This window comes from Leptonotus elevatus, chromosome 5 (genome assembly GCF_054856555.1).
Source record: "Leptonotus elevatus isolate MCC_2025b chromosome 5, RoL_Lele_1.0, whole genome shotgun sequence".
Classification (NCBI taxonomy): Eukaryota; Metazoa; Chordata; class Actinopteri; order Syngnathiformes; family Syngnathidae; genus Leptonotus; species Leptonotus elevatus.
This window is the reverse complement of record NC_141243.1, coordinates 9,380,849-9,630,991: the sequence shown is the minus strand read 5'-3', so window position 1 is coordinate 9,630,991 and position 250,143 is coordinate 9,380,849. Positions and strand designations below refer to the sequence as shown.

The 250,143-nt window shown below is 40.1% G+C and overlaps 4 protein-coding genes across 10 annotated transcripts; 2 read left to right on the top strand and 2 right to left on the bottom strand.

Moving 5' to 3' along the window:
- Positions 1-11,629: 11,629 nt before the first annotated feature.
- Positions 11,630-146,152, bottom strand: sema6a (sema domain, transmembrane domain (TM), and cytoplasmic domain, (semaphorin) 6A). Of its 4 annotated transcripts, none has more exons than XM_086075105.1 (20): positions 145,697-146,152; positions 91,468-91,620; positions 90,164-90,281; positions 74,957-75,017; positions 71,231-71,293; positions 70,693-70,794; positions 62,336-62,426; positions 60,672-60,791; positions 59,434-59,522; positions 56,894-57,111; positions 54,397-54,528; positions 50,544-50,699; positions 47,136-47,309; positions 44,663-44,803; positions 44,478-44,552; positions 38,791-38,849; positions 36,798-36,818; positions 36,578-36,598; positions 31,355-31,534; positions 11,630-15,049 (listed from the first exon to the last, which is right to left on the bottom strand). In XM_086075105.1, the coding sequence occupies exons 2-20, from the start codon at positions 91,565-91,567 to the stop codon at positions 13,920-13,922; spliced, it is 3,051 nt and encodes a 1,016-aa protein (XP_085931231.1). In that variant the 5' UTR covers positions 91,568-91,620; positions 145,697-146,152; the 3' UTR covers positions 11,630-13,919. The 4 variants fall into 4 exon arrangements, with proteins under 4 accessions (XP_085931231.1, XP_085931232.1, XP_085931233.1 ...); XM_086075106.1 differs by lacking the exon at positions 145,697-146,152 and adding an exon at positions 118,806-118,828; XM_086075107.1 differs by lacking the exon at positions 36,578-36,598.
- A 22,990-nt stretch (positions 146,153-169,142) lies between these two features.
- On the top strand, positions 169,143-209,349 carry dmxl1 (Dmx like 1). 4 transcript variants are annotated; one of them, XM_086077188.1, is made up of 51 exons: positions 169,143-169,515; positions 171,629-171,805; positions 172,438-172,563; positions 173,423-173,500; positions 173,855-173,930; positions 174,024-174,156; positions 174,348-174,414; positions 174,624-174,808; positions 176,271-176,457; positions 176,708-176,864; positions 177,210-177,386; positions 177,481-177,719; positions 178,278-178,971; positions 179,553-179,674; positions 179,853-179,942; positions 180,308-180,404; positions 180,499-180,618; positions 181,078-181,296; positions 181,869-183,094; positions 183,405-183,663; positions 183,934-184,070; positions 184,156-184,342; positions 184,462-184,572; positions 185,008-185,177; positions 185,642-185,739; positions 185,854-186,019; positions 186,666-186,794; positions 187,012-187,138; positions 187,728-188,509; positions 189,384-189,482; positions 189,831-189,998; positions 190,798-190,989; positions 191,092-191,165; positions 193,151-193,272; positions 193,428-193,685; positions 194,435-194,643; positions 194,735-194,880; positions 195,038-195,123; positions 195,234-195,435; positions 195,805-195,922; positions 196,283-196,342; positions 198,415-198,501; positions 198,666-198,784; positions 200,222-200,369; positions 201,103-201,163; positions 202,156-202,283; positions 202,740-202,817; positions 203,064-203,155; positions 203,552-203,604; positions 203,700-203,917; positions 206,989-209,349. In XM_086077188.1, the coding sequence occupies exons 2-51, from the start codon at positions 171,719-171,721 to the stop codon at positions 207,247-207,249; spliced, it is 9,225 nt and encodes a 3,074-aa protein (XP_085933314.1). In that variant the 5' UTR covers positions 169,143-169,515; positions 171,629-171,718; the 3' UTR covers positions 207,250-209,349. The 4 variants fall into 4 exon arrangements, with proteins under 4 accessions (XP_085933314.1, XP_085933313.1, XP_085933316.1 ...); XM_086077187.1 differs by having other exon boundaries at positions 173,852-173,930; XM_086077190.1 differs by lacking the exon at positions 196,283-196,342.
- Positions 209,350-209,934: 585 nt separating this feature from the next.
- hsd17b4 (hydroxysteroid (17-beta) dehydrogenase 4) lies at positions 209,935-229,236 on the bottom strand. Its single transcript, XM_086077191.1, has 25 exons — positions 229,090-229,236; positions 228,574-228,627; positions 226,207-226,314; positions 225,232-225,291; positions 224,978-224,999; positions 224,858-224,904; positions 223,771-223,855; positions 222,656-222,843; positions 220,748-220,839; positions 220,636-220,660; positions 220,370-220,498; positions 217,045-217,160; positions 215,224-215,336; positions 215,032-215,155; positions 214,857-214,908; positions 214,715-214,786; positions 214,528-214,631; positions 214,375-214,440; positions 214,193-214,262; positions 213,095-213,201; positions 212,320-212,406; positions 212,171-212,248; positions 211,962-212,103; positions 211,752-211,879; positions 209,935-210,633 (listed from the first exon to the last, which is right to left on the bottom strand). Exons 1-25 carry the CDS (start codon positions 229,139-229,141, stop codon positions 210,544-210,546), a joined length of 2,211 nt encoding a protein of 736 aa, XP_085933317.1. The 5' UTR covers positions 229,142-229,236; the 3' UTR covers positions 209,935-210,543.
- Positions 229,237-229,615: 379 nt separating this feature from the next.
- Positions 229,616-249,720, top strand: prr16 (proline rich 16). The gene is made up of 3 exons (XM_086076572.1): positions 229,616-230,510; positions 235,233-236,300; positions 249,514-249,720. Exons 1-2 carry the CDS (start codon positions 230,379-230,381, stop codon positions 236,094-236,096), a joined length of 996 nt encoding a protein of 331 aa, XP_085932698.1. The 5' UTR covers positions 229,616-230,378; the 3' UTR covers positions 236,097-236,300; positions 249,514-249,720.
- The last annotated feature ends 423 nt before the right edge of the window (positions 249,721-250,143 follow it).

The following is a 250,143-nucleotide window of genomic DNA, read 5'->3' as shown; positions in this document are numbered from 1 at the left end:
TTTAAGATGTTATGTATAATTGAATTTGAATCTTTTATTTATTAAATAGGAGTGGCCTTTGTTATATATGTAATCACTATCTATTAATAGAAAACAAAAACAATCCAAAATGTTTTTTTTATATAAAAAAATAGTTCTAATTCCTAATGTGTATAATTAAATGCAAGTGTGCCTTGACAACGTTTCGGCTCTGAAGTGCCTTCTTCAGGTCTAGCACACTACAATAGTTCAATGAATTGTCTGAGATGTTGCCTCTTTGAAAACCAAATCCAAACTGAGCTTCCTCTAACAGTGAATTGCCTTTATATACTGCAACCACCAAGCGCAAATAAGTTATCTTAACTGTGCGCCTTTTTCGTTCACATTATTAGGGAAAGCGTCCTCTTTATTGTCTATGTAATACTTACATGTAAACCAATATGAAATGTTATTTAAATACCAATGTCACTATTGTATCTCAATTGTTTTATTGATGTATTTATGCTTTTTATGGTTTTGTTAATTATTTAAGGGTTACGGTTAGGGTTGGGGTTCTTCGAACATGTTGGTAATAAAATTCAATTACCCCTTGTTGGATTAAAATCTTAACCCATCGTGCCGGGTCAAACCAATGTGCTGGATATAAATAACCCAGCATTAGCTTAATCCCTTTTGGACCCAGTAGCTATTTCACCCAATTTGGGCTATTTTTAACCCAGCAGTATTAAGAGTGTAGAGTTCATTTTGGTCATAACGTTGCATCTGGTTGGCCGCCTCGTCTTGATGTGTTTTCCGACTCGTCGCACCTTGCTGACGAAGTGTCATCCTCTCCTGCGCTTCCCCACTTTCACAAAGCACACAGAGGTCAGAGTTCGGCACTCCACGTCAAGTGTGACGGATGCTCCCCTATCACAAGACGTGCGACCCCGTGGCCCCGCCCTGTGTAACAAGGCCAGGTCAAGCACCGCGGACCAAGAAGTATTCAAATAACCGTTCCTGAGTGGGCGTAAATGCCGGCCATTGTGGAACAATCGGCTTGTGCTGGTCCAATAATGGTGCAGATTGGAGCAATTCATCACGTCTCTCATGCATATTGAGGCCCTGTGAAGCGGAGGGTGGCGCGTCATTCATATTCATGGGGGCAATCTTGCAATTTTAGTTTTTTTCTCCCCGTTTTTTCGACAGCATGTTTATGTATGTTTTCTTAATTAATTTTTAAGATGGAGTCTTTCTCCTCATTGACCTCATTTTTTCCATCCACATCCCACAAAAAGATTGACCTGTTACTAATGAGCAGTGATCTCCCCATCTTCTACCAGGAACATACTGTAGATGTGTGTATGTGTGAGATGTATATGTGAGAAGATGTCATCCAATCTGGTGTTCATTTTGAAATTCCACGTGGACGGACGGACAGCAAATCAATCTCACAAGTATATAATCACATAATATTTTACTTTCATCAATGACACTAAATGAGGGGACCTCAAGGACAATGCACTCTCACACACATAACTGAAACATTCATATGACTGAAATGCTCTCATATAAACTACTGAACCACTCTCACGCTCTACGGAAATGCTGTGATACACACTACTGAAACACTCTCGTTCATAATTAAGAATTGCACTCTCTCACACGTAACTGAAACATTTATATGGCTCAGATGCTCTCATATACACTACGGGTACACTCTCACTGTACTGAACTCTACTGAAATGCTTTCAAACACATTATTGAAACATTCTTATTCACACCACTAAAATAACATACAAAACGGAATTGCTCTCTCACATACACAACTAAATGCTCTCACACACTGAGATATAAAGTAAAATAATACACTCTCATGCTCTACTAAAATGTTCTCATACACAACTGAATTGTTGTCACACACTACTGATACACGCTCACACATTACTCAAATGTTCTCATGCTCTACTGAAACTTCTCATTCACACTACTAAAATGTTCTTTGTTTGTTCTTTCTTCTTTGGGATTGGCTCCAGCTCACCTGCGACCCTAATGAGAGGGACCGTGATATAAAATGGACGGATGGATTTATCACCCATGCTACCCACCTATTTTCTGCTTGAAATTCTCACTTGTTGACATTTGTGAAATACACACAAGCACACAAACAAATACACACTTTGTCACGACTCGACTTTCAGTCCTTCAGAGAGGAGACCAGCAGCTGAGACCCGTCTGGTTATAAGTGCATTGAGCGGCAAGGCTGTGTGTGCGCGTGCGTGTGCGTGTGCGTGTGCGACTGTGCATGTGTATGTGTGTGCGTCATAGCTGGGAGGTGTAAGTGGCAGGTTGGTAGCTGAGCTGATGAGCTTGGAGGAGGAGAAAGATGGACAGATTAGATAGCATTGAGTTGGGGGGGATGTTGGGAAGCTCTAAAAGATGGAAGAGATGCAGGGGTGGTGTGACGAAGGTCAGGAGGTAGGAAGAGGAGATAATGGATGCACAAAATTGCACATCCTGTTCGGGTGTGAAGGACGGGAGGAAATTTGACAGATGCTCACACGTACAGTATGTTGACATCTTCAAACAGGAGGAACATAATCTCGCTGGACAGTTCATTAGGTCCAGCTGCGTAGTCTCATGAGACCCATTATAAATGCGGCCTTTACAAAGATTATTGATTACTGTGGTTGTAGTAAGCAGCGGGTAGAGAAGTGCGCTCCGTTGTACTGAGCTGATTGCAATTATTGTTTTAAGTGATGAAAGGTCCAAAATATTATATCTGTATTATATCTCAGTATACCACAATAATAAACATGTTGTAATATTAAATCTATAATATTAAATCTATAATATTAAATCTATAATATTAAATCTATAATATTAAATCTATAATATTAAATCTATAATATTAAATCTATCGAGCTAGCTATTGAGCTAACTAGCTAGCTAGCTAGCTAGTCATCTATCTATCAATCTAAATATTTACCTATTTGGCTAGCTTGCTAGTTAGCTCTATGTCCGTCTGTCTATCTATCTATCTATCTATCTATCTATCTATCTATCTATCTATCTATCTATCTATCTATCTATCTATCTATCTATCTATCTATCTATCTATCTATCTTTCTTTCTATCTATCTATCTATCTATCTATCTATCCATCTATCTATCTATCTATCTATCTATCTATCTATCTATCTATCTATCTATCTATCTATCTATCTATCTATCTATCTATCTATCTATCTATCTATCTATCTATCTATCTATCTATCTATCTATCTATCTATCTATCTATCTATCTATCTATCTATCTGTCTGTCTGTCATCTATATAGCTAGCGCTCTAGCTATCCAGCTGTTTATAGCCTTACTACAACATTTGTAAGAGTTTCTTGATTATTAAGATGATTGATTTTGTGATTTGTGCAGGACTGGATTATTAGCTCTTCAGTAGACTGACCACGCGTGCCACAAGTTTGTGTAGTTTGTGTTCATGTATCAGGGAGAGCCCTGTATTCCTCTACATTTCTCCTTAATAGACCTATATATTTTTCAACTCAATTTTCCATTGACATCAGATGCTATTAGCTAGCAACATTATTCCAAAAATGCATTTATACAAATAAAGACCTACAACGTAATCGATGCCTCCCCCCTAATAAATCGCCCACCTGCACTATTTGCGGCAATGAAGTGTGAAGTCAGTTTCGAGGCAGTGTCACAACACCACACGGGTGCGAGCTGTCCTGCATCCCGTGTCGGAAAACAGACAGGCAAGCAGGCGTACACGTGACGCACAACACTGTACTTTTATTTTGAGAACTTTCCACATTGGGCCCCAAACTATTCAAGTGTGGTTCAGTCTGTTTGAGCAGCCCACCAAAAAAATAATAAGTCTTTCAAGCTGACCATTTTGTCTCGGAGGACGTTTGAGCCAAAACCTCCACAAAGCCTTGGCTCGTGACCCCGTACTTAGTGGACACATCAGAGGACTCACTTTGGCTCATTTCTTGGTGTGGTTTTATTTCCATGTCACCATTGCTATGACAACTTCAGTCACTTTCATGAATTTGGTTAAGACGCAACACTTTCATGTAGGAGAACAGATGGATCCGAGCAGCTCAAGAGCTTCCCACTTATTAATGTAAGTGTCATTTGATTCCAAAGCATTATGGGTAACATAAATAGAAGAGAGGTAACATAAACATGTTATGTGCAGAGATGTTTAATCTGCATACTTACATTTTTTCCTCCCAAAATTAACTACTGAAGAACAATTACTAATGACTCAGTAAGATGCTGTAATATTAGTCTTTCTTTGTAGAGGATAAAGAATATATGCCTGTGAGTATTGTTATATTATCTGCAGCCAACCAAGCAATCAAGTATGTGTCGCTTATCAGAATTCAACACTAATCTGATTGGCCAACAAAAAAAACGCAATGCAGCTCTGCTTACCTTTTGTTTTTGACATGATAGCCAGGACCTCACACCTGTGGGGTGTGTGGATATTCTCGCTTGATATCACCTCGGCATGATGGTGTCACCCGGCGGCAGTGGCGGGACTTCAGCCATCACTTGAAAGTGGCTCTGGATCTTCACCTGGCCTATCTGATCAAGTCGAACAATTTTCAATAATATTTGATAGTTTAAATAAGTACATTATATATATTAAATAAGTTTAATAATTTAAATAGCCTTTGTAAGGCTGCACAAGTGAAACTATGAATCTAACATGCTAAACTTTTAACATGAGAAATGTCCTGGCTGATCCACTGATAACATAATTTTTGGGGTGATCCACCTGTAAGGTTTCCATGGCAACAAGCCAACCTATCATAACCCAAAACCAGCTGTGATGCTTCAAATGAGGCAGTATTGATGCATTAGTAATCACATGAAATACATTTACAAGGCTCTCAAGTATGTGACATGTGGTCGGCATGGCAACGACAGATGCGATATAAACAATCCCAAAAATCGAAAAATTAGTTTGAAGTCTATTTCAAGTTCATACATGTTTCTGCTTTCCTTGGCTGCCATTAAACTGAAGGCAGAGAAGTTGTTATGAGGACTCACTCAAGGACGCGTGTGAGTCTGAGCGAGTGACCTTGACCAACATGCAGGCAGTGAATCCGAGTGTTGATGAATTTTACTCACCCTTTCAAGGGCACGCACAACACACAATCCATTCAACAGTGTCATAAACATATGAAAATGTAATACGCTTGGCACACTGTATAATTTTCACATTAAGTACCATAAATAAAAATCTTGACCGCCATTTGACATGCGCAAGGCACGACATGGCATGTGTAAAATGATAGATGAATAGACAAACAAGCGTCCAAAAAACAGATGGACAATTGAAAGTCTTCAAGGGGAAGTTAACCGCCCCCTCCAAAAAAATCCTTGATGATAATATGTTCTATGCAACCCCACTAGTCTAAATACGGTATTTTGGTTAATATTAATAAGCAGCAAAATCCAGCAGTTTTTATCAATACCAAAAGGCGGCCATTTTGTCACTTACTGTCGACTGAAGATGACATCACAGGTGCTCAGATCTCAGGTAACAACCAACCACAGCTCAGCTTCAGACAACACGTGAACTATGATTGGTCCTTGAGCCCTGAGCAACTGTGATGTCATCTTCAGTCCACAGAAAATGGCAAAATGGCCGCCCCCTCAGATGGATAAAAATGGCTGAATTTTGCCGTTTAATTCTTATTCCACAAGCACAATACTAATCCGAATGTCATGTTAAGACTAATGAGGTCAGATATAACATATTATTGTCAAGAAATGGTTAAGGATGACTTCCAATTTCAGTGCATGTTTTTTAATTGAGTACCGGGAGAAATAGTGAAAATAAATTGATGAGCTAATGAGATCTTCATCGCTCTCATCCAATCCGAAAAGTTTGTGAGAATTAGCTTATATTTTTTGTTTTGTATTGTCCTTTTGCAGAATACTTAAATTTACTATATTATCACATACACACGATTAAATCTACATTTCATTGTATTTATTCATAATTTAACAACAAATTGAATTTGAAAGCAGAAGTCTTATAAATGTTGGGTCAAAAGGAACCCAAATTTGGGTTCAATAGCTAACCCAGTGGTTTGTCCAAAATAGGGCTGTTACTTAGGAATCTTTGTAGAATTTATTATCCCATTGATTATTCCATCAATATTTTCAATATTTCAACTTCAGCTTCTTAGCCAACCTAAATCCAATCTTCAACCTAATCTGATAGGTCCAAATAATTCACTCAATCTTGGGTAAAAGTAGCCCAATCTGCTCAAAATCTACACCTGGGTTAAGAAAACAACCCAGCAGTGTGTAGAAAATCGTGATAACTTAATATAAAGACTGTAGTAAAATTTTGGGTATGAAGGGATTTGATGAAATACAATTTAATGTAACATCTCTAAAAAAAGAAAAAAAATACATTTAGTAAGAAAGATTAGGTAGACACACCTTGATTTTCTTTGGTGGGCCACAAAAAAAAAAGAAAAAAAAAAGTTGTGTTGTCTCCTATCAGCTGTCAGCACCCAAACAAGGTGAGATGTTGTTGTTTAAAGCGTAGAGACAAACTCCAGGTGTGATGGCACTCATAGGAGACATGTTTTTTCCTCATCAGTCCTGGACGAGCCCGGGCGAGATGTCTGTGTCAGCCTTCATCAAAAGCTGTCTTTCCTCATCAGATGTGCTAAAACAAGCAACGTGTCACATGGTGCTGGTGAGGCGCATGTGTGCCACGTAAGCGGACATTCTTTCAAAATAAGGAGTAAAACCCACCAGGTTTATTTCATTTTATTATTATTATTATTTTTTTTAAGTTGCTTTAAATGACACTAATCAGCATTGATGAATTCGGCAAATGGCGTCACCGATGATGTTTGATAAAAACGAAAACCAAACTCAAATTATAGTTTGTTTTAGTTATTTCTTATAAACCTAAGATGTACTTGTCGATCAGCTTAAACACTACCAAAAATTGTCGGCAAGTCGGACTTTGGACAGCCTCTTCAATCTAAACATGTTTATGGAATGAGTAGATGGAGAAAACACAAACACAAAGTCCACAAGACCTGAACCGAGATTCAAAACGCTGAACCTCAGAACTCATGTTTGCTAATGAATATTGTGGATGTATTGTTTTTTTTGTTGTTGCACAACCTGCATAGAGAAAGCAGCTCACACGCAGGCTTGGAGAGTAGCGGAATAAATGTACCGCCGTTACGTAATCAGATTGCAAAAAAAAAACATGTAATCAGATTACTGGTACATTTAATAAAAATGGGGATTACTTTGAGGGATTACAATTACAATGAGAGATAGATAGAGAGAGAGAGAGAGAGAGAGAGAGAGAGAGAGAGAGAGAGAGAGAGAGAGAGAGAGAGAGAGAGAGAGAGAGAGAGAGAGAGGGCGTGGGCGTTGCTACATGTCGGGGAGGTGGGAACGAACGAACTGACTAACTGACGAACACGCAGGCCGTTTGAAAGGGAAATAGCGAAGAAAAAGAAAAAAAGAAAAAAAAATGAAAGGGAAATAGCGACCGTTATGCACTGGAATTTACTCGAAGCAAAAGTTTGAGCTACGTGCTGTAGCTTCTTGCAAGCTAGCCCGCTAGCCTACAACCACAATGTGAATTACACCTTCCAAACAAATCTTCCTCCCACCAATTCACTATTTAAACATCTATCTATCTATCTATCTATTGGCGCAATCCAAAAGTAATCCAGTCACATTACTTTAATATCATGGTACTTGGATTACATTACTAACTACATTTTTTTAGCAGGTAACTTGTAACTGTAATGGATTACTTTTTCAAAGTAACCCTCCCAACCCTGGTCACACGTCATTATGGCATGAATTTGACTGACATCTTGGCGTGATACACACACACGCGTTCTGTTTGACAGGATTATGTGCTCCATTCCTGAAAACCTCTTCCAGTCTTTTTTGGGGGTGGGTGTAGGAAATGATCACACGTGACCTTAAAAGTGCCCCCCCCCCCCACATTGGATGGGGCAGGCCCTGCAGGTATTAAATGCCCTTCTCCATGTTGCGTACATGCACTAAATGCTTGCGTAGGTCCACATTTGCATGCGAGCGCGTGATATAGAGCAGGCCTCCATCGCATGTGTCTGAGCTGCCCTCAAACATCACCCATGGGCCTCGTTTTGATCCCCTTGTCAAGACCTTGCTGTTCTTAAGCTCCATGCGTACTTCACCCCGTGTCTTCGCTCTCTCTGTGTGTGCGTGTGTGTGTGTGTGTGGTTTGCAACCACACAACAAGGCTTGGCTGTCTTCTTCCACACTCCGCCATCACAAGTCTCTGAAGTATGCTTCTTTTCTTCTTGCTGCTTTTTCACAGCTGATAGGCTTCTGTTTACCCCGCAACATGTTTGGTATCTTGCTGACAACGTTGTGCTGAACGTAGTGCAGCTGGATGATGCATATCTGCTGCCGGGGCAAGAAAAACACTCGTAGCATCATCATCTTATTGTTCAGGTTACCGTGCGACTTCATCAAACTGTTTTCTTATGTTTCCTGTATTTTAGTCATGTAAGTTCAACTGGCTTCACAATAAGCAACATTTAAGCAAGTAGTGAGCAATTCTTGAAAATTGTTTATGTTGTGTTTCTGTAAAGCGCTTTGTGACAGCTACGGCTGTTTGAAAGCGCTATATAAATAAAGATGGCTTGATTTGACTTACTTTCAAACTAAACACAAAACAAAGAATAGTACACATTTTTATAACGACCACAACTTTGTCTGAGGAAAATCTACTTTATAAGATTAATGCTATGAATCAAGGCAAAACACTGTTGACATGCTAATAGTTAGCATCGATAGTTTTAGAAGAAAAATATGTTTCAGTACAAACTTGTAAAAAATAATAATAATACAACAATAAAGCAGGGCTGCATGATACTGGGAAAAACATGCAAAATGCAATGTATCTATATCATTAAAATATTGTTCCTAACAAATTACATCTTTGTTATCTAATGAAATTAAAAAAAAAATGTTTCATGTGGAAAAATAAGCAGGATCAATGTATTTGTATCTAAGCTATTTACATACTTTTCTCCTATTAGGTGGCAATGTGTATTTAAGGTTGCATCTAATTGGTTACAATTTGATGCAAATATTAAGAAAAAAACCCCCAAATAAAATAAACATAATAAAATAATATGAAATTACATCTTTATTATCTAATAAAATAAATGTTTTTTTTTTATTTGCAAAAATAAGTAGGATCTGTATTTATTTAAGTTATTTAGATGCTTTTCTGCTATTGGATGATGATGTATATTTAAGGATGCATCTGATTGGTCAAAGTTTGAAGCAAGCATCAAATTCCTTATGAATTTATCACATGTCTTTGTGATATGTGTTCTTATCACGATGACTATAATTTATATTGTTATTTTTTATTCTCTATGAAGAATGAAACTTATCACTTATAGTTGTACTATTCCAGAAGGAGCAGAACAATCAATTGAAATGCAGCATTAATGATGATGAACAAATTAATTCTTTACATGCTATCAAATTATGTTATTTCTACATTTTAATAAAGTAAAATACAGAGTGCTGTCTGTCCTTACTAAAAAAAAAAACATTTTTATTTTACTTTTGAGGCTAGAACTGATTAATATATTTACATTTACATTAGACCCCCCCCCACCCCCAAAAAAAAAGAAGAAGCTTGATGTGATCTCATAAGATTGCTAAACAGATGTCCAATCACGTGGACTTGCACACATTAATGACAGACCGACCAGAATGGCCATTAAGAAGCCCATTGCCCTCCATTAATAACTCATAGAGAACCATGGTATTGTGTGTGTGTGTGCGCGCATTTTGAGCCTTTGTCTAACATATCAGATGATGATCCCCTGCTTTTATTTATCTGTCTTTTCATGACTTTTCATTTATTCCTGCCTTTTCAGACATACTCTGATTAAAATTTAAAAAAAAAAGGATAAAAAAGAAGAATATGGGCTTTGAGCCATTTGAGCGCTGGTGGCTCCAGACAGTATCAGTGCAGGGATAATGACACACGGACGGGAAAAGCGAGGATTAGCACGCGGCTAAGCTCGTTGTTACCACAGATCGCCGTGCCAGGCCGAGCAGTGAGTGAGGCCCGGCTGCGTGGATTCCGGTTGGGTCGGATGAGCGGATGTGCCCGGGGACCGCGGGGATTGTCGGCCGTCTGGCAGGCTGCCCTGTGTCGCTGCTCATAGGTTGGGATTGACGGGTCGTAATGTCAAGTCGTATTATCTTTAGCGGATTTACACCAGAAAGACCAAAGCCACCGCTAATCAATGATGATTTTGTTGCTAAGACAGGCAGCGAATTGCTCGTTGATCAAATGTAGGCAATCGACTCTGGATGATTGATGATACACATAGAGGCTTTTCTTGTTGCATCTCTTTTTTTTTTCCAGACTTGGAAACTTCTTGCCAAGTTGTGATTAAAATCTGGATCTCAAGATTCATTTCCGTCCCCGTTGAGATGGCATCAAGCAACAAAACAAGGGTAGCGACAGGCAGGCCTCATTAGCTGCGCCATCTGATCTGTGTGTTGCGTTACCGCTGTGGCTCACCTCCACAGTGTCAAATACATGACAAAACACAAAAACACAACATCACACACTTCCTGACAGAGCAACAACACAGCAGCATGCCTCTGTTTTTTTTTAAAGCTGCTATTCGCCTCACGTTTCTTTCCACGAAGCACAAACGTCAATGTCACTATTGAATAGCAATTGCAATAAAACATATACTGCAACGTTAGAATAACTGTTTCACATTTAAATGCAATTCTGCTTTGCATCAAGTTGCCTGGCCTGTTTTTATAAATATTCCTCTCCAATTTGCACACTCCATTTAGCCTTCTAATATGCAGCCCTGTGCCCTGACTAATTACACTGTTATGCAGAGGGATTTGGAGATGGCAAGTGTTCGTCATGGAAACACAAGCCCACTAACAAGGTTAACTCAGTACATTGGTGTCTTTTACTTGCCGTCTATCAGGCAAATTCTTTTATATCATTTACTTGTTCCCATTAGAAATACCATACCAGATGATACCTCTCTATCTCTCTATCTATCCATCTATCCATCCATCATGTAAGCTAGCTAGCACATTGTTTATCTATCTATCTATCTATCTATCTATCTATCTATCTATCTATCTATCTATCTATCTATCTATCTATCTATCTATCCATCCATCCATCCATCCATCCATCCATCCACCCATCCATCTATCCATCCATCCATCCAACATCTATCATGTAAGCGAGCTAGCTAGCACATTGTTTTGTTGCTATCTATTCATCTATCTAAAAACAATGAAACATTAAAATATCTAGTAAAATAAAATAGCCTACCTATCAGATTTGGGGGGCATCTAATTTTGATGTGATACATATTTATTGGGGGTTCCTTTATGTTTACGATGCTCTAATTAATGTGATAATGATTCCTTCAAAGCTCGATTTCAATCTTTAGTTTGTCAAGCAAAAGGCTGCCCAATTGTCACAATGATTCAGATTCCCATAAAGTATATCCTCAACAAAATACAGTAAATGTTAAGAAAGAAGTAAAAGAAAGAAAGAAAGAAAAAAAAGTCAGACATCATGACAAGAATTTTATTTAATTTTTTCTCCTTTTGAAATTACATTTTGCATTAAATTAAAGTGTTTTTTTTTTTATTCCTTTACAACATACATTAAGCTGTGAATCAGATGTTAAGGAGGTGGAGAGAACAGGGCAAAAAACGTGTGACGTCACAATATTTTACAAGCTCACAAGGGTCACGTTATCATCTGGTCGCTTCGCACATCGCGCCGCGAGTTATCGAGGGATGGGTGAGAGACGACAAGGCACACACACACCAGAGAACCTCACCGGCCACTGCAGCCTTACACAATTGCACCCAATTAGATCTTCAACTAGATTCAAACATTTACACAGAATGTGCACATTAGAACATATTCTCTCGTCGTCACATTCTGCGTGTGACCATTTTTGACTTGATGCTTCGTGTCAGGGGGGCGCAGGAACCTGAAAAGATGTAGCATGCTGCATTCAGGAAAATGGGATGTCGGAAACTTAAGACAAGACTCAAAACTTGATTGTGACCTTTATCTTTGTGTATCACTTAGACTTGATATTAGCTGTCCTCACGAGGGTCATTAGGTGAGCTGGAGCTTATCCCAGCAGACTTCGGGACAGCCAATCACAAGTTATTTGGTCAATTTTTGTTGTTGAAATGTTAAGAAAACAAATCATCGACTATCTTAGCCAAGTCTTAAGCCACCTTTTAATCCAAATTCCAGCTTTGCAGCTATTTCCAAGCCCTGATTTTCTCAAGTGGTTTGAGACAAAGTTGGCTTTCCTCCACTGAGAAATTAAAAAACAAATGTTCGATAAAACGTTCACCTATTTACACATACAATACTAAAGGAGTGCTTTGTTGATTTAAGTGTGGGGATGTGTCCTCAAAAATGAAAGGAAACATTAGTTGGACTACAAAGTCGCCTTACAAAATGGGGCGTTTTATTATTATTAGTTTTTAATCATCATGTCTTCACAGGAACCAGCCTGTTTAATGTGACGCAAGAAGCACCTTTCGGTGTCTATTCCAGGTTAGCTCGGGTCGCTAATGCTATGCTAACCGCTAGCGGCGCACTCGCGTAGCAAACGCTTCAGTCAATCGGTCGTGCCGCCGCCTTCTTTCGACCACAAAAAATACAATTGTAGAAAACACAAAAATGGAAGAAAAAAAAAACACTCAACAACAATGTCTCGGTGGACAAGTAAAAGAAAAGCTCGCTCATGGCACAGTCAACAACATGAACGTGTGTTGTTGTGTATGTGTGTGTGTGTGTGTGTGTGTGTGTGTACATGTCTAGGGGAGCAGAATTACAACGATAACACCTACATTCTTTAATTGCATTTTTATCAAATCAGGGAAACATGATGTAAGAAAGAACAAAAAGTAGAAACACTAGTTAACAACTATCGAAGAAAACATTGTCACTACGTTAGGGTGTAAGGCACAAATTTACATGTGGGGAGGGGTTAAAAAAACAAAACAAAACATTTTTCTCACTCACTGGTCGTGGTGTTTCTTTATATGACGTAGATGTGGCCAATCAGGAGCGACGTTACTGAGTCACACAGAAACACACACACAAAAAAAAACAACAGTGCTGATTGGAGGAGTAAAAAGGGGAAATATTCCTTTGAAATTAGAATCGTCTGTGACAGTAAAAGTCCATTGTGGCACGCTGTAAATAAATATCTTCTGCTCCTCACCGTAAGTCATTAAGAAAAAAAATCTACTGGCTCCAGTTTAATGACTTTAAATATGTGATTTTTTTTTTTTTAATCACACTTGATTAATTCATATTAAAAAGATCTCTCCGCCCTCTGTCTTTGTTGAGCCTAAAAAGTCTTTTTGTTTCTCTTCAAAAGCACTTCATAAAAAATAAATACAACAAGCTATTAGTATTAACAGTCAAGTGTTGTTCAGTGACACGGGAGGATTCTTCCGGCACAGGCCCGTCCAGGCGGCGACTTGATTGCGGTAACACTTGGAGGCTTTTCACAGTATTCCGACAGGCAGCTGACTCAGTTCAGTCTCCGGGTCCGCTGGCCCTCAATGTACTGTACACCCAAAAAACCCACCCGGCCCCTCCTGGCCCACGTGAATCCATTTTGTCCTTGTAGAGATCAAGAAAGCCTCCACTTCTCCATGCTACACAGATCAAATCGTCGGGGTCTTTCCCCCCCCGCTTGGATGTTATTTACACGTTCGTATAAAAGAAAGTGTTTTCTTAAAAAAACTGTGTTGCATTACCAACTGTACTGTACAGCCAAAGAAAGAAGTGATCACTTAGTCCGTCGGGTTTCCATCAGACTATGTGCAACCGTCGCTGGACTTCACCTTTGTGGACAGCGACACAATGGACGGCTTAGGAGGGACGTCGGGCTTGAGGTACTTGCCGCCTCCGCGGGGCAGCGAACCGTACGCGCTCATGGTCGGCTGCCGCGACAGCGATATGCCCTGCGCTGTCATTTGTATGGAGTCCACCCGCTGAGGCGCGGGGGGCGGCGTCTCCACGCGGTTGAAGCTCTGGTGCCTCGCCAAATGGGAGGAGTTGGACGAGTTGGTGTTGTGCTTCTTCAGGCCGGACGCGCCCGAGGCGGAGGACGACGAGCCTTTCCGCAGACCGTAGACGGACGAGTGCACCTCGAGGCGTTTGCCCATCTGCGGGACCGCCGGTGGGACGGTGAGGGACGCCTCCCGTTGGGGCACACGGGGCGGCAGCACCGCGTCCGGGTCCACCATAGTGAGGTTGTGGTGCGGGTTCTTGACCGTCTTGTACTCCAGGGTGGCGCCCTGGTCGTCCATGAGGCCCATGGCGAGGTCGCTGGGGTGAGGCTGTTCCACGTACTCGTGCAGGTGAGGGGGAAGTTGGTGCTGGTGCTGCGGCAGAGGCAATACCACCACGCTGGGGATGTGTCCCGGGGACGCCCTCAGGGGCAGGTCCGAGATGACGGGGGAGCCAATGGGCGGCATGTCCTTGGTGCAAGCGTTGATGAGGTTCTGGTTCCGCTCCCACTCGCGGCTCCCCCGGCTAGGCTTGCGGCGCGGTTGCATGGGGGTCGACTCGGGTGTCGGCAGCGCGGTGAGGTCCAGGTGGTGCTGGTCGGCTTTGATGAGCATCTTCCCGTTGGCCGTCAGGCGCACGTTGTGCATCAAAGGCGTGAGTATGGCCTCGGGTCGGCCGTCTTTGGCCTGCGTCTCGAACAGGCCCGTCAGTTTGGTCACGCTGTTCATGGAGCCCCGGCGCGAGTGCAGGTGGTGGTTGTCCTTGTCCTTGCGGCCGGGCAGGTCCAAGTCTCGCCGGCGGTGGTCGCAAACGCAGTAAACGATAATGCCGGAAAAGATGGCGCCCATGGCGAACGCCAGGATGACGGCGATGGCCAACAGGGTAACGGGAACCAGCTGGTCGCGACCCTTCTGGTAGCTCTCGCGGATCACACCTGCAGAGAGAAAACGGTCACACGGTGAGGTCCAACTACAACACAAGAAACGAGAACTATAAAGCGGTAAACAATCTTATTTGCCTGCTGGTTGAGTATTCGCACTTGTGACTAAAGCCAAACTGTGGCAGGGTTTTTAATTTCTGGACTTGGATTTGACACCTCTGGACCCTGAACTGTTCAACAGCCAATCACCAACAACTACTGACACTCACATTCACACCCTTGGACAATTTTAAATCTTCAACTCATTTGCTCCCAAAAACGTATAAACGCATTCTATTTTAAATATTGCCGTGGTTCCAAAAATGTATTCATACCGTTTTTATGTGTTTTTTTATGCTAGAGCATACAGAAGGCTTTAATGCAGCTTCTGACCTGAAGAGGTCGCTTAAAGCAAAGGTAGTTATAACAAAAACGGCCAGCAGGTGACAGCAGAGTATAAGAGATCAACCAGGGCCATGTTGCAACAAGCTTTTCCCCAATGTTTTAAACAGATTTGTGAATAATGATGAAACTTAGCTATATTCTGATGCTAATTGCTGCAAAACGGAAACAGATAGAAATATACTTTTTTTTCCTGATGAAAGAAGCAACTCTAATCTTTATTTTGGTAGGTGCCATGTTTTTATAGCAATAGAACACAATACATTGTGTGGGCCTTGCAAAATCAGTCAAAATCCTGTAAAACAGCCGGGAGCGAAGGGGGTTGCTTCAGTGAAACTGGCTGGGAGTGAATGAGTTAATTAACCTAACATGCAAGCTTTTGCCCATTTGGTGAATGCAGTTGTTGCTGTGCAACAAACAATTTACGCGTGACGTTATCATAGCAGCAGCTTTATCAAAACAGAAACAGGAGCAAATAACTGAAGACTTGAAATTCTTTTTTTTCCCTTTGCATTACATTACAAATTTTGTTGCTGCCCATTTCTAAGCAGTTTCCATTTTTTCCTCACAAAATTACCATAATTCTTTGAACAAACCATCTGGTGGTTTCAGATTACTGAATGACTATGGGATGGACATAATAACCCATTACTCAATTAACTGATTGTTATTTTCCGTTAAATGGGTTGTTGGTTGAAATATTGGTTCCAACCAGAAAATGGGCCGTTGATTCAGTCATAATTAATTTGCAGACTGAAGTCTCGGGACAGTAAAATATCGAAACTTGCCTGACTTCCACCCTGTGGCCATTTTCTTCCTCACAAGTGCTTTCGTCAGTGAAATTATTTACAAGCTTGAAATTGACAGACGAGCCGGGCCAAACCCTCCTCTGCCCCTCCCCTTTGAAAAACAAAAGTGACGTGTCTCGACGTCAGTGGCAGTGAACATTTGGATTCCAGTGGAGCTCCACAGGCGTCAATGGCAGTGAATGAGTTAAGTCAAAAAAGGAAAGGGTCGGAGGCACTTGCGCAGTTTGCTTGAGGAAGAAGCTCTTCGTTTGAGCAAGCGATAGCTAACGGCTAACTGGCAAATGAGCTTCACTCATCAACAGATGGGGCTCACTAAACAGATGACTAAAGAAGTTGAAAGACCTTTTTCTAAGAAAAAAAAAAGGGTTGCGGGTAATTATGTGTATAATTGGACTAACGTCCCGAAAAGACAGAAATTATACTGAATTAAAAAACTAAAAAGATTAGCGGTATCATAACAAACACGCAAATGAAAAATGTTTTATCCTCTCATGAGTAAACACCTTCTCAAATTGCTTTCGGCAGCCACATTCAATATTCTCCCTCAAATCCAATCTCAGAGTGTTTTGTTGAGCCTGATTCACATTTCAAATCCCAGATAAAAAAAGAAAAAAAAATCTGCCAAAATGAAAAATGATATGAATGGGAATAAAGAAGGCTGAAATGTACCACAAGGCTTTTTTTCTTCTTGGATGCAAATGGCTGACATTACATAAAGCTGCCATCCAATCGAAGAGAATTAATTAAGAAAAAAGCGGACGCCGAAGCAAACGAGCTGTGTCATCACGCACAGGAGGCCAGTGGAAAGCAGATATCAACGTGTCCGACCGACACAGACGGTGGGGGGAAGTAATGGAGTGAAAACACTTCATACATGTACTTAACTACATTTTTCAGGCATTTTTACTTTTTTAAGAATAGAATTCTGTCAAAAACGGCCAATTAATTAAAAAAAATTATAACGACCAAAATCACTTCTTTGTTGGTCCCTTAAACTTAAAACAATAAAGATATAAATTAAAGGCAAAACATTTGACTGAAGAAAAACAATTGTGACAGTTTCTGCTTTTAAAAATGAGGTAATACGTATTTTACTATTTTTACATCCATTTTCTTAACCGCTTGTCCTCAAAAGGGTCGCTGGAGCCTATCCCAGCTGGCTTCGGGCAGTAGGAGGGGTACACCCTGAACTGGTTGCCTGCCAATCGCAGACTATTTTTTACATTGTTATCATAAGCTAGTTTAACATTATTCAGTCAGTTCAAAACGTTAGCACGTGAGCTAATACTAGCTAATACTCTGGGTTTAACCAAACAAAAATGCACACCCACTAACAGACTGCCTATGGCTGTGTTCCATGTTCCAAAATTATTTTCTCGGAGTTGTCTGGTTTTACACTGAAATGACATCAAAGACCTCTTTCAAATCATTTTTCAATAAGAGTTCTATTTTTTTTTCCTTCCTAATTTGCCTTATAGTTACTTAACTCATTCACTGCCATTGACGGCTATAGACGTCAAAAATTAATTTGGACTATTTCTATTAGTTTAACATTTTCCCCACTTTTGTTAACAAGAGTATGAAAACCTAGAAACATTTAGAACAGATATAAAATGTGTGATTAATCATGAGTTAACTAGCGATTAATTACAATTAAAAATGGTAATCGCCTGACGCCCCACATTTTTTTTAATAATAAGATAATAAAAAATTGGAAAAAAATAAAAACAATTATTTTATGTATTTATTTAAAAAAAAGAAAAGATTGTTAAAAATTAGGGGTGTCAGGTGATTACATTTTTTTGAATCGTAATTAATCGCATGACTTCACTCACTATTAATCACAAATTTTACATCTGTTCTAAATGTACCAAAAAAAATCTAGGTTTTCATACTCTTGTTAACAAAAGTAGAAACAATGTTAAACTAATATAAATAGTTCAAATGAATTTATAACGTCTATAGTCGTCAATGGCAGTGAATTAGTTAATTTAATAAAAATGAAAAATTATCAGCTTTAATGTGGAAACCAGAAATAAAATAATAATAATTTGACTAAATTCACATTAGAATTGAGATACAGGTGGATCTCAATACATTTGAGAATTGTTGCTGCTATGTGAAAAACACTTGTGTAAATTGTTTTTATAATTTTTATTTTTACGTTTTTTTTAACGTTTGTTTGCATTCAGTTTCATCCCAAAAACATAATAATAAAAAAAGACAAAAATGGACATAAGTGTTTTTCACATATCAGTGCCGATATAATTCCTACCTAATTTCTGTATTCAAATTTTTTTGGGATTGTAACAAACTAAAAATATTTCACTGAGAGTTTCGTGAATCTGCACTGAACTACTGAAAGAAATCGTCTCGTGCTGCATTCAGCTTAAACACACCAGGCTCAGCGGCCAGATTTATTGTGCGTTCACACATGACCTGCGCTGCACACGTGTCGTTTAGCACTGACACAACATCAAGCAGGTGGGTTCCATCTCACGCACACACACATACACACTGCCTACCTCACTGTGTCGGCATAGCGTGACACTCTTATGAGTGGCTCTTTCCAAAGTCAAATATCTTTCAGAAGAAAGAAATTACTTGAAAGTGAGATGTAGTAAAACATCTTGTGACAATGAAGTAAACGCATTAAGAGTGCATCAAAAGGTGCAATTATGTCCAACCCCGGTTTTATTGTAGAATACGTTTTTGGAATGTAACCCAGCAGGGTGTACATCCGTAATCCTCCCTCGCTGCTCTGAGTTTAGAAACAGGACCCCGAGCCCACTTTGCGATGTGAAATAAAGTGCCGGCCAGCGTTACACTGGAAGATGTATGAGAACGTGCTGGCAAACACGTACGTGACTTCTCTATTTAACGGGGTGACGGTGACGCGCGGCTCGGTTATATTTCACCGGGAGCTTAAGTCAACATTTTAGCCAGACAAAAAGTGGCCGCGCCCGGCTGAGGAGATAGCGTGCGTGGCGTTATCTAAGGTGGAGAACAAAGCCGAGCATCGACCCCGATGACTCGGGCCTAACATCTGCTTCCCATCTCTGTGGCTGATGTCTGAAGATGACCAACAAATAAATACTTTCTCTGCTTCACTTTCATTTTAACTTGGATTTTTTTCTTCACTTTTTCCTGCTTGTCAACTTCGCACGTCGTCACCTTTTGCAAAGTCACATCTCCAACTTCAAACAAATAATGGTTTTATTCAGCATCCTGTGAGGAGATTGCAGGCTACTATAGATTTGTTTGTTTAGATGCTAGCTGTTAGCTTGTAAACAAACAGTTAGCGGTGATGTTGCCAGCGCAGCAGTTTTATCAGAACAGAAATGTCGTCATCTACAGACTTACCGGTATCTAGATTTTTTAAAAAGATTTAAAAAAAAATTGGGGGGGGGGGGTCGACTCCTATTGGTCAATCAAATGAGCACATTATGGATTTCAATGATGGAACAATCTTTTTCAATTTTTTGGGGGGGAATAATTACACTTCAAGGAAATAATGACAACATGTTTCTGTAGCTTTTTCAATGCTTTTTGTTTGTTTTTATTTCATTAGTAATAATTTGTATTTATTTTGTTCCATCTTTTAACTCCTTTTGTTTTTTGATTGTCATTCTTAAAATATTTTAGTATTTTTCATTTTACTTTTAATATATAGTACTTGAAACAATATTTGTTTTCACATCATTTTTATTATTTATGTTTTTATTTTAATTGTAATACTTCTATTGGCAGTTTTTTATTTGTAATGTTTTGTATTTATTTTTACCTATCTTTTCATTCATATTTAGCGACAATTTCATTTTTATTTAATTTAAAAAAAAAAATTCATGTTGTGATACTTTCATATCTCATTTTAAAAATACTTTTTTTTTTTATTTGATTTTAAAACTTTTTTTCTAATTCTGTAAAAAATACTTACGTTTGCTTTCATGTCATTTAATATAGTTTTTAATTAGATTTTTGGATACTTTAATTTGTAATACATGTTTATATCATCTGAAATAATTTTAATACTTAATTCTGTTTTTTGTCATTTTAAATCAAATTAAAACATACTTAACATGTATTTTGTTGACATTTTTTGTTGACATTTTTTTTCATTTTATTTGTATTACTTTTCATTTGTTTTGTACTTTATTGTTTAGCTTTGAATAAAAGTACATTTTACATATTTGTCCTTTTATTTAGTCAATGTTTTATTTATGTTTGACATTAAAAAGTGCTGGCTTTTTCCAAACACTTCCGTCCCATCATTTCATACCTAAAATACGATGATTTACATGTTTTAGTTTAAGGAATGACAACTTTAATTTAGCCCTGCATTTTTTTTCAAAACTGTTTCTATCAGTTCTTTCTAGGGAAAAAAAAAAAAGGTCATAGGTTGCAAATCCTCTCATGTTCTTAAAATGTTTGCTAAATGTGACTGGGTTCATATCCCTTTGTTCCCATTTTTCCCGACAGGGAGACCAACGTTCTCTGCCGGCGTTTGGAGGTCAGAGGGCAACGAGTCAATCTGGTCGAACGTTTAATTGAAGAAGGCCGACTGTGGCGCTTTGTTGTGGTTTGGGTGAGGTTAATGCCCTGTTTAACCTTCGCTGCATGCCTCTTCCTGTCTGACTTTGTTTTCTGTGCGTAAAACTAAATCCTTTCATTCTCTCTTGTGCACTTCCACGGATCACATGACGCTCGCTCGCACACTTCCTGAGAAGGAAAAACTTTGAAGACCCCCAGCTTTCATTTGACAAATTGTTTCCCGTCATCAAAGAGAACAGAGGACACTGAAGCTGTTTTAATTTGCCGCTTGTGTTCCAGGCCTCTTTGGGAATATTGAACATTTTTCAAAAACTGGTATTCAGATACTCAGATGTGTTCGTTCTGGTTTTACAGCTAATATGTGTGTACCCCAATTCAAAAAATATTTGTCTAAAATAATCTAAGATTCCCTGCTTCAGCCATGATTTATAATCGGGTTTGTTGACAAATGCAACAGCAGGCCTTCTCCATCCATCGGCCTGTTTGATAGATTTAGATTTCACGTGCCCTCCAGATTGAGCATCCCCACATTCCACGTACATAACTCCAGATCCTCTGATACAAATTCCTCGCAGTCAAAGCAGCCTCGGCTACATGTAGAAGCGCCTTAGTGGGTGTTCAAACACACGTTCACGCTGCTACTTTTATCCCGTCAGGCGCTGCTCCGGCTGACTTAAAGCCACAGAGCTGGTCTTTGTGTTGACGATGGGAAAACGCTCAAAGGTGGAGAAGCGTCACAGCGGGCTGACGGGGACGCCACAAACTTCTTAGCGCCGCAAACTCGCAGACATTGTCGGGGGGGGGGGGGGGGGAATATGAATACTGAGCTTCATCAAGCCAAAACGTGTCCACATCACAGTAGATTTTGACGCTCTAAAGAAAGAGCTCATTATATATATATATAAAAAAAAGGGAACATTATAACTGAAATACTGACAGATGTTGCTATTTAAAACAAGGGTATCAAATAGTATTTTGTTTTGGCTTAAGGGCTTCCCTCGCAATTGAACTGTCATGTGTAAGCCACTGTGACGAATGAAAACGGACAGCGCTTAGCAAAAATAAATACAAAATACAATATAGTGAAGTTATGATGACTTTAAAGTGGCAGTCTATCTGGTTTTAATCAGTATCTTTGTTTTAAATGCCATTTTAAATACAATAATAATAACAATAAAGGCATTTACATACTGCACATTTCCTTAACACGTATCATTTGAATTACAATCTATTTTTAAAAATACTTATTTAGCCTATAGTTCAAATGTTTTTACAGTCTTGTTTTTAATGTAAAAGAATGCACCAGAATAAATGGCATTCAACAGTTGAATTGGCGTGTCTTGAATTTTAATGATGCTACATGCTAACTGAAACATGTTTGTGTGTGTGTGTTTTTTTAACAAGCTTGGTTAGCTAGTTATGTAACCACCTAACCTAGCCATAGCAATATTTCTGAGCATCCGCCCCCCTCACGATATGTTTTTACCCAAAAAAAAAACGAAAACAGAAGTGGCGATTCTGTTAAAAAACTAAACTAAAAAACAAGCAAGTCGGCATTAGCATGCTTAGCGGTCCCCTCTTAGCCACTCGTAGCAACATACATAACCACACAGCTCAAGCTAGCTTCACAGCAAAGCTAGTCAGCGCTTTGGCACATAAAAAAAAAATAATAATAATAATTATTGACAGTGCTACTTTAACATGACAGGTGTTCTGGCTGGTTGTCCACTATTTGGCGTAGCCACGGTAACAACACTGTTCTTCTTCAACAAGCCAGTACGTATGCCATTCAAATGCTTTTCACGTTGTTATATTTTCAAATTACAACATATTGTTTCTATAATGATCCAATTAAAGCTTATGCGTGCGCATTACTGTGGCACTCACAGTAATGTTGTTATTCAAAATGAAAGACGATGCAAGGACGGCGCACTAATGAGACGCTTACGATTATAATTGAAGGCCTGATCTTTTAATTGCGCAGCTCTGCTCTTAACGTCAACTCACTAACCGATGCATGTCTGTACATGCATCATGTTGTTTTCAATGATCACACTGACAGTCCGCACTAATTAAGTATCACAGTTTGTATTAGTGTTTTGTTTGTTGATGTTAGGACGTGCTGCGCACATCCATTTGTCCAGTCACAAACAACTTCCAAATGTTAAGTTTTTGGGGGTTTTTTAAGCCATAAGTGTATGCTTTGTATGTACTTTTGCCCTGGCTAGTGTTCAAGTGTGTGGATCACGCCCAAACAGATGCTGCCTGATGGTGACGAATGTCAGCAGCAATCCTAAATGGCAAAATACAAAACAGTCCGAAATGAGAACCGAAACCTGTATTTGAGGCAGAAGGCGTAAGCAAAACACACAAATGGTAATGTAGGCTGCGAAAATTAGCCAGCGCGAAGAGAACAATGAGCTAATCAGGGGAGGAAATTGCTGCTTGCGTCAGTGGAGGAAGTGCGTAACGTCAGGAAAATATCAAGGCTGCTGTTTCTGTTATGAGTCACAATGAGACACCGATTATCCACCTGTTGCTACCAACACACGCACACACACTCACACTCACACACACACACACACACACACACACATGACTCTCTGAGCTTTTGACCATTAAGTAGCGCTCCAAATTTACTGGCCAAGATTGGAGAGTAATAATGACAGGACTGGGATGACAGGAGCGTCCTGCAGGCCCCCAGCCCCCCCCCCCCCCCCCCCCCCATTGTCGCTAACTCATGACCCACATTTATAGAACGATAAAGTGAATGTATTGTTCAAAGATCGCCTTTGAAAACATGTGAACAGCACAGTCAATTCTGTAGAGTAAATGTTGCTATTTGGTCCCACTCCAAACAGAGTAAAATTTACACTTGGAAGAGAGTAAAATATTCAGAGTAAGTTTTACTTAAAGTATTTTTAGTGTGTACGAGAGAATTTGTCTATTAATGATTTTTCACTCAGAAATTCTTAGTAAATTTTTCAGAGAGATTTTGACTTAAACTTGACTAGAGTCACTTCAGGTTGGGAAGCAGTTAATGGAATCCCTGAGCCACGCTGCTCCTATTGTGTGTTAGTATATCGCTCGAGTCAGCTGGAATCTTTGTACCAAAAACAATGTTTTTGGTCTCCTTTTGGATATTAGCAAACTGTGGGAGTGGCATAGCTCAAGTGGTAGAGTCTCCCAAGATGAAGGTCGTTCTTCAATCCCTGTGTAATTTTTTTTTTTTTATAATAAAATTTACTCAAAAAATGTCCTTCTAAAATTTACTTTGAATTTCTGAGTGAAAAAAAACTTTACTAGGTTCTTGTCATGGGATAGGCCAATTCTCTCAAACACAGTAAAAAATACTTTTTTTTTTGTAAAACTTACTCTGCATATTTGACTCTCTTGCAAGTGTAAATCTTACTCTGCTTAGAGTAAAATGTACTCTTAAATTTACTATGAGTGCGTGCACGGGATATGTTCCAAACACTGACAATAGGTTAACATTTAAAATACGGATTAAAACACCTTTTTAAAGATGCTGGGCTTGGTGGCACGTGAGTGTCTGAGTGTGAACTGTAGCCGACAGCAGCTCCTGTGTGAGTGTGCTCGTTCTTTCACTTTCAGAATCATTTACACATAAACCTTTTTTTTTTTTTAAGTAAAAAAAGTTTATGTAAGTTAGTAAGGATATTTGTTAATGTTTTTCTTTTTTCCCTGAGTGAAGATTGACATGCACAAGGAGTAAAAAATTAAAATAAAATAAAAAGACCAGCTGGAAAGCCAATTTGAACATTTGTGAAGCTTGTGAAATTGTAATAAATGTAATTTTTCAACATGAAGCCTATTTAATTAAAATGTTCCTATTTAATATTATTTACATTATTCATATTTCAAATGATTTAGTTTTCAATTAATGTATTTATTTCTCAAATCAATCCAAAAGAAGAACCATTTATTTTTCATCTTTAAATAAATAAATAATTTCAACCAACATTTAGATCTGTCCAATATTGATTCTCTCTTAGAATATTTGCAATCCTATTTTATTTGTGTATGAATCTGCGGTTTGCTGAGGGTTAAAGCAGCGGGTTGGCGGTGCATCATAAAAAGGTCTGACAGCATTCGGGGTCATTCGTGGCGGTTAACCTTCAAGATTGACATCAGCAGCATCCAAGCCGAAATGCTCGGCTTCGGCATAAGTGAAAAATAAATAAGATATCACATCTCAATGTGAGCGAGGTCATACTTTTCGCCAACAGCTGTCAGCAGGCTGCATTTAATGTCAAGTCGTGATGTTTTAATGAACGACTGTAACGTTGCTAAAGGCTGAGCAGTATTGGCAATATGCTGTGTTGTCCGATTATGTGCAGTATATGACCCTCAAGACAAGGCTGGGGATGAATTTGAAATCTATATATATATATAAGTCATGTTGATGATGGTGGAAATGGTGAAAAGCAATGTAGCCATTTTTTTTAATTTATGAACTCATTCACTGCCATTGACGACTATAGACGTCAAAAATTCATTTGAAATATTTATATTAATTTGACACTTTTTCCACTTTTGTTAATAAGAGTATGAAAACCTAAAAACGTTTTTTAATTGTACATTTAGAGCAGATATAAAATTTGTGATTAATCGTGAGTTAATTGTTGAAGTCATGTGATTAATTACAATTGAAATTTTTAATCGCCTGCTGCGATGTAAAAAAAGAGATAAAAAATTAGGGGTGTCAGGCGATTACATTTTTTAAAATTGTAATTAATCGCATGGTTTGACTAGTTAACTCGCGATTAATCACAAATTTTATCTGTTCTAAATGTATAATAAAAAAATTCTAGGTTTTCTCACTCTTGTTAACAAAAGTGGAAAAAAATGTTTAACTAAGAGAAATAGTTCAAATGAATTTTTGACGTCTATATCTGTCAATGGCAATGAATGAGTTAAATCACCTAAAACGGAGCATTTCTCATTCAATTCAACCATTTGAATTTCTTGAATAAAAAAGGTAAATTTTTAAGAAATCTACAATTATTATTGTGAAAAAATGTAGATCAACGTCACACGACATCATTCCAAATCAAATCAAATGAGATTCCTCAGTTTTCTAGTCAAAACACTTTTTTTTTTGTGCCTTCCTGATTAGATTTCTAAAATTGTTACGGCGCAGAGAAGTAGAAGTTGACGCAGGGGAGACATTCTGCTTCAAACTAGAATGCTTTGGTTGGAGACAACCATTGTGTGTTTCACCAGGCATCCTCCAATCATTTTCAATACTACATTCAGAGCAAATGTGTACGTTGGAATGCGTTGCCGTAGTAAAACAATCAAAACACTTCTAGGCCATACAAATCAATCAAATAAAAACCAGTAAGCCAAATGACAGTCTATTGCTAACCTATACTAATGCAGTAGTTAACCATACTTGCAGTAAACATTTGCATTAAAAACCTTTCTAGGCCATAAATAGACAACAATTAAATGAAAAGTGCATTGGTAATTGAGCGTGCTTTCTCGTGCCGTGTGACAACGTATTCTTTCTTACTCCACTAAAAGAAAATATTTTAGCAAAATTTTAAGAAATACATATTTTTTTTATCACATGTTGACATCTCAAATATAACATAAGTTATGATCGTGATCCCTCCAAAAAAAAAAAAAGGAATGTCACAAAAAAAACAGTGGTGCCTTGAGATACGAGTGACCTGACTTTTGAACTTTGGTGAGACGAGCTGTCATCCAGCCGATTGTCTGCTTCCAGCCCTGTATGATGGCAGTGAAATCAACTCGGTTCACCACACAAAAACAGCAGTTTGGTACACAGATCTTCAAAAAAGAGCCTTCAAGCTGTTACAAGCAAAACAAAACTCACAGGCATGTATTCTTTATCCTGCAGTAAAAAAAAAAAGACTAATCTTTCTCCGGATTACTGAGTTTAACCACTTAGCGTAGTTGAGTTCTTCGTATGGCTGCATGACTGTTTAATAATGTTGCCTGGTGACAAAGTTGAGCACACCAGAAGGAGCCGCAATTAATTAATCACGATATGACATTCGGTATAATTATGTCATTACCGTATGCATTATAAAGTACACTCTTATAAAGTGCTATTTTCACTCTCAAAAACATATCGCAAACAATGTTGATTAAGGAACGGATTAAAGACATCTCCATTCATTTTAATGGGGAGAGATGATTTAGGATATGAGGGCTTTGAGGTACAAATATGGGCACGGAACAAATTAAGCTCTCAAGGCACCACTGTAGCTGTAAATGCAATGGATTTTTATATTATTATTATTATTATTATTATTAAAAAATATATATATATATTAGATGAATGCATGCTTCTTGTCTCGACTCACTGTTACAAATCAAGCATGGCTATCTTTTCCTTTCCAAACCTTGCGCTAACTTCCCCGGACCTCAATTTCTTCTTTTCACTTCTCATTTGTTGATTTTCTTTTGTTTATATCACCTCTCGGATGTCGTTTTCTTGTACCTCACCTCTGCATGATTGTCCTTCTTGTTAAATAAATCATTTCTCATGCATGTTGCTTTTCCTGCACTCTCTTATTTCCCATGTCTCCTGCCCCTGTCGTCTAGCTAGCTGCCTCCCTCTTTCACCTCCCCCCCCGTCCGTCCGTCTCCTGTGGATAGCTGCTGTAATGAAGCCATAAATTGGAGCAACACAGCGGCGGCTACAGGTCGGGCTGGGGAAGGTGAACGAGGAGGAGGAGGAGGAAGGGGAAGGGGAGGGGGAGGGGGAGGAGGCTGACAGGAAGAGAGACGGCAGAAAAGGGAAGAGAGCCAAAAGGGAGATTCATTTAGACAAGAGAAGAGATATGAGTCTTGTTGGAGAGGAGACAGTCGACCAGGGGAGGAGCAGGAATGAATGAGGAGGGGGTGGGGTTAGGGTGAGGGCTGGTGGTGTAGGTTATCCATAAATTGGTTGCGGAATCACTTATAAAAAAGGTATAGCCTTGGAACATGCCATCCCTGATGTTGGGAGGGGTCACAGTGGCAGGAGATGGCGAGGTGTTCGGAGCAGGGTGGGCGTGGTTTGAGGCAAGAGGGGCTTGTTGTGATAGACAGACAGACAGACAAAGCGCTAATGTACTGTGAAAAAAGAAACACCACCTGGGGCCGGCAAGGGCCCCCCGACTGAAGCGGCAGATAAAGACGCCGCCGGCTCGTTAATACGCCTCACTTTGCGGCGCCTGTTTAATTACTGTGGCGGCTTTGGCCTAATAATAATATTCATTAGGAGATAAGATCCTGCAACGTCTTCGCTGCAAATGGAAAAAGGAGTTGGGGGATTAATTTCTTTTAAAGTGCCAAATTATCTTGAGAACGGCTCCCGATAGGAACTGATACATTTGACTGGAAAACTTTGCACCATTTAGATTATTATGCACTCACAAGCCACAATATTAGGGACACAATTTACCAAGCCATCCTTTTTCTACAGCGCAACCTCAATTGGGTGCTGGGTGAGCCTATCACCATATATATATATATATATATATATATATATCACGTTTTTTTTTTCCAAGGCAGAATAATCTTGACAGAGCCGAAACGCTGAATGTGCTGCTCTGGCACAATGTAATGAGATTCATTACAATACACACACACACACCTCAGCAAATTACCACCACAATAATAAAGATGGTAAATAGCTCGAAAGTTTATTGATCCAGAAGGAAATTGTGCTGCATCTATTAGCATCTTTTCAAGTTATTGTAGCATATTACATCATTTTAGAACGTGATATTTGTAGTTCTAAAATTGTAACTAATGTTGTTTGCTGTATTTGTTGTATTTCATTATATTATTATATTACTGTTTTATTCAGAATGGGCAGACTAAATGGACTAGTGAGTAGCACTTTTCTGAGGTTGGGGGTTCAAATCCGGGCTAGATTCATCCTCTGAGGAGTTTGCATGTTCTCCCAGTGCTTGCATGATTTCCTCCCCAATTACAAAATCATGCATATTTCTATGTTGAATGCTTTAAATTGCCAATCAGTGACTGTTTGTTTGACACATGACCTCCTTTCAATTTAAAGGGGAAGTCAACCCCATTTTTTTTTTGTGACAATAATATGTTCAGCCCCACTAGACTAAATAGGTATTCTGGTTAATATTGCATTAGTAGAATATGAGTTAAGCAGCCAAATCCAGCCGTTTTCTGTCAATATCAAAAGGCGGCCATTTTGCGCAACTGTGATGTCATCTTCAGTCGACAGCAAGTAGCTTTCCCTTTAAGTTACCTTTAAGGATATACGGTAATAGTGTAAATCAAAGCTGAGCATTATTATTCATCTTTTGCATGAGAAGTGTACCTAATATAGTGGCCAAAGAGTCTCATGTTTCCCTCCGCTATTTCTGCTTGATGTCCCTTTTTTTCAGACACCCTAAAAAGTTTCTTTACTCGCCTCGGCGGGAGTTTTTGGAGAGTTGGCTAAAGTTTTTCACAGTACAGCTGTTAGCTGAAGGGCAACAGGAAAGAAGAGAAGACAGGATGGGCAGGACGGGAAATGAACGCTGTTGACTGCGGTGCTCAATTTGCCATGCTGAGACGCGCTAAGCTGCACTGGGGCAAAACTGCGCGTAATACCATCAAAGCAATCAAAGCTGGAAAAAGTCAAATACGTATAAATAGCGGAAAAAGTAAGAGCAACAAAAGATGTGACTTGAAGCCATGCAAACAGATCCAGACTTGCTCGCGGAAAAGCAACTCAAACAAAGATCACTGCAGCTGAGTCTTGCGGAGAAAGAAAATATTTAAGAGCTGGAATCAAACAGAGCAAAAAAAGTGCTATATTCAACAAGAATCCAAAATGAATCACACGAAACATAAAAAAGCAGGAAGCTTGTTTGGAAAGGTGAAGCCTGAGTGTCATTACCTGAGCATGCTTGACTGGAGCATCCCTTTACAGTATATTCTCCCCCACTAAACCAAAGCTATAAGCATTTTCCATGTAATGTGTGTGACTCTTAAAGGGCCAGCTCCAGTGATACACCTGCTCAGGTAAAAACAATGTGATGCTGGCTGATTGCATGCTGTCTGAGATCTGCTTGGATCTAACCGCTCGCTGCTTCCAGCTGACATTCTGCTCCAATACTACAGATTTTGTTGTTGTTAATAAACATATAGGGCACATAACATATATATACTACAGATTTGTTGATGGAGGACAATTTCAGTTAGTTTTTATTTATTACAAAAAAAAACAATTTACTACGGAAACATATTGGATTCACTAGAAAAAAATAACAATTTTCTGACTCATTTTTTGGGGGAGCTTTGTTTTTTTGTGTATTTTTGTTCTGTTTTTCTGAATATTTTTTTCTGTTTTACTGGGGGGTTTTCTGTCATAAAAAAAATCTGAAAAACGAGGGGGGCGGGGGGATTCAGAATAACAAGGGGAATTCTTAAAATAAAACAGGGGACATTTTTTTAGGTATTTTGTAAATTTATTTTTTTCCCTCTGAACTCCAAGTGCAAATGGTGGACACTTTCCCGCATAACTCCAACGTACCTTCAATTAAGTACACGAACAAGTCAATCGATGAGCATGATTTTAGTAAACAAACAGTTAAGTTTTTACAGAGGCATATTGCATGCGGGAAAGTGTTATTAATACGGAGCCGTACATTAGCTTTCAGAGGCAATTTTTTTAAAATAATAATTACTCCGAAAAACAGAAGCTGGTGCACTGTTTTTCTGTTGTTTTTGTAAAATATTTTTTTCTACTGTTTTTCCTGATTTTTTTTCTGTTTTTCTGAGTAAGTTTTCCTCCTATATATATATATATATATATATATATAAATATATATAAATATTCTGAAAAACAGAAAAAAAAATTACACAAAAAACAAAGCTCCCCAAAAATATTAGTCAGAAAAGCAGGAGGTTTTTTTTCCCAATTGAATGCAAAAAAAAAATTCTACAGTGCTTGTCCTTATTTGGATGGCGGGTGAGCCTATCACCATTCCCGTATCACATTTCCGTACAATTTGATTTTGTTAATGAAAATATTTATTAAATTTTTGTTTTCTCTATTAATCTTTATTAACTATAATAACCTTGCACAGATCAGCCTGACGGCGACGTCTCTTTTTCCTCATCCTCTCACTCACCGTCCAGTCGAGGCGTCCTTGAGGTGACGCAGCGTCAGGCGGGTGGAAAGGGCGTTCAATGTCACGTCACTAAGACACAGACGACGCTCCAGCAGGAAATAAATACTTCGGCGGCGCAATGTCCTGGATATTACGTCTCTTGTGGGACACTAACAGTCTGGGGATGATAAATCTGATCCCACGGGGCGAATGCGTGACTGTTTGTGTGCGCGCATCCTAATGAGCGTTGAATGTGTTTTTTTTAAGGGTGAAGTCATTTGTCTGCTGGAGAGAAAGCGATCTGTACACCTCATCAGCTGGAAGCAGCCACGCAGCCGTAAATCTCAATTACACGAGCCCCTGCTCCCACCCGCTCCCCCCCCCCCCTGCCACAGGTGACAGCGGACCAAGAGCATCTGTTGCGTTCCAAGGCTTACCATCGGCTTCGGGCTGAGTCTGAGAGGGTACGGCCATGTAGGGCTCCTCCCCCGTGTCTGAGCTCATGGGGGACTCCTTGCGCTCCACCATGCGGCCCCGCCCCAGGGGGCCCTCGGCGGCCTCGGGTAGGGCCGGCGTGGGGAGCGAGAGGGTGTGGTGGTGATGGTGGTGACGGCGGCCTGCCAGACACAACACAGGTTAACAGGCGCTCGCTTTGTCGGGAGAGGCCTCGGTATGCGAACTCACAAAAATGTGCGGATATTCGGACTTTGGGTGAAATTTCAATAAAAAGGCAATAACAGCAGTTCTTGTTGAATAGGGGGGTGCGCTGTGATTTCAGAAGAACCTGTTGTTGTTGTTGTTGTTATTTTTTTTGGGGGGGGGTACCATCTTGAAAAGCACTATACAAAATAAATGTATAATAATAACAATAATAATAATAATGATTATTAATATTATGTGTTATTGCACATCCACTACAGTAGGTGGCAGTGGCGCTTTCATTGTCAGAGAGTGCAGAAAGGAGAACTAGCTCCTCTGCAGAAATGTACTTACAACAATTTTATAGACAAATGATACTATTTATAGTCATGGTAGAGAGTTTTGGGGATGGGGGGAGAAATTATTTTTTATTTTAGAAAATCCACAAGTAATTGACACCCGCCAAAAAGGTTGATATTTGCCGACAGATGGCAAGAGATGGTGGCAGAGCACTACTTTTGTCTAAATGAAACTCATATTAACATAGGTCCTATAATAATAATAATAATAATAATAATAATGAGTAAATAAGCTAAAATGCTTCTCAACTCATTCACTGCCATTGACAGCAATAGATGTCAAAAATTCATTTGAACTATTTCTATTAGTTTAATTTTTTTCTCCATTTTTGTTAACAAGAGTATGAAAACCTAGATTTGTTTTGTACATTTAGAACAGATATAAAATTTGTGAGTTAACTAGTGAAGTCATGCGATTAATTACGATTACAAATTTTAATTGCCTGATGCCTCTAATTTTTAATAATCTTTTCGTTATTATTATTTTTTTAATGTAAAAATTTGTAATGTTTTTTTTTAAAATTAGGGGCATCGGGCGATTACAATTTTTAAACGTAATTAATTGCATGACTTCACTAGTTAACTCACGGTAAAAAAAAAGTTTTTAATTTTTAATGATTTTTTAAAGAAAAAATATTAAAATTAATGAAATTAATAATTAAAAAATATATAGTTTTTTGTTAACAAAAGTGGGAAAAAATGTTAAACTAATAGAAATCCCCTTGTAAAAACTTGATTTGAAGAACGATAATAAATTGTGCAAATGTCTATGTCTTCAAGTCCATTTTCCAGTTATTCTCAATTCATCAGTCTCTTGACGTCAAAATGTGAACAACATCATCAAGAGGACTGTTTGAATCCAAAGTAAATTCAATACATTGGTCCAATGAAGCATTCAAAAGTTGAACCTACATTCACAGGTTTAGAGAAGGTCACCTGTAAAGGTTGTTGATTGTTTTAGGTCCGTCCTAAAATTTCACCCGAATATCCTGAACTTTTCGTGAGTACTGCACACACGCACACACACGCACGCATCCGAAAAGCACACGAGGAAAGCTGCTTGGCTACAAGCGGCAACAAAGTGATTCCCCCCGGAGACCCTGTGAGCAACTCATTAGTAAATGTGTCTCTCCACATTGTCATGTCCTTCTCGTCTCTTCTTTCCTCGTCCTCCCTTTCTGACTGACATGTCAAAGCTCCACCGGGCCTGCCAGAGTATAATCACATTTCACCACCATCACCAGCGGGTTCGCACCTTCCATACGAAGGATGGTGACATGCTGGCTTTTCCTTCTTTGCGGCGCTCCTGTCGAGCAACTTTTTACAAAACACGGAGAGATGCTTTTGTTTTTTTCTTCCAATATTCTGTCACTAACTTTTGAGTTCATTTGGAGATGTTGCGGATTGTTCGCTTTAATTCCCTTCCGTGTCACTGCTTCGCTCAAATCCGTTTGTTGATTTTACCATTGCTGCGTTTTCTTGTATTCAGCAGTGAGAATCATGTTTGAATATTAATGTCAAATTCAGCTTTGTTGTGCTGCTGAGCCAAAATTGGATTGTTTGGCCTTGACTATGCAATGCGCTCCACTTAGAGCTATCCTAGTTTGCTTGTTTGTTTGCGGAATAATGCAACAACGACTAATTACTAATTCCACGGGCCAAGGCAAATCTTTTATTAAATTAGGTTTAAAAATGTATTACATTTAAGGCGTACAGAGGAAGTGGGTACCTGAAAGTTCTTTCTATTTACAGGCATAAATATGTATCGCATATTTGAGATTTCTACAGTTTATTTTCAACGCAACCTAATCCCATTAGCATGGGACGCGCCCACTTAAACCGTCCTTCTCAATTTGGCACCCGGACTCACGTTTCCCTTAGTAGAATGAAGCCTTTGAGGGGCTGAGCTCACTGATTTCTACCACGGAGGTGACGGCAGATGCCTTTCACTATGTGTTTATGTTTACGTTTAATAAAGAAGTGGGGCGAGGGGCGGTGGGTCGTGGATGCTACTGAAACTGCTGGTAAACTAGCACACACTCTCTCGACACCATCCAGAACCTCCTCGTCTTCTTCCTCCGTGTGGCGTGGCAATCATTAAAATGATTTATTTAACTATCGGCCCAAGGCTGAGAGATTAGTGTGACAGGCCTATTTTATAATTCATTCCCTCACCGCCAGGGGAAGTGCAATTCAGGCAGATGACACACATACAGAGAGAGAGAGAGAGAGAGAGAGAGAGAGAGAGAGAGAGAGAGAGAGAGAGAGAGCGCCTGAGAGCTTTCAGGGCAGGGGGAGCCGTAAATTGCCGAAGGATGCGCACCCTACCCTCTTTCTCTCTCTCTTTCGCTCGCTACAGATTAAAAGCCAGGCGACTATGTCTAGTCTGGAGTAAAGCGTAGGAGAGTAGGAGAGGGGCCATTTATTTATCTTCAATATATTAAACTCCCGCACAGTCACTGAGCGAAGGGGTTGTGTGTTTGTGTGCTGTAAAGTGTGTGTTTCTATGTGGATGCACGTGTTTTTACGAGCATAGGTTTATTTTCCATGACCATGGATGTCCAAAAACAGGGAAGATCACATTTGGGTGTTCAGCCATACAGTAGGGATTGCTGAGGGTTTGAGGGCTGGGAGGACTTCAACATTTGTATTGTCTTGTCATTCATTTGAATGGATCTGACTGTTTTAAGACTCGGACAAGTCTGAATGTTTTGGCCGTTTAGGTCCAATCAAATAGTTGACTTCACCGGTAACTTTTTTTTGCACAGTTAAGAATGTTGAGTGAATGTTGAGTCGAATTAAGTGTTTTTTGTTTTTGTTTTTTTGCACCAACTGTGGTTAAGAATGTTAAAATGTGATTTAAAACATTGCCTGTACTGCTAAAAAAAAGTTTGTGATGGTGACAGAATGCTGGAACAAATTATTTAGATTTCTATTATTTACCAAAATTTTATTTCTCTATCTTTTATATTGACAAGTAGAACAATTATTCCACTATTCCACTACTAGGTTGATGAAGTTACAATTAACCTGTGTTTCCACCTGTTGAAAGAATAAAAGTAAGAAAAATAGTATTGCACAAGCAAAATAAAAAGGTCTTGATTTCACACTGAGAAAGTCGGTTTGTCAGTTAATCTAGACAAGCTCATCATCATTTCAGTGAATTTACTATGTGACATTTTTGTATGAAGTTATCCCAAGTACTTGTCTTCGACTGGGCTTGCCTCGTCACTTGGGTGAATTAACTTGAAAAAGTTCTTGTTGAATTTCAGCGCTTTTTTTTGTTTGTTTTTTTTGCACTCCTTGACACTTTTTTCTAGTATTTTCTTTCTTTTTCTTATTTTTTCTTCTTTTTTTTTTTAAAGAGCTCAGTATTGTTCATTAGGAAATTTCATCATCAATGCACTTTTTTTTTTTTTTTTTTTAAATATATATATAGACTTTTTTCTATTATGATGGACATGTCAAACTCATTTCTTGTCCATCGGTGAAACTAAGGTCCGGAACTTTTTTTTATTTATTCAAAACACCATTCTCATACGATACAGATGATTCTCAAAGTGTGACAGGAGTCCCTTTAGTGATTTGCGAAATAATCAATGAAATTCAACACGAATAACAATAACATTTAAAACATGAAATACAATTTAACTTATTAGAATGAAGCTAGTAGCTTTGGACTTAAAAAAACAAAAAAACAATTACAGCACTTTTTTTTTTTTTTACTTACTACGTACAGTAAAGTTTTTGAAGTACAGCTCAATTGTACTGTATTTAACTTTTAGGTTCAATAATGTACAGTAATCTTTAATTGTTTGTTTTCAAACATTTTAATGCTCATTTTCAATTTTACTTTTATGTACAATATATTTCTAATAGCATCATTATTTAAGTACAGTTTATTTCCCCCCTACATTGGAGCAAAGTGGTAAAGTGCATGTGCATAATGCTACAGAGGCTTAACAATAATAAATGGACTTCCTACTACTAATAGACCTACTACTGCTTTATTGTATTTTTATGTTGTTGGCCTTGATGGTGGCACATAGATTTAGTTTTTTTGAGGTACGTGGTGTAAATTATTTGATAATTACTGATATAATATATAATAATGTTTGTTAGGATAGATGACCACCTTGCTACCAATGTCAGTAACAACATTATCATAGTGGTTGGAGTATACTGGATCTAATGCACACCTTTTTAAAATAGAAAATAATGAAATAATGGATGTCATATCTTGAGGGGAGCATTTTTGCTAAAGACGTTCACTGTTTCCTGCATGTCAGTTTTGATTAGTTGACTTTTGAATTGAATCAGAGCTAATCTTTCCTCCTCTCTGTTGACGTCTGTCGTGTTCCCCCAAGTGCGGCATTTGTAAACCATCAGCAACCAGATCCATCCAATTAGTGCAGCAAAGGTCAGGGCTAATCGATGCAATTGGAGAGGGGATCGAGGGGAGCGGGGGAGGGTGTTAACATAGGGGATGACAGGGTCTAATAGAGCTAATAAAATTCAGAATCCTGATTAAAGGTGTTCCTATTTCTAATTCCTTTAACGGGACCACAGGGCTGCGTGAGGAGGGCCGCTACGGGTTGGAGCCGGGGGGGGGGGGGGGGGGGGGGGATTAAATGGAGCGGCCATGATTGAGTGTTTCATTACCTTTATAACTGGAAGGAACGTCTATCAAAAAGAAGGAATGACATAAATTCAGTTCAATACGCGGTTGTTAATAACCCGTCTTTACAGGTGGGAGGAGTTTTCATTTCCTTGAGAGGGAACAATTCATCGAGGAGATGAAGAGGCGTGGCCGGACTCAAACAGATAAAATGTTGCTCTCGTTCATTTGATTGCCTTTTTACGGTAAATGTGGGGTACTTACCATTCAGCGCCACGAAGGTATCTGAAAGGAGAAGAAAAGATTAAAGAAAAAGTATGTTATTGCGTGTCGTGAAAAAGCTTTCACATTCGCTACACGACTAAAAAACTGTCATTTGACTTCACCTGAATTGGAATTGAATTTGTATTAATTGCATGAAATAAAAGCAAATGAATCCTTAATGCTTTATACCATGAACACATTTTCAACATTTTTATTGGATTATTATTTTACTGAATTACTTGGAATCTCGGAATTTCAAACATACAGCCAGTATTTTGGGATGTGTGAGACTTTCACATTTGCATTAGTGCTGTCAAAGTTAAAGCATTAACTGATTAATTAATCACAAAAAATGATCGCATTAATCATGAATTAACAAAGATTAATCGCACTATTAATTTTGACCATAGATTATCCTAGCGTGACAGCAGATGGCTATGTTAAAGGTAGCACAGGTTGTGTTTGAGCAATAAACATAATTACATGCATTAAAGTAAAGCATTTAATAAATGTTTGCGTATGACATATATATATATACATATATAAAATATTTGTTCATGTCAAAATATCTGATAAACTGATTAGAAAAAGAGAAGGATGAGTGTGTCCAGTGGATCAAAATTTTTTGAAGACGTCCTCATAACATTAATTGTCAAACGAATTAACACATAATTTGGCTCTTCAAATTTGGCGGGAAAAAAATATTGATAAAAAAATACTTTTTATTTAAGCGATTAATTGTGATTAACCAAAATTCTAAGATGTGATTAATCTGATTAAAAAATGTCATCGTTTGACAGCTTTAATTTTTATTGAAAATAGTTTATTGGTAATGACATAATTAATTAGAATGCTCTCCAGAAAAAAAAAGAAAAAAAAAGAATGTGTGAATTAAACATTTTTGTTGATTTTCATTTACTGATTCAATTCGATGTACATTGTGAGCAACTATGCCACCTGGGGGCACTATCATGCAGACAAATATATAAACACAAAGAAGAGTTTCACAACTGACTCAGTTAATTGCAGTTATATTAGCGTATATTAGGTTTGTGGTTGTTTAAAAATATGCAGCATGTAATTCTGTTTAATGTTTAGTACGACTGTTAAATTCATTTTGAACCCTCTTTTTTGGATTTTTTTCCCCACTATCTGCCAAATTGCTGCTTGCTGTGAAGTGAGTTGAGTTTGGGAAAACAAAATCTAGAAAAACTTGTTAACGGGGTCAATTATATCGCAAGACGCCAGGATATTACGAATCAGTGAACGCACACACTTGGGTTACCAAATATGGGCCCTTGCTCACAGCCTGTTCAAAAAACAAGCCTTAAGCTTAACCACTTTAAAATGACATCAAAATATGCCACAATGTCCACCATGTTTGTGGAGTGTCTTTATTTTTAGGAGTGTGCGCTGCGGTTAGGTAATAAGCTTGCGCACGTCCAATAAGGCTCATGTTATTGGATTTTTATATATATATATATATATATATATATATATATATATATATATACATATATATACAATGAATGATGCTTCCCCCCTTTTGTATAATGATGTTGAGGCTGGCTAATTGGGTTGAGAGTTCTCTGCCCTGTTTTTGTGTTACTAAATGAGTGACTGAGTGCATACGCAAGCCAAATCCTTTTTTTCCTACTGTGGCACTGAATGTTTGTGTGACAGTGTGCAAGAAGGAAGACAGTCTTTGCGCCACAGGGCACAGAACTCGACTGGCCGAGGGGAGTAAAGACGCAGAGAGGGAGCGGAGTGTGGGACGAGAATGGGGCAGATGGATGGAAGATGCTGAAAGAGAGGATTGTGAGGGCGGAACAGATGGGGGGGGGGGGGGGGGGGAGGGAAAAAAGGTGACGGCAGCGAAGACGGAAACAGAGGATAGTGGGTGAGTTAGCATACAGTGCGTGTTGTGTATTATGGGATGGCTACGGTGGTGAGAAAGGAAAGATGCGAGAGAGCGAAAAAAGGGCCTGCTTACTTTGGCAGTCTCCCAGGCCATCTGTGTTACCGTGCTCCACGTCCTGCTCAAAGGCGGATCTGCAGGGAACAGAGACATCATGGTCAGCAGTGGGAAGCGGGCCAGGAGCCGGCGCGATCCGATGTCACGTCGCTTCGGGAAAACAACAACAAAAGCATCGCTCCAACGCGGCGGATTTTTCGAAGAATCCTTGGGCGAAGCCTGCAGGAGGCCTTTAACTGGAGCGCCATCAAAGAACACCGAGCAGGCACCCTGAAGGTCTCAAGACAAGGGTGATGATGACCAAGGAAGCATGTCGGCCCGAGAAAAAAAAATCCATAATTGGCACAGAACTGATTTGTTTTCTTCCGATTTTTCCATGACACAATTCCCCATCTTTCCCGTCTCGAATGGAAAAGGGTTCAAATAATTTGCCACTGTCGTAGAATTTCCACATACCTGCACTTCACTTACTTATTTATATTTTGAGCAGAGCTCGGACTCAAAATGAAGATTCATATTCGTTACTCTTATTGGCATTAGCCGATCATCAAACTTCACTTTAACTTCTAATTCGGAATAAAATTTGCACCTGGAAGAGTGCACTCAAGGGTTGAGGAACAAACCCATAACAATAAAACCAGTCAAATTTAGTCAAAATCTCCTTGCAAAATTTACTTGGAATTTCTGAGTGAAAAAATCAAACGGTTTTATTCATATGATATCTCGTACACACTACAAATACTTATTTACGCAGAATATTTTACTCTCTTCCAAGTGTAAATTTTACTTTTAATTTAGAGTGGGATCAAATAGACTCTGTTTAGAGTAAAATGTACTTTTACTCTAATATTCTACAAGATGACCATTACTTGCTTTAAAAAAAATAATTTTTTTTAGCCAAAGTTATGTTAAGACACTTGCACTTTTCTCCAAGTTTGGCTTTCAGCTACTTTACTTTCTCTTCCACGACCACAATCTGTCCAGATATGAAACCCTATCACATGGGCCGAAGGCGGTGCGCTGAGGTGTAGCCGAGCCCTGAGAGACATCACATGACATTGAAGGGGGGGGGGTCGAGGTTTTTGGAGATGCTATTTTCTGCTACAATCTGCACAGAGACCTGTTTTCAGCCTGAAAGACCACCAAGCAGGCAGGAGATCTGTGAAACAGAGTGGACCACCTGTCAAGCAGGATCACAGTCACGCATGACAGCTTCTCACAATCCTCCTGCCGCCCTCTCATCTTCCTCACTCGCCTCTGCTTACAATTACTGCATGAAGATTCTCCTGCTGCCCCCCCCCAATCCCATAACCAACCCGGTCCCGTCTGAGAAAACATGAAAACCTTACAAGGAAAAGTAAGGAGAGATTTACAGAGGATAACAAACAGATTTTCACCATAACTGTCAATTCATGGAAATTCCTATTCACCCTTTCAAACCACAACAATAATTCAGTCAGCAGCAGCAGCAGCATTTCTCAGCTTGAGAGCATTGCCAGCGTTTTTTAAGCACCAGATTTCCTCACAGTTGCTGTAAACTTTGACCCCCTCTAAGCATATGTGCCAAATGGTGTTTTCTTAAGGGTTTTTATTGGACGGCAGTGCTGGTTTTATATGGGAAGACAAAACGCAACAACAAATTTGTGAGGCCACTTGTTGCTAGGCAGAATTTATTGGACGCATTCATTGAATCACTGTCCCCCACCAAAAAAAAGAAAAAGAAAAAGAAAAAAATGGTATCTTAGAGAGTTTTGTAAGTACATTTTGTTATGTATTTGGATAAAAAATTAATACAAATGGGAAATACTCTAGATGCATACATGCTTAATAATATTATGCATCAAGTTTATCATAGTTTTTCAGAATTGTCACATACTGAAAGGACGTTGACCCAAATCCCCCCCCCCCCTCCCAAAAAAAAACATATTCCATCATGCTCACATAAATGTGGGTTTTACTTGAACAGGACGACTTCAGTGACGTTTTATGAAGGGGGAAAAAAACGTAGTTGCACAGCCGCTTGTTGCTAGGCAGAAATTGCAGGGCCATAACACTGTTTTTGCTGTTTCCTCAGCAACTTGGGGCAGAGAGTTTGCTGTCTCATTATAGTAGGAGGCCACTGGTAGTAACTCGGGTAACTCAGAATTAGACAAAAATAACAACAACAAAAGGGTGATTAAAGATTAGGAATTACATTTTTGACATTATTTTTTTACAATGGTATCACTATTTTGTATTTATTTATTCTAATACCCAAAATAACCATCTACTATACCACTACATCAATTATCCCTAAATCAAATCAACATTAAAGACAAGATAGTTAACATTACACAACTTTTCCCTGTTAATTAACATTCTGAGCGTTCATACTGTAGCTACACTACAGTCTACCAGCGAACTGCCCATTTGTCCCGTAGAGGCTGCGTCATGGCAACGGCAGAAAAGCGCGATGGAGATTGGCACCACAGACAGTTCAGCAGAAGGTTAAGATCATGCATATTTCAGTCAGACTTGCACTGTACATTAGAGGAGGCGAGCCACTGGGGTTGCTTGACTCACATGCGATTATCATGTGAGATACGTCGTAGTAGGACAGGAAGAAATTTGGCGGGCATTATATCAAGCATAGTAACGTTAATCATTCATGCCAGTTGGGATTCAAAGGCTTCAATAAAAAACATGCAAAATAAATTTGCAATTTGAGCCCATTCATTTCATTCGAGGCCAAACACGTTCAGTCACAACTTGCGCTTGGCAGCGCGAAACTTAAATGATTTAGTGTTACACAAACATTGGCATCAGCAAGGATAAAAATAACAAAAATATATAAGATAAAAAATACTTTCATAATTCTAATTCAATAACTGTAAATATAAATTTAAAAAGATTCTGAATTTTCGTAAGTACAATAAGTGAGGTCTTTCATAAATGTAAAAAATACTTTTTTTTTCAAGAAAACAGTAAAATACAAAAAAACGTTCAAATTCTATTTTCTTATCAATTTATGGGGAAAAGAGATATTAACTCATTGACTGTCAGACGGTTATAGACGTCAAATATTCATTTTAACTATTTCTATTAGTTAAACTTTTTTTTTTTACCCTTTTGTTAGCAAGAGTATAAAAACCTACAATTTTTTAATTGTACTTTTAGAAAATATATAAAAATTTGTGATTAAGTTAACTCATGAAGTCATGCAATTAATTACGATTAAAAATTTTAATAGCCTGACGCTCCTAATTTTTTTATAATCTTTTCTTCCTTTTTTTAAATCGCATCAATCGCATGACTTCAATAGTTAACTCACAATTAATCATACATTTTATATCTGTTTTGAATGTACAATAAAAAAATCTAGGTTTTTATACTTTTGTTAACAAAAGTGGAAACATTTTTAAACAAATAGAAATAGTTCAAATTAATTTTTGACGTCAATAGCCGTCAATGGCAGTGAATGAGTTAAAATAATCGATTCATGGTTTTATGAATCAATATCAGGCTCGAAAAGGACAATTGATTCGATATCGATTATTTGATTTTTTTATACCCAGTCCTAATAATCAGTAAGAAACTGCTGTATGTTGAGGGCTTCTGCAAAAAAAAATGGCATCATGCTGAAGAAACCTCTCTAGGGTCAGAGACGAAATGTGATGACACATGTACACAGCAAAGCCTGCTTGTTGGTGTTGGTGGCATCTGTTGTGTGCATCAAACAAACAGCGCATTCACACCGGAGGCTGAAGTCTTGCACCTGACTGACATTTTTCAGCAGGGAGCCACAAAGTTTGTGCCTTTAAGAAAAGCCGGGACATTCCAACTGTGTTTCACATGTTCGGTTGGGTTTTCGCATTCATTTGTCCCCATAATCTTTTGATGACACCAACAACTGCTGGAGGCAGAGCTGCGGCTTTCCAGTGTGAAGCAAAGGACCGAGCAGGTTTTCTGTGAGGTTTCATCACCTGCTTTGTTTCCATCCTTGCAAATAAACAGCGACATTGTCTTTTCGCAGCTGTCTATTGTTCCCATAGACATATTGCAGAGGAGATAGGCCATGCCGCATGCGCTATTACTAGCCCGGTGTCAGCTCCTTCAATCAGAGCTCTCCGCTGGCTAGGCTTGGCAAAAACAACAGCAGCATGGGTGCGACTTTGGTAACGTTGGCACATCAGGCGCATCATTTTGCAGCACAGGGATCACATTCAGTCAATGTCAAATAACCAACGGAGCGCCGATGCTTTTGTTATGACTCCATGTGTAAAAAGTTTTCCCCCACCACAAAGCTTCAATATGCTGTTTGCTCGGAGAGTATAATCGGGTTCTGTGTCCCAGCTACCACCACAAAATTACAGTGAGCGTGACCATCAAGTGTTGCTGGGGCTAAGCAGCCAAACCCCTGGCCGGGCGGCGGACAGCGCTTTCCTTCCATTCGGCCCTCCAATAGCCTTTGCAGCTGAGGGAAATTGTACTTACACACCATAAAATTAGAAAGCTCACAGACATGTCAAATCCAGAGATGAAGGCTACCAGGCATTACAAAGAAGGTGGAACGTTGGATTGGAAAACTTGTAAAATGCTTGTATGGACTTTCAATACAGCAAGGATTGCATTCAAATTCACTGGACCAAAATACTTGTTAAACCTAAATTGGAAGTAAAGGAAGTTGACGGCCCAAGTATTCATTCCAACTATAACTTTGTATCTCATATTAATTTTAAATGATTTCCATCCATCTATTACATGCACCACTTGCGAGGAGCTGGAGCAAATCCCAGCTGGCACTGGGCGCGAGATGGAGTTAACCCCGGGCAGATCAATTTTCCAAAATCTTCAACCTACTTTCTTTGCAAGACTACTGAATAATTTATGAATACAAAACATTTATGATACAACCATCAATTTTAATAAGGTCAGATTTGTTTCAAGAAATTGAGAATTGACTCAAGAGAGTTTAAGTAGACGGCTGAGACGCTGAGTTAATGAACTCAAACCGCGCAGAAAGCTGCATCTAATTTAAGTCACCTAAAGATGCAGTGCTGTTCGTGCAAACTTAAAAAGACATCCATTTGTCCGTCCGTCTGCCTGCCTGTCCGTCCGTCCGTCCACCCGTCCGTCCATCCATCCGTCCATCCGTCCATCCATCCGTCCAGCCATCCATCCGTCCATCCGTCCGTCCATCCATCAGTCTATCCATCAGTCTATCCATCCGCCCATCCGTCCGGCCAACCGTCCATCTATCCATCTGCCATCCGTCCGTCCGTCCGTCCATCCATCCATCCATCAGTCTATCCATCCGTCCGTCCGTCCATCCATCCAACCATCCATCCATCCGTCCATCCATCCGTCCATCCATCAGTCTATCCATCCGTCCATCCATCCGTCCGTCCAACCATCCATCCATCCATCCATCCGTCCGTCCGGCCATCCATCCATCCATTTTTTTTAATGCTTGTCCCCATTAGGGTCATGTGTAACCTGTAGCCTATCCCAGCTGACTTTCAGTGAGATCGAGACTGGTTGCCAATCACTTGCAGGGCACATTTAGATAAAATTGTATATTATCTAGTAACACCAATAAAAAAAAAGTGACAGTAGTAAGAAGATCCGTGCTGAACCAAGCACTAGTGTAGTGGAACGTGGCTAAACATGAACCCTTGGTCCCTCTCATCCATAGCTTATTAAACACTGTGACCTCAGCGACTTACTTTGTGTCAATCACTTGTCTGCATGCTCCTTCCGACACCCAACCACAGTAAGGGTCCCTGGAGGCGATACAGGACCTGGGTAACACACAAAAGACATTAATTTCTGTAGCACTTGAAACCATAGCTTGTTTTTTTGGGCTTTCAAATATAAAGAATCATTGGGTTGTCGTAGCTATTAAACGCACTTCTTGCATCTTCCGTGCCTTTCGCAGCGAGACAGGGGCACTTTAACCACACAGGAAGTGAACGCCACCCACAGGGCATGACCCTTGGCGTCGAGCTGTATGCTGACGATACGCTTGTCCTCCACGCCATCTATACTGCATCTATAGGAAGGATGACAAACCGCAGATGATGGTAAGAAATCAGGATGAGGAGGGTTTATTTGGTTCAAGGAATTCTCAGCTGATCACAATCAGCGAGCAATGAATTTGAAAAAAAACAACAACAACAATAATGATAATCACCGATTTAATCAGAAGATGGAGCAATATATCTATTTTAAAAATGTTTTATATTTACGCTACAGTAGGCCACCACCATTCGCTGCATTGGGAAAGGGACTCAAGCGGCTCAAGAATAGAGAAAATCTAGTTTTTTTTTATTGTACATTTAGTTTTGTACATAAAATTTGTGATTAATCGCGAGTTAACTACTGAAGTCATGCAAATAATTACGATTAAAAACTTTAATCGCCTGAAGCCCTGAATTTTTGATATTTTCTTTCTTTCTTTTTTAAAAAATTCATTCACTGCCGTTGAAGGCTATGAACGTCAATTTGTAAAAAAAAAAGTTTTTTTTCCATTTTTTGCCACTTTTGTTAACAAGAGTATGAAAACCTAGAATTTTTTTACTGTACATTTAGATCATATATAATTTGTGATTAATCGTAAGTTAACTAGTGAAGTCATATGATTAATTACAATTTTTTTAAAAAGTAATCGCCTCTTGCCCCTGAATTTATGGCAGTGAATGAGTTAAGTGACAACACCAGATTTGACTGCTCATTTATGAGATTACAAAAAAAGTGGGCGCGATTAAGACGAGGCAGAGGTTGATGAGATCACGCTGGAATGAAGACGACGAGGTCAGGGGCAGAGTGGGAGATAGACGGAGATAAAGAACAAAGTGATCTCGATCCACCAGATGGCCAGGGTGAGCAGTCAGCAGTAACACTGCACTTAAGTGTTAAAACCCACCAACACAATCCACTTCCCCCACCTTCCACTTCCTCTGTCCCCGGCCAGTCTTTGTCCGCCCGGCCCCAAAGGAGCGCGCTGTAATCCCTTTGGGCGTGCCCGGCATCTTTCTTTCTATCCCTTCTCTCCATCCTTTCCTCTCCCCATCCCGGGGATTAATCCTCCCCCTTCGCAGTGCTTCGGTGCCGCATTAACATTCTCAATTAGAGTTTAGAGTCCATCCACACTGGGTAATGCTCAGCAATCGGGCGCGTGCTGATCCAGCTAACGCCAGCCAGAGGGTAGAATGCGGGCAAAGTCACTTACTGCACTCGAGTGATGCCAGATGGCCGACGGCCGACCGCTGCTCAGCGAGCCGGGGAGCGGCGTGGTGAGAGAAAGAGGGCGTTACAGGAAGGAGAGAGGGGAAGGAGGCAGGGCTGTGCCCTTCATCCCCTCCATAAGGCCCGTCACATGGCCGCGGTATGTTGGGAAACAAACAGCGGCGACCTTGAAAGCTGCCCCTGTCAAGTCCACGCGACCCCCCCCTTCCCCCCGTCTCAGCTGTCTAATACCATGTCTGCACGAACATGGGTATTTTTAAAAGCATATATTTTGCTATATGTAATGTGGCCGTGGCCTTTTGTCAACTTGCAGACTCAGCTTGAGACCACTGGAAAGTGTTTTTGGGGGGGAAATTATTTCCAGGGTGACTGGACTTCGAGAAAAATTACTTTACAAGCAATTGCTGATTGGCTAAAAGGTTCTCATTTACTTGGCAGCCCGCAAATATGTGGACTGTTGAGATTATTTCCCCCCCCCCAAAAGTTCAAGATGCATCCCAAGACCACAACAGTCTGACCTCTCTGATCTTCAACACTGTTATTTCTCCCCCACTCTGTTGTTACTGCTGCTCATTCACCCTCGTCCATTACGCCGCCACTAAACATTTGCCTTGGCAGTGTCAGAAATGTGGCTGGAGTTGATTTTTTATATGCCAAATTCACAATGACTCTTCACTCAACACACACACACCCCCACACACACACACACATCTGTGCACGAACTGGCAGCCTTGTCATGTATTAGACGAGCTCACCGGGCTGGCTCTGAAGACAAACACAGACCTCAATGTGAGCGTGCGCATGTGTGTTTCCTTTAATCAGCCATGAGTTTTGGAGGAGCTGGGTTCCACTGTGGTCGCCCACCGCAGAACTACGTTATCCAGAGCCTCGGGCTTGACGTCTTTAATTTAGGATCTGCGGTTGGGTCGAGTGTAACCTGATAAAACTCTTTTTCAAATGATAGAGCAGTCATCTGCTTGGCTGGCCCTAAAGTTGGATCGGTCGGGGGTGTAGGATATTGGGACTGGTTTTGTATGAAATAGGAACAACAGCTTTCACGTGTTTGTGTAATTCCATATATTCCACATTAGTGTCTTAATATCTCTGCGGTAGGAATACATAGAAAGGAAACGTACTTGTCAGGATTGTAGACGTTGAGCTCCTCCAGGAACAAGCTGTCATTTAGGAAGCCGTTGTTCATCTTAGCCAGGAACTTGAGGATGATGCCTTTCTCAGATCCCAGGAAGACCACAGTGTGGTTCTTATGGGGGCCCGCTTCACTGTCCACCACAATGCGTGTCAGGCGATAGCTGAAACACAAAATACCAACACTCGGTTCAATTTCTCTGGTCTCAATCAGCATTCGTTTTTTTTTTTAGTCGCATGGTGGAAAATCCAGGTTCCAGATCACTCTTGTCCTGATGGTTACAATAATGTAAGCCGTTTTGGTGCATGGACTAGTGAGTGAGACTAACTGGAGTGTGATTTGTTGATAACTTTAATAAAGATAACATTTTCTATAACTATATTAAAAAAAAAAGTCATGTTCGGTTAGTCAAGTACTTCATTTCTTTACAACCTAAATGTAAGCCCCTAATCCACTGTAGGCCGAACATTTGCGACGCTGATTACTGTTGATTTCACGTCAGGGTTCGTTCAAGGTCGTAGCATTTCCTAAACGTTCTCTAAAAACAGTTTTAATGGTTTCTCTAAACAGTCTTAATGGTGTTTCTTGTCGCAGGGGAATTTTTTATCCATTAGGACTGCTTACAGAACCATTAAAACTCTTTAGAGAATGTTAGAGAATGTTTAGGAAACATTGCGACCTTGAATGAACCCTGACGTGAAATTAACAGTCGTTAGCGTCGCAAACGTTCATCCCTCAGTGGGATACAGGATTCACGTGATCATTATGTTCCACCCAGAGTTGACTTATTTGTCAGTTGGCGCCGACCAAAGTTGGACTTTTCGCAACACAAATAAAGTACAAACTAATTGATTTGGTCGGCACCTAAATTTGATTGCTGTGGTAACGCCTGACAAAACGTACAGCACCAAAGGAGAGTTCCAATTATTAAGGCCCGCTACAAACGGAACAACGCGGCAGAAACCAAACGGACAGTCGAGCAGTGTGCAGGGTTTGCCAACGAGTCGACCTTCGGCCATTTCGAAAAAAATAAGTGGTTTTGCTGCAAAATTTATCAGCAGCCTCTCTCAAAATATCCACATTCTCTCTTATCATCATCCATTTCTTCTTCTTTGTGGCAACTCACATCTTCCTTGACAATATCACAATTATTTGCTATTGAATAAAAAATGAAACAGTACAGAAGACTATGTGGAGCCCCAAAACCCAATACAGGGTCATATTTTTTTCATTGCTGGTGTTTGGTGAAGAGTATCTAATTCCTCTTTTCACCATGGTCCATTTCGGTCGTGTTTGGTTGCGCTGCTCGATGTGCGGCAAGCTTTAATCAAGGACATAGTCGCTTTCTGCACCAGCAAAGCATTATGTTTATTCTGAACAAGTAACAGATGGCGATGAAGAGCAACAGCAGGGAATAAAAGTTACAGGTTTCCACCTCTCACCACTTTCCTCTGGACCACTTTCACGACATGTGTGTGGTTAATTTATCACGAGCAAAATGAACGCATGCAACGCTGCACAAAGATCACAGATCAATCAGCGGGCCTTTCATCAGGCAGCTCAGAAGTCGAAAGCAGGATTGGCCACAGCAGGACCCGAGTAATCTTGTCGATTGATTTCAAATTTTAAAAAAATGCCTGTCCACCGACTTCTGCAAGGAGGAAGTTGCAAAATCACCCAAACTTATTTTCTGATAGCTTATGGCCATACATATAATGATTAAATTATATAATATTGTCTGTATAGGCCTATCTATTTTTTTTTTTAATCCAATAACGTGCTTGCAGGAACTGTATTTTGCCCCTTTCTTGGCCCTCAAAAAACAACAGCAATATTCAAAAATTGGTAGAATGGCACATATTTGGTCCTCTAAATAGTTTGTCTGTGTGCTCTCCCATACGGGTGCACTCAATTTACATTCTGCTATAGAAGGACAAGATAGAAAATTAATTTATGGCACTATGAACGTTAACCTCACTTTACAATATTGTCTCATTAAAAGAAGGTCACATCCTCTTAACGTGGCCATTCGTGCATTTGTTCTAAACGTCTCTTAAACTGCTTGGAGCTCTTAATCGAATCAACAATAACTGCAGTCTGAAGAGCAAAATGTGGTTTAGATGTATTCAAGTATCTGTGGGGAGCCAAGGCCGACGTTGGTGGGATTTGATTTGAGAGAGAAAGAAGGCAGTCTCAAGGACGGATGGAGGATGTTGTTCCTATCTCTCGAAGACTCCGTGTAGTATCTTCTAAATCCTTTGATTCATTGTGCTCAGGCAGCTGACATTGCAGGAGCCCAAAACTGGATGCCAGGGTGTGTCTCACATGTTTTCAGTTGACTTCTTGGTCATACAACCAGCATTCTACAAAGAGACACTGACAGCTATCATAAAAGACCACGCTCTGCTCCCTCCATATGCCTTAACGGCGCTTATTTTTTTTTTTTAGCTTACATAAGGCTTTTAACCACTAACTCCAACTCGCATGCAAAGCACTGCTTATTGTAGCGTCGTTTCTAATGAAATAAAACAGTTGTTATGTAAAACCAAAGAATTGTGTGTGTTTTCATTACGGTGCGTTGATGAAAAAGAGACTGGCAGTTTTAACCTTGATGATAAGTGTTCGTATTCTAAACTGAGCCGTGGCGGTATGTAGGTCAGACCGCTGCAAGATTTGAGATGAGGATGATGATAACTTGCAAAAAGCCAGGAAGAATTCTTTATGCGGCTCATCTGCTCTGTGCTACTACCACCGGTTCGGCTTGTCGAAGGCCTGCCAGGCACTTCGGCAATTCAATTAGAATGTCCCAAAAAATGTTGGACTGACAGTGTGGCTCTATTATGTTAAAATCTAAAGTAGTGTATATTATTATTATTATTTTTAAGTATTACAAAAGCATCAACCACACACCAGCTTGGAGAGATTTGAATACAGTAAACTTTTTTTTTAACAATATTCTATCTATCTATCTATCTATCTATCTATCTATCTATCTATCTATCTATCTATCTATCTATCTATCTATCTATCTATCTATCTATCTATCTATCTATCTATCTATCTATCTATCTATCTATCTATCTATCCATCCATCTATCTCCATCCATCCAGCTAGCTAGCTAGCTAGCTAGCTAGCTCGTAGCTACAGTTTGAACCTCATTTGACTTAACATTAAGGAAACAGACCATCAACTGTGACTCTATTACACGACTGAGACCTTGTGGGGGAACACGAGAACAGTGCAGCTCATAACAGCGAAAACAGGTCACCAGCTGGCCCGTGGTGTGAGCGCCGCTGCGTTTTAATGAGCCTGATCTCAGAGCAGCACTTCACCTAATCATTGCACTGCTCTGAAGAGGCTCCGATGACAACAGGCTTTGGAGTGTGTAAAACTTACCGAACCATGGTTTTGAGGAACCAGGGCCGGTTGGCAATGGAGGGCACCGCCTCGTCCATCAGGGGATGCATCTTGATAAAGTTAAGCGTGTCGTCTGGGAACTCATTGGAGACTTTGTACCTCTCCATGGATGGACCGCCGGCACAGCTGCCAGGCCTGCAAATACGGGAAGAAAAAGAACAATTGAAAACAACAAAAATAGCTGCTTTTTTCTTTTTTTTTTTAATAATGAATGGTCACGCCATCTGATTATATCTGAACAAACAAAGACCGTGTCAAATAATTATATTAAAGATAATGACCAGTAATTCCCTCTGCAAACTGCATTTGTTTCTGTTTTTTGTTTAGTTTGTAATTTTGTAGGATAAAGTCAAGTTCTATAGAAGAATCCAGATTAAAATTCAGTTTACGGCATTAATTCTCTCTGAGCCACGAAGGCAATCTTCTCCATTTAATTCTAATATCAATCACAAACAGCATTTTCTCTCCTTTTGCCATTTGAAGCATGATTAAAGTCCATTCACCCAGAAAATCCCAGAAAACCCAGAATCAAAAATCATTTGGCCCAATTCGCTTGTGTCGGACAAATTCAGCCTTGGCGGGGATCTGAACTCCCGAGTTTGTTATTGTGGTTGTAGTTAATGTTAGCGTGGTGTAGGACTTCAATCCATCATAGCGAAAGAGCGCTATTTATAACATTTTGATTATTACCAAAACATAAGTCACCTGTCAGTATGATGCAGTACAGTAACAAACAATCAAATGAAAGTCCAAATATTTGATTTAGTTCTTGGAATGTAATTGGACTGTGGGTGTAGCTAACGTCTAAGAGGCTTTGAGGACAGGTGGTGTCCAATTCCCTTTGGTTACAGGATCTAGTGACATGCTATCTATCTAATATCTTTACAGTGAGGAGGTGAGATGGCCGTAAAAGAGAAGCCGCTTTTGATGGCATTTCCCCTTTGCAGGCATCTCACCTTCGAGAGCTTGTAAAACATTTTTACAGCAAAGTCTTTGATACGACGCCGCGCTATAAAATGTACACCCGCTCTCAGAACTATCAGCCAGCTGGTTACTGGACATATGAGGTGACAAGCACACGAGGACCGGGCACCCACTTAGGGAACTAAATGTGTGAAATCAAAGTTGCGATGTTGTGGTTGCATAGGTCAGATGGCTAAGTTTGCGTGTCATAGGCAGTCTAGACGCTCATGTCAAGTTATACTGCTCACTGGCAATCTGTCAGCTGCTCCAGTGTATCACCAATTGCATGTTGCTGCTTTTAAAGCACCTTGAGTGAGCCAAAAATCTGCATTGAAATTTATTTTAAAGTTAGCTTGTGTTATACAGATTATTTTTTATTTTTTTAACAATGGCCATAGCCAATTGTTGCTAGGCAGATCTCGTAGCGTAAAATCATTGCCCCAAAGCCAACAATTTTATTTTGTTGTTTTCTTGGCAACTTGAGGCATGGGGGCTCAGCTGTCCCAAGCCAGCCAAGAAAGAACTGGCCAAGACAGCAGGAACATAGCCAGACCAAGTCAAAGACTTCTAAAAATACTACTTTACAAAGAAACATTTCGTCACCCTCTTAAAATAATTGCCTGAGTCTTTTTTCCCCATTTTTTTTGTGCAAAAATTATTTATATATATATTTTTTTGCCCAAATCAGCTCCTCGTGATGCACTTGTGTTCCCTGAAAAATCTGAAAAAATGACTTAGGCGATTATTTTAACTCATTTGTTCCCCAAAACATATTAAAATATTAAATTTTAAATATTGCCATGGTCCCAAAAACGTATTTATTAAAAAAAATAATGTTTTTGTTTTTTTTATGCTATAGCATACAGAAGGCAAAAAACGGCCAGCGGGTGGCAGCAGAGTATAAGAGATCAACCAGGGCCATGTTGCAATAAGCTCTTTTCACCACTGTTTTCAGCAGGTTTGTGAATAATGATGCAACTTAGTTATATACTAATGCTAATTACTGCAAAACAGAAACTCTAATCTTTCCTTTGGTAGGTTCCATGTTTTTGTAGCAATAGAACACAATATTATGTGGGCCTTGCAAAATCTGTCAAAATCCAGTAAAACAGCTGGGAGCGAATGGGGTTGCTTCAGTGAGAATAGCTGCGAGTGAATGAGTTAAGAAGGCATCAATTTGAAGAGTTTAAATGCAATCAACATTTTCACATGACTTTATAGTTAAATCGCTCCAATTTCTGAACTATAAAAATACATATTTGAAAGAACGGCTGCTGAATTTGGTGGATTGATGTTACGAAGAGGGCATCATTTGCATAATGACGGCGAATGAAGACAGTGGCAACAAGTGCTCGGAAGCTTCTCTGTGCAGTACAGCTTCATTTATGTGTGCAGACATATGGGAAGCAGAACAGAAACAGACACTTCTTCCGTACGAGAAGTGTGTAAATGGTTCGAGAGGAAGGCTAACACATGGAGGAGCAGCCTGCTGCGGGGCCAGACCTGTGGGTGCCTATGAACCCGCCGTCTGTTTGCCACCGCATAAAAGGGTCCAGAGGATGAAAATGAAATAAATCACAGCAAAAACAACCGCCCGGCTGTGTGATTTTTATCCGACTGGAGGGGAAGAGGGTTACCTCACACCTACGCTCAATCGCACAATAAGATGCTCGCCGCTGAGGAACTGCTTTCTTCAGTCGTACGGAAGCACACACACGCTCAGTGTGTGGAAGCAATTACTTTAGCCTTGGCCTTTGTCGTAAATCTGTTCATTTTTGTGAAGAAGAGTGGAGTAGCTCTTTGCCGGATAATTAGCGAGCACTAGATTGATCAGGCTTGAGCGTTCGTGGAATTAGGTAGCCATCTGTAAAACGATCTCATGCTTCATTTGTCGATGCGAGCTCCTCTTTAATGGGGGTCGCCCGTGTGTGCTCGTCACCATAACGCTGTGCATGAAAAGCCCCACTTAAAACAAGTTAATTGTGCAATCTTAACATAGATTGTTAATTTGTGTGGATACAAATCAATTTGTGTTTGTTTGTGCATCAATAGCAGGACATTTCCTGGTTTATGGATAATGATGTAAGCGAGGACTAAGATATTTTTTTTTTATACGGGGTTGGAGGAATTGGTTTCACTGTGATTAAGACGAGAAAAGAGATGATCGATATGTTTGTAGAAAATGCCGTCAGAAATTAGTGATAGAAAACTAAGGCATTAGAAATAGACGACACAAGACATAGAATTAGGTAACAGTGCCATTTTCTTTCCCCCCCTTTTTAATTTTTAATTTTTTTTATCATATTTTATTATTTATTGTCCTTATTTTTTTTATTTTCTTCTTTTTATCATTTTGAGGTGGAAGAAATTATGTTGCTAAATAACTTGAAAAATCTGATTTATCCCACAGTATGCGCCATTTTCTTTTTTCCTTTAAAAAAAAAACTTTTAAAATTAATTTGTATTGTTTTTAGCATTTTATTATTGTATTTTATTATTTATTTTATTTTAATTAATTAATTCATTTATTTTTATTTTTTGTCATTTTTTGTCATTTTTTGGCATTTTTTGTCATTTTTTGTCATTTTTTGTCATTTTTTGTCATTTTTTAATTTTTTTCATTTCATTGAGGTGGAAGAAATTGCTATGTTACGAGATAACTTGAAAGATCTGATTTGTCCCTCAATAAGTTAGTTAGCAGGTGACTTTCGCCCCATCTAAAGTGACGTTACGAAAACATTCATGGTACTGAACTATTTATTTTGGGGGAATAGTTCATTTATAACATTTGAGATAAAATTTACATTGTGTGTGGGGGTGTGTGTGTGTGTTTGTGTGTGTGTGTGTGTGCAATTAGCGTCAGTGGTACCTTGGCTTGGGAACCCTGTCCTCGGGAAAAGGCGTCCAGGTGGAGTCTGGGGATTTTTGCTCTTTGAAGCGCCCCGTGAAAGCGCTGGCCACCTCCGCCATGTCATAGGCGCACACGGCCGAGCCTGGAATGCTGCCACCGCACAAACACAACACACAAAAGCACAGATAAATGAACGCATCAAAGAGGAGCCACCTTGCCAAGGCCGGACTAGCACAGGGTGGCAGATTCAAAATCCACAGAGAGAACTGACTAAATATACAAATTTGAATTTGAGTGTTGACAAGTCACTGTAGAAATGCCATACATTATCTAAGCTTTATAAATATTAAAAATGCAGCATGTCAACCATTCACTCAAAGGGTATTTTAGACCACATAATTGCACCGCTTATAAATAAAGACCCAAAATGGCACATTTTTATGTGGTATTTATTTTCTCACTGTGTTTAGCTAGCTTATCATTAACAGCTTGATCCTACTACTTATTGGTTTTGAAGACCATTAAACTCCATCAGTGAGTCATCACAGACCCCACGGAGCGACTGAACCACACTGGATGGAGCCCAAATACCATTTACTTTCTAGCTCTCGAGTCACTGGAGGTCAGTTTATTTTTCATGCTAACACAGATTACTACGCCGCAAGTCAATGCAATAAATGTATTTTGTAGGATATTCAACCAAATATAATCGTGATATGAGGACAAACTGGGATCAGTGCGTAGTGTTCTGCTATTTTGTTGCTACATTTGTTTGTGAACATTACAAGAACTACGTTTTTGGGATAAATTCAATAAAAATTGAGTACATCTCTATATGGTGTTCAACCTTAGTATATAACAATGCAGCTCATCAGCAAACGAAAAGAAAACCATTTGCATGACATGTCGACTGCACAATGACCCGAACAAATGTGAGCCCTCCGGAACAAAATCATAATTTCAGCCTATACCGATGTGCCAATGACCTCACTATAGTCTATATCTTTCCATGATGAGGTGTCGCACCAGAGGTTCCACGGGGGCACAAATATTTGACTGGCTTTGGACACTGGCAAACCACACTATGCTGTTACGCCAATTAAGTTAAGCGCAGCCTTCCACATGGATCATTGGTGGAAGCTTATGTTTCCGATTACCGTTTTAACTTAAGTCTCTTTGATTTACGTGCGCTATATTTAGCAGTGTGCTATTAAATATGGGAGCCTAGCAACATCCAAGGCCTGCCAAGTCCTATGAGGACACAATGACTCGATCTCTCCGAAAGCCTTGAGGGCATCAACGTTCATCACGAGTCCACTGTGATGGACAACAGATTATTTTATTATTGCTATTCATTTACCGGGGGCGAGGGGGGGAAAAAAGATCTTGTGGTGGCAGTTGTCTGCCTGGAATCAATGCATAGCACATTGCTGAGTCACTTTTGCTATTTTACAACACATCCGCGCTCAGAAAAATCCAAATTTAACAGACTTTCTTTTATAATGGAGTGTGTTTTTGGAATGATCGGTCTGGATTTTCGGGTCGTTGCCTCATGGGTAAAGTTCGTCGTGAAGACAAAATTCCAGACAAGGGGTAGTATTATAGAGAGCTAGCTAATAATGCTTGGATTAGCTAATTAATTCAACATTGGATATGTTTGACTGCAAAGTGTCTGGTTTTAAGCAGTACACAACTAACTGGAAGGAAAACACTTGTCGCCTTGCTTTTTCCGTAAATAAGGAGATGCTGACAGAACAAACAACAATCTGCCTATAGTCAAAATCTGTTCCCTGCAATTCCCCACCGTGGCTGCAAAATGGAAATGCACAAATCAAACACGGCACTTATAGAAAATATTCCGAGGCGCCGCTTCATTGAGTTTAAACGTCCATTAAGCTCGCTCAATTGCAGTGTCACAAGCAATTGTCTTATCTGCTAAAAAATGAGCCATAAAATGGAGAATAATATGCGTGAGCCCTATGGCTTGGTGGTAATTTTCAATTTAGATGCTGCCTTTGAATATAAAGGCCACGCTGAATACAAATTGCGCAAAAGAAAAAGGAGTTAAGCACCTGCGCGTCAAAAGGGCAGCAGGACTGTTTTGATCGGAGATGTAAATGTTGACCCAGTGGACTCTCACATCGCCACAAGGCGACGCGCGCACACACGCACTTTTAGAATTCACAAAGGTCGGCCTGTCGCCGTGTGGATGAGTTGTTGTTTTGATAATTGGGTTAATGAATACAAAGTCAATGTTGACGCACGCATGCAAAAATGGGCTTTTGATCTACGTCTGATCTTCAGGGAATTACACTAACCTGCTGTTAGCCTCAAACTGCGGTCCAAGGAATTGCAAAAAAAGTCTATTTATGTCTAAATTATGACTTTCTCAAATAAATATTAATTTGTTATGGTAACATTATGACTTATTTCATTCCTATTGCATTTAGTTGTGCATGTTGGAGTAAGGGGGGGGGGATAATTCCTCAAACCCTGGTCTAGAACTTTATCATACCTGTTGTACGGTGTGGAGAAGGTGGCCATCACAACATCCTTCCCGTTGATGTGAATGACGTCAGTCACCGCCTGAAGGATGTTGAAGTAGAAATGGGAGTCGCCCGGGATGGAGCAATTCAGGCGGGATTTGAGGAACGATGTCCATTGCTTCTCAAGGACGCGGGGCGATCCGCCTCTGTCATTCTTGCAAACCCTTGCCACCCGAGGAAACATCACCTGGCCCCAACATCAACGTGGACGATAACGTTAGCCACTTGTGCAGTAACACACCATAAACAATAAATGTTCTGTCGAATGGGTAAATGTTGCTGTGACGCTAGCAGATAGTTAGTTTAAGTTGGGGCTAGCTAATTTGTTTGGTAATAAGCACATGTACAGTTTGATCATGTTTGTATGGGACAATACCTCCACATTTAGTTAGCTTGCTGTCAAACGAGTGTTGGGTATTACAACATCAGGTAGTTAGTTGTTTGCTGCTAGCCCGGTGCTAACCATTTGCGGAGGAAAATACAGATATTTAGCTTCTTGCTATTTAAGACATTACAAAAGCTGTAGTTTGAGTGTTGCTTTGAGATAGTTAACTTTTTGCAAACTATTTATTGTATACGTCGATATTTAGATTTTTGTTCACCACTATGTGCTTATTGTCATGTATGTAGCCTAACTTGTTGCTTATTGATACTTGAGATGCTACACAATCTGTAGCTAGCGTGTTGCTAACTGTAGGATACATTACCAGTTTGCTTGCTGATTAAGTTTGATGTGAAAAATTACATGAATTACCGCAGATAAGCACCTTGTTACGAACTATGTAGGACATACAACAGAGATTTAGCTTGATGTGTTAGCTTGCTGACATATGCAAGATATTCATAAAAGAACGACGTTAGCTTGTTGCTAACTAGTTAAGATGGAAAAAGAGAGTAGAAGTTAGCCTGCCATATGCAGGTAAATGAAATGGGTTTGAGAATAGTGCTAACTGCTAGCAAGAATTAGCATCAAAATTGGGTCGATGTAGTTCAGTAGGAATGTGTAACTACAGACAATATTTGGATCAAGTGCCTGCTCAACATTTAAATACCATGAAATAAAGATGTGGTAGCCTAAATACTTATAGCAGCAAACGATAGAAAATGGCCAGCTTTAGTCGAAGCCAGAGCTTTAATTATGACACTGCCACGAGAGGCCTAATTAAGCTATATTCACTGTTCACCTAACAGCAATAAAGCTAACCATGACCTGAAAACACTACTTGCATTAAACACATACACACACACACACACACACACACACACACACACAGAGTTTGTGATGGTTGCACACTCAACAAACTCCTCAACGCACTCACTTATGTTCACTGTAAGATTACAAGAAAAGTGACGAAAAGCAGGTGACACTGTGTCGGAGTGAATGTGTGACAAGGTGTCAGCTTTACTCATTATGTTTAATTCGGTCACACGTCAGCTTCGTGACAAAAGTCACGCTCTGGCTTATCGCTAAATTACAAAATACACACATTATACACGCTGGAGGCTCATCATTTATTTTGTCTTAGGCAACTGTCATATTTTTTACATTTGAGCAAAGTAAACCAATGCAATGACTTTCACCAATTTGCCATTAGGTAACGAGTTTGTCAGGAGAAGTTCATTACAATATGTTCTACGCGCCGCCACTAGTCTAAACACGGCATTTTCATTAATATTGTCTTGGTTGAATTTGAATTCAGCAGCAAAAGCTGACCAATGGGCGGCCATTTTGCCACTTGCAGCAAAATGACATCACAGTGCCTAATGACGGTCACGTCTCAACTGTTTTCTGGGTTTGGTCATGTGACATTCGCAAGCCGAGAACACTTTTTGACTTGACTTCTCTTCTAAACACAGATGAAAGCCAATTTCATGTTTTGTAATGACGTTATCCGTCAGTAATATTCAGTTGTTCCGTTCATTCGCCACGTGCATAACAACAGCGTTTGAAACAACTCGCAAGACTAAACGCTCCTGTCTGTCACTCCGGGCGGGAAATCCATTATTCTCGAGTTTCTCGTTAGCTCATCTCATCGCTTCTTCTTCTTACTCTGTCTTATGTGTTCCATTTGCTCTGAAAATGTATATGGGTAGACCCAGTTTCCATTTTCTTCTACCTGCTTTCCAATTAACTTTCGCCCGGCGGAATCCAACGGCGAATTGAGCGGATTAAACAGAAGGCGCCTTTGTTGCGGCCCCTCTGGTGCCAAAAACTCAATCTCATTTCTCATGGAGGAACTCTACTCAGGAATCACTGAGAAGATGGGAGCCGTATCAGGCGGATGCAGATGTGCAATTCAAGGAGTATATTTAAACTTTGCGAGTGGGATCTCCAGATCTATTTAAGGTCCTTCATCCTGTCCAGTGTTGATCTGGTATTGAAAAATGTTTGGCCTCCTTCCAGACAAGCTATACACCCATATCCTGTTAGTTTCCGCACCTACTTCCTGCTTATGACACCTCTGATTGGAGCTAAACAATAGCGGAGAAAACAGAAGCCTTTGCTTACCTTTCCCATTGTGTTGTACTCCATGGCAATTTCCCTGAAGAAGAAATAGATGAAGTCTCTGTAATTGACTGCCTGCACAAAGTAGGGCTCTGAGAAGACAAAAAAGCATAAAAATAAAAAAAGATTCAGCAAGAGATGTGATATGTCATTTGACAATAAACAACAAGCATGTCATGTCATGTCATGATATTTTGGGGGGGAGGAAGCCAAATGGGAGCCCTGAGTGCCTCATCCATCAAATGAGCCCGAGCATTTGCATACAAGGTAAACGCAGAGATTTGACAAGCTCGACAGGTGCGCTTGCTTTGCCCTGCGGCCCATCAATTTCTGCGCAACATGCAACCTGGTATAACAGGTCGGCAAAAGCGAAACATGCAAAATTTGCATACAAGACATGACACACAAGCGTATAGAATCACCAGATCTGAACGTATGGTCAGCAGTCCATAACAGGAGCCATGTTTTTTTCTACATTTTCTGTCACCTTTCAAACCAGAGGTAATTCATGGCCACATAGAGTGCGTGAAGTTGGATGTAAGAGGGTGTGCACACTTGTGCAACCACATGATCTCAGTTGTGTATTATTTACGCTCTAAAAAAGTGTTTTTTTAATTCTGTTGAGTTGTACAGGTTACATTAATATTGGGAAAAAATAATTAGAAGTGATTCATCTTGGTCTTACATTTTATGTAAAAACACAACAACTGGCATTTGACAGGGGTGCGTAAACTTTAAATTCACTATATTACAAAAGATGCCACTAAAACTCATTAAATGTAGTTAGCATCATGCTCATTATTGTTTTTAACAGTGATTAAGTTCTTTGTACACATAGTGAGAATTATTCACTACTGTTACTACATCTAGTATGAGTTTTGGTACCTGGATTATGAAGCCTCCCAACGTTTGTCTGTGGAAATTTAAAATATGTACCCAAAATGAACTTGGAAGCAGATCTACTGTAAGAGTCAATGTACTAAAAACACAAAACAGATTTTAGATTCTTGCTAAGTGACAATTGTTTGTTCACCATTTAGCGACTGCATCAGCGCAGTACCCCAAAATAAGCGCTTTAAAAAGTGGTACACAACAATTTTTTTTTTTTACTTTGCTTACTTTTGGCAAAGAAACTGGAAAGACCGAAGCGACGTGGTAATCGTTTGACAGCTGTAAGCAAAGCGGACTGCCCGATGGAAACCGCACTCGTGTGTGTCTGCGTGCGTATCCTGGCCTCTCACCTTTTAGCCACTTGGAGTCATGTTTAACCGTACGCAGAGTCGGGCTGTCTCCAAGGCTACGATAGATGACCGCATCAATAGCCAGAAAGTCGGTGACCGTAGCCGAGTACAGCCTGCCGTCTGGAGGGGGACGAAGAGAGAACAAAGGAGATTGAGAAGTGAAATGGACGGGAGCGAAAAGAAAAAGCCACCAGGGAGAGTGTGGAGTCAAATTGAGGGAGAATATACACAAAGAATATCAACACTGCATTTATGCCGGCTGTCAACAGGCTTTTTTTTTTTTCAACCTGTTGGCCATGTGTAATTCCTCACCAGCGACTTGAACGTGCGCGCACACGCATAAAACAGCCCCAACGTGACCCGGGTCCACCTCAGATGGAACCGCGGTGGAAACTCAAACTACATAATTGAAAGGGTGGCTGGGAGAGCAGCCCTCTCCATTACTCAGTGCTTCCAGCCCGCTGTCACACATTAGCCGGTCAAGCTGCGCCTCCTCAGATGGAAGCTCGCAGGGACAGCTCATCAATAGCGCCATTAATCAGCTGGCAGCAAACATGGAATGGGGGGCCCAATGTCTTTTGCGGCCCACGGCGAGGTTGCACGGGAAGATTCTCACCCCGCGGGCCAAAAGCCGACTCATCAGGGGATGCAGCCGTTTTGTGAATTATTTCCAGCCAACCAAGTTTATATATCATTCCCTCTTCTATTGGATTGGTCTCATTGGGATAGCGGAAGAGATCACAGAGCCAATTACAGCTGATTCAATCACGGGGCACATACAGACACTCACATTCACACCTATGGATAATTTAGCGTTCGATAAAATTAGCATTACAGCAGTACATACGAACGCCAAACAGAGAGGCCTGAGCCAAGGTTCGAACTCAGAGCCTCTCGACTGTGAGACAGATGTGCTAACCCAAAGTTTATTCTATTAAAAAAAGCAAATGACGACGACAGAAGACAACAATACTGCGGGCTCTCCGAAGCAGTTCTGATGTGGCTTTAATGGATTATTTCTGATCACAGTCGAATCTCCAAAGTCAAACACTCCAAAACAAAGTGGAATTCAACCTAAATGTACTTGAATTTAAAAATGGCTCAAAAGTCAAACAAAAGTTGGTGTTCAAACTGTAATCAAAGGATTTGACATTACACACTCTAAAAACGGTTGTGTCAAAAATAACCCAAATTGGGTCATGTATGGACCAACCAAACTCTTTTTTGTTATTTAACCCAAAAAGTTGGGTCAAATTAAAATTTTGGGTTGTTATATGGGTTATTCATTTGACCTAACTTTTTGGGTTATTTGAATAACCCAATTGAATTGGGTCAAAAGGGAACCGACCCAACTTAGTGAGGTATGGTATTTAGCCCCAAATGATGGGTCAAATTAAATTAATAACCCACAAATCAACCCAATTCTTGACCCAATTTGGGTTCATTTTGACATACAGGGTGAGTACTTTTATTGTATTGTAGTTGAATTGGACTGTTGTTAAACTGCAACTTGAAATGTTGTCTATACAGTTACACAATAGACATTTTCCAGAATAAACTATTCTGAAATTAGAACAACTTGGAACTTCAAACAGTGTCACCAAATGCATTGTTTGACTTTGGAGGTTCAAGTGTTTACAATATTGTTATGCTTTGAGTCTTACCAGCAAAGAGGGCAACGTTGGCGTGCTTGGCATCATACGGGCAGCGAGCCATCCCGCTGATCTCTTCTCCAAGAGCTTCCAGGGTGTCCATCTACGGTCACAAATAGGGTCATTCAGACAACGGAGATATGAAACGCAGCAACAACAACGCACTTCAAATGCAACCAAGACAGCAAATGTTACCTTCCAATGGTGAAAACGAATCTAGAATCTTGAATAATTATGATAGGGTGGCTCAAACTGTTAATTAACCTAAGTAGAAAGTAAATAATTAAAAAAAAATTGCCATTTCTTTTTTTTACTTCAATTCAATGGACATTGTACACCTTATGTTGTGCATGCCGTGGCCACCTGGGGGCAGCATAATGCAACCATACGGATATACGGGTGCATGGAGGTGTCACATCTTCTCAGTAAGCTGCAGTAATACAGTATTAGTGGTTCTTCGCAGAGGATAAAGACATTTGTAGTATAATCTGTGTACATGTGTCACCATTTGAGTTCAAATATCCATTACTTAAAAAATTACAGCAAAGTTATGCTAACTGTTTGCCGGTCTATGAATTTTAGCATTAAGCTAACCAGACTTAATTAGGCAAAACTGTGTAGTAGTGGGAGTAATTTTAGTAATTTTCTTCTTTTTTATGTTTAGTTTGACAGTAAACTTCAACTGAGAGTGCCATTAAACCACTTGCCGCCTCTTTTTTGAAGAATTGTTGACTATCTGCCAAACTGCTGCTTGTTGCGAGGTGAGTTGAGTTGCATTCACTGTGTTTTGTACTCATTTTAGGCGATCCGGATCAGGCCAGTTTTAACAATTGCAAATCGATTAAGCTGTATTATTATTTTTTTGACTAACACGAACAAACAAACAAAACAAACTGATATGCACGCAATCTCCTTGGGGGATAAATGTGGCTTAAATGGGTATCCACAAGTGGAGAACATGTGGCCAAGTCGATTTTTGGGTCAGTAGTCTGGGTAAAATATTTGTGGTATCAGCCCGCGAGTGAGTCCATGTGACCGTCTGTGGCTGTCACAGCAGAGCATGTGGAAAGCTCATTTTCCACAGCATTCAACATATTTACTTTTCCCTTACTTTACGCGTTATCTTAGCGCGTTTCAAGAAGAGCTTCAACGCAGCTTCAATCCATTTATCGCGACGCCGTGATGTGAAGAGGAATCCAATGAGACCAAAACGCATTTGTGCACTCAAAGGGAGTTTGACAATGTTTTGAAGCTCGCTGCTTTCCGAATATTTGATCAGAAAGGACTTTTAAGTGAATTCTTTGCACAACCAAAGCTTAAATCCCTGCGCTAATGGTGCTATTTCCTTAAAGACGCTCACTGGGCTCTGTTTAATCATTATTTCTGGACCAAGTGGCACAATTCCAGCCTACTACAATGTTGTAAGTGTGCGATTGGCAGAGACCACAAGTAGACGAAAGGTCAATATCATTCCTCTCAGGGTCAACTTGTGTTCCCCGGCATGCGTCTGGTTGAAAGCAAAAATACACACGAGGTCAGGAAGACGAGCGCAAACCCTGCTTGACTCTTTTCTTTTTTTTTTTCTCCCTCTCCTCTATTCAGCGTCCTCGTTCGCTTAACAAATAGAGAGGCTGTGAAGTTCTTAACGCCGCCCTTTCTGGTTTCTAAACGGGTCATTTTGTTTTCTATTCCTGTCTGGGTGGGAAAAAAACAGTTATCATCTGCCCACTATAAAAGGTCACACGCATTCACACACGCTAACACACAAGACGATTGCCAGGGAAAATGTTGGCAGAAAAAAATACATACAATAAGGAGCAGAACAAAATTCAGAGTCTTTCCTTCCTACTGTTTTTTTTTTTTTTAAGCTTATAGCAGGCATATAAAGTACAGTGGTGCCTTGGGATACAAGTTCAGTTCTTTCCTTGACCATGCTTGTAACTCAAAACTGTTTTCCTAGTAGTCATGTCTTTTTCTAGTTATTTTGGACATTTTGTAATTAAGTAAGTTTCATAATCCAAGTATCTTTGTTTTGCTATATTGGAAAATAAATACATTTTTAATAAATAATAAATCATTATAAATAAATAAATAATCATTGTTTTTGAGTAGCCCAAAAAATATATATATATATTTTCCTGTACCAAAATATCAGTTTTGGTTAGCTAGCTAGGTAGATAGATAGATAGATAGACAGACAGACAGACAGACAGACAGACAGACAGACAGACAGACAGATATCGGGTCACTGGTAAGCACCACTGTGTACTGTATGTCTTTTCTTAGGCCAGACAGTTTGGAACGTCGCCCTCACCCTCTCGTACATCCCACATAAAAACACACACCCCGGCGGGCATTTATCCCCTCTGTTGATGTCACGGCGGCGTTGACCTCTGTCCAAGGGTCTCGGCCGGCTGTCACTGATCTATTCCTGCCGTTTGAACATGAGGAAGCCCCTCCCAAAGCCGGCCGCTGAAATACGCGCAGCTCCTGACAAGCTGGCAGGCATGTGTGGAGAAACACCAGAAATGTCCGGGGCAATAATCATGATAATCTTAGCCAGGCAACGGAGCTCAACAAAAACTGCCGGAGTGAGCCAAAGCAGTTGTAAACATAAAGCATTTGGACGGCGAAACAGCTTGAATCTTGTTATGCCGTCAACTCCGCTAACCTGTAAACAAAAGAAGTGCTACACTAGTGTAGTGCAGATCCCCAAAACGTGAGGGGGACATGTTGTGCTATTTTTTCCCCACAATTTAAAACAGCTTCCAGGTGTCTTAAGGTCTGACATGAAAGTCAGAATAGTCAAAAGATTCGATTTTTATGAACTATAATAACCTTTTTCCACAGACACACTTTATTAAAATGTCACTCTTAAATGGTTAGTCCCCTTTGTAAACATCAGGTCAATTACCAAAAATTAAAAAAAAGATTTATTTATTTTTTAACTGAGATCACCTGATCATATTTCAGTCTACCTGAAATATTCAGACGTGTTGATTTTAAACAAACAATTATGGGAATTTGACGTAGTATTACCCGCTAATTTCATTCCAACATAAAGGGATTAAAATTCTGAAACAAAAACATTGCCTGAGGTAGGTCAGAAGATTCAGCCGCTAACACATTGACCCATGAATTAATAGGACAATAGAACATTGCACAAATGAGACAACTTGCATAATTATTCATACCCGAGTTCACACGTGGGCCAGAACCAAGCAAGGACGCGGCACCTCAGTGGGACATTAATCGTCACGGTCCATTTCTCTGCAACCTGTTTGCCTCGCATGTCCTGTTTCTGACACTTTTACACACTGGAAGGGAACCAAAGTCTTTGCAGCTGTTCGTAAAAATCTCACATCTTAACCTGTGCGGGACAAAACGGTTTCATCTGGAGCTGCACGTCATAATTTTCTAACAGAAATAATACTTACACAATCTAATAGATATATAGACAAATTGGGACTTTATACAGATAATAAAATTCTGTTTTGATTGAACCTGTTTGAATTTTTCATTTTACAATTTGTTTATTATTTTAGTTGTCAACTGTGGGCCTTCGAAGCCCCTTTTTGTGATGAAGGGCTATTTATATAAATACATTTGTAATGCTCATGCGTTACTGCCCCCTACTGGACTGGAGGGAACCTGTATCATCCTGGGAGTCAAACTGACTTGTTCTGTTATTGTCTTTCTGCCAAATGTCCCTGTCCTTTCTGTCCAATGCGGGCCAAAGGAGGCCTCTGTCCCAAGTTGACGAGGAAAAAGCATGATGACCCCCCCCCCCCCCCTTCCCCAAATGAGTCAGACGGGCAGGATGTTCGTTATAGAAGTATATTTCTGCCATTTAAGTTTAAATGTACATTTCTGACACTTTTTTTTTTAAGGAACATCTCCATCCTTCTAGTATCTGTGTCACATGACCAGTGGAGTGTAACTTGATGGGCTGGATGTTGGATGAACTAATAAAGATTCAATTGTTTTCATGGTTTCTACTTGGTTGGATGTTGACCTCTTACAGTACACTCTAAAAATGGTCAAAAATGGACCGACCCAACTTTTGCACAAAGCAACCTTTTTTTTGTGTCTTGTTTTGTGGGTTATTCATTTGACCCAACTTTTTTGGGTTTGTTGAAAAACCCAACTGTATTTTGTCAAAAATGAACCAGCCAAACCTTTTGAGTTATTGAATCCAAAATGTTGGGTCAAATTCAATAATAAACCACAAAGCAACCCAATTTGTTGGGTTATTTTGTGGGTTATTCATTTGACCCAACTTTTTGGGTAAACTGAATAACCCAATTGAATTGGGTGAAAAAATGAATCTACCCAACTTTTTGAGGTATTTAATCCAAAATGTTGGGTCAAATTCAATAATAAACCACAAAGCAACCCAATTTGTTGGGTTGTTTTGTGGGTTTTTCATTCGTCCCAACTTTATGGGTTAACTGAATAACCCAAAAAGTTGAGTTGGTCCTTTTTTGACCCAATTTGGGTTATTTTTAACCCAACTGTTTTTAGAGTTTATTTTTTTGTGCCATCTGAGCTTCAATTTGAACTAATATGGCACAGATTTACTTCCATACTTCGGCCTTGGCAGGGTTTTCTCTACTGAGAGGAATGTTTGCAAATGTGAGAACTGAACTCAGAGCCCACAGAACCAAGCTGAGGATCACCTGGCGACCTAACAGCCTGTAAACACCCCGCTGCTCGCCAACACTTTGCCCGGCAACAGCAGATGAAACCCGTCGTCCGTTCATACGTGTGAACCAGCTGGACGGACTGTTTATTATTACTGCGCAGTCAGGGAGTGACAGGCGGAGAAAGCAGCAGAGGGGAGGACGTCGACAGAGAGGAATTAAGACTGGCAGGAGAGAAGGAACAAGGGAAGGTGGGGGTCCGAGGGCTGCTCGGGTTTTGATTGTGTGTGTACCGACATTAACACGGAACAAGGGAGGAAGGATAACTAACAGTAGCTAATGAAGAGGCAAAATTGGAAGAGCAGCGCGGGTTATTGGTTTGGGTGGGAGCCACCGCCCGTCCCCAATGGGCTCCCTCCACCTCTGCTCCCCGTGACCTCACCAACTTCCCCCCTTCCTCTTTGCTCACTCCTGGTTGATTAATGTGGGATGAGGCCGGCCCCTGAAAACAGAAGCTCTTTTCACTCTTGTCGCACAGGGGAGGCGGAGAGGAAAACTGAGGCCAAGGTGGCGCATACACGCAAAAAAAACGCACACACTGTTAGGCCAAAGCAGAATTGGAGACCCCAGCATGCCTCCAAAGAACTGACAGCCTATCAGTATTCCTTTTGACATCTGCTCATTCTGTATGGGAGGAATGATGGATGGATAGAGGTAAAGGATGGATTGATTGATGGCTTGATAGACGGCTGCATACTGTACTTTCTCGCAATTACTTTAACACCCAGCTAAGTCGAGAGGTGTTTTTTTTTCTTATAAAATTGCAAGCGCATACGCTAACAATTTAATTATGTATTTGTCTCACAGTTGGGAGACTGACTCACTAATCAAAGAATTTGCCCGAGCGAATTGTCAACATGGAAAAGTAGTTATTTTACCCTGGCATCAATCACATTTTATAGCGTTTCCCCTGCAGGAGAAATCTCCTTAGAAACACATAGCTAGTGTTTTATATATAAGAGGCGCCCATTTATACATTTGCAAAGGCAAACGTCCTTGTATGTGCACAGAGCTAGCTCCTCCCCTCTTAACTTTCGCAGGCTAGCAGCAACGCCGGTGCAGTAATAGCTAAACCTTGAAACCATAACCGTGGGGCCTATAAAAGGTAACCACGCCTAATAAATGCAGAGACATAAATTCCACATCCCTGCAGCAGGACTCCCAACATTGCTGCATCCATTCTGTGTACTTAACATGCCGAGCCATGAAGCCAATGGAGCAGGGAAGTCTTGTTTTTCTGGTAAGCGCATCTAGTCAAGCAAAGCAGTAGCGTGAATGTGCGTGCGGGTTTTGTTCTTCCCCCAAAGGCCAGTAAGATAACATCAGTGTGCGCTGTGTCCATTTCATCCGAACAAAACAAAATCAACATGCGCTGGAGAGTAATCTGCTACATTTACTCTATTACATTTAGTAGGCTGTACTTGAATAACTTTTGGGATAAAAACAAATTACACTTCACTCCATTTGACCAATCAAACGGAGCCAGGCAGTCACATGACCTCACACTCTCCTCGGCCGTACACAAAAGCAATGTTTGAGTTTTAGCCACAAATGTATGTTTACCTTACAGATTGGCTCCAGCTCATCCATGCCCCCGGTGAGGATAAGCAGTACTGCATATGAACGGGATGGATAGACTACGGAAATCTGTGTCTGCCCTAAAAATGTTGACATTTCAGTCAGAACTCCACTTGGAACTCGAGATACAAACTCTTTCAAAAAAAGCTTTCGCCGTCTGCTTTTGCAAAATGTAATACAAAATCCCTATTATCTATATTTATGCACAGCTTTATGCACAAAGATGCAAGTTGGTGGAACTAAAATTTTAAATATTTATACATTTGAAGCTTTACTAAACAACCTATATATAATTATATAATTAATCATCTATGCCTAATGTGCTGCGTCATCAACAAAGAACATTAATTGAGGACCTCAATTAGCCTTTGCTTATGATATTTGTTTTTTTAAATGATTGTGTTGAGCAAAATTGAATTAGCATATTCCTATTTTAGATTTTTGCCTATTGGACTTTCATATGTTATTCAAAAGCACAGCAGTTACTCGGGACTTTTCATTGGATACTTACTCAAGTAACTATTTGGAGGACTACTTTTTACTTTTACTTATGTAGCATGATTGTAAAGTGCCAGTACTTTTACTGGAGTATAATTTTTGGCTACTCTACCGACAAACAAACAAATGCCTCCTCGCTGCATATCGTCTTGTTACTCCAGGATTCTTTTCTTACTTCCTCCTAATGTGCATCTCAGTCACAATATTATTCATGTCACTTACTCACATTCTTCCATTACACGCAACAATGTTGAAACAAAGCCAGCTGAATTACTCTCTGAGTTTTAATATTATTCATTGTTGGGATTGGGTTTGAGAATTTTTTTTTAAATTAGATACAGTCAAAGTGATATCTTAATTCCGGTGTTGCTTCCTCTCAGTTAGACAACTTCTCTGAATATTGTTCACTGTGGAAATTCGTAAATGCGTCTTGCATAATTAGCTTCATTTTCTTGCCTTTTATCTTTTTTTTTTTTTTACAATTGCAAACTCAGGGCAAATGGCTGTCACATTATCACGCTTCATTAGGAATTAAATTTTTTATTTTTTTATTTAGTCATCATTTTATGAATGTATTGGTAACTTAGTGATTCCCTTTTGTTTGTGTGCTGACTTTGGATCTTGTTGCTTCTCCTCATCCAGCCAATGTGTGACCAGGAACAATTTATTGGCGTTATTCATATACATGGCAGCAGGATGAACTACGGGTTTAGCCTTCTGCCACACATTTCCGAGGTTTTGTGTTCGAATCTCATCCTTCCATATGGAGTTTGCATGCTCATCCTTGTGCTTGTGTGGGTCTTCTTGGGGCACTCCAGCCAGCGAGTGCGAGTTTGATGTGTTCTTCGTCTCTATATATATATTTTTTTATATTTCATGGTCTTGTGATCTTTTCCCTGAGCAAATCTTTTTTTTTTTTTTTTTTTTTCCCTGAGCAATTCTGTTGCTCTGCATTGCTGCGCCTGCTTAATTAAAAGCATCATGTTTAATCATACAAACATGACCAAAAAGAAAAAAACATACTACAAGCTCGACGTGCGTAACTTGTTAATTTTACATCACCCAAGAAGAAAGGACAAATAGTAGTAGCTAAGGAACTGTTTGCTAGACTTGCACCGGGCACAAAAATAGGACCCCACACCGTTTGGAAACCTATTTTTGTGCCCGTTGGTGTTTTTTTTAGGGTTATACAGCCCACTTGATGAGCGACAAAGCCATACCATACACCATTGACATCAAGTCTCTCTAAAAGTCTGACTTTAGTTTTCTTTTACCCAGAGGTCATTAATGGATTTGTAAAAGAGCTTTTTTCTTTCTTTCTTTTTCATACAAGCAGGCTTCTACACAAAAGGAAGGCATGGCTTTATTTCAGTGCTTCTTCATGTTCCTGCGAGAAGGTGGGCCGGTTTGTCCGCCTCTAAATCGAGCGTGTCAAAGTCCACCTGCAGATAAAGGCGTTGTGCAACACATCCATCTACGTCCGCCCCTTCGCTCCCATGTGGCTTTTGTTGGCGTGTGCAAAATATCCTCATCGGATTGTGAGTGTCAGGCAAAGAAAGGGAGACATGTTTGAAGAACAAGCATCCTTACCTTGTACGTTCGGCATGAGGGATTGAACGCGTTTGTCCCGCAAACAAACATGGTGTCGTCGTTTTGCTGCAGGAGGACTTTGATGAAATTGTGACACTCGTCCTGCAGCGCACAAGGGAGAGAAAGAGAGGAAAAGGGGGACGTTTGTCATTTTTATAATTGACACATTTCGACTGATAGGCGCACGTGGGGCTCCAATGAAATGTTGTGTGGTTGAAAAAAAGGACAGGCTGGCCTCTGTTTGAGACGCACCATTTAGACGGCATGTAATCATGACACGCGGCATTTTCTCTTGCTACGTCAATGTCATGTTTACGGACGATTTTTTATGACAGCGCCAGGTTTGCCTCTACAATGAAAGCAAGAGGAGATGATTGTACAGTAAATCCAGAGAAAACACAATTAGGCTGCCATTTGATGGAAAGATTATCACTAATGTGCTCTATAAATTGTCACAGATGAAGGCTTTATGAACTGCAGGGAGTGTGTTATTGCACTGTCCATGTGCGTGTGCGTGTGCGTGTGCGTGTGTGCCTACCTTGTGCTTCCCTTTCATCCGGCACGTGTCCACATCAGCCTGCCTGGACTTCCATGTCATTTTCTGCAGGGAAAGATCCAATCAAATTAAGGTCAGGACCATTAGGAGCAAAAAAACAAAACATTAAGTGAGATGAAATAACATAAAAAGCGCACTATTTAGTAGGGATGTAACGATAACGGCAATGTCGTGATATCACGATATTAAAATTGCAACAATATCGTGTCACGATATTAAAAGCAGGCACATCTGTTTAAAAGGTGAGGTTTTATTCCATTTGAGCATTTCTAGCACCCTCTGGTGGTGAGTTCATTAGTGCAGTTTAATTTGAATTAGGAATGTTTTGGCCACTGCAGCGGTTATCGCTCATATAAATCAGTCATACCAGCAAATGTTTTTCAACATCTCCATAAAAAAAAAAAAATCTTAACTACATTAGTTCAGACGAACACAACATTGTGAACTACATCGACCTACAAAGGCCACTCACTAATTGGATCACATGACAATGACATGGCCAAAGCCTATTTCTCCGTCACTGCTGTTATTATGTTATGTACAAAAACACAATATTGTACTTTTTTTCCCCCACTATGAGCTTTATTTATTTATTTGGCAATATTGTGAGTTTTTACACAGTATCGCCAACCTCCGCACAATAATTTGCGTATTGTGATGTTTGGATATCCCTAATAGACATCTTATCAAGTAGACCTGCACAGTCTCTTCACATCCAATAAAATAATTTTGTGTTTTTTTTTTTAATGTTGAGTTTTGATTGACAATGTTCACATTTTTGGGAGGGCTGACTCAAGTATTGATTCTATGACTTAAAACCCCTCATTCGAATGTGCAAGTGTAGCTAATGAAATGTCCATTGGGCGTGCACTGTGATCAATAATGTGCGATTTTTGCTCATTCGCTGTCCTGCTGAGACGGCCGCTAAAATGCAAACATTCCCACTTAACACTGCTCAGGGTTCAAGGTCACAAATTGAACTTGTAATTGTCAGGCATTAGAAGGGGGGCAAATGAAACTGACTCTGGATCGGGTTTAAGGTCTACAAAGCCCCATCGTGTGGTGATTAGAGCTCGCGGGCTGATTGGTTAGCCATTGCAGAATGCACGCACACACATGCGCACACAATGGCCTGCTTGTGAATCCGTGGTCGCCAACACAACATGTCAATCAGCTATAAACACACGGTTGCATACATCCGCTTTCATTGTCATGCACACTTATCAATCAATGCTAAACCTTGCAACACTGTCTCACACACACACACACAAACACACACTCACATTCATACACACGCAGTGGCCCCTGAGTGCCGTCCATGATCACTCGCTGCCCGCCGCCATTGTGGAGCATGTTTGGGGCTGATTAAAGAGTCTCAGTCATCAATCAACGTGAGCCTTTCATGTGCTCGCTGCTCTCATTAGGACCCGTTGGCTGAGCTTTGCCATGTTGGAGAAACACGCCCTTATTTGAATTGGAGCAAAGTCTGCTATTTGGAGACGGAGCTATATCACAAATTGCTGCCAGCAAGTGATGCTCTCGCCGTAAAATTTGTAAAAAAGAATTGTTAATAATTTAAACTAAACAGACTTTGATCACGAAACACTTTATTATTGTTTCAATCTTACAATATTGCTGTCCGCCACTGCTCACACCCAGACACTCACGTGCATATATCACACATCACTAGGCCCCGCCTCTTAAAGGCACAGATCGCAATACATACAGAATTTATGTTTTGCGCTTGCCATTTTTTTGTGTTTAAATACCTACATTTAAAAAGTGTGTTTTTATTTGATTTATTTTCCAGTAAAGTGAAAATATGTCTTATTTGAAACACAACAGTGTTGTTAAAAAACTCTGACAAATTTGAATGAATTTTTTTTTTCCAAGTGCATGAAATGAGACTCTTGCTGCTACTCTCTGTGATGTGCGCACACTCACGGCGGACCACGGGGCGTTCTAACACAGCCATGCAGATTTGAAAAGCCCCAGCTAGGTCCACATACAACACATTGTTTTGTATAAAACAACTTCAAATTTCAAATTGACCCATAAAGTGGATTGGTCCATTTTTAAATGATTGGTTGATTGATTGATTGATTGATTGATTGATTGATTGATTGATTGATTGATTGATTGATAAACATTTCAGTAAATATGCCAGAATTAGCCAAAAATCTATTTTCCATCTTTCATCTCATTTTGATCCATAATTGGGTTACTTTTGACCCAACTGTTTTTAGAGTGCACTAATGGCCAACAACAAAGCACTCTAAAGCTAAAGCGGCCACGCTAGCCCGAAGCCCCAGTCCAGTTCTGGAAAGCCAGACTTTGTTTTCCTGTCATTTGTGTTCCATGTCTCTGCGTGACATGCGTGTGCCATGTCTGGGAAGATCTGGTTTTGGTTGAGGGTCCCGATTGGTCCTGAGTGGGTTCCAGCCCTTCCGTGGGTTGACCAATCCGGGCCCTCAGCCACTTGTGCCTGGCCCCAGGTGTGGCTAGTTACCCAATTAGTGTGAGTGTATTTAATTCCCGGGTGGTGATCAGTCAGCGTGGGATCATTGCCGCTTGTCACGGTCACCCCCGGAGTTCTGTCTGTCACGGTGTGGTCACGGAGCGCCGTGGTGTCTGTCGGCGTGTGAAGTGGAGGACCCAAAATGCAGGGAGGCAGGAGAACCACAGCAGGAGTGCGGGCGAGACTGGCGTGCTTTATTTTACAGAAAACACTAACCAGGGTACTGGTTAATGCTAACTAAACAACAAACTGAAAAGATACAAAATCAAAACTCCGGGGGTGACCGTGACAAATGGCAATAATCCCACGCCGACTGATCACCACCCGGCGATTAAATACACTCACACTAATTGGGTAACTAGCCACACCTGGGGCCAGGCACAAGTGGCTGAGGGCCCGGATTGGTCAACCCGCGGAAGGGCTGTAACCCACTCAGGACCAATCGGGACCCTCAACCAAAACCAGATCTTCCCAGACATGACAGCGTGCACTCATGGCGGACAACGAGGCACTCTATAGCAGTCACGCTAGTGTACTATCTGAAGGGAAGATGCATTTTAGGGATGTAGGCATAGCTAGCTAGCTAACTGCTTGCCACCAGTGCGACAAAAGTTGCTAAAGTTATTTTACAGTGTGCGGCCCAAGTGTGTCACAAAAAAAACAGGACAAAAGAAATTGTGAAAAGGAAAATAATGCTCTCTTTTCAGTTTTTGCATGTTTTCAGCATTTATCGTCAAACACGTCTAACTTTTTAGAAACAAATCTCTGAATTCACTTTACCGGTTCTTTAATGTGTTTATAGCCTGTGAGAGGGGTGGAACATTTTTTTATATGCTCTCTATTTAGTGCAAATTTGTATCTGAGCAAAATAAAAAATTGTATTGATGTTGAGTGAAACGTGAATATCACTTGCGTTGTGAGCCGGCTTGTTGCATCTGAGCTAAAGCGGGATCTTATCTCATCTCCGCCTCTACTTCCGACATTGTCTCTCTGAGCGTGGATGATGACGCAGGCGCCCTACTCGCTGACTGATTGGATAATCTACTTAACGGGGTCAACGCGATGCACGCGGCGAGTAAGACGCCCACGTATCACACACAAACACACGCGCGACTGGTGATTAGGGTTACGTCGTCGTCAGCGGCAGAACAAGGCGTCCTCCAAGCCGGACACACGTCTCGCTTACTCACCTTACTGAAAAAGATCTCGTCACTGGTGGCGGTGTCCGTGTCCACTGTGTATATGTGATCCCTGGAAGAGAAAAGACAGATAGAGATAGAGGGCGAGGTCAGACAGTCTCAAAATTCAACAAACAATAAATCCATTTGCTCGCTGCCCCCCGCAGGCAGAAAACGACCTCAAAAGATGGAGCTTTGTGTAAACTTTGTTCAAACTTAAAAAAGAAATGTGACAATAAACAAAAGGAGGCCAGAGCGAATTTGCTCTGTCAGACAGAAACAGTCAACATAGCTTTGGAGTGCCGTGGCGCAGGGCCGGCGGGACAAAAGCCTCTTTGTCCCAGAGGAAGAGCTCCAGTGGGGGTGAGGCATGCAGAGGGGTGAGGGAGGGGTGAGGTGGCGAGACGAGAGGTGCCAAGTCACTCAGAGCTGTTCAGGTCAATTAAGCTCACTGTTCGAGCTACAGGAAATCTATACCAATGCTCATTACAGCTCAGACTTGAAGACTTATGTGGGTGCGAGCGCGTGTAAAGCCTAAAAATTAACGAGCCACTGCTGCCTCGTTTCTATACATACATGGACAAAAGTGTTAGGACACCTGGCGACAGGAAGTAATGAGCTGTTCACTCTTATTTGAGAATGTTTTCTAGTGTTTCTGTGGGATTATTTTTTTTTTGTCCAGTCCACCTGCAAAAAACATTTCAGATTACATTCCAAAGGTGTTTAGTTGGGTGGAGGTAAAGTTCTTCTACACCAAAACGTATCCAAGCATGCCTCTAAGGATCTTGCTTTGTGCTCCGTCCTCAATCTGTTCCCACTAAGGACCGAATTCTCCTAAATGTCTTCAATCAATTCCCTGATTAATTCGTTAATTGACTGATTAAGTGGTGCGGTGTGGCATTGCCATATAGACAAAAGGTGGGCTCGCAACCACTTGGCTAGGTTACACGTAGCAGGAAAACTAACGTCCATACAAACTTTCGTATTTTCTGACATTTTTCTCCATCCATTTTCCCCCTCATGCAAGGTCTCTGTTAAAAAAAGGCACTATAAAAATCGGAGTTATTCAAATTCTTAGAGATGAGCGAGTCTGTCTGATATTGGCCTTATTTTAAGGTATCGGGTACTCATGGCTGATACTGGCCAGCGATACTTCACGGAAAAACAATGCTAGAGCAAACAGAAAGCTTTGATGCAGCCTCTGACCTGAAGAAGACACTTAAAACAATGGTAGTTATTACAAAAACGACAAGCAGGTGGCAGCACAGCATAAGAGATCAACCATGGCTATGTTGCAAAAAAAAGCTATTTTCCCCAGTGTTTTTTGAATAATGATGAAACTTAACTACATTTTAATGCTAATATTCTGCGGTCCTTGCGAAATCAGTCAAAATCCAATAAAACAGCTGGAAGCGAAGGGGGTTGCGTCAGTGAAAATGGCTGGGAGTGAATGAGTTAAGTCACGTCTCTGTAATAAAAAGCTGGATGTAACACAAACATCACCAGCATGTGTTCCATTACCCTTGTTCACATAATATCAGAGCCATCAGCAGGCATATGGAAGGCATAAAGGGTTAACAACATCCCAGACAGACAGCTACACCTACTTAGCATAAAGAATTAGGGTACAGAGAGAACGGGGGAGGGGTTGTAGCAATGGGAGGTACATTAGGTGTGTGGTGTGAACGGAAGCAGGATTTACCTCGTGCCTTGCCCGTGCACTCCAACTGCTTTAATTGGTGGGAGATTGTGTTTTCTGATCAAAGGGTGCGTACAGAGCGTCGTCGTGGAAGCCGCGTCTTAATTACGCTCCAGCTCCCAAACCTGCGCTCAGCCCGCCTGTCCTGCCTGGCTGTCTCATTAACTAAATCGAATAAAGTCTTGGGAGGGACGTGCATTTTGAAATGAAACCACTTATGTCGTTTTCTTGGGAGCGGAGCCGGGGCATCTCCACACAGATGAAACCTAGCCTACTGTACGTTATCAGCCTTGACGTGTAAATTAAATAATTAATCTTGGAAAGCAGTTGAAATTAGCGGAGCATGGCTGCTGCACGGGGAGGACACATTCCCAGTGAGATAAAAGATCTCTGTCTCTGGTTTTCATTTCGTCACAGCGGGAGTTAAAATTACACTTCTCACTAAAGACGGGTTCGCTCCGGTTAATGGATTTTTTTTAAATGTAAATGATGTTATATGGCGAGGAAAATTACTATTGTGTGTGGTGTACCCCAGATGATTGACACAGCCTAACAGACTCATAATCATTCCAGCGACAATCGCAAGTTTCCTCCCACAAATCAGATGTCTGTTGTAGTACTAAGACTGACCAGTGAGCGGCAGCATGGTGCCACAGGGCATCAAGACTGCCGGAAATACAAAGAAGAACAAAGATTTGTAATCATAAATGCTGCTGTGTGATAATACAATCGAAGCATATAACTCTGAATTTTTATTATTTTTGATTTGTGGGGCTTGGGGTTAGCTCTGTTGCTAAAGCCAAAGTAGTGGCCAAGACGGGTGACACAACAAGAGTCTCCTTTTAATTACGTCATCCCTGTGCCTAGCTCTTCAGGCATGACGAATCAATTTACATTAAATTCAACTTGTATATGAATGTAACAATGGATTAAGAGTAGGTTGACTGGTAATAATGCTTGGAGAGTAGGCTGCAGGGACGATGTGCTCAAGAGTTGACTTATGTAACGCAGTCACTTCAAACGACATTGTATGAACAATAAAGTAGCATGTTTACATATTACACAAGATTACAATATAATATATTGTGCAACATTTTACATCTCATTCCTTCCCAGCCATTTTCACTGAAGCAACCCCCTTCACTGCGGCTGTTTTACTGGATTTTGATTGATTTTGTAAGGCCCACAAAACATTGTGTTCTATTGCTATAAAAACCTACCAAAAGAAAGATTAGAGTATCTTCTTTCATCAGGAAAAAAAGTATATTTCTATCTGTTTCTGTTGTGCAGCAATTAGCATTAAATTATAGCGAAGTTTCATAATGATTCACAAATCTGTTTAGAACTGTGGAGAAATTAGCTTTTTTTCAACATGGCCCTGGTTGATCTCTTTGGCTCTACTGCCACTTGCTGACTGTTATTGTAATAGCTACCATTTCTTCAACCGTTTCTCTGCAATTGAGAGGCTACATCTAAGCCTTCTGTATGCTCTAGCATAAAAAAAAACATTTAAAAAAACATTTAAGAAAAACCATTTAAAAAACCATTTGAAAAAAAACATTTAAAAAAACAAAAAAATTTTTTTAAAAAACATTTTAAAAAAGTATAAATACGTCTTTGGGACACTTAAAACATTGTATACGTTTAGGGAGCAAAATTATTTAAAAACTAGTTGTACTACCAAATATTTTTTGGCCCGATTATCAGTACGCCTGATAAGAAATAGATCAATTTAATGTTAAAATTCAGTTTGACGATCCAAAATGCCAAACTAGCATAATCTATCAACCATTTTCAGGGACTAAACCACACCACTACCTCCCAAAACCTTTTAGTAGCACTCCCACTGCATCAGTAAAACTAATTTATCTGTTTAATGTCCAGGCTTCCTGTGGAGTGTTTTTCCTGGGTTTTCAATGTCTGTGTCACCTCACGAGCAATAAATGTCATCATTAAAAATGGCAACAATAAAGGGAAATACGTACAAACAATCAAAGGAGAGACGGAAATTAAGAAGACTAAAATGGCAACGTAAAAGGACGATGACGGATGGCATCAATATCATAGTCAGTTCTTTCTCTTATCGTTCAGCATATTGCTTCTTTAACTTACTTTGAAATGTGCCCACTAATATACATCAAAAAGACAAAACTAAATCAAAAGCGATTAAATCAGAAGATCGCTTGGCAGATTTAGTGCGCTCTCGTATTTTACTTATATTTTTACCGCATGCAATTTTAAAACAGCTAGTGAGCAATATGTAATTGCCTGCACCATAAATTTGCAGCTTGGCTCCGTACGCGAGGCCTCGACTGTCCCGTCTTGCAGGGCCAAGGCCTTCCAGCTACGCGGGTTTACTCTCCAGCAGAGATTAGCGGGAGCCAAGAACATGAGGCATCTCTTAAACATCCTGGCTGGGGATGGAGGAGGACAATGGAGCGGCTGTGTCAACACACACTCGCACAAACATACACACACATGCCCCCCGTTTCCCTTTTCCCATCCGCACCTGAACTCATAACTCGGAGGTTGAACGCCATTCGGTCAGCCGAAAAGTGTCGTGACCTGTCAAAGCTTTTAATCAAATCAATTCACAACTTGTGACAAAGTCATTTAGTTTGACGTTGCGCCTTTTTGCCATTTAAAGACACACTGTGTCTATTGTGTATTTTGGATGATTACTTCCAGGCTTTGGTGGACCACAAAAAATGACAGGGCCTTGAGTTTGGCGTGTTGTTTTACAGTGGCAACTAACCACACCCATTCATCCCATCACTCATTTTCTATAGTACTTATCCTCAATTAGGGTCACAAGTGAGCAGGAGCCTCTCAGATCTCAGATGACATGAAATGAACGCCACACTGTAAAAAAAGGTGTCATTTAAGTTGGAACAACTTTAAAATATCAATTACTGAGACGTATGCCAACAATGTTAGCACAACACAGCAAACAAGCTGCTGCTCCAAAACAATTTGCGGATTTTTTCTCTTGGGGGGGGGGGGGGGGGGGGGGTCAACAGTTCTGTTAACTCGTGCGTTGGAACTGGAAGGTGGTGCTTTTTTTTGGGTTAGCAAAGGAATAGCCAATGTGTGAACAATATCATCTATGAACTGAGGCAAGTAGAGTTACTACCTGTTTTTGTTTGTTTGTTTGTAAGGGGAAAAGCGTTAGCGTCTATTTGAGGGAGGAGTTTATTTGTTCAAGCACTTTTTGAGAAAATACAAACAAAAAATACATGTGTATATTGGGACACTTGGAACAAATTAAGAAATGCTTTGGTTGAGTGCAGTGATGCGGGAAATTACCCAATTTCACTTAATTGGTCCCAAAAAATATCATTTGTTAACTATATGGACGAATGGTTTGTCATATGTACAGCTTTTTGACAGATATCTTCCTCCATAAGTATTGTGACGTAAAATATGTGCCTTGGCTCAATGAAAGTTGGGAAATACTGGATTAGAGGGCCAATACGATTAGGTCACTTTAAAATGAGTATGTTATGTATGAGCCATCCCCAAAAACCACAAAGAGTCTTTAGGGTTGCTGTTGTATGGTTCAATTCACTCGGAGGGAATTAAATCATGTCTGTGTTTGACACTGGCTAAGTGAGCATCATCGGCTGCCAGTTTGACTCACTCACTGAGGGCATCCCGTTTCCCGAAATTCGGCCAACAGAAATGCGCGAGTTGAACGGGAAGGCATGCGGATCTGCTTTCCAGACACAAATATGAGACTATTGTGAACAAGACATCGAGGGCGAGCTGAGTGATGGCAGAAAGACGGCCGGCGTGTGGGCGGGGCTTGAGCGTGCGACGGACGGACGTGGACGCGAAGCCATGAGAACACAGGGGGTTTGTGCGCAGGAATGTCGTTCGAAGAATTCCGTCTGAGGTCCGTCTGCTGGGGCTTTGTCAAAGTATCCTGCTTTTAGTCTGGCTAGGAGTAGAATAGCACAATTAGCATGCCTTCTTTACTTTCCAGAGGTGGGAAGTAACAAAGTACAAACAGTATATGTGCTTAGCTAAATTTTTATCTAATGACGTTTTAATTTTACTCCCTACTTTTGAATTTTTTAATTTTTTTATTCATTTTAAATAAGATCGTTACTTTGTTCAATCTCCATTGACAACACAAAATAAACAATGACGTAAATAGAGAGAAGTAAAGTCAACCTTGGTTGAGATTTTAATCGAATGTGATCTTGTAGAAACAATATGGCGGAACGTGAACACGAAGTATTAGCAGATTTTGAGAGGCAAGATATTTCCCCATGGCCTCATCTAACAGAATTGTCAGCTTCAAGAATGATTCGTGGCCATGCCAGCCTAAAAACACCAACAACCATATAAGCAAGGTGTTGTTTTTTTTTCTCCGTTTTTCATCATTAGCTAACTTTGCATTATGTTACTTAGCTCCCAACATAAAAAAAAAGTATGGGAAAACGTTTTAGTAGCATACAAGTTGAGCCGATGCTACCTAGCTCTTGCTAGCATGTCATTTGATTTATTTTTCTTAGTATAAAAAAGAGAAACTATTAGACTAATAGTGGGCAGAGAAGTTCTTTTTTCCATCGCGTATCAAGCTCACAAGATTAACAAAACTATGGGTGACCGTTTTGATAGCATAAATGTTGAGCCAATGCTAGCTAGCTCTAGCTAGCATGAGATCTGTTTTGTTTTTCTTAGTACAAGCAAGTAAAAAAAAAGATAAACTATTAGTGTGCAGAGAAGTTCTTTTTTCCATTGTGTATCAAAACAGGTAAAAATAAACGTATTTTATTATCTGTACTTCTACCTAAGTAAGAGGTTGAGTATGTTTACCACCTCTGACCTCCATGTACGGCACATACAACCCACCCTCACCGATATTTATCATAACTGGATCATGGGGGGTGGCTGGCGGACTATTGTGCTCTGTTTTGGCTTCCTCTGGATCAAATCCTCAGCACAAAGTGGACTGGGGAAGGGGACCGGGGGGAGCCAGCGGGCCCCTGTGGGCTGTGTGGGGGGACGTGGAGCTTGTGAATAGGCCTAGGGCATGAGGGGCCCTTGGTGATGTGGTGCCATGAAATACAACAAGCCAGAGTTCACTCGACCCCCCTCGAGCTGGTGCAGGTTGGTCTTTTAGAAGGTTCTCGGGATTGAATGTTTGAGCGTGAGTGTGCGTGTTGATGTGTGAGTGAGTCGCAGGGTTAGTAGGGTAAGGGGTACGTTTTTTGACGAATGAGGCCTAGCCTTATTGATTTGAATCAAGGGTGCTTTATGCAAAGACACCCTTGGAATGCAAAACATCCAACCCCAGTTGTATGACACATGTCCAATACCTCCCCCATTCCCTTACTGGCAACACATCAAGCCAATTGTGTTGTTGCACAGGCACGCATCGGATTGGAGGCTCACGAGTGTTGCGGCAGCTGGGGAGTGTAGGTGGAGACTTTAGCATGAAGGGAACAAACATCGGATTAAAAAAAGAAATGCTGGTGAGCTGAGCAGGCAGCTTCTTATTGTTGGGGTGGATTAGTGAATCGCATGCGCGGTAGAAGTGACATCGATGGTTGGACAAAACGTGGCATAAAAGCAATATATGGATGCAAAGTCAGCAACTGCTTAAGCGTTCTAAATTCCAGTATAGCAGTACAAAATATACCACCTCCCTTGATTAATACCCACACAGGCTGTTCTATAGAATGAGACTTTACACCGTCCAGAAAATCCCCAAAGTATAAAGTGGACTAATTCAGGATATGTACACCAAAGGGTGCAAAGTGAACTAGCAATGAATACACCACAACAGCAAACCAAGAAAATGAATAACTTAATCACAGAGTATACAGTGCAGTACTACACCACAGAATGACATGAGGGTGTATACTGCATCGTGAACTACACCAAAATAAACGCTTAGCTGAACCACGTGTGACACCACAGGGCTATTCATTTGAATAGCCTAGAATTTAAAACTAGGTAAAAGGTGGTCTCACCAAGAATACACCCAAGGTCTAAAATAAACCATCTCAGAATATACCCGAGCCCCATGGTTGATTTGGACCAACCCATAATATACCTTTGGGGTATAAACTCTGGAAGAATAAATTCAAAGGTATGACTGCCCAAAATATAATTTTACTGCAGCGTATTAAGAAAGCACTCCAGAATATACCATAATGGTATAGTATTGACTAGGCCAGAATTGACCACGAGGTAAAATGTGGACCAGTCCCAAATATTACTTCAAGGACTAAACAGGAAGTGAACTAGCTCAGAAGTGACCCAAAACCCATGATAGAAATCAATTAATCCGAGAAGCTCAAAATATATTCAAAAAGGGTATATTATCGCAAACATCCCATAATATGTATATAAGTACAGAATATACCAATGGGTAGAAAGACCCATAGTTCAAGAGGGCTTGGTCACTCCGAGGTTGGCCAGGACATGTTACGTTAACAGCCAAACCTTTCATCCAGGTGACTTGTGTATGCGTACGCTTTGTGGTCCCGAGTGCGTACGTGGCCGCGTGTGGAGAGGAGAGAAGGAGACCGGTGTGTAATCCCTGTCATTAGTGGGTTTTAACAGGATTTGCTACAGCTACAATAATGGACACTCTAGCTGCCTCCACCGTTGGAAGAACGCGCCAACGGCAGCCATACTTGCTCCCTCGCCTCAGATTGTTGCCGTTGCCATAGCGAGGGGCGCCAAGGGAGCGCCGGGAATGGCGACTATGCCCCCCCCCCCCCCCCCCCCCCCCCCCCGCGTGTGCACAGAGCTGAAGTATGCCGGCCCAGCTGGGCTATACACTAACGTGCATGTCATGCCTCATTCTATGTAGACGGCCTTCATTGGCGTGTGCGTGTCCTCTCGTGTCCTCCAGTCATCGCCAGCTAAAAAAAGAACGTTTATACAAGGCTGATATTATGTTGCAAACGGTAACATGGCCACTTCTAATTAAGACCAAGCTGTGCCTTTTCATTATAAAGGTGACTATTTGAAACCTGCAAGTGATTATTATATCAGCGTGTTACCAACCTCTTACTGTGGCTCAATTATTCAGGGACACTTCCAACCACTATAAAGTTGACTCATAAAGAAAAGTTTACTGAGCAGTTACAAGTTTTGGATTCATTCAAATATTGAAAAAAAAAAAAGAGGCCTAACTCCAATATCATTCTATACTCCATTTAATCCGGAAAAGTAACAATTTGTCAAAATGACACTGAACAGCACGTACACGCGAGTGTTTATATACCCCTTTAGTAAACAGACTCTCCTCCTGGGTTCAACTTTGTCTTTTGTGCACACTCCTATTGTGCATGAAGAATTCTAACTATCACAAGTGGTCCATACAGAGTTTCAACAACACACACACCACAAGCAAACACATTTTTAAAAAAAGAAAGAAAGAAAGGAAAAAACTATGGCTGCCGCAAGGTAAATGGATTACAATTAGATTGGTTGATTTAAAAGTGGATGCACCACAAAGATACGAGCACACACGCATATGAGTGTGCATCACAGCAAAGTAAATGATAAATCTCCTGCAGCTCCGTGATGAATTGCCTCTGAATGTCATGCAGCGTGTACCTTGAACATGAAATATGGAGCGCCGGGGAGAGGAATCTTGCATCAAGAGCAGTTTACTGCTGAATTACGCCGCACTGCTAAAGCACCTGTGACAGCGCGCATACACTCACCAGCCACAACATTAGGCACACCGGCACAGTCTCACCACGTCGGCGGACGTCACGCATTGCAACCGTGCTCTGTTTCAATTTACGCTCAGTAGACAGCGTGGGTGTACCTAATGTTGTGGCCAGCGATTGTACGGTATAATTACACACAATGAACCCCTGTTTTATCATGCATGTACCTTGAACTCATTCACTCCCAGGCATTTTCACTGAAGCAGCCCCCTTCGCTCCGGGCTGTTTTACTTGATTTTGCAAGGCCCAAAGAATATACAGTTCTATTGCTATAAAAACAGGGAACCTACCAAAAGAAAAATTAGAGTCTCTTCTTTCATCAGAAAAAAGTATATAAAGTATATTTCTATCTGTTTCCGTTTTGCAGCAATTAGCATTAGAATATAGCTACGTTTCATCATTATTCACAAATCTGTTTAAAACAGTGGGGCAGCATTGCCCTGGTTGATCTCTTATACTCTGCAGCCACCTGCTGGTCGTTTTTGTAATAACTACCATTCTTCAAGCGTCTTTCAGTTCAGAGGCTGCATCAAAGCCTTCTGTATCCTCTAGCATAAAAAAAACATGAAAACATATAAATACGTCTTTGGGAGCATGGTCATATTTAAAATAGAACATATTTGTACGTTTTTGGGAGCAAATGAGTTAAGAGGCGTGGCCTGTCGGGGTGGCATGTGATGTCGGCGTGTGAGTGTGAGCTGTGGTCAACAGCAGATCCTGTGTGAGTGTGCTAATCGTGTTATGTGTTTGACTCTCCTGCGTCCCAATTAATGACTGAAAAGAGCATTGGCGACTGTGGCTCTCCTTTCCCAGAAGTGAGGGCATTACCGTAAGTAAATATACTGTAAAATGTATTTTTTTTAAATGATTTATAAAATGTGATGTGAGAAATATTTTTTCACAATTTGTAACGGTTTCCATTGGTATTAAGTATTTTCTTGATTGTGAAAGTTATCTTAAAATGTATTAATTAATTCATTAAAATAATAGATATTTGTTTATCATTACACCATATATTTTAATATCTTAATATCAGGACTTTAGTAAGTAAGTAAAATTATAATTAGATTTGAATATTATAACTCCAAATCCATTTTCACGTTCAATGCCCTAGCTTGTAGGGGATCTTATACAGCAAAAATAATCAGTATGTCTCTAGAGACAAACACATCTGTTTCTAGAATTGCTTGGCTTTTAAAGCAGGATGCATCCATTTTCTATATTGTTTATCCTCACTCGACTGGAGGCAAATAAAGGCTGAAGGAAAAAGTCCAAATCCCATCGGGCTTTTTTTCTAAGACTGTGTCAAGAACAACCTCAGCCTTGCATCTCATCTGACTCGACTTCTTCCTTTCTGCCGCTGACTAGGATTCAGAATATTAAGGCTATAAATGATTCCTGACTTGAATTTGTAATTGTGATTTAAAAGCTGATGGGGCTAATGGCATATTGGTGAAAATGATATGAGCTACTCAACAGGAGTTTAGTAGCATGCACGAATTCAAGCGCGCGAGATGCGAGCCAAGTGAACAGAGTATTCGTTCCCCTCAAATCAACACATTTCATTCAAACCCACAACAGCCAATTTATTAATATCAGTCAGCTCATCTGTTGCTCAGTTTGGCTCGAGACTCTTTTCCCTCTATGCATAAGCCACTTTTTGTCTATTTACAATTTCATCAGTAGCTAGATCCGTATTAGGGATCTTGTTCATTCATTGCCAGCATCAAAACGAAAGCCAAAGCCATTCAATACAGTGTGCAGCCATTAAAAAAAAAAAAAAACAGCCTAAACTGAATGTGGGGCTTTGGACGACGTTCACAGAGGCCATCTGCAAGCTGCAGCACGCCAACGTCAGTCATCTGACTGCACTGCTTTTTTGATCGTCTCCTTTAACTCCTCATCATTCCATTTTTACCGATATCCTGTTGCAATTCAGTGCATACTATCGTCAAAGATTTACTTATCTGCGCAGGGAATCAATGATGGCAGGTCTCACTCTAATCTCACGAAAGACCTTTCAGTTATTCCGGGGTCACATACTCAGACCATACGTCTGCTTTTGTCTACGTATGCTAAGAGCATATAAGAACACATCTGTAAGGATTTTTTTTTTTATCACCTAAGGTGGCCAATCCACATTGCACTTTTTTCTTAGCAGCCAGCACGCAAGGATGACAGTGTCCACGTGGAAGCGTGCCCATATTTGGAAGTGCTTTGGAGGTCAAATGAAATGTGTGAGTCACATCGGCAAATTCAGTTCATTGGGGCATTGAACAGAGCAACTCCATGCCTCCAAGTGTTTCGCTTTTTCTTTGGCTTTTCCCATGTGATGCCACAACAGAAGAGTACCAGTGAAGACAAAAAGTGTCATGGTAACATTCATCCACAGTTCTTTAGCGCTTGTCCTCACATTAATTTAACTTGAGATTTATTACCGGGGTCATGATTGATTGATTGGATTATTATTATTTATTTATTTATGGTATAAAAGTGTTTTCAATTGAAAAAATTACCACAATTTTGACACATTTTGACATTTTGCACAGCTGTATTAGACGACACGATGTCAGGTTTGTTTTTAATGCAAATGTTTACTATAACTAGGACTTTGTTCTGTGTTGTGTTTTGGAGTGAAGCGTCTAATGTGATGGCAAAGAAAAAGTCATTAGCATAGAACTGGAAATTAAATTTGGGTTACAGCTGGCCTGGCTGCTCAGTACAATATGGTGACCACATACGACCACATACGGTCTTTAACGTTGACTTGTTTATTTACCTATTTTTTACACTTACTCGACCATTAACTGCCATTGACACCTATAGACGTCAAAAATTCATTTGAACGATTTCTATTAGTTTAACATTTTTTTTCCACTTTTGTTAAAGGTATGAAAACCTAGGGGGGGAAAATATTGCACATTTAGAACAGATATCAAATTTGTTATTAATCGTGAGTTAACTAGGAAGTCATGCGATTGATTACAATTTGTAAAAATTTATCACCTGACGCCCCTAATTTTTAATAATCTTTTATTTTCTTTTTTTAATCGTGAGTAAACAAGTCATGCGATTAATTATATATATTTTTTAATAATCACCCGGCCCTAATTTTTAATCATCTTTTCTTTAAAAAAAAAAAGATTTAAAAAAGAAAACAATTATTAATAATTAAGGGCATCAGGCGATTAAAATGTCATCTTAATTAATTGCATGACTACACTAGTTAACTCATGATTTTTTTGTTTTTGTTTTCATACACACAAAAGTGGAAAAAATGAATAATAGAAATAGTTCGGTCTATAGCCGTCAATGGCAGTGAACGAGTTAAGATTGGTCTTGAAACACCGCCTGTACGGTTCGCAAAGATTTCCGGATGCCCACAATTCAACCAATCACTCCAACTGCTCTACTGTCTATTCATACAGCACACAGAAGACAAACCCTTTCTTGATCCATTTGACAACTGGTCAGTGTATTAAAATGGGCAACACACACATACAAACACGTGCACGCATGCCAACAAACACACCCCTCAAATAAACCCTCTGTGTCCCAATTCCCTCCCCCTTGTGCCCCTAAAACTGCTGGCTGCCACCCCATGTGGAGCAGGTGGGCGACAGTCGCACCAAAGTCCCTGCCGCCCATTCCCTCACACACACACACACACACACACACACCAGCAGACACACACACACACACACACACACACACACACCAGCAGACACACACACACACACACACACACACACACACACACACACACACACACACACACACACACACACACACAGTTGTCCCTAATGACCACAGATATGTTCAAAAGCAGCAGTCTCCTTCAGCCACTTAATTTGACATGCTTAGGAGCAAAACAAAGAACACCCCTTCTATTGTGTCTTTTCACCCAGTCAGGCTTGAACTCAATTACCCAAAGGGGGGGCTCAGATCAAGCCGATAAGAATTGCAGAGACCTTTCTACGCTCCGCCTTGATATCAGCAAGCATATTTGAAATTTAATATGGTAATAATGGCGCACTTGCTGCTCCTCTAATTGCTCATTGTGTCATGAGGTGGAGCAAGATTTCTTAAATGGTAACAACAAGAGCGGTGAAGAAAATCAATGAGAGAGTACTGCGTGCGGCTCCTGCTGTGTCACTGAGCTGTATTTGTATGGGAATAAAAGTCCTTCAGGTGAGGGCATTGACAGGCAAAGAAGCAAAAAGTGTGTGACATTTGTGAGCCGCCGGGAAAGACAAACTTCTTTGTCGTGTTTCTGTGTGTCTTTTGGGTGGGAGGTTAAGATAAAAGGCGATTAGCTGGCAGCGAGCTCAAAACAGGAAACATCGAGACCACCTCCAAGGCCAAACAGAAATACTGGATAGTGTGATTTCCTCTGTGCCCCCTATATAGAGTTTTTTGTTGTGGGGGGTTAAGATCAGGGGAAGTGGCAATTTTTTTGTCAACTGTTTGAGATTAAGGGCTAGACGAATAAAATTGACCTGACTTCAACATGTCACGCTAAAATAATTAATGTTTCACTCCAGCCCTGCAGAGGGCAGTAACTGCAAAATGGCTGACCATTGTCAAGCAGTTAAGGGGCGTGAAGAAGGCAAACTTTTATTTCAAACCGCTTCTTGAAGTTACAAAAAGTTTCTATGTAGCACTTGTTAGCCTACATTTTGTGTAAAATGGGCCGTTATCATGAATTTAACTCTTTTGCTGCCACACGTTATCCAAAAACCAACCTTGACACTCCCAGCCGATTTCGAGCATTTTAACTGTACTTGGACTACACGAACGAACATGCTGGGTACCAAATGAAAGATCACGTTCCATTCTTTCATTAGAAAAAAAAGTCTGTTTCTACCTTAGTCCGTTCTTTAGTAGTCGCCATTTGAAAATAAGTAATTTGAGTGACATTGAGCAAAAATTTTAAACATAAGGAGAAAAGAAGCTTAGATAAGATAAATTTTTTGCACAACAGTGACTTTGACATTAATATTTTTTGCTTAGTGACACTCTGTGAATTAGATTTAATGTGACAAATGCTTTGATCATTCACGTCATCCTTGAAAACGTTCTATTTCATCATATCGGTTACGTTTCACTGCAATTGCATTCACCGGCAGAACATTGGAAAAATATACAATGCTGCCATCTGCTGGCCATAGTTAGTGGGTGTTCATTGAGTAGGGATCACTGCTCAACAACGTCCACTGCCCATTGAGAGAGAAAAAACGTAGTAAACGTAAATTAACGTTTTTGGCGGCATTCATTTGGATTTTAGTAAACGTCATTAAACGTTTTTGGCGGTAAAAGAGTTTAAGGTAACATTATGGGAAATTGACTTCTGAATCGCTTATACTCAAATACGGTGGTGCCTACGAGCAACATTTGAGACACCAATGTACTTCAGACCCCTGCCGCTCGATGGCAGTAGCACACCTCACAACATCTAGCTGCCATGAATTCATCAATTCACATTGGTTTCCTTGCAATGGGAAGATTGATGAATAATTGGTGGCAATAAGGTGGTTTGCAAAATTGAATATGATTTTAAACTGTATAATAATACTGTTGAGTGCATTTTTTCATGAAAAAAAACTAAACAAAAAACATACCCTCCTGTCATGCACAAAGACAGGAGGTAATAAAAAGTGTTGAGTCAAGCTTTTTTCTGCGATGTATCCCTTGTGATTCATAAAGCCATAGATATCTCCCACTACTAGATTGATAAGCCACCTGCCGAGCCATCAGCGTCAAGCTCACAACAATCTCTGAGAATCATTGTGGCCGCAACAACATTTGTTCGCTTACCTGGCAGCGATGAATAAGGTCTTGTTCATGATCATGATGAGCTGGATGTCCAGTTTGTGCCGCTGCGTGTTGTTCCTGCCGGGCTTGTGGCCCACAAAGGCCGGGTACTGCTTTGTGTCTGCGGGGGGGGAAAAAACACAGCTCAAACACTTTGACGACATGATTGCCGAAGTTTCTGTCAGTCGTACTGTCGGGATTTGGATCAAATGTCAACACATCTGCTGCCTGAGCGCTTGCTGCGGCCTTAAATTATACGGTAAAAAAAAATGCAAGGCACTGTAGCATGAAATTGTTCTGTTGTTAGTGGCTGAGGATGAAAGCGCTTGTTTGGCTAAACAGAAGCAGGTCAATGTCAGGCTACTCTTAGTGGGAGAGACACTTTGAGCATTTCTCTGTGGAAACTCGCTTTGTTTATAAAACGAAAGGAAAAAACGGATTGGGCTTTTTCATATGCATTGCACACACAAATGTGGCTTCAAATCATTTTTATATATGTTTTAAACCTTCACAATGTATTTAAAATAAATCAACCTGATTGAAGTGTGGATCTAATTCAAGAACTGTAGGACATAACATTCAGCATTGCCAGAGAAAACCCACACAAGCATCGGGACAACATGTAAATTCCACGCAGCAATGCCTAAGTCAAGAATCAAACCCAGAACCTCTTGATTGTGAGCCAGATGTGCCAATAATCAAGAATAAATGTGCTGAAAAGGACTTGTAATCAAAGTTATTTTTGTTAACGAAAACTAATGAAAAAACTAAAAAATATAATAATAATAAAAACAATTTCGTTAACGAAATAAAATAAAAAATAATTATTTTATTTTTTTCAATGAAAACTAACTGAAACTACATTTTATATATATTATAGCGAAAATGTCCTTTGTTTTAGTCTTTGGAAATTAATTTAATACATGAGCCTAAATGTGATTTTAAATATATTTATTTCAATAATAACCTAAATAAAGATGTTTGAAAGTGTGTCACACTGAAGTGATGTTTTCATTTTACAATAAGGGGTTAAATACTGTGCACAAGTAATACACATTATAATAAATTAATTAATTTGAAAAAGAAAAAAAAACTAATACTGAAACTAAATAAAACTAAACTAAATCTAAGCATTTGAAAAAAACTAATAAAAACATAACCACCCTGAAAACTAATAAAAACGAACTAAATTTAAATAACAAAACTCAAAACGAACTAAAATGAAAATTCCAAAACTATATTAACCCTGCTGGTAATGTGGTGACATACAACCAAAGGAAGAAATAAATGCACAGCATCCAACTCACAGTTGCCGTGGGAGATGCTTATAGGCTCGCTGTCTTCGGGGAAGCCCGCTCCAGCTATGTGCAGTAGCGTGAAGTAGAGGAGGATGACCTCTGACCTCATGGTCGCTCCACTCTGCTGCCTCTGCTGGTCCTCTGGTGCAGATGTACTTCAGCCTGCAGGAACAAGAACGAGATGACGTTGAGGAAGTGGATGGAGGAGGCAGCGTGGCTAAAAACAAGATTTACAGAATCGAAAATGCGAGAGTAGATATATGAATCTTCAGTGACTCATGAACCATATTGCAAAATGAACGTGTCATAAGTGGATTAGCAAGGTGATATGCGTCATAGATTGATGTCAGGCAGAGAGGATCCTTCTCGAAGCGCCGCGGCAGATTGACCTGCCCCCGAGTCGGATCGAGATCTGCCCGTGCAAAAGTGCATCCTCTCCTACTTATGTGTCATCCGACAAACACACTTCGCTCTTTCCAACAAGTTCATTCATCACACTCTACAAGTTGAATACACAGCATTGCCACAGGTACCTTGAAAAAGTAACTGTAGTTACTTAACTGGTTGCTCGATTGTGAAAATAACCAAGTTAAAATACAAGTTAATAGTTACATTAAGCAGATACCTATAGTGAGACCTGGTTTTTATTCTTAATTGGAATTGTGTTTTTAACATAGACATTTAGGAATAAAATGTATTTGTTTTATTTAAATTAAATAAAGACAACCTTTTTGACCTAACATAATTATTTATATATTTTTTTTAAAGTGAGTCTTTTCTGGATTTTACTTAACATAAAAAAAATACGTAACATAAAAAAAGTGAAAATGATGTTGAAAGTTTCAGACATTAAAAATTTAAACAAAAGCAAACAAACCCATTTGTATTATTTAGAGTGGAAGTCAACCTTGAACATTTCTTGACAATAATATGTTCTATGTGACCTCACTAGTCTAAACATGACATTCTGATTAATATTACATTTGTGGAATATGAGTCATGAAGCAAAATCCAGCCGTTTTTATCCATCTCAGGGGGCGGCCATTTTGCCACTTGCTGTCGACTGAAGATGACGTCACAGTTGCTCAGGGCTCAGGCAGCGACCAATCACAGCTCACTTGTTTTCTGAAGCTGAGCTGTGATTGGTTGTTAACTGAGACCTGAGCAACTGTGATGTCATTTTCAAAATGGCCGCCTTCTAATATATTGATAAAAATGGCTGGATTTTGCTACTTAACTCATATTCCACTAATGCAATATGAACCAGAATACCATCTTTAGACTAGTGGTGCTACATAGAACATATTGTTGTCAAGAATTTTTCATTTTAATTTTACTTTAATTCTCTCACGCAACAAGAATCAATCATCATCTCAACAAGCAATATGGATAATGAAAACACACTTATTGCCTCCAAGTGCATTGCTGACAGATAGTTTGTTGTTTGTTGACAAGAAATTTATTTTTTTAGAACAGAACTGAACAAAAATGCTGCGGTGTTGTCGCATTTCCTGAATTATCTGAGATGTTTTACGTGATTACAAAAACACTATGTCCTCAACAAGCTCATTCCCTAATGCAATTTCATATGTAATGCACATCTGTATGCTCCTAGACATGCCACGCCGACTCCTCCCGTCGTTTATGGCAACAGATTACAGCCATAAATCAAACGCGACAATTATTGCGTTAGTGATCTAATCAAGAAGCGAGCGTTTCATTTGCATCACGCTCTTTCAGACCTTGCTGGAAATGCAGAGGATGCTTCTGGGATGAGGAATTGAATAAAACAGTCCCTTTAAATTTACTTCACAAGTTGTTTATTCCAACACGTATTATCCTTCACTAAAGGCAGGAAGAAGAGAGGGAAAGAGAGAGAGGCTGGGGATTTACTTCTACTTTGCAATGTCTCTCTCTCTGTCTCTCTCTCTCTCTCCTTCCTTGCCTTCATGCTCCTGTGAATCTCATTGTGGAGAGGAATGAAAACACTATTCACACAGAGGATCACTTTCACACTGAGGAGAATGGCAAAGCATTGGAAAGCCTGGAGACCAGCTTCGTCTCCTTTCCTCCTGCTCCTCTTCCTCTCACACCAACTAAACAGTAAAGTAATCTGGTTCCCCCTTGGATTTTTCATATATCATAGAGCTGCATTTGTATCTGATTTACCAGGGGGGGGGGGGCACTGAGGAATAAAAGCCGTACAAGGTACAAGAATAAAGTTGTGAGAATGGAATATTAGCATAAAAATGATGACGTTATATGAATTTGTTCTCAAAATATACACACTTATTTCTTGCGTAAGTGAGTTTTTTTTTCTCACATAAAATACATTTTTATTCAATTACTGTAAAAAGTAGTATAGTTGTAAAATGACAACAATATCATGCATGGTATAACCAAAAAAGTTGTTGCAAAAAGTTGTGCCAATAAAGTGGTAATCGAATTAATTTTCTCGTAATATTGCGATTTTTTTCCTCTGAAAAATTTGCAAATTTTTATTTATTTTTGGTATTTTAAATAGTTACTTGTGATGTCATGATTTTTTTTTCTCACATTTTTTTCATCATGTCATCATCATTGCTCTTTAAAAAAAAAATATATATTTATTTTGTGTGTGCGTGAATATGTGCGTGTGTATGTGTGTTCTCATAAAATTTGGACTTGGCATAATAACATGATTCAAGAAGATCTCCAAACTACGATTACTTGTGATGACATCAAATTTGGACATGACAAAAAGATCTCCAAACTTCTACAAAGGTCTGAAAGTTTTTTTCCCCCTCTCTTTATTGAACTTTGACCTGTAAACTCTGACATAATTGACTGATTGATGAGTGGCAAGTGGCACAGTATTGCCAGACAGCTGGCGCATCTCCCTCTGTGATATACTGTAAATAATAGTACTGGTATTTCCAGATGGGATCTTGATCACTGCAAAAATAAAGGCGCAACTGCGAAATCTGCTTCTTCCATATGTTATTGACTTTGACGTAACAGCAATGCTAAGAGATTAATCAGCATTCATCTTCCATCTGCACCGATGGGATGTGTTGGATTCCAAAACAAAAAAAAAAGACTGTGATGCACTAAATGGCTTCAATTGAAACTCAAAGGCCGCTTTCATCACCGCATGAGTAATAGCGAGACCCACACTGGCTCTTCTGGAGGAGAAATTGCTTCCTTGTGTGCTTAAATCTTGGGTCTGAAAAGCTACTGTAGCGCACACCCTCAGAACATCAGGACTCAAGGACTGCACGTGTGGCAGTAAATTACCCAAACGCCACAGGTGGAAGTAGAAGATTTCCTTTATCCATATAAAGGAACCAAAAAAAAGAAGCCCTTCTTTGGGACTTTTGGGGCTTTAAAGGCACACTACCACATTCAACCGCAGCTACTATAACTAAGTAGGTGGCATTCTGAGAGCAAATGTGTATGAAGGAGAAAACAAGTGTGTGTGTGTAGGGAGTGTTAATCAAGATAATTGCTGACAGGAGGCCGCCAACAGGTAGTAAAAACCCTAGAATCAATCTTGGACCAAGTCTCATGAGCTTTCCACGGAATAACTACATCGACATGCGTGTACATCCCGTGAGGGCAACCAAAACAAACGAGCGCCCGGGCTTTGACAGTGAACACATTACGAAGCCTGATGATGTTTTGGTTGCTAATACGCTAATGTGGACATGTTTGCTGATGAGTGCTAAGGCTGCAAACATTTGTCAAGGTCGGCCGTTATAATTGGGAAAAGGAAGGAAATACCATCACACGTTTAGGTGCTCGTCGAGTAAATGGAGTATTTAGAATGAAAAAAAAGCTATGCATTTTGACTTTATGGCTACAAATTATTATTTTTTTAGTACTTGAAAGAGTTAGCTAGAGCAGGGTAGCACATCTGTCAATCACTGCTTCTTTTTTTATTTTTGAGCTTGTTTGATCATCATTTTGTTAGCTATCTCTATCCTGGCTTATAAAAAATGGTTTAAGATGAGAGGGTCATACCATTTTTTAAGTATTTCAGTTTGTTTGATCATCCTTTTGTTAGCTAGCTACATCCTGGTTCATGGAAAATGATGTAAGATGACAGGACCATACCTTTTTTTATTCTATGTAGGTGGGAATAGTACAATCATGATTAAACCAGTAAAAAAAAAAAAAATCCTCTAACAAAAGTGAAAAATGTGTGAACCGCCATTTTGTTGCTAGTTAGCTAGCACAGCCACAAGGAAATAGGAGTATACCATTTTTCATTCTCGGTGCGGGGGTTCTTTCGTGATACTAACAGCAACATTAAAAAAAAATCTTCTAATAAAAGATGTTTTCTTGTTTATTCTTGTGTGTTTGTCTGTTTTGTTTGTATTTGTTAGCACCCTATTTATAGAGAATGACACCAGAAGGCAAAGACGTGACCATAGCATTTTTGCACAGTATCAAACGTGACACTCCAACTAACAAACCAACAAACTAAAAAAAAGCTTTTCTACTCTTAATAGTGAAAAATCGTACATCATCTTGTGAAGACTTCTTATGAGAGGGCGCACGTCACTTCCGATGCAAACCTCATTACTATGCATCACTTTCTGTAGATTTAAAGGGGGAAATTGGTTGGATAAGGACATTTCGACTAAAATATTTACGTTGGGGAAATGTGATTGAAACGTTGTCGGACATGCTTTTTAACCACTGATGACAACAGAGACATGTGAGTATATAAGTGTTTTTTCTTCATCGCAGCCAGGCGTATAAGAAGAGGAAGTGTTCCATATTTATAGTTAAGTGGCGGCTTCTCGTAAATGCCGTATGACAGCTTTGATACGAGGGCGGCGTGCCTGTGTTTATATTTGGCAGGCGGGATGACGTGCGCAGATGACAGGAGCGCCGCAGGGAGGGGCCGTCTTAGTAGCAATATGGTCGCGAGACATGAATGAAATGTGGGGCCCATCTGAGGAAAAGCTACTGTTTGGACAGGTAGAAAAGTTCATTTTTGTGAAAAAGAGCACTTTTTGGATGTAAATAAAAGCAGTTGCTCAAGGTTTATACGTTTTCCTTCAGACGTTAACATCCTAAATTCTAATATTTGTTGCATATTAGTGTTTTTTCAGTAGTAATTATTCGTCCAATCAGATTTCAACCTTGATTGTGACGTGATTGTAGTGGTATTAAGAGGTGCATTAAGTCCTCACACAAATGCATGGTCCCTGCATATGCCACCTGGTTGTGAGCGAAAGTGATTTTAGATGACGGGTTGTGCTCTTGTTTTTGCTGTGTGTGTGACATTTTCATGAAGAGCAAAACACTTTATTAAAGTTTGGTTCCTGTATAAAAATAGGACATACGCAACCAAGCACAGGTGACACCTGTACTATCAGGTGTGAAATAAGGAGAGAGATGTTGTTTGTATAAACGTAGGCCTCCATTACGCGACTGATTAAGACCGAATCAGAACCAGATTTCTCAAGTTTTGTCAAGTCATGTAGAGCCTCCTTCCGGACATGTCTTCAAACAAGCGATGCATTCATGACTTGGCTTGAGTTGTTGCGTATAAATAGCCATCTTTATCTCTTTCTTTGAGTTATAGGCATAAATAATAAGAAAAGCATGTTAATTTTGTGGTGTAAGCATTCTGAGTCGTATTCTTCTTGATTTGTTTGACTGTTGGCAAGCGTTTGAAATGTACATTACTGACTTCAATCATAAGTCGTAGCTCGTGAGTGCTTACGTAGCAACATTTGACATGCAATAAAAGTAAACAAACTTCAATTGATACATTTTCTCCCACTTTAGAGTTTCCAGAAGTCTTATATATACCCTCAGGTTTAGTTTCTCCCAGCTAACTTACAGCTTGGATTTCTCATCAGTCATTCACAAACTGTTCGCCAGTCATTTACAGACTGATCACTAGTCAGTTGCAGATTTTTTGCTAGTTCATCAGATTGGTTGCCAGTGAATTGCAAACTAGTCACCAATTAATCCTATAGTGTGGTCTCTAATCTCCAATTGGGAGGACATAGCAGACTGGTTGTTACTCGGTCACAGACAATTCAGTAGTCAACCATATATCGGTTGCCTGTACATCACAAACTGGTCATCGGCCAATCACGGTCGAGTTGCTGGTCAGTTACAGCAAAGAAGGGATTTTTGTTTTCTGGTTGTCAAACTGCAGAATACCGCATTTTTCAGATCTGTCCTTAAGTTTCAATGAATAATAATGGTCAGCGTGGCTCAGTGGTAGAGTGGTCGTCTCCCAACCTAGAGGTTGTGGGTTTGATCCCATGCCATTGTGACCACGTTGACATATCCTAGTGCAAGATACTGAACCCCAAGCTCCTCCTGATGCTCTGATAAAATTTACCCAAAGCTGTCAACTTACTGATCCCATCGCCCGACTTGCATGTTAATGTGAAACCTGAATAGGGCCAGAGCAGAAAAAGAAAAGATCAAGCAGAAAAGATTGCATAGAACAGTCGAGACTTTAAGGCACTGATCCACCAACATGGAACACATCCAAGCATCAAGGCTCCCCAACGGAGCCAAGGCTTTTTTTCACTTGTCAGTCTTGCTTGATGAATCCAAGAGAAGAGACGCCGGAAGAGCTCGAACCGAGGCGCCTTGCCTCAAGAGGAAGCTGCATGAACCCGAATCCAAACTACAGTACACTGACACACATCCTCTCTCAGATTCCTTGCTTTCAACTCAATATCAGTACCAAGATAATCCATCATGGTTTTGATTATTAAAAGACAATGAAGTGGGCATGAATGAGGCGCCCCGTCGCTGTCGGGCCATTTATTGAAACAGAGGCCTCTGATGCATGGACGTCTCCCTTTTAAGGGCTGATGGATTGATTGTGGAAGCAAGCCAAAAAAGGCTCAAGGGAAGCACAAGGAACAAGAGATCAGAGGCACAGCGCCAACTTTGCCAAATAGCAGCCTCACAAAAAAAGACATTCACAGTGTAGAGATAAGCCGTTGTCTTAATAACGTCGCCTCTGGGATGTTAACGACATTCAGTCTGTGCATGAATCCGTGCGTTTTAATCATTAAACTGATAAACCAGTGGGATGCTTTGAGGCATTTGGACAAAGGAGACTAGTGGGAGAGTGGCGTGTGAGAAATATCTCAAATGCGCACTGACATCACACCATCAAGCATAAAAACCTGCACTGCTTGTAATTTAAGATTAAAAATAGGTCGAAACACAATCTGCTTCTTCCTCTGTTCGCTGAATCGGTGGAAGCTGATGTCTGTGGATCTCGCTCTGCTTCATCTATCCTTCATTCCTTTCCTCAGTCTCTCCTTTGGTCTCTTGAGGTCTCCCTAATTGGTTGGAATTTAGATGTTTCTGGGGTTGGTGAAAGACTCTGGTTGGTAACCCGGTGGGTAGTAGGTAATGTCTGTCTGGTCGGTGCTGGATTTCACTTTCCTTTCTTTTCTTTGATCCTTCCTCGGGTCTCCTGACAACCTCACGACTCTAGCTGGATTTTGAAGTATTTGGTTTAGGTGAACGGTATGGGATTTTTAATAGGTTTTAGGTGAACTAATGAGTACGCACGCACACATGCACATACAAAATAAATAAAAAATAAAACGAGAGAGAGCAATGATGATGACATGTCGAATCGGTAAAATTACCGAATGAACAATACTGAGCTCTCTCAAAAAAGAAGAGGAAAAAAAAAGATTAAAAATAGGTCAAGAAGCAACTAGGCTGCTGAAGCATGCAAAGGAGCATCTGTATCCATCTATTATCTCTCACAGTGCTGACGTCTATCTTCAGTTCAACTTTCTAACTTTTCTCCATCACCAGTTTATCCCAAAATGTGTGAGGTGTATTTTCGAAAGCTTCAACCCTTTCATAAAAAAAAAAAAAAACAAGTTTCACATTTGAATGTCACGGCCCGCTCATGCTGATAGAATCTGAAAAGTGTGGCCAGATACGTCGCGGATAAGGACACGCTCGGTTGCACGTGGCTTTTTCAAAGTGTCATTTGATCCGAATTTCTGTCTCGCCCGACGCCTCGAGTTCACAGTTCAGCTCCTTGTCCAAAGAGCGCCAGGTGCAGTGGAGAAGAAGAAACATCAGCAGAATGTCACCGCGCTAAATGCCACTTACACCGCGCCTCCCTGTGGAGAGGCGGCGGGGGATGTTGAAGCTGTCACACGCGACAAGGTGAATTTCATTGGGAAACTCCCTTCAAGGCAGACCGTGGCGGCGCTCCCCTCAGGTGACGCTACTTCCAGCTGTGAAATCCGAGTTCAGATCACTTGGGTTTAAAGGGTCCAACCATTTTCAGACAGTTCTTACTAACATGTCTGTCACATGCTTTTGTCAAAATACCCCAAGGATAAAAAAAGTATAGGACTCTTACCACAGTAACCGCACACTATTTTTGGTCTTGCTAAGATTAGCCTATTTTGAGGGTGTGGCCTTGTCTCAAGCAAGTGATTGTATAGCCCGGCCAATGGCAGATACATTTTTTGTTACTATGAATGAATAGGCAAGCATTTAAGCGGCGTTGACAGTCTCAACAACCTCACTAAGCAACAAGTACATGCCACCTATCACAAGCTAACACTGTTAGCTAACGCTAATCTCTGCATCTATCAAAAGTCAGTTATGGGCAGAGAAACGTAACGTGGGGATGGTTATTATGTAAATTAGCCCCACTGTTTAATAACAGCGGCACGGTGGCTGACTGGTTAGCACGTCCGCCTCCCAGTGCAAAGGTTGTGAGATCAAGTCCGGGCTTCGGCCTTCCTGGGTGGAGTTTGCATGTTCTCCCCGTGCTTGCGTGGGTTTTCTCCGGGTACTCCGGTTTCCTCCCACATTCCAAAAACATGCATGGCAGGTGAATTGGACACTCCAAATTGTCCATAGGTGTGATTGTGAGTATGGTTGTTTGTCTCTGTGTGCCCTGCGATTGGCTGGCAACCAGTTCAGGGTATACCCCGCCTACTGCCCGAAGCCAGCTGGAATAGGCTCCAGCAACCCCCGCAACCCTTGTGAGGACAAGCGGTACAGAAAATGGATGGATGGATGGATGTTTAATAACAGTGATGCTGAAGTACATTTTAAAAAGTAGGTTGATAAAAGATTTACTTGGTCATCTAATTTCACACTTGTTAGGTGGGCAGGCACTCCAGGGACCAAGGTAAAAAAAAACGAAAACTAAAATAAATAAATCAACAATTTTGCTAACTAAATGAAATAAAAACGAAAATGCTTTTTAAAAAGCGAAAACTAACTCAAAATACATTTTATGCTTACAAAACTAACTATAATTATAGCAAAAATGCCCTTCGTTGTAGTCTTTGGTATTTAATTTAATGCACCTTTGGGGATGATTTCAATTGTGATTTTAAGTATATTTATTTAACCGTAATAAGGATGTGTGGAAGTGTCACACAGAAGTGATGTAATCTAGCAGCCAATAGAAAAGCACCTTCAGATGGCGACAATGAAATGCAACGCTAGGTAAGAAATTAGTTACTTTTTTTATTTTACCATGGTGTTTATTAAATATTGCGCACAAGCAGAGGTGGCAAATCCAGGTCCAGAAAGTAAAAATTTAACCCCAGGTGCTAGTTAGCTAGCTCCCATGGTGATTGTTTACCTGCTAGGGAGCTATCTAGCTAGCTAGCATCAATGGCTGAAGCCAAACTGTGGCAGGGTTTTTACTTTCTGGACCTGGATTTACCACTTCTGCACACAAGTAATACACATAATAATAAAAACGAAAACTAATACTGAAATTAATTAAAACTAAACATTTTGTAAATAACTACAACTAATAAAAACTAACAGAACTGCCCTGAAAATGAATCAAAACTAACTACATTTAAAAAATAAAAAATAAAATAAAAACTAACTAAAATGAAAATTCCCAAACTATAACAACTCTGCCAGGGACCCATCTTTTTTCTGCCATACAACAGAAAAATCCATTTCTGTCCTTAGTTAAGTTTTCACTAATCTAAAATGCATGAGCCTTAAAATGCTTTTTTTGTGTAATATCTTGCAGACAAAAGAGGACTCATGCATGCATTCTTTCTTTTTAAGGTGCTGCAGAAATGTTATCGCGAAGAAGTAACAAAGGATGATAGCATGCGCTCCTCGGGTGGTTTTGACTTAAATAGAAGACGATGAGGAATCAATAAAACAATAGAAGAGTGAGATGGATATTTACAGCCTCCTGTTGTTTCCTCGACAGGCTGCAAATGAGAAAGGTCTCTGAGTCGATAATGTAAGAGATGCTTACTATTTGATTTTTTTTTTCATTCTTTTTTTTCTGCAGGTTTGAGAAAAGTTTGGGGCAAAAATTGAAACTTTGTCATGCTGGTCATTGACTTGGAGTCCAAACAGCAAGGATGTGTACAGATGTAAACATCCCACACAAAAGCATCTGTGCCCTTAAAGCTCAGTTTCCAACCAGATCCATGATTTTTTTATATTTAATACAGAGCTGGGTTTCAACCATCCATCCATTTGTTTTAACCGATTTTACTCATTAGTATTGCTGGAGCCTTTCGGTCTAAGGAGGTCATAGAAGGCCGGTGGTTGTGAGCCGCTGCTTTAGAGCGTATTATGCTCCCACTTTTAAAAATAATTCTAAGCACCAGGCACAGAGGAACAGGCGGGAAGCATCAGCTCATCGTCAGTTCAAAGTTCATGCGACCACAAAGAAGACGCACGAGGCACGAAATACTGCGTCATCTCATAAACCGCCACATGATAAAGCATTCTACTGTAAATTCCTCTCAATGCTCCATGATTTCATTTTACCATCACTCCAAATCATTTCATCTTGGTTAATGGCCTTCTTTTTTTCTTCTTCTTTTTTTTTTTTTTTAATCCGTGGAGCTTCAATTTCATGCAGGTTCCATTATGCTAAGTGAGTGAGTGTGTGTGGCGGCTGATAGCTGGCTCGCCGGGGCCTTCCTCTTCCATCGGCTGTGACTGAGCGTGATGCTAATCTCTTTAAAGGTAATGCGGAGGCCACAGGAGAGTACAGCCTACAACTAGCACTCACTTTCTTAGCTTCTTCTCATTACTTGGCCATCTGTCCTATTGATTTATTGTACACCGTCTTGTTCAAGCACTTTTTATTTATAACATTTTGTCTCACTCCAAATAAACGCCTAATTCACTTATTCAGTCACAAACCATGTACAGTATTTATAATAGAGGACGGGAAACGCTTGATTCGATTATGCTCTGTGTTAGCATGTGATACTGATAACGGAGGATCTTGTTTTTCTGCTAATGCATCGTTTCCTGAATCCACAGATGCTCAATAGCAATGCATCGAACACAGAATGCAAATCGTGTTATCTCGGTAGAGCATATTGGCGGAGGGATGCAGCCAGCATCACCGAACTAATGACGACAAGGTAGCAGCTGTCAAGCAGGCAGATCACTGAGACATAAGGTTCAAGATGCTATAAATAAGAAATATAAATACTCAAAGGCATGTTTATGTGGGATATGAAGTGAAAGATGAAATGAAAAAGTGATGATCTAAAAGGCTTAAATATTTATATGTAGTGCATTCATTGAAGTGCCTGCAAATAAAAAAAAAATTAGCACATAAATAAATGACTGTAGTAATTAAAGCGTATTAGTATATTTCATCATAGTGAATAATATTTGATCAAAGACTACATTAATTTTATTATATTCAACTTTTAGCTGTTTCAGTATTTTTTTTAAATCTAATATAAATAATATCATTATAATGACTATTTGTTAATAATGTCTTTGTTTGCTGATTAACGGAATTTTTCAAAATGGCCACTCATTCCATTCCATTATTTAGTCATTATTACAATTTAGTACTTCTTTACATTCATTTTTTTTATCATGTGTCATGCATTTTTTTTTTATTCTATAGGTCAATAATATTATTTTAGCCTAAGTGGGTGGTAAGCAATTATGGTTCCTTTCTACATTTAGGGCAAAGTGAGTTACTCCAATAAGGCATACCAGTATTTGTGCAATGAAATGTTGTCTTTAAACTTAACAACTTGTTATACCTCTTGCAAAAAGCTTTGATCAAAATCTCTCTAGGCTGAACCAATTAAAATAGCCGACTTAGCCATGTAGGCTAATCGGCTATCGACCATTAGCTGTGAGCTCATGCTAACTTGATACCATTTAAGTTTTTCGCATGGTTGATGATGGATTATTCGTTCACGCTGCTAATAGGTATATTGCATGACCACTTTGAGACCATTCGCATGACAAGCACTGAAGCATGTGCTTCAGTTTTATGACGACCGAATGCTGGTGCCTCAAGGTGCGCTCTTTGCAATTAACACAAGTTCCTTTATGAGCCTTAGGGTCAAAGTGAATTAACATAAAAAAAACTTAGGAAGGGGTGAGGAAATGCATTTGAAGCCCACTGTCAATGATGCAACGATGACGCAAGTGCCCGTAGCGCTTTAAATGCTCGGCTGCGGCCGGCTGACATGAGCGAAAAGTACATATGCTAATTGCAAATATAACCACGTTTGACAAGTAAAAATGTGCTGTTGTCTGAAGGGAGTTCATTTTGATTTGACACTACAAGAGGAAATGGAATTAGCAGAGACATCATAAGACGTTATCGACTTTAAATGCAACTCACATCATTGCCGTAGTCTTGTAATTGTAGTGCAGGATTAGCATACTAGCTGTTAAAATACCACACAAAGCATACGCAAAATGCTATTTGAACTATCCCCTGATACAAGAATACAGAAAAAAGGCTAATTACCAATTGTGCTACAATTTATGTCAAGTGTGTCAAAGTTCCATCTCAGCATTAGTCCCCTTCCTTGAGCATCCTGCCGTCATAAATACCCCCAAACAAGCACAGATGACGGTTTTTCCGATAAGCAATTTTCCATGCTATTTATGATCGGCCGCATCTTACATCAACTCTGTCATTCCATTTTTCTAATGGATCTGTTGCATTAATTCCGAGGGCAAGGGCTGTACATCATGGTTGTCAGTGTCCCCTGTGGGATCGGCGAGCATCATGTGCAGCAGACAAAAGCATGATTGGAGTGCTTAGTAGACCTGCTGAGATTTTTTTTTTCCCCGTCAAAACATAAAAGGCATTAAAGACTAAGTTCATAATCCTAAAAATCAACTGCAATGTTAAAGATGATTGCCTTCAACACACGAGTGTTGAAGCTGACAAATTTGCGAGTCGACTTTAAGATTTGGTACTACCTGGACTGACCAGTATGAATGGGGTTTTTGCTAACTCTTACTTGTTGACCTGTTTTGGCCGCAAATGGATACGACTTGACAGTCCACGACACAATCCCCTTTCAAGCTTTATTGAAAGTGGCTCCCCTTTTCTAAAAAGTTTTGTTCTTGGACAGACTCGAGAAATACACCATCTGTTGTGGCAGCTTAACTACAGAAGGCAAAAAAAAGAGACACTGTCAGACACCATCATCTTCAACAGTACCACTGGGGCTTCATTGCCCGGACTACTTCAGTAGTGTGCTTCCAACATCAGTACGTTCACACAAAAAGTGCATCAACAGTGATAGAAACAAATGTCAAGACTATGCGGACTCATTTTGGCAACTTGGACGCAAAAGCTAAGCTTCAAGAGGGACTACTATCAACTGAACCTCTCAGCTGGCTTTGGGCAGAAGGCAGGGTACACCCTGAACTGGTTGCCAGCCAATTGCAGGGCACAAGGTGATGAACAACCACCACCCACACTCACAATCATACCTGTGGACAATTTGGATTGCTCAATTAACCTGCCATGCATGTCTTTGGAATGTGAGAGGAAACCGGAGTACCCGGAGAAAACCCACGCAAACTCCACCCAGGAAGGCCGAAGCCCGGACTCAATCTCACGTGCGCTGTACTGGGAGGCGGACGTGCTAACCAGTCAGACACCGCGCCGTCCTGAGTTCAGATATTTTGGGGAAAAATATCCTTCCAAAGTTGCAATCAAGGAAACCCTGGTGCTCAATAAATAATCGGACGATATGAAGAACGGTCAAGAACTCGGCAAGTACGGTCTTCCTACGAACGGATGCAAGAACATTCTTCCCAAGAACGTGAGTTTCTTTGTAAATTAGAATAGCTGCATTCTTGTTAACTTAAACACCGACGTACTTCCATGATAGCAGCACAAAATACATCTTGGGATTTGGGATATTCCCAGCCAAGCCTTGACAAGTATCCAACCGATGCTTCCTTGGTTTAAGCTAGCTGACAAGAACAACATCCGGCTATTGCGTGCATTCTCGGTTTCTTGGACTAATGACATTTCACAAGATCACAAGGGTGTAAAAACAGACAAGAACGCAGCGGTTTCGGTTTGGAAGTTACAGATGCCAGTGAGGCCACTAGCGATGTAAAACACACCATCTATCATTTTTTTGCTAGTCCAGACCAGAAACCCGAATTGGACGTGTAACACATCCATCACGTGTTATTCCTCTTAACTGGCAAAAGCATCCCCTCATTGGACACTTTCAAACGCTCTTGTGCAATTGTTATTTGGAGAGGACTTTGTCCATCTCTTCAAGCTGCCAAAGATCTCCTGCCAGAAACCTTCACCAAATCCTCTCTGGCTTTCATCTTAACCTGGCTATGACTTCTTGTCAGAGTAAAGATGGGCTCCAAAGAGAAAGAAAGCCAAATGAGGTTGGTCCTGTTGCTCGGAAAGGAGCCGAAAGAGGTGGTCTTGAGATCCTGGCAGGTGTTGTGTCTCTGGTGGGTGGGCGGGCGCGTAACTTCTATCCAGAGTTAATAACAAAATGACTACTTTCTTTCAACAAAACCCATCAACAGCAAAGCGAAGGATTCAAACAGATTTTTAATACTGCGTTCCCACGGTTTGGGCCGAGATCTGAGACGAAGTTTATAGGGTAAATTGGGAATGTTTGCTGTCGTGGGCCAGAAAGGGATTAGACGGGGAAAAACTACAGTTCAGCAAGACGCATCAATCATCCCTGTTTATTCACGAGATAAAGAGGCGTCATGAGGGCCGTCTTTTCAGAGAGAGTTTGATAGACCGTGTAGTAGTGGGAGGCCATCTTGAACGAGATGAACGGCGGCGACGCTTTATCAAAGCTCAGTGACTGATAGCTGGAGGAATCTTGATTCATAACGCCTGCTCACTCATTTCAAGACATCTCTTGATGACAAAGAGGTTGGAAGTGGGAGGTGAAACAAATGTTTTGTGAACGTGTTCGTACCAATTGTACATATTTGTTGGTGTGGATACAGATTGGTTGTTATCCAAACGAGCGTTTGTTTTTTGTTTTGCTCTGCTGAGTGCCATGCTAGATTTCGCCATTGCCGTTTAAATACAGTTGAGCAAGCTTCCCAAAATGTTCTTGTCAGCAACATCCAATGAAATATGCTCCTAGTCAGAACTCTACCCACCACAAGTTGAAACTGAAAAGAAAACAAGAATCCGACAATATCATCATACAGTTAAGGGTAGCTCGAATTAGAAGCCAGGTTGCTAACTAAGGTAATATTGAAAATGAGCCTTGTAGTTTTAACCAAATGGTCAAAATAGTGATCATGTACCTCGATTGCCCTAAATTTACCACTACCACTTTGTCAGCACTTTAAATAGGTCTAAGTAGGTCTTAAAATGCAGGGCGTGAGTGACGTGGGTGTCAATGAATGAGAGTGTAGTTTTCCCTGCGACGCTTCGACGCTAAGATTCTATTTTGACAATTTTTTTCTAATCGAATCATTCAAGATATTCAATTCATCGTTGCAGCCCTATTTTAACACCCACGCGTTTCCCATGAAAGGTTGCAAAACCCACACTTTGTACCTTTACAAGAGATAAAAAAAAAAAAAACTTAAGCTACATTCATTTATTTACACAAGCCATTCCCCATAAAATCTAAAAAGACGGATACAAGTGAAAAATGTGGTTAAATGCAAAGATACAAAATGTTTTTGTTCAGAACTTAATCTGACATTGAAAGTAACGGCATAGCAGCCCACAATTACAATTCCTCCTCATTGGACGCCCGTGTATCTGTGTGCATGCTGTGTGTTGCGTGTGTTTGTGTTTGTGTGTCCGTCCTCTGGAGGACATCCTCTGGCGCGTTCAAATTAACATTTCATCTCTGTGACTGTCTCTGTCAAGCTAATTCATCATCAGGCGTGTCTCCCCTTCATTTTGTGTGTTTCCCTCTTGTCCAGCTGGCTCTCTCAAGATAAACACAACAAGTCTGACTCCTCCTCCTCACACACAAACACACACAAACGCACACGTAAAACATCCCAAACGATGTACGCCATCACTATGTACTGCAATCACTTGGCTGCGTTATTAACGGCAGTTTTTTTTTTCCAAACTTGGATTGACAGGCAGATTATATTCAGAGGAAACGTGATTAATGAGATTGTCGTAACAAAGTAAATCAACTTAATGGAATTGAAGAAAGAGGAGGAGGAGGCTCAAGGTTCAGCCTGAGCAGCTGTCATTCTGTCCTTATAGGGGACACATGTGCAAGACTTTCTTATTTCCGTCAATTCAGGCACCCGAAACACACTACTTTTATTGGGTTGCCGAATGTCTAAGTAAAATATTGCAAGTTTATTACTCATCAAGCAGGCACGCATTTTTTATTGGCACGCCGTATTTGAATTAATGCTGCTTGTAATACGTTCATGTCTGTTGTGTTCTTTACCATTAGTTTATATGGTGATGTCGATTTTTATGATGATGATGTACAGTACTGTGCAAAAAGGCTAGGGCCACCGTTCAACGCCGTTTTAGCAACGCGATAGAACCAGAATGTCACTCACGAGAGCGCAGACCTCCCGCCGAGGCAGAAAAGTCATATGACTGCTGTGACAAATCATGAGGGCTGTATTATTTTATGTGGCAGACAAAACTCAGGGTTTAGAGATGGTCGTTCAGTAACCAAGTCGGCTGTTCGATCCTCGCTCTCCCCCAAGTAACGTGTCGTTGGGTCCTTGGGCAAGGCACTTCACATACATTGCCTCCAGTGCTACTCACACTGGTGTGAATGTTTGATGGTGGTCGGAGGGGCCGTAGGCGCGCACTGGCAGCCACGCTGTGGCTACTTAAGTAGCTTACCGCCACCACAGTGTGGATGTGCATGAATAAAGTGTCCGTTCCATTGCAAAGCGTCTTTGAGTATCTGATTAGATGGAAAAGCGCTATATAAATCTGCAGCATTGTTATTATTATTATTTGAATAGTTTCAGTATTGAGGAGTTCACTGATTACCCCATCAATTAATCAAATAAAAAAAATATTTTGCGTTGATTAAACAATAATGCACATGTGATGTGCAGGTATCATTTAGTTCACTTGTGGTCGCCACAGCAGCATTGGTCTACTTGTAGTGTGACTTTGATGGTGTATGGCTTTGAAAGGCGGGGCCGCCCGGTGAGTGACATGGGCGTCAGTGAATGAGAGTGTAAAGTTAGCTGTCTGTTAACCGGCTGTCAACTGCAGTCACGTTAGTCGAAAAATGCTTTAAATTGAATTATTCAACTTTTTCGATTAATTGTAACAGCCCTAAAAAAGACTAAGACTAAGTACTTGCTACTAGTACCATCATTTAGTAAGTTTAGGACCCTGGAAGGAACCAAATAACTCATTCGGGATCTCAAGCTGAAAATGGGCCCTCAATCATCCGTGCAGATATGGTCCCTGCCACCGTCACTTTCTGAGGATGTCTAAACAAATAAATAAACAAACGGCCTGCAGGACAGCACTTTGCAGTCTGCTGTTCTGCAACAATGAAATCTGTGCTTTCCTGACAGTACAGGGTCATGAAGGCATAAGCGGATCAAGTTGCCTAAACCTTTTAACTGTTTGTGCATTTAATTCCACCCACATGCAATTATTGAACAGAAAACAATGCGGAGGACAGAGAGTGTACTGTTAATACCTTGCTTCTCTTTCGGCAGTCTGAAAAACAAAAGGCTTGTCGTCAAAAAGGATTTCAATGAAGATCCATGCAATTAGCACTTCTAATTTCTTTTTATGTGCAGTAAGAATACAGTATTTGATCAAATAGTGGTTTTGTTTCTCTGTATTTTTTCAATTGCATAGTACATCCAGAACTTATCTGAGGTACGGTGTCTAAGGGGGTCAATTGATAAAAACAAGGTCAATTAAAATTGCAGCAGAACTCTTAAAATAATGAACATACACAAACAAATATGTCGACGACTGTCAAATGTCAATTGCTATATTTCATTGCAACGTCTGGAAACGCACACCTTTACATGTGGCTTGATACCATATTAAGTTGCAGCTATTTCCTGAAATCAAAACAAGCAAAAGACAAACTTGCTGTCCCTCTGTAATTGACTTAAGAGCTTGAGTTTACCCGTGCGGATGTCACAGTCTTTTCTTTGTAGAAGGCGGATCTGCGGATAACTATCTTAGCTGCCGTCATTCATTGTGGACAAACAAGAAGAAAATACAAGCATGTAATTATAATCAATGCTACCAGAAGCCTTTTTTGTGCTTGTTTTTAGACTTAATCCTGTACAAGACGATGCTAAAAGCTCCCCAAGTCCGCCTGTGCTTTTTCAACATTCACTGTAACAATGAAACAGCATCAGGTGTTGCTGAAGCTAATAGAAGAAAAACAATGTGTTATGTGATAATTACAGCCAAATCTACCAATGAGCCAATCCAATTCATTACGAAAAAATAAACCTTCTGATGTTTGCTTCTTGCCAAAAACTGGCAGTCCAATTTCCACCAAACCAGGCTTGAGCGGCCAAATGGATTTTAGACAGATCATCATAAAAAATCTATTTAAAAAAACATAATTTCAAGCCAGGGGTGCACAAGTACCCACCGGGGGCAGTGCACTGGTTGCTAGCCAAAGGAAAATAACCATTCGCACCTCAGGACAATTTGGAGTCTTTTATGAACCCAACACATTTTTGGAAAACCCCATTAAAGCACACAGAACATGCCAAGTCTACACAGAAAGTCGGAGCACGGATTTGAACACCCAAACTTTGAGCTGTATGGTAGCCAACAATTATGAAGCACTGTCAGCCAAAACAGGCTGAAAGCTGCAAAAGTGATGCATACTAAAACCGGCATATAAAGGTAAAAAGCAAAGGATGTGAAAATACATGCGTTGAAAAAAATAAACACCTCTGCCTTAATAGCAGAGGTGGCAAAAGTACTTACAATCTGTACTGATGGACAGATCCTTGTGAGGTGAAAAAAAAAAAAAGTAACATAAAAAGTAAAAATTTGCTTGTGTTATGCTACTAGCGTAGCAGCCCTGGCTAACATTGACTCAATTCAAATCTTGCTAGCACTTTTTAAACTACAAACTCCCCTTTAAGTACAGACATAAAAAAAAGTTTATTTAAAAAAAAAAGGCTATTATAATGCTTGATTTAAAAAAAAATCTTTGAGCACGCTAAATGAATGTCATGTTACATTGTTTTGCGCTAGCTAGCATTGCCTTGACATTAGTCCTCAAAATTAGCAAATAATAGCTACTGGAAAACTAACTTGCGTGTGTTTTTTTTCCCTTTTTTTTTCCAGATTTATGAACGCCACAGGTTGGTGTTTTTTAGGCTGGCACAAGACAACACATTGTCCACAAATCATTTTTGGTAGCTGACAATATTGAACAGATCTCTTCAGGAGTATAAATTACAATTATCTGTTTTCAAATGTAGGGAGTAAACTATTCAAGTAAAGTATGGACACAGAAAAAATGACCAAATGTGTACTTTGTTACTTGCCACCACTATGCCTCCAAAGTCAGTGCTGAGTTCGGGACTTTCCCTACAGTTACTGCAACAAGGACAAGAAATTATAAAATGATGAAAATTGTTCCATTCAAATGACATTTGAGTCCATTTTTTTCATCATTTGAGCTCAGCAGCTTCTGATTGACGCATTAATTTTTGTCCCGCGCGCAGCAGTCCTGTCAGTCATTGCTGCCAGGAGACGTACATCTCTCTCTGGTGACATATCAACACAATAAATTAGCATGTTGTGCTCAGACAAGACTCTGGGGATGATTTAGAGGGAGTATTTCCAGTATAGACCATGCATCCATGAATATATTGGCTAAAGGTTATTACTATTTAAATGTGTATCTACATTTCAAAGCATTAGCTATGCCATCTCTCAAACATGTACTTTGATACTATATTTTGTATAGATTTCAAAGCAACAGTGTTGCTAGGGAAATGCTGTCAAACGTTGATGACTGGTGACAGGCGGCTTCAGCTAATCCCCTCGTGCCGTCGAGTCAACGCAGGCCGACACTGGTTGAAGATTACTTATTGCGCAGAGGTCAAAGGTAACAAGTTTGAAAGGCAAAGTCGTTTCTCCTTTGGAGAAGGTTCAGCATTAAAAATGCATATCATAAATGACCACCTGCCCCTGCAAAAAAAATGAAAAAAAACTGCAAACACGTTTGTATGTTCATTTTGACAATTTTGACATTGAATGAATGAAGTTAAAAACAATAGGCACAACCAAAGGGTGGGCCAGAAACTTTTGTATGACCTCCTACCCGCCTTACTCACAATCTTATATTTTTACTTGGCAGATGTTTTTCATTATTTGCATATCAAAACAAAAAGAGAAATATTTTGAATACAAAGAAAAAAAATAAAGTAAATAAAGTAAAAGTAAATAAAGAGAGATTCAAAAACAAATTATGTAAGTCAGGTCAAAGTGTAAGAATCATTAAATACATATTCAAAATATGTATTTTTATTTTTCTAAATCATTTATTAAAACACTACTACAGTTTTCAGAAAGTAAGTACAGTATTTGTAATATATTTGTACTATATTTTTTGTAAAAAAAAAAATCCCATTTTCTTCCTTTCAAAAATATAAAATAAATATTTTGAAATATGTTTTGGATTCAAATTGTTTACAAGTGTTTTTTAGTTATATTTTGAAAGATTGAAACGCACACATTTCCAATTGTATGTATGTATGTATGCATGTATTTATTTATTTATTTATTTTACAAACAAGAGTTCTTATTTTGGTGGATGGATGGATATTCATATTTCAGCAACACTAGGGTACTGGTCTTTATAAAAACAACATTTAAGCGGCAAATTGGCAGCAGATGGTACAGCAAAGTGTTGATTACTGGACGATTGCAGCAGTTATGTGCTAAAACGACCTAATTTAAAGCATTCAAAACAAGCCATTCTTAAGCCATCATCATCATAATAGCTCGCATCGCTCCAGTTTCCAAGCAGCAAACGGTAAAGTAAAAATAAAATAAAAACATACAGTATCCTCATTCAACTTGTTTGGTTCATACTGACATTGCAAAGCTTTTACAAAAGTGTATTTATCTCGTAAATGTGCGATCAAATGAGAAAAATGCATTTTAATCCAAATCAACAGGATAATCTACATGCAATATAATCTCTGTGGTGGGGGAAAAAAACAACATGATATTCCACTAACGTTTCCTTCCACTCACTTCACAGTCGGAAAACAATATCAATCCGACTCGCCACCATCATCTCACATCTCTGTGGTGGTCAAATGACCTCTTGTCTAATAGCTAAATGACACAAAAAGAGCTGTTAGAGGATACGGGTGGAATATTGTTCCCAGCATTGGCTTTTGCGTACAAAGTAGCAAATGGAAGGACATTTCTTATGTATTTGTCACTCTCCACAATTACATAGCAGCCTCCTTTTATTTCCTCTAGCTTTGACGAAGATAACTATCACACTGTTCAGTTAAACCTGTCATGGTTTGTGGTTGGCGTGATGAAGAGAGGAGGCAAGAGGTGGACACACGGCAGGAAGGAGTGCAGAGTATACCGAACAAAAGAAATTATTTACACACACACACACGCACACAAAAAACATTGCCAAAGGTGCTGGGGGGGGGGGTTAAATCAATATAGTCATCAAAAAAACAACAACATCAACATCACCACTGCAATTATCAAGACAAGACAAGATGTGACTTGTGACAAGAACTGAAGCAGCAAACACAATGATCGGACAAATACAGAAAGAAACCAGGGAACTACAAGCTGACTGACAAGACAAACAGGAGCACCGAGACAAGACACAAGTGGCTGAGGGAGCTGATTGGTAGAAACAAGGGACCGGGCGAGCGGGCAAGCGGGCGGATGGATGGGTACTTTAAATAATCCAATCTACTATTGGCCCAAATTGTCACTAAATATGCATTAAAGCTTTTTGTGTGTGTGTTACAATAGCTAGCTAACTACACATCTTGGCAAGCTAGCTAGACTAGCTGGATGGATGGATGGATGGATGGATGGATGGATGGATGGATGGATGGATGGATGGATGGATGGATGGATGGATGGATGGATGGATGGATGGATGGATGGATGGATGGATGGATGGATGGATGGATGGATAGATAGATAGATAGATAGATAGATAGATAGATAGATAGATAGATAGATAGATAGATAGATAGATAGATAGATAGATAGATAGATAGATAGATAGATAGATAGATAGATAGATAGATAGATAGCTGGATGGATGGATGGATGCACATTATTATCCTCATCTGCATGCCTTTCCCCAGTGCTTTTATTATTTGCATGTATAGCTGAACAACAACAAGGAGCTAATCCGAGCAATGTTCCTCAGAGGCTTTGAGCACCGCGGAGGGAAAGAGGCGATTTAAAGCGGCAATCATTTCCCCTCCGGGAGCAGATTAACTAACTTTAAAAAAGCTCCTGCAGGTCCACTTAAAAAAACTCCACGTTTGTTGACTCTGCCTTCTTGACCAAATATCTCATTGCGCCCATCTCTTGTCGCCATCCCTTCCTGCTCCCTTGTGTGATCCCTCTTGTCTTTACTTGTAATCAAGTCGGAGCTCAACGAAGATGGAGACCCAACAGTCAGAACCCCCGCATGCGTGGAGCAAAGCCAAGGTCTTAATGAAACACTGGGAATGCAGAGTGGACTGCTGATTAAAAGTTACTATTCTGCTGCTGCGATTGAATGGGCGTCTTGGGGTCGTACGGGTGGGAGGGACGGAGGTTAGTGTTGCTATGTCGAGGGGGCAGGGAGGGGACAAAAAAAAACAACGGGAAAGGGGGCATAAGGATATGTCCACATCGACACTTTTAGATTTAAATAATGTGGATGCGTCTTAACTGAAAGCTGCATTTGAAGCCCCGATGATGTCATTCTCCGTGAAGGGTGTACAAAGTCAAGGCATTTTTTTTTTTTAATGGCTTGATGCCCTTTTTGGCCGTTTTGGGGTCTCCTGAAAAGTCATGATTTCGGAGGTACGAGGATTGCACCTCAAGCCATCTATATGATTCGAGGATTTCTGTTGCGCAATACAACTACCATTACACAACCAAAGGACCTGGAAAGTTAAACAGTAAATGTGAACTTACTGCATTTAAAAACTATAAAACTCAAGCCGCCCATTGAAGCATTTTATTGTATATAGATGCTCCTAACCATGAAGGACAGCATCGGTAAGAATCAAACAAAACCACTATTTGCCTTTTCTATCAAAAACTTTACAATTATGTAAACTGTGCAAAAATAATTTGAAAGAGAGTCACGCTTTCCCTCCGCCGCGTCACACGCGGCAAAGTCGGCCTCCTGCGTCGCCTGCATAAAACATGAGCGCTCTGTATGGATTGTCGAGGGGGAAACACTGCGTGCGGCGTTCACAATAGGAAGCGAGAGAAACCGTTTGTGTACATGCATAATGTGTATTCCTAATGGATGATTACATAAGTCCTGCGGGGTTCGTCGGATTTATTTTTCCCCTTCAACAAGACTTTCTTAAGTGTGAGCTAAAAAGCTCACTTGTTCACGCACTCCATGAAAAAAAAAGTTGCGCGGGGACACACGCGGGGCTTTTGTGTCGGTTTTTGCTTGCTTTCGGGGCAGACAATTCGGTCATAATTTTAGCCCATTGTGACCAGACTTAAGGCGGCCATTTATACCACTGAGAGAGAGCCTCCAGTGTGTGCAAGCGTGACCTCAGCATGCATGCACACGGAAGGAGGAAGCCAGAATACCCGGAGAAATCCAACAACAGCTAACGACGAGATTCAAACACACCTCAAAACGGAGCTTCTTCTTCTTCTTAGAAAATGTGGTATCTTTATCAAGAATATCTTGGTAACTTTAACTCAGCAGCGTTTTTTTTACCCCTTGTTGGATGCATATCTTAACCAAAACCTCTGGATCCAATAACCTAGCATTGGCTCTGTTCCTTTTCACCCAATTTGGTTTTATTTTAGCCCAGCGGTTTTGAGAGTCGAAACAAAGACGAAAGACTGTTGGAAATGAATGATTAGCTTTTCAGGTAAGTTGTAAATATTGCTTCTGCTTCTGTAGGTGCGTTTCCATTACCCTCGGTTTTGCGGAAAAGGCAAGTTGCGCAAAAGCAAGTTGGTAATGGAAACACATGATTTTCGGAAATACTCCAAATATCGCCAAAAAGTTTTTACGCGCTCTTGGGGTGGTTTTTGAGACATGTCAAAATAGAAGTATTTTGCAAAAGTGCAATGGAAACACTTTTTGCGCATTCCCTGTCGTCATGAGACCCCCGCCCAGTCGCAAAGAAAAGGAAGTAGGAAGTACGGGGCCGCTCTCTTTCGTGTCGGAGCCGCCTGCCGAAGGGATAGCAAGTCTTTTTAAGCACGAAGCGATTCATCTAGAGAGCCAATAGGCCGCCGTTCAATGCACATTCCATATCGTTACATAAGAAATGGCTGTTGCAAGCAAACGAGCGGCATACGGCGCACGTCGCCGTTAAAATCCATCCGTAAGACGGGACATTACGAGAATTGCGCCACAGAAGTGAAACGCTCGTCAATGGAAACACCGACAAGTCGAAATTGTACTTTGAGCATATCTGTATACAACAAGAATGTCATTCCAGTGATGACCTCCACCAAGACTGCATCCTAGATCATGAAGATGACTCAATCAAAAATCGGTGTGCAGAACGCTGCGATGGATTGCCCTGTTACCAATTCCAATGAATTATAGATAAACGAGCATCCAGAGAGATCTCTTGTTGCCTTCCCAAGTGTGGTGCGCTAAGAAGCCGAGGAAAGTGTCTTTGGACGTGAAACTGTATCCCTCTCGAGAGGGGGGGTTCGGTGGGTTGGGACTTCAGCCATTTTGATCCATTTGCATCTTAACAACCTTTCTGTATAATTGAAAAAGTGGTCGTCTTGATCTGCGATATGGTAATTGCTTTCCTTTTCTGCCAAAGACTCTCTTGGTCTTAGGGGGAGCATCTGTCTTTGAGGTGGAAAAAAAAAACCTGCACGTGTCACCCCTCTGTCTTTGAGCTCTACATTCGTCTGAGTATTTTCACAAGTGGTTGATGTCAACTGATTACAAGATCCAGTAAAGTTGACTAATCTTCAAACAGAAGTGGACGGAAGGAGGGAGCGGCAGAGGGGGGGATGGCGGTGGGATGGGGGCGGAAGGATGAAGGATAGGGGCAGACTTTTCATGTGGTTTCATCCCATTCTAAATAGCTTCCAGAAGCAAGCACACTGCAAAGCCTCTGCACTTAAAATCAAAAGCGTTTCATGACATGCTACTGGTTTAGTCGTGTTGGGAACATAAGACGTATAGAGTCAAAGGTGATCCTTTGTTCTGAAATTCCAGACTAGGAGGTAAATTGAGTAAAGGCATTGCGGCAAGTCGAGCACAATCCCATACTTAGGTTTTTGTATAGGAAACACGTGAACCACAAAATCATGCTTTAGGTTCATTGAAGACTCAAAATTGTCCATAGTTTGGAATGTGAGTGATTGAGGAATAATGGTAAGCACTTGTGCCCCACTGTCAGGAGATCCAGATCCAAATCTCCATGTTCTTTAACCAAAGACTCGAAACTGTTCAGTTGTGGGGTGCATCTGTCCTGGTACCTTAATGATGACAAGAACCGTAGAATATAAATGCGTGGACTGAACATGATTCTTTATCACAATCTATTATTATGACAATCCCGTATAGATACAACCACGGTATGCCTCCTCAACATTTTGCTCAAATGCCAAACATTTCAAGAACTGAGGGTCCATTGTACTGGTTGTGAATAAAAAAACAAACCTCACAGTTGCGCAAAAGACTCCATGGACGTTTTAGCAACACAATATTTCATGCCGCATTGTTTTACCAGCTACAAAGCCACAGAGATTAAAACCACTTCTTTTCGACGCCGCCTGAGATTTCCACAAAGTCTTTACTGTCCGACATGAAGGGGGAGTTTGATCTGTGCAAATAGACCCAAAAACATGACAGGTGACACGCTATCAGCACCATCTTTCATCTATATCTGAGGACGCCAATGCGGCGCAGCATCAGAACAAATAACTCAACTCAAGAGGACAGATGACAGATGACTACGCTCATCTCTCGCAATGTAAACAGCCGAGCGCGTCTGCCGTCTGTTTGTAGAGACGCAAACCGTCCCGATCGCGCTTCCTCTAATTCTAATGGGATGATTAACACAGAAGGAGCAACAGTTTAACATCGGGTCAAAAGAACGGCGCTTCTCGGAAAACATCTGTCACGGGCAAATCGGCCCTCATTGTGCACACGCTTGACCCGCCACGCCACGCCGTCATCAGCGGCGCAATCGCTTGATGAGCCCAAGCCATTTGCCAATTACGCCGTTGACTTCAAGTGCCGGGGCTGGCCACCAATCAAATGGAAAGCGAGAAAACAGACGAGCGGAGGCGAGAACGTGTTATATGCTCCACGGCACAGCTGAGTTATCTTTATGCCTTCAGGATAAGTTATTAATACGACTTTCATTTGCCACTTTTAAAGGAATAAAAACGCAGAATCTGTATTGAATATTGTCGAGGGTGAAGAGGCTAAAAGGCTAATAAAAACCGCTCGTGGGGGTGGTAATTGTGAAATGTCCGTAAAACAAAACTGGGCTTCATTAGGGCCTGGGCACAAGGTTGTTTATTGTTACACTGAATTCTGTGTTCCATTGACTGTAATGTTATGAGCGATCAAAAGCCCTGTTCCAAGATGGCCGTCCTGTGCTCCGCAACGGTGCTTCTCTCCTGCACATGTTTTATTGAAGACTAATAGAAAAATAGGACACCTGACTCCTAACACTATAGTACTTAAGTCCCAAAAAACTAATAACTTTACAGTATATAACACGTAAAGAAACTTGAGTAGTCAAATTAACATTCATGTCTAAGGGTGTGGCATCATCATTTTGAGACGCATAAGCAGCAAGAGGAAGAAGAGAGATTGACGTTTTCAGGATAAAGAATTGTTCTTATTCCATATATACAGTATTAGTGATTGTTTGTTGAATGATTGTTCACTGATATGTACCTTGAGATTGACATGTGACCAGTCCAGGGTGTACACCACCTCTTGCCCAAAGTCAACCGAGAAAGGCTCCAACTCAAAATAGAGGAGTGCTCTGTATCAAATATAAAACACATACATGATTTATGTTTTGGTCTGCATCAAAGGCCACATTGCTTTGGGTTTTTATAAAGTTAAGTAAAAAACCCAAAGTTCTGTCCATTTCCATCTCTTTCTTTATGTCTCCTCTATATATTTCTGTCTGTTAGCGTTATTCCCCCTTGCTCTTTCTCGACCAAGCCAACAGCTTCATTGTCTTTAAGTCGGGGGTGAGCAATGTCAGCCCACAGGGTGCCCCAGTGCGGTCCCAGGCGAGAAGGCAAAGGGAGCGCCACATAGCACCCATATTTCAATGTTTCAAGCAGGCTGTCCGATCAAGAGAAGCCTCACACATGGCTGACTATGTGGGTCAGCCTTGGATCATTTGCAGAGGAGGAGGCCAGCGACTGGCACCAGATTCACCCTCGCGCCCAGAATACCCCCCCCAATGTGTGAATGAGTGAATGTGTCGTCTTCGCCTGGAAGCTGAAGGCCAGACCCCCCTCTGGGTCATCCCAGCCAACTCTTCTATGGGAAATCTGTCTTCTGCTGCCTTCCTCTGAGGCCCCCCAACCACCACCCTCCATCCTCTACCCGACTGCACCCAGATGCCTTTGTGAGCTCCGGGGACAAAACAGGGGGCGCTTTAGGGGCCACCAATTAGTCCTCCCCCATGGGGTGACATGGCCGATGAATAGAAGGACCCACAAACCGTCCACGCATATAATCTCAGCTGTCTCTTTAGAGGCGGCACTGTCACAAGCACACAGATTCAACCTTGTTTTCGCAAGGGTCCGATTCCTGATTTAAAGGCGCGGCTCGGTGGTGCGAAAAAAAAAAAAAAAAGAGAATCCGGATGCCGACGAGCCACTTTGTCACGCTGGAATTTGTTCCTTTCTATGTGGATGCATCCCGGAAGATATACAAGAATGACTTTCGGACAAGGTGATTTTTTTTTACCCCATCAATCAACGAGTGACAGGAACCACAATAGAGAGTGGGAATCCATTACCTAAACAAACAAAGACATAGCAAGACAGTCTGCAGCAGGAAACTCAAGCACAGGGAGCGACTGTGTAAACTAAAGTGGTGATTGAGAAGACCCAGGGGGGACACCTATAGCATGTACGACCGCGGGGGCAAACATGTCACAGATGTTGAAGTTTTCGGAATCCGTCTGAAGATCATTACAATGCAAACAGTTACGCCACTTAAACATCAATAAATTCTCGGCCTGGAAATAAGATTCACACAGTGGACACAACATTAGGTACACCTGAACAGTCCATTTAGAGTGTCAAGATAATAATAGTTTTGATTGGCACGTCAATCAAGGTACTCAGTCAATGTACTTGTTCTTGTAATACTAGAGTTGAGTTGGAATGGAACCATATTGAGGCACTTAAAAATAGGTACCCCACCTATAAGGCTGTATTGCACTGCAAATCTACAACAAATGCCCGATTCCAATGTGGTGCAATATCCAATTTTATATATCAATTCTTGAAAAAGTTTCCTCCATTTTGGAGCCGGCCGATCACAAGGCTAGCATACACAAACAACCACAGACATTTTAGAGCACTGGTGTCCAAACTAGGGCCCGAGGGTCCTTTTGCGCCCCACCATCTATTTTACAGCAGCCCACGGTGTATACTAAAAATGACATTTGACACGGCCCGCTGGCTAGTTTAAAAAAAAAAAAGGTGGAGGTGGGCAGCGTATGAAGTTAGGATGTCGATAAAAAAGGTTTCTTGTACTTTCTGCTCTGTGTTTTAAAAATGGTCAGTTTACCACTGTGTTCTCTTGTTTTGGTTCTGAATGTGAAAATGGGATTTGATTTCTGTTCAGTGCAGAGGTGGTTCAAGTCTAGCGGGATCCAGGGCCAAGGCCACCCCAAAATCTTGAATATCATAAACTTTTTTGCCATATCACCTTTAACAGAAAGCTGTTATTTAGCAGTTTTTCAAAATATCGGGAAAATATAAACAATACTAATTGCTCGCTTATTTGATTTGAATAGATTAAAGTAAAAAAATTTAAATAAAATCAAAGCTGCCCTTGCATCCTTACGTATTTCTGTATGCAGCCGTGGAATGAAGACATTTAAACATCCTGTCGTCAATAAAACTAACATGCATGTTTTTTGGAATGTGTGAGGATGGAGACGACTTGTAAACTCCGCACAGGGTCCGAGCAGCAGATGTGCTCACCACTAGCCCGCACCGTGCTGCCCTGATGAAAAAGTAATGAAAGCAAAAATTCCAGCAAAAAAAAAATTGTAAAAGTAAAAGTACTCCAATAACTTTCTGGGGTGAAAATTCCCAAGCGTGTACTTCGAAAGCATTAAAAGAGCAGCCCAAATATTAGAAGCATCTCTCAGTATCACGCAGTGCAGTTGTAGCGCACCACCGCAAACGACAATAATAAGCATATTGCTGCATAAATCCCTCTTTCTGATGCAGCTCTTGTATTGGATCGCTCGTTGTGTGTCCCTAAATGCCACTTTATTCTTTTCTCCACATCTTTAGGGAGCTTATGAAGTTCTTCCCTGCTGCAATCTGCTCGTGTCTCTTCTCAAATGTCAGCCGCGACAACACACTGCAGCAGGTGGACGTCACTAAATCACCTCGTATATGCTTGGAAAGATTCACATTTATGGAAAATGTGAATGAGTTTACCTGCAGGACACGAATAGTAAGCTGTCTTATATAAGACCTCTTGAAACTTGCTAACATTTCAAAATTTGTTTTCTTCGCAGCGAGACAAAAAAAAAAAGCATCAAGGAGAAGAAGCGCGTAAGCTCTTTGTTGGCGGCCATCAGCCGAGAGCACAGTCAGGTTATTTTATGCTCGGCTGGAGAGTCAGGTAGCGATTTATCTTTGTTTCACTTCACATACCTGAGGAATACTCTACTATTCCCAAACAGTGTGGAGGGGGGGTAAAGGGCAAGTAATTTATGGACTACAATTCCAAGCCCCCCCCCCCCCCAAAAAAAAAGAGGTTCAGGGTGTTGTGATGAGAGGCTGATGGTGTCAAGCGTTCACACGTGAAGAGGAGATGTTAGGTGGAAGACGTACAGGGTGAGACGTAAAATAGCTTAACCTTTAAACCACATAATGGGAAGGGTTGCACTTTTTGGGGGAAGGGGGGGGGGGGGTGACTTCCACCTGGTAGAATGACTACATTGTTTTCCTCTCTCCACGTCTCTTTCCGCGGCCTTGTTGTGAAAAGTGCTACAACAGACCACACAACACTTACTTACTTGTGTGTATGTGGCTGACATTTCTTCACTTGTCACATTGTTGCTTAAAATAGAAACAAATTAGCACAGTTTAGGAATTTCAGAAATGTTCAGATTTTTCAATTACAAAATAACTGAGTGACAATTTTGGATTAGCTAAACTTGTGTTACAGTTCTCTGAGCTTGGATGGATGGATGGATGGATGGATGGATGGATGGATGGACGGATGGATGGATTTCCAGGGCCTTCAGAATCAGTAATGCTGGCCTATGTTACTTACGTGTACTATATTAGCAATGGGACTGGTTTCTTTAACCAATCTGATTTCAAATTCGCCTCACAGGACAACAACATGGTTCTTCATGGTTGTCAGCATTTTTTCCGTCTTCTGATTGGTTGGTCAGAACAGAGTTTGCTGCAGTCAAGTTTGACTAGTAAAACATGCATAATTGAATCAATGGTAACTGGAACCTTCCAGTTGCAACTGATTCAATGTCTGGGAATGAAATGATCTGGATGAATAAGAAAATTCACAATCAAAATATATATTAATTTTACCTTCCATTTCAATAGAAGCAGGTCAGTTTTGCATTGCAGCTACAAAAAAACAGTCATATCTCTGTAAACTCTAAGCTCTTGTATTGGATCTCATGTGGAGGTGGGTGAGGTACGTGACAACCATTAAACTGCAAGGAGCGCACACTGTGCATAATAAATGACGGTAAATGAGAGACGGCATGTTCATTGTCTCTCACTGTCTCACTATAAGAGTGTTGCATGCAAGTGGCTTAATGAGCGGAGACAAGTCTTCAGCTTCTCCCTGACCTAGAAAATTTCGAAAGAAAGAAAAAGTGGGCAATAAATAGCCAAACAGTAAATAAAAATAAATGAGAATGCTGATGATGTTGGACATGCGGGCTCATTAGCCACTTCAGAGGAATTCATCGCATTGTGCCGACGAGATGCTTCTGCTCCCGCTCTTTCCTCCCTCTGTGCATTTACTAGCGCTCGCTCACTCTGCTGCCGTTCTCAGGCTCAATTAAGCTACAGTAAGTAAAACAGCGGTGCACCCTGTCACATTCCATCCACTCGCGCTCAGTGAGGGAGCCCGCTAAAACAAACGGGCCTTAAAGGAGCCCACTCCAGCGGCCATTACCATATGAACAACTCACTTCCCGCATGCACAATGAGCCACCTTTGCAGAGCCTCCCTCGGCCTTCGTGGAAATATATTCACGGGCGAATAAAGAGAGGTCTGTGTGCACTTTGACGGTCCCGCTCTACCTCTGCTCCGGTCATGCTCGGATTAGCTCCCGCTGCTGCAATATTTACCTCACGGGGCGGGGGGTGAGGGGGTTTGCACACCTAAGAACACACACGCGCACAGCGGGGTGGCCGAGAGTGCAGAGGAAAAAGTGCACACGCAAGAAAGAATAAGCTCGCACGCGGTCACCGGCAGGACCAAGATGCTGACTATGTTTACATGCAGGCAATAACCCGAATATTGGCAATATTCTGATTTTTTAAAGTTCGGCCGATGTCGATACCGTACCGATACCTAGGTTGTTGTTTTTTTTCAACATGAAATCATCAGTGAAAGTCGTGCACAAGCAAGACACAAGATGCTGCATCCAAAGTCTAAAATATTAGCGTCTAATAGTGACTCTGGTTGGTAACCCGGTGGGTAGTAGGTAATGTCTGGTCAGTGCTGGATTTCACTTTCCTTTCTTTTCTTTGATCCTTCCTCGGGTCTCCTGACAACCTCACGACTCTCGCTGGATTCTGAAGTATTTGGTTTAGGGGAACGGTATGGGATTTTTAATAGGTTTTAGGTGAACTAATGAGTACACACTCAGATGCACGCACACATGCACACACACACACACACGCGCACATGCACATACAAAAAAAAAAATATATTTTTTATAATAATAAATAAATAAATAAAATATTAGCATCAGAAATAATGGTATCGGCATGTTACTCGATACTACAGTTTTTTTGCAGTATCGGGGCCTCTCCCGATACTGGTATCGGTATCGGAACAACACTACTTAAAATAACAAATTGGTTTATTTGTCGAGGAAATTGTCAACATCCAGCAGTCCACCAGTCAATTACTGGGCACAAATACTACATTTACGTGTAGTCAATAACCCTATCAAAACACGAATATGTCCTTTTGAAAATGTCCTTTTCCCATGTATTTTTGTTATATCACTATCACAATAAATATCAGATTTATGACATAAATGTCTCATAGTTTAGGCTTACGCTAACATAAAAGCAGATGGACCATGTTTTAATATGAAAGGGTTTATTTGTCAACTTCAATTAGTGGTGTTACACTCTTTTAATAAGTGTTCACTACGACACCTTTACAAAGTAAGTCATAAATCAGACTACAACAATAATGTAGACAAATTTGTGGCTTTATCGCCGCAACCTTTCATGTTTCATGGAACACGTCAACATTTGGGCTGCACTTCTTACTCACTGAACTTATTTAGACAATAAATAAATAAATAAATAAATAGTGTTATATGAATAAATAAATAGTCTTATATCTATATTAAAAAATATATAAAGCAGAGCGCATTCTACTACAGTGCGATGTTGATTGTTCAGTCCTGCTGATTAAGTTCATGAAATCCAGAAGAACAAACTTTCATAGGTCTCAAAAAGTGGTCATGGTTATTGGCTGTTAACTGTTTTAAATGGTGCATTTTTGTATCCGGTTGATGTCACATCATCGCGTCACTCAAATAATAGCACAGTACACAACTGTGGCCTTCAGGCTAGTAAGGAAGCACACTCAATAATACACACATACAGCACACATAATTTGATCATTTCCTCTACCAACCTTCAGGCCCAATAGTAGCAAACAATCACCTTATCGGCTCAAACACAGATTGGGGGGGGGGGGGGGGGGTGTTGGATATCATGTGATTTAGTGCTCATACAAGTTTTTTTGTTGTGGTCTTATCCTTAAATTTGATCAGTTGGTGTTGTTAAAAGGCTCTTTGTGAGGGCAGCCTGCAGGGTGGGCGGGCAACAACACAATCACAACACCTCGGGGTTCAACTAAACATAAAAATAAAATAAAAATCAGATACGTCCTGCAGTCCGACGAACTCATGCTTTTCATCACTTCACAATACAAGAGGCAGGCCGTTTAACCGCACAGCAAACGCGTACGGTTGAGATCTGGCTCGGAAGCATGAGTCACTGTTATCCTCTCCGCTCTCTGATGTTCAAATTGCAAACATGTTGTCTGTCACTGAGCGGAAAAGTGAAGGAAAGCAGATGAGGTTTTAGCATACATTGTTTTAATACTCCCATGCAGAAAAGTGGCATGTCACTGCTAAGCGTGTGAGTGGGCATTAGTCACTCTTTGTGATTTGTGAATGAACTTGATGGCAATTCAGATGAAATCATCAGGCTGGAAGAAAGGTTATTATACGTCACGGAAACGAAAATGAATCTGGAAATGTGGAACTGGCAATTGTGGAGTAAACATTTTTCATTCGCAATACAAAATACATTCAAACAGATTTGAAAATATGTTGAAACGTATTTACAAACACATTTAAACATATGGGCAAGAACGTTCAAACATAGCCGTAGGCTAAATGCTAAAAACTCAGCATCCCCCGCGCCCCCATTCAGAGCCAATATTAATCACTATGGTCAGAAATCATAATAGTCAACCGAAGTGTTATAGCATCCAAACATTACAAAAGAGACTCAAGTTGGCCTCCCCATGGCTACAATCGACGTCAAGTCATCTGACTCCCAGCACGTACAGTTCAGTAAATCTGATGTAACAGCGCATGACATTTAGAACCAGCCCCAAAACGCTGATAGTAGATAGCTCGCAAGAACATATACGCAAGGTAGCACATAGCATATGCACGCCTAAAAGCAATATGTGCTGTACAAAGTTGTGTGTACATAACATTAAGAGCAAAGACGTTTACTGTATATGTTACCACTTGTGTAACAATTTAATAGAATCCAATGCATGAATTTAACTTAATTTGTTCCATGATCACGCTGGTAACGTACGTGCACTGCACTTTGACACGTTATGATGTCACTCAGCGTGCATGTCAAACAATACCATTTACAATGGACGAACTAATAGAAGGTCATAATTGTTACTAAATGAATAGAAAGTACATTCAGAGAGAGGGCACATTCCTGCGTCCCAATGTGCACAGATAGGCATCTATGCACCTGTGTGACCAACCTCCTCCATGTCAACCCACAACGTATTAGCAGCAAACTCAGGGCAATAAAAGCCTCCTCAAATCTTATTACGGCTCACGTTTGTTCCCTTACAAATGACTCCAACTGTGACGCGCTCCAATACACGTCCAATGGTGAGATTGCTATCATTTTAAAAGGTAACCAAAACTACTTCACTTGTGAGGTCTTTTCCCATCCCCCCTTTTTTAGTTCTCTGTGGATACATCTCACGGTGACAGATATATCTCCTTTAAGCTCCATTTACTCGAGAGCTACAAGCCCACCTCCCCTCTGTAGTTTTACCACCATATATATATATATATATATATATATTTTTTATATATATATATATATATATATATATATATATATATCCCCCGGCGAACGCCGTGTTAACGCTTCTATTGATTAAGCTGGTCATCCATTCCTCCATGATCCTCACATGGGGAAGAGCCATTTCGAAAGGCTATAAAAAGCTGCTGAGAATCTGAGAATCGATAGCTTCCCTAACCGCAGTTCAATTTTATCTTGGTATCGTTTCATAATAATGATCCAACAGTGGAAAACAGATGACAATTTTTTATTTGGTACAATCAAATGATAATAATGCTAAACCATCTCCTTCATTTGTTCTTCAAACAGGGAAATGTATCAACAAAACGGGGTCATTTGGTACAAAACAACCCGGAAAGATGGGTCAAATTAACCCAAATTGTAGATTTGGTCCATTTCAGAGCCAACATTGTTTATTTTTTACTCTACTGTTTAAGAGTGTGGTCATGTAGTTTGTCAAATAGCCAACCGATTAATAAATCTATAACTCCCTGATAGCATAAGCGACATCTGAGCTTTATAAACGTGATAAATACACACCAGACCAGATTGCGCAGGTGTACCTAATTAAGTGGCTAGTGCATGTGATTCCACCATTTAAAATATGCCTATTGACTGGCAGAGCGTTCCAAACAACAATCAATTCATTAAGGCACCTCTCCTCGTACTCCAGCGATGCAGTAGTCACACCTCGGGCTACATTTACTCCATTAATTAGCCCCGAGTTACAGGCCAGGAGGTTATCCGACTGCCTCTTCGGTGGGCCGAGCGACAGGAGTCGCGCTTTATTATGCAAGTGGGCACAGGTAGCGAGAGCCGGCGCGAGAAGGTAATTGAGGCCATGGAGGCTTGCCTCGCGCAGGTAGGCGAGTGAAGTGGGAATGGAAATTGGCGGAAAGCCCACACTGGCCTGCCCTCGAAAGCCATCACGCCTCATCAGACTGAAATATTAACTATTGGAGTATTTAAATGGGGGAATAGTTCAGTGTGCTTTACTGAATCCATCTATTTACCACAGCAGTGTTTGCTCATCTTTATTGAGACAAGCCAATTGTTGTTGTTGTTGTTGTAGTTGTTGCGTAATGGCGTTTGTTTTGTGTGTTTTTTTTACTAATTTTTGGGGGTTTATTTTTCCCCCTTCCAATTATTTTCAATGGCCGTCAATTATGCATGGCTTTCCACTATTCAATGGCTCACAACACAAAGTGATGGCTCACAAGTTGGGGCACTTGTATGTCAAGGTACCAATGTACACTGAAATAATGAATATCTAGTCTCATTTTTACTCACAAATGTACTTTTATCAGTGTAAAATTTGGACATGATCATTTTGAAAATGAAGCTATTTTTTTCTGTTGTATGAATAGCAACAGGTGGATAAGCAGGAAATCATGTCACTGTATGTTGCTGACATAGATAGATCTAATGATACAGTTAGTAAATGAGTTCAAATTTCGTAGACACGTCACCATTTTCACATCAACCAATTCAAGCATTAGAACACCGATACTGTATGAGGCCGACGTGCTAGCATGCTATGCGCAAGACAAACGAGATGATCTTCTTTTTAAGTGTCACATCATACTGGTTAGACTCCAGTCAGCTGAGATGACATCATCGACATGTGTACCACTTCCTCATTCTTTATGCACTATCTGGGATTGCTTATTTACCAACGTCTGGCTCGACCGCACCGCACACACACTTAAGTCCTTCACCTGTTAATGTGTGAAGCAAATGACTGCTGCAGTGGCGCCAGCGCAAACACATGTCCCGGCTTATCAAGCAGCCACGTGCATATATGTTTGTTTGAAAGCAGGGGGGTGGGCAAAACATGGTCAGGGGGCCACTTACGGCCAGCTCTCTTATTTCATAAAGCCCATCCAGCTAACATTTAGTTCATTTTATTTCTCCCAAAACATCGGTAAATTCTTTATGATTCAATTACAGTATTGTGATTATTAAATTCAATTTAAAAAAAAAATCATCTACAAAATGGCCTGGCCCATGGGTTCGTTTTCAAAAATCAAATGTGGGCCTTTAGTACTAAAGTCTGCTCATCCCTGTCCTAGATAATCTGCGACAAACAAAAAGTAGGAAGTTCATCCGGGCGACTCAAATGACTTTAAATTCAAGCTCCACACTTAAATGATGACAATAGGATAAAACTGCCGCTCTGAACTTCCCGTTATCTAGGTCAGAGCTGCACCTCCAGTCTCCTCTCCTCATGCCACCCCCTTTCCTCGCTTGCATGTGCGCTGATGTAACGTACTGTAAAAGTGCGGCATGAGCTCGCTCGGGATGGTGCTTAGAGACATTCGGTTCATTTCTAAAAACAGCAACACTAATATTACTTCACGCGGGAGGTTACGTGCTCATTTGTTTCCAGCGGAGCTCGAAAACCAATTCACACATTCCAGTGGAACCAACGCCGCCACATCAAACGTTTCAACTTTGGCTACCAGTACAATCTCAGCTCAACCAGTTTGCGTGTGTCTTATCATTTCACTGAGTGCTTTTGCTCATGGTTGGACCCAGAAACCAGGAACCGGTTTCGAAATGCCACCTTGATCCAAAGGCAAAGAAACACAGTCGGTCAAACTGCGTAAATGATTAACGGACGCTGAGTCTCGATAGCCTCCGATGTTGTCATGCGTTCCTATCTGGTTACCAGGTGAGCTCACGTTACGACATCTCATGTATGGTATGTAAGATCACATGTTCGCTCACACAATCAGAGCAAAGAAAAAATTAATACGAAGATGAGATACAAAGAAGAAATGGTGTCGGTGCTTGATTTCTTAGCAAATTTAACTGAGAGTTTTAACTGCTTCAAACGATGTGAGAAAAGCGCACAAATCTTGTTAATATCTCCCAAAAAGAGAATAATCCTCCTCCGACGATGCCTAATCATGTTGCGTCACATCAAGCCTTGCCTCAGCCTCCAAACTCAATTAAAAGGTCAAAGGTTCAATCTCAGTTTGATATAACAATCAGTACATTTGAATAATATTCATATTCTCACATGAAATGAAGTTTTCAGTCAAACAGACGAGACCATGCATTGATTCTGAACGCAGATGTTATAGCCAGGCAAAACCATGCAGCAGAATTCAGAGATTTGAATCATACACAAAAGAAACAAACTCAACATTCACACACCTTCGCAGACTCACAAGCCATCGGTTTCTTTGCAAATAAACTGAAAAGGCCCCCGGTAGACGCTGATGAATGAGTCAAGCCAAGCATGCTGCGAACATTATCAAGAGCGGATGGCTGGAATGAATACATTATCATGCAAGGCACTTTTCTCTTCTGACCGCCTCGCTCGCATCGCAGCTTGTCGCTCTTTCCCGACGCCTCGCGACCGGCCCCGCGTGCGGCGCGGCTTTTGTGCGCATTAAAGAAGGGCCGCTCGGAGGTAGAAGGTTATTTATCTTGGCTTAATCATCCTCACTGTCGGAGCATCAGACCCTCACTTCCTGTCTTCTTGGCCAAATGTACAGACACTTTCTATTAGAGGCTTTGACAGGCTGGCTTCCTTCTCTCGCTTCTCTCTACTTAGATATCCTGATTGCTTCCCATCGCTGTGACCCTTATAACACCCGGCAGTCTGCTTGCACTTGATAGCTTTTATCATCATCAATGCGAGTCTGTCAGGTAACTATTATTTTTCCGGCTTTCCCTAAGATGTGATGCTTAAAAATCACACTGGATTAATCCGATTTTGCTCTCTTTGATTTCCATCAATATAATAAGGTACAATGTTATATCACAGGCCTTTGCCAAGGCATGAACCTTTGTCATCTGCTGTGAGCCAGAGGAGTCAAACAGTCACAAAGTTGTGGTTTTCATTCCAGTCCTTGAAGTCAAGTGCGGAGTTAGGACCCAAACGCAGACAAGACACGGAAGTTGGGGGAAAAGGGAGTCTTTACATGCAAAAATACAAAGTAACAACAAGAGAGCAGGGCTGGATGCAGAGAAACTTTGATTGAGAAAGCCGAATTAGACACATGGAAGCAAACTCGAACACCTGGAAGAACAACTTAAATGGAAGAGCAGCGATAGGAAACGTCAACGTGCTGGGACAAAACCTCAAAGTACTGACAAATGTGTTACTCAGCAACGCAAGGTACAGTTCTATATGAAAGAAAAACGGCATATTTGACCATAGCAACTGCATAGCAACTGACAACATAATCAAGGGACACGTACAGGACCATAACAACACATTTGGCGTAATGACCCAACCAAGTCTATTTACAAAAATTGCCACAATTCCATAGAAGACCTTCCTTGATCCATCCAGATTTAACAATAGTTAAGTTGCAAATCGACGCTGCTATATGAAAAACACTTATGTCAATTTTTGTAATTTTTTAAATATTTTTATGCTATTGGGATGAAACTGAATTCAGACATCCCAAAAACATAAACAAAAAAAAAAAATGGACTTAAAATAAAATGGTTCTGTTCCACTCCAGACCGACAGGAGGCGGTAGTTAACATTACAACATGTTTGCCAAAGGCCAAATATATGAATGATAAAACGACAGTCCATTCATTCTGAGTTTCGAGCCATCCATCCACTCCCAACAGCGCTCCTCCTCAAATGTGAGCTGGTGCAAGCTAACTTCGGGTTAAAAGTGGGATACAACGAGACTGGTCAACTGCCAGTCACAGAAAAAAACATTCTCCATTCTGAGTTGCCAATGTGATAGCTAAAATATTCCTTGATCCAACAATGTCAAAACTGAAAACATTTCAGTAGATGCTGTTCCACTTCAGTCCTTTAGGGGGCAGTAATGCCCATTTTGTGTTTGCTAAATATCAATGAATCAAAAAAGTTACTGTAAAATGAATACAAACACATCGTGATGTGGCCACACCAAAAATGGAATGGAAATACTAGTTTTGCTAATTAATAACTAATAACTAAATAACTAATAATGCTAATGCTAACGCTAAGATTCAAGACTTTCTTCTTTATTAATGGTCGGGTCTGTCTTGAGATTCAGACCTCAGCACATGGGTTTGCTGTCTAAATGTGTCCTGAAGCTCTTTATGTTTGTTTGTTTGTTTGTTTAGAGATGCTAAAAATATTTATATATATTTTAAACGACGACTATTGCTAACGGTCTCTTTAATGTAAAAAAACAAGGTAATAATAAGCAAGTGTTTTATATCCTAATCCTACTCAGAGGTAGCTAAAAAAAAAAAAAAAAAGACATTTTGTGCACTTGTCATCTTTTTTTCTTTTATGTGTCGATCACCGGGTCTCAATGAATGAAGGAGCAATGTCACACGCATCCTGCTTTAGAAAGTAAAAAGCTTCCACTGAACATAATCCAGATGACAGTTTGTTTATCTTTCTACAAAGCATATTTAAACAAACAAGACAAAAGTGTTTTAGTCGAAGAGATGCCGGATTTCCCTCACTGTCACACCAGCCACCAGGCAGATCAGGACTAAGTGCAATGTGCTCATGCATGCGTGCGTGTGTGCATGTGTGTGTGTGTGTGTGTGTGTCTGTGTGTATTTGAGATGTGAGTAAGTCTTTGTGAGGCCTCCACTCAGCAGAGTGATGATAAGTACTCCCAGCCCGGCGCTCCGCATGAGCTGATGGACAGACGGGCCGGGAACACTAGGGGCCTTGTGGTCGCGGCCAGTGTGTGTGTGTGTGTGCGAGTGTGTGGGCACTGTGGTGACGGGATTGAGGGGGAGGGGGGGGGGGGGGGGTGAATGAATGGGGAGGTGAGGGGTTGCTGGCAGCGTAAGTCACAACGTTTCCACCAGTTACGCCACCAGACCGTGCCACATGGCTGCAATTTGTTCATTAACTATGTAATAAATGTACGCGCACACACACAGAGGTAATATTGTTCCGAGTTCTGCCTGATTGGATTGTGAAATAGACGATCCTCCAGGGAATCACTTGGAGTCCGCCGGCCACTCTGACCAAGAGAGGAAGAGACAGGCCTGATTTCCTAACAAGGTTTGAGACGCAGGAACACGTGCAGTCAATAGTTTTCTGTTTGCTTTAAGCGCCACCGTGAATATATCAACCCAAGCAATATGATACGACCTCATATTATTAGTGTCTGTCTCCAAAGTATTAAAAGCATTATTATTTTTCATGCGGATACAAAAGTGTTCGGATCCGTACCCTAAATCTTGATTTGTTTTTTGTTTTTTAATCGCCCTGATGAACCTTAATGAACCTTTTATGCACTGGGGCACAAGCATGCTGGAACAAAAACAGGGCCTTCCCCCCCAAACTTTGCCAAGAGCGTTAAAATGTGTCGGACAGACAGAGGATTAAGCTTGAGGAGGTGAATAATGAATCAAACCCGTGATTGAGTCAGATAATTGATTAAGTGAAACAAATCTGTACTCATTTTTAGCTTAATAGCTAGCAGCCCATCTGGATGCAGGTCAAGTTTGTGTCATGGCTATGAGATTGGTGTGATTGTTCTACATGCTGTGTTTTGGGAAACAATATGTGTTGGTGTTGTATTTCAACAGCCCAACATTTAGTGATAGCAATAAATTGAATCCATCCAAAGGATGGGGTGTAATGAAAACTATAACATCCACTATAACATTTATTGAGATACATATCAAATCAAATCAAATCTAGTCTGAAGGAAATGCCATACTACCGTACTACCAAGTTCATTCATTTCCATGTAAATGACAACGAGAAAATCATTGGATCATAATCTCAAATTAAGTCGCACCATATAGAATCGAATCGTAATCCCACTCAATTAAATTGTTCCACTTTGAAATCGAACTGCCCTTGAACTGTATCACACCTCGTGTATTGAGATATGTATCAATTTTATTGAAGATGCACACCCTTAATATATGTATATATATATTAGGGGTGTTGGAAAAAAATCGATTTGGCAATATGTCGCGATCTTACAGTGCACAATTCTCAAATTGATTCTATATGCGGCCGAATCGATTTTTAAACATCAATTTTTGATGGAAATATTCAACAAAACGTCTTACTTAGGGTTAGGGTTCGCACTTTAAGCATGGAAGAATGTTCTATATGGAACATTAAGCCTTAATGTTTTATTTCAGTGCTGTCCAAACATGAAACAACTTGTTTGTTAAATACAGTAGCTCATTTATAAGCCTGAAGTTTCAGATAAATAAATAAATGTTCACACAAATCTTACAGTGTACATGAACATGTACTGATTAGTATTTTCTAAATTTGAGTAAAAAAAAAAGAGAAAAAAACACAATAATCAATTAGATAGATAGATTTGTATTGGGATTAATCGAATCGAATCGTGACCTATGAATCGTGATACGGATCGAATCGCCAGGTATTACGCAATTCACACCCCTAATATATATATATATATATATACATATATATATATATATATATATATATATATAAAGGATTGCAAAATAGGGCAGCACAGTGCAGTAGTGGTTAGCACGTCTGCCTCACAGAAGCGTTTCCCTGTTTGATTCTCGGCTCACACGCTTGCCGAGGTTTTCTCCAATTATTCCAGCTCCCGCTAAAAACATGCCCATAAGGTTGATTGAATACTAATTTAACCATAGGTGAGTTTGAATACTTGTTTATATGCATGTGCCCTGCATGCAACCTTAATGAGGACAAGCAGTACTTGCAAATGACTGGATGGATGTTCAGAGCATATAGTGAATCTAAAACTAAGTACAGATCATGGCAGAGCTTTTAACTCTCTACCTGGAAGTGATTAATATTCGCCCAAGGCCAATGACGAGCAATCTGTCATCATCATTAGGGCGTTAAATGAGCAGAGGGATGCCTGTTGCGAACGACCCGGCGGCTAGGATGTCATCTGACGAGGTCCCGTCCGGTTCAGGGCCGACTGCGGCGGGTTTTGCAGCACCGTGATTACGGCCGAGAGATAACGGCGGCAGAAACCCTGTCGAGGGAATTCGGAGCGCATGAATAATGAGACGAAACCTTCCTTGTGGAGTCGGCATTTGTGAGGAAGCAGTGTGGGTTATAGCCTGTGAGAGTATGACTGCCGCTGTGCCGTGAGCATACAGATCACCTTACACGTTGGCTTTCCTCCGCTTTGATGACTGAATCCTACGCACACGCGCACACGCGCACACTCATGAATGCATGCATGCCTGTGTCCACTCTCAACACACACACACACACACTGCTTCAGGATTAATTCACCTGCCGCACCTGAGAATGTGACCGCCATGATGTCACCTGCACTCTCATCACTTCAAAAGGTGAAGGAGCACCTCGGTGCCATCAGCACAATGAGCCAGCACACCCTCTCGCTTCCTGTGTTGGCAATCCCCCTCCTTGAAGAAGGTTCATGCGTGGAAGGTGCAGAATTACATAGACAATAAGGTATTCTTAGTTTACTGCCCACCGGCCCTCCATGCTCACAAAGGTCCCACCTTTACGCAGGTCCCGTCCCGGCATCTTTTTTTAATTGTTTTAGTCCAGTCAGCAAGTCACTTGGTTGGGCTACGTGAATGCCAATCCACACAGTTGTCATAGCGATTCATGCGATAGAACAATTAAAAAGGAATTAAACTGTTAAATTCCTATTCCTGTTCATTCTCATCCGTATCTAATCGCTAGCAGGCGCGTTTTCGTCATAATGGAAGTCGAACTACTTCCTGCCTGTGACTGAAAATCATGGAAAATGTAGCACTACTAGCCTAATGCTACGGTCGCCTGTCGGACCCAATGCAACCTGAGCTTTTCGCGTGGGATGTTTCTTTCCAGTATTACAAAGCGGGACCGAGGCAAGGTAAATGCCACAGTGCTTCCAATAGCGGCCAGCAAAAAAAGTTGGATAATTGTGAACTGTAACCAAGATAGCATTTAGCATTAGCTAAAGTAATAAGACAACCACCATTCACCACATTGACTACTAACTAGCGATTCAATTTGTTCAACATAGTTCCTGGTGAAAATGTATTGTAAACTAAATTTGATATTCAGCGAAATTGCAGTGTTCATTTTGAAAATCTGGTCGCCGCATATTTAGCAAAAACCCACCATACACCACCAAACAAAAATGTCACAAAAAAATGGATATGTCGTTCATTACAGTATATACCTTCTGCCATTTAGTGGAAGAGAAAGATACGTGGTTGGGAATCACTGCATGCGGATGACTTCGGCTTGTGAATACGCATGCGTTTAACATGCATGCGTGCACCCGAGAGCCGCAGCGCTGCTTGCCAGTTGGCTCCGGCATGAGCGCTCCCACCGGAGAGGCTCACAAGCTGGGCAGGACGCGATAAGATGTGGCGATAGCACAACCGCTGCGTTAGCGTAGCATTGGCAGTGATCGAGGTCATTCTGGATCTAAATTTAGTAACACAGAAAGTAAATAGTTGGATGTGGATATGGATGGATGAGAGATGGGATGGTTGGATAGGTGGGTAGAGAGGTACCGGCAATATATTTTTTGAGGCAAATGACAATTAATCGGCCAATTATTTCTTTTTTTTTAATCCCTGAAGCAAGCTAGCTTCGGAACATTTTGCCACTAACCAATAATTTTGGACAAGAATAACTTGTGACGGCACAAACTCACACGAAAGGGCCAGGACACAACAGGATAAAGATCAACTTAAAAAATGAACTAGAATAGAAAAAGGCCGTCATAGGTTGGGCCTTCAAAGTCACACTCAATGCCCAGCTGGAGCCAACAAAAAAATACCTTACGACCGAGAGAAAAATCTGACTTTTCTTTTAACAGATTTTGGAGGGGAAAAAAGCTCGTCTTAATCGATTAATCGGTCGGGGTTTAGTGGGTACATAGACAGTCCAAATGACTGTTGAATGGACTGAAAGATGTATAAGGATGGATGGATGTATTGTGGGTTGGCACGGGTGTGTTGATAGACAAGTGGACAGCTAGCTAAATAGCTTGATAGATGGAAGGTTGAATGAAGGGACGGATGATAGATCAATAACCGAGTGTGTCCGACCAACCGGCCGAAAAGTAGGTCAGTGTTTACATAGTGTATTATGAGACAGATACAGATAACTCCTTGCATCGGTTTCCTTCACATCCATCATACGATTTCAGCCTGATCTACTATCAAAACACGCAGCTTAGCATGAAACAGGAGGCCAGGTCCCGTCATCTCGTCGTAAACACGGCCAAATAAGCAGTTTAATGTGCCGAAACACGTCGGAGGAGCGGCGGCGCTCGTTGAGGAGCCTCCATCTCTAAGCCTGGCCGTGAATATATTCAGAAGCGAAAAGCAAAGCAGCAGCGGGGCGTACATTTGCGAGGGAGAGCATGAAAAGATGCACGCGCAGAAGAAGAGATGGAGGGTTCGCCGCTGAGATAAAAACGGAATCCATTTTGGTTGCTGAAGCACACTCATGCACAGCGCAAGGACCCGCTCGGCGTGTTTGGCTGCCATTGGCGCTTCAATCGCTTCCCCCTCCTCTCGTTCCGTTCCAATTGTTCTGCCTTCCCCTCACTTATCATTTCCTCCTCTCCTCTCCGGTCACACCTCTTTCCTTGAATTCCTCTTCCTCTCTCTCTCTCGAGGCAGCAGCACCCCCCCCCCCCCCCCCCCCCGACACTGTCACAGGTCCTGAAACTATGGCAACGGAACGAGAGGGAGCAAGCGCTCTCTATGATTAATAGATGAGAGATGAGGTGCCAATCGCTCCAGCCTGGGGAGGGGGGACGGATACACGCCAACAACACCGTGCAAACATGTATGCACAGTCACACGCAACCTGCAACAATGAGCCTGGAGACCCACAACCGCCGCCATGCGGCACCTTTAGTCCTTTGTGCTGGCGTAAGATGGGAAATCACAAGGCGAGGGCGAGGCCACACCCTGGCTTGCCGTGCGTGGTGACCATTTGATGCACCTTTCATCAAGACCGTTTATCCAGCCATCCATTTTCTATATGGCTTATCGGGTGGAGGGTTTTGGGGGGGCTGGAGTCCATCTCAGCAGACATGGTGAGGAGTGGGTTACACTTTGACTCAGATTATCATTTGGAATCATTTTCTCTGCTTGAATCTTTTGATTGTTTTCTTTTTCATTAAGATTTGTTTTATTTCTCCTGATAGACAACATACATTGAACTGCTTTTTGCCAACAAGTTTTTTTTACTCCCACTGAAATAAAAATACAACTTTTTTCTTTACAAATCATATGAAAATAAGTGCTTCCTTTTGGGTAAACAGAAGGGGAGAAAAAACTGAATGCAAATGTGATCCTTAGTAACTTCATATTGTAAATGTCCAAGAACTTAATGGCATAAAATAAACAATGAAATTACGAGTAAGAATAACTCATCATGGTAATAAAATGCCCTAAAATGAACTATTTTGAATTATTGGGGTAAATAAAATCAATATTTTTTCCTATTGACCTTTATATTATTTATTTTTTTAAATATAGAATATTTAATTCAGAAGAAACATGTACACTGGACCCGATAATTGAATGAAAAGCATTTTCACTTCTTCAAATACACAATGCGTACATGACGTCATCCGCAGACAGAGGGCGGGAAATTCGAACCCGAATTTTGTCTGAAAACTATTGGCCAGAGGCTTGCAGGAGTACCAATTGTGAACAACTATGGTGTTAATCTAGTAATTAGAAGATGTTTCAGTTATAAATGGTCAAATAAAAAAAGCTATTGTAAATATATTTTTGGCCACATTGTTTCAGAGAGCAGATTTATGCTAAAATAAATCGACATTCTTCTGTTTTAATTCTCCTTATTCAGTCAGAGTGGCTGGTGAGTTATTTTTAGAACATAGGTCACTCATGTTGTCCTTGGGGCTAACTACTACCCACTGACACCTTTTATATACTGTCTATATTTTTTAGGACAATGAGCATAAATCAGAGCAAAAAGGCATCTGTTTGCAGTATTTCGTCTTGCTCCCTTGCTTCTCCTCCTACGTTTCTTGCCGCCAAGAAGGAGAGAGAAAAAAGTTGATTGGAGGCAATTAATCAAAGAGGCTGCTCATTTACTCAACTCTGCAATCAGCCAATCATATATTGTGCCCCTAGAAAAGGGAAAAAAAGACCTCATTAACGGTGACAGCCAGTATTAACGGTTATTGAAACTTTGACTTTTTAAAACCACTGTAAAACTGGTAATCAGACCATGCCTAAAGGCAACCTCAAAAACAGTATTTGCAGCTTCAGGTGCTGATTCAGAAAACTTTATTTATATCAACATTAATCACTAAGATAGGAAGTACATACCTCGGGTCAAAAGTTTCCGTTAGCTGGTATGCAATTTGGGAGGTTTGGGATAAATCGAAATAATTGAAGCATACCTACATGTCCATTTAATTCCTTGGTGGGATACAGCCAACACCACCTGTATGCTTCACATGGGTTTAAGTGCTCCAAAGGGGATTGCATTATTGTGAATTCAGTTCATTCAACAGTTCATTTCAGTTCAGATTTCTTTGCGTATGTATGTGTGTGTTTCCATCGTAAAGCGGTTCCCTTAACTCATTCACTGCCATTGACGGCTATAGACGTAAAAAATTCATTAGAACTATTTCTAATAGTTTAACATCTTTTCCACTTTCGTTAAGTTATTTTTGTTGATTATGAAAACCTAGAAAAAAAATATTGGACATTTAGAACAGATATAAAATGTATGATTAATTGTGAGTCAACTAGTGAAGTCATGCCATTAATTATGAAAAAAAAATTAATCGCCTGGCGCCCCTAATTTTTAATAATCTTTTCTTCTTTTTTTAAAAGTATTTTTTAAACATTTTTTTTAATAATCATTTATTTTTTTAAAGAAAAGATTATTAAAAATTAGGTGCGTCAGGGGATAAATTTTTTAAATCATAATTAATCGCATTAACTCACAATTAATCACAAATCTGTTCTAAATGAACAATAAAAAAAATTTGGTTTTCATACTCTTAATAAAAGTGGGAAAAAAATTTAACTAATAGAAATAGTTAAATTGAATTGTTGACGTCTATAGCCGTCAATGGCAGTGAATGAGTTTTAATACACGACTCATATCACCTCATTTTTCAGCAGCGGTATGGTACAGAACGCTTGCTGGGAGGACTGTCTGTTGATTGGTTGACTTGATAATCCTGCATATGTTTCAGTAGAAAAAGCTTTTCCGGAATTTTACGTCACGGCAAAGAACATTTGTCAAGGCTGGCTGGCACGAGTTGATATTTGTTATTTTTTCGTATTAAACTATGTTTTTACAGTACATTTTATCGAGGAAATGCTTATGCATTCTGATTTTGCTAAACAAATCACACTAGGGAAAACCCTAACGTTAATGTGTAATTATTATACCAGGCGCACCACACTTTGGGAATTCCTTGCAGTAGACTAAGAAAAACAAAGCCATCTTTGAAACAATATAGTGGATTACGACACGGAGGGGATACAAGGCCTTATGTGTTGATTGTTTAAGGCTACTGCCGTCTCACAGCACAGTGCCGTCTTACTTTCATTGGCAAGTTGACACAGTGTCGTGCTATGATGTCACACCGTTTGCGTAGATGTCACAGGGACCACCATTCAGCTCGTACAAGTCGAGCAGGGTTCGGCGCAATACAGTGACGAGTTGAGCGAAACTAGATTGAGTTGTTGTTGTTGTTTTTTCTTCAATAAACTGCAGACAATGACACGCGTGCGTGTTGCTTATCTGCACAGTCTACTCTCCTTCACAGAAATAGGATATCGGAGATGGAATCAAGGTATTCAGTGCTTTTTGATAGTGTTGAAGGCTTCATTTCCTTCTAGCAAGCCTCTCACTACGTATTACACAACGAGGGTTTGGCGCGTGAGAAGCACCTGTAGCGCTAAAGTTGAATATGAATAGACGACTGATATTGTCTCTTAAATGAAGATTTATGATCTTCTTCAAAGTTGAAGGTTTTTTCCATCTTTCTGAAGAAGCTTTCCTATAGATTTTTTTTTTTTTTTTTTTTTTTTTTTGCTAGCAGACGTTTTTTGGTTGTTTTTTGTCAAGTAAGCAAGTCATTGTTTTGTATGTCAATCACACAGTTGTCATAGAGATTCATACGACTAGACTAATCGAACTCCATCTGATTGCCAACAGCCATGTTTTCGTGATATCGGAACTAGAACTACTTCCTGCTTATGTGTCTAAGAATCATGAGGAATTTAGTCCTACTAGCCTAATGCTACGGTCACTGGTCAGACCTAACGCAAGCTGAGCTTTCCTAGCGGCATATTTCCAATTTTACAATGCGGGACTGGCGCGAGGTAATCGGCACAGCCATCTTCCAATAGCTGCAGGGACAAAGCAAAAAAAGGTTGGATAATGGTGAATGCATTGCTTGTTCAGCGCTGTTGAACTGTCCACCAAGATAGCATTTAGCACTAGCTGAAGTAATAAAGTGATTAGCGATGAAATTGGTTATAAATAGTGAGAATTTATATTGGATTTTTTAGTGAAATTGTAGTTTTAATTTTGAAAATCTGTTCACTTATAACATGACCAAAACAAGCAGTTTTCGCAGAGGCACAGACTGATTTTCAAAATAAAAGTTCTTTCAGGCTCTAACGGTCAATCAAATCTTTTCGGCCCGGCGGTTAGGGACGGCTGCTCTAATGTATAGTTCAAGACTTCAAGGCTCACCCATTCATCCATCTACTGTCAAGTGATCACACAAAGCCCGTCCGCTACTGCTTTTGGATTATCTCTGCTAATGCATCCCCCCCCCCTCTCCGTTCCATTTGACTAATGACAAGCAACCCAACTCAGCTGTGACAAAAGCACTTCCACATGTTCCACCGACTTACGGTGAGCATTTAAAAACCGACAACAATTCCATGATGCTTTAAGCTGATTGTAAATGCTCCAGGATGTTTGATGCTTTTTCATCCGGAGCCCATTTGGCCAAGTTCGGCCTATAAAACGTTCCTCCGAGTCGATGGGCTGGCATTCTAATTCACATTTGTTTCAAGACAACAAAGCCTTGCCAGGGGACCATCAGACAAAACACCAACAAGACACCCAGCCAATTCTGTCATTAACTTGCCGTGCGTGAGTGTCTTTCGCCCGGTCCTTCATGCTTCTGGCATTTTTGGCATCCGCGATGCGTTCAATCACTTATGCTAATGTAACAAGGATGCCCATTGTTTTTAGTCATGGACTTGTATTCATTAAAGCCGCTTGGAACAACACAATGAAGCTTAGAAAAAGGAATGTCATGTGTGCATGTGTGTGTTTTTGTGTAACGTAGATAACATTTCACAGCAAGTGATTAGCAACTGATTACAATGTCAGTGAGCCTGCTTGTGAATAGAGCCACTGTACGGCGAGATCTATTCTTTACCAGCACTCTCGTAGAAGCATCGGTGAACGGGAGGGTTTGTGGGAAAACAGTAAATAAATTAAATACATCAAATAAACAAGAACATCTCGAAATAAGACTAACAAGATGTAATTTGCGGTTGCTTGTTTAACTCACGACACACTTTGAATGACCGCAGTGAAAATCACTAAATGGGTTGTTTAACATCTTTGATTTGGGAAAACATTGAAAGCATATTTCATTATGCCAGGATGTATTTCCAAGATAGAAAAGTGCAAAAACACACGTCGTCATTATTTTGATTATGCCTTATTCTGAGTCCTGCTATTAAGGCAGTTTTGCCATTCACTGCTCAGCCGGCGTAAATGTTGCGGCAATTTACAGAGAGAGAATGTGAAAATGGGTTAAAGTCGGAGCCAGGAACAAACAAGAGCTTTTATTTGCACCAATTATGAAGAGTCATTTATTTTTCACAAACAATTGCTACTTTTTACCAAAACAACCCTATTCACCTTGATTTGGGGGGGGGGGGGGTGTACTGCTCAGAAAATGGAGACTGAAGAGTATAATACCAAGCGATGGAAAATGGCCATTTTATTTTCACCTATGGTGCTGTATCATTTCTATTCTGGGGTGGGGAAGCATCCCAGAGTGACTCAAAATTGTGAACGTGACTGTTTTGCCAATGGCAGAGAAAACCAACACCGAATATAGGCTGGAAAAGGGGCAATAGTTACAATGCAAACAATCAGCAAACCCCTCCAAAAAAAAAACACTAAACATTTTAGTGTGTCAAGAAGTTTGGTCGAGCACTTTATGTAGCTTGGAACTATAACATTAGCATCAATTAGCACCAATGCTAGTGGTCAATCGGCACAATAGATGTCCTGGCTGGTTCATCAATGTTTGACACCACAGATTACAATATAAGGCCCGGGGTCCAGATCCGGTACGTCACATCAATTTATGTGACCCGCCAAAGCAAATTATGTGCAAGTTTTTGTTTCTTGCAAAAATACCCAAATTACAAATTGTCTTCACTTTTAAAAATACAGATATAATGCAAGCCTATTTTTGTTACTAACCCCTCTTTTAAAATAAATGTAGTTGGGCCTAATATTTGAACAGTTTTAACTGGCCTCTGATTTCAAAACTAGTTATTCATCAGTTTGTCATGTATACAATGTTTATATCGTCGCTGTCCTGTGAAAAACACTTATGTCCATTTTTGTCGGGGTTATTTTTGTATATGTTTTTGGGATGCCTGCATTGAGTTTCATCCCATAAATGAAAAAAAAAAATGGATGTGTTTTTCACGTTACAGCAGTGATATGTAAAAAAAAAACCATAATAATATTTTATATATATATATATATATATATATATATATATAAATAGGCAAATGGCACCCCTGGTTTACATGTTAGGTTCATTGAAGACTCTAGATCGGGGTGTCAAACTCGTTTTTGTTGCGTGCCACATTGTAGTTATGGTTACCCTCAGAGGGCTGAAGCCATATCAATGTTTAATTGCCATTATACACAACAAATTGACAAATAACCCGTTATAGGTGTTGACGTTACTGTAAAAAGGGGGTTGGTAACAAAAAAATGCATCAATATCTGAAGATTTGTATTTTTTAACATTACAATTTGAAATTTTGCTAGATTTGAGCAAGAATCAAGGAAGTTGATACACAAGATTTTCTTTTGTGGGCCACACAAAATAATATGACGGCCCCAATCTGGCCCCCGAACCTAAATTTGACACATGCGCTCTCGTGTTGTTTGCCTCTGTGCCCTGCGGTTAGCTGGCGACCAATCCAGGGTGTCCCCAGCGGGACGAGGCCCCAGCTCACTTACGTCAAGCACTCTAGAAAACGGATGAATGGCTCATTTGAGGTCCAATCTCAGTCCAGCGAGTACAGAGGGTTTGATGCTGTCCGATTACATTGAAAAACATCAGCCAGCCCACACGCTGAGGGTGTGCATTAATAAAACATGGCTTCCATGAAATAGGCATAAGCGCAACAACTATGAAACGCCTCAGTATTGACTCTCATTGAATGAGCAGTGACAGTTAACAGCAGCTTGACTGGCCTCGTTGTTTAGAGAAGGAGGCCAATTCATTTGAAAAGGAGCAAAGCTATTTATCAATTATTCAAAGCCACTGTATTCAGGCAGCGTCTTTCCTCGAGTGGCACATTTAAATACCAACTATTTCTCCTGTTGGTCGCCCTTTTTTCCCACTCTCTCTCTCTCTCTCTCTCTCTCGCTTTCACACACACACATAGACACAGTGTGGCAAATACACATCGGTCACACACGATTGCTATTGTTAGAGGATCTACGCCGGCTGGATTCGAAGGTAGTCTTACTGTATAATGCATCTATTCGCAATACAACATGTCAGCGGATGAATTGTTACAAGGCGGATAAGCACTGTTTGGCCTTTTTCGCAGCGTGGCCAGATTTACAGCCCTTTGGCTACAACACCTCCAGGAAATGCGTGCCCAGAGGGGCAATGTTTTAGAAAATGATTTTTTTTTTAATCTTGTAATTTTACGTAGAAATCTATTCGTTGTTCAAAGCCAACAGAAATAGAGTCAAACTGCATTTTTTTTTTCAACCTTCAGGTTGTTCTCAATGCACAAAAACTAAAATCATGTTGAACATCTCTAAGAGAGAGAGAAGGAAACCACTGGGAGTGTCTGGGTGTTGCCATAAGCTCTTGCATGTGGCTTGTGAGGCCTCTCACGCTCTCTCCTCGCCATGCTTGTTTAAAAAAGCAACACAAAACAGCATGGAAACAACAACTTAAAAAAAAATAATAATTGGGTTAGATATTGCAACATTGGTATATTGGACTAGAGCAATAGTGACCACTAATGGTTCCCTTGCACCATGCACATGTAGTCCCTGAACACACCCCAGCCTGTGCAGCCAAAGCCTGCTAACACACTTTAACCCAATAAGAACAATACATAATCAATAGGTTCATATCACATTACTAGTAACTTAATAACTTAGTATTGGACACATCCTCTTCATGTCTGCATGTAAATCACTGTTGTTATTTGAGTAGCGCTACATTCACTAAAGTAGCAATGTTGTTTTTTTTACTTTTTTTTTTTTAATCATTTCTATTTTTGTCATTTATCCACGTTGGGTTTGTTAAGATTTATGACACGTCAAACATTTGGTGAAGAGTCTTGCTTAAATTCCTATTTGAACATCTTACTACAGCAAAAATGACACTTCAGTCCTATTGTTTTGTGTGTTTCTTAGTATTTAAACTTACTCATCTGCAATATTGTACCCCCTTTGAAGATGACACTCACTTCATTCCATATATGGATAAACAACATAAAAGAGATTATGCACGGAAAATGTGCTCCTGAATAAAAAAAAGCACCAGTAACAGAAAAGGAAAACGTAACATAATCACCATTTGGCTTTAAATGTGCTGTTCAACCCTTCAAATTGCTTAATAAATAGGTGAAGTAAGTTGATGAAGTGCAAAGTGAACCTTGCTGGCCGGTGCACTTGACGCCGAAGCAAGCAACCTCCCGAATAGGCAGCGAAAAGAGCGATTCGCATAGAAGGCATGAAAGGGTGCTTTGAAGTTTCAAAAAAATAACAAAGAATTCTTACCTTCAGCTCATGAATGTTCAGATCTTCTAGTGGTTGCTCGACTCGTGTCTATTAGTAATCCATAAAACGTGATTCTTAACGCAACGACTCACAACAAATACGAGCGCTACTTTTCTCTTGCGCGTCTCTTCTTTTTGTGTGTGCGTGCGCAGCGCTCAAATCGGAATATCCATCTCGAAATCCACACTAGAGAATGAGAAAGAAAGAGAAAGAAAAAAAAAACACGCCGATGTGTTGAGAAGGCTCTAAAAGTGTCCCACGGGAAGAGTGAAGCGAGAGTCCCGGTTGTGGCGACGGTCACTGAGGTGCGCGCAGGCTCGTTCACAACAGCCGCCGACGGTCATCCTATTTGGGGATGAAGCTTCTTAGCAGACTGAAGCTGGAGCGCAGGCGAGCCCAGCTGTCAGCCACCCGCCACACACACACACACACGCAAGCACACGCACATGCACACACACACACACACACGCACGCACTGGGAGGAGCTACGTCTCCAGAACGAGGGGCTATTGTGTCAATGGGTGCCAGTTATGGACAAGTGTATTTCTATTTTTACGCATGGAGGAGAAAGCCGGGACTGCTAATAATAGTTTGGACTCTGGGAAGAAGAGCGATGTGTGTTTAAAAATGGGACTTGCCGCTTGTTGAAATGAGCAAACTGGAGCTGCAATTGTAGCACAGGTGTCAAACTCAAGGCCCGGAGGTCAGGTCTGGCCCACCACTCATTTTTTTTGCGGTCCGCTGATAGAAAGCCTTTCTTGCTAAATGAATTTATTTCATTTCGTCAGACAAATTGCAGTTTTCTTCACATTTTACAAGCATTTTTTTTCATAACATAAAGGTGAACAAAAATTGGAGGGGGCCACAATTTTTCATCAGTGCCACTGGGGGCCCACCTAGGAGCCAGACCACATATTTTCTAATTAGGTGTATAACAAAAATACCATGTGAAATATGGATGAAATACATCATATGTCTTTTTTTATTGAATCAATGTACATCACTGTATCTTAATATATTTCAAGCTCAATGCAGACATAAAAGATCCACCGTTCAACAACAAAGGACAACAGTGATTTTGTATCTTATTTTTTACAGTGATGTACAGTCATTCAATAAAAAAAGACATATGACGTATTAAATTTTTTACCAGTGCAAAGGGCTATCGTGCTTAAAAATTACCATTCAAGGACAGCACAAAACTGCTGTATAGTTAAAAACAAATATTGAGTGCAATATCTCATTTTGTGCACCCCCCCCCCCCTCGGAAATTAACATATTCAACATTTTAATATTATTCAGGTACTATATGTATACTAATATGCACCAGTAACAGTGCATGCTTTAAATTTAAATTTGAATTTGTTCAAACTTTCAAATTGCTTTATAAATATGTAAAGTAAGTTGATAAAGTGCAAAATGAACCTTGCTGGTATATTATATACTGTATATATATATATATATATATATATATCCACATACCTTGTATACATAATGCACAAGTTGTGAAAATGCATGTAAAAAAAACATAAGAGGGTTCCACCTAACAAACCTCTTTTGAATGCAAGCTGTTGACTTACATTTTTCAATAATCACTGCCTTGAAGTATTTGTAAAGTGTGTATTGATTTTCACAGAACTGTATTCTTCACATTGCAAAGGTGACACAACGTTTTTTATGAAGTCAACTTATTTTGCTCCTGAAACTTGACATCTTTTTGCCTTCACAAGTGCAGCAATATCAGGTGTCAAATTCTGAAGCAGACAATTTCAGAATGTCATTTAAGTAGTAAGTGGTCCTTTCAATGGTCGTCAGTGCGCCATCCAGTGGACAAAAATAGCAACAACAGGTACTTTCTTTAGAATTTATGTGTCCTTTAGCCACACGGGCTAGATTGGTCCCCCTGATGTACCAGTTCTGCCTGCAGGCCGTAGGTTTGACACCCTTGGTTTAAACTATTAAGTATGTTTTGTAATAATTAAAACTATTAATACAGGCAATTATAAACCTTTTTAGGGGAGTGTCAATTCACTGTTCACTAACCTGTGAATAGCGGGGGAGTTTCACAAAACGAAAAAGTGAATGACCACAACATTGTGCGAATGTGTGATGAATTCAGAGGCACCTCACACGTTGCACTTGTTACTACCTGTCATGAAAGTGTAAAATTTACTTTAATGATGAATGACAAGGGCAAAAATGCAAACGTGAGTTTTAAACGCTATTTACTTTCACAAACGTTTTTTTTTCAAATAACATAAGCACAAAATGAATTTGTAATCATAATGTGATAGAGCTTATCAAATCACGAACCCTCTGGTCACATGCAGCAATGAGGACCCCACGCCCTATCCTTCTATTTGCTGTTGAAGAACAAATACAGTTGGACCAAAAATACTCACTGGAAAGCCATGCTACCTACCACTGTTCACACCTATGGGCAATCTAAAGTATTCAATAAAATCAACAATATATGTTTTTGGAGTGTGGGAGGAATACCCAGAGAGAGGCCATGCAAGCACAAAGAGAACATCCAAACTCCACACAGAAAAGCCTGAGCCCAGATACGAACCCAGAACCTTCCTGCTGTGAGTCCCGAAGCGCACAAGCTCACATATTTTGCCTCGCAGTGAGGTCACGGACAAACTGACCTCCCTGCAGAAAAGCACGGGAGTGCACCTTTTTTTGTTCTTTATTTAAGTCCATGCAAACTGGGTTATGATTCAAAGCATCTGCTGAATGTTTTTCAAGTCTCACGTCTGTCAGTTCTTCTCTGTTGTAGGTCAACCCCCACCTATCCCACCCCCGCCACCCCCTGTCATCCAGTGGGACCCACGACGCACAAACATGCTTTTACAGCAGGGATGGGCAGAGTGTGGCACGTGGCCCAGATATGGTCTGTTCCATTTTTTTCATATGGCCCACAGAGTTTACATTCAAGAGTCCTAAGATATTTTGTCCAATATCTCTACTTTTCAGGGAATAAAAAAAAAAAAAGACAAAAAAAGATATGTTGCTAGCCATATATGTGATGGGGGAAAAAAGATAAACGGACATTGATGAGAATACACATACCTTTGTGTTTGTTGTGATTCCTTCTGCAAGCATTACAGCTGCTGATTTTTAACACTCAAATGTTTGCAACCTCATATTTGTGTCAAAAAAACATACACGTTTTAAATCTTGAGGTGACAAAATGATGTGAGGCTCCCACCAAGTCAAGAAGAGTTGGAGTTACGGTATATGTAACTTGGCGTGCCCATGAGAGTTGTTAGATTTGCTCTAAAACTATTTTCAACACTTTAGATTAATAATTTGTAAAAATTTGGGATGTTGGGTACCACTTTTTTTTCAGACTGATACCAGTAAGAGTATTCAGCAATTTGAGCAATTTTCTATTCTTCAAATTTTTAGTTCCGTATCATAAAATAGCCACAAGAGCTACTGGCTCGATACCTTGGAATAAGGGCAGGTATCGGCCAGATAGGTATTGGTACTTACTCACCCATCCCTCATAAAAATAACATATCGTGTGGTTACTGACCAATAATATCAATTTGGGGAAATCAAATATGAAATTCACCATATTTGGACATAAGAGGCTTCTGACCATCAGTATAAATTTGTTGCATTAATTTAGTATTCTGTTATGTTTTCCTAAAATCTGTTCATTCAAATGTTTTTGTTTATTATTTTTTTATATTTGTATTTATTATTATTATTATTATTATTCATTATTAATTTATTTTATTTTATTATTTATTATTATTATTTTTATTCATTTATTTATTTAAAAAATATATATTATTGATACATTTTTATTAAGTTAATAAGAGGTTTATTAAGAGGTTTTGCCCAACGGCGACGATTTGTTGCATTAAATTTATTAAAATACAAGTATTTATTTGCTATTAATTAATCTTAATACATAAGTAGCTAATTAATTTATTGTAAAATGTAAAATATAAAATGTACATTCGACACTGTTTTAAAGCAGATTTGATTTAATTGGTTATTAAAATTACATTACTAATGAGAAACAATAACGTGAAAAATAAGAATGACATATTTAACTATTTTACACATCTTAACTTTTTTTTTTTCCTGGTCCATCTATTCATCTTAAAAGCGAAGTCAAACGTGGCCCTGGAGCACAAAAATTTGCCCACCCATTTTACAGCCACCGAGGTCGAATTTGTCTAATCATTTGCTCTGATCTTATCAATGGGGGCCATAAAATAAAAAACGCTTAAGAACAACTGCTGTGTTCAAAAAGTTACACGGTACATTAAGACTACAATCTGATGTCAACTTTTAAACCTGTGGCCAAACCAAAACCAGCGCCAATTTTTCAGCTAAGTAACAGCAGCAAGCTACAAAACACATGCTGCTCAATTGCACTTTATGTGAATAAATCTTTATTCCATTTCTTAAAAAAATAAAAAGCTTGAAATAACAAGCCACCTGCATAAAAGAAGTTACATGTGCATACACCGTGTGCTGTAATTGCGCTTCTACTTGGCCCCATTGCCGTCTTGTTAGTGTAGCGGCTCAGAACACAAGCGCCTCCGCATGGCCCCGTGCCAAACAGTCTACAGTGTACTAATAGCCTTGCGCCTGTAAATCCTCTCTCCGTCACTTCATTTGGTTTAAACTCGTTCGCCAACATGCAACTGAAACTCGAATGCAGACTGGTTGAAGTATACGTTAAAACACCAAATAGATGGGAATGTATTTATGTCACATTATAAATGCATAAAAACATATGGGTTTTTTACATTCATTATGGCCCCAGCAGATGTTTGCATACTGTACATAAAGTTACGCTCCATTGTGTTTTATTACCTCCACCAAGCACAAAAACGTGTTAGCCGTATAAACATAAAAACGATACCACTGATTTCCAGCAACGTTTGTAGAGAGCTGGTCATTTGTGCAGCTAGAAGCCATTACATTTTTGTTTTCCGCAGTTATGTTACAGTCCACTTGCATCTGGAGCAAGTGGGGCAGTGACCAATGAGCACTGCACAGCATTGGAATGGAGCTGGAGTGGTGTCGTTTTGTTGCAAAGAAAAATGATTGAAATATTTCATACTTTCAATACCAAAATCACATGGAAGAGTCCTGCAAATTGATAATTTTGTCACTTTTGATTTAGTCACTTTTGAATATTACATTATTCTGTGTACAGTATATTGGATGATTTTCAGCTTCAGAGCAAGACCAGTGATGCAAAGTGGGAAAATGTAATAATCACTATTGAATCAGAAATGTAACTATAAATATAAACATAAATAAATATCCTATCATCAATTTTCTTTAGCACTTTTTCTCATTATGGTCACAGGCGAACTGAAACCTAGCCCAGCAGACTTTGAACAAGAAGGCACAAACAGAAAAGCAACCATTCACATCGATCCAGTTCACGTCAATAAACAAAACATGCATGTTTTTGAAATATGGGGAAGAAGTACCCGGGGAAAATAGACACATGCTTTAGGAGAACATGCAAACTGGTGACCTGGGCTTTCCAATCCCAAACCTCAGAACTGTGAGGCATGTGAGGCAAACTTATTAACCCAGTAGTCCGCTGTGCTATCCTAACTACAGTAAATATCAAATTCCCAAAATAATTGTACATAATTGTTGATAAGTCTTCCTGTCCTCTCCCCATTATGTGTCTGTCAGTCGTCTTCAAAGGATGAATAATTGTACTTCATTTTAGTTTCAATGTGTTCATCTTGCTCACTCTCTCGTCACCACTCACTTTAAACTGTGCAGAAATATGCTGCAATCTTATCTGCCGCATTCACCAAAGCGGAGACGAGGTGGTTGAAATAGAGCAACCATCACAGGCTGGAATGGGCACAGACAGCAGGCACACACCGGGGATTCTTCATCAACTCAGCTTGGTTCCGCGCTGAGCCTGTTAAACTTCCTGACAACTCTCTCCTTCCTATGCTCTCTACCAACTTGAGGGAAAATATTACTTCTCCAGCGTCGCCATCAGCTCTCTTTACAAGCGTATGCACTTGACTGGAACCAAGTGAGTTTTAATTTAGCGCAGTGATTCCTAATCGTATTCAACCGAGGGACATATTTACATGAGAAAAATTTCCACCATTTTCATGTCGAAAAAAGTGGATAAACGGGAACCTTCTGCCATCTAGTGGAAGAACAATCGATTGTTCTGCCTGTCACTATACATCGCAGGCATAAATAGATGAACAAAGAGTGAATGTCTGTGTGCCCTAATATTTTACTCATGAGGAAGCGTGCTATAGAAAATGGATTCATATCTTTAATGCAGCAAACTCATGTGATTATTACCACAAATAAGGCAAGTTTCAGATCTTGTTGATCCATCTTATGATAACATAGGCTACAGGAGGCCTGTTTCTAAAAGCCATTGCATTGCTGCAGGGCATGAATCTGTCTGCTGCCTTTCCTCTGTCTACATCAATGAACAATGGAGCCCGTTTATTTTTGCCATAAGGTGTACGGTAGAAAAGAGTAAACATTGACAATTTGTGGCTCCCGCATACCTGCTGCCTGCTAAAACCTTCCATATGTGGCTTCTGTCGCACAGGAAAGTATCACAGTGCACAATAGTCCTTTCTTTGCTCATGATTCAATCCAAACCGGTGTCTGATTTTATATTTAGACTGGCATGTTTATGCTTTAGGAGAGGAAGTTTAACAGGGATACCAAAAGGCAGGGTGATGGATTAGATTGCAAAATGGGATTGCATTTCTAATGTGCACAAACAATTATCTTCAGTGATTAACCTGTGTGGAGTGTGTTTGGAGTGTTTTTTTCCCCCTTCCCTATTCTGCTTGTAAAACAGTTGGACCGACAATCGAAAATGTGATATCTATTCGATATATCTGAACACAAATCATTATATGTGTGTGATTAACACAGAGTTTGGCCAGGCCATGGACTGTGTGATTGTTAGCCTATTTTCCTCTTCTTCAACTGCAACTACTCATTCTGTCTCTTTTTTTTTTCTGACAGTCCGGATGCCCTGTGGAACCTTTTAACAGGTCAGTCTTAGTACTACGACAAGTATTGCGGAAGAAACTCGTGATTATTGGTGAAGCTTATTTATGTTTGCGAGCAGTTAGCGCACACTTGCCGATTTTGTTGTTGTCATTGAGGGCTCTCAACTCATAGATTAGATTTAATGTCATTCAAATCATTTCCTTTAAACGGGCCGTAGTACCAAAGGCTAATACACAGCTTTTATGGTCCATATATCATCGCAACATGGAGGATGTTTATTGAGCAACATTGTTTTGTATTTGACTAAATTTCCCTTGATCGCTAGGGAAAAATAACCAATGCTAATACCAACGCTGACTCATTTTTGTTTTAAATTAATTCCAGCTGGGACAAAATGCTAATGTTGTTTTTTACAGTATAGACCACAAACAGTTGACAGTGAATTAACAGCCACTCTGGCAGCTTCAGTCAAGTCGAGCTCACTTTTGTTCCTGAAGAAGACAATCCCTAAAAATAGATACAGAATTCAACGATTATTTAATTGAGTATTATGCCCATGCTTAGTCTTCAATAATGTTTCACATTCAACAATATATTTAATATGAGGGAGTGCAGCTCTACATCAATGCCAACAAGAACACTGATTATAATATATATATATATATATATATATATATATATATATATATATATATATATATATATATATATATATATATATATATATATATATATTCTTAAATTAATACCTTTGTGTGAAAACAACAATAATAATGTATCTTTGGCAAATGAAGGCAAATATTTAATAAGGTGAACCTCATTTATTGCAAGGGATACGTTCTAGACAAACACACAATATAAGAGATTTTAAATTTATTATTACAAATGTAAAGTTATTAAAACATGTTTTTAAAAAACATATTACAAATGTATTTGACCCCCTCCAAAAAAATATTTGAAGCATTAAAAAGTAGAGAAAACTTCACGTATTGTAGTGTCTGTGTACAGGGATGTGACTTTAAGAGGCGGGACCTGGCGGGAGTGTCTGGGTGAGAGCTGTGGCCAACAGCAACTTCAGCTTGAGAGTACCCATTGTGTTTATGTGTTTTATTGTTCTCCCGGCATTCAATAAATGGCTGGAAAGTGCTTGGGCCACTGTGCCTCTCTTTTCCCACAAAAGAGGGCATTACAGTGAATCTAGAAACCCATTTAAAAAAATTAAATTTAAATAAAAAAAATTAAAATATATATTTTTAAAAATCACAACGTATTGTGGAATAAATAATCCAAAATTTAAAGACATTCCTGTCAGTTTATACATTTTGATGAAGCGGAATGATTTCTGTACATCTTGATATGTCACCTCCTCGTGGAGGAGGCGTCAAAACAGTCACAATCAACAGCAATACACGCCTGATCCTGCATGACAGACTGCCACATTCGTCAGGAAGTCAGCTATATATTTAACACAGAAATGGCTGAGCTACTGTTGCCCTGGAGCGTTTACTACCTGACAGTAATCTCAGGGAGGTGACACTCTCACATGCGCACATGTGCGCCTACATGTACATACGTGCATACACACACGCGGCAGACACATCTCTGCACAATGCACCCGCAGTTCTTCGCAGCTCTTGGAACGAAGCGTACAAAAGTGATTGAGTGGGTTGCCCCAGTTATGAATTTAATGATGCCAGGATCCCTCGCCCACACACAGACACGAATGTGCAGCAGCAACACATACACAGGCTTGGATTGGTTGGTGCGGTGATAATTAGTGCGCAATGGTAAATATTATTGTGCGTACAAGTCACCCAGTGCCACGTTGGGTAATTTGTTGTGCCATCCAATTGCCAAGTGACATTTTCAAACAATTTAGTATGACGAAATGTTTATTTATATATTTTTGGGGACAAAAAAAACCCACATTTATGCTGCTCAACTGGTCGTAGTATTTGCTGAAAATCTTTCTTTTTTTATCTCCTTCGGACCCATAGATGATTGCAGTGGACATGACATATTTGCATGTCTAAACCAATAAAAACGCATCATTTGGATGATGCCAACACTTCTGGTTCATGATTGGATCCTAGCTAACCAATCGCAAGTTGATTTGCATGATTTCGTATTAAAAATGTTATCACCATATTATCCTGGCGTCCACTATAACAAATAAAAACATGAGATACCCCCCCCACCAAAAAAAAATAATCCATGTTGTTCTTATGTGGGAAAATATTAGTCCAAATCAGTAAAATAATGATAATAATACATTTGCCCAGCAGAAAAAACTGTGGGTCTGAAGATATTTTTTACACTAATATGTACTAGCCATCCCCGCTAGCCTAAACACGGCATTCTGATTAATATCGTTTGTGTAATATGAGTTCAGCGGCAAAATCCAGCCATTTTTAGCCATCTCAGGGGGCGGCCATTTTTCCACTTCCTGTCGACTGAAAATGACATCACAGTTGCTCAGGGCTCACCTTCGGAAAACAACAAGATCACCCCCTGAGATGGATTAAAATCTGCTGTATTTTGCTGCTGAATTCAAATTCTACAAGCAAAATATCAATCAGAATGATGTGTTTATGCCAATATTTTTTTAGGTTGACCGCCCCGTTAAGCAAGACCCTGGACTGGTTGACAGTCAAACACAGTGAACATTTAAACAAACGAGAATTCACACTCACATTTACATCAATGGAAAATATTAAGCCCTCAATGATTGCAACATGTTTGTTTTTGGACCGTGGGAGAAAACCACAGTACAATCCAGGGAAACTGGAGAAAACCCACGCAAGCATTTGGAGAACGAGTAAAAGTCACACAGGTAAGCCGGCCACTAGTGCTTACTAGCAGTATTAAAAAACAAAAACGAAAACTTAGCCTAAGACACTGCTAAATTTTAGCATGCTATAATCCCTGCCAACTGCAAATGTGTGAAGGTATGTTTTATTTTTTTGTATTGAAAGTAACATATGCTGAGCAAGAATGCATTCAGGTCTGGTAAGGATCCAAATAAAGGTCACTCATTTATTTCCCCATTTCACTATAAGAGTTGACTTGAATCAGTGCTAAGTGGAGCAGTGATCCACCAAAACTAGAAAATGGACGCACATATTTTGAGCTTAATCGAAACTTGTATCAAACAAGTCAGATGGACATGCTTAGGATTGTTCCGCCTTGGCGGAGGTCTACTGGGAGGGAGTCTCGCTTGGTGTGTTGACTGAAGCATACAGTGAGAATGACCGTGTGTGTGTGAAAATACCGTATGGGTTGCCTGTAATGGCAAAGTGATGTAACGCATAGCCAAATAGGGTACAGCATGCACGCACCCAGACATGCACACGCACGCACAGACATACTGCATAGCAGGCAGCCTCAGTTCTTGCTGGTTTGCATGAAAGGCATAAATAAGTCAGCATTTCTGCATGATAGGTCTGTAACTAGCAGTGACAGTTAGAGAGCATCGACTTTTAGAATCTCAGAAGGGACTCGTTGTGTGTGCGTGCGTGCGTGCGTGTGCCTGTGTGGGGGTGACTGGACGGGTTGAGTGCCTGCGCATGTGATCTCATGTTCTGCCCCCATCCCTCGTCTACCTCATTTGGGCTAAAGGAGACTGAAGGATAGGGGAGCGAGTGGTTTTTGACGTCAATTGCAAATGGGTAAAGGTTTTTTGGGCAAGTCTATTATTGCTGGATTTAGATCTCTCCTAATCTGCAGAAAGGTAACCGTATGAACTGGTTAAGCATATCGCTCGTCAATAAATTGAATTGAAGGATAAAACTGAAACTGCCTCACAGTTGAGACGTTCTGGGTTCGAATCTCAGGCCGTCCTTTTCTGCATTATGTTTCTGTGATTACTCCAGGTTCCTCCCACATTCCAAAATAATACTGGGTACCTGTTTTTAACGGTTGTGGTTATCGAGGTCTTCGTCATCTTGCCATGCAGGTCCACTAAAAAGCAGCTGGAGCCAACATAAGGGGGATGATGGAAAGATGATGGGGGAAGAGGAGAATCTAAAAAAAAAATCAAGCAAAACATTAAGAAGAAGGTCAAGGACAAAATGACATACAAGTACAAGGGGACATTGTTTAAACTGCAGGGTAGCCTAATGAGCAAAAGATTACATCAGGGTGGGGCCACAGAGGCAGGAAACACACAAAGGGTAACCAAGTGGAACTGATGAAAGATTATTTCTCAATAAGCAGTACACAACTAAAAATAACATACAAATTCCAGTTTTACAAACGAAAAGACTCCTGACCGCCCACAAAAGCCTAACAGGTTTTGGAACTCACTTCTTATCAGTTGCTTTTCTATTCTCCAATAGGCGGAGCTTACCCTGCAGAATGTGATACAATTCGAACGCAAACCAAGCAACAACTAAATCCAGGTATTCATTAAATGGAAGTACATCTGACTTCAATTAGAGTGTTGACTTGAGGTAAGAATTCTGAATGGGCTGACATACAAAATTTTTCGAGGTATAAACCATAGTTTGGACAATATTTTGCTTTAGCTATAAAAAAAAAAAAAGGAAGATATAAATAAGCACTGTATGGTGGAACAGGCTAATAGACGGGCTGATAAGTAGCATTTATGTGGCGGTTATATTTAAAGGTCCTAATGTGCTTAACTCATTCGCTGCCATTGACGGCTATAGACGTCAAAAGATAAATTTTTACTCGGCTGGCAGTGAATGAGTTAATGTGGGCAGAGCATGGCAACAAAATTGGAGGATTTCGAGACGTTTCGAGCGAACATATTTCTGCAGTGTCTTAGTTCTCCTCATGTTTGGCAGTAAAAATGATGGCAACCCCCAAAGAAGTCTACTATTTCTTTGCTTGCCTTGTTGCTGCGCAAAAAAAATCCATCGAGTGTAGGATGGAAGTGATTATAGGAGCATCACTCGGAAGGAATACATTGGCATCGCGGAAGGAAGCAGATGTTCCCCTGACATTTCACATTACGATCCAAATCTTCATTGCAGCTGTTGATCCCCATCTAGACCTGACCCCCATCGTCTCAAGTCTCGGGCTGAGCCTGACCAGGGGAAGGTGGTTACGAGTGATTTAATGGCATGTACACATGTTCCCTCCTGAATAAGTCATCCTGCGTCTGCGTACACACCCTATGCCGCTCATCTATTTTTCAATCTGACTTCCATTCTCACTCGCATTCTGTCTGCTTCCCTAGCAGCCTTCATATTTGTCTTTACCCTTTAAAAAAAAATCCATCTCTCTTGTAGTGTGAAAATAGTACACAATAATATCCTCTAAAAGGTTCCACTGAGATAAGCAAGCTGCATGTGTGTTTGTTTTTTTTTGCTCAAATGGGTTTATATGTTTGTGAGCTGAATTACGTGAAAACAAAGCTATTGATTTTGATGACATTTTGGAGGCTGATAGATAATCACCCAGGAAACAATCTATTGAATTCTGGGCATGGTCGGTAATGTAGTTATGAGCCGCTAATGCTATATAAGATTAGGACTCGCCATTGTAAATATAGATGAATATAAAAAGAGATCAACAAAAATGTTGCCGAACAAGATTCAGAACGGTGTTACTGATATATTAATTTGAGGTTGTTATAATAGTTAGTTTTGCATTCATAATATTAGTTATATCTGAAAAGTCTAATGAGAGTCAAACATAACAAGTAATTAAAAAAAAAATTGACTTTACAAATACATATAATGATGCCCCTTGTTGATCGGTATTCCCCTTAGTATAATCTCCACAAATTGTGTTGTGTGCAGAATTGTAATTAAAAGGAACGTTTTGTCACTTTTGTTACCATTGTGAGTCATCTTATTGAACTTCTCAGTAATGATGCATTCATTCAACTCAATATTAATTACTTGTTTGGCCTTGGAAGAGGTATTGCTGCGAATTCTATCTACTGGGTTGTCTTTTGGATGGAACACAGCTGGGAGGGAAAAGCTGGGAAAACGTTGTCTTTTTTATGATCTCTGGCCTTTAGTTGCATAGTGTCACACAGCTGACTTTCATGCTGGTAGCGTGGGATCAATTCCCATTTGATGCGCCATTCGCACTGTGACTGGCTGGTGATTAGTCCAGGGTGGAGTCTGGTGCCTTTTACCCTAAATCAGTCAACTTCCATCCATCCATCAATTAACTTTACCGTCTGTTCAGGGTTACAAGAAAGTGGAGACTATCCCAGCTGACAAATTTTGTGAAAGGTGGACTGGTTGCCCCAACATCTATCTATCTATCTATCTATCTCTCTATCTCTCCCTTTCTCTCTCTCTCTAGTGTAGTTTGGCATGTTTCTGAATTTGGCAGACTGCATGTGCCGTGCTGGGTGATCTGGCCTTTTCTTTTACACACCACCAGCGCACATCACAATTTGGTGACAGAAATTACACTAGACTTTAGAGCAGCTAAAAGCAAGTCTAAGTTGTGGCGCAGGTGGTTTCACGTGATTTTGGTGGATTTGATTTTAAGCGCAGGCAGACGTATTTTACACTTCATATGTGTGGAGGATGTCATGACAACAGCATGCATTGAGCTCTCTGAAAAATTGCAGAAATCAATTCATAGAACGCATGATTATTATCATCATCTATATTTATTAAAATACCCCACTGGATTCTAGCAAATCAAATTTTGCTTCCATCATGTAAACTGCACACATTTGCAGCGCTGAATTTAAAGAGAATGAGAGGAGCCACTTTCATTGGCCAGGAAGTAAGTCAGCTGTGTTCACTCCCACAATGGCAGAAACCCCCGTTTCTACCTGCACGCATCTACAAAAATACCAAAGCAAAGAAAACTCCACTCATGCGCACAGTTAGACTGCACTTTGCGCTAGACTTGAGCTGGGCATGAAAATAGGACCCATAGAGACAGAGTCACTGAGTGGAAACTGAACCCACGTCTGGAGAGTGAGCCATTACACTGTCAATGATTTAATTCAATTATAGTGAGTATATTTGTTGAAGAATGATGAGGATGGAACTGGCAGGAAAGAGAGCTACAGGATAACCTATGATAATTTGTTAGATTTAAAGAGGGAAGACATTCGGGGCAGTTGGTGTTAGAGAAGAGAATTCAAGAAGACAGACTTACTGTAAATGTAATAGGAGGATGACGTGCCGTGGCGACGGTGGCGACCCCTAACGGGACAAGCTGAAAGGAGAAGGAGAAGATTTATTACTCGTTTCTTTGTTTGAAGTTAGGCAACCAAAGCACAATTTAGTAGCACTGTCTTCAAGTAAAAGAACAGAATAAAAAGAGCAGCTGTGAGTTAAGTGTTCCAATACTTTTGCTCATGTGAAAATGGATGGATTCAAGCAAAAAGTGCCATTTACTGAGGTTTGTATCAAATTCGGTTGTTGAAAATTTGATCTCTCATATTTCCACGTCAGACTCAACTTTTCAGTCTACAGCAAAAATTAATAACATGATTTATACATACCGTTCATCGACGCACCACAGCCAGAGTAAGTCAATGAAGCTCAGAGTTTGTGAAATGGAGTCAGAACTTTTCTTCAACTGTGAACAGTCAAGGCTGACAGAATTCCTAACAGAAATTCATCTGATTGGCGGCTGCCAATCACTCCCCATTCCGCCCTTCACAGCGCCCGATAAAACTCAAAGGGCCCACCGACTTGGAATCAGGCTTCAAATGGAGCAGGCTTTAAGATTCCAGTAATGTGACCATAAACAGGGTACGCATGACGGAAAGTGACATTGTACTTTTGTCCACAGGCAGCTGGGTTAGACACTGAAGTCCCCCTGGACAGGATAGGTAATATTGTTAATGGATACATGAATTTAATAATTGACATTTGTCAAGGTTGTTACAATAGCTGGCTAAATCCACAGGACAATGAAGACATTATGTCAAAATGATCAGCACATTATTTATATCTCAACGTACCACAGGTCACATTCAGGTTTATACTCAGTAACACCTCAAAAAATTATTCAGATTTATAACAATAGCTATACATCTTTACTATATCATTGTACCATTATAATCAGCTGCTCTGTATTCCAGCTTTGACAGACTTTGTCTTTGAGCCGCTAAATGATTGATGGCTCAGACGAAAGTGAATGTAGGTCACTATGGGTGAGGGTCGACTTCAGCGGCATAAATCAGATGGGGATGATTACCAGATATGGTAATGAATTACAGCCACAACATGTACAGTATATCAGAATTATATATTTTTTTTTTATCAAAGGCATACATTAAATGAGTTTTACACTGTTTATTTGATGGTGTGGAGATTACAGGTCAGGTACAGAAAAGTGTGTTTTGAAAACGTTAAGGCGAAACATTTGAAGTTGTCACACATATCCTGTATCAGGATATGGATGTGTTTAAATCATGTAAAAAGACACATCAGTCAGACAGTTGGAGTCACTCAAAGACTGATGCCAAAAACACGCGCTGATGAAGACGACCTGCTCTCAGTATCAGTCCAAATAGTATCTGAGCAAATGCAGCACAGATGTGTGCAATCCGAAACATGTTTTGCTTCTCCGATTTATGACTTCAATAAAAAAAGGACACGACATTGTGAACGTCAAATTGCGAGATTAAGAGACAGAGCTGTTTGCAGAAATACGAAATAACACATTGGGATAAAAAGTGCATATCTAATGAAGAGGGTATGAATAAATAGGCTTTCACGCTGCCACCAGAGTTATACAGCAGTTTGCAATATACAAAGTCTGACTACAGAGCAAAAGATTTTAGGTTTTACTCCTAGCTATAGTGGCTAGCACAAGCAAATTTATCAGCGCTACCTCCCAACAAACGCTAGCGCTTTGGACTTGGACACATGGGACACAAAAAACAAGAATGGGTCGCGCAAAATTCTTTAGATTTCATCCGACCCTAGACACTTTTTTCCAACTCCTTCCCTTTGATCGGTACAATCAAACAATACACCCCAAAAAACACAAGCCATTCCAACAGATTGACACTAATATGACAAAATATTCAGAGCTGTGTTTAAAATGAGGACTTCTGGAATGTGGTTGAACTCTAGTGACAAAATCCCAACAATTATCCAGAGTTGGCAGGGATCTCGGCTCATCCGAATAAGGATAAATAAACACTATAGAAAGTCAATTGACTCATGATACCAAATTTTATGTTGAAAACAGAAACTGGTTTCCAGGGTGGGATTTTAAAAATAAATAAATTATAAATAAGGATGAACACGCCTGGAAAATATGATGAGTTTCCCAGAATGTGAAATACCTCACAATGTGGATTTATTGTGCCGAAGAATAATAAACAACAACAAAGAAATTTCAAGGGAGCTCTAATGACAACAGATTGGATTTAAAAGATACGCTGTATTTCAAATAGGACATCGCCTACACTGCTCTCCCTAGGTAACACCCATAATTACGTCTTTACAATGCATTGTTGTGTATCATACAGTATTCATGACGACATTACATCTATATTGCATTACCTCTTGCCCCAGATTTTAGTTGAGTATTTTGACACACATTGGACTGACTCACAGCCAGTCCCTCCTTTGTTCAATAGGGTTTCTCCAGTGAAAGAATTCCGTTTAATCTCCAGTCTGTCTGTGAAAGCAGGCTGTAAAGTAACTGTGTTGCAATGGAAAGATCAGCAAACAACAAAAGGTCTGGGAGAGAAGGACTGCTGAGCTCTGTCTGTGTCTTTGAGAGACTGCGAGAGTGATGCTAGGCGCTCAAAAGGTCCAAAAAGAGACAAATGGAGGGTTGAGAAAGGAATTACAAAATAAGAAGGTGAAAGGCATGGAGAAAAGTCAGGTTGAAGGGCAGTGAAGAGAAAAAGCTGGCGTCACGACGAGAGAAAAATAGTGCTGTCAGCATGGACGGGAGGGCAGGTGATGGAGGGATAATGACAGAGGGAGGGGTCCGGTTGACCTCTACCGACATTTCCTTGCTCGTAGCTGCTGGGAAGACATGAAGGAAGTGGGTGCAGTGATGGGATATCCTGCCGCCTGCACGCCAGCCCCTCGTCCTCCCACGTTGGGAAGTCTGAGCCAGGATGAGGTGGCGTCCAAGCACAACATAAACATGCACGAGGTCCACTCATACACACTTTGCAGTGACGCACACATGGGCAGGTGCGAGCAGACAGACATGCAAGTCGAGCCTCTGAAGTCAGAATGCGATCGAAGAATATTCAGTGGTAACTTGGCAAGCTTGATTCGTTACATGGTCAAGATTGTAAATAAAATGGTCCAGAACATGTTTGCCATATGATCTGATGAGCCCTACAGTTTTTACATAATCCACTAAGCCATAAGCATACAACAGTAACCAACAAATAGCAACCTCTCACCTCATATTTCTTGCAGTTGGCAGAAGGAATAAACACAACAAGGTAATCATCTAATTAGAGATAGACCTGTTATCAGCTGGGCCAATTATCGATGCCAATATTTGGCATTTTTACAAATATCGGCATCTATCGGCATCGGCCTTTTTACGAATCCGATAAAGCCGGTATCTCGCTTGCCAACATAGCGTAATTTTGCGTTTTTATCAGGATTTGTATTGTAAGATGTTCACTGACAGTTTGTACTTTCGAACATATTCAGACAATTGTTCACTGTCTGCGAAGATGTTTTGAAATCTTTTTATGAACCCTGACAGGAATCCTAAATTAGCTACATTCGCATGCATTTGTCACTTTTCATTTACGGATCTATTTAAATTTCCACTTTATAAAAATTATGCTGACACTGGGGACACCCTACACTTTTTATTTAAAATAATAATAATAAATTATGTAAAAAATTTGGAAAACTATTTGCAGTAGAAAACTTTAGGGAACTATTTACTTGCTTAGTTTTTAATTTATCTTAACATGCTGATGACCCTGGAAGATCCCTGCAATTTTTAAACAAAGCTGTCAATTCTTTATATGTTTAAAAATAGAAGAAAAAGCAAGTTTTAAAAAAAATTATGCTAATATTTTCTCTTTTACCGCAAATGAATATCAGCTAGAAATATCGGTTATCTGCCTCATTGACTACTAATAATCGTATCGTATCAGTCTATCACTACTAGGGGTGGGAAGCTTTGACTGTCTCACGATTCGATTCAGATTTTTGGTCTGCGATTCGATTCAGAATCGATTTTAAATTCAGAAATATTTTTGGTTCAAAATGATTAGCTAATGATTAGCAAAAGGAAGCTAATTAGCGCGCTACTCGCGGCACTTTTATCAATCAAAAGAACGACTATTCACACAAGACACTTCAGGAAGCATAATAACATTACTCACCGGCATATGCTCTTCTTGCCCCCCCCCCCAAAAAAAAACAACTGTTATTGGAATAACTTGATTGTGACTTTTTCCTTCTGCTTGTGTGTATCAGAACGTGAGGAACCACACTGCCCCTAAGTGGCCAAATCATGTACAGCATGAACAGCACTCCCGATAAAGGCAAACACAAACAAGGGCAAGACAGTATAAAATAATTCAATAAATAAAATCGATTTTCGGACATTTAAAATAGATTATGAATCATACTAAATGAGAATCGCGATTCTTATGAGAATCTATTTTTGGGGCACACCCCTAATCACTACACCCAATATAATTTTCTAGAGACATCAAGCCTTTGCTGACTTTGCTCATAAGACACAGGGAAATGGTCAAATTCATCCCAAATATCAGAATGTGTCTACTACTGTCTGTTTTTGGCTACAAACACTCACACACAAACAGAAAAGTGAAAGATGTGCTAATGCTATCACCTATCAAACATTTAACATTTAGTTTTGTTTTGTTTTGTTATGGCTGTATAACAACGCTTGACTCTCGTGCTTGACTTTCTCAACATTCACACAATGAAGGATATGAGAGAGGGGGAAAAAAAGAAGAGTGTGAATCACCATCGTGGAAAGTGCAGTGCCACGCAGCTGGTGCATGGAGTTCGTTTCGCCTCACACAAACGCAAACAAAAAGCTTATTTTACGAATGTTTTAGGGGAAACAAATATTAGTCACCCTGGCCCGAGATGATTTATTGCTGGGTGATCACTGCAATCAAGTGGAAACCTTTTGCAAAATAACTACTTTTATTTGTCATTTTGTTTCATTATGGTTTATTACTCTCTTATGTCCTTGGCTGTCAGATAGATTTCAGCAACTTGTGGGTATTTTTCCTGTGGAAAAGCAGCCCCCCTTACTCTCCTCCTCCTCACTGGCTACATCAAAGCACGGCCACACTCATAGTGCAACCTCATTCTGGCACTACTCTCTTACCTCCAGATCCAGTAATTACAGCTCATATAGGACATCAATATTGCTTGACAGATCGCGGTATATTAACACCGCAGAGCAACTCATGAAAAGACAGCATACAAAAAAAACTAATGGATTAGGCATTAGGAAGAACTGATTCATCCCTCAATATATTGGATTCCTGGATATCTAGATCGAGAGAGACCCCAGTTTGACAATACAGATTTATGCTAATGTGATTTCTAAAAAGTTGCACAAGCCAGACTTTTGGGTTTATTTTCACCAGACTTTTTTTTTTCTTCCTGTTGAGACCGAGTTGACTTGTAAGTGTTCAATTTTGGGCACTTCAATACTGCCCTCTTGTGTCTCATTGCATTAAAATCTGCTATTGTAAATGTTGAAAGTAATACTCTTTCAGTATTCAACTTATTGCAAAATCTATACTTTTTTTTCTGTTTTTAGTCAGAACAAAACAAAATGTCATTTTACTGTTTTGTGGATTATTTTTTTTTAATTGACGTACAAGCACTACATCACTGTGCTGGCCTACAGTGGAGCCTCAAAAGTCAAATGCTGCCAAAATTGTACAATAAATAAATAAGTAAATAAAGTAAATAAAGTTTTTAAAGATTTAAGGTTCAGCCGGATAAGAATAAGGATTTGAGGCAGAGAAAAAGTGTGATGATAACCATAGAATGAGAAATGCAAAATACAGGTAGGGTTAATTTTTTTAAATATAAATTACATACACCCGATACTAACATTAACAGCCTGTAGCTGTGAGCAAAATGGCGCACTTCCACCATTATATCTTCCAAGTATAGTTTTACTTCCAACCTGCTTTTTAAAATTATACAGTGGCTAACTTTTGAATTTTTACACTTGCTTGCCAGTTGTAAGTAGGACGAATGGAGTATGCCAGTATCACAGAACTGTGATTTAGTCCGACACTAAAATATAATTCACTTGGACTCTCATATCATTTTAAATATAATGAAAACAAAACCGAGAACCTCTTTTTTTCCCAGCCATGTTTCCTGTTTTCACTGCTATTTGTGTGTATGTGTGCATTTTTTCCATTCTGTTGTCTATTATGAGATATTGTCTAATAAAACCTGAGAATACACAGAATACATTTGAAGTACACGGCGGCTTTACGTTTCAGACAGGCAGCAGTCAAAAAACAAAGCAGAAGTGACAGAGTATGTAACATTTAGTGCACTTCTTCTGCAAAGCTACATGTTTAGCAATGCTGTGACCTACTTTCTCAATTGTTTTCATCATCCGACCGCCATGACAATAAATGCTGCCACCCTCCACTAATGTCACGATGTGTCAGCCATTTCATTATTCAGTGGCAAAGTCGGTTCTGTTTATCCCCACTTGTATACAATTGTTTTGAAGCCTCCTGCGCTACTTCCTAATTCAACACTGTTTTTGTTTAAATCTTTGCAGTCATTCTGGAAATATCTATCTATCTATCTATCTATCTATCTATCTATCTATCTATCTATCTATCTATCTATCTATCTATCTATCTATCTATCTATCTATCTATCTATCTATCTATCTATCTATCTATCTATCTATCTATCTATCTATCTATCTATCTATCTATCTATCTATCTATCTATCTATCTATCTATCTATCTATCTATCTATCTATCTATCTATCTATCTATCTATCTATCTATCTATCTATCTATCTATCTATCTATCTATCTATCTATCTATCTATCTATCTATCTATCTATCTATCTATCTATCTATCTATCTATCTATCTATCTATCTATCTATCTATCTATCTATCTATCTATCTATCTATCTATCTATCTATCTATCTATCTATCTATCTATCTATCTATCTATCTATCTATCTATCTATCTATCTATCTATCTATCTATCTATCTATCTATCTATCTATCTATCTATCTATCTATCTATCTATCTATCTATCTATCTATCTATCTATCTATCTATCTATCTATCTATCTATCTATCTATCTATCTATCTATCTATCTATCTATCTATCTATCTATCTATCTATCTATCTATCTATCTATCTATCTATCTATCTATCTATCTATCTATCTATCTATCTATCTATCTATCTATCTATCTATCTATCTATCTATCTATCTATCTATCTATCTATCTATCTATCTATCTATCTATCTATCTATCTATCTATCTATCTATCTATCTATCTATCTATCTATCTATCTATCTATCTATCTATCTATCTATCTATCTATCTATCTATCTATCTATCTATCTATCTATCTATCTATCTATCTATCTATCTATCTATCTATCTATCTATCTATCTATCTATCTATCTATCTATCTATCTATCTATCTATCTATCTATCTATCTATCTATCTATCTATCTATCTATCTATCTATCTATCTATCTATCTATCTATCTATCTATCTATCTATCTATCTATCTATCTATCTATCTATCTATCTATCTATCTATCTATCTATCTATCTATCTATCTATCTATCTATCTATCTATCTATCTATCTATCTATCTATCTATCTATCTATCTATCTATCTATCTATCTATCTATCTATCTATCTATCTATCTATCTATCTATCTATCTATCTATCTATCTATCTATCTATCTATCTATCTATCTATCTATCTATCTATCTATCTATCTATCTATCTATCTATCTATCTATCTATCTATCTATCTATCTATCTATCTATCTATCTATCTATCTATCTATCTATCTATCTATCTATCTATCTATCTATCTATCTATCTATCTATCTATCTATCTATCTATCTATCTATCTATCTATCTATCTATCTATCTATCTATCTATCTATCTATCTATCTATCTATCTATCTATCTATCTATCTATCTATCTATCTATCTATCTATCTATCTATCTATCTATCTATCTATCTATCTATCTATCTATCTATCTATCTATCTATCTATCTATCTATCTATCTATCTATCTATCTATCTATCTATCTATCTATCTATCTATCTATCTATCTATCTATCTATCTATCTATCTATCTATCTATCTATCTATCTATCTATCTATCTATCTATCTATCTATCTATCTATCTATCTATCTATCTATCTATCTATCTATCTATCTATCTATCTATCTATCTATCTATCTATCTATCTATCTATCTATCTATCTATCTATCTATCTATCTATCTATCTATCTATCTATCTATCTATCTATCTATCTATCTATCTATCTATCTATCTATCTATCTATCTATCTATCTATCTATCTATCTATCTATCTATCTATCTATCTATCTATCTATCTATCTATCTATCTATCTATCTATCTATCTATCTATCTATCTATCTATCTATCTATCTATCTATCTATCTATCTATCTATCTATCTATCTATCTATCTATCTATCTTGTGTGTATACTTAGGAACCAATACCAAGGAGGAACACTCTGGCTGATTGACACTGCAAATTGAGTCAACATACTGCAACAGTGGCCAAAGAATATTAGCTTATTCAGTGTAGTAGGCAACAGTGACACCTTGTGATCACCCAATCTTCACACATACCCACCACTTTCAACGTCGACCTTCTCAAATCACATTCATTGTACAAAAAAAAACATCACATGACAGATACACTGTGACGTCATTAGATTGATATGATTACATCATCAATATCTACAAAATGTGGTTGGAAGAACTTGAAGGGGAAAAAAACAAATAAATGATTTATTTTCAAGACATTCATGTGGAACCTGTTATTATGACTACCTTATGTTTGCTTTCAATTTACCTAGGTATATGAATGTGTTTTGCAGATTATCTTTGATCGTTAGCTTGTTTGTCTACACAAGTGTCTCCTTTGCATGCATGCTTACCTCTAATGAACTCCTTTGGCTTGCTCCGTGTCCAGAAACAAAAAATAATAAAAAAAATTAATGTTGCAAGGCAAATACGGGAATGTTCAATATTTTAATTAGGTCTATACTATAATTCAGCGTAATGATTGTTGAATGAGTGACCTTTCTTTTTAGTTTATATTTGAGCTATTTGTTTACACAAGTCAATGTGTAAACACGGAGGTAGAACGGGAATGTGACTGTTGGTCTGTTACAAAAGTAAAAATTACTGACAAACCGGTCCATACAACTACAAGTCCCACGATACACCACGGCGACACGGTCACTATCATGACGCATCTCCAACATAGCCTCCTGTGATAAAGCTTTCTATTTGCTAACCTCGAGGAGAGGTTAGCTCCTTGTGGTTTAGCGTTAGGGCAGTAGCAACATTTTAGGCAACCGATGCCTTTCGAGAGCTAAATGTGTCATACGTGCTCCAAAGCTACCCGTGTTAAGGTTAGGTGCTGCACAAGAGAGCTTCCAAGGGCTAGCGCGCTAACGCTAGCTAAGTGAGTGGACCGAATCGGTACCAGTTCGAACCTCTTGCTCGGACAGCTATACTCGACCCTGAAGACGAAGCTGCCCCGGTGAGGAGACATTGACAGTGGGCATAACATCGGCTGCACATTGTCGGAAAGTGCGACACAAGGTGAGTACTAGTTGCACATTAGTTTATAACGAAACCATGATTCTTAATGTCGGTGGCGAGCTAAATTTGACAGGCGAGTTGACACGATTCAGTTGAATTCCTAAAACAGGTACCGAAGCCGAGTTGTAAAAAGGCTAAATGGTTGAGAAGACAACATTAAATGCGTTCTTGTGGCGCTAATGTTAGCCCTTGTGTTTCTGATGTCCTGCCGACTTGTCACGTGAGTGGTCACAGCACAGGAAGCAGGACGTGAATTGACCCTCTTTCTCGTTCATTCTAGTAGTACCCCTACTATTATTTATAAATCAGTGTTCTCGTATTACATTCTACACTGACTCTATCTTGTCATTGAATTAGCTAAAACACTAACTTATCTGGCTAAGTTGGACAGTGGACACAACTCAGTGGACACTTTATTAGGTACACTTACCCTGTCTAATGCAGTATTGAACCAAGGCAGTTATTTTCCATTAGAAAAAGGTCGCAAAAGTTAAAATTAAAAGTTTAGACAAGATTTCTCATTCAATAACTGGTCATGTATATGATGGAACTACTACATTTTTGTGGAATTAACTATAATTTGATGATAGTCCAGACTCCAGTAGAAGTCAATTAATCAATGACAAGTCAACATTGTTATTTTTTCACACCATGGTTAACATGTCTATTCTACGATTAAAACGCGACATCTTAAATATCTTGGCTTACTTTATGAAGTTTATAGCCCATGTGTACGTTAATTAAAACTTCCATTGTGGCTACTAAGGGGAATACTGTACTTAATTTCCTCCACGAAGTAAAATACTACATGCCGTGGTCTGATCGAGAGTTCTTTCTTCATTCACCTCATTTACAGCTCAGCACACACACAGAGCTAACATGGAATCTGTCTGTGTGTCTGTCTGAGATCGGTGTTGTAGTGGCAACTTAGGCTGAACCCTTTCATGGCTGATAGTGGGGTAACTAGGCAGATAGTTTTGTTTTCAAATTTGGTGAACATATAAGCTGCTTACAATTTTACCTGAAAGCCAACATTTTCTTGACCTAATTTGGCCCTGGCTTGACCTAACTAGATGCAAACAGTTTCCAGCCGCACGACTCCTCCTACATGGTGGCCCTAATATACAGAAACATCACAATTAGGCAAGAACAGAACAAGCTCACAGTCCTGTTTTCCTAAAATGTAACCTCTCAAGCAGTTCATTTATTTGCAATTTCAGTGGCTAAATGTTACACTGGCATATTTGAATGTTACTTGAAGCACTGCGTTGTATTTATTGGGGGGGAAACACCTCAGGGATAGCCATTTTTCTACATATCGCACAGCTCTAGTTTCCAGGATAAATTAGTATATATTTTTTTAAATATATTTACACAAGCTAAAGATGATCTTGTCTCAATACTCACAAATTGACGCTTGGTATGACATGTGGGCTTGTTTAGTTGAACACAAGTCTTGTTCAAAGTCGATTAGGACAGTCTACATCAATCACTTCCTTGACGAAAGGGCACATTGTTGTGACAGTGACGGCAGAGTTTCAGTTTTCTCTTTTCGTGCTGTCAGGTTTCTGGGCTTTTGGACAAATTTGTCCATAAGCTAAGATGAATAAAAAACACCAAAAAAAACCCCACAATAATTCTTCTTAGAGGGACACAGAAATCGTAAACTTTTCTTAAATAACACTACTGAGGTCAAAACACAGCATGTGTTTATTTGCTGTGGCTCCAGGCATTATTGTACAAAGGGGATAATTGTACCTTAATTTGGTCTTGTGTAAAAAGCATTCCTGTGCCAACAATAGAGTTGAACTCCCTAAAAGTTAACTCGCATTTTACCTCGTAGGAAGATTTAAAAAAAGAAAAAGAAAAAAATAAATAATAATAATCAAGTGTTAGCTCAATGTGCAACTAAAGCATTACCTCATCAGATGTTTTTTTTAATTTATTTTATTTTTTTGCATTTCATTTTGCTAATGTACTTTTGAATGTTCCCCTGCTTGGTGCACTGATGGCTTGGAGCAGTCAGTGATATGCTTACTGCTTGATGGTTACAAAAACATTCTCTGTTTATGTCACCACGTATCATTGGTCCCTCCTTTCCTCTCTCCCTTAGAGCCTGGCCACATCACATTTTAGGCCACTGATGAAGCTGAAGATGAAGACTGGGGGGGGAAAGTAGGAGGAAGGACCATTCACCAGGGTCATGAATCTTCATCAGGTCCTCACAGGGGCAGTTAACCCCGGGGACAATTGTTTCTCTGTTGGAAGTGTCAACAATGTACCATTCACGGTAAGTTACAGCAATTTCTAAATTTTTCACTCCGGTGATCTGTCTGGCATTTTCAGTTCAGTATGCTCTTATATAGAGTCAAGGTCCAGCTAGGCTAACGTAAAGTTACAGTTGGGCAAAGTGGCGATGGCTGATAAGTCCTTAGCTGCAAGGTAAATAACAGGATGGATGTAAACAAGGGGCCGTTAACACAAAAACTGTAATTTTGGTTTAGATGACAACAACTTTTGGAGACCTGAACCCTTTATCCTTTTTTTTTTCTTTTTTTCTTTCTTTCTTTCTTTTTAAAGCAAATGCACATTTTAACAGCCTAGTGTAAGCCTGCGTTTTGTTCTTCAAAATAAATAAAACATAACTTGTGGTCCTGCAAAATAAGCTGTCATTTAACATTGTGGTGCAAAAGCAATTCTCCTTACGGCAGAAAGGTCTGTGTGTTTTAAACCAGTCGTACAGTTTTATGTCATCGCCTGTTTCTCAAGGTTAATTGTATTTGTATAATATGTCAATTGGATGACTATTTCTGTCCCTCGCCTTTTGATAGGAAGCATAAAGTGAATGTCAAGGGCAAGGCTCATCTTATCTGTTTGACCTCTTCCTCTCGGTGTTCTCTTATATACCGTATGTCTTCATAGGCTTATGCTTCTGGTTGTGACGTGGTCATTTTGGGCAGTGACTTTGAACGTGTGCAGATCATTCCAGGGGCCAAACATGGAAATATCCAGGTGGGATGTGTGGACTGCTCACTGCAGGGAGGACAGGTAGGGTCAAATTCCCGGTGATGCTGTTTTTATTGCGTTCAATGATGGGGATTGTTTCTGCTTCACATTTTCAAGAGACACAACTGAAAATAATATGTAACAAAAAGGACATACTGACATTTGTTGTTGTTGTTATCGTAATAATGGCGTTAGTTCTAGCTCATCAATGCTCCTGACTATCACATTGTTTGTCATGTGCCTTGGTTATAAAAAAAAAAAAAACCTCACCTCACATGGCTCCAGCATGGCCTGTGGAGATTACAGGTCTTCGTCTTTTCCCTTATACCAAATGGCTAATGTAATGTAATCACACCGTCAGAGCCCTGTGCTTTAGTAAGAGATTGTTCCTTGTATTCATTGCTACAGAAAATGCCAGCTATTAGTTCTCGTGAAATATTGTACACTGGAAAGCACATGTGTACTCCTGAATGAATCATTAAGGAGAAGTTTGCATGGTAGACATGGCAGGGCTGACTCAATACTGGCTTTTTATAGGCTTGAGGCATTTTTAACTTGTACAGTATATATTCAGGATTTGTCATACAGTTAATCTGTGTCTGCTGACTCTGCTACATCCTCCAGCACTGGCAAACTAAGCATAGTACTACTGTACGCATCACAGTTTTATTTAGAGCATATTCAAATAAAATTGATGTTACATATTTGTGGTTGCTTTTATATCCATGGTCCCAAATGTATAATCTTGTAAGTGCGTGGCCACTTATTAAATAATACCACATTAATTTGTACATGATAGCTTTCTGCAAAAAAAGTATTTGTTGTATAAATAGTATGTGTAATCTTTAGTCTTCCTGCTGTCCTTAATATCTTTACTGATGTCATTTTTGTCTCCTGGCAGATTGCAGCTTCCTATGGAAGTATCGTATGCATTTTTGAGCCAGTTCAGCATCCTGATCAAAAAGACACATCACTGACAGTGCGTAGCCATTTCATTTTATTGTTTAATTTCCATTAAAGCACTCTTCAGGTCGTGGAAATGACTTGACAAAATTAAGTAGACTTATTATGGTCCTTTATTATTCTACTTCTATACCCCACTGAAACAAGCAATAAAACATGTCGCAATAGCATTCTTGCATCAATCATTCCTGTTGTGACAATCATGCAGACGTTTTGTTGAACGGCAAGAAAGGAAGTATAATTGTTTTGCACAGTACCTTTTTCATTGCTGTTGCTTCCGGGTATTACAGCTGTAGCTGTTGCAGTGTGGCCTGATCACGTGTATGACACATTGTACATGCTAATATTAGCCTCTATTTGCACACAGAAGTTGAACTGCCAATGGCAGAAGACTGGCCAGTTTGTTTTGCAGTCTATGGTGCGTAACCTGGCATGGCACCCCAAAGGTACTTGTGAGGCCGGCACACAAAATAGCATGGTTTACATTAAAGTATTTTTGATTTTGATTCCAAGTGTGTGCGTCTGTTTTATCTGTGCAGGGAGCATGCTTTTAACAGGCTCCAGTTGCCTGCAGTTATGGTCTCATTTTGATGGAGGGAAAGACGCTGAAGCAGGAAAGCAGGCAGAAATAAGAGACTGTCATTGTAGTTGGTGGTGTATCTGGCAAAGCAAGTAAGTCATTGATGATAGTTAATTACTTTGTTTCTGTGGCACCGACTATTTCCTTAATATGAATGTATAAATTATTGTGTATTCATTTCTGCTAGGTGGTACATGGAATATATTGTGTCAAATAATGTTTATTTTTATTTATTTTAAAGAAAAATAATAGAGGTTAAAACAATAACTTTGTTTGGCTACAGGACAGCCTCTCCAGTCAGTTTAATGAAGTTTTCTCCTGATGGAGAATTCTTTGCTACTGCTGGGCAGGTAAGTGAGATTTCCCCTGATTTGATTATAATTAGTATAAAAAAATATATATATATTTTTTGTTTGTGGTTAAATTGATATTTTGTTGAAATACATCCAAAATAGGTCCTGTATTTGTGTTTTTCTTTTTTAAGGATGACATTTTTTTTAAATATATTTTTGTTGTAATAAACCCAACTGGTCCTGTATTTGTATTTGTATTTTTTCAGGATGACTGCCTAGTGAAGGTGTGGTACAGCACTAGTAAGTGGAAGTCTGGAAGTTTCAGACTTTTCACACCTCCTGAATCCTGTGTCGACTCCCAGGCAGAGATAGCCTTTTCCTTCGTGTACCTGGCCCATCCGCGTTCTGTTATTGGCTTTTCCTGGAGGAAGACCAGCAAGTACATGCCACGGTATGCACACTACAGAGATAGCATTTGGACATTCCTGTTAGAAATAGAAAACTCCACAATTCAACACACAACGGTTACCATTTTGCAAAGTAGTTATGGCTGTAACAACAGAAGTGTCAACTACATTGTTTAGAGCCAGTTTGACTGGACCTATTGTGTGTTTTGCTTTTTTAGTTTGGCTCATTGGCAAGGTGACCTTCAAACCTAGTTTATGTTTGTAGGTTAAGTGACATCATCATCAGGATATATTTTCATAGCGATCGCTGTATTTTGTACGCGTTTTAATGTCGAATAGGACATAAAGTATACTCAAAACCAACTAAAATATTTTCAGTCATTGTTTAGCTGTATACTTTAACTTGTTTTGTTTTGTTTAACATATGCCAAAGGAACCTCTTGTTTTTCAACGTAGTTGGCACACCCTTTGATCCCCTGAAAAGTACAGCACATCCCCCTAGCAGAGTAATTGACGTGTTTGTCGTTTCTTCTTTGAGGGCTGAAGTACTCTTGCCCTTGACAGCATTCCTGGATGTGACAGTGAACAAATAATTTAATTAATGCTACATAATTTGCACATGAGACAATTGAGTGCCACTGGACGAACCTAACACTTGAATTGAGTCACTTCTCTTTCTGTTGTGAACCAACGCAATTGTGGGCCCAAACTTTGCCCAAAAGGGGAGGATTTGCATTGGCCTTTGTCAGCGATGTTGGGCCAAGGGCCAACAGCCAGTTAGCCTAGACAACGGTAACCCGGGGCTCACTAAGCTGTTTGGAGATGCAGATACAGCAGGAATAAACCAAATACAACAAGCACATGATGCGAGTTTGTGGGTTTGGCTTGATTATGTTCAGCTCTGAGCATTACAGGAATATTGCTCCACTGGTATGAAGTACTAGGAATATTAGATTGGCATTAGGATATTAGATTTGCTTGACTTGTTGGGGGGTTTTGAGGTTTTTAAAGGTCAACTTACGAAAGAGAGGGAGGGACGCAGGATCCACTCCACTATTCTTCTGTGTATGAAAATATATAATATGATAATTCAAAAGATGTTTCTTCTTATAAAGAAATGTATAATAAATAGACCCAAACCCTAATAATAAATAACCCTAACCCAATAATAAATAAATACAATTATCTGCTCTTTGTCTATTGATAATTTTATGAAGCTTTTTATGGTCTCCTTCCACATTCCAAAAGTTAAGTTTATTGAAGATTCTTATTGGTCCCCGAGATTGGCTGACAACCATTCCAGGGTGTTCCCCACCTCTGACCCGAAGTCAGCTTGGATAGGCTCCAGCTCCCCCATGACCCTAATGAGGACAAGCTTTATTGAAAATGCATTGATGTTTACTGAACTCCAAAACTGTAGGACTTTATTTGTTGTGTCTTCCCCTCAGAAGCACTTGACATTTACTCCACTGACCTTCTTTAATTACATTTCCTCTCTGATCACAGGGGTTCAGTGTGCAATGTCCTGCTCACCAGCTGTAAGGACAGTGTGTGCCGCCTCTGGGCAGAGACACTGTTGCCGGGGGACAGCCTCCTTTCTGGTCACCATGGTAACCAGCACAGCGATGCTCAGAGCTACGCCGGCTCTTCCAGGATCTGCAATGGAAGAACACAAGCAGAGACAGCACAGGAAGTAAGCAACTACAATAATGTGTACAGAATGCCATATTTCTACATGTCGCAGCCCTCTTTTTAATAGATGCCAGGCCCCAAATAATGACCTCACTCAAATAGACACTTTCTTCACGTCATGTTGGTTGTTGTTATTCTGCTGTTTCCACTTTTTGTTTTGTTTTGAACAGCAATTTCCCTTAGAAATACCGGTGCATCTCGTTTTGAATATCGATGGGAAAACTCATTTTATTAAAAAAATTATTTTTCAGCCTCCTTGTTATCGGGATGTGCCACAGCCCTCGCTCACTGGTTGCCTGTCCCACAACCAAAGCCGACACTACAACCACAGGAGAAGTAGCAGCAATCTTCCCCACGCCAATGCGCTCTGTCACTTTCACATAGCAGCCAGCATCAACCCTGCCACAGGTTGGGCTCATCACGACCATGTCACGAGTTGAATCTGACCGCTAGCTTGTCGGTGCATGTAACAAATGTTCAAAATTTTGGGAAGTGCTTCAAAGTTGGCCCTCCTGCTTCATTAGAGGCCATTAACTTTTGTCATTAAAAAAAAGGCTCTACATGAGACTGCGATCTCTATGCACTATGCAGTGGACTGTGAAATAATTGTTTTTGTGGGGAAACTTAATTCACTCAAAATGTGGTTGCCACAACTTGTATTATGCTTTAGTAGTTTTCAAATTACACAAAAGTCTTTGTTTTAAAAAAATTTCCCCCCTGTATATACCGCATTAACATTTTCATCAAATGCAGACATTCCACTGCTTCCTTCTATATCGGCCCTGAGTGTCGGGGAGGATGAAGAGCCTGGAGGTCTTTTCACTGTCCACTGGCTCAACAACAAAGAGCTTCACTTCACGTTAGCTATGGAAGTCTTCTTGCAGCAGTTTCGCAGCAGCCTGGAGCAACAGAACGAGTGCGCTCAGGAAGGTACAGAACTATATTACTAACTTCCATTTGAAGCAGCATACATTTGAAAGCTGGTCATACTCAGTTTCTTGTTTGGTCTTCATCTGGCTTCCAGACCCCAACAATGAGGATAACTCTGAAGACGAAGTGACGAGCAGACCAAGTGACCCTCAAGGAACCGATGTCATGCGGCTCCCCCTGGCAGCAATGGAGCACCAAGTAGATGTGCTTTTGGATGAGTGGAACAAAGGGGCAGACATGCTGTTCAGCATCCATCCTATTGATGGCTCCCTGTTGGTTTGGAATGTGGACTGGCTAGATGAATATCATCCCGGAATGTTTAGACAAGCTCAGGTACATTAGCGTTTCAATTATCTTCACGTTGGTATTGCAAACTGATAAATTAGATCAAATTTAAATTGTGAATTTAGTCCCCCCTAAAAAATAACTCCACTCAATCAAGGTGTTAAAAGAGCTGACATCTAAGACGGCACAACTCTTCTTCTAATAGTTTTTAATCCACACATTAAGATGATTGCATTCCTAATTATATGCGACACATCAAATTCAGGCCCCTTGATGCGTGAGTATCTTGAATTTATAGCCATCAATCACAAAAGCTGCTGTTCAGAATGGTAGCTTTTATTCTTAGATATTAATTTGGCGCATGCTAATAGTCATATTTATTTAGCTGTAGACAGAATTAAATAAAGAAAACACTTATCTTTTCCTCTTAACATTTACATTCACCTCTTTTGATTCATTTTTCATTCAACAATTGACAAATAATGTCAGTGGGACTTTCAGTCAACTTTGTCACATGTATTACTCATAAATGTGATTAAGCTATTCTTATTGCTAATTGAGTCGCAAATTTTGTTTGGTAATATTTTGTCCTTGTCTTTTTCCCAGGTGTCGTTTGTGTCTCGTATCCCTGTGGCGTTTCCTGCAGGGGATGCCATCTCCCTCAGTCACAGTGTGGTCATGTATGCTTGCAACAAGAACGTGGATTTGGCCATCCAACATGGCAGACAACGACCACCTGGGAACACGTTGCCCCAAACCAAATCTGCGCTTATTAGTTACGGCCGTCAAGGGAAAGCGGCACCATCCAGCAGTCTTAGGTTGAGCATTTTCACTCCCAATGTGCTTATGATATCCAAGCATGATGATGGCTCCCTCAACCAGTGGGGTGTGAGTTTTGCGGAGGACTCTGCGTTCTCCACGGTGCTCAGTGTGTCTCACAAGTCAAGGTACTGCGGCCATCGCTTCCACCTAAACGACCTAGCCTGCCACTCTCTACTGCCTCTGCTCCTCACCACCTCACACCACAACGCATTGAGCTCCCCTGAGGTGGACAACATCCTCGCCCCACCAGAGGTCTTCTCTGGTTCCCACTGCTCAAGGCCCAGCCGGTTGTCCCTCGGCGGCGTTTCACAGGATCCAAATGCAATCTACAGTGAGCTGATTTTGTGGAGGGTTGACCCCGTGGGCCCGCTGTCCCTTTCCGGCGGGGTGTCTGAGTTGGCGCGGATCAATTCTCTTCACGCCTCAGCTTTTGCTAACGTAGCCTGGCTGCCCACACTCATCCCCAGCAGCTGTTTAGGTATGAACATTTTATTTTATTACCGGGATTTGCTTAGGATTTGCGTCATTACTTTTATCGCACCTTTTCCACTGCACAGTATCTAAATGGATTTCCTCGCCATTGCCGCTTGAATCATTCCACCCAATCATTTGTTAATTTTATGTTAGTGTTTTATTTTTTTAATACTAAAACTTCCTAATTTCAGTTACAGGAAGAAAAGTAACTAGAGGGAGTTTGTAAGCATAGATTTAGCAAATACATAAAATATTTAAAATTTATTCTAACAGCATTTTGATAGTAAGCGCATTACAGTGATTTGACAAAAAAAATATTTTTAAATAAACAAATTATAATAATATAATATGTAATTATATTAATGATAACAAAAATACTTTTGGTTACAGGACTTAACAGGCTAGGATTCATAGCTGAAATATCATCAGCCATACAGAAAAATAACTACATGAACTTGCTTATGGTTTTCCCATGGCCTACAGAGGATTTGATTGATACTCTGCATATTTAATTTAAAGATTTAAATGGCAACTGTGAAAGATGGCATTTTAAAGAAAGAAATTTAATACTCTCTCTGCTGCCAGGTGCTTATTGTAACTCACCCAGCGCCTGCTTTGTCGCAAGTGACGGCCACTCACTCAGGCTTTATCAGGCTGTTATTGAAGCCAAGAAACTCCTCAGCGAGCTCTCCAATCCTGAGATATCAGTAAGTTTGCCACCAGCCCACTCCATATTCCACAGGGTGTCGTCAGCCCCGCTAATGCAATTTGAAGTGCACAAATCTGATCTATGTCTCCCATTGGCCCTCACAGCAGAAACATTGAGATACTTCACTTTTGCTGCTGGGAATTCTTGCTGCTTCATTTGTGTCCATTTTACTTCAGAAATATGTCGGCGAAGTGTTCAACATCGTCAGTCAGCAGTCGACAGCAAAACCAGGGTGTATCATTGAGCTGGATGCCGTTACTGACTTTGTAAGTCCACATTGTTCCATGTTGGGTGAGAGTATTGTTAATAGCGTATAAGGAACAAAACAAGTTTTACACATGGAGAAGAAAAAAAGAGGCACATCATGCTGATGACAGATATTTGTGTTTGTGCAAACATGGATATTTTGATTCACCAGTCTCTTTTGTGGCATGAAACAATCAGTAGTAAACTTTGATTCTCTGTGAAAGGTCCACCTTGGAGAAAAAAACTAAAAATGTCCCCTGAAGCGTCTTTGTATTTTTGTTTGTCTAGGTAACAATGCCAAATGTGTCAGTGCGTATCTGCTGCACAGAGGATGGAGCCTTGCATCAGGTGTCTTTATTTTAATGGCTGCTTTTGTCCTCTACAGCAGGGAAAGGAGACACAGCTCCTGCATGTATTTGAAGAGGATCTCATACTCGGCAGTGAGAGACCACACAGCTGGCAGGAAATGACAGATTCATTTGGTAGACAAAATTTAATATACACAGGGATGTTTTTTTAATGACAGGTCTTTATCTCTTGATACATTGTATTAATATTCTCTTGTGTTTTCTGCAGCCCATAACAAGCCCACGTTCGCTGCAAGTTTTTTTCTTGTGGTTGTTGAATTAACCCCAAGTGGTCAGTCCCTCCTACAGATGTGGCATCTTCATCTCGCGGCGAAACCCGTCACCATGGGTGGGTACTATGTACTTATATCCCAACTCTTCTAGGACATCAAATAAATACCGTCTGTATCTATATTTTCTACTTTGCAACAAAAATGACCAATTTGCCAATCATCTAAAAAAAAAAAAATTGTCTTGTAATGTTTTGCAAATATTGTTTTTAATTAATGTTCAGGTTGTTTGAAAAAATTGTACAGAATTTCATAACCTAACAACATAGCCAATTTTCGCTCAAATTATGTCAAATTTTAACAAAATGTCTAAGTGCTAAGTTAAATATTAAACTTTAGTTTAAGGTGCTGAACATGCTTTTGGTCTTATGCCTGGGACATGAAGTTACTCACACATTCATAAGTAAAAAATCTTACATTTTTGGAACACGTTGTATTTTAATAAGCGCCTTTTTATAGATCAGAGCAAGTCTGTTATGTCTGAGAAATATTTGATCAAAAAGTTTTTGCACCCGCAGATGAAACTTTCTCACCACAAGACGCCCCCTCAGCTGCTTCAAGCAGCTGCTCTCAGTTTAACTTTGATACCTTCAGTTCGCCGATAATTCAGAAGAGTAAACCCTGCACGTCCAACCTGCAGAGCGCATGTCGCCTTGGCCTCACCACCCAGCGACTCTACAGCCAACAATTACCTCTGCCAGTCGGGGTGGAGGCCATTAGTGTTACACCCTCAGCAGGTGAGCAGAAGCACATTGTAAACACGACAAATTTAGTGTGCACTCACGCAGGAGATCACACATTCACAGTTCACTATTCACAGATTTACATTGATATTTTTTAACCCATGTTATTTGCTGAAAAACTAAATTATTGAGAGTTTTTGTGCACTTTCTGAAATGCACCCAATTGCCATAAGATGGCACCAAAGCTCTGTATAAACAGGAAAGTAGCACAGTAATTGGTCCAAGGAGAGGTGCTTAGTTTAACCTCGGTTGTTAAATAGTCTTGTCCATGTACATGCTCACTTAAGGTGTTGTTTTATCTTTGTTTTGTTTTTTTTCACTATTAAATGAAGTCCTATGTAAGCAGTTAATTTTTAAGGTCAATGTTGTAAAATAACAAAAATTCATATAAACCTGTTTTGGCATGTTACTTTGTGGTATTTATTCTCACAGTTAAATATAGTAATACGAACATTTTGAGGGTGGCAATCTCGGATTTCTCACTTTTAGCTGCAGGGCTCAGTACTGATTACTGTAGGGCCATTACTGTATTTTTACTTTATTTACTCTCTTGACTCTCCCACCAGGTCATCTAAGTGCATCGTGTTCACTGCCAGCTGGCCGTGTGCCATACCTCATTGCAACTTCCTGCTCTGACGGAAAGGTGCGCTTCTGGAGATGCAACGTCACGGCATCCGAGACTTGCAGTAATGACAAGCTGGTGTATCAGTGGGAGGAGTGGCCTCTACTGGTGGAAGACAGGCTTTCCAATTGCAGTGCCGTGAGCGTGCCAGGTCGTCCCGTTCAGGTCAGCTGCTGTCACACTGGACGAATGGCAGTTGCGTACAGGCAGGCAACTCCAGACACTCCTCAGCTAAGCTCTCACACGCTTCTGACTTTTCCTCCCACACTGGCTTCTTCACCTTATTTGTACCACAACAACATCAGCCATCACGTTACTCCAACCGTGACTGTGCAGCACAGCCCAAATGCTTCTCCATGCCCTTCCCTGGCAAGCGCCAGAGAACAGCTGGTCTACATCAGCATCTTCCAGTGTGAATCCACAGGTGGTTCACAATGGATTTTAGAGCAGACTATAGTCTTGGATAAAACAGATCCTAGCAACGACCCATCTCCATGTGGCAACATAGACTGGTCTTTGCCTAATGATCCCTGCCTGGGTTTTACTCATAAGAGTATGGTTCATTTAGACTGGGTCTCCCAAGAGGATGGGTCACATGTTCTGACTGTTGGCATAGGGACAAAGATTTATATGTTTGGACGTCTGTCTGGAAAGCCTCCTGAACTTTGCCTGACATCTGATGGCAGCCGAGACCAAAGCTTGTCGCGCCTGGTTCTGCTTCGATCTGTCGACCTCGTCTCTTCTGTTGAAGGTTCACTGCCCATCCCAGTCTCCCTCTCCTGGGTACGTGATGGCATCTTGGTTGTAGGTATGGACTGTGAGATGCATGTCTACTCCCAGTGGCAGCCCCCAGCACCGCCCAAACCCAATGTTGCAATTGCTCAGGACATGGACATCTGCAGCAGTGTGTCCTCCATTGTCTCAGCCGTTAGACAAAGCCTGGAGGATGGGCTCAGTCTTGGGCCTCCTACGTCCTTGCTGGCCCCTCCTAAAAAAGCCCTCACAAGGTCAATGATGAGCCTGGCTCAGAAACTCAGTGGAAAGAGAACGGCCTACGATCTTCCCTTGGAGATGGAAGATTCTGGACTATTTGAAGCAGCTCACCAGCTCTTTCCCACACTGCCCCAGTACCACCCAGTGCAATTACTGGAGCTCATGGATCTAGGAAAAGTGAGTAGATTGTATCATGTTTTATTGCTCACATTTTATGTTATCACATTAAAATCACTTTCCTCTAGTTTGGTTTGTTGATTTCTAAATGACTTACATAAGTCATATACTGTAGTGTGTTTACTAACTTAATTTTTTGCAATAAAAACGAAATCTTTACTGGATAATTTTCCGCGGCACATCTGAAGATCTCTCACTAATGTACCGCAGCACAGTGGATTGTAATTGCTGGTATAGGAAAACCAGTTTGTTCATGTTTTATTTTTGGCTGAAAGGAAACAGATGTTTTTGGCTCTCCTAATCTCTTAAGGTTCACCGTGCCAAAGCCATCCTTTCCCACCTGGTCAAATGCATCGCTGGGGAAATCGTGGCTCTTAAAGACAACACCAGCAACCCGGAGAAGCGCGTACGCTCTCGAACTATCAGTGTGGGAGGCAGCACTGCCAGGGAAAGGAAAATGTTTGGCAAAGATGAGAATTCTACACCGGACTACACAGAGATCAGTTCTATTCCTCCTCTTCCTCTCTATGCCCTTCTTGCAGCTGATGAGGACACGCCCCCAAAGTCTGGTCAGTATTCTATATGGGGATCCATTCATGTTCAACCAAATCAATTTTAAAATAATATACAGCTGTTTTGGAAAATGCTGCATTTTGTTGTCGTTTTAGCTTCCCTCATGTCATTTGGGACTACACTATAGTAATAGAACATATCATGTTCAAGTTTCTTAGCTTGTGATACTGTAATGCAATTGATCTGTTTTCTCAGCTTGGCCGTAGGGGATTTTGGCAAGAGGTGAATGTCTCGCGTAATTGAGTTTCCATTTTGTTTTCCCATAGAAAAAGGGGGCAGTGTGAGTGGTGATAGTGGGCATGGATCCAGCCACACAGATGCATATGATGAGTTATTTCACATACCCAGCATCGCAGACTTGGATCCTCTGGATCAGGCTGAGCAAGTAGAAGCTGGGAACAAGGTTGCCTTCTGACAAAGAACATTCATCAAAATGTTAATGTTCAATTTTGATAACCGTTGACACTTGCCTTGTATCCTGCCTATAGGTAATTGATTTGTCCCAGTACAGCCCCACATACTTTGGTCCAGAGCATGCCCAAGTTCTGTCCAGTCATCTCCTGCACTCTAGTTTACCAGGCCTAACTCGCATGGAACAGATGTCTCTCATGGCACTGGCCGACACAATTGCGACCACCAGCACCGACCTGAAAGATAGCCAGGATCAGAGCAAAGGTACTGCAGTAGAGTAAGAATACAAGATCCAATCAATAGTATTGCCTTAGATGAGTAATCCATCCCACAACATCCTGTGGCAATATATTGAAATGTGTTATTGATCGTTTTCTATGCAGGCGGAGAGACACTTGATGACTGCGGCCTTAAATTTTTGCTTGCTGTCAGACTACACACCTTCCTCTCTACCTCTCTGCCACCAGCCCACCGAGCACAGCTTCTCCGGCAAGGTAAAGTGGCGGAGTGGCCTTCAATTATTTTTAATGTTTCCATTGAGACAAGCTACCCACCCACACATTTTGTAATTAGTCCCCCTGATCCAAAGGCACTCCGTTGTCTTAATTCACCTCTTAACTAGCTGGACCTATCTATTTATTTCTTGCGGTTATTGTGAAGAGATGAAGGTGAATAAAAGCTAAAAAAAAAAATAATAAAGCTACTGTAGCTCTGTTGTAAACCTTGAACATAAAGTCTCAGTGAGGGATGGGGAGTAGACACTTCATTTATCACCCTTAACTGCCACAGTAAAGCTACCCTTGAACAGGGCACAAGGCTCTATAGCTGTGGAGTACAAACTAAATATGTACAATATGCGTGGGTCATCTAAAACATCTTAAGATTCTTGCAGTCTGTAATTGCTCAGGTTGTTTTCTCCTTCTGTACAGGCCTGTCAACGTGTCACTATGCCTGGGCTTTCCACTCAGAAGCTGAAGAGGAGCTGCTTCACATGCTGCCTGCCCTCCACCAGGGAGAGCCCACCTGGCCTGAGCTACGCTCTATGGGTGTGGGCTGGTGGCTAAGGAGCACCAACAAACTTCGCAGATGTATTGAGAAGGTGAGAAGGCATCCAGGGACCATTATTACAATCTAGGGGACCTGATTTACTCAAGGGTTTCATTTCGTTTTATGTTGGTCTATGTTTTTATTTTATTTTTTATACATGTTTGACACCCCTGCCCCAGTTATTCTGAAGAGGAGAATAGAATAGGAATAATAGGAAACAGCAAGTGAACCAAGACCCTCCTCTTTAAGTAGTCCTGGTCCAAGTTCAGATTATTACAGACATAAACAAAACCACAACCAGAGCAATTGCACCACAGTTTTTTTAAACCTGTCAAGTGTGACTACAATACTTGCCTTAGGCAAATGCGCAAATGAATGGTTGTCTACTGTGCTACCTAGAACCGTATACATAATCCACAACAATACACAGAAAACACACACAAAGCTACAACTCATGTGGATATAATTGTCAACTGTAAAAGGATGTGAGCTTGTGTTGTTTGTCTCCTTTGTCAGGTTGCTAAAGCCACTTTTCAACGAAGTAATGATCCACTGGATGTAGCCCTGTTTTACTTGGCAATGAAGAAGAAAGCAGTGGTCTGGGGGCTTTACAGGTAGAATTTTTGCTTATGAAACCCATGTGCATCACATTTCCAATGAGTTAATTAATGTTACCCTTCATTTAAGACCAATGACACAGCACTTACTGTTTTGAATCCGGACTCTAGATCACAGAAGAATGCCAAGATGACAGAATTTTTCCGCAACAACTTCAGTGAAGACCGATGGAGGAAAGCAGCTCTGAAAAATGCATTTTCTCTGTTGGGGAAGCAGCGGTTTCATCATTCAGCAGCCTTCTTCCTTTTAGCTGGCTCCCTTAAGGATGCCGTAGAGGCAAGTGGATCATAAACTTGAAAAGAAGTGCAGTTGTGAATAATATGACTTCAAGCGCCTTCAGCCACAAGTTAAAACTTAGTAGCAAAAGTATCTAATATATCAGCAGCATTTCGCACGATGCAGTCAAGAATTTTTGAATGTCATGGTCCTCAGAAGCTCTGTTTTGTGAATGGAAGGAACACTATTTCGTTTCGACTTGACATGATATGATGGCTGTGTGGAATATTAAGAAAGTAATTTGTGTATTAATGTTACTGCATGTCGCTTATTAACACTCAAGACACAAAAGTCTTTGGTTAACCTTTATTCATGAAGGTTACTTCTGTATACAAAGTCCCTGAAGCGATGAGTCATAACATTTAATCTGCATGAGTAACCAGGACTTCTCTTAGCACTTTATTAAAATGAGGTTCATCCAGGCAAAGAGCTATCATTGATTTTGTTTAGTCTCTTTGGCTGAGAGGTAGACTCATTGAAATGCACCTCACACCTACGTAGTAAGGACAAGTACAAACACAGCATTTCATCTTACCCTTTGAGTGAGCATTGCATTTTTTGTTTCACTTGTATTTGCAACAGAAACTCTCCCACAGTTTTTTGTACGTACAATAGTGTGAATTTTTGCTTTTATTCCCTCTCTCAGGTGTGTTTAGAGAAACTGCAGGACCTTCAGCTGGCCCTTGTGATATCCAGATTATACGAGTCAGAGTTTGAGACAGCATCCACCTACAAAAAGATCCTCCAGAGACATGTGCTGGGACATGATAAACAGGTGCAGTGCTCAATGTCACACGCTTCAAGGACTCTTGTTTTTCACTGGAAGATAAAGAATCATTTGATGAGTGTAACCAGGTGTTGTTTTGATCCTCCAGTGCACTTTTGACAAGTGCACTGCAGAGATGCAAACAAAAAGTCTGTATCTGTGACGACCATGTAACAACATCTGCTATCTTTACTTCTTGGATGAAGAGTTACTTTGCACATTACAGATACCGATGCACCAGGATCCATTCTTGCGGAGCATGGCCTACTGGGTTCTGGAGGACTACAGCAAAGCTTTGGACACTCTGCTGGAGCAGACTGCCACTAAAGCAAAGTCAGGGTCCAGTGATACCGGTATGTTTGCATGTGTTCCTTCGGCTAATTGGCTTTACGAATGCATTTGCTCAATAGCTGTAATGACTGACTAATTTGGGCGTCATCAAATGAGCAAACAAGTAAATTAAATTGATGGGGAACTCTTATCTTTTGTAATATGTGGAATTGTCTGATGTATGATAGAGGAGACGCATGATTTCTTGCTACTTCAAAATGTGTGGACCAAATCTTTCTAATGTATCTTAACTGTGGCATAATGTGCGATTATTAAAAATATTTTAGTCAATGAACTTTTGAGGGATATCTTTAAAAGATGAATTATTTTAACTTAACGTGAACCAGACAGACTTATGAACCGTCTTCATCCCAGGTCGGAATCCCTGTGCTTCACCCTTCATAAATTATCAAAACGCATTTTAACGTCAGTGGTGTGACAAAAAGTTCAAAGACCTCATTAATAATGTGATGTCCTTGTGGGTTTTACAGCATAATTTTTTTTCTGCTTTTGTGGAGAGTGTGAACTGTGTATCACCCCAATCCCTTTAATGTTTAAAAGTTTTTGACACTGACAGAAGAGTCAAGTTCATGTGTCACGTGTGTTTAACAGGTTCCGCGTCCTCAAATAACGCAGAGGTTTTCAACTTCTACACCTTCCTTTGTACCCACCCACTCCTCCTCCGTCGCCATTTTGGCTCCTCCGACAAAGCCAAAGTCGGCCTGACCGCTGAGGGCCGCAGGGCTGACTCCATTAGCCTGGAGGAGAGAAGACTCTTTTTCACTGCCGCTTATGCTCACCTGCAAGCCGGGTGCCCAATGTTGGCGCTGGAAGTCCTCTCCAAGATGCCCAAAGTCCGCAAAAGTTCCAAACTCAACCAGGAGTCCCCGGAGCTCAGCAGTGGGGGTAAGAACGGCCCAACGTCAGACCAAGACTGGTCTGAGCCTGCGCTGAACGGCTACGAGTCAGGCGGTGGCAGTTTATCAAACAGCCGGTCGGATTCAGTGTTGAGTTTTGACTGGAGCCAGCCATCACTCACGCATCCAGATGAGCCACTGGAGCTGAAGTGGGATAGTGACAGAGATGACGAAGATGATGATAATGAGGAGGAGGAGGAAGAAAGTAAAAGTGGTAAAAGTGGTAGGACTATACACAACAGCAATGTGTTCAATGACATGCAGGACCGCATGTTGCCTACAATGGAGGCAGTGATGAGCGAGGAGAGTGAGGACAGCGGCGACTTCATCGACCCTTCTGATGATGTCTTGGCTGCACAGTTTAAGTTTAGTGCCTGCTTGAAGATTTTGACCAATGAGCTGAGGACACTTTCAACAGGGTATGAACTGGACGGGGGGAAACTACGTTACCTGCTCTACCAGTGGCTGGAAAGAGAGGTAATCGTATATCCGACATCAGAATGCATCGTAGTCTACTAACACAGTAGTACAGTAAATATTTGTGTGAAAAATCTTTCAGGCCATAAATATAAACTAGTCAAATAAAAAACTGTGAATACTGCTATAATAAAACATGCCTACTGTAACGCCACTGCGCAGACTAGTTCATTGCTCACCGTTCAAAATACCATATGTTGGAATCACTGTAAACCTGCATGTAAATTTTTCTGCAAACCTGCCTCTATTCACTCTAAAAAGAGAATTGTTGAACCAACACATAACACACAATTGAATTAAGTAAATCCAAGTTAATATATTAAGTTTAATTAATTGAGTTCATTAAACATAAAGGTGCATTGTACTGTTTAAAAAGGTAATGTTAAAGCTTTTTCTACATCATGCATACTCCACCAATGTTCAGATGAGTACAAAGAGCCCTGACTGTTTAACTCTGATTGCACCTATCAGCTTTTATCTTCCCTTTATAGTAAAGTGCGTGGACCCTGCACACTCCAGTTTCTTTGGGGAGGGAAGGGCCGGTGTTTTTCTTACCTCATTTGAAGTCGAGTTTTCGTTTTGTCATTGTTGCTGTCGCTTTAAGATCGTGCACGCACACCATGAACGAGCCTGACAACAGATGCTGCAGTTATGCTTTGGGCCAGAGGTGGCAGTCACGAGTAAAAAAAAAAAGAAAAAAAAAGAAAGACATACTGCACAAAGAGCCTTTAATATATTAATTTTGGATTAACTTAATTCAATTGTCTGTTACCAATTAAAGCAATTCAATTAGTTTGGTCAACAATTCTCTGAGATTTAGGTTGGTTCAACAATTCTCTTTTTAGAATGTACATTAATCTGATCGCCTTTACAGGTGGTGACCCTCCAGCACTGTTGCCGTTACAAGCCATGTCTTCCAGAGGTGTCGACCCTAGAAGATGCACATATCGCTGGGTTGGTGGAAGATGAAATGGTGGGTGCTGAATGTCTTGATGCTTCTTATGGCTAGCTTGCATGTTCATCCTGAGTTAAATTGTCACCACAGTGCAACACATATACATACTCGACAAAGTAAACATACTGCTGAATGTGTTCTTTTCACACGCAAAAAGATTTGAGTCAATTCAATGACACTGGTAGCACAGTTGTAGAGTTTGCTCACAGTTTTGTTTAAAATGCTTAATTTGTTTTATTTTAATTTGATATTTAAGTGTTTATGCCACAGATGATCTCAACACTTTTAAGTTGATTTATATTTACAACATGAGTATGTCAATATCAGTATTTATTTCAACGTTACCTAAATGTGTTATATTTCCAGGCCGCAAGCCCTTGCAGTGACAGCCAAAAGAGCAGGAGACAATGGCTGAAGAGCAACCAGCCCTTACTGAGGATGTTTCTGAGCTACTGCAGCTTGTACGGCTCCCACGGAGGTGGATTGGCTTCCGTTCGCATGGAGCTCATTTTACTGCTTCAAGAATCTCACCAGGTCATTATAATACAACAGTCCATGCATTTTTCATTCATTTTTGCAAATTCTGCTTCAGTTTATTCTATTTAGGGACATGGGTGAACTGGCCCATATCCCAGGTGACTATATGGGTCTGACGTATAGATCAAAGTCAAGCACAATCTATTCCCTGGCACATTTGACTTTCACGTTCCCTCTCTTTCGTTTGCCGCCATGCAAGACAACCGGTTAAGGACAAAAGGAGAGACAACTTATTGCATCTACACGGGCACACAGACCTACTTATTAGAAACACCATGACTCTTTCAGTCCGTTTTTTTTTTACTGACAACTTGATTTTTGCATTGAAGGCATTTAAGGCATTTTATCCCAGCGGTGGTCTTGTAGTTGTTTTGTCCTTTTGTTGTTGAGAAAACAGCAGTGTTTTGTGACTGCAGTCCTTGTGTGGAGATTCTGTTAAAGAATTCTGTAACAAATTATTGAGATTCATCAAGCGAGAGGGAATATAATAGCTTGTGCTATTCTTTCCCACAAAGCATCATGTAAGGACTTCAAGTAAACACAGTCAGTTTATTGTTTTTTTTTTCTTTTTCAAAATGTCATTCACACATACAGGAGAAGAAATACATCCTGTCTTTTTCTTTACATGCCACTCTAAATTGTTGGCGCAGCTCGTCTTGTCTTGTTGATTGATGGTTGCTGTGGTAAAGGCTCATGTTTCACATTTTAATACACCTGACAATTCTGTCTGTATATTCAGAACAAGAACAATTACTTTGTTTATATCAGTAGTTAATGCTGTGTAATATTCTAACAGGACAACTGCAGCTCGTCAGCTGTGGCGATTTGCTCCCAGCACACCTCAATCCCACTCATGATGGCTTGTACAGCCAATGTAAAAACTGTGGTGGCTAATCCCATTGTCTACCTGACCAACCTGACACATGACATCCTCCAGACCATCAATGCACTCAACTCCCCTCCACATCCAGATGTCGTTAGCAACGAGGTCAGGATTTTTTTCCCCCCACTTGATGTATTGTTGTATTTAATACAATGACTTGTAATTTAGCATATAACAGTCTTGATTTTCCCGTTTTTATCTTTTCAGATATATGTCATGCACACTTTGGCTGCCTCCTTGTCTGCCTGTATATATCAGTGTCTATGTGACGGACACTATAGGTAGGCTCAAGCAGTTACGGTGGAAAAGCCTATTGTTGCTCATGTGGACACTATTTTTATGATAGGAAATAATTAAATTACAAATAATGGGTACCAAGGTTGACCTGTCCATTGTAAAACTTTTAATAACTGCACAGGGAACTTTAAGTAACTTTCTAAAAAAAAATCTTGTAATCTTACTATTAATTTTAGAGGTTCAACTGTAAATACCGTTCTTCTTATTGCCTTAATTAGGGATGCACTGATGTTCCAATACTGTAAGTGTAAGACTGCACTTGTGCTCAAACTCAAACAAATGCGCCGATACTAAATACTGATTTGCATTTTACTAGCCAACACGGTGTAAAAGTTTGTTTTGTGTGAACCATTTTTTAAGTAAATTACTGTAATCCACATTTGCATCACAATTGCAAGACGTAAATGGTATTTATCAAGTGCTGCTTCCCGGGACCGATGAGTACTAAAAATAAGCACTTGTATTAATGCTCGGTCTGACAAGAAGTGGTATTAACAAAATATACATTGTGTTGAGAGCAAAAATGTGGGAGTCTTTTTTGGGAACCTGCTGGTTCTTGAACAAGTTCAAGTACAGTAGAGGGCATGCGGGCACCGTTGCCACGACAACACAGTCACAAAACAGAATGCTGTCAACATGCTCTAAGCGCACAACACTTTTTAAAACATTCACACAATTTCTCTCACTCGTTCACTCGCGCTCAAGAGAACACAGACAGACAGACACAGCAGATTCAGCTAAACTCTGAAGTGAGGCACACACCACTTTTAAGAAAAAACACAAAAAAAACTTTTACCATTACAAAGACAATGTTAAATTAGAAATAGACCTACTGATTTAATTAGGCAGTCCAGGTACCAATAGCATGTCATAGATGGTGTGTGTGTGTGTGTGTATTAAGTCTATGGCAGAATGAGGGACATAAAAAAACAATCATGTATTCAATTAATTACAAAGTTTAGCATGTAGTGCGCGTTGCAGAGCTGCCTTTAAAATAATAATGAGTCTCCCCCTCTTATCTTCCAAAATCTCTCCAGGCTCCCAGAGCTTCCAGCATTAAGAGTACCAGCCTGGTCAAGCATAAGAAAACTTTCATCTGTTAGACATCAAGAAACATGACAGACACTCACAAACAAATATGATAAAAGCCTAAATGTCAATCGTTCCAAAGAAACATAGCGTTCTAAGTTTAGTATTCCACTGTGCTGTGATCAAAATGATTGGAAAACGTTACATAAGAAATAACAATGTTCCTTTGTCACAAATCTAATTAAAATTTAAAGTCAAGACTGACAAATACCAGCTTCAAAAGCGCTTCACATTTTTTACGTCCTTTTTAAGCCTCGAAAGTCACACTACTGTATTCATAAAACCAGGAAAGATCATCTTGTTTGTTGTCTAATGTGGCTGCTTGTGTGCATCACCCCATGCATGATTTAGTATGCATGGGTACCAGTGGTCATGCCCCTTATTTCTTTTCATTCTGCCCCAATAAATCTTACACCAAATGCGACCAGAGTAGTAAAATAACAGAAAAATAATTGAACAAGCCAGTGGGTCTGGTGTCATTAGGGGGGTTACGTCATAGTCAAATATGGTGGAAATTTAAGGGTTATATCAAAGTTACACTTCCCTTGAAGGCATTTTAAAATTGCTCAAAAATCTGCTGCAGTGTACTTGTGCTACATGCGCCGGGTCAACCAGTCAAGCTTACATAGAGATTGAGCCTATGCTTGTCAAGGTTCATCATCCTTAGACACCAAATAGAAATGTCTTAAAATAGGTTTAAGTAAAAATCTAAACTTTTCAACAGATTAATCCATTATTAAAACAATTGTTAGTTACAGTCCAGCCCTAATTACCATGATGCATATTAGTATTACACAATAGGCTTTGAAACCAGCCTGTCCTGAGTTTTATGTCTCACAAACTTGCTTCATCACATAATTTGTCGGTCCTTCTTCCGCAGTCACATGAACAACTTCACCGGAATGGTGTATCAGAGCGTTTTGCTCTCTCAAAAGCAGCAAGCAAGAACCGCCAGCATGGATGGGTCTGTTCAGCCAAATACTTCTCCTGCGCAGTGGCCAGGTAATAACCAAGATAAACATATACCCTGTTTTTCATCCACATGTAGGACCAAATCCAAATAGATAAAAACGCCCAAACTTTCATTTTCTTAAAGTCTCACTTTCCCAACTTTGCCTTTGCCTCTCGCATTGGTCTCTCGCTGTGTCACTCTCCAGGTATCGCCTCACTGATCCGTCTGTTGAGCTCAGCAGGTGACGAAAGTCAGCCGGGCCTAGCCGTGCTGCTGTGTGAGATCCTGACAGCTGTTTACCTCAGCCTCTTTGTTCACGGCATGGCCACTCACTCTAGCAACGAGCTCTTTCGCATCGTGGCCCACCCTCTCAGCAGCAAGCTCTGGGTGACGGTGTTCGGAGGAGGCGCACGAACCCCCGTCATTGAGAAAGCCAACAGTCCAGCAAAAACTCCCCCGCCAGGTAAGTGAGAACGATTCAATTGGATTTGATTGAGTTTGTGCCGACGTGGAACATAATGGGCCAAATTAAATCAGCTGTGCTGAATTAGTTCTTGTCTTTAGGATGTTGTAAGATGTTATCAGCCTTAGAAAGAGACTTGTTTAGTTGACGTACTCCCACTGAAACTTGATTAGGGATTTTACTTTCACTGTTGTCTGTTATACTCCTGGTCATTGATTTTAATCAAGATAGAACCCTCTTAATCCTAAAACTAATATGCTGAAATGCCTAAAGCAATGAACACTTAGCATGTACATCTGCACAATCAATTTAAGAGATAATGATATTAAGTTTTGTTTGCATTATTTAGAGACATGAGAAATATTAAGGACCAAAACTGCCAAAATTAAAAATAAATTAATGACTAAATAATTAAATAAATGAATAAAAGTGAAAACAAAAATGGATATTAAAAAAAATATATATATATATTTATATATAGTTTTGGTCCTCCATAGAGAAACACATCTTAGTATGATCTCTCAGGTAACCAGTATTAAACGAATACTCAGTGTAAATCACAACCGAGTATTAGTTTCCTAAAAGCATTTTTTTTTGTTCATACATTGGATCTTTTTTCAGTTTTGTTGCTGTACCTAAAGTGTCCGTTGATTGTATTCATTATCATAATTTGTTGCATGGCTGTGATAACAACTAAATAAATTAAAAACAACATGGATACCTTAATAATGTTTTTGTTGAATCCGCAGCTTCACCAGGCACAGACGCCTCTGATAAAAAGTCCAGACGCTTCCGGCTTCTCTCGTCACGCAGTGGCTCGAAGGAAGAATCCAGCATAGAGAAGGAGCCCCCCTCCAGCCCCAAGCCCGAACCTGTTGTGGACCAGGAAGCCACTTCCATTTTCAAAGAATGTTTTGTCCCACCAGAGCTCAGCATTTGGGATTACTTTATCGCTAAGGTATTCCTTAAGACTATCATTCAAAAATCTAAAATGCATTTTTCCTGCAAAGCTCATATGATTGATTTTTGTGCTCCTATTGTTCCACTAGCCATCCCTGCCACCGTCAGAAAACCGAGTTCAATATGACTCAGAAGAGAGCCAGGGCAGTGAAAATGAAGAGGAGGAGGATGAATATGATGATATATTTGACCCCAACTCACCTCAAAAAGAGCACACTAACTACAATTCTTACAGGTTGATATCATCGCCAGCACAATTCAACCCTTCATTGTGATTTTTTTCTGTCAATGACTTCAAATGCAGGCTTGTCTATAAATGTTATGGCCCTAGTTTTTATGAGGGCAATGTTCCGGATTGCTGTCTATATTGTAATGGTCTTTTCCTTCTCCAGTTGGTGTTTAATGCGCTTGGCAATGGTCCAGCTGGTGCTAGTCAACCTCAAGTCTTTCTACCCCATGGCAGGATATGATCTATTGGGTCAGTACTAGATGTGGCACAAACAGTACACGCATCCAACAAGCTGCAGTGTAGCTGTACCGTCATCCTCTTGTCTTGTTTTTTGTTTTTTTAAATCCCACTTGGCACAGACCTGCCTGTGGCCTCCCCGCTGTGTCACAGTGTGCTGAAGACGCTGCAGCGCTGGGAACAAGTGCTGCAGAAAAGGCTGGAAATCTTTGGAGGCCCTCCTTCTAAGTACATCTCCACACACTTCCAGGAAGAAGCCATCACGCCAGGCCCCGCCATTCTCAGACACAAGGCACTGTTTGAACCATCCAACACTCCGTTCAGGTACTACCATATAAGACTTTTGTAGATTATGTGGAATTTATCCTCCAGTATTTTTTATATCATGTCAAGTCAGACCAAATGTAGTGTTATTGTGTGTTACACTGCCATCAAAGCAGACGCTCCTTTTCTCATCCCATTTGATGGACATTTTGCTAAATTCCTATCTTTTGTTTTTAGCGTCATGATATTACTGCCCTTGAAGAAACAATATGTTTGATAGATGTGTTGTGCCTCAAGCATGAGCTTGAATATTTATTACAAGTTGGCAACAGCGGCACGAAACTGCAATAATTAATTTTTTTCAAGCTTTTGAATTTGCTTCAGTGAGCTCATGCGGCTGACACGGTGTGTTTTTATTGTTGTTTCCAGGACGAGTCACCATTCAGCACTCCCTGTTAAGCGCCTTTGGCAGTTCCTGGTAAAGCAGGATGAAGTGCAGGAGACATTCATCAAAAACATCTTCACCAAGAAGCATGACACTGGCGAGGTACACCATCTTTACACCGCACCTTACCATGCATGAACGTAGCACACCTACTACTACATTATGCTACTAAATAACACTGCTTTGCTAATGCAGAAAGTAATTAGATTTTATCTTTCGCTGCAATTGAGTCATTATTTCCAATTAACTCCTTTGCTTTGTTTTTTTTAGTTATGCATGATGCAATGTATTGTTACTGCCTCCAGCTGCATGATGATTCCTTCATTTCATTCAAGTAATTGCTGCCTGTTTAATTAACATCACAATAATTCACTTTCTCTGTGTGTTTGTATGCATGGTCCACCACTTGCTGTATGTTGTGCGTGTCTCCTTTGTGTTGTGCTACCTCCCAAATCATTAAAGTTGGTTGAGGACCAGACTGATATGAAATGTTCAAGGATGGACGAGACAGGAAACCATCAGGTACTGCTGCCATATACAGTAGAGGAATTGTTAATATGTATGTGTATGTATCAGGGATGGGAATAAAGTATGTGGTGTGTCTGTGGACAAATTCTATCATAAAAACAACTCATTTTGTTATCAGTATGACTGCAAGGATGACCTCGATAATTCTTGAACAAACCTTACCACCAGCAAAAGTGTCTATTGAGAATTTTTAAGATTTTTTTTTTTAACATTTGTATATATTTTGATTTGTTATACATATTTTATTTCACTACTGTATTATCGCATGTCTACAGTTAGTCAGAAAATAAGAAATAATTTAGATTATTCAGTACCCTACAAAATGCAGCTTTTTTGACATGCAAAATAAAGAGGGCGTTTTGAGTTGGGGCATTTTAAGTTGAGGCATTTTGAACAATGCCTCAACCTTGTTCTGTGGCCCATAAACCGAGGTACTGTCCCACCCCTAATATGTATGCAATTTATTTATATCAATTTGTGTGCGGCTTGCTGTGTTGAATGTGAATATTGCGGTCATTTTCATGTTTCAAGCTTAATGTTGTTTTCTTTTTTAGTTATATTTTTAGTCTTTTACTCAAAGATGAAATTAAGTTTTCTGTCATTTTAATTGACAGCTCAGTGGAAATTATGACCTTCCTACAAGGAGTTTGCATGCTCTTGCCGTGCTTGCATAGGTTTTACTCCGGATATTCAGTCTTCCTCCCGTATTCGAAAAACACCAATGTTATAATTGAAGACTCTAAAGCATCCATATCGTCACTGCTATGTGAAAAACACTTTTGTCTATTTTTTTTTCATTTTTTTCTTTTTAGGTTTTTGTGACGTCTGCATTCGTAAATAATAAAAAAAATTAATTGGGGGGGGGGGGGAATGGACATAAGTAATATACAGCACATAGCAACGACAATATGTTGTGTGGGTGAATGGTCATTTGGCTATAAGTGCTCTGAGATTGGCTAGCGACTAATCCAAGGTGTAGCCCACGTTTCGCGCAACGTCTGACAAGATCATCTCCAGCTACCCCTATAACGACACGTCTTACAGAAGAATTGATGGGTTTAGAAAAAGTTGCTCTAAAAGCTGAAATGAATCAGCAGACTGGTGTCCTGCACTCCCTTTACGCAGTTAAACAATATAAACCATATTACAATGCGGTAGTGTGGGTGGCTGGTTAATGAAGTCTTATTGGCATGAGCGTTACATGGCCTATTTTTGCATTTTGTAGTGGAATAGCAATGATTGCATGTCATCTAGTTGCGATGACAGAACTAGAGCACATGCATTTTCACGCAAAAACTGGCGGCAGTGTTTTTTTACTCGTGAAGTATAAACCTACATTTTGCTTTTAGCGCCTGTCCCTAGTACAGTGCTAATTGTCTCAGTATTTGAAAGGACTGACGCATGAAGCTGAATAGATTCTCATTCTTGGACCTAACAATGTCGCAGTCGATCTGCATCCCCACAGAGATTATGCACGCTGTGTAAATGGCAAACCACCATATTTAGATTTCTGCGAGTCAAATTGTACTTTATCGCATCTGACAGAGAGGCACACCCACTTCCTCTTGAATAAATGCTGTAAAGACTGTGATTTAATATCCTGCTCCGAGGATGCGTCTAATTTTGAATAATTGTGGAATCACAATATAACAGTCACCTCCGCGGTTGCGCTTGTACTTATTGCTCATAGGCCACTGCGCTCCTGTTGTCTTGTGGCACTAACCCGGTTATGTTGCTCGCTGGAGGTTAGCAGTGCGGCGCGATGAAGCACCACATGTCCTCTCCTAACCCCTCAAGGCACGACAAACACACATAAATACACTGACAACATGTACAATGTTGGACACAAAGAAGCAGGCGAGGCCTGGTTCGTGCTTTGGCTGCTGGCACGTCAGCTTTGATCTTAGAAAGCGAGAATTTTTTTGGGGTGAGAATTTATTTATCTTGTCAGGTCAATGGCTCTGTAGTTAGAAACAGAATACTTTGTGAAGTTATGGCGGCTATCTGCCTTGAAGAAATCTTTATAAAGTTGTGATGATTGGATGTGTGTGTGTGTGTGTGCGCAGACTGAATCAGATCTGGGCTCCCCTGGGGGAAAGGCTCGCATCATTCACAAGGAGTCAGACATCATCACGGCCTTTGCCATCAACAAGGTACACCTCCCGTATACACATCACTAAAAATAGATACTCTGTCATTAAAAAAGTGATGGTGGCATCTTAGAAATATGCGTAAGGGTAATTTTGTGACCAAAAGTTACCAATAACAGGACTTCTCTACTTTTATCCACTCACTCCCACTATTGTGTATCTTCCAGGCGAATCGTAATTGCTTAGTCATGGCCTCTACACATGACATTCAGGAGTTGGATGTGTCCTCCATTTTGGCCACACAGATCTTGACGTGGATCGATGACGAGGAGGTTGAAGCTAAAGGGTAAGAGAGGGCTTGCCTCCCTCTCCGTTAGATGGAGGCTGGACTGGTGCCATCTGGACACAATGCCTGTTTCTCTGTACAGTACTGTATTTGTTCAAATGGTGTCTGGATGCGTTGTTCGATTGAATAAATTATAGGAAATGCTCGTAGGGAGCAGTAATTACCTTTACTATGGCAGCTAAGATGATTTACTGAAGGTTTCCTCATGCAAAAAAGGGCATAAACAGAAGCTAATATACTAAAAAGAATCCGCAAAATGTTCTGGGAGGACTGTATGCAAATAGAGGATTTTAACACATGGCACTAATTAACCCCGAGACAAATTGTGATGGCTGATTTTGCATCTGTAAATACCTCATCTGAAAGGCAGGTGAAAATCAGCACACATAGCGGTGCCGGCGTAGTGCAGGCAAAGTAAAAAAAAATTGAAACTTGAAAACAGACGGAAACAAAAAATGCTGCGACATATCTAGTTGACATTGTAAGTTTGGAGCGTCTAAATGATCTATAAGGCTGACTTTAAACCACTTACAAGAAGGAGTCGTGCCAAATTTGCTGACAAAAATTTCAACTCTGCGTTTCCATGTATCTTCACGGGTCATTCATTGCACTGTGACAATAGGCGCGTGCCTCTCAAGTATGCTCTCCCAAGTTTGAAACGCATTTAACTTTATCTTCCACTAACACTTCCAATTCCATCCCTTCAAACATTTTGCATTTTGCACTTGTGTTGCTCTCCCAAATGTTCCGTGGTGAAAAACATCAGTGCTAGCTAAAGCTAAAAACCTGTATGTCAAGAGCACATGCGTTAGTGAGTGAACACTCAATTTAGTGCCCACAATTTGGGATGTTGGATGATTTATTTAGGGTTTTTTTCAACTCATTCACTCACAACCATTTTCACTGAAGCAAGCCCCTTCGCTCCCGGCTGTTTTAAAATATGTATTTCTATCGCTTTCTGTTTTGCAGCAATTAGAAAAAAGAAAGAAAGATTAGTCTCTTCTTTCATCAGGGAAAAAAATATTTCTATCAGTTTGTTTTGCAGCAATTAGCATTAGAATATAGCTAAATTTAATCATTATTCAAAAATCTGTTTAAAACACTGGGGAAAAGAGCCTTTTTGCAACACAGCCCTCGTTGATCTCGTATACTCTGCTGCCACCTGCTGGCCGTTTTTGTAATAACTACCATTGCCTTAAAGAGTTCTCTTCAGTTCAGAGACTGCATCAAAGCCTTCTGTATGCTCTAGCATAAAACACATTTTAAGAAAACGTATAAATATGTTTTGGGGACCATGGTAATATTTAAAATAGAACGTTTTTTTATGTCTTTGGGAGCAAATGAGTTAATCATCTTCAGTAACAGCCAAGACAAAATCCATGCCCCTGGCTCAAACTGTACAATACTTTGAATCTAAATGTTATATTGTCTCTGCAGAGTGGGCACAGATGACTTCCTCGTGATCCACGCACATGATGACTTTGTCACGCTGCACGGCAGCACGCCGTACACTCGGAGCAGCCCCGGCACGCCCATCAACATGCCGTGGCTAGGCGGCCATCAGACAGGCCGGGGAGCTTCTGTGGTCAGTTCCACCGATTTCCATACCGCATTCAAAATTCGCAGCCATTTCACTGGGCATCACATTCACTTATCTGAACGTGTTTGCTAAATTGTCAAATAAGCCTCAGATGTTTGATCTTTGAATTCCCACGCACTGCGCAGAGAGGACTGCTGTGGGTTTAGATTGCCGTCAGCAGCTGAAAGATTGATTTGGTTTCACTCTTTGAGATGAATGTTTGTGAGTCACCTTCATTCACATTCACCAGAGAACCCTCTGCTCTTAATAAATATCCACACAGCCAGTAAGAACCACAGCTAACTGTTAAAGCCAACAGAATATGTTATTAGTGATATGTTTGCTGTCTTAAGACAGTAAACAGTGACATCACACAAATCAGTAGATCTCAGCCTACCGGTATTTATCAAGAAATAAATTCATAGACTGGGTGTATTTGGTTATTGTTTTTTTAATACTTTGACATTGCTGTTAAAGGTGGTGCTGCTTTTGTGTTGGATATCATTAGTGTGTGTGTATAGTAAGTGTACGTAATGCTGTGGTATCCATTGGAACACATCCAACATTTGCATGACAAAACTTTCGCTCACACAAATGACAATATGATGCGTTCAGCGCGAAATGATCATCAATGCAGCTCGCAGTACTTCTAAAAAAGGCACCACAACAAAGTTCTGCATTTGTATTGGCTCACGCATTTCATCTCATCCTCCTCCTCATTTTCACCTTCTTCCTTCAGATGATCAAGAGAAATATCAACAATGTGAGAAGAATGACCTCACATCCCACGCTGCCATACTGTAAGTATAAATTCGTCTGTCCAATGAGTTGATAGCTTATTAATTGACAATCTGTTCTTCTTCTTGTTACATTACATCACACCAAATATTTCACATAAGCCCCTTTTTAAGATATTTAGTGTTGTTTGATTGAAACTAATCACATTCTACATTATTCAGTAAAAACATTTTTATTGAATTATTTTCTCTCAACTAATGTGCTATTTGTAATATTTAAAAAAACATTTAAGATGGTGCAATACTCTGGTACATCTCTTTAGCTATTTATGAAATAAAATATCTTCTCAGCGTCAATGTTAAAACACACAGACAGCAAATAACCTATTGAATTCATAATAAAACCCACAGACACAGCAAAACAGAGCAACAGAATTGTGATTATTTTTCCTAGCCATTTACTACGAGACAGACTTTATTGGGCTCTATCAGAACTGCCCAGTAGGCCCCTGAAATTTTTTTTTGCAAAAAGCCAAACACGCACCTGAGACTGGCTGTACAGTACTCCTAACAAAGCTGAACGGAAGTCAGACAGACACTAAGAAATTACAGTAAAAAAAAGACAACATTAAAGATTATTAACGCTGGCTCTTTTGTATGGCAATTTTTTTTAATGATCAAACTTTGCCACTATTCTATGTCCATATTAGATGTTGTACACACAAAAAAATTGCTATTTGGCATCACACATCTGTCTCCCTGCTTCCAATTGGAGGAGAAAAAAAAGCCAAATTTTTGCCACATTTCTGGCCCTAATTAGAGGAACACCCTACCTTGTCATCAGGATGCACTTGCTTGCAAAAGTTTTCAGACATGTTCAGCCCTCAAAAAGCTGATTCATTTGTGCTAAGAGTATTAAGAAACCATTCCAAGAGGAGCTAATTAGTCCATTTTTTTTTAAGTCTGCATGTTACTATTGTACTATAGATAGATCTGCTGGAGCCTCACAAATTATTTATAATTCTTGTCTTGGCCGTTTTTGGTTGTTCCTGCAGACTTGACAGGGGCTCAAGATGGCAGCGTGAGGATGTTTGAGTGGGGTCACTCGCAGCAGATCATCTGCTTCAGAAGTCCAGGCAACTCCAGAGTGACCAGGATTCGATTCAACCATCAAGGCAATAAGGTCACTAAATCACCTTTTCGCTCCCTTTGAACCTGGCCGCTTTCAAAAACCATTCAAAATTCTTTGCTCTAACGCGAGCCAGTCCCACTGAGAGACTTCTTCACGCGCCCTTTCTCAACTTTGCCTCGCTGGCACGAAGCACAGCCGGGAGTTGGCTTCAGTGCACATTGTTCTTCAGCTGAGTGCACCCGCCTCCCGCCAAACATGTCCTCAGATGGTGCCTCAATACCGTCTCCGTCTCCTCTGTCGGCTCAGCCCAAAAAGAGCAAGAGACGCTTGGAGAATCTGCAAACATTTCTAGCGGTTATGTAAGCGCTGCGGTTTGGAGCGTGGTGTACGTTACCTCAAGGTGGCGGCGCATCTCAACAGGTGTCCCCGTTGCAGCTGACACTGAGCCTGCTGTAGGGGGGGAAAAAATTTAATAAACTGTCTGACTTCCTTTTTGTTTTTGTGCAGTTTGGGATCGTGGATGCCGATGGCGGTTTGAGTCTCTGGCAGACCAACACGAGCGGGGCCGCTCCCAAACCCTATCTGGTACGCCGAAACACCAGCCACTTTTGTCACAGTGCTTGTCTATTTCCCCTTTTACATTTGTCTTCTCCTTTTTGGGTCAAAACCTCTATGGTGGTGATGTCTCACCGACACCATCCCTCCTCCTCTTCTTCCTTTGGCTCGCATTTTTCTTCTTTTTTTTTTTTTTACTATTGTTTACTATTCCGCTGCCTCTCGATTACTGTCAGTGCTCGTAAGAATCTTCTTGTGTGTTTGTGTGTGTGCCAGACTCTGCAGTGCCACAACAAGACGGCTCATGATTTTGTCTTTGTGGGCTCCTCCTCCCTTATTGCCACTGCGGGTCTTTCCACAGACAACCGGTAAGACAATCTGCTAAATTCTGTAAACAGTGGAACGGTTAAGGTCTTTTCAGGGATGATAGTTGGGTTTATTTTTTATTTTTTTATTTTACGGGATACTTGACATATTGAGCCATTTTCAATAGTAAGAAGATATTTGGTTTATAATTAATGTGATAACTTCATTATTTTTGATGAACAATACCTGCTGCATCAAAGCCTTCTGTATGCTCTAGCAGGAAAAAAAACATATAAATACGTTTTTGCGAGTGAATGACAAAGTAAAAAAAAAAACATATTTATAAGTTTTTGTTTTTACTCTGTTAATAAACCATCTCAATGGCCTTAAACGCTTCACTGCACAGTATACTGAACTGCTTACCACAGGAATAAAAAAAACATTATTTCTCTCCACAGGAACGTGTGTCTATGGGACACATTGGTGACTCCAATTAACAGCCTTGTACACGGTGAGTTGCATGCAGAACACTCATGACATGACTTAAAAATGTTTTTTAAATGGAGTCAACATCACAACGCATCCGCTATCCCAACTGTTCTTTAGCTTTCTGCTGCCACGAGTCCGGCGCCACCGTGCTGCTAATGGTGCCCAGGCAGCAGTTGCTGATCACGGGCGGGAGGAAGGGCTGGATCAGCATCTTGGAGCTCCCTCACAGACACCAGCGGCAGAGCTTCCAGGCCCACGACTCGCCCATCAAAGCGCTGGCGGTCGACCCGACCGAGGACTGCTTCATCAGCGGGTCCGCCGAAGGCAGCCTTAAGGTACATTGCGGAGGCTTGGTGTGTAACTTCTCTTTCTGTCTAATATATAAGTGAAAATTGTCAATAGTAGGCGGATGTTTGTTACCCTTAAGGATGGGTTTCCAAATAGCAGACGATACCAGTACGAGTGTTCACTCTTGAGTACTCACTGGTGCCAAGTTTTATACTACTAGTACTGTCACACACACACAAATCAACTAACACAATGACAGAAAATTATCATTAGACTGAAGATCTCACGATATTAAAACTGCCACAATATTGTCGTCGTCATGTCACAATATTAAAAGTAGCACATCTGTTTAAAAAAAGTCAGGTTGATTTCCATTTGCGCAGTTGTAGCACCCTCCGGTGGCTAGTTTTTGAGTGCAGTTTAATTTTCACAAGGTATGTTTTGGCCCTTCTATTTTTAAAATCCACGCTAATGGTCAGATAAAGGGGTACATAATATGCTTGTGAAACCAATTCAATATGTGGAGGATCTCAATGTGTGCGTGCATTAGCAAGTAAGTGCCTCAATATTAAGTGTTATTAGAGCTTGTAGGTTGTTTATATGTATTGCATTTGTGTACAAAAGCACAATATTGTTTTTTTTTTGTTTTTTTTGTATGAGCTATTTTTTTTACAATATTGCCAACCTCCCCACTAGGGGTGGGAATCTTTGAATGTCTCACAATTCGATTCAATTCCAATTTTACGGTGTGCGATTCGATTCAGAATCGATTTTCGATTAAGCGCGATTTTTGGTTCAAAATTATTTGATTAGCAATGATTTTTGCTTCAATTTATAGATGTTCAAGGAATCGTAATGATCTACTCCAGTCTGACTTGCTAATGCTAACTAGTGCGTTACTCTCTGCACTTTTATCATTCAAAAAAACAGTTCCACGCTGCAAAAAAACTTATTAGAATAACTTGATCGTGACTTTTTCCTTCTACTCTCTAATGTGGCTACAACTTAAAAGTGTTTCATACCGCGTGGAACCACACTGCCCCTAAGTGGCCAAATCGGGTACAACATGAACAGCGCTCCCAATAAAGGCACACACAAACAAAGGGAAGACAATATAAAATGATTTAAATAAAATCGATTTTGGGACATTTAAAATCGATTCTGAATCGTACTAAATGAGAATCGTGATTCTTATGAGAATAAAATTTTGGGGCACACCCCTACTCCCCCCACAATATCCTGATAATTATCCCGTTGTGACCTTCATATCGTGATATCGTATCGTGATGGTTGGATATCGTTACATCCCTACAATTAAACAGACAAAAGTCCAACTAACGTGAAAGTAGCATTTTGAATACGATTTTATTTCAAAAGGAGACGGAAGAGGTCAAATAAAATTGTTTGCATATATACTAGGGAGGTGAACTACTTTTTTTTTTCTTTAGTTAATTGAGGCTGGTATCAACATACCTTGAGATAAGGCTGGTTTTGGCCTGATACTTGCCCATACCTATTAAGCAGCAGTGTGAGTTTCACATTCACTCTTCAGTAAGCACAGGATACGTTTGTTTCAGTTGTTTTTGTGTCAGAGATGACAATGATGCTCAAAATATATATTGAGTTCTTTAAAAAAGAAAGAAAGAATAGCAAACACAAGCATTTTGGATTGTTTTTGTCACACAAGATAAAGGCAAAAGTCCCGCAGCGCATCTGTTATGTCTCGACGCGTCGGCCATCAGAGCAAGTGCAAGCAGGTGCCGGGAATGAGACGAAGCAGCTGCTTTCTCCACAACTTGACTGACGACTAACTAAAGTGCGAGCATGGCAAGCCAGTCTTCAGATTGATCCTCACCTCGTCCGTCACCGCATCTGCTTTAGATTCAAACCGCTCTATTCCCCCATCATGTGAAGTCTTTAATTGCATGCCGGCTGATTGAAAAGCGGCGTGGAGTTTGGAGTGTTTGATGGCCGCGTATGGAACGACCAGATTACGTGACATTAATTAAGTCATATATACAGGCTGTTCATCAAATAAAATGACTCCCATGCTGGCTTTTCAAACGGAGCAGCTTGCTATGCAGGCGAACAATGTGCTACCAACTTGCTACATTATTGATGCTATTTAGTGGCCATAACGACCTAAAGACGACGTTTCTACAAAGTGTCTACACATTCGTCTCAGGATGCAAAACTTTAATCGTACAAAAACTAAACTATAGTATGATACAGTATAAAAAGCTTACCAAGTAAGGTGCATTAAAACGAGGGCAAGCCGATATTAGCTCTTTTAAACTCTTTATGTATTTGACACATTACAACATAAGACAATGACAGTTAAACATTGCCCTCAAAAACGTAAACATAGGTATAAAAAAATTAAAAAAATCGGCCAATTTTTTATGTTTTTCTCTTTGTTGTAATGTGAAACATAATAAATGACAAAGTGCAAAACAGCCAAATGTTCTACCTGCTGTTTATTCATCAGCATTAAGGGACCCACAAATAAGTTATTTTATGATGTATTTTGAATTAATCTACCAATTATTGTCATTTCATTCTGCTGAATATCGAAATGATCATTTTAAATATTATTTATTATTATTATTTTACTGTTGGATTGTACGAAATTGTTCAAGGTAACATTTTGTTAGAGTATTTAGGGGGGGTGGCTGTGGGGTTTAGCAAGAATTTTTCAAACAGGCATACTTACATACTGGCTAGTTGATCTTGAAGAATCTTTTGTGTGGAATAATTATAATCATGTGGAGTTTGATGTCGCTCACGTTGAATATTCTGACTAATTTAAGATAACTTTTCCAACACATGGAATTTGATGAAACTAAAGTTGAATGTTAAAGAACTTTTTGATGGTTAGCAGGTCATTATTAGGAATTTTGATCATATGAAACTGGATTAAGTTTGATTGATCCAAATGTTTGTTAGTATTTTCAGTCATGTGAATCGGTGACATAAATGTTGGACGACAGTTAATCGTTAATTTTTTTTAATCATTAACAGAACTTCATTGTGTGAGGTTTGATCGTTAACCTTTTTGGATCGATTGGAATCTTGCACACACACAAAAAAAAATTTTTTTTCATGAATGTCTTGACAGGTGTGGAACCTGTCCACGCAGAGTGTTCTCTACTGCTTCCCCCACGAACACGCTCGGCAGTCGCTCTTCCGCAACCTGGGCACGGGCGTCATGCAGGTGGAGGTGGGGCCGGCCAACCACGTCTTCTCCTGCGGCGCCGACGGCACCATGAAGATGAGGGTCCTGCCCAACCGATTCAGCACCAACAACAATAACAACAACAACAATGCCCAACAGCATCACCATGGCAACCTTAAGAGCGATGTCAAGTTTATTTTGTAGATGAGGACTGCAACTCACAAAATGGCTGCCGTTTTTTTTTTTAGGTCCACTTGAGATCTGTCTGCACAGGCAGAAGGTAAGAGAATCTCCTCGAGATTATGGACGATAAGTAAGCATCGAAGCACACTGGACCTAGTCGTACATTCCCGATGGAAAGTTTGGCTTTTCAAAGCACATTTGAGCTGACTTTTCTTGCAGTTTTATGTCGGGCACAAGGTGAGATCTGCGGCCGCCTGAGAAAGACTAGAGTAGCTGCAGGCAGGTTAGAGGTAAGCAAGTTGTGGCTCCGACTTTTCGGGTTTTTCCCGCTCAAGCCGACGCCATGCGACAGGCATCGTCATAAAATGTCAATTTGCACTTAACGGAGATGATGAATTCCACTACTGGCAAAAAGTTAGGGATGTTTCCAACTGAAACTTTGAGCAGTTGGAAATGTGCAGTCAAAAGGGTCGAGGTCAAGTAAAATTCACTGGTAAAGGTTCTGGTGCATTTTAGGTTCATCCTGAAACTTTTTGTGAGTCGTGTGAAGTGTCAATAAAGCAGTTATAGAGCATAATGTAAATATGAGGCCATGTACAGCACATTAAGATATAGATCTATATTCCTCGCCAATTGTATGAAGTGTCCTTAATCTTTTGACTACTGACTAGCCGTAGTCTATATTCTTCGTATACAGTTGCACAAAATGTAGCTTTAATTTAACCAGTGCCCCTCTTGAAATGGGCGCACCCCCTTTTCCTGTTTTTGGGGGGATGCTGCTGTTATTCCCAAATAAGCTGAAAAGGAAGTCTTCTTTGGTGAGCAGGTTTTAACTGTTTATTTGTACAGATGTTTTATTCCAATAACAGAACACGTTCTGCTACTAAATGTCATTCATTTTGAATACTTTGAATTAAAATGGATTCTTTTGTTGTTGTTTCTCAACCATTGAAATAATTTTTGCTTTTGTGCATCGCGCGTTTTTCGAGGAGCTTGTGCTAAATGCTACGAGCTAATGTGAAGGAGTTGAGATTTTGCACCTTTACGTGCTGCTAGAGGAACAAAACGCGCGCTCGTTTTGATTTTCCAGAAGATGACATTATTAGTGATAGTGATAGAGCCCCACTAAAAAGAAAACCAAAAACTACCCTAACAGAAGTTGCAGTTTAGAATGACGGCATAACATTAGTACTGTATAAAGGTTTTTATTTTTGCAAGAATAAAGCCGTAATATTACGAGAAAGCAGTTTTGTTTTTGTATTTTTGTTAGTTTTAAGCCTAAATATTTGAAGTTACATTTTTAGAAAAATTTACGTCTGTATTAGAGCCGTCATATTAGTTTAAAAATAATTGCAGCAATATATTAAATATATTACATGGAAAAAAATGCTATTTTATGGATTATATTTCATCTTTATTGCTATATGAAAAATAAACTTGTACAGTCCGTTATAAGCAATACACAATTGCAACAAACTTACAATTAGGAATTTTTATTTTTCTCAAACCGCTTAGTATTACTACCAATACAGTTCTACATATTCATATAATTTGAAAACCTCACTTTATTTCTCACAATATTACAACTTAATTCTAAAACTGCCCCCCAAAAAATCTGAATCTATTCTCGTATTAGTATTGTTTTCACATAAAACAGCATTGGTTTTCACTAACCATTTAAAAATTCTCGTAACAAAAATGTGGCTCTTTTTTTCCTCACCAAAAAAATATAACAGATTCTCATATTCCGATTGTATTCTGTCATTTTCTTTGACGTGAAGCCTTGACACTCCCTCATGCAAACCTTTATATTAAGAGAAGCCTGGGTACGCCAATTTGTTGGACACTTGTGTATAAAGCCGTCTTCATGAAATGTGTTGACTGAATGACTGAAAGTCACATGTATGGTTTTTTTTTTTCCTTCTTTGGCCTACACAATCATGGTGCAATTCTTGTTTTCTTCCGGGGGGGGGGGTTCCTCCCCCTCCAAACCTCTCGAGTGTCCGGGGGCAAATGATGTGTACTCCTCGCATCTTGTGGAGTTAATAAATACATTTTATCTGAGGCAAAGTGTTTGCTTCTACACAAGCTAGAGAGTGAAATAAATTGTATCAAAGTTGAGTGCTTTAGTTTTTTTTCAAAAGAGTAATCTACTCAAAACAAGTTGGCACACTAAAAACCTACACCAGCTGTTTAAAGATCAACACAAAAGATGAATGAATCTATGGGAGCAGAAAATAGCAATTTGAACTATTTTCTTAGTAAAATCTTTGGCTCAGATTCATAAAAAGGTCACATTTTTATTTATTAAAGGGGATGTCAGTTTTGGAGTGGTGGATCTTTTATGCAAATGACTCACTGCTCACCGCACCCCCCTGTACTGCTGGGTCAATGAAGAGTGGCTTTTGTTACTATGACAACCGGGGTGACGAGTTTGTGACAAAGCAAGCAGCTACTTGTTCTCAATCAGCCCATACTCAAAAAGAAAAGAAAAAAGTAAAAGCAACATTTGTATTTTCACTCTTACAAGCAGCACTTCATTAAGCCACTGAATTACACCCAATTGGGAAGTTATGAAATCATCTGAGATTTGAACCCATAAGCGTAACTTGTCAATTGTGATACAGGTTTACTAACAATTCCACCATGCTGCCAATTAACTCACAATATTACTAATGATTACATTAATGACATAATGACAACAGATTGAGTTTAAAGTTTTTATTTTATTAGAAGAGCAAACAATACTATTAAATGTTCACATTAGCATTGATCAGAAGAGAAAACCTCACAATTATAGAAACATTTCTGTACAGTTGATTAAATCGCTGTCAGGATCACTTCCACAAATCCATTTCTGTCAGTGTTTAGTGTGCTTCCAGAGGAAGAAAAACTGATTGAAGTCTGCTTGGGAATCGATTCGTGACATTGGCACGTCAAGGTCGGACAATCGGGGTGGATGCGTTCAAATTGCGTAAGTACCGGTAGTTCGTTTACACTGATTTTCTGACATAATTGATCATGGATTTCAAATAACAGGCCATTGTTATTTGAACCAGGCAACCACCTTCAGGAAATAAATCTACATCAGGGATGGAGAATCCTTTTATTAAGTCCTCAAGAGGACCATATTAATTTATGAACACTTTTATTATAATATATTATGAGCATTTTTATAACCGTTCCATTTAGGTTTTGCATTTAGAATTTCATGGCAGGTTATAACAGTCTGCCGCGGGCTGTGAATGGTGCTGACTCGCAAGGTAAATGGAGCCCCCCCCTCCCAGTGGGTGGGTCGACTCTTGTGGGAGGCGCTCACAGCCTGGCGTGATCCTTCAGAATGACCTCCAGCTTCTGACCCAGCATGACGTTCCCTCGAATCTTGAGCTTGCCTGAGAAGAACGCCTATATAGCGGTGAGAGAGAAAAAAAAAGAAGACATTTCATCCCCCTCAATCTCAACATTTGGACAAAATGTCTTTAACGAGGGAGCTGAAGCTGTGACAGCGGCTATTCTTTCCCTGGTTGCTGCTTTGACTGTGGGAGAGGGTAGAAAAGACCCTGCTTACCAGAGGGGGGCTTTTTTTTTTCCTCCCCTTTTTTCCTTCAAAACACACTGGGATCAATATGAAGCGTCGTGACTGGGGCATCAATTTGACGCTGGCCCATAACAGATGAAATGCCACAGAGATATCAAATGACGTCCATTGATTACCTGCGCGTGCTTTGGTCCTGAAAGAGCCCACCGACTGGCTTTTTATGTGACGTGATGAATGGAAGAAGTCTTTACAAATTGATTACTTTCACTCGCATGTACACGAAGGGCTCTCGGGAAGCCGACTTCACCTCAAAGGTTCATTATTTCTGGAGGATAGCAACAGCAGCGGCTGTGAAAGCTTTCACAGCTGCCTTTGCTGTTTCAAAATTAAACCTAAAACACTAGAAATGGTTGAATAGAAGAGCTAAATGTTTCACTTTGTTTTTTTCAAGACAATCTGTATTGGGATGATGACATTTCCAGGTTGCATTCCTAACTGGTATAGAAGTAGCAACATAAAAGGTAGCTGTCTGAGATTTTTCAGCATTGTGTTGGCACCACAATACTCTTAAATCTAAACTAAAAATAAAAAAAGCATTATCTGAAAATGTTATAATTATTATTAAAATTATTTTTTATTATTAATTATTCATTTTCTCTAGTCGTAAGTAAAAATGTTTTATCAAAATTGCTTTTATAGCATGTAGTTGAAATGAAGGCAGATTTAAAACATTGCATTGCATTTTCCCCCCTTAAAAAAAAAGCATTATCTGAAAATTTTATAATTATTATTTTTATTACTAATGATTCTCCTTTTTCACTGGAGGAAGTAAAAAAAGACATCAAATTTTCTTTTATAGCATGTAGCAGATTTAAAACATTTCATTGCATTTCACCCCTCCTTAATTTATTTTTTATTTTTTTAAATCTATATTCTCAGGCCCTACTTGTAAGTCAAGGTACAACTGTCCTCTGCTCATTCCTACCGTCTGTGGTTTAACTTTGTCTTGCACCACATCCATGAAGTCTCCATCCGACACGGTGAAAGTCACGTCTGCCTTCCCGCCGTAGGCGCCGCGATGCAGCGCGCCGTTCCCGTTCTTCAGGTCAATTGCTGGAGGACAACGAGAAATCGCCTTTTCAAACCTGATTGCGTTTAAAGCAACGAGCAGCCGCGCGACTTAAGTTAAACTCACTCCACTCTGCGACGTTCTTGCCGTCTTTGGTGATCTCCCAGCCGAAGACGGCGTTGACCTTCTTGACCAGCTCGCCGCCAGACTCTCGGATGCGGCGTCCGATCTCGGCGAACACCAGCTCGCTCTGAAGACCCGCCCCTGCCTAACCAGCCAAAGAAGACCGTTAAAGTTGCCACCTTTCAAAAGAAGAGAGATTCACACGTACTCACCTGAGGAATACCGGTCTCGGCGGTTTCATGTAAATCAACGTAAGCGCCGGCAAGCACCACGGCGCCGGTTTCCTTTACCTGGAAGAGACCAAAGAGCAGGTAAGAATCTGACTGACATGAGTGTTTTGACTGAAGTGATCCATACTGACTTTACACTGAATGTGAACTCTGCTGCCTTCCTTCCACATCTCCGTCTGCAGGGATTGACCCGGCATCACTGGCTTCACAAAACGGACCTGTGAGGAGGCACACAACTAAGGGTTCGACTACTTTCCTTGATAGATAACAGAGCAAATTGCATTTTTTTTAGAATATGGAGTCACATGGCAAAGATGATGTAGTTACTTGCCACTTCTAGGCCATAAATATAAAACAAATATCACTGCATTGCCGTCAGTGATAGATAGAACACACAGTTTTGAGTTTGTCGAGTTATTCCGTAATTGAAGTGTTGTGAATTCACTGCCATTGACTACTATAGACGTCAAAAATTAATGTGAACTATTTCTATTAGTTAAACATTTTTTTCTATTTCATCTCATTTAATTTTTTATGAAAACCTTAAAAAAATTATTGTAAGTTTATAACAGATATAAAATGTGTGATTAATCGTGAGTCAACTATTCAAGTCATGCGATTAATTTCGATTAAAATTTTTAATCGTCTGACGCCCCTAATTTAAAAAAAGGGGCGTCAGGCGATTAACATTTTTAATTGTAACTAATCACATGACTTCACTAGTTAACTAACGATTAATCATAAATTGTATATCTGTTCTAAATTTTCATTAAAAAAAATTATAGGTTTTTATAATCTTGTTAGCAAAAGTGGAAAAAAAATTGTAACTAATACAAATAGTTCAAATGAATTTTTGACATCTATAGCCGTCAATGGCAGTGAATGAGTCAAGTCAATACAAGAAACCTTGATGGCCTTGAATCTGGAGGGCTCGTTGGCAGCAAACTGCTTGAGGACGTGTCTCGCCGCGAAGCCAAACGAGCACAAGCCGTGCAGGATGGGTGACTGGAAGCCTGAATAAAAATGCAGAGCCACTTTCAAGCTTGGAGTCTTGTAGCTATGCTACATTGTCAAGCAGAAGTGCTCACATCCCCCAACAGGTGCGACACCCCATCGATTATGTCCAAGCCAAAAGGTAAGCAAAGCTGCATTGATTTCTCAGTGAGTTAAAATGCCTTAACTCATTCAAACCCCAAAACGTATAAATACATTTTTATTACTTTGTCCTTCACTCCCAAACATGCATTTATACGTTGTTGGGGTTTTTTTTTTATGCAAGAGCATACAGAAGGCTTTGACGCAGCTTCTGACCTGAAGAGGTCGGTATCTGCATTTTTTTTCAAATTCTGAGGGCCGATGAACGATATAAAACATTTTAATCTCAGGAAAACTATTTTAATTTTTAGTTAACTTTATAAGAGATGTTGCTGACCTTGGGAACCTTCTGAACATTTTGTTTTTGTTTGGGAAAAAAAATGAGAAATGTGAAAGTTTAAGATTTCTCTTCTTTTTTGGGGGGGAGGGAAGATATTTACTTGTTTAAGTGTCCATTTAACTTTTTAAGACGTACTTGGTAACCTTGGGAGTTCTCTGAACATTTTTATTTTTTTATTTAAAATGAAGTATATTGTGTAAGATTAAAAAAAAAATCTGCATTTTGAAAAGTCTGAAAAATCGTTCAATAAGCATGAATGCTTTAAGACATTGCCACAAAGTCAAGATTGACATTTGTATTTTACACAATTTTGATGCCAATACCCCCCCTCCTTTTTTTTTCTTCTTTTTTTTTACTGAAAATGAATATCTGCTTCAAATATCGGTTACCGGTCTCCTTGACTACTAATAATCGGTATCAGCCCTGAAAAGAAACATACTGGTTTATCTCTAATTTATAACTCAAGTATGTCACAGATGTCCTAGGAACTGTTTTAAGCTGTGTTTATATATATATAAATAAATAAAAATGTGATTGCCCGCGCCTAGTCAAAGCAATTCAAGTCTTACCTCCCATGGCAGCGAAGCTGGGGTCAATGTGGAGTGGGTTCCAGTCCCCACTCAGACGGTACAAGGCTGCCTAGGAGGAAAGAGATGAGACTCATAAATCATAACATAGGAGACATCTACAATAACAAGGCCTGGGAATCACTCTGACAATTCTTTTCACATTTGATTCGTTTCTTCTTCACCTGGTCGTTAGTGGTGGAATCGACCAGCACTACGTCTGGAGCTCGCTGAGGCGGTGGCACCAGAGGCTGCGGGGTTATCCAACACAGCAGGAAGCGCCATTAATATTCCTCACGTCTTAATGTGTTGTCAGAAAAACAGTGAATTTAACACACTTTGGCTTTCTCCGATGTTCTTTTGCCTCCAAAGCCTCCGGCGCCGATCACAAACACAGAAAACTGGTTGAAGCAGAGCAGATCGGCGCCGTTGTACGTGTTCACTGGGAGAGAGGGGGGGGATTTTTTAGAAGCGGTACAGTTGGGGGGGGGGGGAGATCACAAATGGGGGTGGTTACTCACTCACCATCCAAGAGAATCACCGCCCCAGAGCCTTTGTCCAGCACGTCTGCAATGGTGGCCTCGGAGGTCAATTGTCCTTCAAGAAGAAAAATGATTGCAGGGATTTGACATTTTCTTTTAGCTTTGGGGGGGGGATTGTTTCATACCGGAGGTTGGAAGAGGTTTGTAGAGCTCAAGGTACTGCTCGCCATGTAACACCTAATGCATGACAATCACATTTTAATTGGACTAAAAAAATAATAATTGCAAAAAAAAAAAAAATCACCAAAATCATATGCACTTGCAACATTTACCACTTGCAGTAGTGTGTATTTCCCTCACCTGTGTGAAGTCAATGTTGAGTCCAGGCAATGAGCTCAGGCCGCCCTCCATCATGGCCGCCTGGGCAGGAATGACCCCAAAGGTTGGAAGGCAGCCAAAGTCTGCATGGCCTTCGTACAGGAACCTAAAGAAAACAATACGGTTGTGTAATGTTTAGTTGAACATGTCATCTTAGTGGCACTAATCACACACCTGAGATGGTCGGGGTCCTTGGTGGACATGCCCACGCCAAGCGCGTAGAGGATGCACTGCGTGTGCGAGAAGCTGAACGTTGTGGGGGGAAGTTTTTGTCCCACTGCTGCAGTCTGACACAAAGAGAAGAGAGACTTATATGTAGAGTATTGACCTTAAAACATCTGCCAAAACTCGGAGCCGATTAATTTCCCCTCAAAACGTTATACAGTAAACGTTATCGAAGAAACCCGACGTTTCAGACGCTGTGACATTACCCTGAATGCATCATTTTGCTTGCATGGCATTAGCAACTAGCAAGTGTATGCTGCGTATGTTATTCTGTTGTCCCCCGAGCGTCCTTTAAGCTGTTTAATGACATCCCAGTTGGACTTAACTGTAAAACTAAACACACGACAGTAAGAATAACAGTCACTGTATATTTAAATACAAAACATGCTTCGTTTTTATAACATCGCTAGCCTAGCGCTAATGCTATTGGCGATGCTAACCGGACGTTAGCATCTAATTCGGTAGTTTTTTCTTCAAATTATGAATATTCACTCACAAATGCTGTGGGAACACATACCTACTGGTAAGATAACATGACGCAAAAGTACACATTGTTCCCAATGTGTGACAAATGAGTTATTTTAATAGAATTAAATCATAACTTTCTTCTGTACTGTACACACATTTCCACATGACATGGCACGAAATACAACCCCTGAGGTCCCAGGTTAACCTGGTAAGTCCCAAGACTTGTGAAAATAACACAAGATAAAAATATATAAAACAAAAAGGTTAATGCCTGGAATGAGTAATACAAATGCAAGAGACTCGAATTTCACATATGTAAGACCTACAACGTAATTTGCAGGGATGAATGGGCCTGACCAAGTAGTTGAGCAGCTTTAGTAGTTGAATAAATACTAAGTTTTGAAATCACAAATTGTTTTAATCATGATTTCAATCTCAATCAAATAATCGTGATTGCTATTTTTCCATACCAATTATGTACTTTACAGCAGTTGTAAAAGAGTCAAAATTGTTTTATTATTGACATATAAATCTATACAATATATCTTGTATACTTCATGAAATTTGTTGATAAGGTCATACTATGGACTTGTCATTCAAAGCAGAATAAATCTTAGTAGCGAAATTTAGTGCGTAAGCGACACTTATTGAAATGCATTATTATATGCATTATATATTTATATATTTTTTTATTTCTTTTTTATAATTGGCCAGTATTTTATTCTGCCAAAAATTGGTATCGGCATCAGCCTAAAAAAATGCATATTGGTCGAGCCCTACTTATATGCTCATGTATTTCACCTCTTCGCGTAAAAGGCTGTGTTGAAATCCACTCATTATCAAATCAGACTTCCTGTGAACCCCTCGCGGCCCAAGCGCTTCTTCATTAGTCTCATTAATGGCCGCCGTCTCAGCTTTTTGTTCAGGTCGACGGATGTGACTGCTCCCGCGCTGCACAATAGTGACCAGCAGCCGCATGACAGGCGCTCCAAAGCACCGACTGCCTCGTTTTTAATTAAGACCGCCATGGAGTGCAGACATCGGGGACGCGCTTGCCTTTCAGCCCCGCGTTAAATATTGGAACCCGGTAATGAATCTTTAATGTGCTTGGCCACACACACGCATTGCTTATCTATACAATCAAATAGGCATAATGAATTGAACAACCATGAAAGCTAGAAATGAGTAAAATGTCTATTGGCCTTGAAATGGATCATTTGAGTGTGCTGCAAAGTTTGTACAACTCTGAACAGGAAAGTCAGTATTGATGCTAACGCTCGATTAAATGTTTCTCCAGCTCACAGGGTTGTTGCCAGAGGTGGAGGATGCAGCAGGAGCAAAAGCAGAGGTCGGACGAGCGGCAACATCCTGGCCCGACTTCACCTTTGACAGGACGCTCACAATGGACTGAAGAGATTCTGCAAAGAGGTGAGAGGAAAATTCTCAGTTCTGTTTTCAACCAATAAAGCCTTTTTTTTTTTTTTATCTGATGCTGGGCTGTAACACTGCACAACTTAATCGTGAAATGGCTTCTACAAGCCAGAAGAGATCAAATAAAATGAATCATTAGGATTATCAAATATTGTATCCAAAAGGAGTAAACACAATCTGAATTGGACAAATTCCAACATTTCTTAAATTAACTCTTTGACCGCCAAAAATGTTTAATAACGTTTAGTAAAATCCAAATGAGTGCCGCCAAAGACGTTAAAAGATGTTCACTATGTTGTTGTTTTTTTTTGGGGGGGGGGGGGGGGAAACGGGTGGAGGAAAGCCTTGGCAAGCTGTGCTGAAAGTATCAAACAGGTCGAGTTAGTATAATGACTATTTTTGGGCACGAGATGGCAGCAATGACTCTCTTTGGACAAGATCGGGTAGGAGTCAGTAGAAGACGTGAGGCGGAGCTAGAGTGTTGAGGGGAGAATGGCTGAGGAAGCGAAAATGGCGACCGGTTGCAAGCAGCTCACGCTTGAGCATTTTTTTCAAAGACGAAAAGCATCGACCAATGCTAAAGAGCACATTATTGATGATGATGGTGACTCCGAGGTTGACGCCGAAGTTGGAAGCGTTGACGCGGCGGCTTCGATCACGTCGTAAAGCCTCACCGGCTAGCGATGCTAACGCCGGAAAACGTGGTGCACAACCGAGCACTTCTGCACAGGCGGACGTTCAATCGGACGATGAAGAGTACCCCGAGTCCAATGCATATTCATCGGAGGAGCGGGTACAGTCTGATCACGGAGAAGACACTGGTTCTGGACTACGATGCCACCATGAATGGAGTGGATAAGATGGATCAGAACATCTCTTACCACCCCGTATAGGAACTTAAGGACATGAGGAAGCCAGACGTAACACCAGGTCACCGTATCATGATCCTGAGAGTAGACTTGATGACAACATGGCCAGACAACAGACACTGCAGTATATACCTACTACTAAAAAAGGCCGGCAAGAAAGTGCATGCGAAGGGGCAATCGCAGTGAAACTAATCTGTGGTGCAAATCCTGCTGCGTCCCCTTGCACGCAGGGGAGTTTTACACAATATACCTCACAAAAAGAAAAACCGTGTAGTTGAAAAATCCACACAATTGTAAATAGTACCACAGTTGCACACATTTGTAAATAGTTTGCCAAATTGTTTTGTCAAATTGTTACACCGTTGAATGTAAATAAACGTATTTTGCTATCAAAAAACACTTTTTCATTGTTGGTGGTAGTGTTTTACAGAAGTAAAGCACTGTTTAGGTGTTTGTGGCATCAGTCATGGTGTCAAATTCACTAGAGTGCATAAAATAATATCGTTTCACAAAAAGCTTGATTTCTCCGTATTTTGGTCCAAAACAGAGCATTTGGGTGAAACTAACCTATTTTCTATTGTTGATTACTGAAAAACGGAATAAGGTAGAAACAAACTATCTTTTTCTGATGAAAGATGAGTTCAATTTTTCATTTGGTAGTATCTGTGTTTCCATAGTCCAAACACAACATTTTCTGTGGACCTTGAAAGATCAATCAAAATGCTTAAATCAGCTGGCACCCACACATCCTCTTTTCTGAAAATGCTTGGCAGTCAAAGAGTTAAGGTGCACTCGTCTTTTTTTCTGTGCAATGATTTATCAAAATGATGAAGCATATCAGTGCTACTAGGAAATAGAACAAAAGAAACAGCTCCAGGGCTGATATAGGGATAAAAAAAAAACTTATTTCACACATAAATGTTAAAGGAGGGCCGTCGTCTATTGGCAGGTAGTTATAGCAACAAGGTTCTGTAATAAGCTACAAATGAGGAGGCAGCACAAAGCCATGCTAATGAGACCGGCTCCCTCCCGTTGGGGCCGCCACCCCCGTGCGCTTGCCGGCAAACGGCGCCGCCCTCCTTGCTGGCGTGCGGCTGAGAAGGATGGAGGAGAGAAGTAACACTAAATGATAATTACAACAATAATTATGCGTGATTCACTGCAAACACTCCTCACCTCTACTTATTTTCTCTCTCCACTTTTCTTGACCTCTAACCGCAGATTGCCTCACTCTGCTCGAGGAAAACTCCGCAGGAATACAGATGAGTGGAGACCAAAAGCTTTCGATTTTACGCTACATAAATGACAAATGCGCGATGGCGCTGGTGTGGTTCATGAAGCTTCATTTTCTCCATCATAACTAATCAGACACACCCACAAAAAAATTTAAAAAATGAATCAATATCAACCCCGGGAGTCTTTTCCGAAACAACACATTGGGAACTATGACAAGATTCTAGTGGCTGGTAGCTGCTTAGTTCAGAAGTTAGTAAATGAGACTTTTAATAAGTCGCTGGCCATTCCCTGTCAACAAACATGATTCGGTGTATGTTGTTTAGACATTTAGAGTAGATGACCTCAGCTCCAGCATCTCGTGTCATTTAACTCATTTGCGTATAAAAACGTTCTATTTTAAAAATTGCCATGGTCCTAAAAATGTATTTATACGTTTTTTATGCAAGAGCATACAGAAGGCTTGATGCAGATTCTGACCAGAAGAGCTCGCTTAAAAAAATTAAATAAAAATAAAAATCAGCCAGCAGGTGGCAGCAGAGTATAAGAGCTCAACCAGGGTCATGTTGCAACAAGCTCTTTTCCCCACAGTTTTAAACAGATTTGTGAATAATGATGAAATGTACCTATATTCTAATGCTAATTGCTGCAAAACAGAAACGGATAGAAATAAAAAATGTTCCTGATGAAAGAAGAGACTAACCTTTCTTTCGGTAGGTTTCCATGTTTTTATAGCAATAGAACACAATATTCTGTGGGCTTTTCAAAATCCAGTAGAACAGCCGGCAGCGAAGGGGGTTGCTTCAGTGAAAATGACTGGGAGTGAAAATGGCGGTTTAAACTAAACAGCAATGTGGGGTGGCAGAAAAAAGTCGGAAAATTAATTTCGCAGGTGAATGTGATTGTAGTCTAACTTTATCCCGCAGTCATTTAGGATAAGCGAGTGTGTTGTTCAATTGCAGTGCTGCGTCTGACACATCATTGCCTCCGTTAAGGCTCTGATACCACATTTATCCCCTTTGTTTATTTCTTTTTTTTTTTCTGTCAACGTGTCACCTTCCAGCATCTGTCGCTCGTGCCACAGAATCACTGACCTTGTACTGACGTGGGCTTGGTTGAGTCTGTAAAATCACAAACTTTGTCCCACTGGTCCCTGACAGCCTCGGGAGTCATGGGCTGGTTCCTCTGTCTGGTGATGCAGCCCTGAGTTCGCTCCCAGCGCACTTAACACACACACACACACACACACACACATTAAGAGGTCATTTTTAAATGTCGGCAAGCGCAAATCTGGTGGTGGTGCTCGGGGCTAATTAATAACAGATGCATACAGACAGGACTAAAAACACAAAAGACTCACATTTGCCAATCCAGCCTGCACCGACCTGCAACCAAATGAATCATCATGGAAACATTGGAACAAGTTGGTGCCATCTTTCAGTGTCGGTGGAAATGAGACCGAGCTGCGATACCTCAAAAAGTCCTCCGCTTTCTTGGCATTGTTCGTGACAGAGCCACAGCACCATGGGAGCCACGTACTCCGGCTTGAGCGCCGCCACCAGATCTAAATAAAACAAACACAGACGCTGGAAAACCGCAGCCTCGTTTTCAAGGCGCATCTGCAGGGATCACTTCACTGCTAACAACACATTTGAGGGCAGAGCGGTGCACGGAAATAGCAGCAAGTTGTCAAACTGCATTATCATTGGCATCATTTTCAGAGTTAGTCATGCACAACCACGCAAAAATAATGTGGGAACTGTTTTGAAGGGCCGCTTGTTCAGTCATATGTAGTCTATAGCAGTGCTTCTCAAACAAAGTATCGACTAAAAATGCAATCCAAGTACCATCGTCATGACCAACGTTACAATAGCATCGTAGGCCACCTGAGGTTTTATTCCTTTAATATGTAAGACATAAACATTATTGAACAGCATTTGAACAAAATGTGTACCTTGACTACTGATTTCAAAACAAATCTGGTTTTACACTCATAACTGTCTTCTTAACTACAATCTGGCCCATGACTCAAATTTGTTTGACAACCCTCGTACGTACTTTTTTCCTTCTCAAGCCAGTGGTACGAAACCTAAGGCCTGTGGGCCATTTATGGTGCCAGCAGGGCATTTAATCCAGTCCGCCATGCAATACCAAAAAGCAAAAATTCTATTTGCTGCTCCTGTCGTTTTCGGATACAGAGACCACACGAAACCATTATTTATACAACTAAAAACTTTTAAATTTAATGAATTGATGGAGTTTAACCACCTTAAAATAATGTATAAAGCCCATCGTGAAATTTTTACCAGTATACAAATCAAAAAAAAAAAAAAAGGGAAAGTGAGTACAAATTAAGAGGTGCAAAAAAAAATTCCAAACCTAAATAGAGAACAAAACAAAAAGATTGATGTATTTCAACTCAAGCTGATTGTAAAACAAAATCTTTTCAGTCTATCTGTATTTTAAATGTATATAGCACAAGGACATGCTATTGAATTATTTCATAGAATTCCTTTAGTTTCTTTCATTTTAAAGAGTGAATTATTATTTTTTTATTGAATTGAAAAAGAAACCTGAATAGAAAGGCCAAAAACATTGAACCCACAAATGCTCATAAGCATTTGTTTCATCGTGTCTATTTTTCCATTGATTTAGGGCGGCTAAGTTGTTAGCACATCTGCTTCACAGTTAAGGTCTGGGTTCAAATCTTGGCTGAGCCCTCTGTGTGGAGTTTGTACATGCGGGTTTTATGTTGTTCCAAATATGAAGATTTACTAAAGATTGTCCATTATTGTGAACGGATGTTTGTCTTTATGTGCCCTCCTTGTGATTGGCTGCCAACCAGACCGCCCTAAATCAGCTAAGCCAGGACCCTAATGAGAACAAGCACCATAGAAAATGGATGAATTTAAAATAGCCCTCAGAGGACTTTTGATAAAAATTGATGTGGCTTTTGGCGCTAAAACCCAGCATGCGGACTGCGGAGCCATGTAACTGGCCGACAAAATGCAAGAATAATAAACAAATGTGAAATTGTTGATTTTAAATGCAGATCGACGTCAACACGCAATAGTTGTACCTGAAAATAATTCATTTTATGGGTAAGCTCGCTTGCAATAAGAAGAGACGTATCTCTCTTGTTACCATGGTAACCGCGAATCACCATTTTATATTAAATGAACCAGCCCAGCCAGCTCAAATTAAATTTCTAATTAATTTCCCCCAATAAGAAATGATGGAAAAGGAAGTCTATACCCTTGAAGCGGTCAAGGGATCCTTGGTGTATGACGGGTCCCATATATCAACGGTTGTGAACCTCATTTTTGTCTTGGGCCACATTGTAGTTACAGTTTGTATCTTAATTTCACGCGTCTGCTTACCTGGAGGCATGACGGTCTCGGTGAGGCGCGAGCCGGCAACGGGTGCGATGGTGTTGCACTGGATGTTGTATTTGCGTCCCTCAATGGCCAGCGTGTTGGACAGGCCCAGCAGACCCAGCTTGGCCGAGCTGTAGTTGGCTTGGCCGAAGTTGCCGTAGATGCCCGCAGCTGAAGCTGTCATGATGATTCTAGGTGGCGTTAATGCAGAATGGCAGCCGTCACATGGAAGTCACATGGGAGTCGGTGGGCGTTTGGAAATGATGCATGGCAAAGATGAACGAGGGGAGGCCAAATCTTAAATGGAAAACTCTTCAAATGATTGTTCAAGACCCCTTGAGGTTTATTTTTTATTTTTAACTCATTCACTGCCATTGACGGCAATAGACGTCAAAAATTAATTTGAACTATTTCTATTAGTTGCACTTTTTTCCCCACTTTTGTTAAAAAGAGTATGAAAACCTAGGAAAAAATGTATTGTACATTTAGAGCAGATATAAAATTTGTGATTAATTTACGAGTTAACTAGTGAAGTCATGTGATTAATTACAATGAAAAATCACCCGATGCCCCTAATTAAAAAGAAAAGATTATTAAAAATTAGAGGCGTCAGACGATTCAAATTTTTAATTGTAATTAATTGCATGACTTCACTAGTTAACTCACGATTAATCTAAATGTACAATAAAAAAAATTCTTTTTAAAAAAGGTTTTTATACTCTTGTTAACAAAAGTGGGAAAAAATGTGAAACTAATAGAAATAATTAAATAAATTGAATTTTTGACGTCTATACCAGTCAATGGCATTGAATGAGTTAACATGAATCAGCACGATTCAGTTAAAGGACTATTCAAATTACCCAGGTCAATCCAAAAAGCTGCGTAGCCAAATTAACACATTTCTTTTTTTCTGCTCTAATTTGCATATCCACATCTAATGTGCTGTCTGAGCCTTCTATGCAGATTCATTTTTTCTCGTAACACCGCGAAGCCAACCGAGCTCATCATATTGAGTAGCATCAAGCGACTGATTTATGTATTACTACCTGAGGCTCTAGACTGGCTCCAGTCTGTCTTTACATTGCGGCGTTCTGTAAGGTGAGAAGAGAATGTCTTACCTGCCAAACTTTTGGTTCTTCATGTGATTCCAGGCGGCGCGCGTCACCAAAAAGGAGCCTCGCAGGTGAACTCTGTGAATGAGGTCTGGAAACAATTGGAAATGGTCTCAATCAAGATAATTAACTCATTTTCTCCCAAAAATTTATAAATATGTTCTATTTTTAATATGCCATGCTCCCAAAGACGTATTTATACATTTTTATGTTTTTTATGCTAGAGCATACAGAAGGCTTTGATGCAGGCTCTGAACTGAAGAGAATGCTTGAAGCAATGGTAATTACAAAAATGGCCAGCAGATGGCAGCAAAGTGTAAGAGATTAACCAGGGCCATGTTGCAAAAGGTTTGCCCACCAGTGTTTTAAACAGATTTGTGAATAATGATGAAACGTAGCTATATTCTAATGCGAATTGCTGCAAAACAGAAACTGATAGAAATATTTGTTTTTTCCCTGATGAAAGAAGAGACTAATCTTTCTTTTGGTAGGTTCCATATTTTTGTAGCAATAGAACACACTATTCTGTGGGCCTTGCAAAATCTGCCAAAATCCAGTAAAACAAAAATGAGCGAAGGGGGTTGCTTCAGTGAAAATGGCTGGGAGTGAATGAGTTAATTAAATTAAATTGTTAAATAGTCTCAAATGAGCGAATTGAGGTCATTTTGTTAAATTATGACTGATTTAAAATGGGTTGTCTATACTTTAAGAAATTTGTTAAGGTTAAGGTCATACTATGGACTTGTCATTAAAAGTAGAGTAAATCTTAATAGTGAAAGTCAGAATGGAGGGGATAGTTGTATGCATTTTATATATATATATATATATATATATATATATATATATATATATATATATATATATATATATATATATATATTTATTTATTTATTTATTTAATCGGTAAAAAATATATATATATTTATTTATTTATTTAATCGGTAATTGGCATCGGCCTAAAAAAATGCATATCGGCCGGGCCCTAATTATAAGACATGAATATGCAACAATTAAATGAAAAAACGGTCCCTGTAACAACTGTTTCACTATTATAAACAGAGTACCCCAGTATTTATTAATTTCACGACCTTACCCCAATCCAAATCACTTGTCCTGACGAACGAGCGGTCCCGAAGGATCCTTCCAAAGAGGAAAAGGTTCATAAACGGACACAGTGATGGAAGAGTTGTTTTTCCACAATAAAATGACTTACCCGGCATTGTTTACGACAATATCTGAAAAACAAGATATTAGATATAAGATTTTGTAGGTACAAAAGCGAGGGCTGTCAGAGCTGTAAACAAAAACATCAACAACGGCTCTATCCCACGACCAGCGAGTTTACCCGTACTGAACAAAGCACAGTTGTGGAACGGTCTCACCCCAAAAAAAGTAGTCTGGCCGTGATTAATGTTATTGATCCCCACCTGTTCCCCTGCCGCTTCTGGTCTATCGATTAGCACTCACCTATTCTTCCAAACGCATCCAGCGCTGCTTGAACGAGCTTCTCTCCGTCTTCCACAGAGTCTGTGAGCGTGCAAGGCCGAGATGGAGAGGGAAGCTTTAAAACCAAGCTGAGCGATTTTCTATTAAAACTGACAGTTACAATAATACGCTCATGAAAAGAATACACAACAAACAAGGAAAATCCAATTACTTAACCTATACTCTGATAGCCACTATTATTGATTGCAATGCATCATTTCAATTGGTTTTCTTGGGAATTATACATTTGAATTATATCTACAATCAATCACCAACTCTAATTATACAGTGTCAACAGAATCCATGCATGCTCGTTGACCTCCATTTTGTTTATACAAATCAATCTTCTTGGGGTTTGTTGATTATACTATAAAAAAAATTGTTTTAAAAACATGGTGCCAGTGTGTACTAGTTAGCCTCAAGGACAACAGGAGTAGCCCACAAGTCTGTTCTAAAAATAGCTCACTAACGATGGGACATGATGACTTGCTAAGAAGTTTTAAAACAGAAGAAATGTAATATTCATTTATTTATAATAAAATAAAAATTAAAAAAATAAAATGTAATTAAAAAAAAAAAATTACAATAGGAAAAAAATGCTGTTTTTATTTACCCTCCCAAAAATGTTAAGTCATTTTTTTTAGCTGTAATTTTTTAATACCGTGATATTTTTGCTCACTGTTATGAACAGTCCATTCTGTTATCATTACTATTGTTCATCGTGTTGTTGCATTGGCTCCATTTAGTACCGAACGCCTGGACAGAGACGTGTTTACCAACTGACCAATCACTAGAGCCAATTTTATTTTAATGATAAAAATAAATACATCTATAAAGCGGAGCAAGAAATCTGTGTACCAAGAGCACAAACACAAAAAGAGATAGTGACATGCTACAGAAGGAAAAAAGAAAAGGCAGCTCGAGGACAAGATGAAGGCTGGTCCAAAAACTTCTCACCGTAGTTGGCCACTGCCTTTCCTCCCTTGGCTTTTATCTCGTCCACAACCTTATCGGCAGCCGCAGAACTCTTTCCGCCCCCTTTAGTGTCTGCCCCAAGGTCATTCACTTGAATGTAGCGAGAGGAGGAAAAGATTAGCAACAAATGGGCAACGAGCGCCGTTTTCTGCCGGTGATTAGCAGCGTTTCGCTAAGCCGCGTCACACAGTTCAAGGGCGAGTTCATGGTAGATAGCGGCTATTATTTAAGATGTTTACGGCCACGGCTTGCGTCCAAATCACGGTGTCAATCAATACAATACGCTAGAATGCGACACCATTGATCCTCTTAATACAGCATAAGATCACAAGTGGAGCTTAGACGCGAACCATGCAAAATGAAATGTCACTGAGCAGGAAGTCATGCTGGGTTACGTTATACAGTTAAATACTAGAAAAGACGCTAGGTGATGCATTCGGAAAAAGAAAATAACTGAGCTGTGTTGTATTTTCCCCCCAATGCTGATTGTGAACATAAAAAGTCTTTACACCCACCAGGTTTTTGCAATAGGAATGAAAAGATAAATTCATCATTCCAGGCCTGCTAGAACAGCCGACCTTTATTTGGGGTTAATCAGAGGCATTCTATAATGGGATTGGTTTGTTCTAAAAATATATAATTAAAATAAAAAGAGGGTGTGTGCATACTGTATGTGCAACCACATTATTTCAGCCATTTATTTTTACTGACTCTTAAAAACATTTTGTTTTCATTCATTGAGTTGTACAGGTCACATTGATGGTGGAAAAAGTTTAGAAAAACAAACAAATTGTTTGTAACAAGGGTGTGTAGACTTTTTATATCCACTGCATTTCCAAGTAATAGGGCCACACTGAAATTAATGATTTTTTTTTAATGTGTACATATTTATTAGTAATAATAACATTTTCTCTTACCTACTTACAATAACATTTTTATCATAATTTAACTGTAGTCCCATAAAACTACATTTATCATAATATTCACACAAAAAATTCAAGATTTGTTATAATAATTATAATAATAATATGTGTCAAAATGAATCGATTAATCAACAATCAATCATAAAATTAAATCGACAACTATTTTAAAATGTGATCATTTATTAACTCATTCACTGCCATTGACGGCTATAAACGTCAAAAATTAATTTGAACTATTTCAATTAGTTTAACATTTTTTTCCACTTTTGTTAACAAGAGTATGAAAACCTAGAAAATATGTTATTGTACATTTAGAACAGATATAAAAATGTGTGATTAATCGTGAGTTAACTAGTGAAGTCATGTGATTAATTACAATTAAAAAATGTAATTGCCTGTCGCCCCTAATTTTTAATAATCTTGTTTTTTAAATGAATTTATGGCAGTGAATGAGTTAGCCGTTTTTTTTTTAGCTTAAAATTGCTCAAAACGTTTGATTTCGGCCTCTTATTAGTATAATTCTCTGATTTATGTCAATAAAAGCAGACTGATTATCTTTTGTGTTTAATCAAAATAAGACATTTGCAAATATCTGCTTGTACTTTGGTAAACAATGACCTTACCAGTAACTGAATCGCTTTCAAAAAGGTTTGGTGCGTACAACGACATTAAGCTCTCTTGTGTGATATATATATAGCGTGATATTTCTGCGTTATACAATCTTACAACATATAATTGTATCCAATTAATCGGTTGAACAATCAATAGAAGAGAAAAGTAACGGTATAATTTACTATTTTGCCTTGTAAGATTACAAATTCAAAGTGTATTCTCACAAATTACTTTCCCCTTGTAATATTTTGACTTCAAATTACAACTTTTTTCTCATTTTATTCCAACTTTTTCTTTTAGTAAAATTGTCTAACGGTGTGTGGGGGCAAGACCTTTTACACACACACACCTCCCCACCGTGAATAGTACATGATGTATTGCCAGGAAATATTCTTTGTTCTAAAGAAGTCGTTCTTGTTAAATTATAACCCGATTCTTGTAATAGTAAACCTTTTCTTGTAACATTATGTTTTATCCTCATAATATGGTGACCTTACTCCCTGATTCAGTGATGGATCAAGACCGTTTTACCCGGAGTGGAAAGAGTTCAGTTAAAAGGGTGGAGGTTACCCCCCCCCCCCCCCCCCCCCCCCCCCCACATGCAATCACATACGTATGCACTCACACTGGGAGTGAATTCTAAACTGTTAATTAAATGTCCAAATCTTAAAAACTGTATGCTATGGTTTTGTTTTTCATTTTCAATGTGGCCCCAATATTTCCTTGTACAATATATGCATTGTTCTTACAGAGTTGTGCAATAAAGACCCCTAAACCTTATGAATTAAAGGGGATGAGAGCAGAGCTTATTTACCGACAACAGAAGCTCCTCTTTCAGCAAAGGCCAATGCATATTCCTTCCCAAGACCTGCGCACAGGAAAAAAAAGTTGTTTATTTTATACAACTAAATCAACACCCACGTTGTCTCTGTAGTGTTGCTGCATGTGCCCTTTCACACACTCCGATTGACAACTGTACTTTGATCCCTGTGGCCGACTGGAAGCGGCGTCTTGTCTTTCCATGGATTTTTCTACAATTAGTTTCGTATAAACTATGCAAATTCGCGTTAAACTATTTATAGTGCTCTTTTAGCTATACAGTATGGGATTGTTTACTCGTTAACGTTGCAGCCAAATATAACACAAATCGAAGACAAGACAAATGCATGCTCACAGATTAGTGCACTTTGCTATCACAATCATCACGATCAGCTGATTAGCATTCCGAAGCTAACCACTGTACGTAGAACTGAGCGTACATACGTCAGAGTTAGCATCGATGACAGTCGCGTTAATATGCAGGATTATAATGTTTCCACGGTTATTTTACCTCCTCCGGCACCAGTGACGAGCACAACTCTTCCTTCAAATGACAAAGACATCGCTGTTGTTCTGTGAGTCTTATCTTGCAGAGCTGTACTACTTTACTCTTTGGGTTTTTTCCAGCAGGGTGAACTTTCACAAGTTCCACTTCCGCAATGGGAGGGGCGGTTTCTGTGGAGACCAATCAGAAACGAGAATGTGATTAACACGTTCCTTACGTCACTGAAATGTGAACGTTGTATGCCTTTTTTTTTTTAATAAAGAAAAAGAAAATGTCGAAATGTTGCTTGCAATCAATTAAAAACAAAAAGCAAAAGTCGTATTCTTTACAAGAACAAATACTTATTTTATCAAAATAAAACACCGTAATGTTACAAGAATAATAATAATTTAAAAAAAAAAGGGGGGGGTCCAAAATAAAGTTGTAACATTATGACAATTAAATCAAAATTTTGTTTTAATGAGCTTCAAAAATACTATGTATTTATTTTAATTTTATTGTTTCATCAATTAGTGGCAACTACAGTGAGTCAAGCGAGGGGCAGGAGATAGAAGAGGAGGAGGAAGAATAAGAAGAGGAAGAGGAGTAAGAAGCATCTTCCTCTCCCGGGTGCTTCACACTCTCCAAGGAAGCCGCGATGGAGACACGATGACACGGAGCGGGCTGGCTCAGAGAACCGTGGATGGAGTGCCCTTACCGGCGCTTACTTTTCTTTCCGGGCACGTTTTCCCAACGACAAATGCGAAAGAGCTGCTTTTTATGACCAAAATAGTCGGCGGTTGTGGAAAATTATAACAAACGGGGTGCTTCTTCTATCATGCGACTAACTTCCTGTGCTTCGCCTGCTTTTCTTCTTCATATATTTTCTTAGTGGTTTTTAAAATATGTATTAATTTTTTTAACGAGCGCATTCGTCTTGTCAACAAAATGTTGAATTTGGCGCTCTTTCGCTTTAAAAGCTCTTTTTGGATGTCTGGCTTGCTTTCACTGGTCGCGTAAGGTGGACGCGAAGAAAACGGGAAAATAAAAAAACAACCAACATTCTCGTAGACATGACACAGTATTTACACCCAAACGTTTGTTGTCACACGCCAATGCGCATGCGCAGTGGTGGACGGCGTTAGCTCGCCGCCTGGCAGCCACAGCGTCCTGCCCCGGCTGGCAGCGATGTAAACGCGCGAGTGGGAGAAAACACGGGAGGGTGGACATGGCTAAAAAGTGTCCTCGGCGCGGCGTGAACACGATTTCACTGGTGGACACGCTGGTGGAAATAGGCCGACCGTAAAGTGTCAAGCATGTCCGGGACAGCCGACGGCGCAGAGGGAGCAGTGTCCAAAGTGCAAGTGAAGAGGGAGATCAAAACCATCGTGGACAATTTGGAGACCATCCTAGGTGACCTCAAGGATGTGGCCAAGGAACTCAAAGAGGTAAGCGCGCGCACACAGTGTACACTCTTTATTATGTGTGTCTTTTAATGGATGCTGGTAATTATAACCCCTCTTATGACACACATACACCATCTTCTTGCCCCCCCTCGCTCCGACAAACATGTGGCACATGAGGAGGTGTGAAGCCCCTCATGACTTTCACACACATACATATACAAGCTTTGAGGAATGTGGAACTGCATTCATATCTAATGGTTTTTACATCACATTTCATCAGCACCCCGGCACAGTCTTGGACCACCTGCCGACTGCAAGCTCAACCCCCCCGTCCCTCTCTTTTCTCTCCTTCCTACACTAGTATTCATCATCTCTTTTTGTAGGCCTCTTGTCAAAAGATCACAACTCTCCATGAAGCCTTGCAGACAATCAAGCGCAACTTCTGCTGGTTTTAACGTCCTGCAACTTTTTGCTGTTTTCTCCATGTCTCCCACCAGCCACTGGGGATAAATAAGAGCATGAAGGCGCTGCAATCAATCTTGTGTTGTTTTGTGCGCGTGCTCTTCTCTTTCTCCCTCCTTTGCGCTCCTAATCCCCCCCCCCCCCCCCCCTTTGTTGCTCGCAGGAAATTGTGCAGAGGATCATTTGTTGGGACACCACGCAAGTTGAAAAGACGCCTCAAGGGGCCGTTGCTATCAATGCCAGCGTTGGCCTATAATCCATTTGAAATGCACGTATCTGTTAGACAGGGTGCTGGATGCGAGCCTCGCTCTGAGGAGGCACCCTGCACAGATGCTTGGCACATGCCCGGATGGTGGCTGGCCTACAGCAGCGGCTGCACGCCGGGATACTGCGCTCACGTCTTGCACGTGTCCCAACAAATTATCCCTTTTAGGAGCGAGGCGAAAGTTAAGCTCCATTGCTTTATCTGGCCGGCCTTTGCATGATCCGCCTTTTTGGCGCTCGCTCTGTTTCTCATCTTGTCGGTCTAAACGTGAGACACAAGTCTTGAGATGAAGGGAACGGAGGTGGCCAGACGACAGGAGTATTTAAAAATGAATGGCAGCTCGTTGTCGTTGCTGTAATTTTTATGAATACTTTCAGATACGTTTGATTTCAAAAGTGAACAATCAAATAAGTGTCTTTGGTTTTGTCGCTGTGCTGTTCTGTATAACGGCACAGAATCTTGGGCCCTTATGTGTCTAAAGCAATCGTCACTGACCTCCAGATGCTGCATTGCCACACATCTAATTATCTTCTGTGTCCCTGTGTGAAAGTGCACACTGTTCCCACTTTCCTTCTCCTGTTAAGGCTCTAATGTGACAATTCTGTGGAAAAAGAGGCTTCTGACTCGACTTTTCAGACCCTTTTGCCATAAGTTCTTCTTGATTCTCTTTTGTCTGTTTGGACACCCTTATTGGAGTCTATTCACACATCCATCCATCAATCCAACCGTTCATCCATTTTCAATAGTTCTTGTCTTTATTGGGGTCACAGGTGAGCTGGAGCTCCCAGCAGAATTTGGCCGAGACACCCTGGACCTTTTGCCACTCGCATCCACACCTATGTTCAGTTTAGAGCCAAGTGATTCTAACATGCGTGTTTTGGGGAATTTTGGAACGTTACATAGAAAGGCTGAAGGATAGATTGAAACCCAAACCATAGAACTGTGTAGCAGGCGGTCGAAACCACAAGGTTCGATGCGCTAACCACTAGATCCAACATTGTGCCCTTGATGGGCTTTATGATCATTTCAAAAGTTACACACCCATCCGTCGTTAAAAAGAAATTGAGCCGCAAGGTTGAAGTGACTTCCTGTAAGAGCACAGAGACCGAGATATGGCAAAGTCTACCAAGGAATTGTCCTGGACTTGATGTACCTAAAAGAACGCCGTTGCCCCTTTCATCCTTCAATCATCACCGGCTGACATTAAACACACTGCGTTGTCGTTCCTATGTCAAGCAGTGTATCACAAAAGATGGATTCCATGCTGAGCTCATCTTGTTTTCAAAATCAAGATTGAGTTTGACCGAAAAAATCTGCTGACAAATAATGTTGCTGCGCTGGCACAGGAATAAGCCTTTTTTATTCAAGACGGTGCATGATATGCTGCTCTCTGCTATGCCTGAATGAACTCGGGGGGGGGTGGGGGGTTGCGAGAAAAAAAAGACAGTGGAAGTGAAATGCAGACAAATAGAGTCGCTATGCTAGCATCATGTGATCAAACTATACGAGTGGATATGAAGCGACCTGGTTGGCTTTTGTATGTCAAACGGCAAGCTCGCCGAGTGGTTAGTGGTAATTTGATATAGCGACCGAAAATAAACCTCTTTATTCAAGACGGTGTGCAGTTTGCCGCTTGCTGCATTTGCCTTCTTGAACTCAGGAAGACAAAAAAAAGAACACACCGAACAGTAAAGAATTAGCATAAATCTGTGGACAATTCAAGCCAAATGGGTGCATCACATGATCTACTACCTTCGAGCTGACTGCCCGGAGCAAACGAGCAATCAGTACGGAAGAGCCTTTGTGGAAAAAGGTGACCAGGAATGATCCTCTTGGCTGAGCTCTTGTGTGGAGTTGGGAGAATGTTCCCAAAGGACAACCAGAAGAGCAATCCTTCATCTGAGCTTCAAGGCACCGACGGAATCGTCTCTGCGGTGCAAGACACATGAAAGTTGTGCGTTGATGTCTGCAAGGCTTCTTTTTAGACGTGTGATCTTTTCACGAGAAAACCCACAATAAAGCGTTGAAGATGACGGGCGGTGATAAGATTTTCAATCAGCTTTATTGACTGTTTTACTCTCCACATCGTTGATGTCACACATTTCTGTGAATAAATGGGTCAGAAGTGGGATGGTCGGGATTGAGTGATGTGGTGCGTTTGTCAACAATGGGTTTGTTTAGGTTAATCCTTTTTGCTCAATGAAATATATCTCAGAAAATGCGGGACGATGAAGTCATAGGATCAAGCTACCAATCGCGTTGTGGTCACTGTGCAGGTTTTTCAACCTAGTACTGTGGATTTAGGTTCTAGTCTTCGCTTTGGGATTCTCCTCCTGCTCATGAAAAATTTGTGTCAGAAAGGAGAGGTAGTATAATGGAGGAACTGCAGCTTTTGAACATCAAAGACCTGGGTTTTAATGCGGGTTGAGGGTTCTCCGCCTCTTGAGGGTGGAGGGGTCCTCTATGTACAAATGGTGTCAAAAAGTGTGATAGTCAGCCGACCCATGTGAATCCTGTGTACTTGACCCCTAAATATGGGCCCGCTTTGAAAAGGGTGACGTTTTACAACCATTGTCAATTCATGTCATGAACAGCTACACAAAAACCAGGCATACAAAAAAATAGAGTAATGTATCCAAGGACTGTGTTTATGTAATTTCAGCTCATTTTAACAAAGTGCTGCCATTATGAATATTCCCATTGATGCCGAAGCACCGAACAGCCTCAGATAATAGCCGTTCTACTGCTTTTGTGTTCCGACACACTTGTTGTGCCTTTGTTCGCCTCCTGATTGCCAAAATTTGAAGGCCGGTTGAGTATTTTTGAATATTTCTCCTTTTCTCTGACAAGATTGTAAAGTCTGCTGAGATACTTCCTCTGTCTTTACTTTTTATTCTTTATTCACTTTCTAAATCGCTCGCTTCTTGGCCTAATTTCCTCTCACGGTGTTCATTGGAATTCTCCCACAATGCATTTCTCTCGTCTCCTTTTCCACCTTGGCACACGATGCTCATAACCAAGACTGATCATCTTGCTGTCATTTTGTGTCGCTTGCGGAGCGGGTTATCTGATGTTATTTGCAACGTCCTCTACTGTTCGGAAACTGTTTGTCTGACAGTCAAGGCTACACTACGTTCGGGGAAACATACGACACTGCAGCGACAGCAATTTTCGCCGTGCTTATTTAATCATGACTCAAAAGGATTTCACTGGATTTGGATCGAATTTAGACCAACCAAAAATTGGGTAACTTGAACATGATCTGGAATCGCATACGGAATCCCAGCTAGAGGGAGATCTGCACTTAAGTGTTTTAAGATTATTGTTAATCTTGATGGTATGAAAATTTGATTATAGTTTGGACTTAGTCAACCCATGTTACATCTGGATCGAATCCAAATGACACATTCAGACGCAATTTTAACTTGGCCTGGAAAATCCGATCTTATGTATTTGGGTGCTCATAGCTATCAAGTTTCAACAAAATTCCATTTGTCTATAGTTGAAATATCAAACCAGCTTGACCCTTGATCTGATCCAGATTGTCTGTTTAGTTGTCAGATCAGGTTTTAATGTGTGTGTGTGGATCTTAACACTCAAGGGAACTAAAGAACCAGATCTGGAATTCCTCCTGGATTCGCGTCTGTGTCCTTTCACCGTTTCTATCAGCAGCTCTGAGTTACAAATGACATTTCCATGCCGGATGTTGTCGCTTTTGCCGCTTTCTACGCTTGCGATGCTGAATGGGACCGTTGCAGTCCATCAATCAGGTGCTGGTCTGGCAGGCTCATGGCCGTCCCCATAAATTGCTGAGATATTTCTTTTTCTCCCCACAGTGCGGGGTGTCAGCGTGATATCTCAATCGATTTTTAATCTCCCGAATCGGCCCCCTCCATCAAAGTGTAGCCATTTCAACTTTGAGCTTTTCGATGCATGGATCGGAATGAGGAGACGCGTGATAATAACGCTCATTAATTCTACCGCTTTCTTGGCCAAGCATGTTTTATCGTTTATGTGACACGTCCTGTCCTCGCCAGGTCGTCCACGATATCGACACCCTGACGTGCGACCTGCAGCTGGAGGAGGACGGCCTGACGGACAGCTCCAAGACGGACACGCTCAACTCCAGCTCCAGTTCCACCGCCACCACCACCACCACGGCGTCCAGCCTGGAGAAGATGAAGCTCTTGGCCGACGACTGCCTCTTCGTAGCGCCGAGCCCCGCGGTCCCGCTCCTCGCCCTCCCTCCCGCCGTGCTGACCGTGCACAAGAAGGCGCACCCGCCTTTGCCGCCACCCAGACTCACCTCGGTGAGAGCCGAGGATCACAACGGGAAGAATCTGCCTCATCCGACATTAGTGCTATCAGGGAATTTATCCAAAGCTAACGGATCCTTATTGAAGAACGGGGGCTTTTTTTCGTTGAAGCCGAACCGGGATTTATTCTCCCCGACGTCGTGTTTCATCACCAATGACAGCGGCGTCTCGGAGTCCAGCCTGGTTCCCACACTGCCCAGACCCATGCCCCTTCTCCGCCACGAAAAGAACAAATGCCCCAAGGCCCCCGGCAGGGAGCAGAGGGAGCGTGTCCGTTTCAGCGAGAAGGTCCAGTACCACGGTTACTGTCCGGACTGTGACCTGCAGTATGACGTGGATGACTCCGAGCTGCACTTGCAGTCCGAGCTGAACGAAATGCGGCTTAGTCCCGTGCACTACTGCTCCTCTTCCTCCCCTCCTCCTCTTCCTCACAAACTAATGCTGGAGAACGGCGGCCTCTCAGTCAGCCGCAGTTTTCCACCCAAGGCCAACGCTCCTCCCCTTCCGCCTTGCGTACCTCCCCACCCGGGTTCCCTCAAACCCCAGAAAACAATCCTGCGCAAATCGACCACAACCACGGTTTGACGACAAGCCCCCGTGACCTGTCTGACATACGCAATCCTGAATCATTCATAGTGTTTTCTACTTAGTGAGCGCCTTCTACTCCAGTCCAATTTTTCGGATTATTCAATCAGCGAGGCCGGAAAATGGAGGCGAAGTATAAGCGGAATGGAGCGAGTGGCATCACCATGGATCCCGAGACGTATGCACACAGATTTCGACCAAGCGGTGAGTGTGTGCGCTTGTGAAAGTGTGTTTGTCACAAGGAGGAACAAAGGGGCAATTGCATCTGTGCGCTGATGCATGTTTGGCTGCGTAGACGTTTATTTGCTTTATGAATGTTCATGTTTGACTTTTTTTGTGGTGATTCATTTGATTAGCACATCTGCCTCAAAGTTACGAATCTTCGCTCGGGACTTTGTGTGCAGTTCATGGTGACCAGTCCTGAGCGTATTGCCGCTTTTATAAAAAATAGATGGATGTTAGTCAAATGATGAGTGAAATATAGAGACGTTAATATTTCAGGAGAGAGTGGGCAAACGCAAGGGTATCGGTGTCTGTATGGAGGCTCCTGGTACTAACGAGTCTAGGGAAGTTATATCAGAGAACCACTGATTAATTCATGCTCTCATGGCGCAAATAAGGAAATCTGCTTCCCTTGCATTTCAGATATTTTTTGGACACAAAAATAACCAAGGTGTCTAGATGAGATTAACTCGGTAGCTTAGCTGTAGAAGAGCAGGGGTCTGTAACATGTGGCTCTTTTAGTCCCTCTCCTGTGGCTTCCTGTAGATCTCTAACATATTTATTTGTAGTTTTTTTTAGATAAAATATTCTTCAAATTAAATTAATGATTTAGAGTTTTTTTTAAATGAACAATAAAATATTCCCAAAAAGTCCAAAGTTTTAAGTTACCAGAAAAAAATTAAAAGTTTTTTTTTTTTACAAAAAATGTCTGAAAAGTGACCATAAAATGTCCAAAAAGGAAGAGTAAAATCATAAATTAAATTTACCATAAAATGTCCATGAAATTGCCAAAAATGTCAGAGAATTTATTTTATTTTATTTTTAAAGGCAGAAGAGAGAATGTTCCAAAAGTAATATATAGTAAAATGTCCACAAACAAAAGTAAGGCATAAAATTACCATTAAATATTTCAAGTCAGAAAATTTACTTAAAAAATCAAAGGCAGAAAAGAAAATGTTCCAAAAGTAATGATAAAATATACCAAAACAAAAGAAATATCCAAAATTGCCCCCCCCAAAAAAAATTTTAAAGCAGAAAGATTTTGTTTTTAAGTAACTATAAAATGTCCCAAAACAAAAGAAGAAATGCTGAAAATTACCATAAAATGTCAGAAAATTGCTGGCAAAAAAAGGCAGGAAATTGTTTTGAAAAATAGCCACAAAATGTCCAAAAAAGACAAATGTCCATAAAATTGCCAAAAATGTCAGAAATTTAACAGAAAGGAAGAAAAGTCGAAAGATGTACAACAAAGTATCAAAAATGACAACAACAACAAATTCTAAAACGAGAGACGAACGATAAAAGATCTTCAAATATTTTGCGGCTCCAGAAACATTTTTGGTTATTTATTTGGCCTGAAATGGCTCTTTTGACAGGAAACGTTGCTGAGAAACAGAGAAATAGAGAAACAACTTTAAAAAGTTTGATGGCAAAGTTTGAATTTAAAGCTGCCTCTACAATCTTGTCAAATATGCAAAATCAATTGAGATCATTTTGCACATAACAGTAACTGTGGTGGATGTTTCATTGTTTTTTTTTTCGAACTTTCACAAAGGAAATGATCGATAGCTTGGCTGCCTCTGCAACCTTGTGCCGTTAATGATGTTCAAAATGAAGGGTTTTTGAAGATAATTAGCAGAAAATGGAGTCCCTACAGAACTCTGACAAGCAACGTGTACCCACTGATTTTACCTTGGATCGACCTGTGCAAATCCGGTTTGAAGATGATTGGTAGAAAATTGAGCCGCTATCTGCCTCTGACAAGAAATATGCACCCATCCTAATGCCGTAATCTTGCTTTGGATATTGGATATGCAAAATCCATCATTTTCTTGCTTTGACATAAACAAATATCAATTCCGTAAAGTTAGAGGATAATTGCTTTCCAATTGTGCCTGGCAAAGGTCTGCAACAAAGGAAGTAAGGTCATCAGATCTCATCATCTGTCGCGCAAACCAGGCAGAAAGCGTTCATTTCCTCAAAAAGCCGACGTAACATCACAGTTAAGCATTAGCGTTCATGTTTAACTCATTCACTGACATTTACGGCTATAGACGTCAAAAATTAATTTGAACTATTTCTATTAGTTTAACATTTTTCCCACTTTTGTTAACAAGAGTATAAAAACCTAGAATTTTTTTATTTTTACATTTAGAACAGATGTAAAATTTGTGATTAACTGTGAAGTCATTAATTTTAATTAAAAATTGTAATCGCCTGGCGCCCCTAATTTTTAATAATCTTTTCTTTTAAAAAAAAGGATTAAAAAATTTGTTTTTTTATATATATATAATTATAATTTTTAATAATCTTTTCTTAAAAGAAAAAGATTCTAAAAAAAATGTTTTTATGTTTTTTTGTTTGTTTCAAATAAAAGATTATTAAAAATTAGGTGCATCAGGCGATTAAAATTTGTAATCGTAATTAATCGCATGATGACTAAATCGCATTTTATATCTGTTCTAAATGTACAAAAAAAAAGGTTTTCATACTATTGTTAAGAAAAATGGAAGAAAAAAAAGTTAAACTAATAGAAATAGTTCAAATGATTTTTTTTAAAGTCTATAGCTGTCAATGGCAGTGAATGAGTTAATAGCGCTGCTGCGCTTGTGTGTGAACCGTGTGCATGTGACTTTCTAATTTGAGAGCGGAGGTGTGTACGCGTGTGTAAAAACACATGTCCGGCGGTCCGAGTTGGGGAGACAGCATCCCCTGGGGTGGGCTGAGAATAGTAGCACCTTCCTTGCGGCGATGCCCTTAATTAGCTGCATTAGTCTACGGCAGATAAGGAAAAGTGCCTCACACGACCTTTGCGCTGACATCGGGCCCGACTCAGCTAGAACCGCTGCACATTTTTCATCCCAAACGAGGGAAGGAATAAAGTCAAGTAAATCGTGACGGAGTGAGAAATGTGGGGCAAATGCTGTGGCTTTCCGGAGCGGCAATGCGTTACATAAACAATTTTCATGTTAATGTTCACCCACATCTGCTGTCTTGTTTGTCCATCTGCCAGCATGATTATGCAAAAACTGCTTTAAACTCAACTTAATGGAAAGATGCCGTGTGGCCCGAGTACATTATTACGTATCCAGGAATTTGACCTACTACGATGTTGTTGGAATTTAGCTTGCACATCTGTGCCTATTAATAGAAGTGTATAATATTCACTTGCAGTCTTGCTTTCTATTGCGTCAGAGAGAAATGGCAACAATTAGATACTAAAGCACACTGGTGAACACAACGTAGTAAATCAAATTTGTTGCTACTTCTTGCCTAAAGTCAGCTGGGCTACGTTCAAGATTGCTCATGATTTTAAGAACATAAAATCATAGTTGTTGCTCAGGGAGAAAAAATTATTGCATTAGACGTGACAATGTCCAGATTTCTACAACCTGACGTTTGTGCTTAATACATGTTTGGCTATATTGGAACGAGGGAAGGAGACTAATGCACAGAAACGGTAGAGCTGTGTTTAAAAAAAAAAAAATAGATTTTCCTTTTCAAGCCTGATATAGATTCGTAAAACCACGAATCGGTTATTTTAATATCTGTTTTCCCCATAAAATCCATAAGAAATATAATTTTAAAGGCTTTTTATGTATCCTACTGTTTTCTTGAAATTTGATTATTTTTAAAATATTTCTTACATTTATGAAAGACGACTTATCGCATTTTTAGATCATTCGGAATCTATTTAATTTGTATTTACAATTATTGAATTAGAATTATGAAAATATTTGCATCTCATCCTTGTTGATGTCAATGTTCGTGCGTCACGTAAGTGATTATAATACGCTACTTTCATTAATAAACAAAATCATTTAACCAGTTACTATTTTTATCATGTCCTTGATATTTAATTAAGAAGAATTTATGTTCCATGATAGGGGAGGGAATCTTTGAATGTCTCACAGTTCAATTCCGATTTTTGGGTCTGCGATTCGATTCAGAATAGATTTTTGATTCAGAATGATTTTTGCTTCAAAATGATTTGATCGACAATGATTTTTGCTTCAATCTATAGATGTGCAAGGGATTGTGATGATCTACTCCAGTCTGACTCGCTAATGCTAATTAGCGCGCTACTCGCGGCACTTTTATCGCGCAAAAGAACGGGTCCACGCTGCAAAAAAAACAACTTTTAATGGAATAACTTGATTGTGACTTTTTCCTTCTACTCTCTAATGTGGCTTCAACTTAACAGTGTATCAGACCGCGTGGAACCACACTGCCCCTAAGTGGCCAAACCGGGTACAACATGAACAGCGCTCCAAATAAAGGCACACACAGACAAAGGCAAGACAGTATAAAATAATTCCAATAAAATCGATTTTGGGACATTTAAAATTGATTCTGAATCGTACTAAATGAGAATCGCGATTCTTATGAGAATCGATTTGGGGGGGGGGGGGGGGGCACACCCCTATTCCATAATTAATCAATATCGGATTGAAGTGAATCGAATTGAATCGGAAAGAAAATCGAAATTGAGGAAATTGGAATCGCTACCCAGCCCTATGACACGGTGACGAAGTTACACTTTTTGTCCAAATATCTTGAGTGAGTGAAGCAAGAGCCGACATCTGGGTCACCCAGCGCGAGCCAGGTCTTCCATCTGCAGCCATTCGGTGGCAGACAGGTGTTTCCACATGTGCTGCTGCGGCTCTTAGTACCTCCACAACGAGATGTCTGAAGGTCAAGGCGCCGGCGGTGGCTGCCAAATTGGACAGGTGCAGGACTTCAAAGACGCATCAGGCTTATGTTTTTTCCTTCCGAGGATGGAAAATGTCCAACTGCGCCATCTGCTCAGATCTGGCAGTACAGTACAGCCTCCTCCAATGTGCCGAGGTCTGATCCCAAATAGCCTTTTGTCACACATTTGCAGTCTGATGTTATGTAAATATAGCAGCCGGCGTAGTTTATTATAGTGGAACCTCCTGAAGCCGAATATGATATCTTCCGTGATGTTGAATTGCTGATTGACTTCCAAACTGTTCTCATTAAAAATAAAAATAAAAACTGTATACGCAATAATGTAAAGTGATATAATTTGCGCCTGTTTCAATTAATTTTTAAACATTTAATAAGTGTAACATTTTGCACTAGAGCGTTGGCCATTTGTGGGGCATTTCACAACTTGCTGTGGTGGGCTATACTGAATTATGATCTATCTTTTTAAATCTGAAATAATCCCAAACTTTGGACATTGTGTCTTTTATGCACTTGCACCTTTTAGCTGTGTGCCATCGTGCCATCTTATTTTTTACTTGGATTGGTGTGTGAGTATGCAGTAGAGCAACATGAATCGGCGCGGAAGAATGATCACTGTGATGCTTGCTGAGTAAGAGACTTTGCTTTGATATCTTTTTTGTTATTGAATTATTCAAGTTATTTGATTCACTGCTTCAGCCATACATTTTTACATTCTTTATTGTCATACATGTATAGAAGTTTTAAAAGGTAGTTGTTGTTAGGGGATGGACTTGTTCCTAAAATCCCAATTTGCTAATTGTGTGTGTGTGTTTGGGGGGGGGGGACATATTTGCTGAAAAATAAGCCAAATTTGATTTGATATTAGGCTTTATCTCTACACCCTATGGTGTCCAAATTGTTCAATAATTTGAAAACATAATAACTAGGGGAGTGCCAAAACAATCGATTCTCTTAAGAATCGCGATTCTCATTTAGTACGATTCAGAATCGATTTTAAATGTCCCAAAATCGATTTTATTTCAATTATTTTATACTGTCTTGCCTTGCCTTGCCTGTGTGTGCCTTTATTTGGAGCGTTGTTCATGTTGTACCCGGTTTGGCCACTGAGGGGCAGTGTGGTTCCACGCAGTCTAATACACTGTGAAGTTGAAGCCACATTAAAGAGTAGAAGGAAAAAGTCACGATCGAGTTATTCCAATAAAAGTTGGGTTTTTTTGCAGCGTGGAGCCGTCCTTTGGAGCGATAAAAGTGCAGCGAGTAGCGCGCTAATTAGCATTAGCGAGTCAGACTGGAGTCGATCATTACAATTCCTTGCACATCTATACATTGAAGCAAAAATCATTGTCAATCAAAGCATTTTGAATCGAAAATCAATTCCGAATCGAATCGCAGACCCAAAAATCGGAATCGAATCGTGAAACATTCCAAGATTCCCACCCCTAACAATAACCTTGCATTGTTCTAGCTCTATTATACTTGTTGTTTTACAACATTTGTGCAGCACTGTAAGAATTTGTCGTTATATGGCACAAGAAGGGACACTCAGTTACTGTTATACTGTACTTACTCTTTTTCATTAGATTTTTTGTTTATATATTTGTGGTCTCAAAGTGTTTTTCATATCAATTTTCTTTATAAGTGGGATTTTACCATTGTGTTAATGTAGGCCAGTGATGTGTTATGGTGCATATACATTTGGGTTATGTTGCCGCCATAGGAGCAGAACTCCAGTGTAAACCAAGGACTTGTAATTGTCTGTGTAGATTTTCAACTATCCGGGTGATAACCAGCAAAGCTTCAATTGAGGAAAATAGACCCAATTTATCAAAAGGCATCTTCAGGTCTAAAGTTTGAGGTGTGGAGTCCAATTTATGCCTCTGGTGTGTCCCCTGGGGGCGGTCACAATCGGTCACGTCGGTGCTTGACATGTCTGGTGAACAATTGTCTTCGCTGAACAATCGGCACCTCTTGCCGTGGAACGAGACAAACTTTGGCTGGAGGGATGTAAGGATATCGTTATAAGCAAACCATCAGAAAAGCCTCAAACCTTATAGATGGCATTTCTAGTTTTGACGTAGATGGTTTCTTTTATTTTTTCGTGACGTGTTGTTCAACGCAGACAGACGCATGCTAGTCCTCCAGATGATGGCTCTCATCAAGGCAAACGATCGCAATGTTTACCTTGTACTATTTCAGGCTATTAAGCCTGGCGCCGTCGTGACACGACGCACTCACACACTTGAGATGAACGGCGCAGCGGGTTCTACAGAATGGCGTGCAGCCAGTATTCATTGATAGGCACAACACATAAGCACTTTGCCTTACTAGCTAATGCGCTAGTCAGTGGAGAGAGGAAATTGAAACCGTTCATTTCAGCATTGGAATTAAAAGGCAGGCGTCGACTTTGTTGTTTGTCCTTTTCAGGGCAACTTTTCCTTTCTTTCTCATGTCTACTTTATCGCAATTGCTTAGTGGTGGGAGACTGGATCTCGCTTCAGTACTGACTGTTCCTGTATGTTTTGGCCTCTTGGGGGCAGTGTGGCGCCGTGCATCTATGGCGTACACGCTGAAAGTGAGTACAGAAGAAAGTTGCGATTGAATTCGTTTTTCTCACATTGGGAAGAATTTCTGCCTTTGTGTGGTGTTATCTCACCCGTGGGTACGTTTTCCCACAACATTTGTGTGTGGATATTCGTTATTTGAAGTAAAAACACTCCAGAAGTTGATGTTAACTTCCTGTTAGCATTTGAGGGGGTTCCTCCCTTTGCTTTTAGCATTAGCGCTAGGCTAGCGATGTTTTGTATATAACGTCGTGTGTTCAGTTTTCAGGTGTCATTAAACTGCTTAAATGACGGGACAAAAGGATAACATACGCTACACACTTGCTAGTTGCTAATGCTGCGCAAGCCAAATGGTGCATTCAGGGTACTTTCACAGCGTGGAAAACTTCGGTTTTCTTCAATAACGTTTTAAGGGGAAAATGAAAGACCATTTGGTCCATTTGGCCGATGTTTGAAGGCCAATAATCGGCCGACTAATCGGTAGGGCTGGGAATCTTTGACTGTCTCACGATTCGATTCCAATTTTTGGGTCTGCGATTCGATTCATAATCGATTATCAATTCAGAACGGTTTTAGATTAAAAATGATTTGAATGACAATGTCAATTAATAGATATGCAAATAATTTTCATGATCTACTCCAGTCTGACTCGCTAATGCTAATTAGCGTGCTACTCGCGGCACTTTTATCGCTCAAAAGAACGGCTCCACGCTGCAAAAAAAAACAACTTTTATTGGAATAACTTGATCATGACTTTTTGCTTCTATGTGGCTACAACTTAACAGTGTATCAGAACACGTGAATCCACACTCCCCCTAAGTGGCCAAATCGTGTAAAACATGAACAGTGCTCCCAATAAAGGCACACACAAACAAGGGCAAGAACGTATAAAATATTTGAAATAAAATTGATTTTGGGACATTTAAAATCGATTCTGAATCATACTAAATGAGAATTGCGATCCTTATGAGAATCGATTTTTGGGGCACATCCCTAATAATCGGCGGCCGATTAATAGGTCAAGCCTTAATTAACTCCTTCGCTGCCATAAATTCATTAAAAAAAAATAAAAAAAGATTATTAAAAATTAGGGGCTACAGGCGATTCAAATTTTTGATTGTAACTAATCGCATGACTTCACTAGTTAACTCACGATTAATCACAAATTTTACATCTGTTCTACATAAATAAATAAAAAACGTCTAGGTTTTCATACTCTTGTCAACAAAAGTGGAAAACATTTTAAACTAATGAATTTTTGACGTCTATAGCCGTCAATGGCAGTGAATGAGTTAATAGTAACTAGTCGTTTTTCTGCCAGATGCAGAAGAAAGTCAAATCTTTTCTGTATTCTAATGCTGTCTTGGCCACCCCCACAAAGGTGGGTGACTCTGCCTCGACCGCCGGACAATGGGTGACCGACCCGATGGTCTTAACCGGTTCCAACTCGATCGGAAAATGCATCGGCTTCTCCCCACACAGAAGATTTTTGGTTCACGTTCCTTATATGAAGACTGTCAACATCTTTTAAGACATACGATTGTCAGGCGTTTGACATCCTTAGAAGGGAAAAGGCGAACTCGGAACAAAAACATCCCTGACTTTCTTTATGCGCACACCCGGCCGGCTTAAGTGAATTTATCTTCATGTATCTGTCAAATCTTATCTGCTCTGACCAGAGTTTTGCTGCGAGCAAGCAAAGGTCGCTTGGGTGTAACGTTCAACTATTCAGTCAAATGAAACTTTAATTAAAGCCTTTCATCTGAGTCTGAGCCACGTCGTGCCTTGTGCAGCAGCGCCAAATGAATGTTGTAACGCATGTTTGCGCCGTGTCGCCATTTCCTTAACATCTTCCGTATTAGCTCCTGGATTTGGGAAAAGAGTTGGTGGATCTTCACCGCCTCCGTTGTGAGTCAGGACTGAGTCAGCCGCGTTGACCTACTCCCCGCAGCTCCCCGGAGCCCACCTCTCGCTTTCTTCACGTCCCAGACCCCCTTTTTGGAATACGCAATCTCCGCGCTTATTCTCCGAGCACATACGCTCCCGCCCGTACCGTACACGGCGCGCGATATATGCGGCAGCCTTTCAAACGACGTCTTTCATCAGCGAGCCCGTCGCGCTTGTTTGTCTTTAAATTACGAATGGAGCCTCTCGCTCATGACGCCGCCGCTGATAAATGACACCGCGGTGTGCCGCGTGCGTTTCCACTTCGCGATGGAGCGTAAAAGCTAATTGGGCAAATGATTACACCTGCTGCTTCTATAATTAAGTAGAACACTGTGCAGCCAACGCCGTGTCCTCTCAGCGAAGAGAGGAAAATGGCTCGGAAAAATGTTGGAACGTTGATAGGCAGAGGACAAAAAACGCGGGCGGGTGCAACCTTTGACCAATTCTGTCTCGCATACGACCCTAATTGAGAGGGTTCTTGCATTGACATCAGAAATAATCCAAGAAAATCTGTAGAGATTTTATGACTTTATTGATGACACCCAAAAAAGCATGAGTTGTTTATCTTGGACATTGCGACATCATTTCTGAAGGTTTGAAGAAAGTCAAAAATGAGTCAATACTCAATGCTGATCTCGCTTTCTTTTTTTTAATGGATAAATGACCTTGACTTGGCTATTTCATTAGCGTGTCTTTAACTCATTTACTGCCATTGACGGCTATAGACGTCAAAAATGTATTTGAACTATTTCTATTAGTTTAACATTTGTTCTACTTTTGTTAACAAGAGTATGAAAACCCAGAATGTTGTATTGTTGATTTAGAACAGATATAGCATTTGCGATTAATCTTGAGTTAACTATTAAAGTCATGCGATTAATTAAATTAAAATTGTAATCACCTGATGCTCCAAATTTTTTATCTTTTCTTTTTTATTCATTCACTGCCATTGACGGCTATAAACGTCAAAAATTCATTTGAACTATTTCTATTAGTTTAAAAAAAAATCCACTTTTGTTAACAAGAGTATGAAAACCTAGAATTTTTTTATTTTTACATTCAGAACAGATATAAAATTTGTGATTAATCGTGAGTTAACTAGTGAAACCATGCGATTAATTACGATTACAAATTCTAATCGCCTGACGGCCCTAATTTTTAATTATCCTTTTAAAAATATTTTCTTTTCTTTTTTTAAAAAAAGAAGAAGAAAAGATTTTTAAAAATGTGTTTTTTATGTCCAAATCAATAGGCTTTTTTAGAAATAATTAAATAATGACAGACATTGGACCCCAGCTCTTCATAATCTTTCAAAATGTAAACGTTTGAAATCCGGTAGAACCATGACAAGAAACCTGAACTGACCTAATCTGTTATTGTCTTCCATGTTTTGGGTAATGACCAAAAATCAATTTGATTCTCATTTTGTAACTCAGTGTTGTGATTGATAGGTGACCACAGACATGCTGTAATTTAACTCTTGATCTTTTTTTTTTTACGTCATAACATTCTTCTTTGTTTTTTCTTATAAAAGTGTTGAATAAGGTTTGCTTTTTTCTGTAGAACTGGTTTAAAATCAAGAGTTGTTTTTTTTAATCACTATATGAATACAATGTACAAAAACACCAATCACTGGTTAATAAACAGTAATCGGGGTAATAAAAATGCTTTTGTAATACACTTTAATGCAAAATTAAAATAAATCCGATTAATCGATTGAATAATCAATAAATTAACCGATTCTAAAAATATTAGATAGTGGTAGCACTAACATAATCTGTACATTTTTAAAACTGGAGATTTCCCCACACGTGAGACGTTTGATTATTTAGAATTGTCGACTTGACCGTTTTTTGTGATGGAGGCCCAAATAAGGCCCGTTTGTTGGCATTTGTGTATCCCATTTTAGCTTGTATCTTGGCTCTGAAATTAAAAGTCTCCTCTTGCTTTGCTATAAAGAAGATTGTTAGAGAATGGGAGCGCTTAGCACAGACCATTTACCGAGCTTATCTGACCTCTCGGCTTGGAAACCCTTCAAAATCAATAGGCCTCCTGCCCTGACATCCTTGTAAAATGAATACCAGCTTGAGAGCTTAACGTTTGATTTGTCGGCCGCGTCTTAAAAACGTCAAACGGCGCTTCACGCTCTCGGTGCCTCTTTGTCTATTTTCCTCCCATTTTGCAACCTGGCAAGTGCACGCCGCTCCATAAAAGTGTGCAATAAAGTGCAATAAAGGTGTCAGGAGTGAGCTACGCACAAACGCTTGGGCGGTGAATATTAATTAGCCGCCGTGTCTCCTGCTCGTCGTCTGCCAAGAGCTCGTCTCTGCGTTTGTTTTTTTTATCACATTTTAGTGGCCTGATTGAAAAAGACAGCGTTGGAAGCGAATCGACAAAGCAAAGTAATTGAAGCCTTGTGTGCCTAGAAGTTCGCATAAACGATGTGGAATGTTCATTAACTTTCAAAGTGCACATTTGGCTCGATTGAGTAATATTTGTCCTGGCTCGAAAATGAGCGCACATCCATATGTCATAACCACAAATACTGCATTTTCTCAATATAAACGTATCAAATGTACTTCAATGAACATTGGAAAATCAATTATCTGTCCTTTTATTAGGGTTGTGGGTTATCTATCACCCTGGAAAGAAAACTCAATTCGAACCCCCAGCCTCAGAACTGTCGGGCCGATGTGTCTGGTCACCTTCACGCTGTAAAACATTTATTTAATGTGTGGTCGTGACGGAAATACCAATAATCTGTTGCAGCCTATCCAGAAAACCCAAAATTTTACGTTAAAATAAATGTTCATCAGCATTTTTTAAATATTTTTTTCCCCAGTGCATTTTAATTGATATCAATTATATGTGGGTTTTCGTATCCGTGAGCCAGCCGGTCGACTGCAGATTAAATATAAAAGCTATTTAAATAGATGTATTGATCTTCTGAGCGAATCCGTGATCGGTTATTGATTTTTTTGTTTGTTTTTTTGTTTCAAACTCATTGATCAGTGATTGGCTAAAAAAAAAAAAAGGAAAAAAATGCTTTTTAATATTTTGTCCTTCACTCCCCAAAAGTTTTTTGTTTTTTGTTTTATGCTAGAGCATACAAAAGGCTTTGATGCAGCTTCTGACATGAAGAGGCCGCTTAAAGCAGTGGTCGTTTTTACCAAAACACGGCCAGCAGGTGGCAGTAGAGTATACGAGATCATCCAGGGCCAACAGGTTTTCAAAAGGTTTGTGACGAATAATGATGAAACTTGGCTATATTCTAATGCTAATTGCCTGCAAAACGGAAACAGACAACAAATATACTGAATGAGGAGACTCTAATCTTTCTTTTGGTAGCTTCCATGTTTTTATAGCAATGCAACAGAATATTCTGTGGGCCTTGCGAAATCTGTCAAAATCCAGTAAAACAACCTGGAGCGAAGGGGGGTTGCTTCAGTGAGAAGACGTTCACCGTGAAGATACATACAAGTAACGCACGTCGCTAGTAGTCCATGGCAGATTCACAGCTTTGAGGAAATACGGCAGATAAATAAATGTGTGCGTTTGTCACCCTCCTGAGATGTTACAAAAGCACATAAATGAGTATGCGTGGAGATTTTTACGCTCCTTCAGGGGTCGTTAAAGCTTTCTGGCATCTGCCGCACCTCAGTAGAGGACGTTACCTCTGCAGACATGATCTTGTGCTCATTGAAGCGACACAACAAGATGACAAAAGAGGGTATTTAAAGAGCGCCACGGGCCACAGATTGTCTTGTCACTACGATTTTTTTTTTTTTTTTTTTTTTTTTTTTTTAAAGAAATGCTCCAGATGGCTCGCCGCTATTAACGTTCTATGTGTGTGATGTGTTTCTTGATACTTTCATTTCCCACGGTGCAAATAGTTGTCGCGGCGACCACTCAGTCAAGTGGCCCTCGTCTGTGTTCCTTCTAATGCCTTTTTGCTCTCTTTCATTCCCTTGCAGGTCCCTCTGAGACCCTACAGCTACTTCTGCGGAGGATGCCGGAGAGCGGAAGCCAAGCATCTATCTTATTTTTCGCGGCTCTCTGCCAACAGGAGATAAATCCAACCTTTGGATTCTGAGCACCTAAAAAAAAAAAAAATAAAAATGAAATAGCCCTGATGGAGGAACATTGAAATGAAGATGGGGAGGTGGGATGTTGTGCAGAGAGAAAGCTGAAGTTGTAGCGGGGAAGGGGTGGGGGCGGGGGGGGGGGGGGGGGTGTTGCTGTTGCCGTCCTCACAAAGTCAGCAAACTTTATTCACATACATTTTTTTTAAATGACAGTTTGTCAAAGCGGTTCGTCAGGAATTGCGAAGTAGTCGGATTTCTTTAAGGTTTCACAAACAAACATTTATTTGTACATTTTTAAATAGCAAGCCAACCCAAATGTTTTCTTGCCAATAATAACATGGCATTCTAATTCTAATATTGTGTTTATGGAATATGAATGAAGCAGCAAAATCCACCTGTTCTTAATCTATCTCATCTGGCGGCCATTTTGCCACTTGCTGTTGACCAAAAATGACATCATAGCCTGTGTCCAAATTCACAAGGCTGGATCCTCCCAAGACCGACTTTGTCGGCCGCATG

Bases quoted from the DNA above. Each gene is read 5' to 3' on its own strand.
- sema6a (XM_086075105.1), bottom strand. From the start codon at position 91,567: ATGAGGTCAGAGGTCATCCTCCTCTACTTCACGCTACTGCACATAGCT. The intron at 60,792-62,335 runs GTAAGACTCAAA...GTCCCCCTCCAG, and splicing joins CAACGTTGCCCTCTTTGCTG to ACGGCAGGCTGTACTCGGCT. The intron at 36,599-36,797 runs GTAAGTACCCCA...TCTTTTTGATAG, and splicing joins TACCTTCGTGGCGCTGAATG to ACGTTCCTTCCAGTTATAAA.
- dmxl1 (XM_086077187.1), top strand. From the start codon at position 171,719: ATGAATCTTCATCAGGTCCTCACAGGGGCAGTTAACCCCGGGGACAAT. The intron at 185,740-185,853 runs GTAGAATTTTTG...TCCGGACTCTAG, and splicing joins GTGGTCTGGGGGCTTTACAG to ATCACAGAAGAATGCCAAGA. The intron at 188,510-189,383 runs GTAATCGTATAT...TCGCCTTTACAG, and splicing joins ACCAGTGGCTGGAAAGAGAG to GTGGTGACCCTCCAGCACTG.
- hsd17b4 (XM_086077191.1), bottom strand. From the start codon at position 229,141: ATGTCTTTGTCATTTGAAGGAAGAGTTGTGCTCGTCACTGGTGCCGGA. The intron at 224,905-224,977 runs GTAAGTCATTTT...CCTCTTTGGAAG, and splicing joins ATTGTCGTAAACAATGCCGG to GATCCTTCGGGACCGCTCGT. The intron at 215,337-217,044 runs GTGAGCTGGAGA...TCTTTGTGTCAG, and splicing joins CCACCTCTGGCAACAACCCT to ACTGCAGCAGTGGGACAAAA.
- prr16 (XM_086076572.1), top strand. From the start codon at position 230,379: ATGTCCGGGACAGCCGACGGCGCAGAGGGAGCAGTGTCCAAAGTGCAA. The intron at 230,511-235,232 runs GTAAGCGCGCGC...TGTCCTCGCCAG, and splicing joins TGGCCAAGGAACTCAAAGAG to GTCGTCCACGATATCGACAC.